Source organism: Microplitis mediator, chromosome 1 (assembly GCF_029852145.1).
Source record: "Microplitis mediator isolate UGA2020A chromosome 1, iyMicMedi2.1, whole genome shotgun sequence".
In the NCBI taxonomy this organism is placed as follows: Eukaryota; Metazoa; Arthropoda; class Insecta; order Hymenoptera; family Braconidae; genus Microplitis; species Microplitis mediator.
Genome location: NC_079969.1, coordinates 8,826,687 through 9,115,044, shown reverse-complemented (window position 1 = coordinate 9,115,044; position 288,358 = coordinate 8,826,687). Strand labels below are relative to the sequence as shown.

Here is a 288,358-nt window from a genome sequence, read left to right as displayed (position 1 = left end):
TTTAACAAGATGAAAACAAACATTTTTTCGGAGCTTTGTCCACAATTTTATTGCAGACAGTGCTTAAATTTCCAAAAAAGAAAAAATTTTTTTTTTGAAACAAAATTTCTCCATTTCTCTCAAAGTTAGAGCCTGTTGAAAATCGCCTAAAAATTTAGAATTTTTTTTGGATCCTTTAATTTTTTCCATTAGTGTATTTCTGTGTATTGTAGAAGTGATTATCGCACTTCTTTAAATTAATTTTTTCATGATAATATAGGAACCATTCCCATAATATTATAGGAATGGTTCCTTTAATAGTATGGAAACTATTCCCATAATATTATGGGAAAGATTCCCATAATGGTATAGGAACCATTCCAATTGCATTATGGGAATCATTTCCATAATATTATGGGAATAGTTCCCATACTATTATAGGAACCATTCCCATAATATTATGGGAATGGTTCCTAAAATTTATGGGAATGGTTCCTATAATTTATAGGAATAGTTCCTATATATTATTGGAATGATTCCCATAATATTATAGAAAGTATTCCTATAAATTATAGGAATGTTTCCCATAATTAGAGGAACCATTCCTATAACGTTATGGGTATCATTCCCAAAATTATAGGAACTATTCCTATAATTATGGGAAACATTCCTATAATTATAGGAACCGCTCCCATAATTTATGGTCGTAATTCCTATTATGGTATAGGAAAAAATTTCACAAAATTATGGGAACCGCTGCCATAATTTTCTTTCCGTGTACTACCATCGTTTGGATCATATACCTATAGCTCAAAATGTCGCTAAAGTGGTCATATTTAAACTATTTTCTTTTGGAAGGAGGCTCTTTTATCAACCTCAGCGTTGAATAAAAAAAAATTATTTCCAAATCTCTCGTCTTAGTAATCAACAGAAAATTACAGTGTAAAGTAATAAAATTACATTTAGGTTTAATAGGTAATAGTTACACTTTCATCTTCATAAATTTTTCTATATTCCAGTAAACGTTCATCTTTGATAGCACTCTTATAAGAATTATGCAAATTGTTATAAAAATCATAATACTCAAAATTATCTCTCAATTCCTGATTATCATCCAAATTTTTATACTGTTTTGCAATCAACACGAAAATCCGATCTTTGACTTCCTCCTTCAGTTTATTCTCATCGTACATAAAATTACTATAGACACGTGGCAATGTTAGACTGATAATGGTATCAGAACTTTTGTAAGACCAAGGCAGACATGGATTCAATGGCGGAATAATTTTGTTAATCAAATGATGACAAATGTCACGTTTCACTTTCTCGTTATCTTCGTAGTTAGATAGCGATATATAAATTGCTAATAAACGCGTTATACTTTTGGACACTTCGGTCCAATGAAATCGTTCAGGTTGATTGTTCACGTCAAAAGAAGTTGTTAATTTTTCGTTTAATTTTTTAATTAAAGAAGTAACGTAATTACTTGCATCGTCATTTTTATGCCGCGTGCAGTATTGAAGAATTTTAACTGCATCGTCACACATTATATTAATTTCATTACTGTCAACGTCACTCCAATTGTCGATTTTATTTTCAAATTCTGGATTTTTGATCTCGTTTTCAATTGACGGTGGCAATGGATCAACGGATCCTTGAACCGCGATCTCAATCTTACGAATTATTATATTTTTTATTAATTTTTCGAATGATGAAGGCATATTATAACAATATTATTGTACTAATAAATCAATTTACTTTTGAGAAAAACTTTTATTTTCTGTATTCTTAACTAATATAAGTGTAATTTTATTGAAAATTTTTTTTTTTCAATCTCGTAATGTGGAATTGTGCTTATAGCTAATATAATTATTAAAATAAAAAAATTTTAAGATACCACGTTTTTAAAACGGGCTAAAAAGTATAAAATAAATTCTTTGTTTCATGAAGATTTAAAACTCACTAAAGATTCCGATCTTCTTACAGATAGTCTTGCAAATTTGTGATTGTGAAGTTTTAATAGCTATGAAAATTTGTAAGATTTGAAACGAAAAACGTGGGAGCATGAAACAGATAATTGATGCATTAATAGTTCAACTAACAATTTTATTACATGTAATAAATTATTATATGAAGAAGGGAAATAAACTTAATTGTATATAATTATTACTTTCTTCAAATTGTCAAAAAATATCTTAAGCACATCAGTTTCTATAAGTTGAAACAACAAAATTTTACTTGTGTTTGTGGGCTTCCAATGTATGTGAAAGAATTACCTAAAGTATTAAAAATGCAACTATACCTACATGGCAAGATGACGTATTTTAGCATTTCAAACAATAAAATTTGAGGGCCAAGAGTGACTATTTTTTTTTTTTCATATCAATATATTTTAGAGAATCACTCTTATACTTTTTCGCTTTCAATATTATATTATTTATGAATTACCTTCTTTGACGCGGGTTTATTGTTCAAACAATAAAAATGGTAACACGACCTTTGACCCGAAGACAAAATACCCGCGACAAAATAATCGTTTCAAAAAATATAGTAGTAACTTTGGTAATTGAAATAATCATGATGATAATAAATTAATAATCACCTGTTGGTACAATATTTTTGACGTTTAACTGAAAATTTTTTGTATTCTCTTATAATTTTTTGACTTAAAAGATTTTCTCAAATTATTAGTATAATTCATTATTAACAAATCAGCCATTTTTTTTGTAAACCAGAGATATTTTTGATATTGTTCAGTATAAATAATAATTATAATAATAATGATAATGATATGTAAGCATTAAGTTTTTTGGTTGCAGTGATTTTGTCGCGGGTATTTTGGTCCGAATAAAATCCGAACAAAATTTATTATTTTTTTTTTTTGCGTGTACCAAAAAAAGGTGACTTTGAAACAAAAAAAAATTTGTCTTATCCTTTCAAAAGACATCTTATAGTTGTCTGTGTCTTACTTGGGAGAATATAGCTCCAGAAGTTAGTGATAAATTTATGATAAAAATTTGAATCGAACAGCCAAACAAACAAATATGAACGCGAGTTATTGTTGCATTGTTCCGGGTCGAAATTTGAGTTGTACATGCACGCAATCTTCTTCTTCTTCTTTATGTTTATGTTTTATTTTGATTTATCGTTTGTTTTCCCTGGTGAAAATTTTTCGGACTTCTGTCTGAAAAACTCAGTTCTAGAGTTCTAAAGACTTTTTCAGAGGTCTAAAGACTTTTTCGGACAAAAGTCCAAAAATTTTCACCAGGGTTGCTCTTGTATTAGCAACACTCGCTTCGTTCGTGCCGCCCACACGAGTACATTAACGTTTTTACATGATGTATAAGATACTATTAAATGGAAATTTTGAAAATATATGAATTTTTTCTTTGCAATTTTGTCACTGAATCCACCAGCCATTTTTTGAGCTCAAAGAAATTATAAACCGCTACATTTAAATTTTCAAAAGATCACACTCTGCCATCTCCCGCCTTATTCTTAAAGTTTGCATAATATTCAGTTATCTTTAGCATCTGATAAAGGACATTAAATATCAACAAGATAGATACTTGCGTTATCAACTCAACCGATAAATTAATTACGTCAACAATAAATTTGACACTTAGTCCTAAAAAAAACTAAATACTCTAATAATCATGTAATACAGACACGTGGTATCGATCCGCGTTCCAAAACTAACAAATAAGTGTCACTGCTTAGACCAAATATTCAAACAAATATCAAAGATGTCAACTAAGTATTTACATAAATAGTACCTTTATATATATAGTTTATTATTATTATTTTTTTTAATACCAAGGTTAATTTTATTTAATTGATTTGTTCTAAAAATTTAAGTAATGAGTCAGTTTTAATAAGTGACGTCTTAAATCTAGAGTGTTACAAATTGTCCGATAGATAATAGAGTTTATGAAAGATAAGATTAAAATTAACTAGTATTCATCGAATCTATGCAGTTATTACTTATATTTGAAGTGATTGTTAAAATTTACGAAGTTTGTATTAGAAAAAATCGAAAAAAAAAATTTGAATTTTTTCGAACCGTTGCCGGATGCAGTTAATTTTTTTTAAGATTAAATTTTTAAATAAAAAATGGTTGTACGAATACTCAGACGTGTAATTTGTTCTAATTTTCCAAATTATGGGTCTAAATTAATTGGTGTGCTGGCACCATTGCTTGTGCCTCCATTGCATATTTTATTTCTTTATTATTTTTGGCGTGAATTTTCACGGGATGTTGATAGACAGTATTGTTCATGTAGCTGTTGGGATACTGTGTTCAAAGGTAATTTTTATCTTTTTTTTTTTAAGTATGTTTTGTATTCTTAGTATGGTATATATTGATAGTAACATTGGGTAAATTTAATTTTGTGGTCAAAAGATAAACCATTGAGCGCAAATAGACATTTTGGGAGGTCATTCGAAAGGAAATTTAATTTCTGACAATTTTGGTTTGATAAAAAATGTTTGTAGATCTGATACTTTAGTAGATAACGCTGATTAGAGTAAAAATTATCGGAAAAATAGGTAATTGTTGATATCAAAAATTTTGTAATTGTTTAAATGGTCATAACAATAGAACAATTGGTTTTAGAGTATTTTTTGTAAGAACTAAAGTTGTAAAACATTCAATTTTCTACAATTTTTGTCTGATTGAAAAATTCTCTAGATCTGATAGTTTTATAGATAGCTTCAATTAAAGTAAAAATTATCGGAAAAATAGTAAATTGTTGATATCGAAAATTTTGTAATTGTTTAAATGGTCATAACAATTGAACCACTGGTTTTAGGAAATTTTTTGTGAGGACTAAAGTTGTAGAACATTCAATTTTCTACAATTTTTGTCTGATTGAAAAATTTTCTAGATCTAATAGTTTAATAGATAACTCCAATTAAAATAACAATTATTGGAAAAATAGTAAATTGCTCATATAAAAATTTTTGTAATTGTTTGAATGGTCATAACAATTAAACAATTGGATTTAGGGTAATTTTTACAAGAACCAAAGTTGTAGAACATTCAATTTCCTACAATTTTTGTCTGATTGAAAAATTCTCTAGATCTAATAGTTTAATAGAGGGCTCCAATTAAAGTAACAATTATTTGAAAAATAGTTAATTGCTGATATAAAAATTTTTGTAATTGTTTAAATGGTCATAATAATGGAACCACTGGTTTTAGGATATTTTTTGTAAGGACCAAAATCGTAGAGCATTTAATTTCCTACAATTTTTGTCTGATCGAAAAATTCTCTAGATCTAATAGTTTAATAGATAGCTCCAATTAAAGTAACAATCATCGAAAAAATGGTCAACTATTGATACAAAAATTTCGTAATTGTTTAAATGGTCATAACAATTTAGCAATTGGTTGTAGGGTATCTTTTAGCAGAATCAAAGTTGTAGAGAATAGAATTTTCTTTCCAAAGATCATATATGATGTATAAATATATAGATTATTTTATAAGATGTAGTTAATTCAAAAATTTGTATGATTTTTTGATAATTGATGTAAATAATAATAAAAAAAAATTGTTTTTAGGTTCATATGAATCTGGAATAGCTTCTTACAAGCACATGTATTTCAATGCTACCTCAAATACAATTAAAATATGGGCAATTATTGTAATAGGCATTGTGGCATTTTACGAGACAACTAAATATTTGGCACGGTTGGCATTTAACTGTCGACTGAGATATGGAATGCTCATATTATTTATAACATCAACATTTTCTCACTATTATTCGTGGTGGGTTTACATAAACTATTTGAATGATGACTTTTACTCGCAATGGTACCATCAGATGTTTTTTACCATCACCGAGTTAATATCAACCATTTTTGTGATAATACTAGCTGATAATAAATACAAGGTGACACACAGAAAAGCGTTTGTTATTTCTGGTATCGCTCTGCTGCATATTTTTGCTGGCAGTTGGGATCAATTTGTTGCTAATGTTTTACGTGGTGAAGGATATGCTCATCAGGTAATTACTAGAAATTTAATTTCCCGTGGAATGAGTACCCACATCGTTATAATTTGAGTTCATAAATTTTTCAAAATTTAGAAAGCTAAATTTGGAAAAAAAAAAAAATTGAATAAGAAATCCAGTGATGTGGGTACTCATTTAACGCAGAAATTTATTAATTACACATAGCCATGATATTTATTTCATTAAATTTGAAAAAAAAAAGTTAAAATAAAAATTTTGAAAATTTTAAATAAAAATTTTTTAATTTTTGACTCTAGATTCTTGCATAAGAGTCAATTTCCGGTGGAATAAGTACCCACATTGCTATATTTTAAAAAAAAATAATTTTTTTCAAAATATCAATATGAGTTTTTGAAAAAAAAATTTCTTATTAAAATATAGTGATGTGGGTACTCATTCGACGCGGAATTTTATTAGGATGCATCACTTCGGAGCAACATTTTTTTTTTAGTGCATGGGGAAAAAAATCATAGTTCAACACAAAAAAAAAATTTTCGCCCTAGAAAAAAAATTTTATGTCGATTACAGACCTAGCTCAATGCAAAAATCGATTTCCCATTTAAATAACACGGGAAAATTTTTTTTTTAACTTTGAGTATTTTTAACTCGTTAACAAATCAATAGATCGAACAGACTAATATATATTTTTGTAGGAAATTAAACGCTGTACGAAAAAGGTCTCTTATCATTTTTTGATAAATCCATCTGTTGAAAAGTTATTGGAGCTCGAAGTCAAGTTATAGTAAATTTCGAGATCTTCTTACTTTTCCGGAAAAACTATCAGACTTGTCACAAAATGTTATAAAATCTTTTTTGTTGGCAATTTTATTCTCTACAAATTATTATGAGTAAAGTTTTTCCAAATTCCCCATAGTTTTCTAGTTATTTTCATTTCAATGTCGAGCTCTTTAAATCGATCAGAACACAACTTTTCTAAGAGCTTGAAATTAAAATGAAAATAACTAGAAAACAATGCGGAATTTGAAAAAACTTTACTGATAATAATTTGTAGAGAACAAAATTGCCAACAAAAAAGATCCCCTAATATTTTGTGATAAGTCTGATAGTTTTTCCGGAAAAGTAAAAAGATCTCGAAATTTACTATAACTTGACTTCGAGCTCCAATAACTTTTCAACAGATGAATTTATCAAAAAATGATAAGAGAATATGTATCAGTCTATTCGATCTATTGATGTGTTAACGAGTAGAAAATACTCAAAGCTTAAAAAAAATTTCCCGTGTTATTTAAATCGGAAATCGATTTTTTCATTGAGCTAGGTCTGTAATCGACATAGAATTTTTTTTCTAGCGCGAAATTTTTTTTTTGTGTTGTTTTTTTTCCCTATGCACTTGAAAAAAAAAGTGTTGCTCCGAAATGACGCACCCTAAATTTTATACACAAGAAGATGACAATATTTTAAAATATTTAAATTAATAAATTAATCTTTTTAGGTAATACGTGATTTAGGTTTTATGATACCAGACATTCTACACGTTATGATACCGCTTTGTCTAGTTAACTGGCGCGATCCAAATGTACTTCCAGACACAGATTCTAAAAGTTTTTTATCAAAAAAAAATAAGCCCTTATCATTAAATATCAAAAGAGACTTAACTTATATGCTAGGATTAGTTATTATCGGCCTGTGTATGTGTTCGATTTTATAGTTATTTATTTAATAAAATACCAAATAATTGTAAATTTATTTTTTAACGAAAAATTTAAAGTTTAAATACGATTTTTAAAATTTTAAATCAAATAATTATTGTAAATAATTTTTTAAAAAATTGTTTATTTATTAATGAGCCTAATATGCGACCCCATTAATTAAATATTAAATAATTTATAAATAAAGACTGGGAGTGATTAATTAATTATTAAAATTGTTGTGTATAGTATTTTGATATAAATATTGTATTTGTTTAATATATAAATCAAAATAAATTATTTATTATTAATTATTAATGAGCGCTTAGATTAATGTACTTCATATCAAAGGACATATTGAAGACTAGTATTTAAAAAAAAAATTTTAACATATCCCAAAGTAGTAAAATACCTCGTAGGACTTAATTAGAATTTTAAAATTATAAATAATTATCATTAATTGTAATTAATATTATTTATTTACATTAAAAAATTTATTTTTAGAAATTGATAATTTTTAGAAAAAATAAAAAAATTTTGACTCATTAAAATAAAGAAAAAAAGTTTATCACTAGAGTTAATTAAATTTTAGTACAATTATGACAATTAATATGTTTAAAAAATTATTCCATGTAATGAATATAAACTGATTTGATATTTCTTCCGTAATGGCCACTAAAGATTTTACAATTCATAAAAAAGTAAAAAAAAAAATACTCATATGTAAAAAATCTTGTACTTATGAATGCAATCAAAAAATAATTTTTACTATGTAACATATTTTTAGTGAACAAATTACTATGTAATTTAATTTGATAAAATTTATATTGTATGTTTAATGATAAATTAAATTTTTGTTAACTATTGTATCAATAAGATGATGGGTTTCAAATTTGAATAAATTGTTATATACATATCAAGTAATTTACTTTTTTAAATTATTATTTAAAGTAAGGGTTCACGCAAAAAAAAAATAATAAATTTTAGTTGGATTTTAATTCATTTTTACGGCTACGTAACATTTGATCCGAAGACAAAATACCCGCGACAAAATCACCGCAACCAAAAAAATTAATGCTTACATATCATTATCATTATTATTATTTATTTATTTATTTATTTATTCATTTACGCTTTCAGCAATTTACAAATTTTCATATTTCATTTGCATCATCCAGTGCGATAATCACAATAATTACTAGACTGATTCAAAAAAATCGACTAATTTTTTTTTTCTTCATTATATCGAAAATATTATTGGAAATGACGAAAAAAAAATACTGTGAAAGTTTAAGCTCTTAATATTAATATTAACAACTGCCGCATCCCAATTATCTATTTCCCGTTTAAATAACATGGGAAAATTTATTTTTTAAGCTTTGGAATTTTGTAGTAGCTCACGGTGGGACCAATACTTTTGAATGTTCAATACATATTCTTATGGGAAATTTGACGCTCTACAAAAAAGGTCTCTTATAATTTTTCGATATTTTTATTTCTTCAAAAGTAATTCGAAGTTAAAGCTATATTGACGATAAATTTTTACATTTTTTAAATTTTTTGACGCATCCATCAACTTTATCTGAAAATTTTAGAGGACATTTTTTGTAGAGCATTTTATTTCCTACAACTTATCTCAGCGAAAATTTTCGATATTTCACTTAAGTCGTATGTTATCTGCAATTAACTGAAAATTTTCTTAAATAATCTAAATTTTGTTGCTTAAAATTAATTATATTAAATTTTCAGCTTTCCCTCTGGTTTTTATTTCCACTTGGATTGACTTTTTGAATGAGTTAAGAGATCACCCAAAGAAATTTACATTTTTTGAGTACTCGTTGACTAGTCCAAATATTCCTATTTTCCCACAGATTCTTAGTCGGAATGTTGAATTTAATATCTGACAATATTTTTTTATCTACTATCTATCTATGTTATTAAGAAAATAAGGAAAATTTTGTTCCCGCCATATCTATATGATAGAATTAGTTAATGTTATTGAAATTGGTATCATTAGATAAGTCTTGACTTGAATTTGTGCCTTTTCATACTTTAAACTCTTTTTAATTGCCAAGTATCCAGATAAATAGATTTATCTATATCATTCGAATTACATTTAAATTACGCGGGAAAAAAGACGATCGTATTTATTTTCTTTAAATAAATTAATACTTTAATTATTCTGTCACTAAATATGACTGAATGTCACTGAATATATAGCTATATTATTTATATCGCGTTACTTATTCCAAAGTGACAGATTTTTATACTCCCTTTTGGTTTTAGGAAGCTTCTCAAAGCCAAAAAAGTGTGGATAGAAAAAAAAAGGATTCATTGACACAAAAAATCTTTACTCGCCTAAAGAAAATTTTTACTTAACCCAAGAAATTTTTTGCATTGTGAATTGAAAACAAAAATTTATTTAGAACTAGAAAAAATTACTTGGTGCAAGTAATTATTTTTTGACCAAAAAAATCTTTTCTCGCCCCAAGACAATTTTTGTATTTAATTGATAATGCATAAAATTTCTTGGTGCAAATTAAAATTTTTTGCGGCAAGAAATCCTTTTTTCTGCGTATTCTATAAATTTAGTAGTGATATTTGGTCATTTTCTACAGAATTTTCTGTAGAACAAAACCCTAGACTTTGTCTCTCCTTATCGGGTTTGAGTCTTGGTAATCCCGAGGAAAATCTCAGTGTCATAAAATCTATACAGAAAAAAAAACTTTTTGGCGCAAGAAAATTTTTTTTTTGTCATAGATAAATTTATTTTCAAATTTTAATACAAAATTTTTTTTGGAGCGGGTAAAAATTTACTGCGTCTAGACATTTTTTTTTTTTTTTTTGTGTAAAATTTAGCATTTTTTAGTTTTTTATTGACGATAATTGAGATCCAAAAAATTTACAAAATCAAAAAATTTAAATCTTTGTTTTGATTTTTATAAATACGAGATTTTTATGTTTTTCAATTTTTTGCTTAGAAAAATAAAAAAAATTCTAGCAATTGCGGCTTTTATTAAATCAAACGGACATTTTCCAAACGATTGAAAATATATACATATAAACTTAATATCCAACACGTGCCTCAATCGTCAATTACAAAAAACTCCGAGCCTGAAAAATTATTTCTGATATCAAAACCGTCAAAATTTTCTGATAATTAATCATTTTCTCCCAGACTTTGAGATCAGCGAAATTAAAAAAAAAGATAAAATCCCTAATTAATTGTAATTAAATTACAAAAAATCACTAACCAATAAAACAAAAATAAAAAAAAAATAATAGTTATTTTTCAATAAAATAATCAAGCACTAGAAGAATAAACAACGCATGCGTCAAATCGATCTTTCATCCCTTCAGTAATTCGTATTCGTATAAAAACCCCTACAACCCCTATATCCTTATATATATCTATATACATATATATATACAAACTTACACTAGAGTCTTTGTACCTAGTGTGTATAGTTGGATCCAAAAGAAAGAAAGAAAGAGTAAAAATAAGTACAAGTATTTCAACCCCTGGCCGAGACAAAGCATCCGACGACCTAACAACAATCTTTATCCATACTATTTATAATCTCAACAATAAATAATCATATAAATATCACTGTTAAGTTGAATAAAAACTAAATAATAACAACAGTTTAATTAAATAAACATTAAAATGGCATTAGATTTTGCAGCAACGTACAAAGTTTTAGTTCTTGGTGATTCTAATGTCGGAAAAACTTGTATTGTTCATCGTTATTGTGACGAACGTTATTATGATACATATATATCAACTATTGGTAAATTATATTCATTATTATTATCATTATTTATAAGTATATTAATTTTTTATTTATCAAATCAATAGAATGTTAATTAAATATTTATGATTTAATTATTTTACGATTGGATTTTAATAAAATTTATTTTTTTTTACGACAGTCGGAATTATATATAAATATGAAACATAAATTTAAAGTCAAATATTTTTTTTTAGTTAATTTTAGAATTTATAGTTTTTTTTAATTATTGATAATTTTGGGGATAATTATTTTTGATATTTTTTATAGGAATTGACTTTAAACAAAAAATAATAAATTTGGATGGTACTCCGATAAAATTGCAAATTTGGTAAGTGATTGTTGTTAATCTTTTTTTTTTTTGTTTTAATTATAATTTATTTTGTTGGATTTTAGGGATACAGCTGGACAGGAAAGATTTCGTACATTGACGACAGCTTATTATCGCGGTGCAATGGGAATATTGTTAATGTATGATGTCACTAGTCTTGATAGTTTTAATCATTTGTCATACTGGTTACGAAATATACAAGAGGTATTTTTTTTTATTGTATTATTTTTTTTTAATGAGGGAAAATTAATTAGAAATTATTGAGGCAAAGTACACTGTAAAAAATTTGCGGAGTGAACGCGGAGTGGATGATTTTTTATTTATTCAATTCCCTCAGAGTGAATTTCGCCCCGAAGAGAAGTTTCAGAAAATATTAATTATAAAAAAATTATTAATACACGGAAAGAAAATTATGGGAAGTTTTGCTATGCATTATGGGAATGGTTCCCATAATGGTATGGGAATAGTACCTATACTACTATAGGGATGGTTCCCATATATTATGGGAACCATTCCCATAATAGTATGAGAATAGTTCCCATACCATTATGGGAATGGTTCCCATATTGGTATAGGAACTATTCCTATAATATTATGGGAACTATTCCCATAACGTTATGGTAACCATCCCTATAATATTATAAAATTTTTTTTCTGCACAATAGTGTAGAAATTTCCCAAAATTTGAATTTTCTTGAATGTTTTGTGTTGACAAAAAATTCTTGTTAAAAATTTTAATGTTTTTTTGCCAAATACGATTTTTTTTTTCAATGTTTGAATTTTTGTTTTTATGTTTAATAATATTTCTGTGTATTGTAGAAGTGATTACCACACTTCTTTAAAATAATTTTTTCATGATAATATGGGAACCATTCCCATAATATTATAGGAATGGTTCCTATAATAGTATGGGAACTATTCCCATATTATTATGGGAATGATTCCCATAATGGTATACGAACCATTCCAATTGCATTATGGGAATCATTCCCATAATATTATGGGAATAGTTCCCATACTATTGTAGGAACCATTCCCATAAATTATAGGAATGATTCCCCTAATATTATAGAAAGTACTCCTATAAATTATAGGAACCATTCCTATAACTATAGGAATCATTCCTATAGTGTTATGGGTATCATTCCCATAATTATAGGAACTATTCCTATAATTATGGGAAACATTCCTATAATTATAGGAACTGCTCTCATAATTTATGGTCGTAATTCCTATGATGGTATAGGAAAAAATTTCATAAAACTATGGGAACCGCTGCCATAATTTTCTTTCCGTGTACATAGTGAGCTTCGGTCTTTGATATTCTGATATTTATATTGAGTACGGAAATAATTACGAGCTCACTTTTCATATATTCACGCGAAATGATTTTTAAAAACTATAAGCAGCTGAAAATAAAACTTGAACAAATATAATTCCACTGAAACACAAGCTGTCCCCCATGAAAAAAATTTATAAAAAAAATATATGTTAAAATATAAAAAAAAATATAATTTTCATATAAAAAAATTCATAAAAAATGTATAAATATACATAAAAATGTGGGTCATTCCATGTCAAATCGACCAATAGTTGGAATCGACCTCTTTCGATTTGGACGAATTTTGGTCAGAAGTTTTTTTTTACCATATAACGCAATTCTGCCATAGGAAAAATAGCGAAATTTTGTATTTTGCATAACTTTTGATGAAAATTTTTCAAATTTTTTTCCTTTGGCAGAATTGCGTTATATGGTAATAGAAAACTTCTGACCAAAATTCGTCCAAATCGAAAGAGGTCGATTCCAACTATTGGTCGATTTGACGTGGAATGACCTATGTATACACAGAAAAAAAGGATTTCTCGGCACAAGAATTTTTTACTCGCCCCAAGAAATTTTTTTCCCAGCCTAAGAAATTTTTTGCATTATGAATTGAAAACAGAAATTTTCTTACCCCGAGAATGAATTTTCTCAGAGCAAGAGAAAACTTTTTGAGTCAATAAATTTTTTCTCGTCCCAAGAAAATTTTTGTGTTCAATTTATAATACAAAAAAATTCTTGCGTCCAGAAATTATTTTTTTCTGTGTAAAAATATTAAATTTATATTAAATATAAATTTATTTAAGTATTAAAACTCCGAACCGGAGTAAATGCGGATTGAAATAAAATCCGCGTTACTCCAAAATCACTCCGCTCATAAAAAAATCCCTGTTCACACCGTATGTGGAGTGATTTTTTTTTTAAACCGTAACTCCTAGTGACGGAGTGAAAGATTAAAATAAAATCCGGATTCACTCCGATTTTTTACAACGTAAGACATTTAAAATTTGATAAATTAACAAAAAATACACGGGCTGTTGTTGTTTGTAAATATAGCAAAAATAATTTCAAGAATTTAAATTTGATCTTTGGTTCAAAAATTGGAAAAAAAAATTATTTGTGGCCAGTTAAGTAGAAAATTAAATGCCGTTTAAAATGAGTACCATCAAGCCAGACTTCTTATTTTTAATTTCAAAGATATACATATATTTTTATTTGTACTTATAAAAATATATGAAAGTCTCCAGAATTATTGAAAATAAATATAGATTGTTTGTACTCATTCTAAAGTGCATTAAATTCTCTACACATTTTAAAAATAAAAAAAATTTTGTTTCTCTACTTCATATTTTCAAAATTTTATACAAAAAAAAAAAAAAAAAAAAAAAAAAATTTTGTAGAAAAAATTGGTAGAGAATTAAATGCCCTTTCAAGCGAGTACCAACAGTCCATACTTATTTACATAAATCCCAAAGATATAGATATATATATAAATTCATAAAAGTAAAAAATTTATAATATTTATAAATATTAATATTAATAATTATTGTTTTTTATAGAATGCATCTCCGGATGTTGTTAAAGTATTAACAGCAAATAAATGTGACGCGACAAGTAATCGAGCTGTTGATGCTGAACGCGGTCAAAAAATAGCTGATAATTTTGACATGCCATTTTTTGAAGTTTCTTGTAAAGAAAACATAAATATTGAAGATGCTTTTCTTACATTAGCACGAAGAATACGCGAACAAAGAGGCCGAAGAGTAATTAAACATATATTTTACTTTTTATTACTTATATAATTAATTATCTAATCAAGTAAGTAATTAATTAATTACTTGCATAAATAATTTTTTTTATAGGCCAGTTTATTTGAAGCATCAGAACGTGAAGGTGCTGATAGTATTATAAAAGCACAGTCACCATCGCAACAAGGGGATGCTTGGAGATGTTCATGTTAGCCAATTTTATCATCACTCAAAATTTTATGTTAAAGTTAAGTTAACAAAAATTATTTCTTTAATTTCTTAGTCATGGAAATTGATAGAGAATTTGATGCCCTTTAAAACGAGTACCAACAAGACATATTTATTTTTATTTGTATTTACGATATGCATATATTTTTATTTAGGAGTATTGAAAATATATGAGTTATTGAAAATCGAATAAAAATAATTATGTCTTGTTGGTACTCATTTTAAAGGGCATTAAATTTTCTGTACAATGAAATAAAAAAAAAAAATTTTTTTATTTTGTGGTTTAATTTATGACTTTGATAAAAAATTAGTTCGATCAATTTTTGAAATACATAAATTGATAGAAAATTAAATGCCCTTCAAAATGAGTATCTCCAACACATACTTAATTTAAGTACATCAAAAGAAATACATATATTTAAATACTCGTAAATAAAAATATATGATTGTCTTAGAAAAAAAAAACAATAATTACGGGTTGTTGGTACTCATATTAAAGGGCATTTAATTTTCTATGAATTGAAATTATTTACATGTAAAAATTTTGAAAAAAATAATTTTTACAAGTTAAATTTTTTTGTTTTTTACAAAGGCCTAAATATTTTATTTCAAATAAATATTCAAGTATAGACAACAATTGTGGACCATAACATTTATTTATTTATGTTTAAATATATATTTTATTGATTTATAAATTCTTTTATTGAGTCATATATTTATGTGTATATAAATATAATCTGACTGATGTTAATTAAAAAAAAAAAAAAATGAAAGGCAATCGAATTAATTAATTAAAAAATTTTTTTTATGAATTCAAATAAATAATTAATAAAATATACGCGTAATTTATATATCGCACTGTGGTAATATGATAGTATTATTGAAAAAAAATATATTAATAATAATAATAATGGCGAAAAATTAGTTAAAATGTAGTGAAATTGTACCGGTAGAAAAATAATTTTTTTTTTAATTTTCTCACTTTTACAGCAAAGAAAAAAGTGTAATTTAAATGGTGATATTTAATGAAGCTTGTACACAATAAATATCGAAAATAATTCGCACAAAGTAATGGATAATATCAAGTAAAGTCAATAATAATTTTCTTATTTATTAATTTTGTGTTCTTTTTTATAAAAAGGAAAAAAAATTAGCGGAATTTTTAAATGTTAAATATAAAAAAAAATTTAATAATTGAATATTAATATTAATAATTAATAAGTAAATAAAAAGTACACGGGCTGTTGCTATTCGTAATTATTCGTTTATGCTGGCGAAAATAATCTATAGGATTTAAAATCGATTAAAAAATTTGATAAAAAATTAATAATGGATCAAGTTAAAAAAAAAATTAAATGTCCTTTAAAACGAGTATCAACACGACGTACTTACTTTTTTAAATTTCAAAGATACACATATTTTTATTTGGACTCATAAATATATATATGAAAATCTTATAATTATTTTAAAAAAATATGGAGTGTTTGTACTCATTTGAAAGGACATTAAGTTCTCTACAGATTTTAATGACAAAAAAACAATTTTGAAAATTTTGATTTCAAAAATTTTGAAAATAAAAAAACTTTTTTTCTAAATTGATGGGAAATTCGATGCCCTTTCGAACGAGTACCAACAATCCATACTTATTAAAATATGTCCCAAAGATATACATATATTTAAATAAATATATATGTACAACTATGAAACTTATGAAAATAAATCAGGCGTGTTGGTACTCATTTTAAAGGGCATTCAATTTCCTAAAAATTTCTGCAAGCAAAAAATTTTTTTTTCAATTTCCGTCATAAATTTCAAAGTCATTCCAATGACTGAATTGAAAAAAGTTCAATAATTTTTTTCCATACCAAATAAATTACTAAATTTGTTATAATTATATTTTTTTCACAAAAAACCCAAAAAATAAGTTTAAATTAATAATTTAATCCTACAGATTATTTATGAAAAAAAAAAAGCCTTTATTGTGCCTATAAACGTGTGTAAGTCAATTTAAATCCACTTTAAAATAAACAATTAAAATTTTATTTATTTGTTTATTTAAACTTTCGTTAAAAAAATAATAAATTATTATTTATAAGCTGGACTCTGTGATTAATATAATTAATTACATAAATTAATCATTAATTTTTAAAAAATTAGCGTTTAAAAATAGTTTTTATAATTTAAGTAAAATCAATTACGCACTTAGAGAAAATTTTTAGAATTTTATTTAAATACTTTACCACATTCTGGCCTTGGTCATGATTTTTTTTTTATACTGAATTTGATTAATTAAAAAAATTAATTCTATTAATTAATGCGTTATATTTAAGGAGACAAGTAAATTATAAATTTATTTAAATTGAAGATAAAGTGAATTTAATTATTGACAATCAAAGTTAAATTTCAAATTTATTTAATAATAATAATTATTTTAAATAAAAATAAAATGTCTCCTTGAATATTTAATACAATGTGATTTTAATTATTAGCTTTCATATGTCTATATATACATATATATAAGTTATTATAATTTAGTAGAAAAATAAATATTTAAATACTGAATGTAAAACTTGATGTTTAAAAATTATTAAATAAATAAATGAAAAAATGCACTTTCTACGATGAATAATTTGTATTTTAATTGATTTAAAAAAAAAAATCTGTCTATCGGTTGACCCTGCGGGCCAGCCCCTAAACTTTTTCGAGCTCGAAAGTACTTTTGTATGCCATTGTTTTCGAAAAAAAACCGTTTTTTAGCATTTTTCTCTCCTATGATATCTCACGAACGAATAAACTGAATTTGACTGGTGAGTTGGCAATCGACGCATTTTATTAAGTTCTAGAGTTGATTAGATTTTGAAGTCTATCCTTTGAGTCGATTCCGAGAAATCAATAAAAAACTAAGAAAAAAAAAATTTTTTTTTCGTAATTCGCCAATATTTTCAAGTCTAATTGATCTAATGATCTGAAATTTTTAGGGTAGTTGATGACCAACAAGCTCTTTTGATTGCCGCCTTAACCATCCAAATCGGTCCATTACTTTAAAAGTTACAATGAGTTTACATTCATACATACACACACACATACATATGTACACTCGGACATCATTCTGAAAATAGTTAGAATAGCTTCCTAAGACCTCAAAACGTCGACATCTGATGATGAAAACTCGATTTTCAAAAATCGGGGTGAAAACAATAACTTCCCAAATTTTTTGAAAATCATCGGCTTTCTTAGCGGGAAGTTAAAAAACTTCACTCTTTAAAATTAACATTATAAGGGATTTGGTCAAACTTTTAAAAAAATATTTTATGTAACTCATGCCTAAGAGTACGTCGTTGAATGGCTACAGTCAGCCTCATAAAATTTTATATTAAAATTTAATTCTTTCTGATTGTTCACAAAAGTGGTTCAATATATATTACAACACTCATTTTCTATATTAAACCACTGGATTTGAGTAAGATGGGCGGAGTACATCTCTACTTAATAATTCAAGCTAATAATCAATTTATCAACTTGCTCTCTTATGACGGCATTTCGAATTTAGCTACCTTATTAAACCCGTCGGCACTCACGTTATGAGCATTTTGCTCACGCTCGATTTAAAACAATAACTTTTTATTTTCAAATGGAAAGGGTAGATGAAACTTTTTCTACCTTCGAGTAATTTTATCTATTTTCAAATTATGAACTTTTGAAATGCCTTAATATTAAATATGAATTATAATAAAATATTTTTCTCATGTGCGTCGGAAATTGTGAGCATTCTTTTCATCACGGGATTATAGATGTAACAAAAAAAAATTTACTTTCGGTAACGTTAGGGCCAGTTCGTGTGCCTTCGTAAGTGAATAGCTGTTCGGCTGCACTCGGTATACTTCGTAACTTTTAAACTTATTCTCCGTTACAAGTGCGCCAAAGCGCGCGAGATGTTAGACGCATGCGCATAGAGCGTGAGCGAATCTCTCATCATGAGAGTAAAGATTACCGGAAAATTCACGTGAGTGCTGATGGGTCGAGACGAAAATCGCTAGACTGCACTCGCGCTCACTGGACTCACTTCGCTCGCGCCGCCAAACTCACACTCGAGTATAATGCCGATCCCACAAGATGTATAAGATACTATCATTTACAAAATTGATAAAATCCCTATACCACGGGAATGAAGAACTTAAGCTACTTAAGGGGATATGGTACCGGACCTCTTTCTCACACTCAGAAAAATAAACGGGACTGTCTTTGTTGCACTCGTAGAGTAAATGAGAATTTTAAAACAATTTTTCTCGAAGACGAATTAGAATTTTTGAAAATACGAAATTTCTAGCCCTCTGTTAAGGTTTTAAAAAACGCTAAAGACTCTCTATTTTAGGTTTCTAATGTTTGTCCGTAAATTAAATTGAATTGAAAATGGGTTACCGTTACCCCTTAAGGAAGAGGACCTTTTTTTGTAGAGAATCAAATTTCCTAAAAAAAACGATATCAGCATTTTTACTGTAAATTTCGTTATTTTGTGAATATCAACTGATAACCCAAATTATAATTTTACAAAACGATTTTCAGAACCAATACAGAAATAGTATATTGCATAGTTAGGACACTCAGATAGTCGAATCGAACCGAGATTGTACATGGTTTTAATTTCAATCAAGTTCGATTCTTCCAGCACAATTTTTGTCGGGATGATAATTTATTGAGAAGAGGGTAGTGTAACGAATGTGAAACTGATCTTTTAAAATAGGGGAGGGTGGGGCAGAGCGGCCCCCCTAAGCCAATTATTATTTTTTGTGGCTTTCAACCATAAGATCACTTTACTTTTGTCCTATTTCGAACAAATTTATGGACATTTTGCCAAAATTCTGAAAAAAAAATTTTTTTTTTGTGGGGCAGAGCGGCCCCCCTCCAAAAAGTGATAAAAAAAATTTTTTTTTTCGTTTTTTTTTTTTAAATTGTTTTCATCATTAAGAATGTATTTCTTTCTCTTGACAACTATTTTTGGTTTTATATTACTCGAAAAAAATTTTTTAAAGCGTAAAAAATCGTTCATTCTCGATTATCTTAATTACTAATTGTTATTTAATAAAAAAAAAAATCAGTTCTATAATTTTACTTTATTTCAAAAATTTATCAACTAAAAAAAAAAATTTAATTTTTATAAATTTTTAGTGACCAAATTTGCCTCTTACATAGAGAAACGGCCGAAAAAAATGAAAAAATAATTTTTTCGGAAGTTTCGGCTGATCCATTTTGCCCCAGGTGTTATGCGTAGGGCTAGAAATGTGGAATTATAATAATTTTTTTTTAATTTGACGATGAAAATATGAAAAAATCACTTTTTCAAAATTTTGGGCTTGTCCATTTGGCCCCAAATGTCATGCGTAGGGGTAAAAATGCGCAAACATATCGGATTTATAGTAATTAGGCGAAAAAAAAAAAATTTTTTTTTTTATCAAAATTTCAGGGGGGCCGCTCTGCCCCACCCTCCCCTATTCGAATAACTAGAAAACAAATGCCTTCTTCTCTTGTTTTATAGATGTGCAACTAAAGTCAGACAGTCATATATTTACAGCTTAACAGCAAAACAGCATACGTCTTGTATCAATAAACTGTATCTTTGATTGCTTTTCTTGTACTGCTGTTAATTGTGGTGTTATCATTTCTATTTAAAATGTGTTATTATTGTAGTGTATAAGTGATATAAAATATAAGTTACCAGTTATTACAATATATAGAAAAAAAAATATAATTTTATATTGATCACCGGCTTTTTTCATGTATAATTTAAAATTTTACTTTTTTAAGTAAAATTTATTGCCGAATTTAATATTTATTTGCAGTTATTTTATAATTCACTTATTGTTTATTTATACATTTAACTGCACAGCAGAGATAACATAAAATAACTATTAAATATTATAACGCTATAATATAATAACAATCAATAGTACAACTATACGTCGAAATGACAATAAAATAATTATTTATTTATTAATTTTAACATTTAAATTAATCATACTTTTTATATTTACATGTTCTTTGGTCCGTAGATCATTAAATAGATTTATTTTTATGCAATATTATATTTTTTATAAATTTAGCTTTTAGCCGATTTTTTAAAATATATGTTAGGATAGTCCTTGATATTCTAATTTATTTGAGTTTTCGAGGTTAATAATAAGAGTTAATTGTATTTTATTAGAAAGAAATGAATATCTCAGTGAGGCACGATATGATTAAAGTGTGTAAGTTTTGACCACTCTTCCAAGTAATTTATTTATTCAAGTAACCCGATGAAAAAAGATTTTATACAATTGTATAAAATTATATACAAAAAATGGCCCGATCCAATTGTATATATAACTGTATAGAAATTGTATACGATTCTACACAAATTGTATACAAGTCTATATAATTATATACAATTTTATACAAAGTATATACAATTCTATATAATTATATACATTTCTATATAATTGCAATATATAGAATTGTATAGAATTGTATATAATTATATAGAATTGTATACAATTTGTATAGAATTGTATACAATTTTCTATACAAATTGTATACAATTGGATCGGGCCATTTTTTCTATCCAATTACATATAGTCTATATATAATTATATATAGTCCATATATAATTGATATATAATTCTATACAATTGTATAAAATCTTTTTTCATCGGGAATGAATCTTAGTTTATAAGTTATGTCTAACGTTCAATGAGTACTTCAAATACATAACAATTTGTAATTGAAAAAAATTAAATTTCAAAATATTATGATTAATCAATAAAAATAAAAAATAGTCGGAAAAACATTTATAATGCTTTCTGAGTTTAAAAATACATTATTTGTTCCTGCATAAATCAATATAAATTACAGCAATTATTTAACACGAAGGCCAAAGTCAGAAGCAAGAAAAAGTGACAATGTGTTGATTTAAAGCATATACATAATAATACTACACCCGATCGTAACGTATTTTAATTTGAATTTACTTTCAAATTACTGTGTTTTATATCCTTGATAATAAAAAACTAATATGATATATATCGCTGGTATCCTACTCGCTTCGAACGATATTCAGTAAAAAAGACCCCAATCAGTGAATATTCACTACCCAAATAGTCTCAAGTATATCACTGATTAAACTAGTAATATTTTTATAAGATCGATTCGCAGTGAATATTCAGTGATTTGTAGGATTTTTCCCTGATTTATTATATGAAAGTACTAATCGATGCTGGATTTTTGAAGGAAATTAGATTTTTCGAATAAAGCTGTAATATTAGATATAGGGGAGGAGGGGGCAAAGTGGACCCCTCAAAATTTTCTATGCGTCAATAAATTAGGACGGATAATAAGCTTATCGAAGTTTCTTGTATAATGAGGGCTAAAATAGACCACCAAAACTGTTCAATACATGTAATTTATTAAGAAAGTTAAAGATAATAAAATCACGTTTCAAAGTTATATCGCAGCAGACTATTAAAATGACTTTCATATTAATATGATACAATTGTTTTATAGTTATTTGCAAATATCTCACGTGTAAAGAATAAAAAATATCAAATCCGAAATTTTTTGGAAGGCCCACTTTGCCCCTAATTGTCGATTTTTCAATTTTAATGAACGAAGCATAGGGAAGTGAAAATAAGTATCAAGAGTCTAAAAAGGAGTAAACGCGTAAAAAAAATGGATATTATAATTATTTTCCTTATGGGGACCCACTCTGCCTCCCTCTCCCCAACGGTTTGCATGGTAGTTGTTTTCATAAATCAATATCATTTCATGCAATTATGAAACTTGCAGTCTACAATTGTATTAAAGAAGAAATATCGATACCACAGAATAAAGCAAAAATGGTCAACAGAATTGATCGAACGAACTGCGCACGTTCTTCATATTTCACCACGTAATCGCTTAATAGCCAATAGTTTTTCTCTATAGTCCCTTCTACTCAAATAATATTTTCCAGAAGATGGGAAACTATGCAATGTTTTATTTGCGCAATTCACAATTTCGACCATATGCATATTCCTAACATTAAGAAACTATTCATCCGAAAAGATCGTCGAATAGTCTTCACTATTTAATAAAATAACTCTCTGTTAATTTTTCGATAAATGTGATCAGAAATCTTTTCTGTCTTTTAAATATCGGCAACTTTCTTCATTCAAATATTATCACTAAATTCAAATTATTTTATAATTTAAAAATAAATTTTATTGTTACAAAAGTTTTATAAATTTACTCACGATGATGATATCAATGAGGAATATTATTTTGAGTGTATGGTTCGCAAGTGTTTCTTGTTATGAATTCGAAAACTTAAATTTATCAGTAACAGATACTCCAATCACACACATAAATGTGGTAACTAAATTTTTATATTTTTGATAATTCCATCATCACCGTTATGAATTTTTTTTTTCCTACAGTTTTTTATGGGTAATAATAATGATGACAAAACTTTTATTTGTTTTCTAACAGGCTCAACTTTTTCAACTCTGTTATGCAAATACATCAAATCCAATAGCCATCACTGAAAACTTGGCAAAGACATTGCACAAAAATTTGGCCGATACAATAAAGGCACCTGTCATTATCATCAACGATAACTTCATTTCAAAAGACATTCAATTGTACTATCCAACCTATCCAATGTATATTTTATCAGTGACGAGTCAAATGGAACTGGATGCTCTTTTGAGCAAGCTGATCAGTTCACCCTTTTGGAGTATTCAATCAGCGTTCTTTGTGATCTTCGAAACTGTAAAATCATGTGAAGAGGATTCATTTCAAGTTTTGGGACTACTATGGAAGCTTGAACTATTATCATGTGTCGTGGTGTGCTCCACTACCGGTACTGGAACCAGTCTCTATACTTACAATCCTTACACGAAACGAGCTCCCTATCCTTGGATTGAAATTAAGATGAATTGGTTTGACCACCATCGTCGACCAGTGACCTTCTACAAACAATCTTTCACTAACGGTAAATTTCCTTTTTTATCATTATTATTATTATTGTTTGTTTCATAATTAATACAACATGGATTTTTTATCTAGATCATAACATATGTGCGAATCTCACTTTTGATAAAACTACACTTCTTGATGGTTATCCTGTTACAATGGCGGAGATGAGTTCCGAAAATGGATTAAGTTCTTACTTGATTCAAACAGCTACTTCTTTGAACATGACTCCGCAAATGACTGACTTCGGAGATGATCCTATTTTACTCGCTACATCAATAATAAATGGTAAACAAGATATTAGTACAGAATTGTATGCTGATTATGTAATTCAATTTGGAGACGTAGTGCCCGTGACTTTTGAAATATCTTATGTCATAGTAACACAAAAGCGAAGCTTCCAACCAGTATCTTATGAAATTGAAAGTGCGTTCGATATTAATGGGGCTATAGGGATAATAATTATTCTTCTTCTTATTACCGTCCTAATTATATTGCACAATGGGTATCAAGTGAGATTGGCTATTCTGGATGTCTTGAAGCTGATGATGAGTATGGGGATAGATACACCTCTTGATCGACTTGCCATGAAACTAACCTTCTTTACTGCTTTTTTGTTCGTTTTTATATTTGGTCCAGCGCTTGAGGGACAAATATTCGCCTCACTTGCTCGTCCGCCATCTCAGAACGTGGAGTCTCTTAAGGACTTGTATGATCAAAAGTACCATGTATATTATATTCAAGCGATCCATAATAGTGTATTAGGAGAGGAATTATGGAAAACTGAAGAGGAAATGAAATATCTACATCCCCGTCCAGCCCCTTTTCCCTTAAAAGGATGTTTGCAACTAATGATGCGGGATCCGGAAGTTGCGTGTATTGATGAAAATGAGTCCATCTTAACTTGGACTATGAAATTTCATTTTTACGTGTCCAAAAGATTTGTATTTAAAAAGGATTTTTTCCATCATCATCGCTTAAATTGGGCCCTGGGCAAACGATTTTATCAGAGATTATTAAAATTTCAAGAATTAGGTCTCACGAAACTTGACAAGTTCCTGTACGCACGGATGGCATCAAACAAAATGAAAATTACAAAAAGAATAGAAAAAATGTTAGATCATGACATAATTGACACTGAAGATTTGACAAATTTATATATATTTATGGCATTTTTTCAACTTTTGGCAGTCATCATATTTGGTGTTGAACATATTTTCGCATATTATCGCCGTCGAAGACGATAGAAATAAAAATTCGATAACATTGACCAAATTTGCCTATTAACAAAAACAGATGCGCTTGACTCAATGAATTTGATTGTGTAGATTTCTTCCATTCAACCAATTTTTATGTTTTTTTATTTAAATTAAGTTATTTATTAACAGTCGACTGTTATATTTTGTGAGTATTACAGCAAAATGTCCTATTAGATGTGATTTTTATAATAATAATTATGCAAGTGATTATAACATATAGAAAGAGAATTTCAAAATAATAAATATTATTCTATATATAACCACCATAGTTATAATTACATAATAATGTATATATATTTTTTTCAGTTTCCCTGACTAAAAACTTCGATTGAATCTCATTCTGTCGAAAAAGAATTGTGACTTTCCAAACGAGTCCGATTAAATCTAATTGAATAAATTACAATCGGATTCAATCGGAAAACAAAACAAGATTTTTTTCCGATTGAAATTCGATCAATTATTCGTTCCAAGAGCATCCCGATTGACTGATTTCATCCGACAGCGTTTCAATCAGATTCTATCTTTCAAATCACGTCTAAATGTGTTTTCAATTGGACTGAATTTTCGATTTTACTCGTCGAGCTCGAAAATACTTTTGTATGCCGTTGCTTTCGAAAAAAAAACGATTTTTACCATTTTTTCTCCAACGATATCTCTTAATCGAATTGATCGATTGAGACGGATGAGGTGACGATCGCCGCGTTTTGTTGAGTTCTAAAGCTAATTAGATTCTGGAATTGATTTATCTGGTCGTTTCTGAGATATTTCGAAAAAACGAAAAGAAAATTTTTTTTTTATTTCTTTCGACAACGGTTTCTTTTGAACGAATCAACCGATTTTGATGGTTGAGGTGGCATTCGACGCGGCTTATAAAGTTTTAGAGCCCAGTCGATTTTGGAATCAATCCATCGAGCACAATACTAGTTATCCAAAAAAAACATTTCTGAAAAAATTTTATTTTTGGAATATCTCCGAACGCATCCTACCGATCAAGGTAAAGTTTTCACATCTTTTAGATATTGACTAGCCGCGCCGAATGACACCTTGACGATCAAAATCGGTTCATCCGTTCAAAAGTTACAGATATTTTACGTACATACATACATACACTCAGACATCATCTGGAAATTAGTGAGAATAGCTTCCTAGAACCTCAAAACGTCAAGATCTCTTAGAAATTCGATTTTCAAAAATCGGACCGAAACCAATAACTTCCCGAATTTTTGAAAATTTCCAATATTCTTAGCGGGAAGTTAAAAAAACTTTTCAAGTTTGAAAAAAAAACTTCTCTGTTAAAAAAAAATTTTAACACAAAAAATTTTTTAAATTTACTCACCTTTCCCGCCATTTTCAATCTCTGCTATGAGTGCTCGTACATCGATACACAAATTAATAAATTAAACAAATAAACACTCATTAAAAAAATTAATTAATGCAATTAATTAATTACGACACTACAACAATCACTCGAGAATATTATTTCTAATAAAACTAACACATATAAATTTTTTTATTTTTATTTTAAAATTCCGACAATCAACATGGCGTCAAATTACATGAGAGCTACTCCGGCACTGAATTTTATTTATTTCACAAGTTACGTTCACTGTCACACACAATTTAATACCACAAAAGATTTCTTATTTAACAAATAATTATTTAAAAGTAACGAGACATTTAAAATCGAGCGACATAATAATTAAATTAATTATTTTACCGGATTAAAACGACAACGACAATGAGATCTTCGGGTAAGCGGGAGACTAATGCCATCGAGAAGCTTCCTGCGCATGCGCGGCAAAATTTTATCGCTACTACGCAGGTCGTTTCACCCGGCCCTACAACTGCGCAAGTGTTTCTGGCTCCAACTGGATGTTGTCGCCATCGCAATGTCTCAGACCTTGTCTAGCTCGTGATTAAATAAATAAATTAAGTGTTTTTTCGTGTAAATAAATAAAAACTTTTGTTTCTAAATATTCTCCATCACTAAACGGACATTTTGTGATAATAATTTAATCGGTACGTGAAATATAAAAAGTAAAAAAAAACCATTTAATTAATTCGTTGCATCGTTTCTATTGTCTGACTACCGGCGTTTGTTGACGTTCGTTTAAATAAATTAAAAACCGTGAAAATAACTTTTATTAATTATTATTTATTCATCAAAGTGTTTAAAAGTTATCAGTGATCTTTCGTGTATGATTGTCATTTTTTTCAGTCAAGTAATTAGTGAGAAAATAATTTTTTTTTTTTACAACATTTTATGCCGCCATTTTGAAAACATTTATTCGTGTATTTTTTTAGTGTTTCATTAGTGAGTGATATCTTATATTTAAAATCGGTGTTTAGTTTGCGTAAATAATTTAAATCAGTGTATTTTAGTGAGTAATTATTTAATTGCTTCAATTTCTTTCCGGGGTCAAGCTCCGATTAATTCAACGCGAAGTCGCCGAAAGTAAGTTTTTAATTTTTATTAAAAAAATTTTAAAATTAATAAGTGCATGTTTCGTAAATATTATTTTTTAAACTATTTACTCTATTTGTTAATAATTTTGAATTTATCTGACATCTGCTACATTCACACTCGTACTTTTTCTACGATGATTCTAAAATTGAAAGACAATCAACAATCTTTTTATTTTTTTATTCTTTTTAAACAAATCAATTACCACAAAAACTAAAAATATCCACATTTAGAAAAGTTAAAAAACTATCAGTGCAATTTTTTCAAATATTTTTTTTTTTATAATTAATCGTGTTACTTAATAATCCACAAATTAGACGTCGGCTAACTTCAGTGTCCTTTCTACGTCATAATTTAAAAAAAAATTTCCCGCCAAAAATAAATTGCTTTTGAATTATTCATACAATTTAAATTTAAAATTAAATATAATAGGGTTTGAGTGCAATTTATTTTTAAATATTTCCTAAGGGTGCCAAAATTCTCAACAATTCCTCAAAATTTGAATGATCCAGCCGTTAACAGACAATTGAAAATTTTCTGATTTTTTTTTCATCAAATGAATTACAAAAATAAAAAAATGCACATGTAGAAAATTTAAAAAACTATAGGTGCAATTTTTTTAAATATCTTTTTTTATGGTTTACTGTTTTAAAAAAAAAATTAAAAAATTATTAGACGTCGGCTAACTTCAGTATCATAAATTTAAGAGCCTGTTAAAAATAAATTACCAACTGTTGATACTTTTATCAGTACTTAAAATTAGTTATTACTATTCCCGCAATAATAACAATAATAATTGACAGACACAGAGTTGAAAAATATCTTGACAATTCTAGGTCATTGGACTAAAGTATCAAAATATTGAAAGTTGTCATTACGAAAGTTGACTCCGAAAATATAAAATAAGATTTATTATAAAAAATTTTTTTTACAGTTTTTTAAAACAATTGTCATTAATTTATAATGACACCTCCTAATTGTTTAGTGAATAATGAAAGTAATAGTTTAAATTTAGAAACCGCTAAAAAATTAGAGTATTATTATTTAAATAATTGTGTCGAGTGGATAAAAGCACGTGGATTAAAAACGGTATGTATTTTTAAATTTATGAGATTTATAATTTTTTTAAATTTTATTTTTAAAAAAATTGTGATTTTTCTATTCATTAAATTTAGTCGCTCAAACAGTATAAACTGTATATAAATACGTATAAAAATTTTATGACTTTTTCTTTTCAAATGTCAGAAAGGCGCCATTCACTTGATAGCGAAGTTCACGTACGCCACATAAGATTTTATTATGAATTGATAACAAACTTTTAATTATTTTTTTTATAACTTGTAGCATTGAAAATTAATTTAAAAAATTTCCGACCATTTTCTTGGTAGAAAAAAAAAAATTTATTTTCGAAAAAATTTTTTTTTTCGATTTTTTCAAAAATTACAATTTTTACGTGAGAGAGAAAGAGTGCGCGAGTAAAATAAGTACCCACATCGATATATTTGGAGAAATAATTTATTTGACAATTAAAGGGGGTGGTTAATTAACAATTGTAATTACCAATGATAACTTGATTGGAATATAGGGTTGTGGGTATTCATTTTACTGGAAATTTTATTATTTACACGACTGTCATGATGATTTTTTTTTCTAGGTCTGCTTGCAATTTCCTGATACACTTTTAAAGGACTCAGCGATCATAGCGCTGGAGCTAGAACAATTATTAGGTCACAAAGTATATATTCTAGGTGATACGACATGTGGAAGTTGTTGTGTGGACGAAGTAGCAGCAGATCACATCAAAGCTGATGGAATTATTCATTTCGGACATGCATGTCTCAATCCTACAATTAAGTTACCAATTTTTCATGTCCTGCCGAAGAGTAATATTGATATAGATGTTTTTATTCAATCATTCTGTGATTATTTTGATTGTGATAGAAATATTTTATTTTTTTATGACGTCTCTTACGCACATGCAATTGGTAATTACGTAAATCAATTATTATTATGGCTTACATATATAGTGAGATAGGAAATTTGATGCCCTTTCAAATGAATACCAACAAGCCATTTTTATTATTACTTTCAAATAAACATATATAAGATATATATATATATTGTTTGGAAATAAATATGGCATGTTGGTACTCATTCGAAAGGACTTTTAATTTTCTATTGACTCGCAGTTCTAAAATTTTTTTTTTTTTATTTAAAAAAAGAAAACTAATAAATTTTTTTACAGAATCAATTTGGAAAAAATTAAAAGAAAAAAATTATAATAAACTAAAATTAACTTTATTGAATTGTAAATCAAATATTGACTTTACTGATAAGAAAAGTGATGATAGTGATAAGAAAAAAGTAATAATTGGACGGGAATTATTATTAAACGACGAAAAATTTGAAGATTTTGTGGGATTTTATTTAGGAGATAACAATAAAACATTAGCATCATTTGCGCTTAGTATACCAGTACAAAATTGGTATTACTGTACAGGAAAAATTGAAGAGGAAAGTACTAAAATGGACATTAATGAATTTGAAGTAACGAAAAATCCCTGGTTGAGAAGACGTCGTTTTTTGGTGGAAAAATTAAAAGACGCAAAAGTTATTGGTATCGTAGTAGCAACACTAGGAATACAGAATTATTTAGATGTATTAGATATGATTAAGGGTATATTAAAACGTAAAAATATTAAATCATATATATTTAGTGTTGGGAAACCAAATCCTGCGAAATTGGCAAATTTTGCGGAGGTAAGAATTTAAAAAAAGAATTAAACCCATATTTTAATAGCTGATGAAATTCTGAGTTTAATGAGTACCCACAAGAATATATTTTGAGCAGTCAATTATTTGATTAATTTATTAATTAATGTTAATTATTTTGACTACTTATTCATTTTTAATTCAAATATATCGATGTAGGTACTCAAACTTTATAAAATTCTATTACAAATTCCCGGGTCAATAAGTAAAAATTTTTTTTTTCTTACAAAAAATCAAAATTTTAATTTTGAAAACAGTTTTTTTGAGCGAAATTTTTTTTCTTGTCTAGCGACGAATAGTAGACAGAATTTCGCGTAAAATGAGTACCCACATCAATATTTTTAGTTTTAAAATTTTTTAATTAATTTATCTGATAATTAATATACAAGTATTTCTAATATCAATAAAAGATATCGATGTGGGTACTCAAACTTCATGAAATTTTTTCGTGAATTCAATAGTACCATTAATTTTTTTTTCTTACAAACCCCGAAGTCAGAACCACATGAAGTAATAAAAATAAAAATTAATAAAAACAATATTTATTGACAGGTTGATGCATTTGTCGTAATAGCATGCCCAGAAAATGAAATATTTGACTCAAAGGACTATTATAAGCCACTGTGTACTCCATTTGAAGTTGAACTAGCTTTCAATGATTCAAGAGAATTTTCTACAAATTACTGTCTTGATTTCCGGCAATTATTACCCGGTGGAATTAATTACGTCGAATTTAAGCCAACAGATGAATCAGACATATCATTAATTACCGGACAATTGCGTAATTATTCATCGGAAAGTGGGGAGCAGACTGATACAGAGAAAATGAAGACTCTGGCGTGTAAAAATGATGGTACGGTCGCAATCGGTAAAGCTGGCGCCGATTTTCTACTAAATCGTTCTTGGCAAGGACTAGAACAAAAACTAGGAGAAACTGAAATAAAAACAGCGGAACAAGGTCGTCGTGGATTGCCTATTAATTATGATACCGAGCCGTTAATTAATAAGACATCATTAATTTTATAATTTATAAATTATGTAATTAATAAAAATTTTTTATTTATAAAATTATTTACATTAATTCAGAACCTTTTGGGTCACGTGGTAAAATTCCTTTTATTCTTAATTCAGCCTGCGCTTGTGCGATTTGCTGTAATTATTCAAATAATTAAGTAATTAATGTTAATTCTTTTTTAATTAAAACAGACTGCGTTCGTCGATAGAAAATTCAATGCTCTTTAAAATGAGTACCAACAAGCCATACTTATTCAGGGTGGCCACGAACCGGGAAAACTGGGAATTATCAGGGAATTTAATGCAACCGGGAAATATCATGGAAGTGTCAGGGAATTTCGAAAAGTATCCGGGAATTAAATTTTAACAGTTCAAAATTAAAAAATTTTTAATTATACACTTGTTATAAAAATTAAGGGGTATTAAAAAAATTTCAAATTTTAAAGTGATTTTCAACAGGTTGTAACTCGAAGGAAAATGGCCATACGACAAAAACAAAAAAGGAAAATTGTAGCTTCAAGTGTCTAGTTTTCTGATCTGCTCTTAAATTTTTTTATTATGTGCGGTTCCGGAGTAATCATAAGAAAACTATCGAAAAATAAATTTACCAAATTTTAGCTCGTCTGAAAAACGGTCTTCGAGCTTCAATAAATTTTTTTCGATAATTATAATTGATTTTTGATTGCTCCGGAACCGTGCATAATAAAAAAATTTAAAGACCCAGATCAGAAAACTAGACACTTGAAGCTACAATTTGACTTTGTTTTTAATGTACGACCATTTTCTTTCGAGTTACAACCTGTTGAAAATTGATAAAAAATTTGAAATTTTTTTAATATCCCTCAATTTTTGTAACCAGTGTATTTTAAATTTATTTAAATCATAAAATTTCTTATTAAATATTTCAACTTATACATTTTTAACATCAAATAATCAAAAGTGGGCAATATTAATTTATTTTATTGCCATTTTTTTTGGTTTCTCGCATGATTTAATTATCAAATTTAATTATTAAAAATGAAAATATAATAAAAACTTTGAATATCTAAATGATACGAATAAAATTTCTAAATCAGGGAAAAATGTGAAAAACTTTACTGGAATACCGGTAAATATCAGGGAATTTTGAAATCATTTCTTTGTGGCCACCCTGTTATTTTTAATTTTACTAACGTCATATTTATAAATTTCAACTCTTGCCAAGTTAAATGTATGTAAATCTTTGATTCATTTTAAAATAAATATGTCTTGTTGGTACTCATTTTACAGGGCATTCGTTTTTCTATCGATCTCTGAGCAAAAATTATTTTTTTTATTAAATTGGATGTCAATAATTTTAAAAAAAATTTTTTTCTTACATGCTGAAGTTGTTTAGCGGCTTCCTCGCAATTGTTAAAAGTAAATGTACGGTATAGTACCACAGTAAGAGCATATATTCCGAAAATAATAACTAAAATAATTGGTAATATTAATAATAATTGCCGGTATTCATTAACCCATGGTGATTTTATTGTGCCGGTTATTGCAGCTGTCCATGGACCCAGAAATAGTCCCAGACAAAATACCCATTCCATTAATTTGGTCATCTAAATAAATAAATTAGTAATAGTTAATTAAAAAAAAATTATTTTTTTATTATTTATGATAAGATAAAAAGTCTTACTATATAAATATATATTTTTTATCAATAATATATTTTTCTCCTTATTATTCAATATATGTTTTGACAACACATTAACCTATAACTTACTTGTCATGTATAAAATATACATTTTTTCAATATTTTACCGGTAGATTGCGCAGATTGTAATTTCTCGCATTTACGAAATTAGTTTCAAACTTTTGGCTTGCAGGCACACCGTCAAAAGTAAAAATTTCAGAAGTATACCAACTTCAGAAACTCACAGCTAGGAATGTAAACAATAAAGATGGTTCATAATTCAGAATGACAAATTATCACCTTGTCAAAAACATCGAATCTCTAATCTTTATATCAACACATACTCAGAATTTACAATATTCATTCTTTCGTAATAAAGAATTAACAATATTTAGAATGACAATATTTCAGAAATCCAATACTTCCGAAATTTCAAACTACGAACGCCAATTCTTCAGAATTACATTTTATACGAATGACCATTTTAGTAAAATTTTCTAAGCTTTGCTGACATTCGGTATTACAGACTTTCCCTATGAATTTACCATTATCATGTGAGTGCTTTGGCGGATTGATTGGGTTTAAAAAATTTGTATGACTCGTTATGTAATAATTATATATGAATTTTACGAGTTTAATTTGTATGAAACGATTATATTGAATGTACTGAATTAAGATAGAAGTGCTATTTATGGCCAGTGTTTTATTTTTAGACCTTTAATATTTCATTTTAATTAATGGAGAAGTATAAAAAAAAAAAAAATTCATTCTAATACAGTAAAAAAAATCGGTCTGTCAGTTGACCCTGCGGGCCAGCCCCAAAACTTCCCGCTGTTTTCGTGCTCGTTGAGCTCGAAAACATTATTGTGAATACATTTTCGAGCTCTTCGAGCTCGCAAATACTTTTGTATGCCGTTGTTTTGTAAAAAACCATTTTTTAGCATTTCCTTCTCCCACGATATCTCGCGAACGAATTAACCGATTTTGATGGTTGAGGTGGCAATCGACGCGTTTTATCAAGTTCTGAAGCTGATCAAATTTTGAAATTGATTTATTTAGCCGTTTTTGAGAAATTTCAAAAAAACCAAGGAAAAAATTTTTTTTGAATTCTTTCGTCAACGGTTTCTCTTGAACGAATGAACCGATTTTGATGGTTGAGGTGGCATTCGACGCGGCTTATAGAGTTTTAGAGCTGATTAGATTTTGGAATCAATCCATCGAGCAAATTAAAAGTTATCCAAATAAAACATTTTCGAAAAAATTTTATTTTTGAAATATCTCTGAACGCACCCTACCGATTAAGTTCAAATTTTTACGGCTTCAAGACATTAACAAGCCGCGTCGAATGACACCTCAACGATCAAAATCGGTTCATCCGTTCAAGAGTTATGAATATTTACATACATACATACGTACGTACGTACGTACGTACGTACGTACGTACGTACGTACACACATACATACACTCGGACATCATCGTGAAATTAGTCAGGATAGCTTCCTAGGACCTCGAAACGTCGACATCTGATGGAAATTCGATTTTCGTAAATCGGACCGAAACCAATAACTTCCCGAATTTTTGAAAATTTACAATTTTCTTAGCGGGAAGTTAAAAATCGGTCTGTCAGTTGACCCTGCGGGCCAGCCCCCAAACTTCCCGCTGTTTTCGAGCTCGTTGAGCCAATTTTGTATACAATTACTATCACAATAATTATTAGTATAAATTTTATATATAATTTGTATACATTTACTATCACAATAATTATTAGTATAAATTTTATATATAATTTGTATACAATTACTATCACAATAATTATTAGTATAAATTTCATATATAATTTGTATACAATTACTATCACAATAATTATTTGTATTAATTTTATATATAATTTGTATACAATTACTATCACAATTATTATTAGTATTAATTTTATATATAATTTGAATACAATTACTATCACAATAATTACTGTCATAGAAAATCGATAGAAAATTGACAGAAAACATAAACTTGTTGCTGTCAGAGAAAATCGATAGAAAATCCATAGGAAATTGACAGAAAACAAAAACTTGTTGCTGTCATAGAAAATCGATAGAAAATCCATAGAAAATTGACAGAAAACAAAAACTTGTTGCTGTCATAGAAAATCGATAGAAAATCAATAGAAAATCAGTCTGTCAGTTGACCCTGCGGGCCAGCCCCAAAACTTTCCGCTGTTTTCGAGCTCGCTGAGCTCGAAAACATTATTGTGATTACATTTTCGAGCTCTTCGAGCTCGCAAATACTATGGCATAAATTTTGTATGCCATTGTTTTGTAAAAAACCATTTTTTAACATTTCCTTCTCCCACGATATCTCGCGAACGAATTAACCGATTTTGATGGTTGAGGTGGCAATCGACGCGTTTTATCAAGTTCTGAAGCTGATCAAATTTTGAAATTGATTTATTCAGCCGTTTTTGAGAAATTTCAAAAAAACCAAGGAAAAAATGTTTTTTGAATTCTTTCGTTAACGGTTTCTCTTGAACGAATGAACCGATTTTGATGGTTGAGGTGGCATTCGACGCGGCTTATAGAGTTTCAGAGCTGATTAAATTTTGGAATCAATCCATCGATCAAATTAAAAGTTATCCAAATAAAACATTTTCGAAAAAATTTTATTTTTGAAATATCTCTGAACGCACCCTACCGATTAAGTTCAAATTTTCACGGCTTCAAGACATTAACAAGCCGCGTCGAATGACACCTCAACGATCAAAATCGGTTCATCCGTTCAAGAGTTACGAATATTTACATACATACATACGTACGTACGTACGTACGTACACACATACATACACTCGGACATCATCGTGAAATTAGTCAGAATAGCTTCTTAGGACCTCGAAACGTCGACATCTGATGGAAATTCAATTTTCGTAAATCGGACCGAAACCAATAACTTCCCGAATTTTTGAAAATTTACAATTTTCTTAGCGGGAAGTTAAAAATTCCCTTTAAATGAATTAAAAAAAATTCATCATATCATTACGTACTTTGCGTATTATTTTATTAAAATTTTTGAAGTAACCATAACTGGTACTAAAGTGGCCAAAAATGGTACTTCTATCCTATATGAATTATAAAATAAAATTCAAATAAGATATTGAAAATAATACACGGATCAATGTCCAATAGAATGAATCAATTATTCTTGAATTATAATTATTATTTAAAATATTGGACCTAATAAAACATAAACATATATGTTAATTATAAATTTATAAATAAAAAATGCATCTGGATTTAATTTTGGCTGTATTTTTATTCATCACACAAGCATTAATAATAATTAAGTTACAATAATAATAATCCGAAAATTCCCATAGAATCCAATCACATGCGACAAAAACGGCATTGAAACCAATACAGTCTATAGGATTCTATGCGGTTTTTGTCGCAGTTACGTGGATTCTACAAGAATTTTTGGACAGGGTATATACTGATATACATCAAGATTAGTTTCGATTAAAATTTAGTTTAGTTAAATTGATAATATTTAAAATCTATAAACTATTTTTAAACAGATGAGATTATATTGTTTATTAGTATGTGTTAAAAAAATTATGTCACTAATTTTACGATTTTATGTTGAAGCTTAAATAATTATAACTCAACTATTCTGTCTAAACGTGAATAAGTCAATATTCACTAATTCTGAGTGCCAACCGAACCACTTTTTGAAATTAGTGGTTCGGTTTGCACTTGGCATTAGTAAATCTTCACTTATTTTCACTTATTCATGTTTAGAGAGTTATTAGAACTTAATTATTACTGGCCACAAATAGCACTTCTATCTTAATTCAGTACATTCAATATAATCGTTTCATACAAATTAAACTCGTAAAATTCATATATAATTATTACATAACGAGTCATACAAATTTTTTAAACCCAATCAATCCGCCAAAGCACTCACATGATAATGGTAAATTCATAGGGAAAGTCTGTAATACCGAATGTCAGCAAAGCTTAGAAAATTTTACTAAAATGGTCATTCGTATAAAATGTAATTCTGAAGAATTGGCGTTCGTAGTTTGAAATTTCGGAAGTATTGGATTTCTGAAATATTGTCATTCTAAATATTGTTAATTCTTTATTACGAAAGAATGAATATTGTAAATTCTGAGTATGTGTTGATATAAAGATTAGAGATTCGATGTTTTTGACAAGGTGATAATTTGTCATTCTGAATTATGAACCATCTTTATTGTTTACATTCCTAGCTGTGAGTTTCTGAAGTTGGTATACTTCTGAAATTTTTACTTTTGACGGTGTGCCTGCAAGCCAAACTTTTTATATATAATTGTTATTATTATTTTTAAATAGAATTCGTTTTAATTCCCGCGATGATTTAGTTAAATTAATAAATCAATCATTAATATTGTCAGTTAATAAATAATTCGCTATTATTTAATTTTACTAACAAGTAATCCCAGATTTTTTTAATAATACTAAAGTTGACAAGATACTGAAATTAGCCGACGTCTGAGAATTTTTTGTATTTTTTAAATGATAAATTTGGAAAAAAAAATATTTTGAAAAATTGCACCTGTAGTTTTTTTAAATTTTTACATGTGCATATTTTTAGTTTTGTTTTTTTCTAATTGATGTGTTAAAAAAAAAAAAAATCGAAAATTTTTAATTGTCTGCTGACTTCAGGATCATAAGTTGGCGAGGTCTTATAATTTTTAGAATTGAATCAAAACGAGCAACCGTTAATCACTACGTGACTGTCTAAATTTCACTATTAAATTTATAAAATACGCAGAAAAAAAGGATTTCTTGCCGCAACAAAATTTTAATTTGCACCAAGAAATTTTATGCATTATGAAGGAAATACAAAAATTGTCTTGGGGCGAGAAAAGATTTTTTTGGTCAAGAAATAATTCCTTGCACCGAGTAATTTTTTCTAGTTCTAAATAAATTTTTGTTTTTAATTCACAATGCAAAAAATTTATTGGATTAAGTAAAAATTTTCTTCAGGCGAGTAAAGATTTTTTGTGTCAATAAATCCTTTTTTTTTCTATCCACACTTTTTTGGCTTTGAGAAGCTTCCTAAAACCAAAAGGGAGTAGAAAAATCTGTCACTTTGGAATAAGTAACGCGATATAAATAATATAGTTATATATTCAGTGACATTCACTCATATTTAATGACAGAATAATTAAAGTATTAATTTATTTAAAGAAAATAAATACCATCGTCTTTTTCTCGCGTAATTTAAATGTAATTCGAATGATATAGATAAATCTATATATTTCAATACTTGGCAATTAAAAAGTTTAAACTACGAAATGGCACAAATTCAAGTTAAGACCTATCTAATGATACCGATTTCATTAACGTTAACTAATTCTATCATATAGCTATGGTGGGATCAAAATTTTCCTAATTCTCTTAATAACATAGAAGATAATGCCATTTTTTATTTACTATTTACTGTAAACAAAATACTAACGTTTGTTTTTTTTCACCATTTGAATATGGCGCCATCTTTAGTTTCAATTTTGTTTCAATTTAGCGCGCGTGTGCCAATGCGCAGTTTTGCGGCGTCGATATCAGTTGCGAGTTTCGAGTAACGAGAATTATTGCTAGTAGGAATAAAATTTGAATTTTTCTTGGTTTATTAATAATAATTAATGTTTTATTGTTTTTAACTGTGATAATTTAAGTGAAGTGTGTCAATTACTATAAGTTTTTGTTATTTAAAGTGATTGTTTATAAGTGAAGTGTTTCAAAGTGTAAGTGATGAGCGACAAGTGACGGGGATGTGATGACAATTGAACTGATTTTTTCCAGAACGACCAAAATATTTTTTATATATATATTAGAAATATATATTTATGTTAAATAAATGGATTTTATGAAGAAAAGTTAGTGGTTTAATGAACGAAAATGGCGGAATTTGAATCAACTCGGTGAGTAATTTATCAATTTTTTTAACTTCCCGCTAAGAAAATTGCAAATTTTCAAAAAAGGGAAGTTATTGGTTTCGGTCCGATTTTCGAAAATCGAGTTTTCATCAGATGTCGACGTTTTGAGGTCCTAGGAAACTATTCTGACTATTCCCGGATGGACGTCCGTGTGTGTGTGTGTGTGTGTGTGTGTGTGTGTGTGTGTGAACTTTTTTTTGTCCGACGATATCTTTGGAACGGATGAACCGATTTGAACGTACTTGGTGGCGATCGAAAGAGCTCACCAAAACTTAGTCTTGATTAGATTTTGGGGTAAATCGATCATGTAGTTTACAAGTTATACAAAGAATAAGAATTAAAAAAATTTTTTTTTTTTTGGTTTTTTATTGATTTCTCAGAAACGACTTATACGATCAACTCCAAAATCTAATCAGCTCTAGAACTTGATAAAACGCGTCGATTGCCGCCTTAGCCATCTCAATCGGATAATTCGTTCGAGAGTTATCGCGGGCAAAAGAAATGGTAAAAAACGGTTTTTTGCGAATATCTTCGAAACAACTGAACCGAACAATTTCAAAATTTTCTCAGCTCTAGAACTCAATAAAATACGCCGATTGCCACCTCAACCATCAAAATCGGTCAATTCGTTCGTGAGATATCGTGGGAGAAAGAAATGCTAACATCGGTTTTTTTCAAAAACAATGGCACACAAAAGTATTTTCGAGCTCGAAGAGCTCGAAAATGCATCCACAACAATGTTTTCGAGCTCAAGGAGCTCGAAAACAGCGGGAAGTTTTGGGGCTGGCCCGCAGGGTCAACCGATAGACAGATTTTTTTTATTCTAAATAATTTAAAAATTCAAAAAAGTAGAAACAGATGACGGTAACAATTAACTTAGTCCATAATTTTACAACAATGGACTTTCAGATTTTTCGTGCCAAAAAAAAAAAAAATTTTTTCTACTAAATATTAATGAGTAAATGTAGCAGACATAAGACAATCTATGAATTTTAGTAAATGAATCGAAATACTGAAATTTAAAAAAATGCGCTTACTGATTTTTCATTGATCTGAATACGCATTTTTTAATTTTTATTTTACTTACACTTTATTTATTTATTTATTTCAAAATTTTTAAAATTGACTTGTCAGATGCATTTACACTTAAAATTATTTAAAATTAAAAAATTTAGACAATAAATTAAGAACGATCCTGAAGTTAGCAGACCATTAAAAATTTTCGGATTTTTTTTCAACAAATAAATTACGAAAAAATTAAAAACTAAAAAAATGCACATGTAGAAAATTTAAAAAACTATAGGTGCAATTTTTTTGAATATTTTTTTTTTATAATTTACCGTCTAAAAGTAAATCCAAAAATTATTAGTCGTCAGCTAACTTCAGTATCATAATTAAGATCACTTATGAATTGTTTTATTTTTAAGTTCTTAAGGATAAATAAAGGCAGGAAATTTTCTTAGGAATTTAATAAACTTAAAGGTACAATTTATTGTCTGAGTTACAAAAAATTTTATTGTCTAAAAGTCATTACGTTTATGCCTAATAATGAACAAAATTTTAAATTTCCGAGTATAGAAGATTAGGAATTTATTTTTTAAATTATTAACATGCGAAATCATTACGTGGATCCTTGATTCTACAGATTTTCACACCATTTATTACTTGTTCTTATCGACAAACGTCGAACTTCGGGATCCATTTCATGTCTTTGAATCCCAAAATATTCTTGAACATTGACTGCAGTCCTGAGCTCTTTTATTTTTGTAGCTAAATAGCGGCATGTTGCGCGAAATAAATCCGGTATTTGTAGATAATTTGCGGCTTTGACTAGTTCAAAAATCCATATTTTACCCTTTCCCTCCACTGCCTTCAAAATATCACAAAAAAAAGAAAAAAAGCGATCCATTAAAATATATAATGATTTTGAAGTTAGCAAACAATTAAAAATTTTCCGAATTTTTTTTAAACAATTTAATGTAAAAAAAAAGACAACTAAAAAAATGCACATGTAAAAAATTTTAAAAACTATGGGTGCAATTTTTAAAAAATATTTTTTTTTCATAATTTATCGTTTAAAAAAAAATCCAAATTATTAGACGTCAGCTAACTTCAGTCTCATGAATAAATATCATTCTTTTTTACTAAAAATCACAATAACTCCTAAATTAATGATTTTATCACAAAAATCAATCATATATTTTTTGTAGAAAATTTAATTCTCTACAACTTTGTTTCCATACATTTTTATCGTATCTTCAATAATTAAGTCACAATTTAAATATCGAACTTCAAAAATTTCTCAACTCTTTTTTAATTTTACATACCGAGTTTTTAAAATTTAAATACAGTCTTAATTTACAAAAATACGAAAAAAATATATCGGTATAAATTTGTAGACAATTAAATTTCCTAAAAAAAAGTGCCCTTGGTTTTTTTACGTGGTATCATTAATTTTAAAAATAACTTACCTGAAAGAATTCAATTTGAGTTTGGGTAAGATCAAAATACTCAAATCCATTATTTTCTCGAATTGGTAATTCTTCTCCTAAATTTCTGTGCTTCTCATCCCACACGAGTATTAAATCAAGCATTTGTGATGCAATGCCTGGTAAATAAACAGGAGTCTCTGGATCACTATCTATTCCTACTTCAAACATTTCTTTTATTGTAACCCATCTGTCTAGGGTCGATTTTTTAGCGTTGCGTGTTTCACCATCCGATGCTTGGACCACGTAAATAGTATCTCCACTTTGACTTCCAGAAAACATTACTATTAATTTATTTTTTTATATAAACACATTAATTTTTTAATTTCGTACTTTGAAATTATTTAAATAATTTATTTTTACACTTTTAATACTCATTAATACGTGACTTATCATATTACGTGATGTAACAATACATGACAATATTTTTTTTTATCAGTAGACAATTTTTTTTTTGTTTCAAAAATTTATAATTTTTTTTATTAAATTATTAATTAATTCAATAAATAAATAATTAATTATTTAACTTTTTTTTTTCTTTTTTTTTTTTTTTTTGTGTAGGGCATCCTCAGACAATGCCCCCCACTTTTTGAAAACCTTCAATGATCTTGAACTGTCATAACAGTATTAAAATTATGAGTGTGAATGTAGCAGACACTTATACTTTATAAGTTATTCGCAAAAAACCAAAAACAACAAAAATTTTTAATTTTTACACACACACATACACACACACGTCCATCCGGGAATAGTCAGAATAGCTTCCTAGGACCTCAAAACGTCGACATCTGATGGAAATTAGATTTTCGAAAATCGGACCGAAACCAATAACTTCCCTTTTTTTAAAAATTTGCAATTTTCTTCGCGGGAAGTTATGTACCGGAAGATCGGAACGTTTTCCGCGGAACGAAAATAGAAAAAAAATTGATGTAATTCGACTGCTTAAGGCGTAATTCCGTTTGAAGATGGCCGAAGGTTTTCGGCTGACATATCGGCATCTATATGCGAAATATTTTGGAAATGTAGTCATCCAGTAGATTTATTACTGTGCATTTTTTCTTTTTTTCGTTGCGCAAAAAAACGTTCCAAACTTCAGGTACATGGGAAGTTAAAAATCGGTCTATCAGTTGACCCTGCGGGCCAGCCCTAAAACTTCCCGCTATATTCGGGCGCCTTGAGCTCGAAAATATTGTTGTAAATACGTTTTCGAGCTCTTCCAGCTCGAAAATACTTTTGTATGCCATTGTGTTCAAAAAAACCATTTTTTAGCATTTCTTTCTCCCACAATATCTCGTAAACGAATTGACCGATTAAGACGGTTGAGGTAGCAATCGACGTGTTTTATCAAGTTCTAAAGCTGATTAAATTTTGAAATTGATTTATCCAATTGTTTTTGAGAAATTTCAAAAAAACCAAAAAAAAATTTTTTTTTGAATTCTTTCGTCAACGGTTTTTCTTGAACGAATGAACCGATTTTGATGGTTGAGGTGGCATTCGACGCGGCTTATAGAGTTTTAGAGCTGATTAGATTTTGGAATCAATCCATCGAGAAAATTAAAAGTTATCCAAACAAAACATTTTTGAAACAATTTTATTTTCGAAATATCTCCGAACGCACCTTACCGATTAAGCTTAAATTTTTACAGCTTCAAGATATTAACACGCCGCGTCGAATGACACCTCAAAGATCAAAATCGGTTCATTCGTTCAAAAGTTACAGATATTTACACACTTACATACATATACTCAGACATCATCTGGAAATTAGAATAGCTTCTTAGAATCTCAAAACGTCAAGATCTCTTAGAAATTCGATTTTCGAAAATCGGACCGAAACCAATAACTTGTCGAATTTTTGAAAATTTTCAATTTTCTTAGCGGGAAGTTAAAAGAAAATGCACGAGTAGAAAATTAAAAAAAACTATAGGTGCAATTTTTAAAATATTTTTTTTTTTTATAATTTATCGTTCTGAAAAAAATTAAAAAATTATTAGACGTCAGCTAACTTCAGAATCATTCATATTTTAAAAATTAAAAAAATAATTTTTTTTTTTTTTGTCAAAATCTAATGACATGGGTACTCAAAAAAACGTAAATTCAACTTCTTTTGTTACCGTCACTAAATAAATTTCGAAATCATACTTTTATTATTAAAAAAAAAATTAACGAATTAAAAACAATTGTTTACTACCATCGGAACTAAAACTGCCCATAATTTCAAAAATAGTAAATTTATCGAAATTTTGTATCAGACCTTTTTTGTAGCTCGTTAAATTTTCTGCAGGAAAGTTTCTTATCATCAAAGCGGTAATTGGAAAATTTAAAAAGTTATTGTCATATGAAAGGAAAATAAAAAAAATTCAATTTTTATTCAGAATTAAAATATTAGTTATTTGTAATAATTTTATCGTAAGTACAATTAATTATTTTTCATCGTACTATTTTTTTAAACGATTAATGATTCATCAAAATATTGTAAGTCGTCGGTTAATATTTCTTTTAAATTTGTGCCTATATCATCTTCGACATGAAATAATTTACGAATATTTTGAATATTTTCTTGATTTAAATATTCAGCGACTGTAGTTGTGGTTGCGCTCAATAATTCTGGAATATCTAGATAATTTGCTGCATTGACTAGTTCGAATAATAAATTTATCTCTACGTTCTGTAAAAAATTTCACTAATAAATTTTTCGTTGTAACGGATTTTTTAATAAAAAAAAAAACATATTTACTTTAAAAAAAAAAATTTCCCACTCGGATGATTCGTTGGTTGATTTTCTAGTATAGCTAGAGTTTTCGTGCTTCAATTCCGCCCATTCAACAAGTAGACGTAGTACTTGTGAATGAACTTTTGAAACAGGTACTAAATTATCTGTAGCATCGCCCATCATTTCGACAACTTCTTTCAAAACATTTGATAGTGCAATAACGTACTTGTGAACTTTAAAGGCTATTTTATCTGATGATTCTAGGTAATAAATATCTCCTGACTGTAATAAATAATTTAGACGGTCATCAGTTACTATTTTCAATTTTTGAATAAAAAAAAAATGGAAAAGTGTTTGATTGTTATAATTTGATATGATGCGACTAGGGGTTAAAAAATTTTTTAAAATTTTGTATGGTCATGTGGGTACTCAAACTAGAGCATTTGAGTTCGTTAACTTGGCAATGGTGATAATTTTGAGAAAAAAAAAAAATTTTGGAAAAATGATGTTTGTAGTATTTGAAAAAAAATTTTTTTTTTCAAGTTTTTTAAGTCATGTAGGTATTCAAATAATAGCTCTTGAGTCAATTTCAATGGATATGTAAAAAATTTGGTAAAAAAAAAGTTGTTGATTTTCGTAAACTTGATATTTATAATTGTTGGTAATGAAATATTGTAGATAAATAAAAAGAATACCTGTGATAAAGACTCATCAGAATTGACAGATTCAGTTAATTGATATACAGTGTTTGCAGGTTCTAAATATTTAGCTTGAAGTTTAACGAAATTGATGCATTTATCTACTAGAGAGGACTCCTTGTAAGGTAAACTTATTACCTCGCCTTCTCTATACTCATCGATGTTGACGTCTTTTAATAAATTTTTAAGAGTTGCTGAGTATCTTATAAGATCTGAATTTAATTTATGAATTTTTCCGTCGTTGGTACGTAAAGTTAATATCGTCATCTACAATCAGAGTTTACAAATCAAAATAAAAGGGACCGAAATTCCTGACGCTGTATTTTTAATCAGAATAATCGTATCGAGTTCAAAATAATATCATTTCAAATTTTGAATCTCTACTTTAATCTTCTGGATAATTTAATCCCAAATGATATCTTGCCAAGATACAGACAAAAAAAGAAAATTTTATAAAAATCATTTAATTTTAACTTTTAATTTTAAGCTGTAGCATAAAAAAATGGGGAATTAAAATTAATTAGACTCATCGGTAAGCCCGTAGTTTGAGTTTTATAACGAACAGCTCACCGGCTTCGTACGATTATTTATTATCGTCACGATAATTTTTAGGGAAATTCGTGCTTTTAGATTCGCCGTAAAATAAAACCCCAATTAATAATTCTAGGTAAATAAAAAAAGACATTAAGTAAACCTCTAAAAACAAGCTTCCGGTATATTTTATCTTTATGCAGCTAAAAAATTTAATTTCAAATAATTTTCGACTTCCAAGAAATGTCAATATTTAACAGCGATTTCGCGAGTTTGTTTCGTAAAAATGAATTTTAATGAACTTTTTTAGTTTTTTGTTGTGGTAACCCACTGAGAAAGTGAACATCTAAAGCTTTTATTCTGTAATTTTTTAAAATTATTCTACGAGAATATTTCACTGAAATACCAAAGGCTCAATTATAAAAATTAAAGCCCGAAAATATAAATCAACTCAACTTTTTAATTTTTATCAACTATTTTATTTATTGTAATTAACAAACGACACTTATAACTTTTCAAAACGTTATCCACTTTCTATCAATACTCGATACATTCAAATTAAATTAAATAATTCATTTAAATAGTAATTATATTCAATATTAATCACGACAAGCTAACTATAAAATTGTCTCTAAGTCATTATTAGAACAATGTCATTGATAACAAAAAAATTGTTTTATCTCATATCAATTTATTAAAGTGACTAAAATATACTCATACAACACGAAAAAAAATTTACCGTTGCTGCAACAGGAAAAAATCCTGTTGAAGCAACAGGATTTATACTGTTGTTGCGACTTAATAGTAAAATGTAGTTACACAGTACAAAATTTTGTGGAATTGCGTCAAAAAACTTAGTGTTACAAATTTTTGTGTTAAATATTTAACACTTTTATGTATACATTTAAGATTTATTCTGTTAAATCAACCCACAAAAATGGTAAATATTTAACACAAAAATTTGTAACACTCAGTTTTTTGACGCACACAGAAAAAAAGAATTTCTTGGCGCAAGAAATATTTTGTATTATGAATTGGAGACAAAAATTTTTCTTGGCTCAAGAATTTTTTTTTCGCCTAAAAAATTTTTTTCTTGTTCCGAGAAAATTTTATCTTACCCCAAGAAAAAATTGGTTTTCACGTTATAATACAAAAAATTTCTTGGGTCAAGTAAAAATTTTCTTAGAGCAAGAAAAAATTTTTTGCGCCAAGAAATCCTTTTTTTCTGTGCAATGACACAACATTTTTTACCGTGGAACTATATTTCACTATTAAGTCGCAACTACAGTATTAATCCTGTTGCTGCAACATGAATGCCTCCTGTTGCAGCGACAGTAAATTTTTTTCCGTGCATAATAAAAATAAAATGAAATATTAGCTTACATGCAAGGACATAAATTTACTGCCGTAGTCAGAAAAGTATCTACTTACCCAAGTTTAAAATTAAAAAAAAAAAACAAAAAAAAATTATTTTTGCAGATGAAAGCGATTTATTTATTTCTTATATTTATCTACAAAATGTACAAATAATGATGTGACAATGACCAAGTTAATTTATTATAATTATAATTATTATATTTTATTTTACTTTTTTTTGTTATTTTTTATTTTTCTCACTTATATAATTAATTGATTTAAATTATCAATCCTTTTATTTGTTTTCATTTTAATAACTAATTATTATTTACTCATCAATAATATAATTATAATAATTACTTATTTTTTTCTTTGTTTTTGGATCATGCGTACAATTAATAAACATCTGATTTTTTTTTTTTTTTTTTTTTCGAAAAAAGTTTATAAGTTAATCAAATCAATTTTTTTTTTTGTATATACTTTTATTTTTGTTTTACAAAAAGTGATTTATTCTTTTAAATGTTTTGTTTATTTTTTTTAATTGCAAAGCGATTGTTAGCAAGCTAAACATTGAAGGTATATATGTATATTAGGGTAGTAGTTAAAAATTAAATTTTCTGACGCCCCATAAAAAACTTCATTTTAGTGAAAAAATACGTGGGGAATTTGGTTTTTTCTTTTTACGTAAAAAAAACACGTGCCGCGGAACGATCAAAGTTCATTTGTCGATACAGTCGCGGTTTTTTTTAAATATCTTATGAAATATGCAAATTAAAGGAAAAAATCATATAAACAATTTTGTAGGAAATTAAATTCTTGACAAAAAAAGTCATGTTCATTTTTATTATAAAACGTGTATTTATGAAGATATTTTAAAAAAACTTTTTTAGATCTTATCAATTGAGCGTTTGAAGCATTACGAATTTTAAAAATAACGTTTTTTCTTAAGGGGATACGCTATTGGACCTCTTTCTCATACTCAGAAAAATAAACGGGACTATCTTTGTTGCACTCGTAGAGTAAATGAGAATTTTAAAACAATTTTTCTTGGAGACAAATTAGAATTTTTGAAAATACGAAATTTCTAGCCTTCTATTTAAGTTTCTAAAAACGCTAAAGACTACTATTCTATTTTAGGTTTCCGGTGTTTGTTCATGAATTAAATTTGATTGAAAATCGGTTATCGTTACCCCTTAAATGTAGACAACTTCGTAACTCGTAACATATCAATCATTAATGCTCGTGATATAGCTTCTATATACTTCCCGTATAAAAAAAATTGTGGAAAAAAAGTTTAAAAAGTGTTGACTATTCTAAACATCAAAACGTGGCACAACGACGAACTTTTTTTGAACGTTTTTTAAACTTCTGAAAATACACAAAAAAAAAAAAAAAACAATTGACTTAATACCTCAAATTAACATTTTTCAGTGCAATATATGTTCAGAAAAAAACTAATTTTGAAGTATTTATAAACGTTTTTCGTATTAGCATATCTTAATAATACAAGGATACTAATTGATTTTTCTCTTAAATTTTCAAAAGTTTAAAAAACGTTCAAAAAAAAATTGTCGTTGTGTCGTTTTGATGTTTTGAAGTTTAGAATAGTAAATACTTTTTTAACCTTCTTTTAACAATTTTTTTTTTTTTACACGGGTTAGAAACATGTTATTTTCAAAATTTGTAATTCTAAAAACGCTCTATTCATAAGATCTAAAAAAAAGTTTTTTTAAAATATCTTCATAAATACAAATTTTATTAAAAAAATGAACATGACCTTTTTTGCCAAGAATTTAATTTCCTACAAAATTGTTCCTATGATTTTTTCCTTTACTCTGCATACTTCATGAGATATTAAAAAAAAACCGCGATTGTATCGAAAAATGAACTTTGATCGTCCTGAGGTACGTGTTCTTTTTACTGAAAAAGAAATAACAAAATTCCCGATGTATTTTTTCACTAAAAAAGAAGCTTTTTATGGTACGCCCGAAAAAATTTAATTTTTAACGACCACCCTAATATATGTATATATATATATATTTATACAGAGAAAAAAGAGCTCTGATATTATTCTTTTATATTTTTTTAATTCATATTGAATTACTTAACTATTATATATTTTTAATTTAAATTCATAATTTATTAATTAATTCATTTATTTTTGAACAAACAGGGTTATTTAAAGTTTATGTATATATTATATTTATTTTTTTTATAATATATATTAATTATATTCATCCCAACAAGAGTAAGTATTTGTTATTAAATTCAATTATTTATTATATTTTTTTTTATTTATTCAGTGTTCGATATATATTTTTTTTTCCTGTTGAATTTTAAAAATTCTTTGGTTTTGTTTATTTATATATCATTAATTATATTCATTTATTTATTTATTATATATTTCGCTATTTTTTTTCAACTATGATAATTTTAATTTATTTAAACTTTATATTGAATCAAAAACGGAAAAAGTTTTTTTTATTGCCTCATACTTTCTTTTATTGATAAACCATAAAATAATTAATAATTATAATTATTAATTATATTTAAAATTTCCAGTGGAATATTATTTGGGATTCTAAATTATATATATTTTTAGAGCGATTTAATTTGGGTGAAATAATCGTTAATAATTAATTAATATTGAAATATATATATATAAGATAAATAATTATTAATTATTAAACTAATGGTAATGAAGTTTATATTGAGTGATGATTGATTATGGCTGACAAAAGTAAATTTATTGTACTTAATTATTAATCATATGACAATAAATTAATTAGCGTTAATTGATTGATTAATTATTAATTGACATTTATTTTCAATATGTGGATATGAGGGTATACAGAGAAAGATATTTTTATTTTACACTTAAATTTATTATTTGTAAATTTAAAAAAAAATTCAGTTTTTGAAAAAAAAAAAAAATTTTTTAATTTTTTAGTTATTGGAGTCTGGCATGTCGATACTCAAAGTTGAGAAAATTTCGTTAACTATTTAAATCTCTTGGAAAATAAAAAAAAATAATTTTTCAAATTTCCAGAAAAATTTCCAATCTTTTTTTATCAAATAACATCTGGGTGTTCAAATTGCCCAAATTTTAATATCATATTCAAAACTACAGTTTACAAAATGAAAAATAATTTTAATTCATTTTTCAAAAAATCATAAATTTTCAAAATATTATTTTTACTCAAACTACCATCATGTGGGTACTCAAACAAACGGAAATTTTATTTTCTATTCCAATTTACTATTCTCAAATCTCAAAGTCAAAATTGTTTTTTCCAAAATTCCCTACTTTTAACGCAAAATACAAAAAAGACAAAAAAAAAAATTACCGTAGCAGCTTTTTTAATTTTTAATTAATAATTAATCTCTCAACATCACGAAAATCCAAAAAAAAAATCAAATTAATTTTTCAAAAATTATTATTTTTATTTAAATTTATTTTCTTCAATTTTTTTATTATATTTTTCCACTACCATGGCAGTTTACAAATATTGATATACCCTTACACTTTTACATCATCAAATACTTGTTCATATGCCAATAAATCAATAATTAATAATCATTAATCAATAATTAATCATTAATTATTTTTATCTGTTTTAAAATTGTTTACTTTTACATAACTATTTATTTAATTATAAATAAATTTCATCTTAAATAATTAATTCACTTATATATTAATAATTATGACACACTTTTATTTCATTAATCAATTAACCATTAATTATTTATTAATTAATAACGTATTTATTAATATCCTACGAGTATTTTTACTCAAATTAATTAAAAAAAAAAAGAAATTCTATCCACGCATTACTTAATTATAAATTATTTGGTATAATTATTTTAATTCTAATTAATTAAATTTGAAAAATTAATTAATCATACAAATTTTTTCTTTAATTATTTATAAATAAATAATTATAGGCTATATCAATTATTTACAGCCTTTATATTACTATTTAATTAGTAATAAATATTAAACATTAATTATTAATTATTAATAATTAATTATCAAAAAAATGTAATTTTTAATTATGATTTTTTTTTTTGTTTTAAATGTTTTAATATTTAATTTTTTTTTAAGGTCAGTAGACCATAAGAAATTTTTTTCATTAATTAATTAATTCATTAATTGATTGATTAATTAATTGGTGAGTGTTAGTTTTTTTTCTGTTAATTCATTGAAAAATGAATTTATAAAAACCATTTGGCAATAATTATTGTTAAAATATGAGGAGTGATTGTTAATAGAGAGGCGCCGCTTACGGTGACATCTTCGGGCATTAATAGAACGTCATCGATAACGTGAATTATTCCATTAGTGCAAGCGACATCTGGACGGAATACTCGTATCCATTTGCCCATCCATTCTATTTGATAGCCTATAAAAATTATTAATCATTAATCATTCAGATATTTTATTTATTAACATGATTAATAATAAATGCACACCGGAAGTGGGGGTGCGTAATATCACAAAAATTTATGGGGTCTTTAAATTATACTTTGAGTTGAATTTAAACAAATTTTCATAGACTGGGAACTGGTTAATGGCAATAATGCTCTCGTATAAAATATTCAAAATGGCGGGAGTTAATAGTAAAGTCGTGTGCACTTGGCAAAAAAATTTTTACTCTTTGTAGAATTGTAGAGAATTAAAAGCCCTTTCAAACGAGTACCAACAAGGCATACTTATTTTTATTAATGTTAATGATGAATATATATTTTGTATGCAGAAATTGAAGTATATGTATATCTTTGTAATTTATGAAAATAAGTATGGCTTGTTGGTACTCGTTTGAAAGGGCATTTAATTCTCTATTCAAAACAGGGTATTAATTTTAATTAACTCGTTTGCAGCTCGAAATCCTTATTGGATGATTTAAATAATTGGTGAATAAATTTTTTTATTACAGTAGATTATTTAAATTGTTATTTTATCTGTAATGTAAAGAGTTTGAGGTGTGCATTTATTATTTTTTATTATTTATTTTCAAGCGGTCAAATCAAGCTTGCATAAATAAAATTTAAAGTGAAAGTCATAAATTAAATAATTTAAATTTTTAAGAAATCATAAACAATAAAATGATTATTGTTTTCACACTTTGGAAGCATTTTACTTAAATAGGGCATTACATTTCCGCTTCGCGTTTGAGGTGTGCAAAATTACAAAACTTACAATTTTGAAAAAAAAAAGTTATTTTCTATTTTTAATAACCTGGTGGATCTGAATTACGGTATTTGGAAAAATTACGGTAAAATACCGTATTTCTCGGCGAGTTACGGTAAAGTTGTGGTAAATTCATCGTAAATTTGCGGCAATCTTACGGGATTGTACGGTAAAATTGCGGTATCTTAGCGCAAATTCGCGGTAACATTGCGGCATTTCACCGTAAAATACCATATTCTGTCATAATTCTTTTGAATACCGTAAATTACGGTAAGAAGGCCGCGAATGATGGCAATTTACTGCTGTAGCATGCCGTAAATTACAGTATCTTACAGAAAATTACCATAATTTGTCGCAAATTACCGTAATTCGGATCCGCTGGGGCATGATTTGATAATTTTAACGACCATGATTATAATATATGAGAAAAAAATTATTTTTTTAATGCCAAGTTGGTCAGAAGCAATACGTATTAAATACAACAATATGAATAGAATAACATGCATGTATTTTATCGATAATCTTTCTCTTCGAAAATAGTATACATGTCCTATTCTTATTGAATGAATTGCTGAATGTGTTAGTGACTGTTCAAGTATTTCATTTTGACTAAAGCAATTTCGTCTTAGTGTACATATCAGACTCATCAGTATAACTCAATGTATACTTGCTATAGACTGCTTATTACTAGTACGAGATATCACTTAACAGTATCTAGTTATTCAACGTACAACAGTTTATTAGATTATAAAGGGACGGAAGATTCTTGATAAAATACATATATGTTATTCTATTCATATTGTTGAATTTAATACAAGTTGCTTTCGACCAACTTGTCATTAAAAAAATTATTTTTCGTGTACTTAAAATTTATCTAGTAAATACAGTGTAAAAAATTTGAGGAGTGAACGCGCATTAAATCTGGAGTGAATGCGGATTAAAATAAAATCCGTATTCATTCCGAATTTACTCCCGATTTTTTACAGTGTAAACTATTAAACTTACGTTAAAATAGCTCAGGACCTTTTTTGTCGAAAATTAAATTCTCAAAAAATCTTACTCTGATAATTTTTACTGTATCGCTAATAGTTTTGCCAGAATTCAAATTTACAATTCACAAGACACGAGTTCAGATTTTTTATAATAAATTCAGAATTATTCAAAAATTTCTAGCACCTAAACCATTAGACTTACAGTAAAATTTATCAGAAACTTTTTTATAGAGAATAAAATTTCCTATATATTTGATAATGACCATTTTTACTGAATTATCAATAGTTTCTTCAGGAATTCGAATTTAAAGATTAGAAGACTAAACCAGAGATTTTGAATTTTGATTCAAATATTTGACGTTAGTAAAATGCTTTCATAAGAAGAAAATTTTTTTTTTCAAGAAGCATCAAAGCTCATGTTCGCAATAAATGATGAAAAAATAAATTTACAATCCAATAAAAATTTTTTTTTGATAAAAAAAAATAATCGTTATGAAATAATCCTCCGGTCTATTCGATGTCATCTTATTTAGAATTTATTACTTTGATACATAAAAAAAAAATATATATATATGAAGAAAAGTTTACGCAAGTAGTATAAAAGTAGTTTTGAGTATTATAAAAAAAAAAAAAAAACTTTTGAATTCCCAGGAGTTGACAAAGAGAGTAAAGAAAATAAAAAATAAAACCCACCGACGACTGAGAAAAAGTTTAAATTAATGCAGACGTATAGAGGTCGCTATTTTATTACTTTTTCAATAAATCGGTCGTTACATATCCAATAACTATATAAGCAAACTACGCGGGATAAAATTACCGGATAAAATAATTTATTTTTTTAAATTCAAATATTTTTTACTGCTCGTAAGTTTGGTAAAAATAATCGTACAGCTTTTGAAAAATTTTGATTCATATCCTAAGATTTTTTTTTAATGACTTTTCGTGACCGGAAATGGAAGAAAAAATTTTTGTACTGAAAATTTTTAACGGAAAATGTAAAATTTTTGAAATTTTTTTTTGAATTTAATTTAAAAAAATCTTGAGTTACAAAATTTGAAATTTAATTTTTGAAACTCGCGCCTCAAAATTTACGCGCGTAAGATAAAAATTGATTTTTATTTTTTCTTTAGCAATCAAAAATATAAAGTAATGAATCGAATTGTTTTTAATACTCAGATTAATATATATATTTAAGTATTATTAATATTATTGCGCAATATAAATGCCGATATGTTATAAATTTATTATATGAGTAAAGATATAAATTTATGAGACGATAAATACCCATTTTATGGCTCATGTCCTTTTAGGATAACGATCGAATGTGTTAAAAGCACGTCATATATATATATTTATATGAGTTTTTTATTATTATATTTACTGCCCTATAAATTACAAGGAATTAAAATTTATACATTTAATTAAAATAAATTAATTGATAAATTAAATAAAATTTGATTTAATATTTTGTGCATTTTTATATAATCAAAATATATGATGATTCTATCTACTTAATTTATTAAGGTATTATGGTAGCAAGAGAATATATACATATGTATATTTTGTTTTATTTTAAGCCGTTAAAAAAATTGTGTCGGCCATTTTGATTATCCACTTGGCTATTTTGATACCATATTTTAATTAGAATTATATGATTTTTAAATAACATTAATTTGATTTCTTATAAATAAATAGTGAATTTAAATGACTCCGGTAATTGAATTTATTTATAACTTTTAAATGATTAAAAATTTTTATTTATTTTTCTGAGCTGGTAAAAAAGTTTTGTCGGCCATTTTGGATGTTTACTTGGGTACTTTAATATTGTGCTTTAATAATAAAAATGTAGTTTTTAAATGAAATTTTATTTTTCCGTTAATAAAAAGTAAATTTAAATTAGCAATCAATGATTGAATTTATTTATTTTTAAATCATTTAATTATTTTTTTATGACCCCGGGAAAAAATTATCAGGCCTGATCAGACATGAAAAATGACCGAGCTTGATCACGCATGAACAGACATAATCGTATCTGACATCAGACGTGATCATACATGAACAGGCATGATTATATCTAATTTCATGCCTGATCATACATGAACAGGCATGATCGTATCCGACATCAGGCATGATTATATTTGACATCGGGCATGATCAGACATGATCGTATCTGACATCAGACGTGATCATACATGAACAGGCATGATTATGTCTAATTTCATGTCTGATCATACATGAACAGGCATGATCGTATCCGACATCAGGCATGATTATATTTGACATCGGGCATGATCAGACATGATCGTATCTGATATGAGGGATGATCATACATGAACAGGCATGATTATGTCTAATTTCATGTCTGATCATACATGAACAGGCATGATCGTATCTGACATCAGGCATGATCATATTTGACATCAGGCATGATCATATTTGACATCAGGCATGATCATATTTGATATCAGGCATGATCATATTTGACATCAGGCATGATCAGACATGGAAAATGATCGGACTTGGTCACGCATGAACAGGCATGATCATATTTGACATCAGGCATAATCATACATGAACAGGCATAATTATGTCTAATTTCATGCCTGATCGTACATGAACAGGTATGATCGTACCTGACATCAGGCATGATCAGACATGATCGTATCTGACATCAGGGATGATCATACATGAACAGGCATGATCGTATCTGACATCAGGGATGATCAAACATGAACAGGTATGGTCATGTCTGAACATTTTTTTCCGGGACACTAAAAGAATTTCGTCGGCCATTTTGATTGTCCACTTGGTTATTTTAATAACGAGTTTGAATAATAAATACTCGATTTTGAAATAATATAAATTTTTTTACTTATAAATAGATAGTGAATTTAAATGATTATTCATTAATTAAAATTATTTATTTTTTTCAAACAATTAAAAAATTTAATATATTTTTTTAAGTCACTAAAAAAATATTGTCAGCCATTTTGAATGTTCATTTAAATTTCAATGACTACACAAATTCAAATTTCGCTACCATACGACCTTAGAATAAAAAAGCATGACGCAATTTGAATGCATTTAAGCAAAAATTTAACCAAAAAAATAAAAATAATTTAAATAATTTATAAAAGTGAAAATCTTTTATCCCCTGGTAAATAACACTCACCATAGTTATTATTACTAGGCAGATGAATTGCATTTTCGTCATACTTCTGATCGTCTATATTTTAATTTAATAGTAATTATAATTTTAAATATTATTATAAATAAATTGAACGCGGTTGAAAAATTAAAACATAAAAATTTTTCTATTTTTTTTTTTTTTTTTTCTAATACGAAACTCAAACTTTAGAATATATATATAATAGTCGTTGGTTTTTATGATAGAAAAGTAAGAAAAATCTCAAGCTGATAGTACTTGAGTGTAAAAAAAAAAGTCTAAATGTTATAGATAAAAGTAAAGTGTCTAAAAAAAAAATTCAAGAATGAAGATAAAAATAATAGTGACAGGAAAAATATCAAATGACATAAATGTTAAGGATAGAGAAATAAAAAAAAACTACTCACTTCCATCGTATTCCCTGACACGTAATTTCAATTGATCTCTAATTGGTGACAACATTACCGATTCATTGCCTGTTAACTTTTTCAAATCAGCCATAGTGTATGCTTGGCTCGCTTCAACTAAATGCCGCTCTAATATTTGTTTTGTCTGTTGAATAAATAAATTTTTTTATTTAAAATTTTTTACGATATGAAAAGTGATGATTGTTTGAGAAAATTTAAAGGAAAATGTATGAGTACTTACGTGATAATTGAATTCCTTCATGAATATTTTTTTGTAAGCTGATGGGTAGATGTTTTTGGCCTTCTCCCATGCTGAATCACGAGGTACGAAGTAGGTGTAACGTTTCCTTGGCTCACTAAGACGGTCGTTGAAGCCACGTTGTTGACCCAGCATGTATGTGGAACTGGAAAAATTTTTTTTAATAATGGATGTGATGATTATTAGATTTTATTACATGGAGTCTGATATTAGGGCGGAATTAGTAGAGCAGTTGTATTTGTGACACTATTTCCTGTAGTTTGAGTACCCACTTGGCTATGTTTGGATTTACAAAAAAATTCAAAAATTTTTTTGTAAATTTTTTTTTTTTTTTTTTTTTTTTTTTTTTTTTAAATATTTTTCAACGTAGAATACTTTTGCGAGTAACATGAGTACCCACATCGATATATTTTAATCAAGTGAACATAAAATGAAAAGTAATTAATTAATAAAATAAATAAATTATATTGCAATGACTTTATTTCATTTTACGCGGAATTTTGTGATTGTATAAGTATCGTAAATTTTTGTTTAAAATAAAATTTTCGACTGAAAAAAAAAATCAAAATTCTACTTTAGTTAACTATTTTTTTTTGTGATAAAAAGTTTAATTGAACGTTTAATGGTAAAAATAAAATTCAAACATGATTCGATTGAAAGAGACGTTAAAAAAAAAATTTTGAAAAAAAAGTATAAGCTCAAGGGTACGGACTATTAAGCCGTTGGTAATTGCACGTACTCTTATTACTCTGACTGGGCAAATAAAAAAAAAAGACAGGAAACCTACTGGTTTTAAACTTGCCCGTTTAAAAAGACGAGGGAATGTGAGAAGTCTCTACAAAAGTGTATGGAAGTAGACGACGTGCTAGAGAAAATAGCCAATTTGCATTCAAGCTTTATTCTCGACTCAAACCAATTTGCTTCTATACAATACATTATTTTTATTTATTTTTAAAAAGATTTTCTTGCCTCATTTAATATTTTTATTTTCTATAAAAAAAGTAACAATTGGCTTCATAGTTTGCTCGTTTCAATTTTTATATAAATAATTATTGATACATTTTTCCTGATACAATTCTGCGTTAAATGAGTACCCACATCGATATAATTACCCACTTTTTTCCACGACCCATTTTACCCAGTAATGAATTCAGTTATCAGACCATAGGCATGTGGGTACTCAAACAAACGGAAATCAGATAATTTAAAAGATGGCGACATTGAAAATCACCGGTCATCAAATGTATCAGTTATATAAGAAATATTTATCAGAATTAATATTAATATTATGAAAGATAAATTTTATTTAAAAAGAAAGGAAATTATATTTTATTACATAAATTTTTCATTATTTCTTGTATAGAAAATAGCTGGAAGGCATTTTTTGAATTGAATAGAAAGACAATATTAAATACCTTTCACCCTCTTTTAACACTTCCATTCGTTCACTGCCTTATCTTTTTTATTTTTTCCCATCTTCTTCTTTTATAACTTGTTATTTTTTTTATTATTTTATCTTTTACTATCTACCATCATCATCGCTCAACATTCTATCCTTTGAGTGTCTATGTACTTAAACAGTCAAAGTGAACAATTTCCCGTTGATTCGTCGACTTTAATAGAAAATAAAAATTTGAAATATTTTTTTCATTTTTACTTTAATTATTATTATTATTTTTTTTTTTTTTTGCACAACTCAATTGCGAAGCAATGAGATGTGTTCTGCTAACGCTTTTACTCGGTCTCAGCTGATTAATTCACGTGAAAGTTATATTTACACTTATTAAAATATGATCAAATAGAAAAAAATTCGTACCATTTGAAAGATTTATTAATGAATAATACAAACTCACTTTTAAAACTTTTTTTAAAAATAATAATTGAAAAAAAAAAAAATTAAAAATATAAATATGCAGATGTAGAAAATTTTAAAAACTACAGGTGCAATTTTTTCAAATATTTTTTTTTTTATAATTTATTGTTTAAAAAAAAATCCAAAAATTATTAAACGTTGGCTAGTTTCAGTATCATTTTATTTTTTATTACACTTGAATTCTTAAAAAGAAGAACCCTTTTGAAAATTACTATCCAAATCCTTTTGGTTTAATTATAATTTATAATTAACAAAAACTTAAAACTGGCAATGCTTGAAAAAATTTTGCTGCCATTTTTTTATCATTATTATTATTTTTATATATAAATATTATTAGATCTCGGGTAATCCCATGTCCGGCCAACTTAATCAAATTCAAATTCAAATTCAAATTAAAATTCACATTCAATTTTTAAACCTAATTAAATTCGCTTTAAATCATATCAAATTCAAAAGTCGGCGACAGGATAAATCTCAAGTCCGAAAGACATCACACTTTGTGTTAAAAAAATTTTTTTTTTTTTACAAGGTGTATATATATTATTAGGCCTCAGGTAATCCCACATCCGGTCGCTTTGTCAAATTCAATTTTCAAATCAATTCAAATTCATTTTTAAACTAGTAAAATTCCAAAGTCAGCGACGGGATAAACCCCAGGGCCGAAAGACCTCACACGTTTTATGTGAAAAATTCTTTCGGCAATCGCTGGGATTCGAACCCACGCCTGCCCAGTGATCAAGTTCGAGAGCCCTAAAGTCTTACGCCTTTTTTTTTTTATTACTTTTTTGCGGTGTGCCGTCAACTGATCCCAACAATTTTATACCATGATAAGTGATCCCTACAAATTGATCCCACCGGCATTTGATTCCATCAACAATTGATCGTCAATTGATTTTTATCAACAACTAATTTACATAATTTAACTTTTTATATTTACAACAGTGAATTTTAATTACTCATGTCATAGTAATTAATTATAAATTAATTATTTTATAAATTTGTCAGTGGGATCAGTTATCTGTGGGATCAATTATCGTGTGATTACTTGTCGGGGATCAGTTGTCATGGAACCCTTTTTTGCATATAAGAGCGTCATCTATTGATCACTTTTTGAGTGAGCAAAAGAGTTTTACATCTTTGGATTTTCCAATTTTGTTTTTTTTTTTTGAAAATAAAAATTTTTTAATTTTGATAATTGCATTTTGCACATCAATAAAACCTCGAAAAAAATGAATTATGGTTCATAAAAATCGGATCACTAGTTTTCGAGTTATCACTAAAATTATTAAAATTTATTAAACTAAAGTCGTCGGTTCGATTCCATACGGAGCATTTTTTTTTTTTAAATAAAAATTATTTTTCATTTTACCCAAGGTTGTCATATATTCGAATAAAAAAGAGTTCTTATAGTAAAGAAGATTAAAGAATTATAAATAAAAACTGAATCGGATTATTTATTATTATAAAATCCAATTATTGAATCCGGGTAAACTTAAGAGTCTTCTTGGTACTTACGATGTACTCAGTACTCAACAGATATTGATTCATTATTTATTTATTTTTTTTTTCTTTTAATTCAAATTTAATTGAATAAGTGGTTGAATAAGTTTGTGAGAACTTACTTGAGCATTGGATCGGTGCGTAATTTATCTAGTACAGTTGTATAAGGAATCCCAAGTACGCGATCGATAATATGGATAATTCCATTGGTGGCTGCAATGTTTGCTGTAATTACTGTTGCGTTAACACCCCCGCCTTCGACTGTAACCATTTGGCTGCCATTTGAACCTTCGGCTACATTAAAGTACAAACTTTTCCATGATGCTGCTGTTGGTACCTTTAATTTAATTACAATTCATTTATTTTATTTATTAAATACTAGTCATACTTATTTATTTTATTTACATGCAGTATTTGATAAATAAATCATGCGTTCAATTTAATGGAATAAAAATTAGAAATTCATTTTTCGGGCTGTAGTCACATTTTTTTAATACTATTATACTAGGGTCTGATTGCTAATGTGATTCCACGTAGAACGAGTACCCGCAATGATGGTTTTGGGGGTAAAATTTTTTTTTTGAAAATTAAATTCATTTTTTGAAAACTTTGTATGAGCATGTGGGTACTCATACTAACGGAAATCAGTTAGTTTGAAAGGAAAACGTATTGAAAATTCAATTTTTTTCATTTACAAAATTTGATACTTGGAATTTAATGAAAAAAAGTTGAAATTGAATTTTTTTTTAGCAAATGGTTGAAAAAAAAAATATATCGAAGGACATTTCTGATATAATTTCAAGTTAAATGAGTACCCACATCAATACAATTTCGAAAGTTTTAATTTTCCAAATTTTTTTTCAAAATTTTTAATTTATTTGAAATATAGTGATGTGGGTACTCATTTAACGCAGAATGAGATCAGGGAGTCAAAGTTTTCATTAAAAATTTGAAAAAAAATTCTAAGAAATCTTTAACGAAAGATGAATTATTTGTTTTTATTTATTTAATTTAAAAAATAAATAAAAATTAAGCGTAGTTTTTCATGGCGAGATAAATAAATATATATATATATATATATATATATATATATATATATATATATAAAATGTGAAGATATATATTTATATTTCAAAGATTTTTCTGGTTATAAAGTCGAGAATGATGCGCGACAGTCTCGGTACGACTACGAGTAGAAATGTAACGATAAAATGTCGAGATAAATAAATGTATCTGAAAATTTTTATGTGAATTGACACTAGAGAATACCTTTAACGCAAAAAAAAAGTTAACGAAATTACAAAAGCTATAACTTGAGTCTGAATAATCTATCGAGTTTTTTAAAAATTTTATTTCAAATCTTATTTATGCATATAAATATAAATAAATGTTTATATATATTGTGGGCGAATAATTCGAATTTCCGAATTATTCGTATCGAATCCAAAATTAATACCCGATTTAAAATTCAAATTTTTGAATTAATAAAAATCTTAATAATTTGAAATTTACTGGAAATATTAAAAGAAAAATTTTTTACAAATAAAATAAAAATTTGAACTGAATTTTCGTTTCGAATCGTATACACGTATATATACTGTATTTATCAGAGCAACATTTTTTCTACACAAAAGAAAAATTTTCGTTTAAGAAAAAAAAATTTTATCACGATTACGATCTAGAAAAATTCGATTTCTATTTAAATAACACAGGAAAATTTCTCTTTCAAGCTTTGAGTTTTTTTAACTCGTTAACAGATCAATAGATCGAATAGACCAACACATGATTTTATAGAAAATCGAACGCTCTACAAAAAAGGTCTCTTATCATTTTTCGATAAATTTACTCGTTCATAAGTTTTTTCAAGTTAAAGTTTACAGTACAATAAATTTCAATATTATTTGACTTTTTTGGCGAAACTATTAGACTTATAACAAAATGTCATGAGATCTTTTTTGTAGACAATTTCATTTCCTACAAATTATCTCTGAAACATTTTTCGAAATTCCGATACGCTCTTTAGTTATTTGCATTTAAAAATCAATTTCTTTCAAAAAATCGTGTCCTGATTTTGATTGATTGTAAAAAAAAAAAATTGTAGAATTTTTTACTCGAAGTTTTTTCACAATAATTATCAAATCATTGAAAAAACTCGTACTTATTTAAGAGACAATCACAGATTGATATTACGCCCCCTTTCTGGGCAAACCTCGTAACTACTTTTTTTTTCTTAATTTAAATTATGAGTGAAAAACATTCTTTAGTACTGCTACTGCGTAAAGAAAGCTTCAAATTTTAATAATTACAACAGAATGTTCGAGAGACTTTTGAATGTTAATATTTCCATTAACACACGTATAACAGAATATATGTTTTGACCGATTTTTGAAAAATTTATCATTTTGCAGTTACGAGATTTACCCAGAAAGAGGACGATTATTTACTTTCGCTTAGAAATATTTTACTGAAATTCGTAGAAAATGTTCCCGTTTTTAAAAAAATATTTTTCAGGCTGAAAAAATCGGGAATTAAAATTGATATAAATTCAAAGGTTTCATCTTTTAGTGGCAAGCAAATAATATAAATTGATAAATGTACTTGTCGATAATGTATAAAAGCTAAAATAGACATTGGCATAACCGATTAGATTTTCAGTAAATTAATGGGCTAATTATAAGCTCGTTAGTCCGGTAGTCTACTGAATATACTAAACAAACAAAACTACTACCCATTAATTTATTATGTTTATTATTATCATCATTGCTATTATTGCCATAATCAATATTATTAATTATTGATAATGATAACATATTAATCGATGGCATAATAATATTAACTGTTGAATTAATAAGGAATTGCCTGTACAGTGTATCGTCGGTATCGGTGGAGTGTAACTATAGATTATTGTTATTATTTAATCGATAACGATGTAGTTAAATTACTGCATATGGGGACGTGAAAATATTTATTTATTTCAATAATCGATAGGTCTAAACGTTGTATTAATATTAAATTTAATATGGACAGTGCGTACTGAGTTATTAATTATTATTATTATTCTATTCATTTATTCACCACTGGTACTTTATGGAAAGTATTACAAGCATCGTTTGTTGATGACGATAAATGAAATAGTTGATAAAAAATATAAAGTTGAGTTGATTTATATTTTTGGGCTTCAATCTATATTATTAAGAGAATAAGGAAAATGTTGTTCCCGCCATATCTATATGATAGAATTAGTTAATGTTATTGAAATTGGTATCATTAGATAGGTCTTGACTTGAATTTGTGCCTTTTCATACTTTGAACTCTTTTTAATTGCCAAATATTGAGATAAATAGATTTATCTATATCATTCGAATTACGTTTAAATTACGCGGGAAAAAAGACGATCGTATTTATTTTCTTTAAATAAATTAATACTTTAATTATTCTGTCACTAAATATGACTGAATGTCACTGAATATATAGCTATATTATTTATATCGCGTTACTTATTCCAAAATGACTGATTTTTATACTCCCTTTAGGTTTTAGGAAGCTTCTCAAAGCTAAAAAAGTGCATAGAAAAAAAAAGGATTCATTGACACAAAAAATCTTTACTCACCTAAAGAAAATTTTTACTTAATCCAAGAAATTTTTTGCATTGTGAATTGAAAACAAAAATTTATTTAGAACTAGAAAAAATTACTCGGTGCAAGGAATGATTTCTTGACCAAAAAAATATTTTCTCGCCCCAAGACAATTTTTGTATTTAATTGATAATGCATAAAATTTCTTAGTGCAAATTAAAATTTTTGCGGCAAGATATCCTCTTTTCTGCGTATTTTATAAATTTAATAGTGATATTTAGGCAGTCACGTAGTGACTAAAGGTTGCTCGTTTTTATAATTGAGCTTTTGGTATTTCAGTCTAATATTCTCGTAGAATAATTTTAAAAAATTACAGAATAAGAGCTTTAGGTATTCACTTCCTCAGTGGGTTACCACAACAAAAAACTAAAAAAGTTCATTAAAATTTATTTTTACGAAACAAACTCGCGGAATCGCTAAATTAAATATTGACATTTCTTGGAAGTCGAAAATTATTTGAAATTAAATTTTTTAGCTGCATAAAGATAAAATATACCGGAAGCTTGTTTTTTGAGATTTACTTAATGTCTTTTTTTATTTACATAGAATTATTAATTGGGGTTTTATTTTACGGCGAATCTGAAAGCACGAATTTCCCTAAAAATTATCGTGACGATAATAAATAATCGTACGAAGCCGGTGAGCTGTTCGTTATAAAACTCAAACTACGGGCTTACCGATGAGTCTAATTAATTTTAATTCCCCATTTTTTTATGCTACAGCTTAAAATTAAAAGTTAAAATTAAATGATTTTTACAAAATTTTTTTTTTTGTCTGTATCTTGGCAAGATATCATATGGGATTAAATTATCCAGAAGATTAAAGTAGAGATTCAAAATTTGAAATGATATTATTTTGAACTCGATACGATTATTCTGATTAAAAGTACAGCGTCAGGAATTTCGGTCCCTTTTATTTGATTTGTAAACTCTGATTATAGATGCCGATATTAACTTTACGTACCAACGACTCAAAAATTCATAAATTAAATTCAGATCTTATAAGATATTCAGCAACACTTAAAAATTTATTACAAGACGTCAACATCAATGAGTATAGAGAAGGCGAGGTAATAAGTTTACCTTACAAGGAGGCCTCTCTAATAGATAAATGCATCAAATTCAAGCTAAATATTTTAGAGCCCGTCACTAATACTATTCAACCGAATCTGATAATAAACCATCACATTTTTTTTTGTGGTTTTACAAATTTTTTACATCAAACAAATTTCCTCCTCAGTCCACATAAATAATTTTTTTTTATACATATGACATTTATTTATTTCATCAAAAAGTTTGAGAGTAAACGAGTGTAAAAAAATAATTCTATTTTTTTAAACCTCGAAAATTTGAAAAAATAAAAAATACTTCATATATTCGGATAATTTAAATATTTACATATATAATAATATATATACGTATATTTAATAAATTTGATAATCTTTTCACCGAAAAAATTTAATTTATTAATGAAATAATAATATAAAAAAATTATAAAATATATGAGAGTAGTAATAGATAGATAATAAAATGTAAAACGAACCGATTGAATGATGATAAAAATTTCGATTGAATGTCAAAGATTATTCATCTGAATGATTTCTTATATATTTATATATAAGTGTAACTCTAATAGAGATTCTCAAAGCATTTCAAACTCGGTTGGCACTTCCTCGCCTTTTAATTCACTACATCGCACACCAGATAAATTTCAAGTTAAATCGCTCTGAAGCGTCTTTAGATTCTTATTTTTTTTATTCTGTCATTCCATTACGCCTTTTCTACTATACCCTTATTTTAACATTATTACTACATATTTTTTTATTAATCTGAATAATAGCGATTTTTATATAAATGTCAATGTATGTGTCCATGCAGAAATAATTTAAACTTGTGTATGAACTGAAAAATATTTTGTCCGTTGAAATGGAAAATTTAACGCCCTTTTGAATGAGTACCCACACACTTTATTTATTTTTTGTAGTGTCGAAGATATATATATGTATATTTTTATGTTTATATAAATATGTGTGTATAATTGTGGAAATGCTTATGGGTTGTTGGTACTTATTTTAAAGGACATCCGATTTCTGATCAATTGGTATGAAAAAAAAAATTTTTGAAACCACTGATTAATTTAAAAATATTGAGATTTTTTTAAAGTCAATAAAAAATTTTTTTCTTGAATGGTAGATATAAAAAATTAAAAGTTCTTTGAAATGAGTACCAAGACGCTATACTTATTTTCATCATATATATGTCTTATGTAATATGAAACATAAATATGGATTGTTGGTACGCATTTTAGATAATATTAAATTTTTTATAAATTTTTATTTTTAAAAATTCAAAAACCAAAAATTTTTTTTTGAAAATTAAAAGAAAATTTTTTTAACTCTTGATTTCTAATTTTATTCTATTCTATTGCTATTAATAAATTTACATTAAAAACATGCATAAAAAAATTATTTTGAATTTAAAGGTTCTAAAAAAAAAATACATAACTAAATTTTTTGTTTTTTTTTTAAATTAAATATTTTACCCCATAAAATCCCTTTCCATCGAGTGGCATCTTAAGACAAAATAAAAAAAGAAAATTTGTGTTTTACATTTCATAAAATTAATTTTTTTTTTTTCAATAAAAAAATTTAAATAAAAAAAAAAAAAAATAGAATAAAATAGAAAGATTTTGTATACAGTGTGTGTTAATCTTAACAATTAATTAAAGAGTAGAAAATTTATTTACCTGATTCAAGCTCTTCTGTTTAATTTTATCGAGCGGAAGTTTCTCACGTACGTAATGCAAATTAAGTATATCTTTGAATCTTTTTTTGTCTTGAAGAATATGTTTCACACCTTCTTCATCCCACGCAGCATTACTTGGTGCAAATAGGGTAATATCTTGTAAACGTGTTATTATATCCATGAAATCATCACCGTAATCACGGATCGCTTGGTAGAATTTGTATACTGGACCATCTTCTTTGTCCTATTTTTTATAAATAACAATAATTAATAACCTTACCGTCACATCGTTATTATTTCATGCTAGACCTATAGGAAATTGAATGCCCTTTCAAACGAGTACCAACATGACATTCTTATTTTTATTTTTTTACAAGACATACATATGTGATAATTAATATACATAAATATGTAGTATATATCTTGGAAATTAATATAAATAAATATAGCTTGTCAGTATTCATTTGAAAGGGCATTTAATTATCTATGCTTCTAAAAAAAAAAAAATTTTTTTTGAAATTTTGGAAAAAAAATTTTCAAAATAATTTTTAAAAAAAAATTTTTTTTTGTCTAAATCAATAGAGAATTCGATGCCCTTTACATTGAGTACCAACAAGACATACTTATTTTTATATATGTTAAAAATATACATATATTATATATATGCATAAAATAACATATGTATTTTTAAAAAATAAATATGGCTTGTTGGTACTCATTTTAAAGGGCATTAGATTTCCTATCAAACTACATATTAAATAATATAAATTTATAATAATAAACGAAAACTAGAACCAGTAGAGAAAAAAAAATTAAAATTAATTATAAAAGAGAATTAGAATTTGTTTAAACCCGTCAATAATTTTATTTTTACTACCAGTATTACAACAGTAATTAACAGAACATTAATCGAGTATTCGCGGGTGGGTCGTCCTGAATATCTTCTTAATGTAAAATAATAATTAAAAACTTTTAATTAATAAAAATGATTTTAGTATACGTATAATTTTTTACTACGGAATTATTTAAAATAAAATAGAGAGCAAATGTTTCAATAAAAAGTTAATTTTATATTTTTTTTTGTAAACTTCCTCGAGGGTTTTTTTTTGTAATTAAAGTACTTACGATGCCCTATACGACATGCAGTAGTCCAATAGAGACATGCAAAGCCCACAAAAAAAAATTGAACAAATAAATTTATTAATTAGTTAATAAAATTAATTTTTTAAAATTATAAATTTACAATACATACAATATATATTATATATATAAACACAGGTTAACTATTATAATTAAATAGAAAAAAGTCATATTTTTTTTTAACAATTACGGGAACATCATACCTCAATATTAAATGAGTAAATATACTGTCAAATTTTTTAAGTCAATTAAAAATAGTATTTGTTATTATCATGATCTTTATTTTTATTATTTGATATGAATGTAATTATTGTCGATGAACATATGGACTGTTAATATAAAAAGTTGATTCAGTATTTTATTTAAATGGGTACTTAATTAATATATGTTTTTACTGATAAATGATTAATGACAATTAAATGATATTTGTGAATTTATTATTAAAATTTTAATAAAATTAGTTGATGTTGATTGTATGTTATATGGTTACTAGGTGCAATTCATGCAACATTCAAACATGCATTGGCATTCATATTTTTAAATTTGCTAGTCTTTCAGGAGGGAAACGGGTCTGAAATACAATAAAAAGAGCATCATTTTATTTACCTGAAGTTTGGAACGTTTTTTGGGCAAAAAAAAAAAAACATGCACAGTAATAAATCTACTGGATGACTACATTTCCAAAATATTTCGCATATAGTTGCTGATATGTCAGCCGAAAACCTTAGGCCACCTTCAAACGGAATTGCGCCTTCAAGTCGAATTACATCAATTTTTTTTCCATTTTCGTTACACGGAAAACGTTCCGATCTTCCATATATATTTTTGTAATTTTTTTTTTCAGAGTACCTTCTTTATTAAAATTCATAAAATTTGTGACATTATTAAGCATCAATCCAAGAATATTCTGCTAAATTTTCATAAAAAAATATTGAAAATTGTGCCAGTGGTAGTGGGGAGAGACGAGTCACTTAAAAAAAAGTCTCCATGCCGTAGGCAGGATAACTCATGACTGCCTCATCTGAAATAAAATAACCAAAAAGATTTCTTTAGTACATAAGTTTATCTTAGATTTGAACGAAGGATTTTTTTTTTCAATAACTACTTATTTTTTAATTAAACAAAAAGAGCAATTTTTGGCAAAAATCAGAGTTTTTTTATTGCACCTTTACCAAAAATTCATATTTTGTTTATTCCTTCGTTCAAATCCAAGATAAACTTATGTACTAAAGAAATCTTTTCGGTTTTTTGGTTTCAGATGAGGCAGTCATGAGTTTTCCTGCCAACGGCATGGAGACTTTTTTTTTAAGTGACTCGTCTCTCCCCACTGCCACTGGCACATTCTTTAATATTTTTTTATAAAAATTTGGCAAAATATTCTTTGAATGTTGCTTAATAATGTCTCAAATTTTAAGAATGTTAATAAAAAACGTACTCTGAAAAAAAAAAATTACGAAATCATGTTCTTTTTTTTTGTATCTCAGACCCTTTCCCTCCTTAACGTAAAATTTTTTTTTAGAAATATGTATATATAAATCGAGTATCTCACGATAAAATATCACATATATATGACTGAGATGTCGATATATAAATACATATATTAATTGTGTGCAAAAGGTATTTAAAATTTAAGCCAAACAATTCTAGTTTACTATTTTTTTTTTAATTATTCAATTTTTATTTTGAATATTAAATTAAATTTGATAAGTTGAAAAAAATTTTCACAATTAATTAGAATTTTTGAAAAACTTAAAATTTTTACCTTAATATATATGCACAAATATATATTTATTTTAAAAGAGACACAAACCGTAATAAAAAAAGTTTATAAATAAAGTGTCAAGTAAACAAAAAAAATAAAAAAAAATGTAACCAATAGGAAATAAAATAAAAAGCTGTTAAAATTGTGTAAGCGAGTGTCAATTGCACACTAAATTGAGCACAAATAAAATATATATATGTATATACAGCAGATTAAACCGCTGTATAAAATATCACTAAATAAATAAAAACATCTGTTCGTTTTTTTTATAATTTAATAATAAAAGTAGGGATGTGCAAATTGAGTTCGAATCGAATCAACTCGAATATATCTATTCGATTTAAATTTCGTATCGAATAATTCGAATTTTCGAATTATTAGAAAATTTTCTAATTATTCGTAAGTTCTCAAGTTATTCGTAAATTTTATAATTATTCAAAAGTTTTTGAATTATTTGTAACTTTTCAAATTACACGATTCGAATCGATAAAATTTTCGTCAGCTTTCAAATATTTAAATTTTTATTCAATGAAGAGCTGCTTTTTTAAAGTAACCAAAAATAAATTTTTCATAGAATCGTGTCTAAGTTTTATTTACCTTTGACAAAAATTTAAATTATTCGAAAAACTAGTACAATTTTAAGTCGTTCCGACCCAAATAACACACAGAAAACTTTAAGATGTCTTTCAAAAGGATAAGGCAAATTTTTTTTCTTGTCTCAGTCATCTTTTTTGGTATGAATAAGACATGGAAATGTTGGTTCCGGAGATATAGAATATTTGTGTTATTTTTCCTGTCTTATGTCAATTAAAAAGTCATTCAAATGACTTATTTTACCACTATTTGTAATTTACTTTTTGTCATCACTTGTGTCAAGTGTTTTGAGTAGATATTTTTTCGCTTACATAAATTTATGATCGTTTTGTCAACATGTTGTTGCCTTATCGATATGTCAAAAACCAGCATAAAAACTAATATTTAGGACCAGGATTTTCGCTTTTATTTAAAAATAACAATTAATAATTAATGGTGTCAAATTTTGGAATTACATTGGAAATATTGGTCGTATAAAAAAATTTTTCAAATAAAAGTTGTTGGAAATTTTATTTTCTAGAGAAAATGTCTCTTATGATTTTTTTATGCGACCAATATTTTCACCGTAATTTTAAAATTAAGATTTTCATAATTAAGAAAAATTTGAATAATTCATTATGAATCTCAATTTTAGAATTACGGTGAAAATATTGGCCGTATAAAAAAACCATAAGGGACATTTTTTTTATAAAAATAAATTTCCTACAACTTTTGTTTGAAAAGTTTTTTTATAAGACCAATATTTTCACCGTAATTTCAAAATTAAGATTTTCATAATTAAGAAAAATTTGAATAATTCATTATGAATCTCAATTTTAGAATTACGGTGAAAATATTGGCCGTATAAAAAAGCCATAAGAGACATTTTCTCTGGAAAAATAAATTTCCTACAACTTTTGTTTGAAAAGTTTTTTTATAAGACCAATATTTTCACCGTAATTTCAAAATTAAGATTTTCATAATTAACAAAAATTTGAATAATTCATTACAAATCTCAATTTTAGAATTACGGTGAAAATATTGGTCGTATAAAAAAATCATAAGAGACATTTTCTCTAGAAAATAAAATTTCCTACAACTTTTGTTTGAAAAGTTTTTTTATAAGTCCAATATTTTTGCTGTAATCTTAAACATTTGAACCATTCATTCCGAAGTTAAGGCAAAAATTTAGTCACTACTAATTTCTTATAGATCACACAAAGCCAAGTGAGTTTCTTGGGTACATTCATGTCTGTGTTCTATTTACCTCTGGTAAAAATTTTAATCATTCGAAAAAAGATTTTGGAATCATGCGTAAATTTTTGAATAATTCAAAAAATTCGACATGAATAATCCGTAAGTTCAAACTATTCACACACCCCTAAATAATAATAATAATATAAAATGTATATAATAGTGTATTGTGTATGTATTGAGGTAATATGCACATGAATAAAATTGAATAGAAAGCATGCGTACAATTACATTAAAAGCAATACACAAAGCCAAGTAGATTAATATATAAATATAGATATAAATACATCAGTATAAAATTTATCATAAAAAAAAAAAGAAAAAAAATTAGTATCAGTAAACAGTACTCAGAGAATTAAAAAAGTAACAACAAGCAGAATAAGTTAATAAAATAATATATTTATTGCAGTTCTAATGATTATCGCGTTTTTCGATGATTCGGGTTCTACTTTCTATTTGGGGATGAGATGAATTTAAAATATCGGAAACGATAAACCAGGTATAAAAAATAATAGGTTTTGAAGATGTAAATAATATGATCGATTGATTGATTTAAATAAATGAATAATTAAAAATAAAGCAATATAAATGAAAATTTATATGATTAAAGTGTGTCCGTGGCTCGAGATCATTATTTTTTTCACGAGCAAAATAAATTGTTGAAGTGATAATTTTATTCGAAATTTAACGAACCTTAATTTTAAATCGATAATTTAATTTTTTTTATAATTTTTTTATCAGCAAAAATTAATTTAAAATAAATGAAAACTCAAAATTTGGAAAAAAAAGTTATCGTTGTTTAAAAATTTTTTTTTAGAAATTGGTACACAGAATTTATTTAAAATTACATGTACCTAATAATCGGAACGTTTTTCACGCGACGAAAATTAAAATAATTTATGTAATTTGACTAAAGGTGACTTAAGGGGTAGTTCGGGGTGCCCTGCAATTTTCGGCTGACGTGCGAAATATTTCAAAAATCTAGATCCAGTAGATTTTTTACTTCTCATTTCTTTTTTTTAATTTTATTTTCGTTCCGTGCGAAACGTTCCGATATTCCGGGACATAAAATTACTATGTAGAGAATAATCCAAAACTACTAATCGGGTCTGATAATTTTTACTTTTGGCATTAGTAAAAACGAGCAACCTGCAGTTACTACGTGACTGCCCAAATATCACTACTAAATTTATAGAATACGCAGAAAAAGAAGGATTTCTTGCCGTAACAAAATTTTAATTTGCACCAAAAAATTTTATGCATCATCAATTAAATACAAAAATTGTCTTGGGGCGAGAAAAGATTTTTTTGGTCAAGAAATAATTCCTTGCACCAACTAATTTTTTCTAGTTCTTAATAAATTTTTGTTTTCAATTCACAATGCAAAAAATTTCTTGGGTTAAGTAAAAATTTTCTTTAGGCGAGTAAAGATTTTTTGTGTCAATGAATCTTTTTTTTTTCTATGCAGACTTTTTTGGCTTTGAGAAGCTTCCTAAAACCAAAAGGGAGTAGAAAAATCTGTCATTTTGAAATAAGTAACGCGATAAAAATAATATAGTTATATATTCAGTGACATTCAGTCATATTTAGTGACAGAATAATTAAAGTATAAATTTATTTAAAGAAAATAAATACGATCGTCTTTTTCCCGCGTAATTTAAATGTAATTTGAATGATATAGATAAATCTATTTATTTCAATACTCGGTAATTAAGAGAGTTTAAACTATGAAAAGGCACAAATTCAAGTCGACCTATCTAACGATACCAATTTCATCAACATTAACTAATTCTATCATATAGATATGGCGGGAACAAAATTTTCCTTATTCTCTTAATAATATAGATTACTATTCCATAAGTAAAAGTACAAACGCTTAGTAATTTTTAATTTATGATAGCAAATGTTACTTGTAGAATAGTAATTTTTTTACTTTTGTCAAAAGTTAAAGTTATCAGATCCGATTAGTGGTTTCGGATTCTCCATAGTAATTTTTGCTTAAATTTTTTTTCGTGATATGAAGTAAAAAAATTTTTAATACAATAATTTTACTTAAAATTTCATAAATTTGAATTTACAACCAATGACTTTTATCAAAATTTATTAATTCCCTAAAATAATGATCCCGAGTCTAATTACGGACGCACAAATTTTGTTTTCTAAATGATAAAAAAAAAAGAATTTCATATTAATAATTAATTAAGATTAAATAAAATGATTAAAAAAATGATGAATGTGATGAAAAAAAATTACCTTGAAGGACTGCGCTCAGAGAAACCAGAGAAACCAGAATGAGGGTTCGAGGTTCGATCCGTAACATACAAGAAGCGAACAGAAAACAGAAAAAAAAAAAACAAATTGTGACGTTGAATTTTTTCCTTTTTTTTTCAGTATCCTATTTCCTTCTTTTCTTTTATTTTTATTATTATGGTATCCGTAAAAAAAATATAAATAAAGTTGTCAACCGGACACACACTTATTTATTCATTGTTACGATTACGTTGGAACGGAAGGCTTATTATCTCATGTTTACTTTTTTTTCAATTTTTTTCTTTGTTCTTTTAGTGAATAATATGTGACTATATGTACATCAAAATGTACTGAGACTATTACTATATATATATAAGTACATTTTAGTTTGTGACGCATGGCGCTAATATAAATTCATGAAACCCGCCCTACAGCGATTTTACTTTTATATATATTTATATATATATATATATGTTGTAGTGTATAGAGTTGTGTAATTTTTTTGTAAATTTTTTTTTCACTCCGTAACTTTTTTTTTAAAAAACGCGAATTTGCATATGAATATTTTTTTAAAGTTAAGAGAAACTCTAGTCTAGAATTTATTTGATAATTTTTATCAAAATATTCAAAGTATGAAGTTAATTAAATTTTTTATCGCTAATCATTTTTATTATAAATAATAAAAATATATTTTTAAATTCGAAAATTGATAATCAGCGATTATATCAAATTTTACAATGAATTAAAATTTCCAGCGCCTAAATTATGGGATTTAGGATAAAATTAGTAGATACCATTTTTGTAGAGAATTAAATTTACTACAAAGTTGATCTGATGTGATTTTTTTGTAGCTGTAAAAGTTTAGCGGTAATTTTAATTTTAAATTTTGAAACTGATTGTGTGATAGTGGATCGGAAGTCACATATTTTGTTTAAAAATTTATAACATTTAAAGTATTGGATTTAGGATAAAATTTGCAGAGACCATTTTTGTAGGAAATTTAATTATTTACATAAATGTACATGACCACTTTTGTCGTATCTGTGATAGTTTGACCATAATTTTGATTTATCGGGTATAAAGTTTTATTATTAATAAAATAAATATTGAAAATTATTTTTTTTTTCTAGACTAGACTTTCCTCTAATTTATTTTTTGAAATTTAATCCCTGATATTGATGAAATGATAAGATGAATATGTATTCATACCTTTATTAAGAAAAATCACAAATATTTTATTTATTTTATCAAAAAAAAAATCTGGATCCGAATTTGAACTCCATAAATCATTGAATTCATCAGACTCGTATTTCAAAACCTCATATATTAACCCAGAATTGAATGCCCTTTCAAACGAGTACCAACAAGCCATACTTATTTTCACATTGCAAAAATATATATGCCAGAAATATATATATACAACTTTTGACAAAATTAAAATAACTACCCCTTGTTGGTACTCATTTTAAAGGGCATTAAATTTCCTACCAACTTAAACATAAAAAGAAATTTAATCACCACAACCCCATGAAATAAAACGACAAACATCCTCATCTATACCCAACTTATATTTTTATAATAAAAAAAAATTTCTTCATTCTTCTTTAAAGCTTCCAACCTCATTTTAAAAAGATTTTTATTTTTACTATTAATTTCTAAAAGATCATAAAACTAACTCGCTCACAACTCCCCGATGTATTTATAAACTGAAAAAAGTCCACTAAAAAGCGGACAGTTTGCTCCAGGGGTTTTACTAGTGTACCGTCGTCTCGCGTGGGAACCGTTAAAGACATTTAAAGTTACCTTGTTGAGTAAAGAAGAGTGACTTTTAGAAAATGACTAATGCCTCCGGGAGTTTTCTTTATACAAACACTAATATATATATATATATAAATATATATACTTAATTATATACTAAAATTCTCCCAGGTATTTTTTATTCTGCATACGATATATTTTTAATGCAATTAAAAATTTGAAAAAAAATTATTCGTGATTTTTCTTTTAATATTTTTTTTTTTTTTTCTATTATAATTACAAATTTATCTAAATAACTTTTTTTTTAAGCAACTAGCTCATTAATTAATTAATTGGTCAATTAATTAAATTTACTCTAGCTTATTTTTTTTTTTTTAATCGACTTTTTTTTTAATTTAAATAATCAGTGACGTGAAGAAAAGAAAGTAGATAGTATACATTTTACTAGCGAAAGATGCAGACATTTATTTATATTTTGCTGCAGATAATTACAATTATATATATATAAATATATATAAGTGTAATAAAGTACAGAGGCGGTGCAGTAATGCAGCGAATGTTGCATTTTGTTGAGTATTTAAAGTTATTGTTGTTTATTTGGTACAAAATAAAAAAAAAGGGTCGACTGTACATGTGAGTTGATTTAAAATTGATAGTACTGATGTATAATTGAGGGTCGATTGATCGATTAATTAGTTGGCTGGTTAGTTAATGAATAAATTATTTGATGTAATGAGTAGATGATAATTGAAAGTACTAACCGCGAGAAACTGTTGAACCGTCGTATCGACGACCATCAGCGGCCGCTGGATCAAATGGACAACTCCATTTTTAACGGGAATGTTGGCTTTTACTATTTCAGCGAGGACCACTCCCGTTGGATGAGTCGCGTCGCCGACGAGAGTGTTTGATTTAACGTATACTGAAAAAAAATTTGTTTAATTTTGAGAAAAAAAAAAAATTTTGAATCGAGATATCGAATTTGGTAATCGATATATCGATTCATTAAAATTTTTTAATTGAAATCTAGAAATTTAAAATCGAGATATAGAATTTAATAAATCGATTAATCGATTAATATCTCAAATTTAAAAATTAGTGTATTAATTTTTAAATCGATGTAGTTGAATTTATTAATTTATTTAATAAAATCAATTTATTACTATCACAATTTTTCAATCGATGTATCGAATTTTAAATCGATTTATGAAAATCAGTCAATTAATATCTTGAATTGTATTACTATTAATCGATTTAGTGAAATCGATTAATAGACTTATGTAAATTTATCAATTGATATGCAGAAATTTAAAATCGAGGTATGGAATTTAATAAATCGATTAATCGATTGATATCTCGAATTTAAAATTGATATATTGATTTTTAAATCGATGTAGTTGAATTTATTAATTTATTTAATAAAATCGATTCATTAATATCACAATTTTTCAATCGATGTATCGAATTTTAAATCGATTTATGAAAATCAGTCGATTAATATCTTGAATTATATTACTATTAATCGATTTAGTGAAATCGATTAATAGACTTATGTAAATTTATCAATTGATATCTAGAAATTTAAAATCGAGGTATGGAATTTAATAAATCGATAAATCGATTAATATCTCGAATTTAAAAATTAGTGTATTGATTTTTAAAACTAATGTAATTAAATTTATTAATCTATTTAATAAACATCGACTTATTAATGTCGAGACTTTTAAATCGATATATCGAAGTTTGAATCGATTCATTAAAATTTCTCAATTAATTTCTTGAATTTTATTAAATCGAGATAGCAAATATAAAAATCTTTACACCGATTCATTGAAATTAAATCGATTTATTGAAATTTATCGATTGATATTTTGAAAATTTAAATCGAAATACGGAATTTAAAAAATCGATTAATATCTCGAATTTAAAAATTGATTTCTTAATCGATGTAGTTAAATTTATTGATTTAGTTAATAAAATCGATTTATTAATATCACGATTTTTGAATCGTGATATCGAATTATAAATCGATTTATTAAAATTGCTCAATAATGTCTGGAGTTTCATTAAATCGAGATATCAAATATAAAAATCGTTACATCGATTTATTGAAATCGATTGATCAATAATTATAACTTTAAATCGATATATTAAAATCAAAATCGAGATATCGATTATAAAAATCTATGTATGCACTTTTCGATTAATTTATTAAAATCCATTCATTTATTAAATTCGATCAATTAGTATCTTGATTTAAAAATCGATCTATAAAAACAAATCAATACCTCGATTTTAGTAATCGATTTTTCGAAATAATTAAAATAAATCGATCTAATAAAATAAAATAATCAATAAAAATCATCGAATAATTATTCGAATTTTTTAATCGATGAATCGATATCTCGATTATAGATCGATTAGTATTTTTTTTTCTATATCAAATAATTTTTTTTTTTAATAAAAAAAAAATTGTTACTGTTAATGAATAAAAACTCACTTTTTTTTGAATTATCTGGATCACGTATAAAACTAATGGTTACTTTGAAATTATCAGTATTAGCCAGGGTATTGTAAGGTCTATCATTAGGCGTTGGTGCAGTAAATAATACATGATTTGGTATGACATGGCCATCAATTACCTGATGATCTATTTTAGTTGGTCTAACTGATGGCTAAAAAAAAATTTAATTAATTATGACACATTAATTAATTACTGTTATTTATAAAAGGTATAAGTAAAAATAAAGAACAAGAGAAAGCTCAACGCGTATATGGTTTATTCTTTAATGAGCTTTTTCATCCGAGCCTTATGTTGTCGACATCCGTTACCTACACTCTACTCTACTCAACTCTACTCTGTCTCTTTAACTTACACTGTCTGCTTTTATATAAACTTGTACTACTAAACCACACACTTTTTGTAGAGTCAGTACAGTGGCTTACTCCCACTACTCGCCTTTTCTGACTCACATTTTATATAAGGTATTACACTAACTCGTAAAAGACCAAATATTTAATTAACCTACACGGATTAATTATACATAACATTTAAAACTCGTTTATTTTTACATCTATCCAGTCTTTACTTTATTTTTTTTTAAATTAAAACAATCTAATTATTAAACCTTTGCTGTCACTTCATATAAAAAAATTCAAAATAATTAATTTCATTTGCGGGTCCAAATTGCCCCTGGTTTCCCTAATTGATAAAAAAAAATTTGACGCTCATATATTTACAGAAAATTAAATACCCTTTCAAATGAATACCAACAAGACATACTTATTTTTCATGGCCCATAATATATACATTATACATTTTTATAAAATTAACAATAAGTATGGCTTGTTGGTACTCATATGAAAGGGCGTTCAATTTCCTATGCGGCTAAATAATTGAAAAAAATTTTTTCAAATTTTGAAATTATTCAAAATGGAATTTTCTTATTAATTTTGAAAATTTTTTTTACAGTCTTAATTACATAGTTATTCAATGCCTTTTTAAACGAATACCTACAAGCCATACTTTAATTACTTTAAGTATATTTATATTACATATATAAATATATATAATTCAGAGTATTAAAATAAGTAGGTCACGTTGGTACTCATTTGAAAACGCATGTAATTTTCTATTCACCTCCATAATTAAAAATTAATTATTTAAATTACAGCTCGCGAATCGCGAAACATTACTCGAATGTACGGTGTAATTATAAAAAAAAAATTTTTTAAATTATATTAAAATAATGACGTTGTATATATATATATACATATATATATATATACATATATATATATATACATACATATATATATATATATATATATATATATATATATATATATATATATATATATATCTAAAAAAGTGACTTTGATGTCTATCATTTGATTTCATGTCACGTTTTTTTTATTTTATCAAATTTACTTAAATTTTTCTATACGAGTTTACAAGTTACCGAGTTGCGTTCTGCACGTTCTACATAACGAGACTTAGAAATAAAATTTTCTGTCATGTATGTTATATTTTATATATATATAAATATAAGGTTAAAGAAAAAAAAATATATTTTCAAACTACAGAGTAAAATTTAAACTTTCAAACTTTAAATTATTATTATTATTATTATTATTATTATTATTATTATTATTATTTGTTTTCAATTACCTTAAAACCTTCTTCATCGGGTATGAAAAATGTATACCCACCATCAGCTTTAAATATATCTTCTTTATTATTTAATAATACTCTTTGACGAAATGTTCTGGAAGTAAAATTTATTTCATTAAACTATATATTTTCAATATTACACGGAAAGAACAATATACTAGTGGCTACTCTCTGGAATAATACTAAGTACTTTCTGTAAAAAAAAATTTCAGACAGTACTGTATGCTTTCTAGACTGTATCCAATACTATCTAGACTATATCCACTACTGTCCGGGATAGTACTCAGTACTGTCTGAAATTTTTTTTACAGAAAGTACTCAGTACTATCCTAGAGAAATGCCACTACTGCATTGTTTTTTCCGTGTAATTTTAATAAAAATCTATCAAGATTTAAAGAATTATATATTATATACTATATACCTTATTCTAAATTGACCAAGATTAATACTGTCACTTTGATTCAAAAATTGAAATGCATTTGGATTAGATATCAATGAGTCTGGTGAGTTTGATAATACTGGTTCGAGTACTTCTGATATTTTATGAAGAACCTAAAATTAAATCAATTGAAATATACAATTATTGTTATAATTAATCATTTTTTTTTATTCTAATAATACCAAAATTAGAGAGAAATAAACAAAAACAAAAAAAAATTTTCGTTTGACATTTTTCATTAAGAAATATTTGAATTTTTAATATTGTAGTACATAAAATGCTTTTGCTGTAATTCATAACAATGTAATTATCTCCGTCATTTGCACTCGTGCTATGTCTTTTAAATTTATATATATATATATATATTTCATGAAATGCTTGTTGAAGAGACGAAGTTAAAATCTTAAATCTTGACTTTCGTACTGTGTAAAATGATAAAATGTAGATATATATATGTATATGTATATGTATATATAAAACATAAAGACATTTTGTATGAATTGTTTGCGAAGCTTTTGAATTCTTGAGTTGAAATGAAAGTTCTCAGATTCTGAAGCTCTTGAATTTCAAATTGTTTTTTTTTAAATTCTGTTAAAGTAATTGTATTCAATTGTATTTAATATTACGTTGAAGGTTTTCATTAGTCGAACATAAAAGAAATAATATATATATGTATGTATACAAATAAATAATAGTTTCAACCATGAAGACAATAATGCCATACATATAGATTATTGTTATACGTGGAAAATATTTAACAGCAAAATTTATCACGTAGACTAATTAATAAAGAGGATTGCTTATTTTTATTTGAAACAAAGACAGTTTGATGTAATTTTACTTTTCGATTATTTCGCTCGAGAGTTATCGGATATAATTTTAAATAAGAAAAGAAATAAATGAAATGCCCGGCTGTTAAACTTTAGCAATAGCCCATTGACAAATTATTGTCAAGCATCAGCACATTTTTAAATTTTCCTTCGAGAAAAAACTCTGTAGTTTTGCACGATTTACTCCTCATTATTTATTTTATTTAAACTCGCCGTCATTTAACGCTGCCAGCCGTCATTGTGTCCAATTACACAATTAAATAAATCATAGAATTGGTTAATAATTATCAAATTAAAATGACATTTAGTTTTTTTTAAACTCTCCAAGGATTTCCCATTTCATCTGTTCCACCGATTCATTTATTTTAAGAATATATAGATAATTATTATTATACTGGATCGGTCGACGACATTATAAATGATAGTTATATATTTTACTCGAGCCAATATATGTCAAAACTACTATCCCAATAATTGAACCGAGTATCCAATTGATATTTAAATATCTTTCATCTCAGTAATTATTCTCTTGATTTAAATATTTAATACAGATCTATTTATATCACATATATTTTATTCAAATCCAGTAAATCGCGCTGACAAATTTCATTCTCGATCTCGCATTTCAACTCAAGTCAAAAATTATCTTAATCAAAAATTAACAGGTCCAATATTTAAAAGTTTATTTTATTCGTTCCTCATCTGTCATTTTTATTATTCATTAACCATTTAGTTATTCATTTAAAAAACTCGACGATGTATTTTTTTATTTTCTTTAATGAAAGTTCATTTAAATAAATAAATCAACATATATATATATATATATATATACGGATATATGTATATATTACGCAACTAGTAAAGAAACTAAAACATTAAAACCCGTGGAAGTTGTCACATTCGCCGATGGTGACATTTATATTAATAATCTATATTATTAAGAGAATAAGGAAAATTTTGTTCCCGCTATATCTATATGATAGAATTAGTTAATGTTATTGAAATTGGTATCGTAAGAAAGGTCTTGACTGAATGTCACTGAATATATAGCTATATTATTTATATCGCGTTACTTATTCCAAAATGACAGATTTTTATACTCCTTTTTGGTTTTAAGAAGCTTCTCAAAGCTAAAAAAGTGTGCGTAGGAAAAAAAGGATTCATTGACACAAAAAATTTTTACTCTCCTAAAGAAAATTTTTACTTACCCCAATAAATTTTTTACATTGTGAATTGAAAACAAAAATTTATTTAAAACTAGAAAAAATTAGTTGGTGCAAGGAATTATTTCTTGACCAAAAAAATATTTTCTCGCCCCAAAACAATTTTTGTATTTAATTGATAATGCATAAAATTTCTTGGTGCAAATTGAAATTTTTTGTGGCAAGAAATCCTTTTTTTTTGCGTATTTTATAAATTTATTTAATAATTAATTTAATATATATGAGTATATGTAATAAGTGATACTAACTAACGTTTTGAATTATCTTGGAATGGCAAGAAACAAAGTTTTATAACAATGTATTAAAGTACAAAAGTATATAATAACGACGTTAATTTCTGTCTCAAGTATCATATATATATATATATATAGAAGATGAGTAAAGTTATCTTCTTACTAAGCTTGTTAATTAAATTATTTTACTAAATTCTCCCTTTATATATTTATTATAAATTAGAAAATTTTAAGTACCGTAGATTATATCTTTGATAATTAATTCTAATTAGTGACTTAGTTTCTAATTTGTTTTTAAGTGAAATGCGCTTATTGGTAATTAATTGATAAATAAAATTTTGTGTCATAAATTAATTAATTGATAAAATGCAATTAAGAAAAGCGCAGTTAATTTTGTTACATAAATGTCATTTTATTATCTAAGTCATATACAATTTTTGTGTTCAGTATAACGAGACTTTTTGTTTGAATACCCACATGACCACGAAAAAAAAATTCAACAAAAAAAAAAACATTGAAAATAATGATAATTAAAATTACTCGTGTAATAATATCGTGATAATAACCCTCATTACTTCGGTGAAAGTAATCAAATAAATAAAAAAAAGTAATAATAATAATAATGGTAATCTGAACGTCGATTGTCTCCAAAATCTCTATTTACATTTTTCATAAAAAAGCGAGGCTTCTATAAGTAAACACACAAATGACTAGAGCACAAAAGACACAAAGGGTACGTCGCGACAGCCCGGCGTCGCGACGTCGTATCCCAGCCGCTTACTCACCCTAAGAATATTTTTATTTGCGGATATACTTTGCTAAGAAATAAACCACTTCCTCTAATTGATTGTGCAAATTTAATTGCTCTAATAATCTTTTATTTTATTTTTTTTTCTTGAAAACAGCATAAAGGAGTTTCAATCTCACTGATTATAATCATCATTAGTATCGTTATTTTGAAAAAAATCCGTCATTAAAACTTAAGAAAAATTTTTTTTACATCAACTAAATACTTTCCTTTAAAGTTCATCAAATTTTACGCAAAATTTCCACCTTAAATATGTATTTTAGCCCATAAAATTATCCATAAAAAAATTCTAAACAAAGTCATCAAAAATTCCCTTTTTTTAATTTGATAATTTTCACTCTTTAAAATAAATTTTCATAATAATAATTATTTTTCATTAAAATTAATTACCGTCACTTGAAGATCATAGAATTCCGTGTGAAATGTCCACCTTAAATATTTATTTTGGCCCATAAAATTATTCATAAAAAAATCCCAAACAAAATCATCAAAAGTTGCTTTTTTTTAATTTTATAATTTTCACTCTTTAAAATAAATTTTCATAATAATAATTATTTTTCATTAAAATTAATTACCGTCACTTGAAGATCATAGAATTCCGTGTGAAATGTCCACCTTAAATATTTATTTTGGCCCATAAAATTATTCATAAAAAAATCCCAAACAAAATCATCAAAAGTTGCTTTTTTTTAATTTTATAATTTTCACTTTTTAAAATAAATTTTCATAATAAAAATTTTTTCGTATTCAAATTAATTACCGCCACTTAAAGGCCATTAAATTCCGTGTAAAATGTCTACCGTATATATTTATTTTGTCCCATAAAAAAATCAAAAAAAAAAATCATCAAAAATTTCCTTTTTTAAAATTGTATAATTTTCACTTTTTAAAATTATTTTTCAGAACAAAAAATTATTTTCCATTAATATTAATTACCGTTACTTAAATATTATTAAATTCCACGCAAAATGACCACCTCAGATATTTATTTTTACCCATAAATTTTCTATAAAAAATTCATAAACAAAAATTTTAATGAAAACTTTTAGATGAATGTCGAAAAAAAAATACATATATATTTATAGATATATATATAAGATTGTTATACAGTAACTTAAATATTAATAACAATTATTACTTAATGGCTTCTTCTTAATCTTCTTCTTCTTCTTCAATTAATTACTTGGAAAAAAAAATTTAATAAAAATTCAGATATGAAATTTAAAATTTAAAATTTAATAAAACATAATAAATGAAAGCATTTGAGATTAATCAGTGAAACTCTCATTATAAGCACCAGTACACAGTTAAGAACAAAGTATATTGCAGTTTGCAGTGTATAGTCTCGGTACACACTTGGTTAGTTGGTTTCATGACCCGCAAGGATTTTATCGCCGAGTTAATTTAAAAGATAAAGCTGATACGCAATATCGTGTTCTCTATTCTTTTAATCTTTTATTTTATTTTCTTTCTCTAATTAATTTGAAATTTTTTTTTTTTTTCTTAGTTTCTCTTTCATTCCTTCTTTAAATTTAAGTTGTTACAATAATTGTCCTCGAGATAGTTATTACACCCTCAAGCTTTACTAATTAAATTATTAAAAAATTTTAAATTTCCCGCTTTGAAAATTAAAAATTAAATGTTTCAAAAATCGAGTTTTTATCAGGCGCCGACGTTTTGAGATCCTAGGAAACTATTCTGACTACTCTCAGAATGATCTCCGAGGGTGTGTGTGTGTGTGTCAAATTGGACAAGTGGTATATGAATTATACAAAAAAAAATCGGTCTGTCAGATGACCCTGCGGGCCAGCCCCAAAACTTCCCGCTGTTTTCGAGCTCAAAAACCTCGGAAACATTATTGTGAATACATTTTCGAGCTCTTCGAGCTCAAAAAAAACCTTTGTATGCTGTTGTTTTCGAAAAAAAACGTTTTTCACCATTTTTTCTCCAACGATATCTCTCAAACGAATAAACTGATTGAGACGGTTGAGGTGGCAATCGACGCGTTTTATCAAGTTCTAAAGCTGATCAAATTTTGAATTCGATTTATCGAGTCGTTTTTGAGATATTTCAGAAAAAATAAAAAATTTTTTTTTTTTTAATTCTTTCGACAACGGTTTCTCTTGAACGAATGAACCGATTTTGATGTTTGAGGTGGCATTCGACGCGGATTATAAAGCTCTAGAGCCCAGTCCATTTTGAAATCAATCCATTGAGCACATTGAAAGTTATCAAAAAAAAACATTTTTGAAAAAATTTTATTTTTGGAATATCTCTGAACGAGCCCTACCGATCAAGCTCAATTTTCTTACAGCTTCAAGATATTGACAAGCAGCGTCGAATGACACCTTAAAGTTTAAAATCGGTTCATCCGTTCAAAAGATACAGATATTTACATACATACATACACTCGGACATCATCGTGAAATTAGTCAGAATAGCTTCCTAGGACCTCAAAACGTCGACATCTGATGGAAATACGATTTTCGAAAATCGGACCGAAACCAATAACTTCCCGAATTTTTGAAAATTTACAATTTTCTTAGCGGAAAGTTAAATACAAATTTTTGTAACTTTTATTTTTCGTATAACTCTAAACTACGTAACTGATTGACTTTAAAATCTATTCAGTTCTAAATCTTGGTGATCCCTTTCGATTCCCGCCAGAAGGTTCAAATCAGATGATTAGTTCGAAAGATATCATCGGTCAAGAATGATTTTTTTCCAGTAAAATGTATGTTTTTCATGTTTCTGACGATCAGAACGTTTTTCGCGCAATGAATAGAAAATTTTGACAGTAAAACTCTGCTGGATGATGAGATTTTTAAATGTTTCGCGTGTAAATGCTGGTATGTCAGCCGAAAATCTAAGGCCACCCCTAACCTCCAGAACTACCTCTTAAGCAAATGAATTACATAAATTTTTTCTTTTTTGTTTCGCGAAAAACGTTCCGATCTTCAGATTCACTGTTTTTCCGGTCCAACTGTTCTTTGAGCTCGAAGATCTCAAAAATTTCCGAGTAATAATGTTTTCAAGCTCTCTGAGCTTGCCTATTAAATAATTTATAAATTTTTCAAAAAATTTAAACACAAATTATTTTTCAAAATTTCTTTTTTAACAAAACTGTTATCATTTTATTGTAAACTACCTCGAAATCTAAAGTTTAAGTACCCACATGCAAAAATTTAAAAAATTTGACACTTTTCAAAAACATTTAATTTTTAATTTTTGTAAAATAATTATAAACTATTTTTAAATTTCGTGTTCAATTAAACTGTTGGAATTTAAATTAAAAATATTTTCATGTTTTCCAGTATTTTGCTTTCACATTCCACTGAAAAAAAAATAAAATAAAATGAAATAAAATTATGACAACAGTAGTTTTGGGAATTGTAATGGTATCGAGTACAATTCGCGGTCGGGTTCCCATTGGAAGTGGTAAATTTTGTGGTTTAAATAGAAGAGAACAATGGATTATTTCTCATACATATTTCACAGTCGACTTTTTGCCCTCGTTCTAATTTTCCACACTCTCACCATCTCTTCTCTTTTAACCCTCTATTATTTCCTATCATTTTATATTGTGGTCTTACTCATATTCATTACGTCATTACACATCTACGCTACTGATTATTCATACAAAACTACTTCACATATATCATTATTATTATTATTATAATTATAATAATAATAAATAAATTAATTATTGAAATAGTGGAGATATCAAATTACAGGATAATTTAATAATATAACGTAGTATCGTTTAATTTAATATGTACTACTTTGAACTGATTTGGCATTTGAAATATTTATTATATATAAATTGATGCATTAATTTATACAAATATATCGAGTTAATTTAAAAAGGATTTAAATTTTCATTCGCCCTTTCGACTTTACGGAATTTCCTGGAGCCAAAATGGCCTATAATTTTTGTTTATTCCAAATCGTATTGGAGACTTATTTAAAAGTTCAAAATTAAAAAATAATTGGACAGCCAAAAAGGCATTCAAAAAAATTTTTTTTTAAATTTATAGCTTTGATATAAGCCGACCAAATGATTGGCAAAGAAAAAAAAATAAATCGACGAGTTTTGATTATCAATAACGAGCAACCCACAGTCACTAGGTGACTGCCCGAGTATCACGACAAAATTTACTTTCAAATCTTTTCGTTTATTCGCAAACCAATCGATATCAAAAATTGTGTTAATTATAGGATTTGAAAAAAATTCTACACGATTTAAATTTTTTTGTAAGTCGTCGATACATTTTTTTTCCTAAAATATATCAACTACGGTGAAAAATACAAAAAAATGATTAAATTTCGTGGGTTTACCACAAGGCTGTTGCCTTTTATTGATACGAAAAAAAACCAGTATCTAATCTTAGAGTTTTTAAAAATTTTTATACCCGTAATTTTATAAAATCATTAATTATTATCATAGAGATATGGCATAGACTAAATTTTTATTATTCTCTCTTAATAATATAGATATTCAATGTATATTCAGTGATATTTAGCTATATTCAGTGATAGAATAATTAAAGTATTAATTTTCTTTATTTAGAGAAGATAAATACGATCGTCTTTTTTTCGCGCCTAATTTAAATGTATTGCGAATGATATAAATAACTTTGTTTCACTCACTACACGGAAAGAACAAGATAGTTCTGGCAAACATGCCAGATTATTCTCAGATACATCTGAGTGAAAAAAAAATTTCAGATGCTTGTGAGGTCTATCCAGATAGAACTGAGATGAATGTAGATTATATTGAAATCTATCTCAGATTTACCTCAGATGCATCTTGGATTATTTATTGTTAGATACTTCTGGCGACTATCCGAAATAGTTCCCAGAAACATCTGCATTGGTTCAGTATCTATCCGAGATTATTCTCAAGTAAATCTCCGATACTTTTTGGCTAGCGCATGCGCGTTGAACGTAGTCATTTATTTTTTTTTTTTGTATTTTATTTATTCTTCATTATATTTGTTTATTTATAATATATATCCAATATTATATTTTAAATAAATATTATGTATAATAAATATATATTATATTTATTATAATTAAACCAATAAAACGTCTATTGAAAGAGACAAAGCTTTGAAAATAAAATTTTTAACTGCGAGTAATTGTTAAAATTGCAAATTATTTATTTATTTATCTAATTATAAGTAATTACATAAGTTTTATATCGTTAATATATATATAATATATTATAAAATAAATAAATAATTTGCAATTTTAACAATTACTCGAAGTTAAAAATTTTATTTTCAAAGCTTTGTCTCTTTCAATAGACGTTTTATTGGTTTAATTATAATAAATATAATATATATTTATTATACATAATATTTATTTAAAATATAATATTGGATATATATTATAAATAAACAAATATAATGAAGAATAAATAAAATACAAAAAAAAAAAATAAATGACTACGTTCAACGCGCATGCGCTAGCCAAAAAGTATCGGAGATTTACTTGAGAATAATCTCGGATAGATACTGAACCAATGCAGATGTTTCTGGGAACTATTTCGGATAGTCGCCAGAAGTATCTAACAATAAATAATCCAAGATGCATCTGAGGTAAATCTGAGATAGATTTCAATATAATCTACATTCATCTCAGTTCTATCTGGATAGACCTCACAAGCATCTGAAATTTTTTTTTCACTCAGATGTATCTGAGAATAATCTGGCATGTTTGCCAGAACTATCTTGTTCTTTCCGTGTACTTGGCAATGAAAAAGAGTTTAAAGTATAAAAAGGCACAAATTCAAGTCAAGACCTATCTAATGATACCAATTTCAATAACATTAACTAATTCTATCATAAAGATATGGCGGGAACAAAATTTTCCTTATTCTCTTAATAATATAGATTATTATTATAAATGTCACCATCGGCGAATGTGACAAATTCCACGGGTTTTAATGTTTTAGTTTCTTTACTAGTTGCGTATATATATATATATATATATTGATTTATTTATTTGAATGAACTTTCATTAAAGAAAATAAAAAAATACATCGTCGAGTTTTTAAATGAATAACTAAATGGTTAATGAATAATAAAAATGACAGATGAGGAACGAATAAAATAAACTTTTAAATATTGGACCTGTTAATTTTTAATTAAAATAATTTTTGACTTGAGTTGAAATGCGAGATCGAGAATGAAATTTGTCAGCGCGATTTACTGGATTTGAATAAAATATATGTGATATAAATAGATCTGTATTAAATATTTAAATCAAGAGAATAATTACTGAGATGAAAGATATTTAAATATCAATTGGATACTCGGTTCAATTATTGGGATAGTAGTTTTGACATATATTGGCTCGAGTAAAATATATAACTATCATTTATAATGTCGTCGACCGATCCAGTATAATAATAATTATCTATATATTCTTAAAATAAATGAATCGGTGGAACAGATGAAATGGGAAATCCTTGGAGAGTTTAAAAAAAACTAAATGTCATTTTAATTTGATAATTATTAACCAATTCTATGATTTATTTAATTGTGTAATTGGACACAATGACGGCTGGCAGCGTTAAATGACGGCGAGTTTAAATAAAATAAATAATGAGGAGTAAATCGTGCAAAACTACAGAGTTTTTTCTCGAAGAAAAATTTAAAAATGTGCTGATGCTTGACAATAATTTGTCAATGGGCTATTGCTAAAGTTTAACAGCTGGGCATTTCATTTATTTCTTTTCTTATTTAAAATTATATCCGATAACTCTCGAGCGAAATAATCAAAAAGTAAAATTACATCAAACTGTCTTTGTTTCAAATAAAAATAAGCAATCCTCTTTGTTAATTAATCTACGTGATAAATTATTAACACTCAAAAAATGTTATTTATTAAATACTTATTTAGTTTACTAAAATAAGCTTAAATATTTAATTTACAAGGCGGGAAGTATTAAAAACAGTAAATTGAGTTGGTTAAAATTCATCAAAATTAATTACTAACGAGCGCCAAAAAGACCTAAAGGCTTGAGTAAAGCTTATTAAAAGCTCGTTACAATGACGACGCGTTTCCTAATATTACAGTCCATGGCGTATTAGCACTCTATATATTTCCATTAGATTTTACTGAAGAACGAAACTGAGAGAATTTACCCTGCGATCTCTCGTTCGATGGAAACTTTATATCATATGAGTTTAAAACTTTATAATGTATACTGTGTTAATTTTATAACCAGTGCATACGGCTAATGAGAAATTAGTTCAATTAGTTATTATTACTACTAATACACTTTAAAAAATTCACGGAAATTCACTCCGCAGGGGAGTTTTCGCGGAGTAGATAATTTTTTATTAATTTAATCCCTCCGGTGTGAAATTCACTCCGGAGCGGAGTTTTGTAAATATTATTAATAAAAAATAACTCCACTCAACAAAATAGAAGTAAAAACTCGCGTATTACATAATTGATCAGCTGATACGCACACATATACGCACACACATATTTAGACACACACGCGCACTCGCACACACACGCACGCACAAATTTGCACACACACACATTTGCACACATGCATACATGCACACACACACACATTTGCACACATGCATACATGCACACATTTGTACACACGCACACATTTGTACACACACACATTTGCACACATGCACACATTTGCATACACGCGGACACACACGCAGATATTTGCACACATCCGATCACACACAAGCACACATTCACACATACGCACACAAACACCTGCACACACCCAAACACACACATGCACGCAAACACACACTCGCACACACACACACACACTTTGTTTAGCAGTTTAATATAAATTTATTTAAGTATTAAAACTCCGGACCGGAGTGAATTGGGAGTGAAATAAAATCCGCGTCACTCCGCAATCACTCCGCTAAAAATACTCCCTATTTACTCCGCATGCGGAGTGATTTTTTTTAAAACTCCGGAACTCCGAGTGGCGGAGTGAATTCGGATTTAATTTAACTCCGAATTCACTCCGGATTTTTTACAGTGTATTTAATTAATGCCCGAGGTTTCGTAAAAGTTTTTTTTTTTTTTTTTTGCAAAATGGAGTTTTCCTTACAGAAATAATTAAGACGCTTCGTTTGAATACCCACATGGCCACAGAAAAAAATTTTGTTTTTTCTAAAAAATTAAAAAATTAGTTTTTTGAAAAAAATTTTTTTTTTACAATTTTTATGTATTTTCAAGTCAACGAACTTGAAAGCTCTAGTTTGAGTACCCGGAAGCCCATAAAATATTCCACTTTATTTTAGAAAAAAAAAAAAATTATTTTTTTTAAATTACCTGAGTTTTTTCTCCAATAGGCGTATTAATTTTCGATCTAAAATTACTTCCTTCCAGTATCTTAGCATTGTTAATATAAATTTCATCTTGCGGATGCCCGCGTTTTCTTGTGACCCAAAGTGGAGGATTTCCCTCAAGTTCTGACGAAATCGTGTCACCAAGTTCGTCAGTAGTCTTTGGTAAATTTGCTGTAACAAAAATAAAAAAATGATTTTTATTACAAAAAAAAAAAATTAATGACACTTCAGTTGAGTGCAGAAATTTTTATACACGATAGCTATATATGTATATGTGTAAGAACAAATGTCGAGGACAGTAAGAGGAGAATGAGGAGATTGCAGCCGTAGTCATTGTCGTTGCCGCTGATTGCACTATCACATATGTGTGATAGCATTACAATGTGATGTGATGCGACATACGGGCTAGAGCTTTTGGTTGATAGTACGTGAGACAGAAGCCTGGAACAATTGTTAGACAAGTGTAGAAACTAGGAAATGAACTTTAAAGCTAAAGCTCGTATGATCATGACCTCACCATTTGTAGTCTTATATATAGACACGTACTTTTGTGCAATTTCATCCTAAACATACTATCAACTAGAAAACCGATTTTCCTTGTGTTTTAGTATCCTTTTATCCTTGATTTTGCAGGTTATTTACCTTATTACAGGTAATATTTCGTTGGATTTAAAAATTAATACAAATTTGGCGCGGAAAAAAATGAACTGATATATAAATTGAGAAATGAAAAGTAATATAATGATAAAGTGATCAGTAAATACTGTCATTTTAAATAGTCGTTCTCCCATTTATAATTGAGAGTGAATATTAAACAGTAAAAATTTATGACTCGTAATATGAAATTTATTAGTTGTAATGTTAGGAGGGGAAAGGGGTCTGAGATACAAAAAAAAGAACATGATTTCATGATTTTTTTTTTCAGAGTACGCTTTTAATTAACATTCTTAAAATTTGAGACATTATTAAGCAATATTCCAAGAACATTTTGCTAAATTTTCATACAAAAATATTGAAAAATGTGCCAGTGGTAGAGAGGAGAGACGAGTCACTTAAAAAAAAAGTCTCCATGCCGTAGGCAGGATAACTCGTGACTGCCTCATCTGAAATAAAATAACCAAAAAGATTTCTTTAGTACATAAGTTTATCTTGGATTTGAACGAAGGACTAAACAAAATATTCATTTTTGAATTTTTGGTAAAGGTGCAATAAAAAAACTCGGATTTTTGCCAAAAATTGCTCTTTTTGTTTAATTAAAAAATAAGCAGTTATTGAAAAAAAAAATTCTTCGTTCAAATCTAAGATAAACTTATTTACTAAAGAAATCTTTTTGGTTTTTTTATTTCAGATGAGGCAGTCATGAGTTATCCTGCCTACGGTATGGAGACTTTTTTTGAGGTGACTCGTCTCTCCCCACTACCACTGGCTTGTTTTTCAATATTTTTTAATGAAAATTTAGCAGAATATTCTTAGATTGATGCTCAATAATGTCACAAATTTCAAGAATTTTAATAAAGAAGGAACTCTGAAAAAAAAATCACGAAAATATGCTCTTTTTTTTGTATCGCAGACCTGAATCGTTTATTTGAGAAACCCCATAAGTCAAGAAAACAAAATTTTTCAGGAAACACAAAAAACATTTCTTTAGAAAAACTTGACATTAAAATAATAAATAAATAATTGAATACAATAATGCTAGCGTTTCTGGAAAAGATTCCAACAAGGAAAATTCAATTTTTTAATTGAAACTACTTAAAAAAATTATTTAAAGTTGATTGACTTATGGGGTTTCTCAACCAAACGGAAAAAAAAGTTATAAAATGATTGTTTTTTTAAATGTTTCCACTCTAATCATTTATTACACGGATAAAATGAAGTATTAAATATGTATTTAAACTTTGAAACCCAGAAATTACAAAAAATTATAATTAATTTAAACATTTTAATTAGTCATATAACAGTCAACAATAAAACACCATTTGAAATTAATTTCCCAAAAAAGCGCGAATTTTAAATAAAAAAAAAAAAAATTATTTCTGTGAAACTAAAACTACATATGTTTATTTGAGTCATTGACTTATGAGGTTTCTCAATTAAATGAAATTGCTGTCACCCCGTTAATTTTTTTTTAAACGCTGATTTGATGCATATTTTGATTGATTTCTCTGGAGGGACATCCAAAGAACCCAAAAATGCGAAAAACCCAATTTCATAAAAAACATGACTTCTGGGGTTTCTCAAATAAACGATTCACCTCTTTCCTCCCTTAAAATTCCCTATATTGACACCCAGGTTCCGGTTTATAATTTCAAACACTAGTTTTTAAAGTTTATTTTTTTCCGTGCGGTTTTAATTCATTGAGTGAATTAAATTTTTTTGATTTTTTAAAATTGATTTGAGAGTTTTTAATGTTCAGTAACTCGAAAGACGAAAGCTTTAATTTAAATGCGTATACATGACTACAAATTTATGAAAAATTTTGAAAACTTAAAAATACGAATTTCGAAAAAAAAAATTTTCTCAAAATACGTATAATTTTCATATTAATTGACACAAAATTATCTTGAATACTAATGAATACCCACATGACTAATAAAATAAAAAAAATTTCAAAACCTAAAAAATCCAAATTTTGAGAAAAAAAAATTTTTTTTTTTTCAAATCGACATCATATTCATGTAAACAAACTTAGTAACGTTACTTTGAGTATCCACATGACTATAAAAATCTAAAATATATTTTGACTCAATTTCAAAACTTTATTTTTAAATTCAATTTTTATGGTTCTGCATTCAAACGTTTACTTTTTACTTTTTTGTCCATTTTTACAGAGTGTTCAAGAACTTTTGTTTTTACGTCCTTTAAATCCTTTTGATTAATTAGATTTCCTTTCTTTATAAAAGATTTAACAATTTTCTTATTAATCGGATGTGCATTATTCTTATCTAAATCTATTTCAATATAATATTTAAGTAAGTAATTAAGTGCATCAATAACAGTAAATCTTCCTCGTCTCATAATGTCTTCAATATTAAAATAATTAATGATCGGCGGGCCGTGTGATTTGTACTCATTAAGTACAGTGCTGTAATCAATTGGATAACAAATAGGATTTAAAAACGTTTCGTTGACTGTTATCGCGTCAATAATAAGTGTCGGTGTCATTTTGTGCGGGCAATCAAATGCTCTCAATGCATTTAAAACGTAACAATAACCATTTATCGCCCAAAAACTCCAATCGAATGGATGAACGACAATCAATCGATCGCATTTTGATTTTATTGATTGGTCATATATTTCTAAATATGTTGGTCGGAAATTAAATGACGATGATATTTGATCAAATACTTGCTCCGGTGATGCGTAAGATTTTTTTAATAAAATTACTTTCATACATAAACTCAGAATAATTATCAGGTAAAATGATATCATTAATTCTGCAGCCATTATTTTTAATTTTATTTTTTTATCTAATAATAAGTAAAAATAAAAAAAAAAAAATTAATAAGGAATGATAAATGTGGTGGGTATTAAAGCGTGAGTCAGTTAAATTAAGGAAGTGGGTGGGGGCGATAGTGTGATTAATTAGGAGACATTTATAAATTTGTTGTAGAAAATGTTTCATTAAAGTAATGGACGGGAGTTTAATTAGTTTTTTTTTTTTTTTTTTTTTTTTTTTGTAATAGGTAAGGTAATATTTTGTTTATAATATTTTTGAATTTTTGGCGGGAATCTAAATTATTCGAGATTTTATTTTTAAATGTTTTGTTTTGAGGTTTTCATATTTGAAAATTAATTTTGAATATGGCGGGGAATTTTAAGTGACGAAATTTTAAATTTTACTTTCTTTATTTTTAAATATTTATTTAAAGTATTTGATATTAAGATGGGACAGTTTAAAAAATTTTATGCGAATTTTTGAGTTTCAGAATTAAAAATTTTGATATTTTGATGTTTAAAATTGAATTTAAATTGGTATGGGAATTTTTTAAATTCTAAGATTTTGATATTTGACGATGAATTTTGATTAATATGAGAATTTTCAATGCTATGGGAATATTAATTGTTATGGGAACTTTCAAGTGTCGAAAATTTTAATTTTGATATTTCGATGTTTGACTATTAATTTTAATTGTAACGGGAATTTTCGAGTGTTGAAATTGAAAATTTTAAGATTTTCTTATTTGTAAATTAATTTGAATTGTTATGGGAATTTTTAAGGGTCAAAATTTTAAATTTCAATAATTTGATGTTTGACAATTAATTTTGATTGTTATAGGAATTTTCGAGTGTCAGAATTTAAAAATTTAAGATTTTGATATTTGAGAATTACTTATAATTGTTATATGGGAATTTATAAGTGTCGAAATTTTTAATTTTAATATTTTGATGCTTGATAATTAATTTTGAGAGTCAAGCAAAATTTGAAGAGCTGAAATTTCAAATTTTAATATTTATATAAAACATTTGGTATTAATATATAACAGCTCGAAAAATTTTCCTTTCTAAAATAATTCCAATTTTTTCGGCGGGAAGTTAAAAAATTTTGAAAAAAAAAGTTTAAACCATTTTCAGCGCGAAAAATTTTAAATTTTAAAATGATTTATTTTTAAAAAAATGGATGAAATTAATATTAATGTTTAAATATGAAGTATATTCATTTTGAAATGGTATTAAATCGATGTATCGATATTTTAAATCTTAACTCAGGCTCAGACAATTTGCTGTCATTGGCAGACCTCGAATAACTTAATATATATACACATATAATAAATACATATATCAATTCGAACACACAACAGAGTTCTCACTGCGGTGGCAGCAGCTGCCAGCCACCAGCCAGCTGTCTTAACATTTTATCCCCTCCCCGCGTTCTCTTCAAACACAAACCAACAACCAACCAAATTACTTAACTCTTGAACACTAAACAGAAACACATTCGTTACAAGTTAACTCTCGCGTCATAGAATATTCAAGTGCTAAAACATTTTTAAATTAATTATTATCTGTGTAGTAATTAAATTTTAAATTCAAATATTTATAACTCATAAATTAAATTAACATCAAATTGATTTATGAATTAGCAGATGACAAGTCAATTTAAATCTTGTGTTTTCAGAAATTTATTGAATATTTAAAATAATTAATTAATAATTAATTGGGTAATTAAGACAATGGATGATGTATCAGTATCAAAGGTAATTATTTAATTGTTAAAAAGTAATTATTATATATTACTGCAATAACCTGTTGCATACCGGCGAGATAACCTTCAATTTAAATGGCGGGGAATTTGAATTTAAATTTTAATAATAATGAAATTTAGACTCATTGAGTTTTATATATATTTATATACATTTGATATATATATTTGGAGTGATTTTTTTTCATATTATATATATATTTTGATATATTATTAGTTATTAAAAATAGCGGGAAATAAGAAATTTGAATTAAAATTTTTATTAAAATAAAAATTTATTTATTTAGTTATATATTTTTGTATAAATTTAAAATATGTCAGATATTTATTCATAAATTTTTAAGTAACAAGAGCGGGAAACTTTAAATTTGAATTGAAAAATATTTCCCACACTAAAAAAAACAAAAAAAAATTATGAGTGTGAATGTAGCAGACATACGACAAATTTCCAATTACAAATAAACAATTAAATAATTAAAAATATAAAAATAAAAAAAAATGCTCGTACACATTTTCAAATTCTATAAATGCGCATTTTTTAAATTTTATTCGATTTTTATTTAATTCACTTATTTCAAAATTTTTTAAATTTTAAATTGTCATCTACATTCACACTCACAGAAAATTTATAATTACCGTCAGTTTAAAAATTCTTTCATGATTTTAAAAATTTTTTAATATAAAATTTTACTAATTTTTTATTTTTCCGAAATATTTTCGGAAGTTTAAAAATTTCACATTTTTTTTTTTAAATTCATTATTTTCTTTAACTCAACATCAAATTTAATTAATTAAAATTTTAATTAATAATTAACGAGCAACCTGTAGTCACTACGCGACTGCCCAAATATCACTACTAAATTTATAAAATACGCAGAAAAAAAAGGATTTCTTCCCGCAAAAAATTTTAATTTGCACCAAGAAATTTTATGCATTATCAATTAAATACAAAAATTGTCTTGGGGCCAGAAAAGATTTTTTTGGTCAGAAATAATTCCTTGCATCAAGTAATTTTTTCTAGTTCTAAATGAATTTTTGTTTTCAATTCACAATGCAAAAAATTTATTGGGGTAAGTCAAAATTTTCTTTAGGTGAGTAAAGATTTTTTGTGTCAATGAATCCTTTTTTTTTCTATGCAGACTTTTTTGGCTTTGAGAAGCTTCTTAAAACCAAAAGGGAGCATAAAAATCTGTCATTTTGGAATAAGTAACACGATATAAATAATATAGCTACATATTCAATGACATTCAGTCATATTTAGTGACAGAATAATTGAAGTATTAATTTATTTAAAGAAAATAAATACGATCGTCTTTTTTCCCGCGTAATTTAAATGTAATTCGAGTGATATAGATAAATCTATTTATCTCGATACTTGGCAATTAAAAAAAGTTTAAAGTATGAAAAGATACAAATTCAAGTCAAGACCTATCTAATGATACCAATTTCATTAACAGTAACTAATTCTATCATATAGATATGGCGGGAACAAAATTTTCTTTATTCTCTTAATAATATAGATTACATAAAAATTGATATAAAAATAATAAATAGTATTTTTTAAGGGAGTATTTGCTCACAAAGGAAATTACAAAATAGGAAGCGCGCGAAAAAAATCACAAGCAAATTTAAATATTTATGACAATGAGCTCTGGTATGATGCTTACAAACATGTTTGGTCGACAATTAAAACCTGTGCAGAGGTAATTTATTACTAATAATTAATTATCAAAATTTACAATTAATAAATAATGATATTATTAATTTTTTTAATAGGAAATAAATAACAGTATGTTCAAACAAATATTGATTGATATTAAGAAATATATAAAAGACATAAAAGATGATGATAATAATAATTTTTTAAACGAAATATCAACAGCTATTTTATTAACCGGTAATTTATAAGGTTCTTAGTAATTGAAAAATTGATTAATGGCTGAATAAATTTAATTAAAATTTTAGGTGTAAATCTTCCGGATCATGATGAATTATTTCGTAAATTGTCACTGCAAATATCGAGTATCACTAAATATATTGCTGTTATACAATCGAGGGACTCGGGTAGCATGAAATCATTGATAGAAGAAATGATTTTTCAGTTGATAAATGGATCTGAGGTAGAAAATTATATTTATTTATTTATTTTTAATATGATTATTATTATTTTTAATTTAACTTTAAAGGAGGAAGTGCTGGTGAAAAAAAATCAGTGTACGTTGAGAGTGTTAGAGACTTGGTACAAAGATAAATCTATGGAAATTCCGCTTGTTATTGTTATCCCGGATTTTGAAACTTTTAATCCGATTATACTTCGTGACTTTATATTGGTCTTAAGGTAAATATATGAGTGATAAATTTTATATTTTTGGCTTGTGGGTATCGAGAGCTTTTGTTTGAGTACCCACATGACAGGAAAAAATATGAAAAATTTATGTTTAAAAAAAAATTTTTTTTTTGGAAATCATTGATGTTTTTATGTTAACTAACTCGAGAGCTTTTGTTTGAGTACCCACATGACAGGAAAAAAAATATGAAAAATTTATATTTTCAAAAAAATTTTTTTTTGAAAATTATTGATATTTTTATGTTAACTAACTCGAGAGCTTTTGTTTGAGTACCCACATGACCATAATAAAATATGATGTTTTTTTAGTAAACATTTTTTTTTTAGCTCGTACAGAAAAACCATAAAATTTGTATTAATTTTTGGAGTCGCGACAACTCTTCATGCGGTTCACAGGTCATTACCATACGACGCGACGTCGAAACTCCGAGTTCAGGTAAACAATAAAACGAAATAAACGTAATAAAATTTTCATATGCAAATATTTTGTGTGTAACTAAAAACTTTTAGATAAGTATAACACACAAAGCATTAAATTTACAGTTTGTTTTAAATTCCAATGAGAAACAAAAATAACAGCAACAGAAACTAAATACTAAATAAACTTTTCCCTTCACTAGTTTATTTTTCTTTACCTATTTCTGTATTTATTTTCTCTACTTTTACTGAGTCCACATTTTTATACTATTCTACATTTTTAAAAACTTGTAAAAATATGAATTGCTAATTTGTTTCATTTACTTTGTTTTTCTTTTCCAGGTTTTTTATACACAAAGGCAGGACAAAAGTTTGTCAGATATTTTAGAGGGAACAGTTTTTTCAGGAAAAACATCATTCATGTTAACAGGACGCGCATTTCAATTATTAACCGATATTTTTTTATTCTATGATTTTTCTGTTGATTCTTTTCTACAAGGCTACAAGGTAATTTTATATATTTCCTATTATGTATGAAGTAAAAAAAAAGTGAATAGTACATTTGAATTTGTGACTAAATTACTTTTAATTTGAGTACCCACATCGATATATTTTGATAACAAAAATTTAAACGTCAATCAATTATTATAATTATCTTATTAATTACTCAAAAATTAATTAATACAAATATATCGTTGTTGGTACTCATTTTACTCGGAATTCCACTATTAATAAGGATATCAGATTCATTTTGTTAAATGAAAAAATTAATTCAAGTTTTAGATTAAAAAAAATTTTTTTTTTCAAATAATTAGTACAGGCTAATTTGTGATGAAATTTCCTGTAGTTTGAGTACCCACATCAATATGTTTTAAGAAAGTCCTGATAAAATGCAATCCGCGATTTAATTAATAATTAAATTATTAAATAAATCACATAGTAATGACTTAATTGGAACATATTGTTGTGGGTACTCATTTTGCTGGAAATTTTACGAACTACTTAGAAATTCTATCAAAATGTGTAAAAACAAAAAAAAACAATTTGAATTTTTTTTAGCTGTGTATGTTTCAACATTTTTATGGCAACAGAATATCATATTTATGCTGCGACCGTGAAAATATTGAAAAAGCTGTTGACAAATTATCGGGCGATGATCTAGATGAAGTTAGAAATTTACCTTCGATTGTGAAGTATATAGATAATTGGAAAATAGCGAGTAAAGAAAATATAACAGACAGTGCATTTAAATGGCTGCTTGTTAAATTACTGAAAGAATTCCACGATTTTAAAAGTGGGTTTTTTATTATCCTAAAGTGTTTGCATTATTTGGTTTCTTCGCTACCCGGCGCACCCTTGGGTAAACAGGTAATTTTTTTTTTGACTGTTCATTTATTTATCTAATGAATTTTTCAGCTCAGTACTCGTTCAAACATACAATACTACTTATAAATTAAATGCTCAACATTTCTTGTATAATTTTAATAAATTTTACCTATAGATATACTGATATATATATTTTTTAAGTCAGTGCATCAGGGGCTCTTGTTTGAGCACCCACATGACGGGAAAATTTTTCAAAACATTTTTGAAAAAAAAAAAAATTTTGAAAATTTTTTTTTTTTCTAATTTTTATTATTTTTATGTAAACTAACTCGAGAGCTCTTGTTTGAGTACCCACATGCCCCATAAAAAAATGGCTTGAATTTTTCAAAAAATAAAATTTTTGATAAAATTATTCACAGCTTCGTGAAGTTTACGCCACAGCAGTAACGTGTGATCTAACAGAAACTAACGAGTACAAAGAATGTCTTAAACTTTTGAATTTTCTTTCAAAATCCGAGTTGATAACGAAATTAGAAAATTTTATTAAAATAATAAAAGATAATTCTGGGGATAAAAATGATTTTAATCACATACTAATTAATCTTGAAGATCGTTTGAATAAAATCAGAGAAGCAAGTTTAGAAATTACAACAGAAGAAGTACAAACTTTAACTCCAACTTCAAAATTAAGTCGAACTTCATTTAGAGAAGTAATTGATTCATTTTTTTTTTTTATTAATAATAATAATAATCGATAATCAATAAATATAATGAATGTTATTTCGTAGAAACTATTAAATAAAGCACAGGAACATTCAAAGTCACCATTCAAACACGCACAAGCCGAATTAATGAATTATTTAAATAATTTGATGATGATTCATTTGAAAAATCCAAATCGCCTACCAGCAAGCGAAATATTTTGTTTCAGTGATGCTAATGCTGGCAAACATCATTTACGTGGTTCATTACGTGCTGCTATACATATGGGATTAAATGATCCATCGATTTATTTAAATGTGAGTAGACAAAATATTAATGACATGAATTTTGATGACAACAATTTTATGATAGTCATTATCATTATAGTCTTTGTTTTTTTAAGTATAACTACCGAATTATTGATTTTATCATAAAAATTATTCAGTACTTTTTTGTAGTAAATTTAATTTTCTACAAAAAAGGTTTTTAGCAATTTTACTCTAGGTCTATCCCTTTACCTGTAAATGAAATTCTAAAGAAAAAAGTGAAAAAACTAAATTTTTAGTTTTGAAATAATTTATTTATTGATCTATTTTATACTGTAACTTTTAAATTATTGGTTTTATGATCAAAACCAATCAATACTTTTTTTTTAGTAAATTTAATTCTCTACAAAAGAAGTCCTTATAAATTTTAGTGTATCTCGTATACTACGGGAGTAAAAATAATATTTATTGTTATGGTATTATCAACAATTATTGAAATGTTTATAAAAATGTTAGTGTGATCGTGAGATGGTTGGTTTTTATATAATATATATAGCAAGTAGTTATTTAGTCCGAGATAATGATAATTATTTTTGGTCGATTGCAGAGTTACCCCCGCCCTTGACCCTCTTCTGCCTAAAATATTATTACTGTTAAAGGGCACTTGTTGTTAGTATCCTTTAAAACAATGAGTAAATATAATAGTAAAGGTTTAAATAAACGTGGAAAAATATTTATTTCCGGTTGTATCCCCATCCGCTCTCTCATCGCTTTCCAACACTTTTATTTCCTACACCGACCCACCGATTATTTATCATACTCATAATTATTATTTTATTCATTAAACCGACACTATTTAATAACAATAATAATAATTCTAGTAAATAAATCTAAATGCATGTTAATAAAAATAACTAGATTTGTTGTAGTAGAGCTTAAAACCGATTTTCAAATCCCAGACTCATTCGCTTCAAAATGGCCGTCCTCATCTCATGCAAATGGCCGACTGTTTTATTTTTAAATCATCAATTGTAATAATAATCTTTAAGATTAATAAAATAAACCACCAGCAGACATTTTTTCAAATAATTAATTAGCAACCAAAGATACTTTGCGTAAAAATAATCCGCGATATTTAGAACCCGAGACTCTAACCTCAAAATATAAACCATCATCTCGACCATTGTTATTATCATCAACTCTCAATCAATTGAATCCTTCAGTTTAATTACTCCATTAATCATTAACTAGAAATAATTTAAACTACAATAAAATTTTTAATTAAAAACATTAAACAACTAAATGAATTTGAAATTTCAAGTTTGAATTTCAAATTTTCTCCTGCATTCATCATATATATGCATAAAAATATATATATATATATGATTAAAATATGAAGAGGATGTATGAAATTTAGTATGTCGGAATAATCCAACTGCAGCATTCACCCGTTTACTATCCAATGAATTGCAAATGTCCTAAAATGTTCCTATTCCTCTAGTTGTATCTCTATCGCTATCTCTATCTCTATTTCTATCTCTATCTCTATCTCATTCACCCTCCCAGCTCAGCCCATTCCACCCGGTTTGTCTCGTGTGTAGCATTGCTCTTTATTATACACACTAAACTGGTTGTTCCTGGCGGTTTAAAATGTATATTGTATTGGCATTGCCACTGGTCTATTCTATTCATTTTCTAACCAACAGTGCGACTGCTGTAAATTGGAGACCGACCAAACGATCCAACCGACGTTACCTGACCTCAGCATTATTTACAAACTACATTTGGAGTCACGGAAACTGATCAATATGTATGATTGGCTGCAAGTAAGTTAACACTCACAATCTTCACCATCACTTGTTTTATTTCCCGTCAACGTTAACATGAAGAACTGACTATTTTTCAAATTCCTCACTGAATATCCGGTAGTTTGAGTACCGACATCGCTATATTTGTACAACAAAAAATACGCCCCAAAATTTTATTTTTTGTCTACAGTTTTATTCTCCATGAAATTTCCTCTCATTTGAATACCCACACCCCTTCATTAGCAAGCATGTGAAAAATAAAAAATATACATGTAAAAAAAGGTGTGGTTGAATTTACCACAATCGGGGATATATATACTACACTAACTAATAATATATAGGATTACTACACATTTAGTAATGACTACTAGCCTGTTGTGGTACACAAACTGCAGTAACATCTACTGCTGTCGTTGATTAAAACAACTCCTTGGTAAATGACAGCTGTGTTTCTTACTACTCCACATCATAGTTTCTAATTTTTTATCCAAATTTATTTTTTAAATATATATTAATTGATATTTATTATTTTTCATGGTATTTAAACAGTTTTAAAAATTTTTAAATTTATGTCATATTGTTCGCACAAAGAGTTTTTAAATATATTTAAATGGATTTGTAAATAATTAATTCGAAATGTCACACGCACTATATTTTTAAAGTAGATTTTTTTTTCTATACGTCATGATATTTATTTTTCATTTTGAATTATCTTTATGACAAATTAATTCTTGTATTACTAACATACTTTCATTGAATATTTAATTTTTGTTGATATAAAATACAAGCCCCTAATTTTAAAGATTATAATTCACACATTTAAAGATGAAGTAATTATTACTACAATTGTGGAGCTAGTACAGCCACACAGTGGGGTAAAAAAGTTAAAGGTGGTGCTGTCGTTTTCGTTTGTCAGTCATTTTACTCCACATTGGAGTAGATTGTACAAATTATGTGATATTGTGTACTCCAAAAATAGTAATACCAACAAATTCTTATAAAATTGTGTGGTTAAAGAAACAACAGGGTGAGTTTTCCATACTACATTGAGCAGTTACTGAGCCTACAAATTTTGACCCCAGTCGAATAGTAAATAGAACTACTGCAGTAGAGATTAATCTTATACAGTTTCATTTATGCTACTCCATTTGTCGATACGATGACTACAAAATGTAGTTCAATTATTACTAGTTTTGTGTGGTAAATTTAACTCCAGCGTTGTTTTACGTGTATAATTAATAAAAATATATATATAACATATTCATGACCTCATCACAATATATCGTTGTTGGTACTCATTTTACGGGGAATTTCATCAGCTCATCAACTGTCACATTCATTTTATCCTAAAAACTTTTAAAAATAATCCGCGACTGTTCAATCCAATTAATTACCACTTAATTATAAATTTCTCGGAATGTATCGATGTGGGTACTCATTTTACGCGAAACTGCGCCAGGATTTTATAATTAATATTGATTTAGCTAAAAAAAAAACGATAATTAAATGATCAATGAATTACTATTTTAATGGAGAGTAAAATTTATTTAAAATTTAACAAGTGACTCATAGAATATGTATATCGATTATATAGATTTAGATGTAGATGTCGATAGAAATGGAAATAGAGACAAAACAACGTGATTTTAATCGACGGTACATAATTCATAATTCATGCGCAGCCACGGCTTCACTCATTAGATATACACGATGAGACTACCCTCTATACACGAGCTTTCCATAACTACTTTATACTTGTATATATATATATAGACAATACATATACATATATTTTCAGTACACTCGTATATTTTACATTCAGTCACTCAAACTCTTTAGCTGAGTGATCTTAAAATAGCTCGGAAAAATTATCTCGATCGTTTAAATAAAAGCTAGTACTAGAATATAGTGCTCGTTAAAAAATCCAATGAATATGCACTCGTTAAATTTTTATTTTTATTTTTTACGCTAAATATCTAGATCAACATTCAAGTTTTTAAAAATGTTTTACTCTCTACATTAATACTGTCTGACGATCCTCTACAGTAAAATAATTATACCTACTTTAGTCACTAATTACAGTTAATTATCTAATTAGAAACTGTAATTTAAATTTCAACTTCATTTTTACTTAATTCATATTCTTAAATAATTTTATCTTTCAACTCAAATATCGGTTGAAATATTAAAAATATGATAAAAATGTATGAGTACATTTTTATAGGGAATTTAATTCTCTATAAAAAAGGTCCTTATAAGTTTATTCATAAACTCAATCCTTCAGCCATTTTTATACGATCTAATAAAAAAATTTACTCAAATTTATTGATACTCATAATTATTATTATAATTATAATTATTATTTTTATTTTGAAAGGCATTTTTGATGATTGTCAATCCTAATGATGAGTCAGAGCAAACAGAAGTCGATCCAGAAATACAGTATCCTTTTTTTTTTCTAAATTACTTACAATTAATCAGTCAATTTTTGAAAAAAATTGATTTTTTCTTAACAAAGTTTTATTAGAGCGCGTTTTACTCGAGCCGTTGCAGAACTACAGTTTTTAGGTTTTATTAAAACGTCAAGAAGAAAAACTGATCATGTTAAACGACTTACGTGAGTTTTGAAATTATCTTTTTTGTATTTTTGTAATTTTTTAAATAAAAAATAAAAAAATAATGATAATTTATTTTTATTAAACTTTACTCAATCACACACTTATATTAGGATGGTCGTCAAAAATTAAATTTTTTCAGACGCCCTTCAAAAGCTTCTTTTTAGTGAAAAAATTTAAGTAAAAAGAACACGTGCCTCAGGACGATCAAAGTTCATTTTTCGATACAATCGCGGTTTTTTTTAAATATCTTATGAAATATGCAGATTTAAGGAAAAAATCATAGGAACAATTTTGTAGGAAATTGAATTCTTGACAAAAAAGGTCTCGTTCATTTTTTTTATAAAATGTGAATTTATGAAGATATTTTAAAAAAACTTTTCTTTGATCTTATGAATTGAGCGTTTTAAGAATTATAGATGTTGAAAATAATATTTTCATGATACCAGCATCGAAACTTGAAGTTTCAGTGTCTCTACAGTCCATCGAAAAAAGCTAATTTTAAGCCGATGCTGCAAACAACTGCTAGCGAATTCGTAATTCAAAAATACTTTCATACAGCGGGTATGAAAGTATTCCCAAGGGAAAAAACACAATTGTTTCTGCCCGGTGTTGGTTATATTTAATGTTCATTTGCAGCCTTATTACTCTCATTTGTTTACTCATTTCATTTTTTAGCTCACAGTTTTAATTAACCAAATAAAATTACTAAATAAAAAATGAGTGAAAATGATATTTTTGTCTTATTGACTGTTTAATAAGTGACTGTAAATCACAGATTTCTCATTCTCTAAAAGTTCTCCTTATCATCGGCTTGAAATTAACTTGTTTCTTACTGGCTGCTGACACTGAATTTTAAAGTTCCGATGCAGGTAATCATGAAAAATATAGTGTGTGACTCAGGATAAAACACGATTTCAGACTGCTGGTGTCAGCCTTCGCCTGCGGCTTGGGCAGCCAACCTCACCCTAGTCGGAAATCGTCTTGTTTCATCCCTTGTCACACAATACACTATTTTCTAAATGTATAGAAACTATAACAAGCATTAATAATTGATATGTTACGAGTTACGAAGTTGTCTATATTTAAGAAAAAACGTTATCTTTAATATTCGTTAGACTTAAAATTCTCAGTTGATAAGATCTAAAATAGTTTACCACAAAAGAAAAATTTTCGCAGAAGAAAAAAAATTCTATCTCGATCATAGATCTAGAAACATTCGATTTCTCATTTAAATAACACAGAAAATTTTTCTCTCAAGCTTTGAGTTTTTTTAACTCGTTAACAAATCAATAGACCGAATAGACTAACACACATTTTTATAGAAAATTGAACCCTCTACAAAAAAGGTCTCTTATCATTTTTTGATAAATCTACCCTTTCATAAGTTTTTTCAAGTTAAAGTTTACAGTACAATAAATTTCGATATTATTTGACTTTTTTGGCGAAACTATTAGACTTATAACAAAATGTCATAAGACCTTTTTTGTAGACAATTTCATTTCCTACAAATTATCTCTGAAACATTTTTCGAAATTCCGATACGTTCTTTAGTTATTTGCATTTAAAAATCAATTTAAAAAAAAAAATTGTGTTTGTTAAGTGACTAATTCAAATTTAGCACTTTGGCACCATCTATATTATTTTGTTGTTATTAATCATTTATTATTTATGTTGTCATGGCGTTTAATTTATTTATTGTTTATTAATCGTCATAGAGACGAAATTAATTAATTCAGTTTTTATTTAAAAGAAGAAGACGACATATTTTTTTTGTAATTCTTACTCTTAAAAATAAATTATTTCAAATCAAACGAAAGTGTAACATTTATCAGGTTATAGGCCCAGACCGCTGTAAATAAGAGTAAAAAGTTTAAAAAAAAAAAAAATATGTCTTTGTCGTCAAGTACAATCAAGCCTCTTACAAAGGGAAATTATGATACGTGGGCTATGCAAATTGAAGCTGTAATGGTAAAAAATAGTACATGGGTGTATGTAAATGGTAAAAAACCAAAACCCGAATTGGTTGAAGGAGATAATGCGTCAGCTCAAAGTATTGAAAAGTGGGAAGAAGAAGATGCTAAAGCAAAGTCAGATTTAATAATTGCTATTGATCCAAGTTTATTACGAATGGTAAAAGGTTTAAATACTTCAAAACAAATTTGGGACAAGTTAAAGTCAGAATATGCGTCTACGGGACCGGTAAAACGAGCAAGTTTACTCAAACGTGTGACATCTTACAAGATATCAGAAAACGGTGATTTTCATACTCAACTGATGGAATTTTTTGACATAATATCAAAGTTGTCAGCTATGGGAGTCGAAATGCATGATGATTTACAGTCAACATTACTTCTCAATGCATTACCCTCAAGTTTTGAAATGTTCAGATGTGCTATGGAGTCTCAAAATGAATTGCCCAAACCAGACATACTTAGAGAAAAGGTTATTGAAAAGTATGATGCTCAAAATCAACGTGACATGGATAATTCAGAAGTTATGTTGGTCAAGCAAAATTTTAAAAATTTTAAACTGTTTCAAAGTAATGGGCCTCAAGGTAGTAAAAACCAAGGCAATGGATATCAGAGAGGTGGATATCAAAGAGGTGGATATCAAGGAGGACAACGCAGAAACGATGGTAATTTAAACAAGCCATTTAAGTATAATTGTTTCATCTGCAATAAAATTGGGCACAAAGCAGCTGATTGTCCAGACAGAGTAAGTGATGATAAGCAAGAATATTCATCAAAAGTTGAAGCTCAAGTCGAAGATGTGTTTCAAGTAACGGAAGAGGCTCTTCATACGAAGCAGGTATCAAGTGATAATCGATGGTGTTTAGATAGTGGCTGCACATCTCATATGTGTAATAATGAAGCAGCATTCATCAATATGACGTCAACCAATGGAAATGTTTTGTTAGCTAGCGATGCACAAACTGAAATTGTAGCGAAAGGAACTGCTCGTGTTTTTACTACAGATGGAAAATCAAACAGGTCGGTAAAACTTGATGATACATTGTTGGTAAAAGAATTAAGAACTAATTTCCTATCTGTTGCGAGAATTACGGATCACGGAAATACTGTCAGTTTTTCTAAAACTAGCGCAACTATTTTTGGAAAAGATGGTGAAATAAAACTGTTAGCACAAAGAGTTGGAAATTTATATTATGTTTGTGGCAGTGAAGAGCAAGCGAATGCGGCAATAAATAATAATTCAGCAAGTTTGAAGTTATGGCATCATCGTCTAGGACATTTAAATAAAGAAGATCTGTTAGAAATTTCAAGAAAAGGATTAGCTAGTGGTATGAAGATAAATGAAGAAAAGAAATTGGAAGCGTGTGACATATGTTTAAAAGGAAAAATGACTGTATTACCATTTCCTAAGAAGTCTGAACGATGTACAACGAAATTAGAACTAATACATACTGATGTTTGGGGACCGTCAAGAGTAGAATCATTAGGACACGCTCGATATTTCGTTACATTTATCGATGATAGTACACGATGGTGTGATGTTAGATTTTTACGTAATAAAAGTGATGTTCTTCAAACCTTTAAGGAATATAAAGCACGTGTTGAAACTCAGACTAATTGTAAAATTAAATATTTGATGTCCGATAATGGAACAGAATATTGTAATAAAGAGTTTGATGAATTCCTGAAGAAAAATGGTATTTCCAGACGTCTAACTGTTCCCTATACACCACAGCAAAATGGAGTAGCAGAGCGGAAAAACAGGACATTAATTGAAATGGCGCGATGTCTTTTAATTCAATCTGGATTAAGTCATGGATTTTGGGCTGAGGCAGTAGCGACTTCTAATTATTTGAGAAACAGATGTCCAACATCTAGTTTGGATAATCATTCTCCATTTGAAGTTTGGAACAAAGTAATACCTGATTTAAGTAATTTAAAGGTTTTTGGTGCAAAATCATTTGTTTTGGAAAAACAACTAGGAAAATCAAAGTTTGATCCACGTTCGAGAGAAGGTGTCTTAGTCGGTTATTCAGAAGAATCAAAAGGTTATAGAGTATGGATTACAGTTGAAAAAAAGGTTGTAGTTGCTAGAGATGTACAAATTCTTGAAAATCAATTTTTAAATGAAATAGAAGGAGATAAAATTTTGAATGAAAATGAAGAAAATATTGAATGTGTTCATATTCCAATTAAAAATGAAAATAAAAATGAAGAAATAGAAAATGATCAAATTAATGAAGAAATTTGTACACCAAATCGTATTTTACGTCGGAAACCAGGAAGACCACGAATAGAGAGAACAGGTAAAAAAGGAAGACCAAGAAAAATTTACAACACTGGACAAGCAGCAAATATAAACGAAGACCAAGAGGAATATGATGATGATGATGATAAAAAAATTGAAATGCAAGAAGAACCAAGTGATGATGAAATATTTGTTGATGCAGCAGGAAATGAAGAAGAAATAATTGAAGAAGCGAATCTAGTAAATATAACCTTGAAAGAAGCGATGACTGGAGATGAAGCAATTTGGTGGATGGAAGCAATTACTGAAGAAATTCGTGGCTTAATTAAAAATCATACGTGGGAAATAGTTGATCGTCCAAAAGATAGAGCTGTTGTTACTTGTAAAATTGTGCTTAGAAACAAATTTAAGCCAAATGGAACACTTGAAAGAAGAAAAGCTCGAGTTGTTGCTCGAGGGTTTACACAACGACAAGGAATAGATTTTACTGATACTTTTGCACCCGTAGCTAGGTTGGATTCTGTCAGGCTTTTGATAGCATTAGCTGTACGTGAAGGTTTACCAGTTTATCAAATAGATGTTGTATCAGCTTATTTAAATGGACTTTTGGAAGAAGAAATATTTATGGAACTACCAGAGTATATTAAAGAAGCATTAAGAGAAATTATTAAAAAGGATGGTAAAAACAGTAATATAGGAAAAATTGCTTACGAGATGCTCCAAAAATTATCACAAAGTAACAAAGTTTGTAAATTGAAAAAGGCGTTATATGGTTTACGGCAAGCTGGTCGTCAATGGAATAAAATATTGAATGAAGAATTGGAAAGTCTTGGATTAACTTCAGCAGCTAGTGATACATGTTTTTACTATAACATGAGTGAGAATCAATACACAATTTTGGTTGTATACGTTGATGATATTTTATATATATCAAGGAATAAGAAAGAAATTGAAAGAATTAAAGCTGGACTTGCAAAAAGATTTGAAATAAAAGATCTTGGTTTGGCACGACATTGCTTGGGAATTGAAATCAATCAAATTGATGGAAATATTGAATTAAGTCAACAAAAATATGTAAAAGATCTTTTAAAAAGGTTTTATATGGAAGAATGTAATCCAGTAAAAACTCCAAGTGATTCGCAAGCTAAATTACCAGAGGGAAATCAATATCGAAGAAAAGATGAAGAAAAACCATTTCGACAATTAATTGGATCACTGATGTACTTAGCAATTGCCACTCGTCCAGATATTACATTTACCGTTAACAGACTGTCACAATTTAATGAAAAATACCAAGAAGTTCATTGGTCAGCAGCAAAGCGTGTGCTACGCTATCTACAAGGTACACAAAATTATGGACTAGTATATAAAAAGAATCAGTTGGGAATCCAAGGATTTTCTGATGCTGATCATGCAAATGATGAAAATGATAGAATTTCATATACAGGATATGTGTTTATACTGAGTGGAGCTGCAATATCATGGCGTTCAAAGAAACAACAGTCGGTGGCAATATCATCAACAGAATCAGAGTACGTGGCTTTATCAGAAACATCTCGTGAAGCACTATATCTACGAAATTTGATGTTAGAATTGAAATTAAATGACTTGTCGATGATGAATCTTGGCACTGACAACCGTGGAGCAAAGTACATTGCTGAAAATGCTACTTGTCACTCACGTACTAAACATATTGCTACAAGATATCATTTTGTTCGTCAATTGGTGAAAAATAATGAAATAAAATTGAGACATGTTCCATCTAAAATAATGCCTGCTGACATTCTTACGAAACCACTTCCAGGACCTTCACATTATCGTCTTGTTGATGCAATGGGACTAAAAATTTGTCTAAGTGCAAAATTTGAGAAGGGTGTGTTAAGTGACTAATTCAAATTTAGCACTTTGGCACCATCTATATTATTTTGTTGTTATTAATCATTTATTATTTATGTTGTCATGGCGTTTAATTTATTTATTGTTTATTAATCGTCATAGAGACGAAATTAATTAATTCAGTTTTTATTTAAAAGAAGAAGACGACATATTTTTTTTTGTAATTCTTACTCTTAAAAATAAATTATTTCAAATCAAACGAAAGTGTAACATTTATCAGTGTTTTGATTTTGATTAATTGTAAAAATAAAAATCATAGATTTTGTCACTTAAAACTGGGGAAATAGAATTTTTCAATTAGAGAAATCAGAATTTTTTTCTTGCGCGAAAATTTTTCTTTTGTAGTGAACTATGAATTTTTTTACAAGCACTTGAAAAAAAACGTTGCTCTGAAATGACGCACCCTAATATATATATACACGTATGTACATATATGAATATACATGTATATACGTAAATGTAAATGAAGACAAGTCTCAAAGGTTTAGCCTGAAGATATTTAATTAATTCATGAGCATCTTAGACACGAGAGTCAAATATTCTCTTACTTACTTCATATTATTATTATTATTATTATTATTATTATTATTATTATTATTATTAATAACATATAGTAAGTAAGTGAGTAAGTAACTAACTACGAAGTTATAAAAGTAATAACAGTCTAATGAGTTATGAAATATCTAAGTACTGATGTAACTTGAGTACTAATATTACTTATTTGAGTACAATTTTTTTATTTTTTTAACGGTTTTTAAACTAGACTGGGCTTTAAAATTAATTTTTTTGTACCCCCGCTCCAGGATAAACTTTGACGGAGATAAGCAAAGTGACAACTACTATAGATATAATTTTTAAAAAATTAGATTTAAAGATTCTAAAATATTTTTAATAAAATTTCGTTCGAAATTATCCGAGTACAAATTACTGCTTCAGTCAACTACCCGACATAAACCTGCCCCTAATAAGCCTCTTCCCCTCAATTAGTAATTACTGAGTCCAAACTTCCCCCACTTAACAACTTTTTTGTCATCTATACCAGGCAACCCTTTATATAAGCATCTGTTAAAATCATCAAAATTATAAACAAAGATAAGAAAAAAAAAAAAAAATTAATGAGAAAATTTATGATCCTGAAGTTGGCAGACAATTGAAAATTTGTACTTTTTTTTTTAACAATTAAATTTGAAGAAAAAAAAAATTAAAAATATGCACATGTAGAAAATTTCAAAGACTACTAGTGCAATTTTTTTAAATATTTTTTTTTTTTATAATTTACCGTCTAAAAAAAAGTCCAAAAATTAGTAGACGTCGGCTGACTTCAGTATCGTGGAAATTTACTCTCTATATTTCGCGGAGATTTTAGCCCCATAAGTACTGAAAAAATTAAGAAAATTGCATGTGACAAAACGTAAATATGACTTTCAGAATTATGTAAAATAAAACAGGCTTATAACGGGTAGTCGAAGACAAAACTAAACGTACGGCAGTAGAAAGATTGGAATCCCAAACAAAATTTCCCCTACGTCCCCTAGATCAGGCTTATGACGGGTAGTTGATTTTATTGCTTTTACTAATCATGTTCAACAGAAAAAAATATTAGTTTGAGGACCTAAAATAATCAAATCCATAAAAAATCAACTAAAATTTTGTATCACGAAATATAAAATAGCGAATATAATTATCAAAAAAGTTTCATAAGACTTGACTCGGTTTTGCAAAATTACTAATCGTACTTGTCTATTAAATCCAATTAATCTCAAGTAACTTGACACTGTACTGGTAAAATAATTACAGCAGAAATATTGTAACGTAAAAAGTTAATTACAAAAAAATTAAAAACTAGTAATAAGAAAAGTTTATTTAATATTTGTTGCAATAACGTACGCTGTTAAAAAAATTGTTTGAATTTTCAAATCATTGTATATAACTTAATAAACACATACATTTGTGCTTGAAATTTCATTACTAATTTTATATAGAATTTAAAATACATCTTTGAATTTTCAAATTAACACTTTGGATTTTCAAAAACTTCTTTTTGAATTTTCAAATACTCTTTTTTTAATTTTCAAATACTTTCTTTTTAATTTTTAAATAAATGTATTTGAAAATCTGAAGCGTCTATTTGAAAATTCAGAAGCGTGTATTTCAAATTCTATACGATCGTTATAATGAAATTTCAAACACAATTGTATGTGTTTATTGCGTTGTATACAATGTTTTGAAAATTCAAACAATTATTTTAACAGTATATCACATTTAATACTGTATCATTTTATCATTTATCACACCGTCAATGATGTTCAGTTCAGTCACAAGTTTTATTTACTTTATATTATTGAGGAAATAAAAACTTAACAATAATAAAGTCTGATGTACATCGCTCACATTACTCACATAGATAATTATATATTTCACCATACAATCCTTGATTACTGAACGCGCAGCACGTCACGCGCAGAAATTTCATATACAAGCATTTGAATTTTCAAACAAATATTATGAAATTTCAAATGGAATATTTAAAATTCAATATGTCTTATAATTTTCAATACTTGGTTTGAAAATTTAAAAAACAAGTATAAATTTTAAATACGTTTATTAAAATTCATATTTTTTATCTTAATTTTAAATACCAGCTTGATTATAAAATTACGTATATTAAATTTGAAGCTTTTTTTATTGAAAATACAATTCAAATATCTAGTTATGAAAATTCAATTCCTTTTGTATTGTATTTTTTAAATTATTTTTAACAGTGATAGCAAATTAATTGAATTTTAATTCTAGTTAATAACAGGTTCTCTGCAATCTAGTATTTAAACTCTCGTTACTTAGCTTGATTTTACAAAAATTTTTATCACAGATGATTTATTTGTGTCAATAATTTTTTTTTATTTTATGATTTACAAAATTTTTTTTTTAACGCCAGATTACTCAAAACAATTTTTTGAATTACTTACTGCCACCAGTTATTGATGAATCTTTACGTAATGGATGTCTTTGACGTCTTCCTTTATATTTATTTAACATTTTATATACGATAAATATATTTATAATAATTATATCAATTAATTAATTATTAATAATAAATATAAAATTATTTTTTTTATTTATTTTTATAGTTTGGAGACTGATTTTTTTAGCGAAATTTTAAATTTGAATTTAAAAAAGTTTATTTTTTATTTGTTGCAACAACGTAGCAAATTAATTGAATTTAAATTCTAGTTGACTGGTTCTCTGCAATCTAGTATTTACACTCAAGTTACTTAACTTGATTTAACAAAAATTTTTACCCCAGATAATTTATTTCTATCAACAATTTTTTTAAGTTTTTGAATAAAAAAAAAAATTACAGTTACTAAGGAATGATTTGGTACAAAAATATAAGAACTCAATTTTTGTAAGTTGACACGTTACAGCTTATCTACGTCCATCAAAAAATAAAATAATTCACTCATTTTTTTTTTTTTATCAAAAAAAAAAAACTATTTAAAAATCAGAACAAGTGACGGCTTTTAGTAGCGGGTGGAATCTATTATCAGTGATAACAGAGATGGAGAGAAGAAATCTCTGAATTGAATGGGATTTAATATATATATATATATAGATGTATATATGCATATAGATCTACAGAGAATGTAGGAGAATATTCAACATTCAGAATATCTTTGAGCGCAAATTCTCCATATGATTTCCGCGTATCTAGAATTCGAGTGAAAGCTTCTGATGCTGATTCACTCCCTCATTCTCTTCATCTTTACCCTCATTCTCTTAAATTTTTTTTTTATTCGCGTCTTCTATCAATTCACTATTACATTCACGATTCATCGTTTTTTAAACACTCAAATTTTTTACAACTTTAACATCAATAAAAATTTTATTCAATTCATAAAAAAAGAAAAAAACGTCTAGATCAAATCTTTATAACTTCGAATAATTATTATAAGAAAAGTATTGAATTTACGGAAAAATTGATAGAGACCTTTTTTGTAGAGAATTAAATTTCCTAAAAAAATGTACTGAGGCATTTTGGTCATAAATTTGATTTTTAGGCGGCAAATTTAAATTAAAGACGAAAAAATATTTTTGTTTGAGTATCTAATTAATTAGGAGCTTGATTATAATTAAAATTACGGGTTAATTATTGGAGATATGATACGAAGGTATAGAATCAAATTTGTAGAGACTAAAATTTCCTTCAAAATTTTTCATATACGTTTTTATGATAGGGTGGATAGTTTCGGCAGAATTTAAATTTAAAGTTCGTGCTATGGAATAAATGAATTTTTGTAATCGATTATTGATAGTAAAAATTCTAACGGATACAATGAAAATATATAAAAATTTATATTCTTTGAAGACAATTGACAAAAAAAAAATATTTTTAAAAAATAGTCACGCATACTAAACGAATAATTTAAAACAGCTCGCATTGAATATTGATGATTGGAATTAATATTTTTAAAATATCATAATTTCCATAGTGAATATATGTGTAGACAAATAAATTCACCACGGAATACTAATTTGAGCTTATCCGGTACTTTTTTTTTTTTTGACAAAAAAAAATTCCAAGTCTTTTGAATTAAAATTATCGTATGGAATTAAAAAAAAAAATTCAATGCTTAAAATCTATAATTTTTAACGAATTTTACTTAGTTTGTATTCAAAATTTATTTAACCAGAAATAAAATATCCATTTTTTTTTCTTTCATGAGCTCTCATTATTCAAACTTCGTCATGCGAAATGACCGTTATTTTTATGTTGGGTCAGATCACGATAAATCGACCGACAATTGACGTCAAAAATAATCCAATCAATTTCCCGCTCAATTTTTTATAAAATCATTTTCTGAACAATTCAAGTTAACGCGTGAACTGGCATTAAATTAAAGAAATTAATGTTGGTTAATGTGTGGCTGGTCAATTGAGGTTAATTATCTGACATTTTTTTTGCCTTTCATTACTATTCAAACTTCTATCAATTGAAAGAAAATCCTGAAAATAATTTAAAAACCGCCTGAGCCAGCCCTAAAACTTCCCGCTATTTTCGAACTCAACTCTCTTAAAATGAATCAGTAAAAAGTTTTGCAAATCAGTCCCAAGTATGTCACTGATTGAATTAGTGATATACTTGGGACTATTCGTGCAGTGAATATTCACTGATTGGACGACTTTTCACTGATTCATTTTAAGAAAGAAGAGCTTGAAAATACATTCTTAATACATTTTTGAGCTCTTTAAGCTCCGTCCATTGCGAAAATTCAAGTAACAAAAAAAATAACGAAGTAAATCGTTGCTTTTTTTTATTTTATATCAGCAATATCTTTGGAAGTAATGAACCGATTTTGACATTCAAGGTGAGATTCGACGCAGTTTTTTCACTACTAACGTTAAAAAAAAAATCTGTCTATCGGTTTACCCTGCGGGCCAGCCCTAAAACTTCTCGCTCGTCGAGCTCGAAAATATTTTTGAATGCCATTGTTTTCGAAAAAAAACCGTTTTTTAGCATTTATTTGTCTTACGATATCTCGCGAAAGAATTAATCGATTTTGATGGTTGAGGTCGCATTCGACGCAGCTTGTAAAGTTTTAGAGCTGATTAGATTTTGGAATTGTTTAGTTCAGTTGTTTCAAAGATATTCGCAAGCAACTGTTTTTTAACATTTCTTTTTCCCGCGATAACTCTCGAACGAATTATCCGATTGAGATGGCTAAAGCGGCAATCGACGCGTTTTATTGAATTCTAGAGCTGATTAGATTTCGAAATCGAATGATTCAATTTTTTTCTAGATATTCGAAAAAAAACGTTTTTCACTATTTCTTTCATCAACGATATCTCTCAAACGAATTGACAGATGAAGACTGTTGAGGTGGCAATCGACGCGTTTTATCAAGTTCTAAAGCTGATCAAATTTTGAAATTGATTTATCCAGTCGTTTTTGAGAAATTTCAAAAAATCAAAAAAAAAAAACATTTTTTTTTAATTCTTTCGTCAACGGTTTCTCTTGAACGAATGAACTGATTTTGATGGTTGAGGTGGCATTCGATGCGGCTTATAAAGTTTTAGAGCTGATTAGATTTTGGAATCAATCCATCGAGCAAATTAAAAGTTAATCAAATAAAACATTTTTGAAAAAATTTTTGGAGTATCCCTTAACATACTGTACCGACTATGCTCAATTTCTCACCAATTTTTGGAATGAGTGTGTCGCTTCAAACTCCACCTCAAAAAACCAAATCAGTTCATTCCTTCAAAAAGTTACAGAATATTTACATACATACGTACGTACTTACACACATACATACACTCGGACATCATCTAGAAAATAGTCAGAATAGCTTCCTAGGACCTTACAACGTCATCTGTTGAAAACTCGATTTTTGAAAGTCGGATCGAAACCTATAACTTCCCATTTTTTTTTAAATTTTAAATTTTCTCAGCAGAAAGTTAAAAAAATAATAAATCTTCAATTACATTAAAAATCTTTACAAATAATCCAACTCTTCCTCAGTAAATATATAAGGTTCAATATTTTCCAAATCAAAACCCAAGTCGTCAACATCAATATCCATCCCAATATCCGGAGGATTAATCATCTGAAGCTCACTTCTAACCTCACTTCTAAACAATCCTCTACCCAGAACCCAATCCGCCATATCCTCAATATTCTCATCAACACAGAAATTATTGTTTTCCTCTTCATGGGTATGATATCCACACAAACAAGCCCTTTCTCTCTCTTGTTCTCTATACCCATAATCATCTAAACACATAACCTCGAAAATTTCGCCCACAATTTCGATAAATTTATTCTTAACTTCCCGATTTCTCACCCAAACAAACCCGACCCCACTCCATAATATTTTTTTCAACTCAACCTCAATCCCTCCCTCATGAAATCCATCCCCCCATTTGATTCCGTATCTCTCATAAAAATTATTATAATTATTTCTGATTCCCTCTGGTACTTCATCGAACTCATCCGACTCTTTTTTCACCAAAAATTCTTGGTAAATTATTCTTCCGTCCCCATTAACGCAAACCAGACTCATTTCTTTTATAATAAATTCATTATTTTCATTATTATAGTAACCGCTGAAGTCAATTATCATGTGATTTTTATTATCGACTATCATTTTATTGTCTTTATTAATAAATCTGTACAGCCAATCGCCCATTACTAATGCGTTTGTGCGCGCGCAGTAATTATTTTGTAGGTTATCATGAAACCGGCAGGTGGTCTCCATTTTTTTTGGGCCTTCAAAACCCAAGTCGCTTAGACACTTAACGGTAAATCGTTTTTTCATAAATTTCAACAATAATTTACGTTTTTTTTCATTACGCACATAAATAATAGCTTTCTTATTTCTTTTGAAAGTTTCAATTATTCTCGCGCGTAAATGCCCGATCCGCGTCGTTCCGCTACTCCATTTTATCCCAGTTTTCGCGTAACATTTTTTGTATTTGTTTATTAATCGCCTGAATCTCAATTTTGAACGAATCAGGGGCTTTGTTACTACTGGGGGATGTACGTCGACAAACTTTTTATGAATATACGATTTACAGTATTCTTTTATTGTGTAATTATCGTTGATAATGTAACCACTAAAGTCGATAACAATTTTCATGGTTTTGTAATTTTACGCTTTTTCGTCTAATAAAAGGTTAATTTTTTTTTTTTTTTTTTTTGGAAATTAAATAGCTCTAGTAGGTATAGAAATTTGTTATGAATGAGAATAATTATGAGGTAATTTAATTAGTAATTAAGTGAGTCATCAAATCTAGACTTTTTTTTTCTCAAAATTTAACTGACGGTAATAATAAAAAAAGTTGAATAGAAAATTTCTTAGTTAATTTTGAGAAGTTATATTGTGGAAAATTCTTAGATAATCTATTACTTTTTTGAAAATTAATCTAGTTACAGAAGCCCATAATTTAGCAATTTATTTTGAACGAAAAATATATAAATTTGTTTAAATTATTTCTGACAGTGACGTCGGTACTAATAAATGAATAATTGAAGTGTTAATTGTACTTTATAGTATACATGGAAACTTAAGAGGAATTTAAACTATAAAGTTTCTCAACTATTTAAACTCATCCGAAGAACGAGCAGCTTAATAGAGAATTCAATAATGAATAATAAATTAAATATATCGCAAATCAAGTGGAACGAATTACTCATTTATTTTTACTCATTACTCAACATCCATAAAAATTTAATTAATTATTTCAGATATTTATAAGGATTTTAAAAAAACTTTATAGAATCAGGGAATTTTTTTTTTTATCACCGGAAATAATAATTCATTGGAGAAAATTCCTGATTCAAGAAATTTTTCTATGAAAAAAAATTTTGGATTAATTATTTTTTCCTTTCCGTTAAAAAATAAATTCTTGAATCAATAATTTCCCACGGATAAAAAGAGTTTCGTCCTCATAACAAAATAAAATTCCATCTGGCAGCCAGAATGGAAGGTAGATTTTTCGAAAATTTTCAGCACTTCCCTGGCTTTTCGCCAGCTCGCGCTTAGTTTAAAACGAAGGCGGCTCTTTTTCATTTTTACTACGTTTGAAGATCAGTTTTTCAATCCGCGATTCAAATATTGTTAATATACTTATATATTTATATATAAATGTACGAGCAATACTAAGTTAATCATGTATTACTTGATGAAATCGTGATGTAATCATGATGACAGAATTGGCTATATTACATATGTATATATACATACATACATAAATAAATTTTTTAACGAATGGTATTTTTGAACCCTAATCAACCAATTATGATATTAGGTTATGCCAAAATTCCTTGAAAAATCGGACATGAGGACAAATACAATAGTTAGATTTTTTAAAAAATCTACCTAAAAAGGGATAACGAACAATTTCTTTATTATGACAAACATGATAAGCTTACGGTAACAAATGGAATTTTGTTATAATTAAAAATAAAATTGTGTCGTATTTGGTTACCCAAACACATGATATTTATTATAACAATATCATCTTACTTCAAAGTAGGCAACTAATTCCGGCTATTCAGTCGTGAGAAAAAAATATTGAAAATGGAATTACAGGGCAACAACTGCTCGGGTGCGTTAAATACGATCCTCTGCACTAGAAAAATTATATTAGCAAGTAAGAGAAGTCGTGGAGTCTTAGCAGGAGAGCAATTGGCCTCGAAAATGGGCAAGAATGCCGATTCCGGCCACATAATTGTAAAAAAAAATATCAAAAAATGAAGTTATAGGGCGACAACTGCTCAGGTGCGTTAAGGAAGATCCTCTGCACTAGAAAAATTATAAGAGCAAGTAAGAGAAGCCATGGAGTCTAATCAGGAGAGCTGTAACCCTCGAAATAGGAAAAAATGCTGATTCTATCAATAATTTTGCTTTATATTCAAAAATAAATTCTTGAGTCAAGAATCCTCTTCATGCAAAAGTAAACACTTTTTAAAACAATTTTTTCCCGATTCAAAATCAGATACTTATCAAATATTTTAATTTTTCTGGATTCAAGATTTTTTTTTCTATCCAATAGAAAACATTCATTAAAAAAAGAATTTTTACTTGAATCGATTATTTTTTTCTATAAAACAAAATATTTATTTGTCCATAGCCAAGTATCCAATTACTTGGCTCAATGAAATGTTGTTTTTCTTCATCAGTGGATTTTTCTTAGTTCAATAAAATGAATTCAAAAAAATTAAATGCCTGATTTTTGAATGATTCAAATTATGCGTGAAATCTAAAATTGAATAAAATTAAAATAGTTGATTGGAAAAAAGCGGAGTGAGATAAAGTATTCAATAAAGTAGTATATTAAATGTCTAGCTGAGATATTCCAAGACATTATTACTAATACAAGTCACTTGAGGATGCAAAGATAAAAAATAAAAAAATAAAAGACAAAGGCAGGATTTAGATTGAAGGAATTTCCCTCCGATTCGAGCGACTGTCCAGCTCGATCAAGAAACTGTAAAAGACGAGACGTTTCGTACATTTCCCAGGGGTTAGGGATTTCAATCTTCATCTCGTTTTACTCTTTATTTTTATATTTTTTTAGTTTTTTATCTGATGTCTTTTAAGCCGAGTGTCCTTTTGCGATGACATCACATACAAGACGTGAAAATCAATCTCGTACACTTGGCTCGTCTATTTCAACGTCGTCACCTGAAACCCTTGAATTAAAAAAAAAAAAAGTAAATTCTTACAAGCTTTCATTTTTAGGATATATGAAAAATGTATGTGGACATAGTGGAAAAAAAAGAAAAAAGTAAAATTCAATTTTTTAAATTCAATATAGAGGTCACTGAATCTCTATATTTTTATATTACCACTGAATTTTTATATAAATGTACAAGATGGCAGGACACTTTTTTTTTATATTAATGGAATATAAAAATACATGTTTTACAAATCAAAGTGCACATGAAAGCTCCAGTCATAAAAATATTTTATTCCATCAGTCGGGTAAAAGACTAAAATTATAATAACTTTTAGAGTATTGAAAATGGACGAAAATTTATGGGAACCTTTTTTGTAGAGAATTTAATTTCCTGTAAAAAAGTACTCCATGATTTTTATCTAAAAATCAATAGGTTTGGAGTTATAGTCAAAAATAGATAAACAGATTTTTTTGAAATCAAAAATTTAAGCTCTAAATGTTTATTAATTTTTGAAATTAATTTATGAGGAAAATATACGAAATAGAAAGAAAGTTGTAATGACCTTTTTTCTAGAGAATTTAATTTCCTGTGAAAAAGTATTTCATGGTTTTTATCGAAAAATCAATAGGTTAGAAGTTATGGTCAAAAATAGATAAACAGATTTTTTTGAAATGAGAAATTTAAGCTCTGGATGTTTATTAATTTTTGAAATTAATTTATAGGGAAAATATACGAGATAGAAAGAAAGTTGTAATGACCTTTTTTCTAGAGAATTTAATTTCCTATAAAAAAGTATTGAGTGATTTTTCTCGAAAAGTTAACGGTTAAAGAAATCTATGAAGGAAAAGGAATAAGCGCATAATGTAGAAGGAAAGATGATTTTTAAAATTAATTTTAATAATAAAAAGTATCGGATAACTAATTTAACAATCCTAACGAAAGATATTTGAATGATAAATAGTAAGCGGCGGGCAGCAAGGTGGTACCGATGCTCATCCTACAGCAGTTGCCTCCCGCCCGCAAAACAACGGTGCTTAAGCCACAAAATTATTAAAGTTTCCAGACTAATTGTCAAAGTTTTCTCAGCGATATACAAAATTGCTTCAGAACCACCGGACTTCTGAGTGTTTCACCACAACGACATTAACTTTCTGTTCTTTTTACTCATCATAATTATTATCCCTTTTTTTATTAACTGATATACATATTTTTATAAATTTTTGAATTTCCCGCCGTCAAAAATTTATTTTACCCTCCAAATATTTCGAGACATTTAAATATTTTTAGTGTCGAAACCTTTGAGGAAATCACTATCCAAATCTTTTTGGTTTAATTATAATTAATAAAAACTTAAAACTGGCAATTGATGAAAAAATTTATCTGCCATTTTCTTTTATTATTATTATTATTTTTTTAAATACTTTCTCGTATAAAGAAGCGCCGTCTATTAATCACTTTTTGAATGAGCAAGTGCGTTGTGCACATTTGGATTTTCCAATTTTGATACAAGGGTTCAATCAGAAGTCGTTTGCTGTCACCTTTTTTTAAAGTCGTTATAAATTAGATGATTTATTGAAGAATGAATAAATAGATAAGCTAACAATAGTTGGAGTTCGGTAGCAAAAAAATAAGCGTAGCGGCTTAAATCGACGTACAATCACTTGAAAGACGCTTACGGCATCGTCTGATCAAGTTTGAGAGCCAAGTCGAGAGTTAATCTCAGTGTCTGTATAGTATAGTTTAGTCTACTGGGTGTATAATACCCCGAGGGTCCTTTGACCCGGTCCGATATCTTCTCTTTACCCCCCTGTCCCACCTGTCCCTCTTAAGATCTCGCTTGACACTACAATATTACAGAAACTCAAACGTTAGATCAACAAGACAATATCTGATCTTGTGTTAATTTTAAGTACATTGTATTTGTGATCCTTAAGCTAAGGAGACCAATAAATCTACAAGCACAATTAATTGCATATATATATTAGGCTAGTCGTTTAAAATTAAACTTTTCCCGCGGCTTTTGACTTTCATTTCTGGGAAAAATATTCAAATTAAATACAAAATTTCTAGTTTATATTTTTCCGCAAGATTTCAAAAACAAGTAATTAAAAATATACATATTAGGGTGACAAAAAAACTGACTATTTTTTTTTTCGAGTCTCGTATGAAAATTTATTGGTTTAAGATGTTTTGAGAAGCTTCTCTAAAAATTAGCTCGATACAAAATTTTCAAGAGGTCGATTACGAATTTTGAAAATATCAAAAATGATCGAAGTTCGGATTTTTTGTTTCTAAATTTTTTCTTTTTCGTGGCAGCAATAGTTTGTAAAATCATGACTATGCTTGAAATTTCAGCCCAAAATTTAAATATTTAAACGGAGCTCAAGAAGTTTGAATACCCGAGTCGAAATTAGAATCGTCAGTCAGACGTAATGAACGTTGGAATCGTCATCTAGATATTCAATGTTGAAAAAGATAGACAAAATCAATTTCTTTCGGCTTTCCCGTGGGGGGTATTAGTGGGTTGAACAATAAATATACTCCCGATTTTGCAGTATCCGGTTTACAGACTTGAGCTTTGGCACAAATATTCCCAACAATCTTACAAACCCCCACCATCGGTATTTTTTTCGAAAACTAACTCCGAGGGGGGTTCCAGTGGAGTCAACGATTAAAATACTCTCGTTTTTTAATTATTTGGCTTACAGACTTAAACTTTGGCATGAATATTCCCAACAATCTTACAAATCCCCCTCCATCGGTATTTTTTTCGAAAACTAACTCCGAGAGGAGTTTCAGTGAGGTCGAGATCTAAATACTCTCGTTTTTCCATTATTTGGCTCACAGACTTGAAATTTGGCATAAATATTCCCAACAATCTTACGAATTTCTGACCATCGGTAACTTTTTCAAAAACTGATTCAAATTTCGATCATTTTTTAAATTTTCAAAATTCGTGAGCGATATATATATATATATATATATATATATATATATATATATATATATATATATATATATATATATATATATATATATATTGTAATCCTTTAGACTTACAGATATATCATCAAAAAGATAAAACGCACATGAGTTAATTCCTCTGATGTAGATATCACATGTGTAATGATAGAACATAAAAGTATGAATATGAATATATGTATGATAAATATACTGAAGCTGATGTACAAGACTATCAGATTATTGATGCATTGATAGATTATGATAACCAACGTGTATACAATTCTGTGGACATCATTGAGCATCAGTATGTTTTAGCATTAACACGACTGGAAGCTCAATGCGTATCATTTGATCCGTTTGCTACATATATTTTATGCATAGGTTTATATCCGTATGTATATATATGCATATATGCTCTATTTGATGTCGTGTATAGTCATTTTCAAATACCAGTGGTTAAATATTTATAATTAATATAAATAATATCTGGGTAATTAAAGTAAATAATTAGTGCGTATTTGCGTTTAGTTAACTAACGATGTCGCTTATCAATATTTAATGGCATTAATTATTTTTTATTCACTAATAGAAGAATTTAATAGTTAATATCAATTAATAAATAGATTTATTTGGAACCGATTTCTCAATTCATTAAATTAAATAAAATATTTATTTGAATGAATCCAAAAAAAATCATACGACTTTTGGCTTGAGGAAGTTCCTTGAAGCGAAACGGGCGAATAAAAATTTAAGTCCTTTTGGAATTAGTAAAATGATATTTTTGCATTCATCGTTAAAGTAAAATGGAGATTTTTGAAGAATCAAGCTTAATTATATATATTAATGCTGTATTAATAATTATGAACGCTAATGCGAAGTTTAAATATATATTCAAGTGGTGTATTTTAATTGCACGCCTCGAACGCGAAGTGAAGAGGTTGTACATTATAAGCGACTTGTCAATTCTGTTATTTATTTTAAGTATGAGATTATAAGAAGTTAAGCTTCCAAGTAGAATTACGGTATTAATTTTTTTACTTTCTATAGAGATATAAATAAATATTTATTAACAGTTAATAAATCTCACTCAATAAATGATTTATTACCTTTTAATAAATCTTATTAAATAATAACACATTCTTCTATCAGTGATTAGAGTAAGTAAGGGTAAAGTTTTTGAGTAAAATTTTAAAAGGCTGCAAGTTATTTTAAGTTATGTTAGTGTACGTGAAATTTCCTGTAAAATGAGTACCCACATCGATATATTTTAGTAAAATCATAATATGTGCTATAAGTAGTAAAATATAAAAATATATGAAAAGAAAATTTTTTGATGGATTAAATGTATCGTTGTGGGTACTCATTTTAGAGGGAATTTCCAAATCTACAAAGTCAGGGTGTTAGTTGATAAAAAAAAATTAATTTTGATTTTTAAAAAAATTTGAATATTGTAAAATTTTATAATTTAATTTTTATTAAATAATCAATAAGTTTTTGTTGTAGTACTCAAAATTTCCTATAAAATGAGTACCTAAATCTGTGTATTTGAATAAAGTCATATAATATGTGCTATATGTAGTAAAATATAAAAATATGTTGGGAATTTAGGTATGGTAATCGTGAATGAAACAAATCAATTTATTAATTAAATGAATATTGTATCTTTTATTAAATTACGCGCTCTAGGGTATGTCTTCACTCGTAAGAGATTTAGCTTAGACTAACTTATTCTTTTAATATTATTTAACACTGAGGTCCACCAACCTCTCCTCTTTTTGTATAACAAAGATCTCTAAGTTCAAAATATATATATATGAGTGCAAATGAAGAAAAACATATTGCCTTGCATTTACTTGGAATCTCTCGTCGACCCATGTACCTAAGGTCATAAAATTTGATCCATGCTAGCTTTCTTTTTCTTTAAGTAAACATATACATATTTTGAACTCAACTTAAATATATATACTACAACTTAAATGCAACACTGTTCGAAATATTATTTCGAACAGAATATTTAGTAAAAAGAAATAATTAAATAAAGTATATATAAGAATAAAGATTGATTTTTGTACAGAGAATCCAACAAAATATATAAAAAGAGGATTTTAAATATGTTGTTGTGGGTACTCATTTGAGAGGGAATTTCAAAATCTACACAGTCGGATTGTTGGTTTAAAAAAAAAAATAATTTTGATTTTTAACAAAATTTGACGTTTTAAAATTTTACAATTTAATTTTTATTAAAAAATCAATAAATTATTGTTGCAGTACTCAAGATTTCCTCTAAAATGAGTACCTACATCTATACATTTGAATAAAGTAATAATATGTTCTATATGTTGTAAAATATAAAAATATATGAAAAGAGTATTTTTTAATATTTTAAAAATATTGTTGTCGGTACTCATTTGAGAAGGAATTTCAAAAACAACAAAATTATCGTATCGTTTTATTGAAAAAAAAAAAAAAAAAAGTACTTACACATATGATAAAGAACTAATGCGTCTTTATTTTGAGGTACATATTCTTGGAATGCACGATTTGTCGGTGCAAATACTGTAACATGTCGATACATTAATGTATTATTTGCCACTTGATTATCTTCTAGCAGATGATAGAACTGCAACAAAAATAAAATAAAAAGTTTAACAATTTATTAAAAAGTTAAGTAATTTGTATAATGGACAAAAGTGTTTTTGATTAAAAATAAAGAGCAAGTTTAAATTATAAAATAATAAATGAGAGAATAAAAAATAAAAAAGTTCGAAGGGTTAATGGATCGGGATAAAATAAAAATGAAAATTGCGTTGAATTACACGAGATGAAATGAAAACAGTGGAAAGAGAGTGAGAAAATTAAGAGAAATGAAGGATTAATTTTTTTTTTACAATTTTTTTTATATTTATTTATTCATGTTTTATTTCCCGAGTATTTTTAGTTGAGGAATGAGCGCAAGTTGTAACAATGAGTTGAGGTGAGGTGAGCTGAGGAATGAATGGAAATACAGTAATTTGTAAAACGTAACAACAATGACAGCCACAGGGTTCACCTAGATGAATACAGAATATTAATTGTTTACATTTCTTCTTTTATTATATACGAGAAATATTTAAAATTTTAATTTTCCATTTTTTTATATAAATTTTTGGGTTCGCAGTTTAAATAATTAAATAAATTTCAGTCGATTAATTTAATCATATCTATTAATTTAATAATCCACAACAAAATGAATTCAATTACTGTTTCAATATATATATATAATGTCAAATATTGATTATCGAGGAACCAATTATTGATAATAATAATTAATGAGCTTGCTATTGTATTGATACAAGAGATATTGAAGAACTGGGCGAAAAGGGGGCGGGATAATAATCGTGGGAGGAGTAAAGGGAGACAAGTATCTGCTAATTGACCACAGAATATGTCAATTAATTATCAAAACTAATAAGCTACTCATATTAATATATATACATATATATATATTAGTGTGCTTTTATTTTTGCGACTATTTTTTTTTTTTCGCTCCCATCCCGAAATTTTGTTGGAAATACCCCCAAAAAAATTCCCTGAGAGTTTGGACCCTTAATATTAATATTCAGTACTCGACCACAGCGTGTGAAGATTTCCCATTTAAAATACACGTAAACTTGGGTTTTTATTTTTAAAACTTCTATAACTCCGCGGCATTTTATGATATCATCTCGCCCAAAGTCGTGATTTTCTCAGAATTAAATGCTCTACAAGAGTGCCCAAGGTCGCGAAGTCATAACTCATACAGGTGGGGTAGTACGGACCACTAAACTGAATTTTTTCATAGGATTCTTGTTTTTTCTCTCAACTACAAGACCTACCGAAAAAATGTGAATGATAATTTTATAGGAAATTCAATTTTCTACAAAAAAGGTCTCTAGCACCAAATCACTCAGATTGATATTTTCTGAGATATTAGTCAAATAAAAAATCAATATTTTCTAAGATTTGATTCGACATTTTATGGGAATTCAATGCTACGTAAACTTCAATAATTAATATCTCAAAAAATATCAATCTAAGTGATTCGGTGCTAAGGACCTTTTTTGTAGGAAATTGAATTTCCTATAAAGTTTTCACTTGCATTTTTTCTATAGGTCTTGTTGTTGAAAGAAAAAAAAAGAATCCTATGAAAAAATTCAGTTTAGTGGTCCGTACTACCCCACCTGTATGAGTTATGACTTCGCGACCTCGGGCACTTTTGTAGAGCATTTAATTCTGAGAAAATCGCGACTTTGGGCGAGATGATATCATAAAATGCCGCGGAGTTATAGAAGTTTAAAAAATAAAAACCCAAGTTTACGTGTATTTTAAATGGGAAATCTTCACATGCTGTGGTCGAGTACTTAATATTAATTTTAAGGGCTCAAACTCTCAGGGAATTTTTTGGGGGGTATTTCCAACAAAATTTCGGGATGGGAGCGAAAAAAAAAAAATCGTCGCAAAAATAAAAGCACCCTAATATATATATAATGTTAAAACTTTTCGAAATGAACGTGAATTACATCTGGAGTAAATTCGGATTCAAATAAAAACCGTATATTAACTACCGAATTTTTTACAGTATATATATATATATATATATATATATATATATATATATGTGTGTTTATTTATTTATTTGATATAATTTTCCAGTCATGAAGTCGAAGTTCAGTAAGGGCCGTAATTTTCTACAAATTAATTTATGAAAAGATACTAGAGTAATTTTTGCATACAGGGGATACTGGGGTACAACGGATTCCTTGAAAAATTTGCCAAAAAACAAAATCACTTTGTAATTGATATTGCGGCATCTTGACCTATGCCTCGAAAATGCCGCAGTTTCGATTTTGTCCGATTTCTAAAACATATCTCCCCGATGGCTGTTCAAAACACATTTAATTATCATACACGCAAAAAAAAATGAATTATAAAAATTAGTAATTGATAACTAAAAATTTAGAATGTGTTCACAATTTAATATCATTTCCAACAGTAATTTCGCGGTATTATAGAATAAATTATAATAATCTTAATTTCAATATTGAAATTTGAAAATTATATGTAAATAAATCATGTTACAAGTAATAGAAATTTCTGTTTGTTAGATAACAAAATGAAATTATGATAATTTAACGTTTCTGCTTCAATATTCGATGTTTAGAACATTAAAGTTTATAGTAAAAAAGTAAAAAAACATTCAGTATGATAAATAAAATTTTTAATGTCGAGCAATTGATTTTATATACAACGTTAGATAATTATTACTTTCTTCAAATTTTCAAAAAGTATATCTTAAGCACATCAGTTTCTATAGTTTAAAACAACAAAATTTTACTTGTGTTTGTGGGCTTCCAATGTATGTGAAAGAATTAACCTAAAGTATTATTGATGCGACTATACCTAACATGGCAAGATGACGTTTTTTTATCATTTCAAACAATAAAATTTGAGGACCAAGAGTGACTGTTTTTTTTTTTCATATCAATATATTTTAAAGAATCACTCTTATACTTTTTCGCTTTCAATATTATATTATTTATGAATTACCTTCTTTGATTCGGGTTTATGGTTCAAACAATAAAAATCAATTGAAAATCCGAATCATATATATCATTTATTTCTTTGCGTGTAGAAAATAATTAAATAATTTATTTGTGCAGCCCGTGTAAAAAAAATTCGTTCCAAAAAGATTCCAAAAAAGTTCCGCATGTGGAACTTCTAAACATGAGACAGATTAGAACTTCGAATGGAACTTTTTTGGGACGTTAGTAATTTTGATGGTAAAAAAAAAGTTTTTATGAGCAAATTTAGAGTCAAAAAAGGATATTCTTAGAACTTTTTTGGAATTTTTTATGGACGTTTTTTTTTTGTTCTATTAAAAATTCATAAGTAGTGATTTTTGAACTATTTTGGCATGTTTCTAGAACGTCTTTATTCGACAAAAGATGCAAAAGTAGTGATTTTGGAATGTTTTGGAATGCCTTTTTTAGTCCATAAAAAAATCAAAAGTGGTGATTCTGGAACTTTTTTAGAATGTCTATATAAAATTCCAAAAACGTCCTTTTTTGACTCTAAATTTGCTCATAAAAACTTTTTTTTTACCATCAAAATTACTAACGTTCCAAAAAAGTTCCATTCGAAGTTCTAATCTGTCTCATGTTTTAGAAGTTCCACATGCAGAACTTTTTTGGATTCTTTTTGGAACGAATTTTTTTTACACGGGAGCACACGCAGAGAATTTTACGGTAAATTTTGCATAATAAATTTATATAAAAATTACTATAGTCATAGTAACATGAGAACAGTACACGGAAAAAAAAAAACTTTAAAAATTACTATTTGAAATTATAACCCGGGGCCCGGTTGTCAATATGGGGAATTTTAACATTCAAATAGTAAATTTTATAATACGTGTCGTCTATTTTCTAAGTATCAGTTACGATTTTTAAAGTTGAAATAGTAATTTTTCTTACATAGACAATGAATTTTCATACTTATCCTGTAATTATTCACGTTTTAATCATAAATGAAAAAATTACTATTTAGAATGATGGTATTTACTGATCACTTTATCATTATATTACTTGTCATTCTCAATTTATATAGTTCATTTTTTTCCGTGTATAGAATTATTGTACAAATTACCGATAACGTAAAAATTTTAAAATACATCGAACAGAATTTACAAGGTGCATTGTAATTTTGACGAAGCCACAGATTAAATTTATACACGGAGAGAAAAAAATAGTAATGATTACTATGTTACATAGTAACCAGACTCATTTTTTGTAAAATGGTAAATAATGCTATGTAGAATAAGACTCATTACCATTTTTCTGGTAATGATTACTATGTCACATTGAAACAACTAAAATGGTAAAAATCGCTATCTAGCATGGGAATCAGGGCTATGTAGAATGGTACTCAGTCCCATGCTGGAATAGCTGTCGTTACAGTTTAATAAGTGAGACAAGAAAGTAAACATGCGCGGACGTTTGCGCAGTAACCTATGTGTATGTGTTACATGTATATGTGCGAAGTATATTATTAAATATTTTAATTTATTTAATTATTATTTATCTGTTATCAAAAAATGATATTTCATTTTGAGCAATATCTTAATTATTTCAATAGATTAATTCAATTTCTACATATATCTATTTGTAGTAACCTGAGTTATTTGTTTTGTCATAACCTTATTTACTAAAAATGAAATAAATAAAACATCGTAAACGTTACTAGGTAACATTGTAGCCATATCCATTTACATAGTTCTCTCGTCAATGTAGAATAGTAATCACTTCTATGCTAGCATAGCCACCGTTACTATGTAGAATGGGGGGGATTACTCTGCCCGGTGACTCTCGACGTTAAAAAATCCTCGTTTCTATATAACATAGTAATGGTTACCATTCTACATAGGAATTATAACTATTTTTTTCTCTCCGTGTACCAACTGCGTACTAAATATTCTGATTTAACCTAATAAATTTTACGATGCAGTTGGTATAAATTTAATCTGTTGCTTTGTCAAAATTACAATGCACCTTGTAAATTCTGTTCGATGTATTTTTTAAATTTTTACGTTATCGGTAATTTGTACAATAATTCTATACTGTTCTCATGTTACTATGACTATAGTCATTTTTATATAAATTTTTGATGCAAAAAATACCGGAAAATTCTCTGCGTGTATCAAGTACATGCTCGCGGGTAGACCGCATAATTAACTGGATCCAGCCGCATTCTCTGGGTTTCTTTAATTAGTTATTAGATAAAATCCTCTGGTGTTCTTGAAAAATATTATAATTCAAGAAATTAAAATTTTAGGGTAAAAAAATTTTTTCTGCTGAATTTCGACAAAAAAATGATGACTTTGTTTGAGATAAATCAAAACAACTTGTACCCGATGCTCAAAAATCACAATAAAGAATTAACTACTTAATAGGGTAGTCGTGTCCCGTCTTCCCTATATATCGCGTGGAAAAAAATAAGTTCCGGAAAAATTCCGAAAGAGTTCGATTTGTAAATTTGAAACAGATTAGAACTTATTTAATTTTTTTAGAATTTTTGGGATTTTCATTTTAAAAAATATAATTGATTCAAAATATTATGTAGGCTGATTTTGAGATAAATAAGAACGTTTTTCCACAATAACTTTGAAAACATGTTTACTATATATTTTTTTTCCAATATAAGAATTTCATATGCATTTAAAATTTTTCTAAATGAGGGAAAAATGTAATAAAAATGTTTTTTGTACTATGATTTGAAAACATTTTTATCTGCTTGGAAATTCGTCAATATGAAGTTCTAAATCAATTATATTCTTTGCAATCAATATATTAAAAGTTTACTTTCAAATTCTAATCTGCCTCAGATTTAGAAATTCTACAGGTTTACTTTTTGAAATCTTCTTGAAACTAATTTTTTTTTTACGAGATTTAGACTAATAAATTTTATTTCGTATAAATTTTTCTGTATTTATTGAGTTATAGAGATACTAAAATATATTGCAAGATATATATATAAAATAAAGGAAAGATAAAAATGTTGTAATAAAAGAGCTCAAAAATCGCGTACAGTAAATATTTGTTTTCAAGAATTTTATTTGTATGTATATATATTTATTTATACGAAGATATATAAAGGTATTGAAATAAAAATAGGGTTGAAAGCAATAGTAAACTATACTAAAAGTCGCTTTTATTGAATACGTGACTTGCATTTAGATGGAGAAAAAAAAATTTTGAGTTTAATGAGATTTTTTTTAAGCAAAAATAAATATAATTCTAAATTTGAAATTAGCTATTTGTTAATGGGGACATTCTTCTTCAGGTGTGAAAAAAACTTGAGACTTAATGGTATTGGTAATATATTCAGCTGTAACTCATAACCGAAGATTAGCAAATTTTTGAATTTACTTATTGGAAATTAAATGGCTAAATATTGAGTTTACTAAAAAAATTATAAACATCTTTTTTGTAGAGAATTAAATTTTCTGCAGAAAAGTGTTCGAACTTTTTTTTGTAAATTGATAACTTTGGAAGCTGTTAGTTATTTTAAATTAAATATTCAAACATTGATCAACGGAAGTAAATAATGAATTTGCTTTTCAATTTAATTATCAGACAAAAAATAATTTCTTTTTGGCTAATGCTGCAGCACTCAAAATATCCGACGTTGGCGTTTTTAAAACCGTATTTGTTTTTCTTCCACGATAATTAGTTATTTACTCATGAGTAATTAACTCCACGTACGATTTGTTTATTTTCAAATTCAATTTTGTAAAATAAATGAGAAATTTTTTTTTTTGCTTAAAAAATTTTAATAATTTTCATCACGGATTTTTTTTGAAGTAAATCTCAGTCAAGGATCAATCGATCAATTTTTTTCACGGCTCGAAAACTAGACTTTGGGCTTTAAAATAAATTTTTTTTTCCACTTCTGCCCCGCGATATTTTTCGACGGTTCCAAATTTTAAAAAAATAATTCGCTAATTTTTTTTTTTTTAATTTTTGTTTGGTATCAAAATAGTCTATTGATTTTTCGTGTCGCCTAGTCTCGTGACAATTCTTTATATTCTTGCATTAAGTTGAACTGAAACCGACATTGTCGTTACAAAAGACGTGGGACAGGAACCCCGCGATAAAGAACGAAGGGAATAAAATGGGAACTTCTGTACCAGCAGCTTCGAGTCTATTCGAGCGAATAGAACACACAGATGAGAGAATAAGTAAAGACTAAAAGACGCAAAAGAGTTTTTATCCGCTATATAGATTTTGCAAGAGCGATCTCGAGTGTGAGACACAAGAGAATTCAAAAGATTTTTTTTTTTTTATAACATTTTCAACAGTGATACTACTTTAATTCACTAAACGATTTACTTTTCTTTATAAACAACGTACAAAAAAATCTTATTATTTTTATCAAATGCCGCCAAAAAAACAAAATTAAGTTCAGTGACAAAATTTCGATAAGAAAATTACATTTTTATTCTTTTAATTTTATTTTGAGCGAATCTATGGGAGATAGAGAAAAATTTGTGAGGACCTTTTTTGTAGAGCTTTTAATTTCCTACAATTTAGTATTGATTGATTTTTTTGTAAAAATCGATAGTTTGGAAGTTATAATAAAAATAAATAAACATTTTGTATAAAAACTCAAATTTTGTTCTTTATATTTTTATTTTGATATTTATTTAGACAAAAAATTGGAGATAGAGAAAAATCATCAAGACAATTTTTGTAGAGAATTAAATTTTCTAAAAAAAAGAATTGATTGACTTTTTTGGAAAAATCGATAGTTTACAAGTCAGTAAAATTATCATGCCGACCGTGGGTTTATCTAAACCAGAAGATTCACCAAATAAATTAAGCTATCATTTGTCTTCTCTACTCGATTACCATAACAATCCGAAACAGGAAATGATTATCAGAACCCTTGAATAAAATGTCGACGTGTAACGTAGATCGATGGTCTCTTCCTCCAAACCCCAGCCCGTGACAAGAAATAAATAAACGAGGTCACTATTTTTATTTTTTTCCTACGAAAATCTCCATAACCGGACATATATTTTTTTTTATATTTTTAATCCTCCCACGCAAAAAAAAAATTGCATTAATTTATTTTATAAATATTTAAGAGTTTATTTGTAATTCCACTTTTTTTTCGTTTTCTAAATTCAGGGGTAGAAAAAAATATTTGTCTGTCAAGTGAATGTCAAAAAAATATATATATACATATACATTTATACATATTCAGAAAAAATGAATTTCTGGACGCAAGAACTTTTTTCTTACCCCAAGAAAATTTTTGTTTCCCCCCAAAAATACAATAAATTCTTTGAACCGAAAAAATTTTGGCGCCAAAAAATTTTTTCTAGTCTTAAGAAAATTTTTGTTTTCAAATCATAATGCAAAGAATTTCTAGCATCAATAAATCCTATTTTTCTGTATATTTATTTATTTAACGTCACGAGGGTAAACTATAAGGGAGTGGAAAATCAAACATCGTATTGGGATTGATTGAATGGATGTACAATATATTTATGTGTATTGTAGCATCCACATGTATAGTAGTAGTGTGACTCTTGAGGATTTGAAATCTAATAGACTCAGAACTTTTGTAATTCTATTATTATTATTATTATCATTATTGTCTAGGGATTCACGTTTAAATAATAAAAGTTGTCATAAATAAATTATTTATACTAATCATACTTCAGTAATAATTGAAGATAAATGGACATCATTGGTAGTCATTGGAAAGGTCATTAAATTATCTATTTATTTTGTAGGTGCATAAAATACTGAAAAATTGATCGTTATTAAGATACATGCGGTTTAGTGTCAAGGTGTTTGAATTTTTTTAGACAGAAAGTTAAGAGGTCGGTAATAGTTTTATAATTAATTACAATAACTTGTTAACTATTAAGTTTAGAGAGAAATTGAATCAGGAACTTTTGATAGGAAATTTTTTTGTCTAAAAATTTTGTGGTATACATTTTTATTGTATCTTTGATAGTTTAGCTGGAATTGTGATCTAAAGTATTCCATTTGTGTAAAATTGACAAAAAATTTAGAAAACAGATCTTTGAATTTGAATTACCAGTAAACTATTGTAGATACAGTGAAAATGTATGCCAGGAAAATTGTAGGCAAGAAAATCGTGTATGAAAAAGTTGCGAAACCGGATTTGTTTAAATCCAATAGTTTACTAACAGTAAAATAAAAAAAAACGTAGAAAAAAAATTTTGTATAAATTTTGAAATAAATGCCATTTGAAATTTTAATATCCATATATTTTATTATTCGGAAATAGTTAGAATTAAACTTCCGTTTAATTCATTGATGGTATTCCTATCGCCTCGGGTTGAAATATAAATTAATGCTCAAGGGGTAGAGCAAATAATAATAATAATAGCAACCACGCATAAACAAATATTAAATAAACCGTCAACACTTTTATGGTTTTGACGTTTAATTAATTTTATTATTCGCAATCTGTATTATTATTTTTAATTTTTCTAACAATAATAATAATAATGATAATAATGATGGTAAAAAAAGGTGACGTAATTGCATGAGATGTAAAGAGATTTTAAACGTCGTATCGAATTATCAAGACCCTCTTGTCGTGGGAGATATAGATAGAGCAAGAAACTACGACATCTTATAGAATTTATAATGAGGATATTTTGAATTTTCAACACGAATAAAATAAGAACTTGAATATTGAGTACACAGAGACAATTCTTATTCAATAGTACTCAAAACTTTTTATTATTATTATTTATTATTATTATTATTATTTTTATTTCTTGACTTTTTATTGAGTTTTTAATTATAAAAGAAAAATATCATAATTTAGATTTTTTGGTTTATTAATAAGTATAAAAAAAAACAGTACTTATAATTTTTTTTATTCGCAGAAAGAACTTTGATATAAAGTCGCTCAATAAATTAAAAGAAACTTTTAATTACTAAAAATAAAATGGGTCAAAAATAACATTTCAAATAAAAATGTTGATACAGGAATAAAATAATAATTACCTTAATGAAAAAATTCATTAAAATTGACAAAAACCTTTTTTGTAAAAAATCTAATTTCCTACAGAAAAGTAATTATTGATGTTTATAAAATAATAAATAGTTTACAAAAGTTATGATGAAAAAAAAAAATGGAAAATAATTTCTATCAAATTTCAAAATTTGGCTTCGAAATATTTATACTGGAAATCAAATTTGGAGACCAAATATTGGTGATAAAGAAAAAGTTATAAGGACCTTTTTTATAGAAAATTTAATTTTCTACACAAACGTATTGATTGATTTTCATTAAAAAATTGATAGTTTACAAGTTATGCTTAAAAAATGAATAAAAAATAATTTGTATCAAATTTCAAAATTTGGCTTCGAAATATTTATACTGGAAATCAAATTTGGAGACCAAATATTGGTGATAAAGAAAAAGTTATGAGGACCTTTTTTATAGAAAATTTAATTTTCTACAAAAAAGTATTGATTGATTTTCATTAAAAAATTGATAGTTTACAAGTTATGCTTAAAAAATGAATAAAAAATAATTTGTATCAAATTTCAAAATTTGGCTTCGAAATATTTATACTGGAAATCAAATTTGGAGGCCGAATATTGGTGATAACGAAAAACTTACAAGAACCATTTTTATAGAAAATTTAATTTCCTACAAAAAAGTATCGATCGATTTTTATCGAAAAGTTGATAGTTTACAAGTGATGATAAAAAATAAATTTTTGTTGAATTTTGAAATTCGGCTTTGAAATATTTATACTTTAAATCAAATTTGGAGACCAAGATCTGGATATAACGAAAAATTGACGAGGACATTTTTTATAGAGAATTTAATTTCCTACAGAAAAGTATTGATTGGTTTCTATCGACAAATTGATATTTAAAAAGTTATATTGAAAAACATAGAACTTAAAAATATATATATTTATTATTTTTACCCTCAAGTTAATTAATATAAAAATAAAAGATAAATTTATTTATAAAATATAAAGTTTACAATTTGTATTTATATTTAACCCAAGTTTGTGTTAAATAAATAAAATGATAGAGGGTATGAAAGCAAGGGAGTAATGTTTAAAAAAATTTTTCTAGAGACATCAGACATCTTTATCGTTTGTGCTTTGCTACTTTCTTATTTCCACCCTCGCTACGAGACCGAGACCAAGACCGAGACAGAGTGAAACTCGATAACTTTTCTACCCCGTAATTTTTTTTATTTTTACTCCCTCTGTCTATCTCTCTCTCGGAAGATTTTTCTTTCTTTCTCCCCGATGCAATATTACTGAGGAGTAAGAGTATAAAAAGTGGGTACTACCTCTATGGAGGATGAGGAGAAAAATATCGAGGGTAAAAAGTCAGATGCTAAATTTTTTTTTGTAAACTTTTTATTTTTAAAGATAAAAATTTAATGGTTGAATCAAAAAGATAATACACACATCTGCTCAACTTTTTTTTATTCTTTCCATACGATATTTTTTTTTTTTTTTTTTTTTTTTTAGTGTTTGATTAATGAAATTTTTTTAACCCGGTAAAAAATTCCTGGAGATGAAAAGATTTTATCAAATTTTTTTTTTTTGGAAAATGGATACGTCTATTTTCAGGTTCATTTAATTTGAGAAAAATCTGCTTACAAAAAATAGATTTTACTTCATAGAAACAAAAAAATCATTGATCGAAATCATAGAAAATTTTCCAGTTCAAATTTTTAAATTTTTTATTTGTGAAAACTAATTTTCATGACTAAATAAAATTTTTTTGACAAATTCATTAATCATATTTGGAATTTCATAAAATTCTGCGTTCAAATAAATCCTGAAAAATTAATTTTACTCCATAAAAGCTGAGAAAAAAAAAATTACGAGTCATTAAAATTTTCGAACCGAAATTTTTTGAATTTTTTTATCATTAAGAATTAATTTTTATTGATAATAAATTTTTTCAAATAAAATTATCGTTTATATCTCAAATTTTATATAATTGACCCATAAAAATTTAATTTTGCTTTACAAAAAAAATTATTAATCGAAATCATAAAAAATGTCTCAGTTCGAATTTGAAAAATTTTCGATTTCTAGAAATAAATTTTCTTTAATCAAAATCATTAATCGCACCTTCAAGTCATCAAATTCTGAACAAAATTTCCCCATGAAAAATTATTTTCACTCAAAAATTTTCAAACAAATTTCCATGTCCAAAATTTTTTCAATTCCCCCAAAAATTTTTCATAAAATCGTTCATTACTTCCAGTAACTTCATCCCTTGAGTTAATGGTGTCAAAAAAAAAAATTTAGAAATTTTCCATTTTCTCAGCGTAAATTTCTACTAAAAAAGAAGAAAAAATATCGGAACTTAAAAGCTTGAGCGTTGAGTTATAAAAATGTTTACACCCAAAAAATAATATATCCCTAAAAGTATCTGGGCGTAAAAAAGTAAAGGGTGAAGTGACCTTTAAACGTCCATTTCTCTCTTGGTTCTTACCGCGGAGTCTTTTGTGTGCTGGCCGGTACTAGGAGCAGCACACACTAGCTCGTACCCGCTCGACAGGGAAAATATTCAGAGTGGTGAAAAGCTACCGTAAATCATCGTAAAAACCACCCACCCTTATTTAACCAACCAGCCAGCCAACTTTTACCTTTTTACAACCATTTAGCCCCAGCTCGATCCCCAACCCCCGACCCCCGCACTCACACTTGCGTCCATGCTCGCGTTTATTTTATTTAATCCTTAATATTTTTCTTTGTCTATTAAATCCTACAAGCTACAATGTCGTCATATATATATATATATATATATATATATATATATATATATATATATATATATATATATATATATATATATATATATATATATATATATATATATATATATTTATATTCTTAATTTTATTTGAGAAAATTAAATAAAAAAATAAATTTGTATTCATGAAAAATAAAATGAAATTTGCATATATATATATATATAAATATATATGTTTTAAATAATAATATTGTTTGAGGTATTTGTTAAAGTTTTTAAAAAACCAGTGGGTCGAAATAATTTCAAAAGACAGCCTTGGGGTCTTTAAATGTTTTTAAAATGTAATATAAGGGATGATAATTTACAGAGGGTGTGCATTTATTTTTATGCCGGGCTGTTGTATAGTAAGCCAGCGACACCAGCGGCAGCTAAATCGAGTGTAAATTAAATGGTAAAACATGACACGTGTCTTCTGTTTATGAATCACGGGGATTTTTTGTTTTTTGCTTTGTTTTGTTGTTTTAGTGCTGAGTAGTTAATCTACTGGAAGTTATTTACTTTAAGACAATTGAGAATTTTAAACGGCGACTTCAATTGCCCACCTCACAATATAAATACAGTGTTTTAAATAGAAATATTTAGTTTTTAACAATATTCATTTTTTTTCTTATAAATAAATAATGAACTTAAATGATTGTTCGGTAATTAAATTTATTTATTATTTTTAAATTATTAAAGAATCTAATTTATTTTTTTGAGCTGGTAAAATAATTTTGTCGGCCATTTTTATTGCCCACTTGGCTGTTTTAATACCGTGTTTTAATTATAAATATGTAGTTTTTAAATGATATTAATTTTTTTAAATATAAATAAATAGTGAATTTAAATGATTATCGATAAATTTACAAAATTTATTGAGTTGTTGTTTTTAAAAATGAATAAATTATTTTAATTATTTTTTGAGGTTACAATTATTTAAGTCTTTGATAATTTAAATTCTTGGGTTTTAAATATTAATGAGGTGTAAATAGTTCAAATTATTTAAACGTTTAAAAAAAACTTTATAGGTAATTATTATATATTAAATAAATGGTCATTATTTAGTGAGAGTAAGTGGTGGGGATTTGGGCCCTATGAAGGCTCAGGTTGCTCGGGTGAGTTTAAACATCAAACTAAAAGCGTCTGAAGTCTAAAAGAGGGTTTAAACTCACCCATATTATTCTCAATTTCATTTTATTTAAATATTTATATAAATTACTACCGTTTGTTTTATATTTTTCTCCGTTAGTTCCTCGATATTACAATGAAAGATTTAGAAAAATTTAATAGTTAACTTTTCGAGGTTAAATCTTGCGAAACTCTTTAACAATCTTTAGCTTTCTTCGGGGTTAAAGAAATCCACTATCTGTGCGTTATTTTCTCAGACCAATTCATAACTAATTTTTTTAAAAATCCATCAAAAGTTATATGAGTCCATAATCTACCTTTTATCCATTTAAAAATAAAAAAAATCACTAAAATCCTCTAGCAGCTCACACTTCAAAAAATAATAATAATAATAAGTAATACTAATACCTAACGACAAACAGACTTTATAGAAATAAGTAAAGCTAAAAATCTCAGATTTTTCACTCAACCCCGACTATAAAATCCAGCTCAGTAATAGTTGACGCTGCTAAAGTAACTCCAGAGGACTCTACTAAACTTTACGTCCCTTCGAGCCTTTAAATTCTCGTACTCAGTTCGACATAAACTTCGATTCAACACTTGCACTCCAATAAAAATAAAATTTTCCGCCCTTTAAAAAAAAAAATTTAACAAAATCAACGAGCGTCGATAAATTTTTTACGAAAAATCATAAATAATATCAGCTTTAAATTACTTCAGAGTAATTTCATATCAATATTACACTGATTTGATAGAAATTTAATCGTAAGCCCAATCCGCTTATAAAAGAATTAAAAGTATTATCTCAATAAATTTTTATTAATTATTAATTGTTCACTTTATCCAATCATTTATTAATAATTAAATATAAAAAATTTATTTACCATAAAAAAAAAAAAATGTCTGACCAGTAAAAACTGTAATAAATTCTAGTTACGTCTGACTAAATCAAGTCTGATCTACTGAAAATTTTTTACCGAAATTCGTTCCAGCTTCTATATATTATTTTAAATTATCGATATTTATTTTTTATTATTTATTAGTGACATGGTTGATATTATTTAAGATTTTTTTTATATGAGAAAATTGTTTTTTTAATTTTTATTATTATCAGTCGTGAATTATTGATTATTAATTAACACAATTGTAACGTGAAAAGTAAATAAGTTTGAAAATTTGTTAACTCTAATAGATTTAATGGTTTTCACCACGCAAACTTCTACGTATATATATGTATATGTAGATAGATATATAGATGTCGCATGACAGCAAAATAATTGTGATATTTGACTTACTGTCCTTACATATGTGACAATTATTTAATAAAATTTAATAACAAATTATTTATCTCTATGTAATTTAAAATAATTATATGAACATTGAAATTAAATTTTTTTGATAGTTTTCGGAATTAAGGACAAAAAAACTTTTTATTCAAAAAAATAAAAATACAAAAAAAACCTCGTAGGGAAGGAGAAAATTGAGACACAATTTTGGAATGACATTGAAGTTAGCCGACGTCTGATAATTTTTAGATATTTTAAAATTGACAAATCATAAAAAAAAATATTTTAAATAATTGCATTAGTTTTTCAAATTTTCTACTTGTGCATATTTTTTTTTTGTTTTTGTCATTGACTTGTTGAAAATAAAAATAAAAAAATTGCTGATTGTTAACTTCAGGATCGTATTTTAGAGAACATTTTTTTCATACTCTAGGAATTGATGGGGCAAGTTGGTTACTCTGGACAAAGCGACCAAATTTTTATTTTTAAATTTGTAACAAAGCTAAACCAGGGTAATATGAACTATTATTCTTTTTTTTTAAGCCCCCTTTCACCCTGGGTTTTTTTGACTTGATTAAAAAAAACAGGGGTAAAATGAGCTACTACACAGAAAAAACAGATATTTTGAGTCAAGAAAATGTTTTTGAAGACAAACGTTTTCGGGAACCAAGTCAAGATTTTCTTGAGCCAAGAGAATTCGTCTTGGTTGGAGAAGATTTCTACTTTATCTGAGAAAATTTAGGTCTCCAAAAAAATTTTCTTGAATCAAGAATATTTACCTTCAGTCGAGAATTTTTTTTTTGTGTGTACAAAAATATTTATTTTTAGTCGAAATTTTGAAATTTTAATTGCAAAGTGAACCGACTGTGCAAATAGGACCGACTTTTTCTCTTTAAAATTTTATTTCCCGCCACTAATCTTCTTCAAAACCTTCATTTCTATTCAAACTTATATTCTTATATAGTAATTTTTTGTTTTTTTTATAAAAAGTATTATCATCTTTTTGCTTTATTAAATCCTTTATTTTGTATCAACTTATTTTCTCCCTGTCACGGTCTTATATTTCAAACCTATTAAAACTTTACCATCTTACAACTATTTTTCCACTTACTTATTATCTCTCTTATTTATTTTTATTTCTTTACTAAACTCTCAAACTCATATATATATATGTATAAATATATTTTAACCGAATAAAAATATGTTATATCAGCATTTTATATTAAACTTTCTCTCTCAAATTCACATGATAGTTTTTTCCCTCGTTAAATTCTCATAGATTGTGTTAAAAAAAAAAAATATATATATATATATATATATATATATACATATATATTATGGAGTAAATCGTCAATATCTCAAGTGTCATTTCAAACAAAACGTTTTGTCATACCGTAAATTATTTTACAACTATATATATTATACATATATCTATATATATATATATATTTTTTATCCCGATGCGTTGAGTTGTCATCGACCTATTGATTTATACGAATCGAAAAATCCACCCTTCAAATCTATATATTATCTTTTCATTTTATGCCACCCGCTGGTTTACCAACATCGACCCTCACAAATATTCGTTACTTTTTTTATAACAATAATAACAATAATGAGTATGAAATATGTTATCGTGACAAATGTATATTTATAATGATAAATATTTATCAGAATTTCTATACATATATAGTTTATTTCTTATTTTAATCGGCATTAAATGCGAAATGAAAATGTTATGATAAATTATTAATATATAATATTTTTGATGTTTTCATTTAAAATACATTTCAAATTTATGGTGATTCAATATTTCTCTTAGTTCAAAATTTTTTAAAATTTTATATATATATATATTTTAGGGGTGTGTGAATAGTTTGAACTTGCGAATTATTGGTATCGAATTGAATCGGATTGAACAATTCGAAAACGTTCGACTAATGCGTCAATTTTTCAATTAGTCTGAAAATTGACAAATAGTTTAAATTTTTTTAATCGAATAGTAATTATCGATTCGAACATTATTCGTTCACCATTAATGTATAAGGAATGGGCAGATAAATCAGAATCGCTAAGAAAATAATGAATTTTTGTGCATTTGAATACTGTAAATCTTATTTTTTATTTCCCCGGGCGGGCAAAACTGACCACTTCCAAAAAAGAAATAAAATTTTTTTTTTCTGTACCCAGGTAAAAATTTTTGGCCGAAATAAGGCCAGAACAGCTTAATTTGGCCGAAATTGAATAATTTTATTGAAAGAGGCCGAAATTTGGCCGGAAACCCGCCGAAAAATTTTTATTTTTTTTAAAGAGGCCAAAAATCGGCCGATATTTGGCCGACAAATGAATTGGCCTTTTTTCGGTCAGAATATATATTTTTTAAATAAAATTATCGCATGTAAAAATCTTTTCGAAAATAGACCGAAAAATCTTGATTTGGCTGAAAACAGGCCGAAAAATTTTTATTCTTTTTTATAAAAAATGACCATGATAAAATTGAATATGTCTAATACATTTAGTAAGTGAAGATGTCAAGAAAAAACAATTATTGAAAATTAATAATTTATAGAAAATTCAAATATAGCGAAAAAAAACCGCATGTATTTTTTGTGGCCAACAATACATTGAGTGCGCGGAATAATTCCTAAAAAATTTTTCTTATGAAAAAACTTTAAAAGAAAATTTTGGAACTCTTCAATTAAATTTAAATTGTACAAAAATAATGACGAGTCGTAAATGACAATTACAAAAAATCATGGAAAAAATTTTTTTTTTATCAATTTTTTGGGGTGGTCGTTTTGTCCGTCCTTTCCTTATATATATATGCATAGATATATAGAGATAATGCAATAATGTAAGTAGAAAAAGCAATGATTTAAGTTTGAACACGAGAAGTGAGTCACGTTAGGGTGGTTCGTATAAATAAATTACACAAAGTCGAGAAGTGAGATAATGTTATTTGATTTTTGTACATCCAACTCATACTCTGTAGATTTATATATTCTCTATACTCCATGCTATATTTATAGAGGGTAAAGATGAGAGATAAATTACCGTAGGGGTATATTGCGTGTCATTACGTCAGCCCGATGCACTTAAGGAGAATGGAAAATTTTTTTTCCTAATTTACTCGATTGCTCGTAAATTATTTTTCAAGGCAAAGATAAATTCATAATTTTTCAATTCATAATTGATGTTTACTTTAATAATAAATATAATAAATCTTTTTTACAAAAAAAATTTATCTTTTAGCTTTAGAGTTTCAGACAAACTTACTTTTTATTTGAGGTCCAGACTTTACTTTGTACTTTTCATCTCTAGGGAGTATCAACATTTTAAATCTTTCAAAGGATTTTTTGACATATTTACGGATTATATATATATACAACATGTGATAGATTTTTTTTTATTCATTTTTTTTTTGAACTTATCCTTGAGACAATTTTTTAATATTTCTCTCTAAGTATCAGAATTAGGTCAAAGTTGAAAAGGACCTTCTTTATAAAGAATTTATTTTCCTTTGAAATCGTATTGATTCATTTTTTCCATATGTTCAATATTTTTTCCGAAATATTTAATTTAAAACAAAAAAAAAATTAACAATCATTCATACAAAAACTGGATACTTCATGCAACAAAATGCTGGAGTTAAATTTACCACACTGAATTAGTAATAATTAAACTACACTTTGTGGTCATCATGATGAGTGCCCACACCGATACATTTCGAGAAATTTTTAATTATTTGGTAATTAATTTGATTAAAAGGCCGCGGATTATTTTAAAAAGTTTTTAGGATAAAATGAATGTGACAGTTGACGAGCTGATGAAATTCCGCGTAAAATGAGTACCGACAACGATATATTGTGATGAAGTCATGATTATGATATATATATATATTTTTATTAATTATACACGTAAAACAACGCGGGAGTTAAATTTACCACACTACAGTAGTAATAATTGAACTACATTTTGTGGTCATCGTATCGACAAATGGAGTAGCATAAATGACACTGTATAAGATTAATCTCTACTGCAGTAGTTCTATTTACTATTCGACTGGGGTCAAAATTTGTAGGCTCAGTAACTACTCAATGTAGTATGGAAAACTCACCCTGTGGTTTCTTTAACCACACAATTTTATAAGAATTTGTTGGTATTACTATTTTTGGAGTACACAATATCACATAATTTGTACAATCTACTCCAATGTGGAGTAAAATGACTGACGAACGAAAACGACAGCGCCATCTTTAACTTTTTTACCCCACTGTGTGGTTGTACTAGCTCCACAATTGTAGTAATAATTACTACATCTTTAAATGTGTGAATTATAATCTTTAAAATTAGGGGCTTGTATTTTATATCAACAAAAATTAAATATTCAATGAAAGTATGTTAGTAATACAAGAATTAATTTGTCATAAAAATAATTCAAAATGAAAAATAAATATCATGACGTATAGAAAAAAAAATCTACTTTAAAAATTTAGTGCGTGTGACACTTCGAATTAATTATTTACAAATCCATTTAAATATATTTAAAAACTCTTTGTGCGAACAATATGACATAAATTTAAAAATTTTTTAAACTCTTTAAATACCATGAAAAACAATAAATATCAATTAATATATATTTAAAAAATAAATTAAGGATAAAAAATTAGAAACTATGATGTGGAGTAGTAAGAAACGCAGCTGTCATTTACCAAGGAGTTGTTTTAATCAACGACAGTAGTAGATGTTACTGCAGTTTGTGTACCACAATAGGTTAGTAGTCATTACTAAATGCGTAATGATCTTATATATTACTAGTCAGAGTAGTATATGTATCCGCAATCGTAGTAAATTCAACTACACCTTTTTTTGCGTCTTGTAAAAATGTATAGTTATAAAAATATTTTTTATAAATAATTTAATTTCCTACATAATTGAATTGATTAATTTTTTCATACTTTTAATAGTTTAGACAATATATTAATTCAAAAGAAAAAAAAATGTTTTTCAGTCAAAAAAAGTTGTTTTAACTTTTTTGTTAAAATAAAAAAGTCATATTTTCTTTTTTATTAAATGTTAAGTTAATGGAATAAATGTAAAAAAGCATCTAATTTCGTTGGAAATTTTTTTTCCCAAATATATATATAATATATAAGTTCTTGGTAAGTTTTTAGTCTGAATCTGTAGTCGGGACACTTTTTCCTACACTTGACCGCATTTGTATCCGTCGAAGCATTAAGAAAGCCGCGTAAAGCCAAGCTTTCCGCATGACGGTTTTAAGAAAAAAAATTCAAGAAAATTCACAGTGAGTACTCGTAAAATTTACTCTTACATGTTCATACTCTTATACTTCTTATATAAAAGATAAATCAATATAAATTATAATTTTAAGAGCTACTTAATAATTAAAAAAATAATTTTTCAAAAATTCATTACAAGGTAATTTTAATTTAAAAATATAAATAGACGGCGGTAATCAAGAGTGAGTGAGTGATTTAATTGAATAATCTAAAGAAGGTCGACGGAAATCGGATTATACTTGATAGGTTTCCGTCTACTGTACATATTATATTATTATTAATATATGTATATATTTATATATGTATGTATGTAGGTTTATAATATATAAAGAGAAGTAAAACAGTAGTGAGCTTTTACCGCAGTGCCGAATATACTGGCCCGCAAACTGGGACAACCGGGTTACCGCATACTCCACTGACGTCACAATTACGTTAACCTAGTTCACGTAACATCAGCAAGGATGTGTCTGGTGAGTCGAGGGAGTAGTCTCTGTACGAGAGTACAAGAGTACGAGAGTACTATTACTATAACTAGTAGATTGAGAGATTTTATGGAGCTTAAATGGATGTTACATTTTAAGACTCGTGTTTTGGTAGTTTTTTTATAAGATACAAATAACACATTTTTGAGTAAGAAGTTTTTTTTTAAATCCCGCATGAAAATGTTGTACAGTTCTAAAGTATACGACAAAGTATATCTATGTGTATACTTTCTATAAATGCGACAAAATATCTCATAAATGAGTTATAACATATGCAATACTTAGTTATTATAAATTTAAGATGTACACGGAAAAAAGAGCAGTTGAAAAATTACAGTTTTTACAGTAAAAATAGGCTTTCGAGGCAAAAATCTTAAACATTAAAACTTAAACTGTAATTTTAAAAATTTGTTATAGTAATAAAATTAATACAATTTGAAGCAGTAAATTTTACAGTTTAAAATTAAAAGTCATTGAACTACACGGAGAAAAAAGTATAGTAAAAATTACAATACTATAGTAAAATTTACTAGTTATTAATAATTACATAAGAAGATATTAAAAACTACTATGCGTAATGTATTTTTTGCTAACACAATTATATTTTTTACTATCTGTATAGTAAATTTTACTATAAGTATTATTAATAAATACAAATTTAAGAAAGTAAATTTTCTAATACAATATAGGATTTGTTACTATACCAAACATTAAAAATTACTATACGCAATGTATTTTTTGCTAACACGATTATATTTTTTTACTATCTGTATAGTAAATTCTACTATGTATAGATAAAATTAAAAGTGTGTGGGGATAGCATATACAAAGATGTATTACAAGTTCTGAAACTTTTGTTCAAAAGAGACATCAGGTCGTCAGTCATAAGAAAGGACTCGCACGCGGGAGATCAGGGTTCGAATCTCGGTTGAAACAAGTGATTTTTTAAAAAATAAAAATCGGCACCTACACCAATACAGATGACATAAATAACAATAATAATCAAAATGATAGCAATAATAATAAAAAGTTAAAAGCTAATAGATATTAAATTGTATTTTTTTCTATTCTAATATAGTAAAATTTACTAAACGGGATAGTAAAATTTACTAAATATAACTAAAAATTAATATGCAATATAGGAGATTTTCTATAACTAGTATATGAGAAATTACTAAACGACTTGTAAAATGTGCTTATCTGTTTATGAATTTTTCATATAAATCATAAGCGTTTCAAGATTACTATCCAAATTTAGTAATTATTCTGATATTTTTTAGTAAAATTTACTATATTTTTTTCTCCGTGTATGTTTTTCATAGTTCAGAAAACCAGTTTTTTCTCTCAGTGTACTGAGAAATCTTTTTAAATGCTAAGAAATCCTTCTATCAGTGTGAAATTCGGATATAGTTTAGCTTATCCAAATTTATATAACTCAAGATATTAAATTGCAAATCTTACTTATACTGATAAAGTATACTCAAGTATATGAAAACGGCAAAAAATAGTTGCATGAAAATATATTGAGAATTATATATTGAAGTATAATTTCATACAATACAATTATAATTTGAAATATACTTTTCACCTATACACTTTTTTCGCGGAATTTTTAATATTTTTTTATGCATTGACTTTTTGCGAAGTATCGACTCATAAATTTTAATTATGTAATCTTATATAATGAGAACTGGTCGTAATATCGAGACATCGATTTAAAAATTTCGATACATTGATTTTCAATAAATCGATGAGGAATTCCAAGTATCGATTTTCGATTTATTGATTCGAAAAATTAAAGCCTTCATTATAAAATTAAATTTTTTATGTTTTCTATCACTATCGATATATCGATTTACAATAAATCGATTAGAATTTCAAGTATTGATTTTCGATTCATCGGTTTAAAATTTTAGATAACAATCATAGAATTAATTTTTGTTTTTTACATCAGCATAAATTTATCGATTTATAACAAATCGATTTCAATTTTCGGATATCGCTTGCAAAAATTTAAAAATCTCTCCCAATTTTTGTTTCTATTTAAAATAGATCGATTCAAAATTTTCAAATTTCAAATAAAAAAAATAATTATTAAAAAATTAAATGAAGTAGTTATAAAATTTCAACGATCGAAAATGGGGTAGGAAATTCCTGACGTTCAATGCTCGTGTTTGTGTGCATGCTTGGTCTTAAAGTCTTGGTCTTGGTCTTGTTCTTGTTCTTGGTCTTAACTTAGCAATATATAGAACAATGGCATGGCATCATGGCATGGCATTTGGCACCTAGCCATGAGTAGCAGAGTTGAAGGTTTCTATACACACGTACCTCCCTCACAAGCTTTAAGTTTCCATTCCTCTTTGTCTCTTCTCTGACTTTCACTCTATTCCTCGCTCTCCGACTTCTCAATGTTTATATGTATATTGAAATATATATAGACAGTTGGGGTGGATGCAGATAAATAGACATATATAGTTAAATAAGACATACAATAGATATACATGTAGATGTAGATGTAAGCATTGGTGGGTGTACAAGTGGAAGCTTGTAGTTTGAGAACAAGGAGTAGAGGTAAGAGCAGAGCAAGACCAAGAGTTACTTCTTATACGACCTCGACGACTCAAACACCCACTTAACTGGTGCGTTAATGCACTATGGAAATTCATATGCCTCTAGCAATGACCTTTACACTTTACAGTTCTTAGACACGGACATTCATGAGATAAAAGGATTCGAAAATTATACAAATGGGAGTAATTTTGCTTATTAAAACTTACTTTTTTTGTTTAAACTTTTATAGTTTTTGTAAAATTTGACTTGTTAATTTTTTATTTTTTTTTCACATCTCAAACGCGAACGTGCAGTGTGTGCCTGACAATCGAAACTATTTTTTCGATTGATTCACCCACGTTAAATCATCTCTGTACTCTTGTACTAAAATAGATTAAATTGTACACCAGTACAAGGACAATTTGTTAAGGAACAATTTCGACCCGGTATTAGATCGTTTAATTATTCTATTCATTTAAATCCAAGAAACGAGTGCTGTCAATTATCTTGTACGAATTTTCGGAAGCACGATAACTCTCGAAAAATATAATAATTTGGCTTAATTTTTTTTTTATTAGCTTTTTATTTTTTATCGCAAGAACCCTTTTGAAAATCATGATCCAAATCCTTTTTGTTTAATTGTACACGAAAAAAAAGGAACTGTTGCTGCAACAGGAATAGGTCCTATAGCATGAGTTTGCCGCTACAACAGGAAAGTTCTGTAGCAACTACAGAACCCGTCTAGTTACAGCTTCACGATTAGTCCTGTTGCAGCGGCAGAAATAGACCTGTGCCTGCAGCAGGACTGATCTTGTAAGTACTACGTGGCTTTCCCGTTGCAGCTACAGGGCGTCCTGTAGTTACAACAGAACTCAGTCATAATATAATGTGATATTTTGACTGTGAAATCCCGGGAAAAAATGATCAGACCTGACCATGCCTGTTCATGTATGATCAGGCCTGAATTTAGACATGATCAGGCCTGATCATACCTGGCCATGCCTGTTCGTTTCTGAAGCGTTAAATACTTTCAGGCCTGATTATGCATGACCATGCCTGATCATGTCTGATCCAGCCTGATATATGGGATTAAATTTAAAATCTTAGTTATATATATATATATATATCTAACGTAATTATATATGATTTCATATAACTATAAATCAATAATCAATAAATTAGATATAAAATTTTGTTGACCAGAATCTATCATGTATATAAGATTTTTATTACTTGAAGTTCATATGAAACTTACTTTTCAAGTCAGTCTCTTAGGTCAACTGGTTGCGGGTTAAACTTTCGAGCGCGAGGTCCACGATTCAAATTCTACACACGCCCGAATTTTTCTATTTTTATAGAAATCATTATATATAATTGCATATAGTGATACATAATTATATAGGGCCATTTTTTATCTATAATTTGTTTACCCGGCTGGGCATGAACAGACATGAACATACCTGATCAGACCTGAACATGCATGGTCATTTTTCATGTCTGATCATGCCTGAAGACTCATGCCTGTTCATGTCTAATCATGTCTGATCATTTTTTCCCGGGATTTTGTCGTCTGATATTACAAATGTGATATTTAGTCATGTAACCATTAAGATGTGCACCTTTCGATTTTCCAAAATTGTTTATGATTTAAATATACTTTAAATATGACGACAATTAAAATATAATAAAACTAATAATTCGCTCGTTCATTCACAAGCAACTTACTTGTACATGGAGTTTTGTAAAATTATTATTTAAGTAATTAATAAATATTAATACCAACTTAATAACACTCAGTACCTAAAATATATATTCATGCATCAGAAACAAGTAAAACTAATATACCATATGCATATATGCATATATATATATAGATACATGTTTGATGTACTTCCTGCATATAGTATCCAGTAAAATCTCGCGACGAAAACTAAACTAATTCCCGAGTAAATTTTCAGACCGGCAAACGACACGAACGATAAATCACATAGAGCATATACCAACAAAACTAACGACATATTCCTTCTACCCTCTTTTATTCAAACCCTCTTTAGTCCCACCTTGTATTTTAATTTCAATTAAACCTCTTTACTCGCATTATTTAAATATAATCAAATTTTATACTTCAATTTTAATAATGACAACTTTAACTATCAATTTACCCTTAAAATATAGAGAATACTTTTCCATATGAAATTTAATCATCTATGAATTTGTCTCTATACATTTTGATTGTATCTTTGATAGACTGAAAAAAATATTTATTTGAGCTGCCTAAGATTCATCTGAGCCAAAGATATCGTATATTTGGATGTGGCCAAATAAATATTTAATTGTGAGAAAGATATAGTATATTTGAGCAATGTAATTGCGTGAAATAAGTGATTTATTTGGGGTAAAGAAATGATCTAATTGCTGCAAATAAATGTTAGTCGGGCCATGTGCTTCAAATATATCTTAGGTATCACTAAATTTTCCGTTATTCGTCACAAATTTAATATCTTTACCACAAATATATCATTTACTTACCACAAATAGATGATATCGCGTCACTAATTCCAAAAGGACATATATTTTTATACGCCCTTTTGCTCTCTAAAAACGAATTATAGGCCAGTATAAATAGACGTTTTTTTTTGGTCAACTTCGCACTAAATTTTCAATCCAATTCTTTTTTTTTATATAAGGTTCAGGATCACTTACTGAGTATAAAATCACAAATTGCTGACATATTCCGGTGGAGCTTCAGGCGCCATTTTGAAAAAACGATTTTGGCCGATATCTCTGAAACTAGGCAGTTTACAGCAAAAGTCATAGGATCCATTATTGTAGAGAATAGAATTTAGTAAAAAATTAGTAAAAATCACGTGACAATCACTATTTGGCAGTGAATAGTCACTTATTGCCAGTGAAAAGTATACTACCCTTCATAACACAAACACATAGGGGAGACCGGGGCAAGACGGCCCACCTAAGCCGGTTATTATTATTTGTGGCTTTTAACCATCAAGTCGATTTACTCTTGTCCAACTTGAACTCAATTCACCAAAATTTTGGTGAAGCTCCTGAAAAAAATTTTTTTTTTTGGGGCAAGACGGCCCCCTCCGAAAAAAAATGAAAAAAACAATTTTTTTTTTTAAATGTAAAAAAATTTCCCGCGTAACAAATGTTTATATTTTTTTCTTTAACAACTGTATTTACTTTAATATTACTCGAAATAACCTTTTTTGATATAATACGAGTCATTTTTTCACTTCTGTAGAAAATTGATTATTGGTTTTTTTAACTTTTTCAAATGCTCTATTTTAATCCAAATCCATATAATTAACCAAAAAATGATATTTCTATTAAATTAATTATGACTAGGTTATAATACTATGAAATACATTTTCTTTTAGAATTTTTGAGTGGTTCATTTTGCCCCAAGTTTCACGTATCGGGCTAAAAATGAGTAAATAATCTAAATTTGTGATAATCAAAAGAAAACAAGAAAAAAAACTTTTTGGTTAATTTTTGAGGTGGGCCTTCTTGCCCCAGGTGGGCCGTCTTGCCCCGGTCTCCCCTACACTCGGACCTCTTGATCTCGAATTTAAAATTATTACCGTATGTAAAAATCTTATTAGGATTACCAGTTCTACGAAATGGTAATGAAATTTATAGTTGACGTCAAGTTTTCTGTTAGCGATTGTAAAATTATCATATCTTTAGACTGATTTAGGATTCACTGCAAGATGGATATGAGACAGAAGATCCAAATAATATAACATGCACTCAATTAGTTTCGATCAAAGAGGTAAGAATAGCATTAAATAGTTGTAGAAGGAGGCAAAAAAAAATTTTCGATCGTAAAGCACTCTTATGAGTCGTGCAATACGTTACGTAATTTTATAGAACAAACAAGTAACTCGGAAGAAAAAAAATTTTTTGCTCTTTGTATTTTAGACAATGCTATAGATAAAGAACAGCCTCATTTAAAGCAAAAAAAAAGTTACTGATTTTTTCCAATAAGTTTTTTGAATAAATATGTTGATTATCTATGTAACTTGAATTTGTATGTGTATGTATTGAACTTTTTCCTTTCTGTTTGCCGCCTCCCTAATTCGAAACCAGTTACTGCTTAACTCGAAAACTATAACTCGAATTTTTTTGCCTCTCCCTTGGAGTTCGAAATATAGAGGCTCTACTGTATTTGAATTAGTGACATACTTTTCACTAGTAAACAGTGAATAGCCACTATTTTCAATTTAAGAGAGTGGCATTAGGAAATTCTTTAAAACTAAAAGAACGTATAGTTATTTTTAATTGCTAATCATATTGTAGACTTATTCTAAAGCTGAAAATTGGTAAAAAATTTTAAATTTTAATCAGTGAAATTCACTTCGAATTAGCGAATATTCGCTGGGAACCATTCATAAGTATACCCTTGGTTGAATTAGTAGTATAGCTGTAGAAATAGTTACTGTCCACTGATTCGCAGTGAATTTCACTAATTCATTTTTAGAGGGTAAGCTATATGCTCTTTTGGCTGTCAAAAAGGGTTTTTTTTTTTTTCAATTTTTAGTTATAAAAGAAATTAACAAAATGGTTGGCAATAAAAAAAAAATTATACGCCTTTTTGGCTTTAGAGAGTTTCCTAAAGCCAAAAGAGCTTATAAAATTATCTCTTTTTGGAACTAGTAACCCGTGTAAAAAAAAATTGTTGAAAAAAGGTCAAAAAAGTGTTGACTATTCTAAACTTCAAAACTTGACACAATGACGAACTTATTTTAGACAATTTTCAAACTCCTGAAAATACACAGAAAAAAACATTTGACATGATACTACAAATTAACATTTTTCAGTGCAAAATACGTTCAGAAAAAACTAATTTTGAGCTATTTCTGAACGTTTTTCGTTTCAGCATATCTTAATAATGTGAGGATATTTATTGATATTTCTCTTGAATTTTTAAAAGTTTAAAAAGAGTTCAAAAAAAGTTCGTAGTTGTGTCACGTTTTGAAGTTTAGAATAGTCAACACTTTTTTGACCTTTTCTTAACAATTTTTTTTACACGGGAACGCTATAGATTTCAGTCAAATTATAAAATTATTTGAATTAACTATCATATTTGTATCGAATATATTTATTTGTCATGAAGAAATATTCTTAAAAATTTCATAAATTATTTGGGACAAATATTTCTTTTTTTTCAGTGTAGTTTAACTTAAATTGCACACTTCAAACGCGAAAGCGCTAAAAGTGCTTTATTGACGGTCAAAAATTTTCTAATACTTGGCTGACGTTCAATAATTTCTACACTTTTTATAGTTCACTGAGATAAATTTATACTTATATCATCGTAAAAGTAATATTTTAAGGAACAATTCTGATATAATATTACGTTGATTCCTTAATGTGATAATTTTTTAAAAATTTCTTTTGCTAAAAGCACCTTGTTTGTAACCACGATAACTCTGGAAAAAATGAGCTTATAGATCTAATTATTTTTTTATTACCAATAATTTCTTGATCACAATAACTTGATCGAAGATCACTATCCAAATTCATTTCGTTTAATTGTAATTAATAAAAAACATAAAAAATTTTTTCTACCAACTACTGGCAGCAGCACTAGTGTGACTGTAGGATTAAAAAAAAAAAGCGACGTCTAAGAAAAAAGGCGGGAGATTTAAGAATAAATTTTGAATAAAAAAAACTGAAAGACTGAAAAAATGGAAATAATTAAACTAAAAATTACAAATAAGTAAATTTAATTAATAATTTAAAAGTTTCATTAAAGTAATGATTAATAAATGACATAATAATAATAATGAGTGATTAAGGTGCATACTTTTGGATTATCCATCATTTTTTTCAATTCAAATATTCATTATAGAAATTTAAAAATTATTTCCTACTATTCACTTGAAATATATGTATCTATATATCCATATATATTGGTCATTGTATATCAAAGTCTTTATGTAGAGAATAGGTTTCCAATTCAATGGTTTCTATATAAATAGATAGAGAGTGATCAACGAGAAGGGGGGGGGGGGTTGGAAAATGTGTTATATTGAATGATGAGGTAGGGAAAGAGGAGTAAAATTACTGTTTGAGTATTTTGATCATTCGATAGTCATGCGTATATATCATATATATATTATGTATTTAAATGCTGGAATAATCGGGATGTAGAATTAATTTTATTGAAACACGACCTGTAGAACCTGACACGTGTATTCGTTTGTTATTTTACAGATATTGTCAGGTATTAATTAATTTTGATGTCGAAATTATTTTATTTAATTACTGAATTCATCATTTCGTATTTATAAAATTGTTTTTTTAATTTTTTTATAAAAGATAGTTACTGTTCATTATATTCTGCGCACAGTAATAATAGTTTTGCAAACAAAAATTTTATGAAAAAATAGTTTTTTATATAAAAATATAATTATTATCATTGTTATTGTTATAAATAATAATAAAATAGTAATTAAAAATACGACATGGCGAGCTTATTTAAAGTTTAACAGTTTGAATAACAGTAATGATAAAAATAAGAATGATAATAATAACAATAATAATAACAACAAAGGCCGTTGAACGCGTTGAGGAAGAAAATTGCAAACAGAATGAAATTGCAAACGAAATTGAGACTCTAGTTCTCTAGACTCAACACTAGTGACTTGACAGTCCCAACTCCGGCTATCAGAGTGTTCTCGACATAAACCAGCCAAACTATTTTTCCGACAAATTTTAAACTTTAATAAAAGACATTGCATTTAAAGTTACTTTATTTTCCGTTTATATATTTTGCGAATCTTACATTTTAAACTTTTGCAATTAAAACGATCATTGTTTCTATTTTTATTGTCGCATTACTGCGTTCTAAATTATTGCACGACTCGTTCGTGCTTTACGATCGAAAAATTTTTTTTCGCCTCACTTCGGTAACTAATCAATTATTATACCCTTGTTAGTTTACGGAATTAAGATGGTTTGCATACTATTTTGAAGAAAATTTAATGGAGATTAATTCCATACTTTTCAAAAATTTATTTAGTTGAATAAAAACGGAAAAAACATCAAAAATAGTTTTAAAAAATTTCCTGTCCGTTAAGTATGAAACCCGTATACACGATAACTTGCGAAAAAATGCAGTAATCGAATCAAATTTTTTTTAAAAAAATTCTTTGAAATAATTGTAGGTCTCCTATTGCAAATGGCTAGGTAACTCAGTGTCGTTTAATTACAATTAATAAAAGAATAAAAAAGGCTGTATAACTATATATCTATATATCTATGTAAAACTAACATGGATGGTGATATATCTATACATTATACGGACATTTATTCCGCTAGGGGCGCTTGTGCATTACCGTCCTATAACAGCTGTTTTTTTTGCTAATTGGTAGGCCTGAATTTTTTTTCAATTCAATTTTTTTTTATTTTTGTTTTTATTTACGTTTATTTTTTTTTTGTTATTAATCGAGATATTTTGAATAAGTTCTTTTATAATTATAAAAAAATAATAACATAATAAAAAACATGTACATGAAGATCGGAACGTTTTTCACGCAACGAAAATTAAAATAATTCATGCAATTTGTGTCTAAAGGCGAATTTAGGGGTAGTAGGGGTGACCTGCCATTTTCGGGTGACGTGCGAAACATTTCCGAAATCTAGATCCATTAGATTTTTTACTTTTCATTTCTTTTTTTTTATTTTCGTTCCGCGAAAAACGTTCCGATCTTCAGGTACATTAAAAAACAAGACAAGTTTTAATGAAAGAGAATTGTATATATTTTTAATTTATTCGCACTTCCCGCCATTTTTTTTATTGTTATTTATTATTTCATAATATATGAGCATTACGAGTCGTGCACTTTTGGATTTTCCAAATTTTTTAAATTTCCCGCGAAATTACTAAAGCCTTATTTTATATTTAATTACCTAACGGTATGAGATAGAGGTAAATTGATAAGAACCTTTTTTATAGAAAATTTAATTTCCTACAAAAAAGTATTGATTGATTTTTGTCAAAATGTCGATAGTTTACAAGTTATGATAAAAAAACGTAATAAAGCTCTTCTTATAAAAATTTCAAATTTTGATTTTTATATATAATTACTTTAAACTTAATTTGTGGCTCAATCATTAGAGACGGAAGAAAATCAGCGAAGAACATTTTTATAGAGAATTCAATTTCCTACAAAAAAGTATTGATATTTTTTTATCAAAAAATTGATAATTTCCAAGTTATGATAAAAAATAACTTTGATATTTAAAAATTTAATGACCACGTAAAAAAATGACCCGAGTTTCTGAGCCATGTTAAAAAATAAAATAGCCGAGAAATACACGTGCATTGTGAATATTAAATACAAACGAGAATTAATAGAGACAAGTATATCTATAATCAAGGCTCGTCGGTCTGTACCTTGTATTCGCATCATCATCGGATATACAAACGCAGAGGTCCATTATTCGGTGTAATACACTTGGTAACGCAACTCTAATGTCGGGTATATCCTTTGAAATAGTACATGACGTAGGCATTACTGGTTGCTATTACTCGGTAGCATACTTGCTTATGTTCCTACTGCGGATGTTACTGGCGTATTAACCTCAACGGATTATTAATACGCTTACGATCCATAATACCCTCCGACGAATCATTACGTTGATGCTAATCAAACTTCAACATTAACACACTTCGACTCTATTCGTAATCTTTAATCAACTATTCCATTCACAATCAGCCATTAAATGATTCCTAACCTTCAATTGACGGTTAAAGTCAGCCATTTTGTCCGGACCGCCATTAGAATTTTTATTCCAATTGATTACAATTTTCCCTACCTCACCCATTTATTGTAAAATGCGAGGAAAACTGAAAACTCTAGTCTTCAAAACAAACCAATGGGATGTTTTAATATTTCTGATGTATAAAAATAAAAAATAAAAAAATAATTCAGGGGTTCCAAAGTGGAAATACCTCGAGTTGGATGACGGTATGAAGTATAGAGATGGGAGATAAATAACAGGAAAGTTGGAGAGCTGGTGGCTGGTACAAAAGTAAAAGAGAGCTGGCAATTGTACATATAGAGAGTACCGGTGGCCTAAGGGGTACACGCGAGGTGGATTAAAAAGACAGGATACAAATGAGAAGAGCCCGAGGCTGTGGACAATGAAACTCATCTGATGGCTACTTGTCCCATTCCCCTGTCCCCTCCTTTTTTTTCTATTATTATTTACTTTTTTTTACCCGCCTTGTGCTTTTTTTACCCTCACTTCCAACGACGTTTGGTTATTTTTGTATTCATTTCAGTACAAAGAATTTTTTCGCCCAATTAAATTTGTTATTTTTTTTCTTTTAATTGATAGTGAATGAGTTTTTAATAGAATATATAGTGCTGAGAGGTCTTGGAGTCATATAAGTAAGCTGATTGTCTCATCCTGTTTTAATACAGAATTTAAAATGACTCATTCTGTGACGTTATATATAAATATACAAATATCGCCCACTTTGGGCGCCATAATTCATTTCTTTGAAAGTGTAAGTAGAAAAATTAAAATTCTGGCTAAACTATTACATATATGATAAATATGTATATAAACAATTTTTTAGGTAATTAAATTATCTACAAAAAAGGTCTCATTGAGTTTTTACGTACATTTAATTATTCCATCGTAATTTCAAAGATAAGATTAAATAGATTTTTTTTATGTTAATTGATTGATAGAATGAATTTATTCAGGCTGTTATTTATAATCCCTAGATTATGTTCATCTTGTAATAGAAAATTTGACTACTTGTTATTCGGAGGAAGTATTAAATTTGAATTAATTAGCTTAATAAATTAAAATTATAAAATCTCTTTTAAATAAATCGGCGCGATAATTCGCAACAATGCAGAGCTATAAAAAAGATAGAAATCAGCGATGTTTTGGGTAATAAAAAATGTTGATAACGATCGGGAATAAATAAATGCCACCGAATAAGTATAATTTTTTCTTTATTTAATGATATAAATTTTTGCCATTTATTAGTGGATCGATTTTTGGGTCTGTACCAGAACTCAGAGTCCAAGGTTCATTTTCAGCCATAATTCACACAAGTATATATACATATACATTAGGGTGGCGCAAAAAAACCGACTATTTTTTTTTTTTCCATCTCGCATGAAAATTTGTTGGTTTACGATGTTTTAAGAAGCCTCTCAACAAATCAGCTCGATAAAAAATTTTTAAGAGGTCACTCACGAATTTTAAAAATATCAAAAATGATCGAAATTCGGATTTTTATTTAAAAAATTTTTTTTTTCTCGTGGCAGCAATAGTTTATATTTGTAAAATCATGACTATGCTGAAAATTTCAGCCCAAAATATAAATATTTAAACGGCGCTCAAGAATTTCGAATATTAACTGATAATATGTAACTAATAGTTTGAATTAGTTTTTATAACTCAATTATTGTCATTTCACTTAAATATAAATTTTGCATAACCAAAAATATACAGAACAGTCTTAAACAATGAAATTCGGTCAGTTTTGAATAAGCGAAAAAACCTACCAATTGGATTAGAAAATAAAAAAGTATGTAAATAACTTATTATTTCTATTTCTCGAGTTATATTTTCATTCATTGTCATGCAAATTGATAGTGAAAAAATCGAGAAGCTTTATTATTAATATTTAGGGGTCGCTCAAAAACGTCCAAGAGACTGCGCTCGGAAACATTCAAAATTCTTGAGCGCCGTTTAAATATTTAAATTTTGGGCTGAAATTTTCAGCATAGTCATGATTTTACAAATATAAACTATTGCTGCCACGAGAAAAAAAAAATTTTTTAAATAAAAATTCGAATTTCGATCATTTTTGATATTTTCAAAATTCGTGAGCGACCTCTTAAAAATTTTTTATCGAGCTGATTTGTTGAGAGGCTTCTTAAAACATCGTAAACCAACAAATTTTCATGCGAGATGGAAAAAAAAAAAATAGTCGGTTTTTTTGCGCCACCCTAATATACATATATATACTCGTGTAAAAACAAAAAAAAAAGTAGAAAAAAGCTCGGTCAGTTAAATTTCGAAATTAGAGACGAATTCGAATTTTTTTCGAAACTCGTGCTGATTAAAAAGCTGAAAAAATTTGTAAAAAATTGAAAATTTCGACTATCTCTGCTACTTAAACATAAGGGTGTGCAAATAGTTCGAACTTACGAATAATTCGTATTGAATCGAATTGAACTATTCGATTTGAACTTCGAATCGACTAATTCGTAAGTTTTCGAATTATTCGAAAATTTACGAACTCCAAAATTTTCTTTGAACCGTTTTTGGAATAATTCAAATTCTTGTCAGAGGTAAATAGAGCTTGGACACGAATCTATACGAAAAAATTAGTTTTGGTTACTTTAAAACCAAAGCTCTCCATTAAAGTAGTTTACTTGCAAACCGACTTTTCATAAGAATTTCTTGTAATTAAAATATGACATCAAGGTATATGTCCTGCATGTATTTTTGAAAAGTCAGAATTTTTGATCGTTTGTGAGATGAGATATTGATAATCAAAGTGCACACAGTTAACCTGTAGTAGCCTAAACTAACCTAAAAAAAGTCATATTTCACGTATATTTCAAATTATTTTGTTTAAGAATCTTTCCAAAAACTAACAGATAGTAGAAAAAAAAGTTTCGAATTTTAAAAATTTTTAAAATAATCATACAACCGATTAGTGAAAAAGTTGTAAATATTCAAAGAAATCTGTCTCACAATTTTAAATGAGAAAAAGCGAGTAAACGATATCATGTAAAAGAGGAAGCTATAGCGAGTGAAAGAGTAAGCAATAGCACACACAATAGGTTGCGAGTGAACTACCTTAAATAAAAATTTAATATCTGAAAGCTGACCAAAATTCTCTCGATTTGAATCGAGCAATTTGAAAAGTTACAAATAATTCAAAAACTTTTGGATAATTCTAAAAATGACGACTAATTTGAAAAGTTACGAATAATTCGAAATCCGAATCGAATAGATATGTTCGATTTGAACCCGATTCGCACACCCCTACTTGAATGATTTCTTATCTATTCAAGAAAAGTTATAGGTATTCATAAATTTATAACTTTTATATCGATTGGTTTGAAATAAATGCATTATCTAGAAATGTCATTTTAAAATTTTTAGTTTCGTCGTCTAAATTCTATCCCAAAATTTCTATAGTTTTTGTGTTGTTTTAAGTATTGAAGTCTTACAAAGGTTCGAGTTTGTCTCTAATTTCGAATTTCGACTGGTCGAACTATATATATAAGCATAGATCTATAATAGAGAACCTAAACTCCAGAGATCCGTGATGACACTAGCTTTTAGTTGAATGAGATTTAGGGGAGATGAAGGTTTCTAAATGGCTTGACGCTCTATTAATCAATTACGCATTGACGTTATTTCAATTATATCATTACGTATAATGCCAATGATAGCTGTTGCGTTTAATTAACGCTGATGATCAGCTGTCTCAGAGCTGGGACATTGAGATTAGATGTTATGATATTTAATTATTGACAAGTGGGTTTAATCGTTAATATACTCGGTGCAATGATCAATATAGTCGTTGACATTGACAATAAGAATTACTCTGATAATTTAATACTGAGTTAAAAATAGAAAATTTTTCGCGTTTGTAAGGACTAGAGATGACTTATTCGTAACAATATTTTCAATAATTTAAATTTAAAATTCATATTTTTCACTCTATGGTTAATTTTAAAAAAATTATTTTATTTTTCATTTTTTTTAATTAACTATCAATTTTTCGATAAAAATAAATGAATACTTTTTTTTAGCAAATTAAATTATCTACAAAAAAGTCTTAACAAATTTTCTTCTATCTCGAAACCCAAGTTCTTAATTTACTTAAAACTAAAAGAAAATTAAATTCTGTCATTGAAAGTCAAAAGGTTGTAAAAAAAATCATGAATTCATAACTAAAAGCCGTTTTTCCCAGCAATGAACACACAGAAAATGAATATCAGCATCAACTTTTTCAATTTCCCGTCTATTAAAAAGTTCACAGTTACCACTACACCAAAAACAAACTTTTTATGACAATGAATTGCCCCAGTTGCGTTGGTTGTTTTCGCTTTTGTCTTTATCATGACCATTATGGCACAGCATAAGCAACTAAACATAAAAGTCTGTTATATTTTTTCTACAACTCTATTATCCAATCTACAACCTTGTCATATCGGTTCTATATATTCTCTTTCCCTTCACTTAAAAATTTTCCATCTCTTGCTCGGCCATTCATTTTTATACCTATTGCTTCTCTCGTTCTGGTTCCGCGACTATAGTTTTATATAAAACGAACAATGGATAAAAAGTTTTTAGATTCCGGCGTGCGGAACCACCGGATCCGGGCGACGCGCTTGCATCTCGCGGAAATCATTGGTACATCCGGTTAAAGAAAATCTGAGGATAATAAAAGAGAAAAAGACGGTAATAGGGACAGAGACAGGGAAGAGGGATAGGGATTACAGAAAATAAAGTTATATATATGTATATATACAGATAAATATATAAAAAGAATATAAAAAATGGCAAAATAAAATAAAGGAACCAAGTGACAAAGAGTTTTGTTAGTAGATATGACGTAGATATTTTCCTTGAGTAAAATAAGAAGAAGAAGAAGAAGAAGAAAAAGAAGAAGAAGAATTTGTTGGGAAACCAATAGATTGAGGGTTACGTTTTTCAGTGTGTGCTTCTGGTGATGACACAACGAGGACGAAGCAGTTGAGCCAATGAAGATCGAGCATAATACGAGATGGTCTTTGGGAGTTGAAGAGGAAAATAAAAGATCACCGGATGTACCAAGAAGGATTCTAGTCTATTGAAAATGTCATCGGGACTCATTTTACGGTTGGAAAACTTTTCATCCGGCTAGTACTTGTGCCAGTTATTCAATGACACTAAGATTTATTCTGTCAATTTTTCGTAGTTGGAAACTTTATTTATTTATATGGGATTAGGAAAATTTTTTAATTAATTAATGGATTTGATTTCCGGTATGATTGTGCTGATAATTTGGTGGTATCTATTGTCGTTAATTGGCCACGTTGCAAAAATATAAAAAATTAGGTTTTATTTTACAACTTACTTTTTTTAATATTCTTGTCCTAATCAAGGGACTACATTTAGTAGGAAACTATGAAAGGTTCCAAGGGAATCCTTTAAAGAATCCCCTTTTCAAAAATATAAATTTTAGGCCACTGCAAATATATCGGAAATTTGTCTTTATTTCGTGGATTTATTTGAGTTGCTAATGTCTCTTTCTTATCCTAATTAGAAAGCTTAAATGCAGTAGCAAACTATTCGAAATTCCTATAAAATCCTACAAAAAAACCCTTATTCAAAAATCTAAGTTTTAGGCCACTTTGTGAATATATCAGAAATTTGTCTTTATTTCGCGGTTTTATTTGAGTTGCTAATTTTTCTTTCTTACCCTAATTAGAAAGCTTCAATTCAGTAGCAAACTATTCGAAGTTCCTATAAAATCCTTCAAAAAAACCCTTATTCAAAAATCAAAATTTTAGGCCACTTTGCAAATATATCAGAAATTAGTCTTTATTTCGCCGATTTATTTGAGTTGCTAATGTCTCTTTCTTACCCTAATTAGAAATCTCAAATTCAGTAACAAACTATTCAGTAATCCTTCAGGGGAACCCTTCTTCAAAAATCAAAATATTAGGCCATTTTGCAATAATATTCTAAAATCAGTTTTATCTCACAAAAATCATAGAAATTTGTAATTTTTTTATACTATCCTGAACAAGGAACCTGGATTCAGTAGTAAACCATCTAAAAGTCTTCCAATTAGACCCTAATCCAAAATTCATAGCTTTAGACCCTTTTACAAAAATATGAAACATTCAATTTCATTTCACAAAAACTTGGTCATTGATCCAAATCTCCTAACACTTTTTCACCGAGTCCACCACCAAAACAATCCACCCCAACCTCAAACAATGCCAACCAACTATAAATAGCGCAGGCCGAAATCATTAAACCCAAATCTATAATTTAAAACCACCCTTTCACTCATACCCATACTCAGTCGGGTTTCAAATCTAGCGTGAAAAATCCCAAACAAACTTCTTACCCCTTCAATGTATAAACACAAAAACATTCTTATCCTTTGACAAAAACATCCGACGAGCGTGAAAGCTACCCCTGGAAAGAAACTGGATACAAACGTTTAGCACAACTTAATGTGTGGTTCACCGCATTCTGCTTGAAAAGAGCTCTCTCTTTCATACAGGCATACAAATTCTCTACACATATACATATACATATATGTTATATATATACACTGATTTGCATGACACAGAAGTAAACAGGGGTAAGGACATAACAAGATTTCAAGGGTGAAATACATTCACTTGGTTTTGATGCTGTTGAGAAAATATATAACGTGTGGTTTAGATTTTAGGGTCTTCCCTAAATATATACTAGACAACTAGACTACTATTCATTCCCTTGAACATTATAATCTTACTTTTACCCACATATACTTACAATAAGACTCAGTTTCAGTCTCAGTCTTAGTCACGGTCTCTACTCAGTTTTAGTTTTAGTCGCGGCCCAGTTCAAAAATTAGCAAATTGATCGAATACGTCAGGGTGTAAATTAAAGCATTGAATGATAAATAAAAAATACATGCATATGTATATATATGGAGAGTTGGTTAAGAGATTTAAATGTTGAGGATTATAAATCTGATTGTTATTTGCTGGTCTATTGTTGACAGGATTTACTTTAGCTCTTGTGGATGATGTTTGTCTACAACTGCTACCTATTCTGGCTCCTAGTCTTTGATGTATGGGTAAGTGTAAGTGTGTGTTTGTGTGTGGGGAGGTATAATGAAGAATCTAAATATCACCACATGTGGTATTTTACACAAACCCTATGGAATAATCCGAGGCATTCAACCCTTGCGACATGATCTCAAATTTAGTCATGGAGATTATGCATTCTATTAAAATGGTAACGTCGAATCTTGTTTTTTTTGGGGTATTTTAACGAGGAATTTATTAAATGATAAATATTTATTGCATTCAAACAACGTGACTGGAATTTTTGAGTAAATTTTGGACGTTGTTGCTATTAATTTGAAATTTAGATTTTCCTTATTTATTTTGAATTTTTTTTATGTTAACTCGTAAAACTATGAATTTTATAATGAAAATCAATTTTTGCTTTTTTGTAACTCTTTAAATTCTCTACAAAAAAGGTGCCGGTCAATTTTAGTCTATTTCCGATACTTTTCCAAATAAAATAAAAATTAAACTAGAATGTTTTCGTGATGATGAACAAAAAAAAAATTATATTGATCCAAGAATTTTTTTGAATCGAGGAATTATTTCTTTAGTTAAAAAAGATTTTCGGGGATCAATAATTATTTTTAGAGAATTTCAAATTTTTTATTTAATTAGGAGTTTTTTAGATCAATGTGTTACTAAACTGAGATAAGAATAATAAAAACTTTAATCAAGATCATGGTTTTCTTGAGACAACTATTTTCGTATGGTTCAAAAATTTCTTGATTCCAGAAATTTATTCAACTAAGAGAATTATTTTTTTACTTCAATAAAATCTTTTTCGGGATCAATAATTTTTTTTAAAAGAACTTTATATTTTTTATTCAAGTAGTAATTTCTTGGATCAAACAGCATCACTAACTTGAGTCAAGAATAATGAAAACTTTAATCAAGATCATGATTTTCTTCGAATAAATATTTTTACTTCATTTAAGAATATCTCCCTTTCCCTGCGGACAAAAGTCCGAAAAATTTTCACCAGGGCTTGCTTCAAAAAAATTCATCACTTGATTCAAGAATAAATAATTTACTACTAAAATCCTCGATCCAAGAATTTTTTAATGCTGATTAACCCTTCACGGAAAAAAATTTTTTGTGACCACAAGATAAGATAACTTACGGTATCAAAATTCTGCCTTGATATACGGATAACGAAGCATTCGTTGGGATTACAATGTGTTTGTAATGCTAGCAAATTTTTCGTTGGGCCAAGCAATGGTTTGTAATTGTAGCAAAACTGTCGTGTTCCAAGAAAAAAACTGATTTGTTAAAGTAACAGAATGAATTTGTAGCATTAACAAAAATTTTCGTAATCATAAGCTAAGATTACTTACGGTAGCAAATACTGGCTTTATAATACGACGATATTATTATAATAAACATCATGTGTTCTCATAACAAATCGACTTCTTAATTACGACACAAAATCATTTGTTACTGTAACAAACTGGTTTGTTACCGTAAGCTAATCATGTTTGTCATTATAACAAAATCTTTCGTTATCCCGTCTTTTGTTATCAGAACGAAATTCGTTTTTTCCGTGATAGCGGCCACACGGAGTAACTAGTTACCCCAGGCTCAGAAAAAGTTAAATCAAAGGTCTAAAACCTTCAAAATTGATATAAATAACGACATTTGCCGATAGTAGACAAGTGTGAGATGTGACTCCATTACATAGGAAGCCGAAAAACTGGTCACATATATGACCAATTTTTAGAACGTCATCTATAAATTGACGATAAAAATCATTAAAAATGTTGAAGAACTTTTCAACAAACATGAAACAATCGGTTAGAAGTCTTAAAACACCCATATGAATCCTTTATTTGAGAAACCCCATAAGTCAAGATAACAAAATTTTTCAGGAAACACAAAAAACATTTTTTTGGAAAAACTTGACATTAAAATAATAAATAAATAATTGAATACAATAATGTTAGCGTCTCTGAAAAAAATTCCAACAAGAAAAATTTAATTTTTTTTAACTGAAACTACTTAAAAAAATTATTTAAAATTGATTGACTTATGAGGTTTCTCAACCAAACGGAAAAAAAAGTTATAAAATCATTGTTTTTTTAAATACTTCCACTCAAATCATTTATTACACTGACAAAATGAAGTATTAAATATGTATTTGAACTCTGAAACTCAGAAATTACAAAAAATTATAATTAATTTAAACATTTTAATTAGTCATATAACAGTCAACAATAAAACAACATTTTAAATTAATTTCCCAAAAAAGCGCGAATTTGAAATAAAAAAAAAAAAAATGATTTCTGTAAAACTAAAACTGCATATGTTTATTTGAGTCATTGACTTATGGGGTTTTTCAATTAAATGAAATTGCTGTCACCCCGTTAATTTTTTTTTAAACGCTGATTTGATGCATATTTTGATTGATTTCTCTAGAGGGACATCCAAAGAACCCAAAAATGCAAAAAACCCAATTTCGTAAAAAACATGACTTATGGGGTTTCTCAAATAAACGATTCATAGATCGTGTACAACTATGTGGCCTAGCTGAGGTATGGCCGCTAAAAGTTAATTGATCAAAGAATAAATTATTGAATTAAGAAATCAATTATTTGAACCAAGAATCATTTTAAAAAATTTTTTGATCGAAGAAATTTTTTTTTTACGTTAATTCAGAAAAATTTCGATAAAATATTTATCGTGATTATAAATTTCGTTCCTTGCTGGCTTTAATTATTTCAGTGCAAACATTTTCATTTTTTACTAAAAAATTAAAAATCGCCGGAGATTATGATTTATGATGTAGTCGATGTTTGAAGTTTATTTAAATAATAATAATAATAAAAATAACTTGAAATGGTAGTTTGGATGAATTATTATTATATTAATATTACAAATAACACGACAGCTGTTGGTTTAACTAGAGTTTCAGATGGTAGTATTTGTAAAGCTGCAAATACAAGTGGATTTACGTGTTTGCATTCTGAATTAAAACCTTTAAAATTTAAACGTTTATTTAATTATTCATTAATAAATTTTAGTTCATTTTTAATTGTTAACAATTAACAATTAATATGTATATTAATTAAAGGTTATGGTAAAAATAATAATAGTAACAAATGTTAAATAATATAATGAAACATAATGAGATGAAAAAAGAAAAAATAAACGATATCGTCATTTCATCCAATTTAGGTGATTACATCTTGTTAGTGAGACACTTGAGGTTTCTTTTGATACTCGAGACGTCTCGAGGGAGCTTATGTGTATGAGAAAAAATTATATAATGTATAATATATTAATAATAATATTTATATTTATTATATTAATTAAAATAACTAATTATTTATTTATTGAGTTTTCGTGAGTTTCGAAAATTTTAAATGATTGTTACATTTTTGGGGTCGGAGTTGGTTTTAAGGTTATGGTCATAAGGAACTTTTTTGTGGGGAATTCAATTTACTACAAAAAAGGTCCAGAGGTTGTATGAGCTAGGGCTGATAGTTTAGCTGTAATAATTATTTTAAGTTTCGAAGTTCAAAGATTAAGTTTAAAAAAAAAAGAATTTGGGTTATGGTCAAAATGAATGATACTTTTTTGGGGTTAGGGTGAAATTTAGAATTGTGGTCACTCAGACTTTTTTGTAGGAAATTTAATTTTCTATAAAAAGGTCCTGAGGTTATTTTAGCTAGGGCTGATAGTTTAGCTGTAATAATTATTTTAAGGTTCGAAGGTCTAAGGTCAAGTTTTTAAAAAATGAATTTGAGTTATGGTCAAAATGAATGATACTTTTTGGGGTTAGGGATAAATTTAGGATTGTGGTCACCCAGACCTTTTTTGTAGGAAATTTAATTTGCTACAAAAAAGGTCAGAAGGCTATTTGAGCTAGGGCTGATAATTTGGCTGTAATAAATATTTCAAGATTCAAAAGTCAAAGATTAATGAGAAAGAAAGTTAATTTGAGTTGTAATTAAAATGAATGTAAAATTTTTGGGTTGAGATTGTAAGGGCCTTTTGCGTAGAGTTAAATTATGTGTGAAAAAGGTCACAAGGTCACTGGAGGTTGAATTAATATTTCTAATGGAAGAGTTATTTTCAGTAAAATTTCTTTTTATTCCGACTTTCGAGTCGACCTTTGGTGGCATTGATATAAATATAGCTCGAGTAAAAAAGGAACAAAGAAAAGTCATAATAAAAGTAAAAATAGATAAAGTAAATTGTATATTGAGAATTTAAACGATGGGTCAACAGCCATTTTACTTTTTTTGTTAAATGAAAACGTCTTTTTTACCCTCAAATAAATTAATACAAATTTTTTGTTGCACTTATACCATAATTAATAATGAAACTACACACAAAAAAGGTCCTTATTAATTTTACTCGATACTCAATACTTTTAAATACAAAGTAAACGTGTAATCGAAACAGGCTCGAAGTTTATAATTGATATTCCCCTTTATTAGTTTTTTTGCGATTTATTCACGTTTTTTTTTCACACATGAAACTTTTCGTCACATTTTGCACACGACCAATCCCAGTTTTTTTTCTCTATATTTTATCTCTACTCTAAAGGGAGCGAAAACTAATACTCAACTCTCTTTAAATTTTTTTTATATTTTTATTTCAATTTAACTTCAAATAAATTTTCATATCTAAAAAAAAGAAAGTTTTTGAAAAAAACATCTGTAAGAAATAACAGAATCCTTTAGGATCATATTTACATGTCATATTTGAAATGTATATTGTATATATTTATATTTTCTTTGTGGTTTTACAGCTTCTATTTGAGTTGTTTCCGACCACCGTGAGTTACTAAATTTAAATACAAAGCCATGGGTTGAAATAAAAATAAAAATAAAAATACCATTGACAGTGGTTAGGGTATTTGTGAATTTTGAATCCTCAAGTTCACCTCCGCCCACTACTCAATGCTCTTTGTGTAAACTATACACGTATCATTTTACCAAATAAAAACTTCAATAGTAACAGGAATTTATTTTTTTATCCTCGGAAATATAACTCGATACGAATTGAAATTACATCAAAATTGGTGAGGACCTTTTTTATAGATAATTTGATTCTCTATAAATTTGTATTCATATATTTTTATCAAAAATTCAATAATTTGCCTGGAATTTTTAATTTAAAGCCAATTCATTAAAAAAAAATTTTTTTAAAAATACATTCTTATCTTTAAATAAAAATATCGAGTTAAATATATGAAATATGACAAAAATGCACAGACACGTTTTTGCAGGAAATTCAATTTACTACAATATAGGTCCTGAAGTCATTTGCGCTAGGGCTGATAGTTTTGCAGTAATAATTGTTCTGAGGTTAAAGGTCAGCGGTCAAGAATTTGAAAAATGGATTTGGGTTATGGTCAAAATGAATGATACTTTTTTGGGGTTAGTGTTAAGTTTAGGGTTGAGTTCATCTAGACCTTTTTTCTAGGAAATTTAATTTGCTACAAAAAAGGTCCAGAGGTTGTATGAGCTAGGGCTGATAGTTTAGCTGTAATAATAATTTTAAGGTTCAAAGGTTCAAGGTCAAGTTTTTAAAAAATGAATTTGGGTTGTGGTCAAAAAGAATGATACTTTTTTGGGGTTAGTGTTAAGTTTAGGGTTGAGTTCATGTAGACCTTTTCTCTAGGAAATTTAATTTGCTACAAAAAAGGTCCAGAGGTTGTATGAGCTAGGGCTAATAGTTTAGCTGTAATAATTATTCTAAGGTTCAAAGGTCCAAGGTCAAGTTTTTAAAAAATGAATTTGGGTTATGGTCAAAAAGAATGATACTTTTTTGGGGTTAGTGTTAAGTTTAGGGTTGAGTTCATCTAGACCGTTTCTCTAGGAAATTTAATTTGCTACAAAAAAGGTCCAGAGGTTGTATGAGCTAGGGCTGATAGTTTAGTTGTGATATTATTTTAAGGTAAGAATGTCAAAGGTCAAGTTTTTAAAAAATGAATTTGGGTTATGGTCAAAATAAATGATACTTTTTTGGGGTTAGGGTTGAATTTAGGATTGTGGTCATCCAGACCTTTATTGTAAGAAATTTAAGTTGCGACAGTAAAGGTCCTAAAATCATTCGCGCTAGAGCTGATAGTTTTGCTGCAATTAAATGCATTTAAATTTTCTGACGTTTGGGTTCACAAAGGGCCTTTCTGTAGAGAATTTAAATATGTGTAAAAAACGGTCACGAGGTCACCAGAGGTGGAAAAAAAAATTTTTCATCTTTAAATTAGAATTTCAACTTAAATATATAAGATACGTCAAAAAAGTACTCATACATTTTTGTAAGAAATTAAATTTCCTACAAAAAAGGTCTCTGTGAATTAATAGTAAAATCTAATACTTGAAATTATTTTTAAACAAAATCTTTGAGGCCTATAAAAAATCTCGTTTTTTTAATAATAATTATTAATATAATTATTATTATTATTATATGAGTAATTTATATAAAACCACAAACCACTAAAAGTCAACCCTTACATATATTTCCCTTATATTTTTATTTTTAACCGGCGCCGCATGATAAAAATCCAGACGATCGCGTGTCATCCTAATGATTCATGTCGTCCGTCAGGTACTTTGTGCTATACAAGCCAATTGTTTCTGATATTGTACACCGGGTGTAGACTATAGCTCTACTCTGGCAACAACATAATACTAAAATACAATCCACAACTACAATTTACAATCATGTTTGATATTTCCACTATTCAAGATAAATTCATAGAACACGTGTGTGCTTATCGATCACGGATTTCCTTAAATTTTTTATATCTGATATTATATATGTGGATATTTCTCTTTAAACATATGTTTAAATCAACCATCACACGTACAATATTGTTATTTTGACCCATGTCCAATACCCATTTTTATTCCTCATATTTATTCATATTATACTTTGTCAATGTGACATATTTTGTCATAAATTTTTTAACAAATCGTTGTTTATCGTTTTTTTACTTTTACTACTAAACTATTCGTCCTATCATAAAAGTCATCGACAACTTTTTTCTATCAAATTTTATTCTCTACAAAAATGGTCCTTTCTAGTTTTTCTCTATCTCTAATAATTACGCCACAAATAAAATTTAGAGTAATTAAATCAAAAATCACAATATCAACTTTTTTCAAAAAGTGTTGCATTGATTTTTTGATCGTAACGTGTAAACTATCAATTTTTTGACAAAAATTACTCAGTACTTTTTTGTAGGAAATTAAATTTTAGCGGGAATAAGTCCCGAGATATTTTTTTTTTCAGAAGCTCTAGCCCCCGAATTTAAAAATGAAGAAAATGAAAAAAAAAGTAAAAACTCTTAATTTAACGTATCAAGTAAAGGAATTGTATCCGACAGTAAATTATGATATAGGAAATGAAATTGGGTTTCTGTATAAAAAGGGACAGGATCGCGTGTTGTAAACCTAGCTGACTATTAATGAAATGGGCGAAACGGCCCGGCCCGTACGGATTATCCAGTTGATTTTTTATTTAACATGAAATATTCAGTGAGTCTACACTAGTAATTAACTTAAGGGTTACCCAGCTATTAAATAACATTTCAGAGCCAATAAATATACATATATATATATATATATATATATATATATATATTTTACAAATTAAACAAAATTTTATTCGAAATCCGATTCTTGTTTCAAATTAATTATATTTTATTAATAATTTATTCTTGAATCAAATTAAAATATTTTTAAAACTTTTGGATAAAGAATGAAAAATACTTGAATTAAGTCATAAAATTTTTATTTTTTAATCAAATATTTTTATTAATTTGAATCAAGTACAGAATTAATTTAACGCAAAGTATTATTCTTAAATCAAATAAAAATGTTTTCATCAAGAAAATCATGTCCTTGAATTGAATTTTTAATTTAAAATTTTCTAAGAAAGAATTTTTGAATTAAGAAAAAAATTTTCTTGAAAATCTAATTCTGAATTCAATAAATTTTCATTTCCGTAATAAATTTAAACTCAAAGATAAAATACAGAATTCTTGATTCAAGAAAAGATATTTTTATAAAGAAAATCACATGCGTTAATTCACTTTTATATATTTTTGGGTCAAGTTAATAACTAATTGATCTAAGAACCTGAATAAAAAAGTTTGAAATCATCGAAAAAAATTTTTAAATCGACTATTGATCCCTAGAGAAATTTTCTGTAACTAAGAAATTTCTTTTTTTAATAATAATAATTATCGTGTATCAAGTTCATTTTTTTTAATACTGTGATATATTTTGAATGAAAATCTGTATTAATTAAGTAAATCATATATTTTAATATTTCACATTACCAACTCGTAAAATCTTCTAATTATATATTCAACTTGCATAATATTCTACTTCTCACAATTTCATCACTAATTCTATCATCTCATATATATGTATACATATATATTGAGGATGGCTACTTCCCTTGACACCCTTTGGATATCTAGTTATCTCCCATGGCATCCATTGGCTCTTGAATCGTATCCTTGGTCTCTACTATTATATATATACATACATATATATACATATATATATGTATAGAAGGTGAAGAGTAACGTTAGGTATAACCACAGGTTTCTCTAGTGCACTAATTACCATGGGAAATTTGCATTTGTACCTCGAGCCATCTCAGGCGACAAATTGTCCTCCATTTTCTCTTCTACGCATTCTATTCATCTCTATCGTCAAGCATTTACTTCAAAACCACATTCTTTATATATTTTATTCTCCATTATTTTTATCCAAAATCCAATTGCTTAAATTAGAAATTTTGAATTCTTTTGCGACTTTATACAATTAACTTTTAAATTACTTACTATTGGTCAGTATCTTTCAAGTCTACGTGAAAATCGATAAGGACCTTTTTTGTAGGAAATTAAATTTCGAACCAAATTGTCCTCCTATATTTTTTTCATATTTTCAATAGTTAACTCACTATTGTAATTTAAAGTTTCGAATAAAAAAATTAAGTCAAATTTTCTTGAAAATTTTTATTTGAATAATTTAATTAATTAGAAGTATTTGAAATACTTCGAAATGTATAAGGACCTTTTTTATAGAAAATGAAATTCTCGAGCTTAACATTTTTTTTTTTTTATATAAAACCGTCTCTGTTTATTTACAAACTTTTATTTACCAATAATTTAAATAATTCTGTAATTCCCGAATTAATTAATATTTTTTAATTAAAAAAATGAGAAAAGCATAAGAGAAAAAAAATAAATTTTTATTTGCATTATAATTCAACGGACATTATTCCGTGACGGAATAGTAGTAACGACTTTTTCGATTCCGTTTTATACACTTTTACAACTCACTTTTAACGAATGTCAATAGCCTTTCGATTGGACTTCTATGATTGGAAACGTAAAGATATAAAAAAAAAGACGGGTTAAAAAAAAAGTATCAAAGAATAAAAATAAAAATAAAAATAAATTTCGTTCGTTGTTAAATGAGATTCGTGACAATTGGTGTTACTCAATGAATAAAGATTTGATTTATTCCGGATTTACTGTCAGAAGAATATAAAAAGAAAAAAAAATAAATAACATTTTTAACTATACATACTTTTAATTATATTTATCAATGAAGTATTCCAGTTAACGTCAAAGTGATTAAAATGTTTTTTATAAAAAATTCGATTTTCTACAAAAAAGCATTTATACATTTTCGTCAAGAAATCAATATTTTGGAAATTATGAATAAAAAAATCGATGAAAACACTTTCTATTGACATCAGAATGTATTCTTCATTTATATTTACGAGAAATTCAATTTATGACTAAAATATCAGATATAGAAGGAAATTAATAGAGACATTTTTTTTAGGAAATTTGATTTCCTATAAAAAAGTATTGGTTGATTTTTGTCAAAAAATGGATATTTTGAAAGTTATGATAAAAAAATCGATAAAAAAAACTTTTTGTTGACGTTTGAATAGATTCTACATATATATTTACGAGAAATTCAATTTATGACTAAAATATCAGATATAGAAGGAAATTAATGGAGACCTTTTTTTTAGAAAATTTAATTTCCTATAAAAAAGTATTGATTGATTTTTGTCAAAAAATCGATATTTTGAAAGTTATGATCAAAAAATCGATAAAAAAAAACTTTTTGTTGACGTTTGAATAGATTCTACATTTATATTTACGAGAAATTCAATTTATGACTAAAATATCAGATATAGAAGGAAATTAATAGAGACATTTTTTTTAGAAAATTCAATTTCCTATAAAAAAATATTGATTGACTTTTGTCAAAAAATCGATATTTTAAAAGTTATGATCAAAAAATCAATAAAAAAACTTTTTGTTGATGTTTGAATGTATTCTTCATTTATATTTACGAGAAATTCAATTGATGACTAAAATATCAGAGATAAAGTGAAATTGATAAGAAGCTTTTTTATAGAGAATTCGATTTCCTACAAAAAAAAAGTATTAAGATGTTTAAAAAAAAAAAAAAACAATATTTTCAAAGTTATGATTAAAATATTTGAAAACCACATTTACAAGTTTCTTTTTTTTTTTAAATGATTGTTATATCTGAAGTTTGGATGAATAGAAATATCTATATGTGTAAAATAAAGTTTGTAAGTTTGCGATTTGTGGAGTTTGAAACAGTATTGAAAATCGACAGGAGGTTTAGTTATAAAGGGACCAGATGTCACCATTAACTTTTTAAGAAAAGACTTTGGACATATTCTATCATTGTATAAATGTCAAAGTACAGAGTCATTGTCGACATATTACATCTGCTCATAAATATAAATGTATTTATTATACCACATTGACTGAAAAATTAATTTATATAAATTAAATAGAAATCAAATTTTCAAATCATATCTCGGTAAAAAATAATTTAAATTTAGTAAGATTTTATCAAATTTTTATGTAAATTGATCTGCTATAATTTATGTGAATCTAAAATGATCTATAAAATTTTTCAAATTATTTTTTTCATAACGCCCCAAAATTTTTGGGAAAAAAAAAGTCTAGATCTGAGGAAATCTTACGAAATCTTATGATTTCAAATGTTCATTTCTAATAAAAATTTTTAATAAAAAAAGGAAACATTTGGGTCTAAAAAAAAATTTTTTAATTTTAGATTTCGAGATTTATATAAATCTGAATAAATCTTGATATCAAAATAAATTTAAAATTAAAAAAAAATTGTAGTTTATTGGAACTTAATTTTTTTTCTTGGGGGTTATAAATATTGAAATTAATTTAAAAATGTTATTTTTTTTTGATAACGAAAAAATGTATAATAAAAAGGTTGTAAAAATGCGGTGAGTATTTTTCAATCGACAAATTTACGATAATGATATAATTCATGGTAATAAATTTAAACCCTCATATTCAGGCAAAATGGTCTAGTCGACTAGGCGCGCGTGCCTTTAAATGTCTTTTATGTTAACCCACGTATATTATCACTCTAATTCAAACTTATATATCATGCATCTTTTGATCTCAAGCGTCATTACTATTCTTTTTACTCCCATTAAATTTTCATAATCATAATAATAATAATAATAACAATTAGTAAAATGAAATTGAAAAATTTCTCAATATTTTTATTGAGTTTATTTAATTTCTATTCTACCGCCCAAACTATTGGTCTTATGATAAAAATTAATCAGAGCTTTTTTATAGAAAATTAAATTTTCTACCAAAAAGTATTGAATTATTTTTATCAAAAAGCCGATGATTTACAAGTTATCATAAAAAAAGTAATAAAACTTTTTTTGTCAAAATTTGAAATTTTGATTATTAATATAATTACTTAAAATTTAATTATCGGGTTCATTATTAGAGATGGCGGTAAATTGATAAGGAGCTTTTTTATCGAGAATTAAATTTGCTACAAAAAAGTGTTTGTTTATTTTTATCAAAAAGTCGATAGTTTACAAGTTATCATAAAAAAAAGTAATAAAACTCTTTTTGTCAAAATTTGAAATTTTGATTATTAATATAATTACTTAAAATTTAATTATCGGGTTCATTATTACAGATGGCGGTAAATTGATAAGGAGCTTTTTTATCGAGAATTAAATTTGCTACAAAAAAGTGTTTGTTTATTTTTATCAAAAAGTCGATAGTTTACAAGTTATCATAAAAAAAAGTAATAAAACTCTTTTTGTCAAAATTTGAAATTTTGATTATTAATATAATTACTTAAAATTTAATTATCGGGTTCATTATTACAGATGGCGGTAAATTGATAAGGAGCTTTTTTATCGAGAATTAAATTTGCTACAAAAAAGTGTTTGTTTATTTTTATCAAAAAGTCGATAGTTTACAAGTTATCATAAAAAAAAGTAATAAAACTCTTTTTGTCAAAATTTGAAATTTTGATTATTAATATAATTACTTAAAATTTAATTATCGGGTTCATTATTACAGATGGCGGTAAATTGATAAGGAGCTTTTTTATCGAGAATTAAATTTGCTACAAAAAAGTGTTTGTTTATTTTTATCAAAAAGTCGATAGTTTACAAGTTATCATAAAAAAAAGTAATAAAACTCTTTTTGTCAAAATTTGAAATTTTGATTATTAATATAATTACTTAAAATTTAATTATCTGGTTCATTATTACAGATGGCGGTAAATTGATAAGGAGCTTTTATATCTAGAATTGAATTTGCTACAAAAAAGTATCGATTTATTTTTATCAAAAAGACGATAGTTTATAAGTTATCATAAAAAAATTAATAAAACTCTTTATGTCAAAATTTGAATTTTTGATTTTTATATATAATTACTTTTACTTAATTTGTGGTTTAATTATTAGAGATACAATGAGATCAGCAATGAGCTTCTTTTATAGAAAATTAAATTGTCTGAAGTATTGTAAGAGTACTTTTTTATCGTATCTGATATATTATCAGTACTTTTGATTAAAAGTAAAGAGGAATAAATAACTTAAATTTTGAGCGTTGGCAAGACTTTGTTTTCAAAGTCTTTTGAAACAGATAAGAAATATTGTGGTGATGGTTGCAAAGTGAGAAATTGAGGAAAATAAATATAGTAAATGTATATGTTTATATATGTGTTTATAAATGAACAAGTTTAGGAAGAGCTATTCAGTAAATTTATGAGGGTACTTTTGTTACGACCACCATCGCCACTAGCTCTATACAATTGTTGGCGCTATAAGGCGTAAGAATCCATCAGGATACTCCTGATGTTGACGTTTTCCTTTTGAATTTAAATAAATATATGTACACATACATGTATATATATATATATATATATAAGATAGGATAGTATAGTATAGTATTATTATTTGCATTACACTATTATATTGTTATAGCATTCAAAATCCACGTGAGTAACTAAGGACTAAAGACTGTGCCTGGCATAGAAACTAGAGCTTCTATTCACTCTATAATATATCATCATAACTTACTCGTACGTGCTTTAAATATGTATACCTAAATATATACAAGATTATTATTTTTAGAATTTTTTTAAAATTATTCTTATTAACAATTTTTTTTTTCTTGTAATTGAATTTGAGAATTACATATAAAAGCGTATGATAAACTTTTAAAATAAAGTAAATTAATATTCTAATAATTATTATTAGAATAATATTGCGTCTCTAATGCCAAAAAGGCATATGCTGTATATAGATCTACCATAAAGCTAAAAAGGCATGTAAATTTTTTTTTTTGCTCAATCGCTTAGAAATGATTTGAAATGAATATTTTGATAACAAAAAAAATTAAAACCAAAAAGGCCTATAAATATACATAAGCCTTTTTGCTTTTAGGCACAATGATCATTAATGCCAAAAAGGCATATAAAAAAAAGTATATTACCATGAAGTTAAGCCCGTGAATTCAAATTTAAATATACTAAGGGAAAAAATTAAAGTCAAAAAAAATTTCGAAATTCTTCAGTGAGTTTTGAGTAGCTGTATTTATGTGAATAATGGTCGTCTCGTGAATTTAAAAAAAAAAAAAAAACATTTTGAAGCTCGACGATTCTAATTTTCAGATTTTTCGGTAAAAACTTTTTAGGAGCCACTTATCGCTTTAGAATCACGAAATTGATCAAAAAACAAAATTTTAAATATTAATGCCAAAATGGCCTATATTAGTAAGCATGTGCCTTTTTGGCATTAATTTTATTTTTCATTTTTTAGTTAATGCTAAAAAAGTGCATAAATAAAAAATCATTAAAATATTAAATTCATTCATTTTTTGTTAATAAATATTTAATTGAACCAATTCGTTGATTTTGTTGATTTTTTATTTATACGCCTTTTTGGCATTAGCTAAAAAATTAAAAATAAAATTAATGCCAAAAAGGCATATGCTTGCTGTTATAGGCCATTTTGGCATTAATATTTAAAATTTTGTTTTTTGATCAATTTCGTCACTCTGAAGCGATAGGCGAATTAAAAAAAAATTATATGTCTTTTTGGCATTAGGGATGCGATATATAGGATAAATTTATAAAATTTTATAAAGTAAGATCTGGGTGAGGAAATTAAATGTAATTTTATAAAATTTTATAGAATTTTATAAAACAATAAAATTTTACCAGGCTATTTTCAATATAAAATTTTATAAAAATATTTTTTCCCGGGAATTTTAAATAAAAAGTATATAATTTTGCAAAAAGAAAAAAAATTTTATGCCCTTATAATTCTTGGGCGCCATAAGGGCGTAAACTTGGCACCTGCAATGCGATATAAATTATTTTTTCTAACAAATATTTAATCACTACAACTATTCTTATTATTAATAATTGTTTTTTTTCTAAAATAAAAATAAAAAATCATATATTATATTTTCGTGACTAAAACATACGATAGTAACAAGAAAATTAAGCTTATCACATTGAACGATTAAACGTGAGCCAATTAAACAGACCGCACACTAAACCCACGGCCTATACTCCTCATCGTCCAGTTGTATATATATATATATATATATATATATATATATATATATATATATATATATATATATATATTTATATGTTGTGCATGTGAGCTAACAGCCTACAAGTTTACCATACCAACCAAACACCACACATTCATATATATATGTGTGTTGTATAGTAATAGAGGGTGAGTTTTGTACTGATAAGCTCACGAGTAACGTCATGCATCCCTTCATTACTCATGTCGATTAATGTTTACCAACCTCTATCGACGCTTCTCATATATTTTTTGTTATTTGTATTTAACATTTATACACACGTCATATATGCCGCAATCATATTTATTTATAATGAGAAAACAATAAATAAATAAAATATATGAATTTAATAAATAATGAATATAAAAAATATTTAATTTTATATTTGTGTATCTATTTTGGAATTTAAATTCCGATATAGATATAAATAAATTTAACATATCTATACGTATATTAAATATACATCTATTAGACATTCAAAACAATCGATTAAATTTTTTCTCGAAACCCCCTATTAAATATCTTGACATTAAAATGAAAATAACTAAAAAACAATGGCGAATTTGAAAAAATTTTATTGGAAATAATTTGTAGGGAATAAAATTGTCTACAAAAAAGATTCTATGACATTTTGTGATAACTCTGATAGTTTCGCCAGAAAAGTAAAAAGATCTTGAAATTTACTATAAATTTGAATTCAAGCTCCAATAACTTTTGAACAGATGGATTTATCAAAAAATGATAAGAGACTTTTTTTGTAGAGCGTTCAATTTCCTACAAAATTATACCCTAAGCTTATCTCCACAATAAGCTATTGCCGAGGTATGAAATTCCAAACTTAAAATTTTTTTTTCATGTTATTTAAATTGAAAACAGACAATTGCGATGAGCGACTAATATTAAGAGTTCATCTTTTAACAGGCATATTATTTTACCTGCAACTATTTAATAGGGGGCTTCGAGAAGAAGAAAATAGTCGATATTTTTGAATCATTCTAATGTCTATATAAAGTCTGATCGAAGTATTTTCGATTATAATTTTGAATCGAATTATTGATGAACTAAAAACTTTTTATTGTATAAATAATTTTGTTAGTCCGCAAATGAATATAAATAAAAAATAATAAAATCTCAAAGACATGAAAAGTTAGTGGGTGATAAAAATGAACAAGCTTATGAGTTATGAGGATAGTTACTTAAATATTAACACTTGACAAATAGTTACGGACACTAAGCCGCGTTATAATACGGCACATAAGCCTCATTCAATTTTCTTTGTTGTAAACTAAGTTATTACTCACATCGGGGGCATTATACTCCTCAGCATATTAATGCCGAGATCACACACTACTACTGCAATAACAACGACAACAACAACAACAACAACACAACAACAACTGCTCATAGTATGCTAACCACGTAGTGGTTGTCATATAACACCACCCACTGGCTAAATAGTTTTGAGAAACTCGTTCAGTTGCCTAGCTTCCATAAACCTTTATACATTATTATCATATTTATGCTCAACATCAACACTAATTATTTATTTACTTCATTATTAATTTCCCTTTAATTAATACCGCAACTACCACCGCTATTTTAACTACCACTGCTACTATTAATTAATTATTTAATAAATACACAGAGAAAAAAAAATATAAACTTCTACGATGTTGGTATAGGAAATGTTACTGTGATAACATTGGAATCATTCATATGATACATAGAAAAAATCTCTTTGTTTACATACACAGGAAATAGTTATTTTCGATACGTATGCGGAACGGTAGGGATTCTGACGTCACTTCAAGTCTGTCAGGGTTCCTACGTTTGAGCATCAAGTATCGAACAAAATTTTTTGTCATATCAACGGCGGAAGTTGAATTTGAGAGAGAAACAGCCAAAAACGTTTCAAGTCGTGTAGGAATTTAGAAACAGATAGAGAGAGAGAAGTTACTTTTCGATACAAGTTCGAGAAAAGTTAACTAAACTATAGATTGCCAGAAATCGTAGTTTGCGCCCTCTGCATGTTGCTTGAAAATCCAACTTTCGCGGTTGATATGACAAAAAAAAGATTCCTTGGCGCATGTTTTTGGTCTCGATATGCCACGTCTGTAGAAAAACTAGAAATCTTTAAATTTAGGGCAAAATGGGCTCCCCAAGAAAAAGTTAATATTTGATTTTTTTTACCCCTTTTGTTTTTTCTGGTCTTCTGCCATGTATTCGTAATCAATATGCTCCAAAAATAAAAAATTTAAATTTAGGGCAAAATGGGCACTTTAAGAAATCTACCAAAATTCGAATATTATTTTATTTCATCTCAATAGTATATTACACATCAAGGGAGGAAAGTAGGACCTTCTAAACCGAGTGCAAGAGGGATTCCCTACTTTCCTCCGTGGTCTATATACGATTTTTCGCCAGATCTGCACCCAAGTTTAAATTTTTGCCTCTGTTTTGTGGGAATAATGGCGCATTTGTCTTCTAATAAAAGAAAAGAACGACTTTCTTTCCTTTAAACAGGGCAGGAATTTAAACTTTCGGTGCAGAGATGGTAAAAAAGCTAATTAATAAATTTTTCAGAGTATCGATTTTTCGCGCTTAATTATTTTAATGCTTTGTAAACTGATACATTGAACGGACTGTGGCATAAGCTCGGATAGCTCAACTGAAAAAGCACTCGACGCGGAACCGACATGGTCTCGGTTAAACTTCCAGATTATCTTGAAGCTTTGAAAAAAAAAAAAAACACTAATTTCAAATATAAGTTCAGAAAATTTTGTACTTAGACGAGTTAAAAGTAAACCACAATCTCAAACACTGCAAGGGTTCCTTGTCTTTAATCTTTTAAATTGAACAAAAATTTTGGGGGGCCAATTTTCCCTCTTCTTCCCTATAAGGAAAATAGCCATTTCATAAAAATAGATGTACAGTGTCAGACACCTCTATCCCCCTCATGCCTCTAGTCGAAAAAAAACTTTCCTTGGGACATTTTTAGGTTTTTTTTATTATATTGCATAATTATTGAGAAGGTTTGCATGTTTAGGTTTCATTATATTTAAAAATTGGTGTATTACCGTACGATGGACGGTGTGGCTCGATAAGTTATAGATCAAATTGAATGGAATATAGTATAGTGCCGGATAGGTCAACTGGTAGAGCACTCGGCGCGATACCGACATGGTCTGGGTTCGATTCCCAGTTCGGGCTATCTATATTTTTCTCAATTTATCTATAAATTGTCTTATTGAAAAGGTTTGCATGTTTAGGTTCCACTATATTTAAAAATTGGTCACTTTTCACAAAAATACATAGACAGTGTCATCCTCCCTGATCCTCTCTCCTCTGACGCGGGGTTATAATTCAGAAAAAAAAACATTTTTGGTCTGTTTCTACTAGAAAACTCCATGATACATAAAACTGTTCATATTGTCTGGAGTTATTTCGAACAGAAAAAAAATTACAGACCAATTTTCACAAAAATAGATAGACAGTGTCATCTTCCCTGATTCGTTATCCTCTGACGTGTGGTCGTACGTAAAAAAAAAAAAATTCTATGGACTTTCTAGAGCTTTTTTCTTCTAGAAGGAAAAAAAATTGCAGAGAGAAAAGAAGAAAAAAAAGGGATCCAAGATTAAAACCGATCACAAACGAGCACTTTCTTTAAACTATTACCTTTCTCTATACTACTGTGTATTACTTAACTTAACTGTACAACACAGTAATACAATGTTTCATATTTTTTTATTTTAAGACCGTCTAAGCCGGAGTATGACGTAAACGAGAATCGAGTAAATGGACCATTAATTTATTTTTTATTCCCTTTTTCTTATTATAATTTTTTTTTTTTTTACTATCCGTTTTATCAAAACTCAGCTTCAATTAAAAACTCTTTTATGGCCAGTAAGTGTTTTAATTATGATAATTAGTTTTGAAATTAATAATTACTTTAATTGACTTTTAATAAATAAATTAAATTTTAAACAAATAACTCACAATTCTGCATTACGAGGTTTGATTGAAAGGATAAAATGAACACTCACCTGTAAAATATAAAAAATATTAAAATTAGTGAATTATGATTATTAATTGTATGGATATAATTACGTGTACTGTTTTTTAATTAATAAAGAGTTTGAGCATGACGATGATGAATTTTTTGTTGTTTTTATGGAGCGCAGCAGAAAACAAGTAGTTTTAATTAAATTACTAATTACGGCGCTTGTTTTAGTTGACAAAACAAACTGGAATAGTGATTAAAATTTAAATACTAAAATATATATTTAAAATTTAATTTATCAGGCCAAAAAAGTTTAATAAATAAATTTTAAATTTGTGATAAATTAAATTTACAAACTAAAACCATAAATATCTTGTAAGGTATCACACTTACGATAAATTTTACTAAATACTTTTTTATAGAGAATTTAATTCCCTACAAAAATGTATTTATACATTTTTACCGTATCTCGAATATTTTAGTCGAAATTTTGATTTAAAAATGTACGAGAAAAATTTTAATGGACTTATTTTTTTATAATTGATGTACCGAGGATTTAAAACCGCAATAACTTTGAAACTGTTGAATTTACACAAAAATTAAAAAATATCTTTTCTTAAGAAGGTTAAATTTTCTATAAAAATGTACTGATTACTTTTTATCCTACCACTCATACTTTAGCTGTTATTTTAATTTAAAGAAAATAAATGAGATGATCGATTTTTTTTTTTAATTATTGAACTAGTATTTTAAATTAAAATTTGATATAAATAATAATTATAATAATTGGTCTTTACATAGTATTAAATTTTTAAATGAATTAACAATAGTTACTATTTTTATTTTAATTTAAAAAAGCAATTCCATCTCAATTAAATCATAATTAAAAAAATGTCACCAACACTACTATCTCCCAGTTTATTAATTTCTCTTCCTATATATATGTATATATATTAAAAGTTTAGCATGTAAAATTTATGAGACAATTTAAAAGCTACAAAGTTATTTTTTTATATATATATACCTATGGTGAATCATTTTTATTTCTATTTGATGTAATTAAAACCAAATTTCTAGAAGTCGTAGAAAAAAATTTATTTTCCCGTAAGGGCAAAACGGACCACCCCCATAAAAAGTAGAAGATTTTTATTTTTCTGTTATCAAAAAAAGAAATTACTATAGCAAAATTGTTTATATCCGCACGAAAAAATATATAACCGAAAATAGTATAGGGTAAGGGGGGTGGGGGGGACGGGTCCCCTGAAATTTTGGATGCCTCAAAATATTAGGGGGCAAAATAGGCCCCCCCAAAGTTTTTAACATAAAAAGTGTTGAGGGGAGGGGGTAAAATGGGCTGTCCAGACTTTGAAAACCTACGAATATTTTTTAGCCAAACGGGTTCCTAAAATTTTTTTAACAGATATGATTAAAGAATTATGATAAGAGGCAAACTAGGTCACGAGTTCAACAGCATTACTAACTATAATTTTTTTCAAAAACGATTTATTCTATATAAACGAAAATAATTAAAATAGAAGCAATCAAGTAACGAAATTAAGCTATTTTAAGGTCCAAATTTTCACTATCAACTCTTTTTTATACTAAGCAAACAGCATAAAGTTTCAAAACACAAAACAAGCGAAAAACATACATTGAGTTTTGTTGGGGGCCCGTTTGATCCAATTTTTCAAGATTTTTTAATTTTCATAGACGCAGCAAATTAACACCAAAAACTCAGCAGAAGGAAAAAAAGTGAAACAAGCTGAAAAATCGCATTATAAAAATTTTTTAAGGGGGGCCCATTTTGCCCCACATTTTAAAATTTTTTATTTTTAATGGACAGAACAAATTAAGGTCAAGCACTTGGCAAGGGAGTAAAGGAAAGTAAAACAAGTTAAAAAAACTGAGGATTTGAAAATTTTTTTCTTAAAGAGCCCATTTTACCCCCGCCCTTCCCCTATATACAGCGTATACCATTAGTATTGTCTTATGCATGCTATTTTGCCGACATACATTACCGGATATCTTTTTCACCTAAATTAGATATATCTAATGTAGGTGAAAAAAAAAAATTTGCAATAGTTAGTAAACATCCCTAGTAGAAACGTTATCAAGTATCTGGCCAGTAACTGGCTAGTTTAACTAGACTTAAGCTAGGAACTGGCTAGTATAATATCCAGTAACTGTCTAGTAACTGGCCAGTTTTACTAGATAGCAAATAAAACATGGCGACTCTTGTTGATCTTGAGGTTATTGAGTTTAAATATTGATTTTATTACAATTAAAAATTATAATAATAACAACAACAACAACAACAATAATAATAATAATAATAATAATAATAATAATAATAATAATAATACACGGAAAAGTTATAAAATTTATTTATTAATTTATTATATTATATTTTTAAATATAAAACGAGAAACATTCATAACATAAAACAATAAAAATGATATTTATTTTTTTCAAATGATACACTGCATTTATTTAGAAATGTTTTTGCACACATTGGCAAATCTGGGATAACTCCTCGTAAAATTTTTAATAATTCGTCCAGATGACAATCTGGAGTATTTGTTTTGATTGCCCACAACCGTAATTCGTTTATTGTGTCGATTTTTTTAACTTCATCCATTTTTTAAAATATATTACCGATTATTTTTATTTTGAAAGACACAATTTTTATTTTTTGTTAATTATTTGTATTGTTTCTTGATGTTTACTAAATATTATTCAACTTACAGGTTAAAGTGAAAAAATAAACATACACATACACTAGTATAAGTAGAACATCAGTGTGACCAATGTTTACGATTCAGTTATAGGTGGCGCAACTTCCAGTTTTTAACTAGTTTCACTAGCCAGTTACTGGATAAGATTGCTGGCCAGTTACTAGATATGAACGCTAGCCAGATACTAGACTTAATCGAGTAAAAAATTGAACATTTCTACTAGGGATAGATACCGAAAAAACAAAATTATTGAAGATAAAAATTTATATAAAATATGAATATAATGAAGAAAACATCTATGTACTTATTGTAGCCAACCTGCCATGAAAAAAAATTATAAAAAAATATATGTTAAAATATAAACAAAATACATAAATATACATAAAATATGTAGAAAAAATATATTTTTATTTTAACCAACAACCTAGAAAAAAAGTATATAAAAAATATATTTTGTTTATATGAAAAATAAATTTTTTTTATATTTTAACATATTTTTAATTATAAATTTTTTTCATGGGGGAAAATACATTGAATTCACTGAAAAATTCTAAAAAAAAAAAAAATCTTTAAAAATTGTTTTTCTAAGTATTTTGAAATATAATTTTGAGACACTCAGATTTGTGCAAATGGTGATTAAAAAAAGTTTTTATCACTTAATTTTTGGGGTGCCCACGCGGTCCCGTTTACTCTCGCTATCCCTATACATTTTTTTAACTTTTTACTAAAAAAATTGAAAATCAAGATAAAAGGACATAAGAAAAGTCAAAATTTCTAACCAAAAAATCAATTTAACAGAATTACGATTTAAAAAGAAAAAAAAATCTTCAGAAGAAATTGAGTTAAAAGATTATTTTTCTTTGAAAAGTGCCCAAGCAGAGAACTTTAGCTAATCCAATTTTTCTCTTGCAAATTTCACAAGACGTGCGCGTTCCGCATTTTAAAGCCTCTTACTCTTTACCAGATTCCCGTTCTTTTAGTCTTAAATTTTATTTTTCTCGACCTCGCTATTACGACTATTTTTTACCAGTCCAAGAATCCTGGGGTCCAGGACCAAGTCCGTACTCCTGAGCTTTTCTATTTAACTCAAGTATTTTTATTTTTTTTATGTATTTATTTAATAACTTTTTAGTTTTTTTGATTTTGCCTTTATTTCAGCTACGACCCAGTTTCTATATCGTAGATGAAAAAAATAAAATAAAATAAAAAAAAAATAATCTTGTAAATATCCGTTCTTTAAAGCTGAACCTTCGCCTCTATCTCGGCGGCGGATACAATCGTGATTGCATCGTAAACTTTTTTTTCACACTTATACCCGTGACACTCACACTTGGTATTAGGTTTTTGAGATCCAGGATCCAAGATGCCTCGTAAAAACAATGGAGATTATTTTTTTTTCTTCAGCATTAAAGTTTCAAACAAAACCTATCATTGATTTTTTTTTTTTTATGTTTCATTATTTTTCTAATCACATTTTTTTTTTTACATTAAAATTATTACAATTCTGAGAAAAAAAATTTTGAATTTGACGGAGTCTGATTTAGATGAACGTAAATCTTATTTTTTCAAATTCTATATCTACATTGATTTTGATAAATCCAATTAGATCTCAGAATTATGCAGATTTTATTTGCGAGAAAAAATTCCATCTGTCAAGACATAGCCAAATCTGGGCAGATCAAATGATATTTAGTCAAATATTCAATTTGGATTTGATCAGCGCTCGTCAGATTTGATCATATGTGAAATTTTTTTGACTATTAATAGACCAGATTTCTAAATATATTCAGATCTGGCTAGGTTTTATCATATATATTATTATCTAGAAGGATTTGAATATATAAAAAGATTTGAATAATGATCAGGAAAAAAATTTCAGATACAATTAAATCTAATAAGATTTGATCATAACTCGTGAGATTTAAGTATATCTGAAAATTTTGTATCTTAATCATTGTTCAGATTAGTTCATATATGTTCAAAACTCGCCAAATCTTGGCAGGTGTGGTAATGTCTAATCAAATCTGAACATATATGAAGGGATCTGTATTATGAAAAAAAAAAAATTCAGATATAATTGAATCTGATGAGATATGATCAAATTTTGTCAGATTTAGTAATATCTGAAATTTTATTTTGATCCGTTTTGAAATTTTTTTATGTACAAAAATATGGTAAGATTTTGTCAGATATAGTCACATGTATGTCTAGATTTGAATATACATGAAAAGATTTGAAAATTACAAAGAAACAAATTTTCACATGTAATTAAATCTAATAAGATTTGATCATATCTCGTCAGATTTAAGTACATCTGAGTATTTTTTTCTTTACAATTATTCAGATCTTTTTGTATATGTGACTATATCAGAAAATCTTGGCAGATTTTAATATATAAAAAGATTTTCAAATGGTTCAAGATAAAATTTCAAATTACTAAATCTGACAAGATCTGACATATCTCGTCAGACTTATTGGTATCCAAATATTTTCTTTCTTTCTTTATAATAATTCAGATCTCTTCACATATGCTCAGATTTGGATATACAGTATCACATCTGACAAGATCTGGCCGGTTTTCAATATACATGAAAAAATCTGAGCAATGACTAAGATACAAAATTTTCAGATGTTCTTAAATCTGACGCGATATGATCATATCTCGTTAGATTTTATTTTATTTGAATTTTTCTTTCTTCATAATTACTCAGATCTTGGAAAAAAAAAATTTTAGTTACAAAGAAATAAAAATGAATACAGAACTTTTGTAATTATTTTATAACTTCATTTCGTCTTTCAATTAAAATGAAAACTTGAACTCAAGACAACAGACTAAAGCACGAAAAATAATAGACAGCCAGATATTGAAAGAAGGTAAAAAAAAAAAAATTAAATTTAGTGAGACTGAAAATTAACGAGTAGGCAGTTGGCTGGCTAGTTAGCTTGTACCGATTGCTAGAGGCTAATTTCGGCAATCAACGCTATTGTGTCGCTGTCTGATCCGAACCCCTGGTAATGTCCTGGGTGAGGATGTCATCGAGTGCCCTCAGGCCACAAGAGCTGCTTCCTATACATTCATCCAACGAAACCAAATTGTCGCCCGCCCGCCTACCGCGTCCTTTAAAGAATTACAAACCCCTTTTTATCATCGGATCGCCTAAGGTTAGTATTAGTATTATTTTTCACCTTTTTATTTCTGCCCTCCCACGAATATGATCTCAAAAAAAAATAAAAAAAATTACCACCCCCACAATTGATTTTTTTGTAGCTTTTTATAAAAATATTCTATTCCCATTTATTTTTAAATTGATTAATTACTCACAGCGTCTAAACTATTGGGTCTATGGGAAAATTTATAAGGACCATTTTTAAAGGAAATTAAATTCTCTACAAAAATGTTTTCATACATTTTTGTCGTATCTCATATACTTTGGCTAGAATTTTAATATAAGTGACAAAAAATGATATAGAAAATTTAATTAATTTCTGATACTGACTTTTATAAATTTATTTAATTAAATTGTTGATAAAAAAAAATCTTTCCAGAACATTAAAGAAAATTAGAGTTGGTGATGTATTTAATTACAGTAAGATAAAAAAAAAGAACTAAGTACTTAAAGTTGGGCAGTGTAATTTAACGAATAAAATTGAAGGATAGAGAGAATACAAAAGATAAAATCAAAAGAGTAAGAACTTGGATTAGTGAACTTGGAATTAATTGACTTTACTTAATTTAACTTAAACTTTTACAACGTCATACAATAATATATATGTATATATATATATATATATATATATATATATATATATATATATATATATATATATATATATATATATATATATATAGATCTTTATACTTGAATTCACTTATCTACACTTTATAAAACTCATCGAAATAAAAGTAAAACAATCAACACTAATAAAATTTTAACTTATAATTAAAATAACTTATTAACTATTGAATTTTCATAAAGCGTCTCAAAGACTTTTTTGTAGACAATTTTATTCTCTACAAAATTGTTCTTATGCATTTTTATCGTATCTGCAATACTTTGTTCGCTATTTCAATTTTAAGTACAAAAATAGAATTATTGAATTAAGAAAATTATTTAGACAAAAGAAAATGGATTTGAGTCAAGAAATTTTTTTTCTGGTTACTTAATTCAATAAATTATTACTATAATCAAGACTATTGACCTTTAGGTAAATTTTCTTTAGCTGAAAAGTTATTTTCCATACGATAATTTTCTTAGTTCAATTATTCTTGGATCAATCGTACGTTTTTTGTCTGTAGCAACTAAAGTATCAAATTTACATGAAAATTTATAAGGACTTTTTTTGTAGGAAATTAAATTCTCTGCAAAGTTGGTTTCTTATATATTTTTCATATCTATGATAGTTTGTCCAAAATTTAAATATAGAAAAAAATTTTTGAATACAGTAAATCATTCAAGCAAAAAAAATAACTTGAATCAAGAAATTTTTTTTCTGATCACTTAATTCAATAAATTATTACTGATCAAGACTATTGACCTTTAGGTAAATTTTCTTTAGCTGAAAAGTTATTTTCCATACGATAATTTTCTTGGTTCAATTATTCTTGGATCAATCATGAGTTTTTTGTCTGTAGCAACTAAAGTATCAAATTTACATGAAAATTCATGAGAACTTTTTTTGTAGGAAATTAAATTCTCTTTAAAATTGGTCTCTTATATATTTTTCATATCTCTGATACTTAGCCCATAATTTAAATATAAAGATAAAAAACTCACAACTTTTTTAAAGTAAAAAATTTAACGATATCAGGCATTAAAAATTAATTACTTGACCAAGTAAATTAAATAAGTGACTCAGAATTCATATGACATAAAACATACATTAACACATATGTATACTTATATATGTATATACAATAATATAAGTAGTAAATTCTGGTATAAAAGTTAAAAAAAGTGGAAAGGGATTGCGTTTATATCCGTATAAAATGGATACCTACAGCTAAAAGAGTAACGTGAGGCTACGAGGGTGGATAGGAGGTAAATTTAGAGGTGAAGGTGGTGAGTAAGAGTATAAATGAAAGAATAAAGAATAAAGAGAATGAGAAAGAGAAAAGGGTGGTTGAGGTGGTGATATGCTGATGGCGGTAGATATAAGGGGGTGGCTTTTGCGATAACGTTTCTCGTTGACGTGCTTGGGTCTCTGTTATTCTCAGCATGCAAACTAACGCACGCGCGAGCTATTGCACTGACATGTTCATTCCTAGCCGTCTAGTAGTTGTCTAGTTTTTGTTTTTCTTTTTTTTTAATTTTAATTTTTTATATTCTATCCCGTACTTGACTTTCTGTCGTTTTCATTCAACCTGTCAAACTTTTTCTGCTCTACTTTCATGTTTTTTGGATTTTATACTCGTGCTTTAGGTGTTAGGTGGAAGTGGGAGTGCAATCACACATGCAAAATTTTTTTTTTAAATTAGAAAAAAAATGTTGGATATATTTTTAATATATATTCCAATCGATACTTAATACTTTGCTAGTAATTGAAGTTTGAAGTATTGTTAAGATGTTGACACTTTTTTTTTTATAACGAAAAAATTTTTTTTCTTTACGTTCTAAAGAAACGACACTTTAACTTTCATACATATGAAAAAGTTTATAACGATATTCTCCAAATGTTATTTTTTTCAATCAATTTTTTTTTAATGGAAATTTAAACTCAGAAATTTTTCAATTAAAAGTTTTTCATAGATAAGAAACTAATTATTTTGTTTTTAAGAAACCTCGTTATTAGTAAGTCCGTAATAGAACACTTGTTCCATAGTCGATCGAAAAAAATTAAGAGTTTATTTTTCAATTTCTCAAATCTTTTACCTCCAGACTGCAAATTAATTTTTTTTGTTTTAATTTTTCAATTAGCGAAAACAGAAAGGAAATTTTAAACTGTCACCTATTCTCATAAAATAAAAAAAAAAGCAATAAAATTTTTACGCACTTTAACCGTCACTCCTTTCTCGTCACTTTTAATCCCAAGTATTTTAGTCAACATTTTAAAGCTCCTTTTTTTTTCCTCCCATATCCCATACATTTATTTCTGCCCTTCATTTAGTATAAAAAAAAAAAACAATTTTTTTTTGTCATATTTGAAGCAATAAAAATTAAATAAAAAGGTAACACCTGAAAGTAACTTTTATTTTTATTTTTTATTTATTCATTTTACGAATTACCATTTTACACTCACGATATATTAAAAGTCACGGATGGTGTGAAGAGAATGTGATGCGCTGAATATCAATACAGTCTAGGGAATTTGTAACATATTGTTTGTTTTTTTTTTTTATTGTAAATGCAAGTTTTTATTTTTTTTTGTTTTTTTCAATTATTAATATTGAGATAATAAATAATTTTTAAGGAGGGTTGATTTTGCGTGTAAGTACACGGTTAATACATGACATATTTTGTCGTGCGTATATCTCATGTGTCAACTTGTTCTCATATATATATGCTAATATTTAGACCTCAATCACGAAAGAAATATCAAATTTCAATCTTCATACTTTTGTATTAATTTTTTTTTAGGGATTTTGTGGTTTTTTGATATCAATATTATCCAATTTTTTTTTGCAAAATAAAATTATCAGCAGATGATTTTACTATAGTAAAACAACGCTGGAGTTAAATTTACTACACTAAACTAGTAGTAATTGAACTACATTTTGTGGTTATCGTATCGACAAATGGAGTAGCATAAATGACACTGTATAAGATTAATCTCTACTGCAGTAGTTCTATTTACTATTCGACTGGGGTCAAAATTTGTAGGCTCAGTAACTACTCAATGTAGTATGGAAAACTCATCCTGTGGTTTCTTTAACCACACAATTTTATAAGAATTTGTTGGTATTACTATTTTTGGAGTACACAATATCACATAATTTGTACAATCTACTCCAATGTGGAGTAAAATGACTGACAAATGAAAACGACAGCGCCATCTTTAACTTTTTTACCCCACTGTGTGGTTGTACTAGCTCCACAATTGTAGTAATAATTACTACATCTTTAAATGTGTGAATTATAATCTTTAAAATTAGGGGCTAGTATTTTATATCAACAAAAATTAAATATTCAATGAAAGTATGTTAGTAATACAAGAATTAATTTGTCATAAAGATAATTCAAAATGAAAAGTAAATATCATGACGTATAGAAAAAAAAATCTACTTTAAAAATTTAGTGCGTGTGACATTTCGAATTAATTATTTACAAATCCATTTAAATATATTTAAAAACTCTTTGTGCGAACAATATGACAAAAATTAAAAAATTTTTAAAACTCTTTAAATACCATGAAAAATAATAAATATCAATTAATATATATTTAATAAATAAATTAAGGATAAAAATTAGAAACTATGATGTGGAGTAGTAAGAAACACAGCTGTCATTTACCAAGGAGTTATTTTAGCCAACGACAGCAGTAAATATTACTACACTTTGTGTAACGCAATAGGCTAGTAGTTATTACTAAATGTATAGTAATCCTATATATTACTAGTCAGTGTAGTATATGTATCTCCGATTGTGGTAAATTCAACTACACCTTTTTTCACGTATAAAAATTAAAAAAAAAAAAAAGGTACAATTCATTATTTAAAAAAAAAATTGATTATAAAAAAAAATTTGTGGTTTCGAATTAGGGATCTTTAAAAAAAAAAAAAAATTCTTGACGTAGCAATTAATTATTGTTGAGAAATAAAAATCAAAGTAAGCATAAGGATTTTATTTGAGATGAATAAAAATGTCATTAATCACAAGGTGACAGTGAAATCATTGAAATGTCGTAGATTTATATTCAAGAAAGACACTGTCATGTTTAAAACTCTTTATGTATATTTAATGGGTTTCTGGTGAATTTATCAAGCAGCTTTTAGAAGCACAGCAACAAACGATTGCTGGGGATCTATGTCATGGAATCCTAGCGATCTGAAGGAGCAAGAGTACGACAGTAGATTTATAAAAAGAATAAAAAGAGAACGTGCACGTAGACGCGAACCTGAACGCGAGTAAGAGTAAGAGGAAGAGGAAGTGAGAGTGAGTAGAGGGTGATTTTAGTGCCATTTGTCTCATTCACGGGGCGCCAAAGCGACGAGGGTAATAAATATCCTACTCGTTCATCTCTTGGTCCCACCAAATGTCGATACGAGCCAGCCTACGGTTCTACTTCAATGACGATTAATCCTTGTTAGACATACGCCCATAAATCCGCGGTTCTAATCCGTCTATACTTTTTAACTTAAATAATTATATTTATTTATTTATTAAAGTTAATGGTTCAAGAGCTGGCAGATAAGTTTTTATTATATTTAGCGCCGGAAATAACTTGCACCGGAAATTATATTATATTGAGATTAATTAATTATAAGCGAAATTTAATTCCGATTTTTAATTATGACTAAAATAATTCATTTTTTCATAAAAAATTAATCAGTACTGTTTTTTAGGGAATTTAATTTACTACAAAAAAAAGTCCTTGGTTATTTTACTCTAGACCTAACCCTCTTTCTGTAAATGAAATTCCAGGGAAAGAAGTGATAAAACTAAATTTTCGTTTCAATAGAAACTTTTTAAAAATTTATGGTTGTAAATTTTAAATAACTGATTTAAAGATAAAAATTGAACATCACTTTTTTTAATAATTTTAGTTCTCTATAAAAAAGGTCCTTAGTTATTTTAATGTATCTCGAATACTACGAGAGTAGAAATAATATTTATTGTGAAAATAATTTTTTTAATTACTGCTTATTATTTAATAGAGTAATTAAAATAATATTTATTGTTATGGTATTATCAACAATTATTAAAATGTTCATAAAAATTTTAGTGCGATCGTGAGATGGTTGGTTTTTATATAATATATATAGCAAGTAGTTATTTAGTCCGAGATAATGATAATTATTTTTGGTCGATTGCAGAGTTACCCCCGCCCTTGACCCTTTTCTGCCTAAAATATTACTACTGTTAAAGGGCACTTGTTGTTAGTATCCTTTAAAACAAAGAGTAAATATAATAGTAAAGGTTTAAATAAACGTGGAAAAATATTTATTTCCGGTTGTATCCCCATCCGCTCTCTCATCGCTTTCCAACACTTTTATTTCCTACACCGACCCACCGATTATTTATCATACTCATAATTATCATTTTATTCATTAAACCGACACTATTTAATAACAATAATAATAATTCTAGTAAATAAATCTAAATGCATGTTAATAAAAATAACTAGATTTGTTGTAGTAGAGCTTAAAACTGATTTTCAATTCCCAGACTCATTTGCTTCAAAATGGCCGTCCTCATCTCATGCAAATGGCCGACTGTTTTATTTTTAAATCATCAATTGTCATAATAATCTTTAAGATTAATAAAATAAACCACCAGCAGACATTTCTTCAAATAATTAATTAGTAACTAAAGATACTTTGCGTGAAAATAATCCGCAGTATTTAGAACCCGAGACTCTAACCTCAAAATATAAACCATCATCTCGACCATTGTTATTATCACCAACTCTCAATCAATTGAATCCTTCAGTTCAATGACTCCATTAATCATTAACTAAAAACAATTCCAAAAGATTCAAATAACTTTCAATAAAATAATAAATTAATAGTTACAAAAGCTTTTGAATCCAGCATAAAAATAACTTTATTTTATAAATTCACAATAAAGTGAATTTAAAATCCAGGTTAACAAAAGGCCATACAATTTCATCCGACACACCAAAGCAAAGCGAAAAAAAGCCTTCCTACAATTTAAATGGCTTCCACAGATTATATTCCATTCCAATCGATTTCCATCTGCTCGAGGCAACAAACACTGACAAACAGCACTAGCGCACTAGCCTCATAATATAAATGTTTGTCGTCAAATGCACACCCCTGCACCTAGACTAGACCAGACCCTGAACCCCCAAACCCCCTCCCCCAATTTCCAACCCACGACCTACGACCCACGTAACAGCTTCTATACACTAGTCCTAGACTGAGATTGTTCAGCATTGTCAGCACACTCACGTGTTTTATTTAGTTTACTACATCGTCACGTTTGCTCAGCTATACCCTCAACTCTATAACCTCTACCAGATGACCTAGGTTCCTTCCTCATAGTCCCCGTCATAGGTATAGTGTGATAGGTTCAACGTATTCCTTAAATTTGCTACCACACATATTTTATCCAATCGTGAACAGCTTCCATACTAATACCAATACCAATACCGATACCGATATCGATACCAATACCTACTATCTAGACTCAATACCTAGACCATTACTCTACAGTAGATATTCAGTCTATAGAATGCTTTCAACGATGGCCATTTTACTCCACATAGAGTTGTTAACTTTCTCTGTATATAAACTCTGCAATCTAGTAAATACTGTTATGTACTTACTCCATATCCACACGGATGACGGTTACAGTGTTGGACTCTATTAAATATTTACCTCATACTCTGCCAAACTTCGACAAGCTCGCGGATTTTAATTCTATTGGAAGGTGATGCTTTGACACATTTTTTTTTTATAAATAAATATTTAACTTTCAAACTAATTCTATGGTGATTTTTGAACTGTGAAAGTTTACTTGGAAAACTACTGATTGGTATTTTTGGGCGATGGATGCTTTACATATTTTAGTGAATTTAATTGGCTTATTAATATAGTGGTTGGTAGAAAAAATCTTGGTAACTTATTTCGGGAGTTAGTAATGTATGCAGGATTGATGTACATTGGATTACTCTAGTTAATTGTTAACAATATAAATACAAATGAAGAAATAATTGATGGTTCTAATTGAGTATTTACGTAATGAAATGACAATCACAGAGATATTCAAATTTGACTGTCACTTTGCGGTTGTAAACGGCTTTAGATTGAGGTTAATAAAAGGTCATTTCAGAAAGTGATTGAATTCAATGATTAGTTAATTTAATAAAAAAGAGTCAAATGTTTAAAAATTCAATCGTAGGGCATATTTTCTGATACAATAGATGACCTATACTGAGTTTTATTCCAATCTTATGAATAGATTCTAATTCCGAACGAATTTTAGCCTAATTTAGTAAAGAACACTTCTTCTGAAAAAATGAATAAATTCAATATTTGTTAGAGGATGGGTTAAATATTGCTAAATAGAACTGTGGGCCATAATATTTCTCATACGAGAGATGATATATAATGAGCTTTATTCCAATTCGACAAATAGTTTCTAATTCCGAATGCATTTTAGTCAAATTTGGGGTAGAAGGCTTCTTTTGAAAAGGATCTAATATTCAATTCATGAATTTTGTGGAGAAAGGGTTTGACAGGGTTCAAACGAATCGTGGGCCATTATACTTTCGTACTAGAGATGATATATATTGAGTTTGATTTCAATCTGACCGATAGTTTTCAATCCTAAACGCATTTCAGCCAAATTCAATAAAGAAAGCTTCTTTTAAAAAGGGACTAAATTCGGTATTTAATAATTTATTAGAGGAAGGGTTTAAATATTGCGAAATAAAATAGAGGGCCATAATATTTCTCGCACTACAGTTACCATATATTGAGTTTTATTCCAATCCAAGAATAGTTTCGAATTCCGAATGCACTTTAGTCGAATCTGATGTAGAAGGCTACTTTTGAAAAAGTTGCAGAAATTTGGTATTTAATAAATTTATTAGAGAAGGGGTTAAATATTGCAAAATAAAACTATGGACCATAATATTTCTCGCACCAAAGATGCTATTTTTCGAATTTAATTCCAAAGTAATGCATAGTTTTCAATTTTTATCGTCTTTTAATAAAATTCAATAAAGCAAATTTGTTTCGGAATTTAGTTTAGTTCATGATAGCTAGTATTGAAGAGCATGCTTTGAAGTGGTTATAACATATATTAAAAGTTAGTTTATGAGAAGTTCACCAGATTGGTCATCGAAGTTAAACACGTGATTTTGAGTTTAATATCAAACTTGTAAAAAGATTCTTTATAAAAGTAAAATTCTTAAGAGCATTCTCAAACTGACAACAAAACTTCAATTAAACAAATTAAATTAACACTTGCCAGTAATGAATAAAGACAATGCTCTGTGTTTATCCTCTGTTAGAAACTCTTTCCGCCAAATAATTCCGAGTGCGGTTGCGGTTTTACTGCTGCGGTTACAATGTCGATCTCCTACATGACCACACCGGCATCCTCGAACCAAAATCCGCGTTTTTAAATTTATCTCCCCTTCATCTATTCCCGCAAGTTGACCAAAATTTAATTTTACATAAAATCATCGACAGATCCGACTAATTTTGTTATTTTTTTTCAACGCAGTATCAATTGAACAAAATAATATAAAAGATCTTGAAAAAGGAAAATAAATCGGTCAGTGGGGATCCTAGTGAGATAAATAGACTTTGATTGCTGGGTTTGATACAGATAGTCGTGCATTGTGTTGGTGAATGCTGTAGTGAAAAAGCTACCCGGAAGGTATGGAATATAAAGGTGGACGTGTCATCAATCAGAGACAACTCGAGGGATAAATTCTATTCACCCGGGACAAGATACTACGGTTAGAAAACCGGCTTAAAGATATCTAAATTTAGCTTATTTTTACCTCTGCTATTTCAATCAAATATAAATGTGTCATTAATATCCTGTCTTAAAGTTTGTTTTTTTTTTATGAAAATTTTTACTACCGTTTAGAAGTTTAAATCTGTTTTGACGTCGATAGAATTATACGATAATATATTTCTCGTACTTAAAATGATGTATATTGAGTAATATTCCAATCTGACGTTTAGTTTTCAATTTCGAACGGTGTTCAATCAAATTTGATGAAGCAGGCATGTTTCAGAATCTGATCGAATTGTACAATCAATGAGTTTATTGCAAAAAATGGTTCAATATTTTGAGACTAAATTGTAGGCATGTATATTTATTGTTTTAGAGATGATATATGTTGAGTTTTATTTAAATTTATACGTTAGTTTTTAATATTGAATGGATTTTTGTAAAATTTGGCAAAGAAGGCTTCTTTTGAAAAAGTGATTGAATTCGATATTTGATGAATTTATTAAAAGAAGGATTAAATGTTGCTCATTGAAATTGTGAACTGTGATATTTCTCGTCCTGGAGATGATATATACTGAGTTTTATTCCAATATGACGAATAGATTCTAATTCCGAATGCGTTTCAGTCAAATTTGTAAAGAAGGCTTTTTTTGAAAGAGTGATCGAATGTTAAATAATGAATTTTACGAAAGACGGGTTTAACATTATTCACAGAAACTGTGGGCCGCTATATTTCTTGTACTGGAGATAATATATACCGATTTTTATTCCAATTTGAAGAATAGTTTCTTATTCCGAGTGCATTTCAGTCAAATTTTGTAAAGAAGGCTTCTTTTGAAAAAGTGACTAAATCCGATATTTGACGAATTTATTAGAGGAAGGGTTAAATGTTACTCATTGAAATTGTGAACTGTGATATATCTTGTCCTGGAGATGATATATACCGAGTTTTGTTCCAATTTGACGAATAGGTTCTAATTCCGAATGCATTTCAGTCAAATTCGGTAAACAATGCCCCTTTGAAAAAGTGATTGAAATGTAAAATTCATAAATTTATGGTTCCATAAAGGGCTTAAACTGCTGTAGACATCTCTGTAATGATTTTTTTACACCCTCATTAACGATTCGTGAGGAATAATACTCAAAATTACGATTCCTAACCCAAATGATTAGAAAAATAATTTGACTGTTTGAATATGCCGGCTTTCGTAAATTCGTCCATTTTCGGGTACTAGCAATTAATCATAAAAATTAAATTATCTATAAATTTATAAGCTTCAAAAACAATTCAAAGCGACCCTACATTAATAATAACTCAAACAATCAAACTTCTAAAAAAAAATGATAATTTATTTTTGAATCCTCCCTTATTTACAACCTTTCAGCACACATGATATATTTATGCTCATATATATATAGTATATGATGTATCTACTATCTGGCCTACCTCTTCCTGTTTCCTGCACGTCTCTCATCGTTTGAAATACTCTGTATCAAGATACAAAGTGCAATACCGCGTTAGCTTGTTCATGTTTATGAAACCGAAAAAAATGCACACCCCGACCGTTGGTATTTTCTGTACCGTAATGTAAGCATATCTAATATAAATTTCACCTAACGGTCTTATATATCATGTTCATATAAATAATATACGCTAAAGAATAAATGAAAAACGGAAACAACAAATCGATCGACATTTAATCTGAACGGAGGAAAGGTAAAAGCTGATTTAATACCCGATTATTTTAGATCTTTTGGTTTAATGGCGACCACGTGAGAGGATAAACCTTCAGATTTTCTTCTCGTTTTTCGTTAATCTCCCGATTTCCTTGTTAATTTATTATTATATTTTTAAACTCGCGGAAGGATAATTTTTATATTAAAAAAATTCTACTAAACAGTTTATTTATATTTTTATTATCCGAGAGTGAGGATTTTGCGGTGTCGGTTCAGGTTCATGAAATGAATTATCGAACAAAATGTAAGTCCGTGGATAAAATAATAAAATTGAGAGGAGTGGGGAATATGGAATGTGGGATGGCGATAGAGGTAGAGGTAAAGGTAGAGGTAGAGGGAAATAAAAGATATAAAAAATTTGCGGTTGACGAAGCGGGTAAAGGGCAAGAGGGCAAGAGGGCGAGGGGTTGAGGGAATATGAGAGAGCGGAAGCTCTTGCACGTTTTCCGCAAGATCTGAAAGACTGTCGAGTGTAGAAGAGATAAAGAACAGCGGTGAGATAGTGAGATGGTGAGAAGGTGAGATGGTGTGCTGGGGCTTTAAGGTTCACTTGGGACTCAGAGGATTGGTTGAGGCTTAAAGGTAACCTAGAGACAACCTCGTTCCTCTTAAGTAGGCGTGAGTGCACTCTCAGTACGACGATGTCATTACCACTAATACTTGACGTCGTATAATTATGTTTATTATTATTATATTTATTTTTATGATTTTTTTTTTGTGGCTGTTATTATTGTCGTCGTTGCTTCTATTAATAGTTTTTGTTGTTGATAACGATATTGTTGTTGTTTTTATTGTTATTGCACTGTAAAAAGAGCAGGGCTAAAATGAAATAACATCGGTGTAGGCGGTGTTAAATCGGTGTAAAAAAAAAATTTCAAGTACAAAAATTAGAAAAAAAAATGTATTACATACACGAAATGAAATAGGACTGGTTACTGTTCTGCGCAGTAATCGACGAAAAGTATAGAGAAAAATACATATTAATATGACTGATTCATATATTAAAACAGGAGTAAGTCATTGCTTAATACGTACTATTACTTTTTAAACAGTAACCAATACTTTGCTACACAGTACATGAAACATATGACTAGTTACTGTTAAAATAGTCGTCGTTCATAGTTCAAGGGTAAAAACCTCTCAGCACAGCTCTTGTTGCGTACACTGTAAAAAATTTTTGGACACGGTGTAGTGTAAATGTTTCGGTGTAAAAATTATGGTGTGAAAATTACACCAAATTCAGTGTTAAATTTAGGTGGTGTGAGTTTGAAAATTGTTGAGATCAGACAACACATTAAACTTTAGTTAAATTTACACTTGATGGTGTTAAATAATTTAAACAAAATATTTAACCATTGAATTTTTATACAAGAACAAAAAATTTTAAACTGTGTATCTAAATAAAATTAATTAAATACATAGTTAAAAACATTTAATGATCGTTTGTTGCTTGTTAATTAAAATTACGAGTAACACGGAATGGTGTAAAAAAAAGTTGATAAAACCGTAAAAAAATTACACGGATAGAAAATTTACATCGAGAAAATTTCACACTACACGGCCGTGTAAAGTTCTCTGGGTCCATTTTTACACCGAAATTTTTTACAGTGTATATAATGTAAGCCTACAACACTCTAGAAACAAGTGTGTTACAGGTGTATTATTTTAACACATATTAAATGTGTTCCATGTTTGCCATAAGCAGAACTATAGTTTTTTTGTAGTCACTTAAAACACGTTTCACGGTGTGGTAAAAATCTATAGATTGCTTATGGCTTTTTAATGCTATTCGGTAAGTGTGTTAATTTCGACTACACACTTGATTTTAGAGTGTATTTAGTGACAGGAATGGTTACTTATATTTCGTAAATCTCATTAACATCCAAAACAGTACTTACTACTATTCTCATATGAATCAGTCATATTAAAGTGTATTTTTCCCTATAATTTAATTAATTAATTGAATTAATTAATTAAGTGACACCACAGTAATCAGTGTGGTGCCGCACCACAATCGAGCATTTTTTTTCAGCACCGTACTGAGTGGATTGCAGAACAGTAACCAGTCGGGTTCCAATCTTTCCGTGTAACACCGAAAAATATTTTAACACCGGGAAATTTTTTTAATACCGGTAAAGAATACCAACACCGGCGGTGTTATTTTAAGACCGTTTTCGGTGTTAAAATTTAACACCGAAAATTTTAAAACCTACACCGCTCGGACTTACCCCGTTTTTTTTTACAGTGTGTTGTTACTAGTAATAATTTTAAAATTAAAATAAAATATTTTGACTTATTAATTTTCATAAAAAAAATTAATCACAAATTATAATAATCTATAAATAATTACATCAAAAATAATAAATTTGTTAGTTTATGTATCTAATGAGTACTAAAAAAACATAAATAAAAAAATTTATGTTGTTACAAATAGCAGAAGTTTTTAAGACATTGACTAATGATAACAAATAATTTATCAGAAAATACAGTTATATATATATATATTTATATGTGGGTGTATGTGTGTAGTCGAGTGTCGAGAAAAAAGAGGGTTTCTGAGGCACAACTAAACTAAGTAAAGTTATTTTGGCATGGGACAATGTTTGTTTTCGGTAGCAAGCTTACGAGACTTTAATGGTTGTTTCGTTGGGAAACACGTCGTCTGTGTTTGTTATGACAATCTAACATACTTTTCCTGTATATAGTATGTATACATTAAACCAACTGTTATTATATATTTTTTTTTCCATAAAACTAATCATTAACTAAATCATGATATATTTCATTATTGTCAACAACTTCGCATTCAAATTTTTAAGGAATAAACAAATATTATTTTTTTTCTTGATACGATTGTTTAGAGAGCGTCTGTAAAAAGTCATGTGCAGTTGATAAAAAATGTTTTTAACTTATGTAGACTTATAGGAAATCAAATGCCCTTTCAAATGAGTACCAACAAGACATACTTATTTTCATTTTAAAAAATATATATAAATTGAAATATATATACAGCTTTTGATGAAATAAAAATAAGTACGTCTTGTTGGTGCTCATTTTAAACGTAATTTAATTCTCTATACATATCCACACACTTAAAATGTTGAATACTATTTTTTTACACTAGAATTAATACTTTGAACAATTCAAAGTGCATTATTTATAAAACTGTTATAAAAATAAAAGCATTGTTCGTTATAAATTGAAAGTTGATAAATTTTGTTTGATTTACTTGACATATAACTTTTCAATCCAACCCTCCACATAAATCCAAGGACCCTCGAAACCTTTTTTTAGCCCCCAATGGAGTTTTATTCAACACTACACAATCTGCATGAATCCCCATAGGCTCACACCAAACACCACAGTAAGTACGAAGCTTACAGGTGGTCTTACTGAAAAAAATTTTGCCGAATGGTATTGGGTACAAATCCATATACATTTCTTTTATTATTTTTACCGCCTCTACTCTATATGGTCTCTAGTCTCCAGCCTCCCGTCTCAACTCTCTACATATATATATATATATAATACAAAATCTACTATGGCCACCATTGCGACCACTCGTGTAATTATATTTATAGCTCTTACCCCTGGGATACCATATAATCTACTAGGATTTATAACATCAAATGATTTGTCACCATATTAAATATATATATAACTATTTCGAGAAAAAGGGGCAAAATAAGACACCACTTTTTAATAAAAAAAATTACTTTTTTTTGTAAATGGTTATGGACAATCCAGCAAAAAATATAGACTGAGTTGGTCAGCCAAAATAGTTCGAAAATTTCAAAACTTTGACAAAACAAAATTTTTTTCGCATTATTTTATTAAATATCGGCAAAAATACTGAGTTTAGATTTAGATTTAGATAATTTATTTTATGCCAAAGTCTAATGGCCAGATAGCAAAATACAATTACATAACATGATTATAAAATACATAGTGTACAATACAAATTTCTCACAATCTTTATAATCTTTATAATAGGTAACTTGAAAAAATTTAAACAATTTAAAAACTAACAATATAAAATATTAATTTTGATATATGAAATCATTAATAATTTTAATGATAAGATTTTAATATTTAGATTTTAGTATTTAGATTTAGATTTTTCTGATAAGTTCATATAATATATACATTACATTGAGAGTATTCGAAGTATATGATCAGTTTTATTTTAAGCATCTAAGCTTAATAAATGATCAAAAATTTTATTGTTAAATACTTCAAGACTAGATGAATTGACAATGTCAGACGGTAGTTCATGCCATAAGCGCATGGCAGTTACAACAAAAGAATACTCATAATTTGTAGTCGTGAAAGCTGGTATTTTAAAGTTTATATGATTCTTTTTAGCAGCTAATCGGTCTGAACGTCTCACATCATCATCATCAACGAATAACTCACGAATTGAGGGTAAAATAAAATTTTAAAAAAAGTTTTTTTTTGTCAAAATTCTAAAATGGTCCCGCTACTCAGGGTGACCAATTTACCCCTATGCTACTTCTAGACTATATAAAAATATCAAAAAAAAAAATTGTTGTTGAAAATGGTGTCTAGCCCCCCCCCCCCCTAATTTTCAGATAAAAACATAAAATTTTTATTAATTATTATTATTCGTTGTTGTGTAATAATTAAATTATAAAATCTTTAAATTAAATGTGGGGACTACGCTCTTTTATAAAAAAGGATTTTAATTATTTAACTAGTAATTGTTGTTTTTTTTTTTTGTTTTTTGATTGAACCCTTTGGGTTTGTTGTGAAAGGAATAAAAAAGAGAGAATGTAAAAAGAAATTCAATTAAATAAACGCAGTGTATAATAAATATAGCGAATGTTATTGTACGTAGAATTCATTCCACGTGGAAAATTTACAATTAATTCAACATGCTATGGTGTAGGGTGTTAACTATTTTTCATTCAACTCTATACCGAAGTAATTCCAATTAAATATCATGATTTTTTCATATTTTTTTTATTTTTAATCTTTTTTCACATGCAAAAATAAAATGCATATCTTGTTTCGGTAATAAATAGCACCGAAGGTTATAAATTTAAAAAATTGTGATTTTTTTTTTTAATGAAAAAATTATTTTGTTTCAAATATAGGCATGCGGGTACTCAAACTGAAACATTTGATCCCCTGAACGTGAAATTGAGAAAAAAATTTTATTGAATACTAGTCTCACATTTCGTGAAAATATGAAAAACATAATGGAAAAATATTTTCATTTAAATAGGGGCGCGTGAGTACTCTAACTGCAGCAAAATGTTTACTGAGCACGATAGGAATTTTATAGGTTTTTTGTGACGCAACAGAATTTAAAAAACAAAAAGAAAAAATTCGTTACCAACAATTTCAACGATTTAATAAAATTTTTAATACAAAGTCAATAGGTCAGTTATTTTTTATCCAAGAATCTCTTTATTGATAAATAATAACCTTGGAATTTGTCAATGTTGAAAAAAAAATTTTAAATAATTTAATTATACAGAAAAAAAAAATCTCTGCATATTTCAGCGTTCTGAAGTCTTTGAATTCCATGAGATCTTAAATATTTGAAGGTATTAAAAAAAATTCCTTTCATTCCCAAACTCTTGGTCGAAAAAAATTAAACTGATTACGTTTTACCAAAAAAATAATGGAAATTCCAAACCCCGCTTCCGTTAAAATTTTCATGTCGCGATAAAAATAAATTTATTTAAAAGATCAAAGTCTGTACTTTCCAGATCTCACTATTTTTCAGTCTAAAATTAATTGTACGAACTTCAAATACGCTTTCAAAAAAAGCGTCTCATCTTCTATGATTATTTCAATTCACAACAAAATGGCCGCTACTCCACGCAATGGCGTCCGTTCACCGAAAAAAAATTTTAAAAAATTGAAATGAAAATCTAAGAACCGGCTGTCATTCTCCTCCATAAAAATTCACTAAAAAAAATATTTTTCTTCTGAAAACTAAATTTTAAGTCAAAATAAAAAAATTTCCACAACAGCAGTCATTAAAAATTTTTTGGCTTGAATGCATTGAAAGGCAGACATACAAAGCTAGGAAAACAATTTTTTTTTTAGACTTACGACAATTTCTCACTGACATATCAACGATTGAGTAATTGAGTATTTAATTTAATTTTTTTTCTTCTACGCCATCTTTAAAAATTTTCTATGCAACCCAACCCTTCCCCCACTAAAATTTTGTTAGTGAGTTTTGCTGTCAAATGTGTGTTCCGGTTTAATGGTTTATATAAACCCATCCCCTAGTTTATGAATCACTCCCCAGTATCCTCATTCCCTTCGACTGTATTTCTGAAGAGTCGAGCAGAGCAGAGTTGACAAGAGGGGATGGTGTGGTATGGGATGGTATGGGGTAGATTCAAGGGGGTTCAATATATATTTCATCCCTTTCAACTGTTACCACTACTGGTACAGTTAACTCATGAGTTTCGTATTCGTATGTAACACAAGGTCTTGTTACCTCTCTATACACGTGAGTAATAGTTACCACCCAGTACCCATACCCATACCCATACCCAGTATACGTCGGAATTCTCTTTCAACATGTACAAATCCATGTTTTTTTTCTTTACCATTTGTTCTTCTGCTACCCAATACTTTTATACAAAACATGGACCGCAGACTACAAAGTACACTAAACTAGAGTACAGACACTAAAATACATAAAAGGGTTCAGTTCGATCCAAAGTTTTTTCGCGCACGATATCGTGTTCAAATAGATTTTTTTATTTTTTTTTAACACAAGTTAACTATAAATTTATGTTTTATTTTTATACTTCGAGAAAATGTATGAGCTTTAACGGATTCAATGCTCGACACTTTAAAAAAAAATTAATTAACTACATCGTAATTTTTTTACTTTAATTTTTAATTTGATTAAAAAATAAAAAAATAATTAGTGAGGTTTTATTACTAGATTGTTTTGTAAATATAATATAAAGAAGGATAGGAAAATTAAAATGCCATATAAAGGTGATTTCAAAAGGAAAAATTTGATGTCAAACCGCCAGCATTGTAATAAAAATAAAAAATCTGAAAAATGGTTGACCCTGTGGGATGATCCTGAAGTTAGCAGACAATCAACGCTTTCCGAATTTTTTTTTCAATAATTTAATTAAAAAAAAGAAACTAAAAATATGCACACGTAGAAAATTAAAAAAGCTACAGGTGCAATTTTTGTAATATTTTTTTTAATTTTTATAATTTATCGTTTTTAAAAAATTCAAAAATTATTAGCCGTCGGCGAACTTCAATATCATCCCTGTGGGACAACCTCAAAACTTCCGAAGATGAGACACCAGAGAAGGCGAGACGCGGAGAAAAATGTTGGCGCGAAACCTATCAGTTTTTACAATGCTGTCAACCAAACTTGAAACAGGAAGTGAAGCATCCAAAAAATTATTGTGCTCTTATAAAAAATTATTATGCAGCACAATAATTTTCTATAAGAGTATAGCAATTGTTTGGATGCCTTACTTTCTGTTTCAAGTTTGGTCGACAGCATAATAAAAATTGGTAGGTTTCGAGCCAATATTTTTCTCCGTGGCACAAGAATTTTGATGTTTTCTAATGCCAAAATATTCTCGATTTTATCCAGTAAATAAGAAAAATTTTTTGACATTTTAAGAGTTGTTTTATCACTTTTATCCAATGCTATAAATATTCGGTCAAGACAACTAAAAATTAAGCTGTCAAACTTTCATTAACTGCCGACATTTTTAAACAAAAGATACTAAATAAATAGTAAACAAAACATAATCAATTCTGTAATTTAATATTTTTTTTATAAATAATGCCCATAAATAAAAATTTTATAAGTCCATAATTTAATCTAGTTTAGTCCTTGCAAATTTTCAGAACTAAAATTTTTTAAAGCTCAAGAATTAATCTAGTTATGTCTACCCGTAACGCAATTGTTTTTTAAAACAACAGGTCGAAAACAGCTTTAAATTTTTGTAAAAGATCAAAATCAGATCAAATTTTTCGGTCCGGGTAGATCAAAAACAGATTAAAATTTTTATAGAAATTCAACAACAGACCAAGTAGTCCAAATACAGTCCAGTTAGACTAAAACCAGATCAAATTTTTCGACCCGGGTTTTTTTATGAATTTCAAGACCATCAAATTATACAAAGAAATAGTCAAAATGGCAAGTTGAGTAACAAAAATGGAGCTAATTAGATGTGCTTTAATAACTATGTATGATATCGCATTACAAATGCTATAAGGGCGTACCAAAAAATTTTTTTTCGGGAATCGACGTAGTTATGCCTAAAACGGGCAAAAATGCAAAAAAAATTTTGTACGCCCTTATGGCCCCCAGTGAGTACTCCGGGTACCATAAAGGCGTACCAAAAAATTTCAAATTTAAAAAAAATTTTTTTTCGTCATTTCTACGCGTCCCAAGTAAAAATACGTTGTTTCCCGAAAAAAAAAATTTTTCGGTACGCCCTTATGGCTCTCGGTAGGTACTCTGGGTGCCATAAGGGCGTACCAAATTTTTTTTTGCATTTCTGCCTGTGTCAGGCATAACTACGTCGATTCCCGGAAAAATTTTTTTATACGCCCTTATGCCTTTTCAAGGGTATTTTTTTCGGGATACGCCCTTATGGCATCAGTAACGCGATATAAGTCGGATGAGTAACAGATTATGGCATGGGTCGGTTCCAGAATGAGCGACAGGTAGCGTTGTGTCACAAGAGAACGGGCGAGGATCTTAGCGCCCGAGCAAACCGAGTGAAATTTACCAGTGGACGTACAAGCGAGATGCTCTGGGACTGTCCTGCGAAGGATTTAACACCAAAAGAAAATTTTTCCCCAGTATTTTATCATATTTGACACTATTAAGACCCAAAAATAAATTTCAAAAATAGACGATCAATCATTTTTACCCCACGTTAACTTACAAATTAACGACTTATGGAATTTCAATGGGCAAAACACTACAGATGATTCATTATCGATAATTTTTCGATTTAATGGTGAAATAAAAACATTTTTGGGGTCAACGATGTATCTAATAAATATTTTAATGAATAATCATTAATTATAGATTAATAATTAATTTGAGTAATGATTAATGAGTAATATAATTTTTCAGTGTAAAAAACTCCTTGTCTGGAATCTCAATATCAGTAAGCTACAACATGACAAATGACAAATATAAAGTATTGTATATTTATACTCCCGAGAGCTGTGATAAGCAGTCAGAGTGAGTTCTAGAGGGATGAGGATTTATGTTTATCTATAGATCGAATGAATCAATCGATTAGACGAATTTAAATCTATCTATGGCAGTGATTTAATTTTTTGAAGCCTCTTTCCACTGGGCATCGTACTCAGTTTGCCGATGTCGTCTATGTTTCGGACGATATTCAAGACACTTGTGTGTGTTAAAGGCTTTTCTCCAGCTGTTTCCACGATACCAAACAATCCCGAGATTATGCATGCAGATTTACACTCGGTTCAGTTGTCTTGACTCTCTCGAGCCGGATTATCGAACGGCATTGCAATATCTAGCTCTCGGTATACTCACTATCCAGTATTTTGGTTCTCTGAATCTCTGGTTCTATGCTCTATATACTCTACTATGGCTGGCTCAAATACTATACTCTTATATGTACATTTAGATCAGGATGTAGACCCATTGTTCAAAGGACTCTCGTTATTATGGATTTTGTTAGTGGTTACTGCTGAAGACTATCAATGTTATATTGACATTAGAATTCGGATTAAAATGGATTATAAAATACAGATGAAATGGTTTGTTAAGAATTTTTTTTTAAAAGGGTAAAATGGTCCCTTAAATTCGTATTGGTAATCAAGGGCTAAAATGACCATTCTAATTTTTTTTTAAATACAGTGTAAAAAATTGGGAGTAAATTCAGAGTAATTACGGATTTTATTTAAATCCGAATTCACTCGAAGTTCCGTAGTTTTTTAAAAAAAATTCACTTCGCATACGGAGTGAATTCGGAGTTCGTTTTCCAGTGGAGTGATCTGGATTTTTTCACCACCGAGGGGATTAAATAAATTAACTGTCATCTACTTCACATTTATACGGAGAGAAATGTCAAGTAATAATTACATTACTCTATATTTTGTATAAGCAGTCACATGAGAGCGGCGTGACACAAACTATCCACGGAAAGAAAATTATGGAAACGGTTCCCATAATTCTATAAAATTTTTTCCTATACCAACATAGGAATTATCACCATAATTATACGAACAGTTCCTATAATTATGGGAATGATACCAATAACATTAAAGGAATGGTTCCTACACTGATAGAAAAACTATCTTGATTCAAGAAAAATTTTTTCTTCAAAATGTGGTTCTTGTTTCAAAATTTTTAATTGTTTTAATTCAAGAAATAAGTCTTTGAACCAAAAAATTGAAATTCTCGGATAGAGAAAAAAAATTCTTTGTTTGAGAATTTGATTTTTCGGTGAAGCCTTTTTTGTTTTGAAACAAAATTCTGACATATTTCGTTCAAGAATTTCTTGCTCTTGGATTAAGATACGCAAAATCTAGGTTTAAGACATTACCGACTCGTTTCGAGAATGGCGCGGTTTTTAAATCAAGATATCAATTTACTCAGCTTGAAAAAAAACTTTTTTTTTTATTTTGAAAATAAAAAGTTTTAAAGTGATTTTTTAGGACTACATTCATTTACTTCAAATATGTTAAAGTAGAAATTTATTTTAAAAAAAATTTTTTTTTTCATTACTTTAAAAACATCTTCTATCAAGGAATTATTACTTGAACCAAAAATTTAAAGTTCTTAAAATAATAATACGACATTTTTAGTTGAAGACAAGTGGTCTTGCTTGAAGAATTCGATAGTATCGATTGAAGATAATATAGTTTCGGATCAAGACACGAGAGTTATCCATCGAAGATACAAAATCTAAAGAGCCAAGAAAATCTAAATCAAGACAAGAATTTCTTGAAGCAAGACAATTGGTTTTCTTCAGAAATAAATTCTTGGCTCAAGAAAATATTTCTTGAGTCAATATAAATTTTCTATCAGTGTATAATTATGGGAATGGTTCCTGCACGGAAAAAAATTTGTTGTCGCTGCAACAGGAGGCATTCATGATGCAGCAACAGGAAAAAATACTGTTGCAGCAATAGGATTAATACTGTTGTTGCGACTTAGTAGTAAAATATAGTTACACAGTAAAAAAATTTTGTGTCATTACGTCAAAAAACTTTAAAATTTTGTGTTAAAAATTTTTGTGTTAAATATTTAACCGTAAATTTTTTTCCGTGTATAATTTATAGGAATTGTTCCAATAATATTATGGGAATGATTTCTACACTATCATGAAAAAATTAATTTAAAGAAAAGTGTAGTAATCATTTCTACAATACACAGAAATATTATCAAACATGAAAACAAAAATTCAAACATTGAAAAAAAATTCGTAATTAGCAAAACATTAAAATTTTTAACAAAAATTGTTTTTTCTTTTAACCAATTTAGCGGCGAAGAAGTTTCATTTGAATTTCTCCATATCAGGAGGAAAATTTTTACACTATTTTGCAAAAAAAAATTTTTTTGAGATAGGAATAGTTCCCATAATGTTCTAGGAATAGTTTCCAAAATAGCATGAGAACGATTCTGATACTATTATGGGAATGGTTACCATAATGGTATGGGAACTATTCCCATACTATTGTGGGAACTGTTCCCATATATTATAGGAACCATTCCTATAATAATAGTATGGGTACAATTCCTATACCATTATGGGACCTATTCCCATAATTCATAGCAAAAGTTCCCATAATTTTCTTTCCATGTAGAGTAATGTAATTATTGCTATGCTGCATAGGCATATTTACTTGAAATTTCTCACCAAGTACTTCGATTTCACTCCAGATTTAATCCACGTTTACTCCACAAATTTTTTACAGTGCAGAAGACTGACTACTTAATATAGATTTTTTTTAAGTAGGGTAACATGGTAAATTTTTTAATTTATTTATCTATTGGAATAAAGTGACTCCCGGAATTGTATTTTAAATTAAGGGCTAAAATGGCCAGTATACATTTTTTTTAAGTGAATAGATGAGTCAAAATGGCGATTAAAATTTTTTTTGTTAATAATGGTGTAAAATGGTCACGTTAAAAATTTATTCATGATTAGAGTAAAATGGTCCCTCGAAATATTTTTTTTAATAATGGGGTAATATGGTAACTAAAAAAAATTTATAAATCATTGAGCCTTCAAAGTTTTATTTTACTAGTGAGCCAAAAAGGTATTTCTAGAAATTTTTAATTATATAATGGTCTAAAGTAACTATTTTCAAAATTTGCTGCCCAAATCCGTCAAAATTGAGACTTTGAAATTTTTATGACAATAAAAGAAAAATTGGTCCTTAAAAAAATTTACTGACTTTCCAAAAATCGAAAAGTATAAATAAGTTATTTTAATTATAACTTTGCATGACTTTGACCGCAGTCATAATAAATTATACCAACATTTTAGTTTTGGTGAAACCAAAAATTTAGGGATAGAGTTCTCTACTGACTAGCAATACCCAGACTACAACAACAACTGTCTCGGTCGTGGATGAATTTCTCTTTCCGGTAAACTCGTGTGTGTCTCATGGGGCTGCGGCGCCATGTGTTATAGGCCGGGATGATATACGACACATAAGACGTGGCGTGAAATATCCGGCAACTGGTATAGTTGTATCGGATAGAGAAGGATGAGCTCTTGTGAAGAGTAAGAACCACCAAAAGCAAGAGCAAGAGCAAGAGCAGAAGGTGAAGATTAAAGAGAAATACATACATCGAGAATCCACGACAGGAGGCACTGGAGCTTATAACCAGACTGACGCACAGCGCTCTACATTGCTCTACATTCTACATTATAAGCTTTACAATCCTGCCAACAAACAACGTTCCTGCCTTGATATTCTCTCGTTGATGCTGATGTTGATGCTGATGCGGATGCTGATGCCCCTACTGGTATTTTGTCAGACATAACAAGACGCGGCTCCTGAAAGCTCGAGCTTTATCCTCTAGGTAATTGCCAGGATAAAAGGATTTCTTCAAACTGAATTTTTCATCTATTATTAATTTTTCATTCAATAATATTTAAAATAATTGTTTCAAATTTTTTAATTTGAAAGGAAAAATTTTTTTGATGGGCAAATTTGCTCTGAAAATGTCCGTTTTTTTTTACTTATCTCAAGTGTCAATGTAAAATCATATTTTTCTAGCATTTAAATCAATGATTTGCAAAAAACTAATTTTCCATATTTTTAATTTTGGATAAAAAAAAATTACCGAATAGAATAATTCGTGCGCTATATAATTTGAAATGAGCTATTGATTGTAAAAAAAAATCATTTTAATCGGATGAGTCGGTCGCAAAATATCGGAAATTCGTACATTCGTACGTACGAAAGTAATTTTTTAAAGTGGCTTCAGCATCTTTCAAAATTATTTCTAAGACTAGAAATTTTACAGACAGTACTTACCAACTGGTAATCATTTTTCAATAAATAAATGAATTAGTTTAATTTATTACTCACCTGAAACAAAAAAAAATTTTTTTCATTAGTTATCAATTGAGATATCGGTCATTAATTTTTAAAAATTGGTTAAATGTGCACGGAAAAAAAATTATAGGTAGCAGCTACCGATTAACGATTGGTAGCTGCAACCAATTATTTTCCGGTAGCTGTTACCAAAATTAAGCGGTAGCAACTACTGACTTTTTCGGTAGCCAATACTGAAATAATCGGTAGCGGCTCCCAAAGAATAGTTGGTAGCTGCTACCAATTGTTTCGGTAGCGGCTACCAAAAAATAGTTGGTAGCTGCTACCGATTGTTTCGGTAGCCAATACTAAATTGATCGATAGCGGCTACCAAAAATAGTCAGTAGCTGCTACCGATTATTTTTTTCGGTGTGAAATATTCATTTGAAGAAGTTAGAAATATCCATCATATATATTTGATGAAAAATTTAAGGTATCCGTTATTTGTTATGAGAAAACGCAAGTCTGATAATGCTAACGCGTTAATTACCACTAAATCATCTGGCTCGACGGACCTTTGGCGTGCGCAGTATTTACGAAATTATTTTATTACAAAACTTTTTAGCAAATTAAAATCCTGTAGAGCCAATTAATATCTTTCTAACTTGTCTAGTATAATATAAGTCAATTGTATAATCTCTTTGTCGTTTAACTATTCAGTAGTTAGTCATACTAAACATTTACTTAAACTTATGACTAATTACTGAATAATTAAACAGAAACAAAATTTATAAAACGAAATTATGTTATATTAGACAAGTAAAAATGAAAATAATCGACTTTACAGGATTTTATATTGGTGAAATTTTCATAATAAGAGAATTTTGTAAATGCCGCGTACGCCAAAGGTCCGTCGAGGCAGACAATCCAGTGGTAATTAACGTCTCATCATTAACAGACTCTCGTTCTCTCATCACAAATAATAGTTACCGCAAATTTTACACTGAATGTGGTATCAAGTTCGATAGAGGGGACTCTAGTGAGTATGAGCTGATTGTAAAATTAAAAAGAATTTTTCACCATAAAGGTGACGTATATGTACGAGATAAAAAACATGCCGATATATTGCACCAGATTCTTGGTAAAAAATATGCAAACTTGAAATTACTAAGCGACTTCGGTATTTATGATGAAAAAGTAATGATTACTGAATGCAAGTATCACGACAATAAGTTAAATAATTATTGTGCTAAAGACAATGTTAGAAATATGGGTCGGTGGTTGTTGAGGGAAAAACTTCGAAAAATTGAACCATCGAATGATAAATACGCGGTCTTAGATTTTACTGGCTATTACAACGATATTAATGAATTCATAATTAAAGAATTAAATGTTTATTGTTTAGACAAAAGAAAAATAATAAAAAATGAATTAATTATATTGTCTTCAGTTTACAGTTGGAATTATTTATCAAATTTAGTTAAAAATAATTATAATAATTTTTATAACACGTATGGAATTAAATGGAACCATGGAAATTTTAATGCAGTAAATGTCAATGCAAAATTGATTCAAATTTTACTAGATAATGGGGTTGGACTGGTATATGTCACAAAAAATGATCAGAAAAATATCTTACAAAAAATAATTGGAAGCTCTTTTAAAATTATTTGTTTAGAAGACTTCGAGTACGTGGCGACTAATCGAATGGGAGTTAAAAATAATTGTGGATATCATACGCACGAGGAGGAAAGTAAAAACAATTGTGTTAGAGACAGTGTTATGTGGATGGTCAACTGGGTTTTGAAGAAAGAATTGTTTAAAAGCGAGATTAGAGACAGGTTTGGTCCTTCGAGCCAGTTAAAAAATCAAGAATACGATGGTTCTGTTGAAGATTTTGGGCTGGATGTTGATGTAGACTTATCAGGGTTCGATTTAAAGAGTATTGCACCTATAACTTTTGATATTGAGGAGTTGGAACTGTTGTTAAGTGATGATAAGGATAAACAAGATATTAAAGCCGCGCCTGGGGTATCACAGTTGAATGTGGGAAGGATTTTAAATACGAGTGATACTTTGGAAGATGATAATTCTTTTCCGGTTGAGGACGATGATTCAATGAAATTTGAATTAGAACATATTGAACCTTATATATTTAGTGATGAAGAGTTAGAAATCCTATTGAAAGATATTTGACGATATTAGCAATTAAAAATTAATATTAATTTTTTTACTGTCTGCATTTTGTGTAATTGAAATAAAATATAATATAAATTATTGACGGAAATGAATTTATATAAAAAATAAATTGATTTAAAACCCGAAATTTGAAATCGATGAAAAAAATATATTAATGATAGTGAGCACGAGTAACATAGGTATAAAAGGGTGTCTAGGGTTTGAGTGTTGGGTTCGGTTATGACCAGCTGCTGGACGTTTTTCGTCCGAGGTTATTTCCAGCTAATTAATCGGACGTGCCAGCTGCACACACTGCTACCCTGCCGCTCGAGCAATTGCACCGATGACCAGGCTATTCGTTTGGAATTATTTCATTACGCGGTCGCATCCATGGAAAATTATTTTCCGAACTAACAAATCAAAATAAAATTAAAGCAAATGCGGCTATTTATCATAAAAAAAAATTAAATCTCTGTCATTTTGATTATTAATTTCTATATTTTAAATGTCATGTTACTATCCCCATTTTTTCACTAAATTATTCATTTTATAAATGTGTTATAACTCTTAAACAGTTATAATTATGTGAAAAACCGATCAGTGACATTTGTAGCCCTTTATATTTTGAACAAAGAAGGTATCAACAATTTTTTTAAATATTAATCATTCGATAATAGCTCATAACTTGAAAGAAAAATTTGAAAAGTATAATGTACAAAATTACATATTTCAAAATTCAAATAACTATCAAACTATAAGACTTACGTAAACAATCAATCAATACATATTTGTAACCCTTTAAATTTTCAACAAAAATGTATCAATGCTTTTTTCTCATAAAATCGATAATTTTAGAAGTAAATCCCATTACTAAAAATTTCCAAAAAATTCGAAAAGTATAATGATCAAAAATTGCCGATCTTAAAACTGAAATAAGTCTCAAACTATCAAAGTTACGTAAAAAATCAATCAGTACATTTTTGTAGCCCTTTAAATTCTCTATAAAAATTGTTCGAACGACAATAATTTTACAATTAACTTATACAGTTATAAGCTACTAAAGCTTCTCTCTAAAAATCATTCTGTACAATTTGATAGCTATTTTCATAATTAAATCATCAAATATTAATAAGACAAACTTAATTAACTTCATACACATACGAATGTATACATATATTTTATATAACTTTGAAAGAACTTATGGTACACCATAACATTACACAAGTTCTGTTTCCAGAAACATAAGCAGAGAGTACTTGGTTTAAACTTTTGAAAATGTTAAGTCTTTTGTAACTACATTCTACCATATACATTAGTATCACATATATACATATATATATATATATATATATATATATATATATATATATATATATATATATATATATATATATATATATATATATATATATATATATATATATATATATATATATATACCCTTATCGAATTCGCTCTTGTGGATAATAGCTTGAGTGTAACAACAACAGCAATGAGGTTACCGCAATGTTATTACTTGGTTTAACATCACTTAAATATATATATATGTAACATACGTATAACTTTTGTTATTAAACGATTTAATGTTTTATAAATTATTTATAATCTATTTAATTACTCTATTAATATATAAATTATTAATTTGTATAAAAAACGTATATTATTATTTGTAAGACCAAAGCTGACTAATGGAAATGAATAAATAAAAATAAAAAAAAATTGCAAATTTATCAGCGATTTGAAAGCTTCCTTTATGAATATATAAACGGTTTAGTACGACCAATTAATCCCCTTTAAATAAGCTTACCTATAATGTCAATAAACCAGATGCATCAAAAGTAACGACCTCTTTTTATTTTTAATCCGGGGAATATGAAATTATTATTTAATATTCTGCTGAATGGAAAAGATTTTTATTTTTAACTTTACTGTTCGACTTTTTATGGTGTGAATTTAAATTAGAGATTAACTAGTGGATATTGAGGAAAATTTGTAAGAAACTTTTTTGTGGAGAATTTAATTTGCAGTAAATTTGGGTCAATTTTGTTTTGCAATATTTTCTATAGTATGGTAGTAATTTTTATGTTTACAGAAAAAAATTTTTGACCCTTTGAAATTTTTTCAATTTTTTGCCTTTTTGTAGAGAATGAATTAACTATGAAAAAGTATTTCGTAATTTTTTTCATAAATTTGAATGCTGATGAGTTATCGGTAGTTGGAGGTTAAACAAAATATTCAAATATTTGTTTTTTGGGAAATTGTGGGGAGGATAACTTTGTAAATTTTTTTTTTTATGAAAAGAAGGAATTAACTTTAACAGACTTACACTTATAAAAAGGTACAGAGTACGTCATACGTGTAAATTTGTCATTTTCACAGTTGGGCGAATATAAAAATGTCAAAGAAATGTATAAGACGTTGAAGTGAATTGTGGCTTTACGTTTTTTACTTTATATTTCATATGTATAAAATTGAAGCCATTGAATACACACGATTGAGATCGAAAAATATGTGTAAAGTGAACAAAAAATATAAAATAGTTGTAGGAAATGTTATAGGAAATGAAAGAGGTATGTTGAGTATGTGAATGATGAAAGTGAACGTACGCGTTTGAATGGATTTTTTTTTTACTAAAAATGTTTTTTTTTCTTCGACATTCACAGAAGCCTATTGGAATTTTTATCACAATGAAATACTGAGTCAAATAGATAATAAATATTTTTTTTGATTTTTTAATTTTGATCATTACTTTTAGCAATGATTTATAAATATTTAATTTTTAGAAATTACTTTTTATGGCTTTTAGAGAATTTAGAAGGCTACGAAAAGGCATTGATTGATTTTTTACGTAACTCTGATCATTTGACAGTTATTTATATTTTAAGATACCTAATTTTTGATCATTATATTTTTTTAATGATTTTGGTTAGTAAGCGTTAATTTTTAAATTACGGATTTTATGAAAAAAATCATTAATGCCTTTTTTGTAGAGAATTTAAAGAGCTACAAAAATGAACTGATTGATTTTTTACGTAACTTTGATAGTTTGAGACTTATTTCAGTTTTAAGATCGGCAATTTTTGATCATTATACTTTTCGAATTTTTCGGAAATTTTTAGGAATGGGATTTACTTCTAAAATTATCGATTTTATGAGAAAAAAGCATTGATACCTTTTTTGTAAAGAATTTAAAGAGCAACGAAAAAGTTCTAATTTTTTTATAACTAACCGTATCATAATAATAGTAATTCATAAAATAAGAGATAAGTAAGTTTTGATCCCCAATTTTTTTAAGTTTCCCATTTTATTTTTATATTTATTAAATGCGATGTAATTTTGTTGACAAATATAAATGGAGTAGGTGAAACTGGGCCAAGTTTCGTGAGATAAGTGGTATGAGAAAAAAAAAATAGTCAGCAAGTAAAGAGGCAGGAAAAGAATAAAAAGGAAATAAGAAAAGTTTGTATAAAAGTTGTAGTCGTTGCGCGAAAACCCGTCGTGGAGAGTTTACTCAGAGGACCCACGTCAGGACACGATGTTTACTCTAACCAACGATAAAATGGACCGACAGTTGATAGAAATACTTTTTAAGTGTGTGTACATGTTATGTATTTAATAGTTGAATAAACAAAGTCACGTTGAAAAATATTTAACTCCTTCACTTTTTTTGATGTAACGAATTTTGCTCATTTCAAGTTTGATTAATTTTTACAATTTTAACTTGTTCACTAAATTAATGTTGCAATAATAACGACTATTATCTCATACATCTTCAGATGCGGTTTGTGTCATTTCAATTGTCTATTTAACAGTTTATTTATTTTTTAAATTTTTTATTACGCATTTTTATAATTAAAAATAACTCTTTTATTAATTCCGGACAATTTTTGTCAATTAATCTCTGTACATCATTACTGGATATAATAATGAATTATATAGAGGGCAAGTATTCAATAAAAATTTTTTTTTTACGACAGGAATTTAATATCTATTTTAATTAATATCGTTGGCTGGACGACCTTATGAACTCCAGTAATTAATCAATATATATATAGATATTTAGTAAGATTATTTTTGTCCTTGGAGTTAAAAAAAAAAATTGGTAAAATTTTTAGATAAATTTATAGAGAAATTATTGTTGAGATAAATAGAGAATTGAATGCCCTTTAAAATGAGTACAAACAAGACATATTTATTTTCATTATTTCCAGAGATATACATATGTGTGAATTAATATATGTAAATATGAGTATGTGGATTTAGATCTATAAGTGTGGGTTGTTGGTACTCATTTTAAAAGATTTTTAATTTTGAATCGAACTAAAGGTATATGAAATTAATTTTACTGATTTTTGGAAATTTTAAATAAAATATAAATTAAATTTTTTGATATATTTTACAATATAAAAAATAAGTATGGCTTGTTGGTACTCGTTTTAAAGTGCATTTAATTTCCTGTTGATCTACAAAATTAAAAATTTTTTTTATTGATCATTGGTGGCTTTTTCTCAATGCCCTCGAAAACACTTTATTTGAATAAAATGAATTTTGATCAATAATATCTCCGACATAACTGACAGACCCTCGATTTACAATAAATAATAAATACGTAGGTACATATATAAAATTTTTTATGGCAAATAAGATAAAAAACGGTTGTAATCGAGATTCGTTGACAGTAGGATATCAGGATGATATTCATTGTCCAAAAAAATATGAATAGATAAATAAATAAATAAAAATAGTAGTATAATAAAATCCGATAAAAAAAATAAAATCTGGTCTCTTTTTACTTCTTTACTCTATTAAATTATAATTTTTTTTTCTCTCTCTATTAAAAATGAATATAAATCGGGTATAGATCACAAACCAGGCGACAGATATCAGAAATTACTGCTGATTCATCTGTACGTAAATGTTAGAGATAAATAAAAAAGTTATAAATCATAATAATAATAATAATCAATACAACAGATTAAAAAAAAATGTGACGAAAAATAAATTGTTCGAACTTTAGTATAAAATTTTTTTTTCTTTTTTTTTACTATTCTATCATTCAAGGGGATTGGAAATTCATATGAGAGTAGATTAAACGATTGCATGGGATATATATAGTTATATACATCATCTACATTGACTGTGGAAAACTTGACAAATTTTTTTTTATTTTTATTTTTATGTTCTGAAAGCTTACGGATATTGACAGGTTCATTTTCCTGGGGATTGTTTATCTATAACAAGGTATCATTGTGATGAGATTTATATATATATATATTTTTATAGGAGAAGAGCGAATAAAACGAGATCGTGTGGATGAAACTCACCACCCTAAAATTTTGATAAAAATAATTTTTTTTAATCATCATTTACTATTCATATCGTCATTGTTCCACAATTTTCAATACTCAAAAAGTTTTTTTTTTGTTTTTAATTTTTTTTCGGGAATTTTTCAGTGTATTGTTCGCTACATAAAAAAATAGGATGTCTTCTTCGCTGTACTTAAATTTTATACAAGTTATTTATCTTCAATAATTTTCTTTTTTTTGGGTATCTTTATGTGCTAACAGTAGGGGTGTGCGAATAATTCAAACTTACGAATTATTCGTATCGAATCGAATTGAACTCAATAATTTAATTTTCACTATAGTGGAAAAAATGTTTTTATAAAATTTTTTGTGACAGACACTTGAAATCTACGACATTTAGCGCCTATAGCCAGCAGCTAAAAATATTAGATAAGATACAGCTGGTAAAAAAGATACCTAATCGTTCTAATAGTGACGTCATCAACGGATCAAAAAATATTTTTTGGTTACATGTGCGATAGCAAAGGACCAAAAAATATCGAAGTAACTCAACGAGCCATCTTGTGACAAAATTTATCATCATTTTAATTCGTACACTTACCGACTTCTCTCTAATTTTCAACAAATACTCAAAACAATCTTACCAAATAAATAAACGCGGATTTATAACCTGCCATTTATAGGCACTAAATGTAGTAATATTCAAATATCTGTCACAAAAACTAATGTATTTATCTAGTACAATCGAGTATAAGACGCTCGTGTGTTGGTACCCTCGCCTTCGGCTCGGGCACCAATCTTCACACTCGCGTCTTAAACACGATCGCACTCGATAAATAAACTACTATTAAAACTTTACAGTAAGTTTTTATACAATTTCATATAATTTTATAAAATTTTACCAGGCCATTTTCAGTATGAAATTTTATAAAATTTCATAAAAACATTTTTTCCCGGGTATGTATTATATATATGAAATTATAATTTAGTGAGTTACTAAAACATTTTATGACTTGAAAACGCGGATTAAAATAAAATCCGTATTCCCTTCTGATTTTCTACAGTATAATTGTTATTTTTATTTAAATATATTGGAAATTCATAATCAATAATAATAATAATATATAACAAGACGTTGTTTAATACAAAGTCTTGTCTGAGATACGAACAAGAACACTCAGACACGTAAGACAAGGTTTGCGACAAGCTAATTAGACAGTCACCTCTTTGTCTAACCAACACCTTTAATATATATACATCTATACATGTATATAAGTAAAACCAGAGTAAAGGTATCTTGAGAAATAACATGAGCAAACGTGCTTGTGGATCTTGTGTGAGTCTTGAGGTCTTTCCTTCATTCCTCCGGGAGACCAAAACGTGCCGAGGATTTCTCTCGGTCTTTAACACTTTACACATTTACGAATTGTTCTCACTCATACTTTTGGCAAACCTATTTTACTCTTTACTCTCTGCTATCAAACTACTAAATCATAAACTCACTCTGTCTTTATTATTATAATAATAATAACAAACTTTGTTTGTTAACTCGTTTAATTATTAAACTTATCATTTTTCACCCCATTTATCAATTCATTTTATCTCGTTAATTGATTACTTATGAGGGTTTTACTTTATTATTATAACTTTAGTAATTGAGATAAAAATGTTTACGTGGAAAATTAATTATTACCAAGATATGGAAGGGGTGACTCTTAATATTTCTTGGGGTCAATTAATTTGGGAAAAAAAAAAATTATTCGGACGTGCAAAAAATAATTATGTACGTTTATATGATCATATAAAAAAAAGCTGGGACATATGGCCGACCTTCAAATTATTTTATTTTTTCCTAAAAAAAATTTCATAGACGAAATTGTAAAAATTTCAAAATTTTAAATTAAATAAAAATTTTTTTCAACAAATTTATCAATTGTATTTAAAAATTGATGTTTTTTTATAAAATCGCCCCAATAAATTCATTTTTCGCAAAAAAAAAAAAAAATCCCGGGAAAATTTTAAAAATTCAAACCAAAAATTAAATTTTGTAACCGTTTTTTTTTTTTTGGTCACGATTACTCGTCAGATTAAAAAATTTGATAAAATTTCAAATAAAAATATCCCTCAGAAATTAACTTTTTGTCGGCTAAAACTTTAAAATATTTAAATTCTGCCGCCACTTGGAAAAAAAAAGTCAAAGAAAGAATAGGCAATATAAATTATTACTATTTAATTTGCCCGTTACTCGATTTTGCAATAAAATATTCAGTAAGTAACCAAGTCTTGTCTTACGTGAACCCTGAAATAATAATGAGAGAAAAATTTCAATCAACTAAAGCTTAAACTTTTTCTCTCTGGCGACGTAATAATTGACGAACGAATCCGCCAATCCGAGAATTTCTCTTTGAAATAAATAAAGAAAAAAAAAAAAATAAAAAATATGAAGAAAAGTCTGCACGTACTTCTCAACTTAGACCTCAATATTTTTCTCTATTATACTTATTTTTATACAGCTCAACAATTCTTTTTAAAATGAACAAACATTTCATCTTTTAAAACTTTTTATTTTTATCTATAATTTTCTCAACACGTTTCCATTATTCAAATATTTATATATTAAATTACGTGGCTAACATTTTATATCATTAATCAGTTAATACTCTGAGAGTTCGATACTTTAACAAGCAATGCAGCCGCCGCGGTTCGAATCCCGCTCACGGTTAAATTTTTGGTAAAAAGAAAAATCTAAAAATTTATCTTTTAATTTATGATTATGGCTAAACTATCACAGATACAACAAAAACTAAGGAATAAAATTTTTTAGAAAATTTTGTTCTCTACAAAAAAGGTCTGAGTAACTTTTTACGAAAATTCAATATTTTAGTCGTTAGAATTTTTTTAAAAGAATTATTTTTTTAGTCAGAAATTTTAAAAATTTTTTTACAGACCTTAGAATTTAAATTGCGGACATACTACTGAAGATATGAAAAAAGGTATGGGAGCAATTTTATAGGAAATTTAATTTTCTACAAAAAAGGTATCCATAAATTTTCAAGCGTAGTCGATAGTTTGGACACAATTTTAATAAAATGTGAGCAATTTAAAATCAAAGTTTTTTTACTGAATCCATTAAACTAAAAATGAGAAAAAGGAATTGATTTAGAGTTTAAATTAAAAAATAATAAACCCGCGAGTTTGAAATAAAAAAATTAAGTGAAGCATCAGAGCAACGTAAATTTAAAAATCCCGCAGACGTCACAGAATACCCGTAGCTGTATGAACATGTATATAATGGAAGGTTTAGACACTTGGGGGTTATATCAACCGTTGAATATTGCGGATAGGAGAAGAGAATGTGTCTCAGTGAAGCTCTGAGGTCGGACGGAAGTCTATGATTCATCGTGGTCCAGCCGGTCCATTGGTTATCCCATGACACAGCCTGAGGGTTTGCTGGTACTCTTCCTGTCCTATCTTACCACCCAGTATATGATCTCAACTTCCTCTCACCTCTATGTTCACTCTCTAGAGCAACCAATCCCCTAACTTAAATCTAGATGATCCTTCTGCTCTCTACTACCCTATAAACTATATCTTGTTCAACACAACCGACTAAATTACGACAGATTGCTTGGCTTCTGTACTTTATTTAATTTTACTTTGCACTTTATTAATTAGTGAACATTGATTATTTTCGGATTCCTTATGGATGCAAGGTAGATTATGGGCTTATATAACTTTTGATAGATTTTTAAAAAAATTAGTGATGAATTGGCCTGAGAAAATAACGCACAGATAGTGGATTTCTTTGACCCCGGGGGAAGCTAAAGATTATTAAAGAGTTTCGCAAGATTTAACCTCGAAAAGTAAACTATTAAATTTTTCTAAATCTTTTATTGTAATATCGAGGAACTAACGGAGAAAAATATAAAACAAACGGTAGTAATTTATATAAATATTTAAATAAAATGAAATTGAGAATAATATGGGTGAGTTTAAACCCTCTTTTAGACTTCAGACGCTTTTAGTTTGATGTTTAAACTCACCCGAGCAACCTGAGCCTTCCTAGGGCCCAAATCCCCACCACTAACTCTCACTAAATCATGACCATTTATTTAATATATAATAATTACCTATAAAGTTTTTTTTTAAACGTTTAAATAATTTGAATTATTTATATCTCATTAATATTTAAAACCCAAGAATTTAAATTATCAAAGACTTAAATTATTGTAACCTCAAAAAATAATGAAAATAATTTATTCATTTTTAAAAACAACAACTCAATAAATTTTATAAATTTATCGATAATCATTTAAATTCACTATTTATTTATATTTAAAAAAATTAATATCATTTAAAAACTACATATTTATAATTAAAACGCGGTATTAAAATAGCCAAGTGGGCAACAAATATGGCCGACAAAATTCTTTTACAAGCTCAAAAAAATAAATTAGATTCTTTAATAATTAAAAAATAATAAATAAATTTAATTACCGAACAATTATTTAAATTCATTATTTATTTATAAGAAAAAAAATGAATATTGTTAAAAACTATATATTTCTAATTGAAGCAACGCATTAAAGTATCGAGGTGATGAAGATTCAATATGGTCGATCAATAAAAACTGAGATAGAAATCACTTGCTAAGCCAGTAACATATATACATTAATGTCGTGAATAAATATAGTTTCAAAGATAAATGATTTTAAACGTTTTTTTAATAAAGTAAATAAAGAATCTATAGATATGGCCAGTATAAAACCATGTATTGCGTATTTAACTTTGAGTGTTATTCGATTTTTCGATTAAAGATTTTGCGATCCCAGAATATAATACTGGTGTTAGTTCTGGTGTCGGTGTTTATACAACAGCAACAACATATTCTACTTTATCGCCTCTATCGAATCGTAAAAAAGGGTCGTTTCGTAAAATTAATATGACGTTACGATGGCTAAGTAATCTAAAAATCCAATACAGTTAAAATGAATACAGTGTACTTGGAAAAATGAATAATAATAAACTTTACATTTTTTTTTATTACATAAATTACAAATTTATTTGAATTTTTTAAGGCGCATACATTTATGACCCATAAACTAATTAAGAGGATTCCAGATAATTTTAATGGAAAGAACAGACTCTGGATCTAGTTCTGTAAAATTTCACCCTTATCATAAAGCACGATTACATATGTAAATATATGTATATATTTTTTCACCATCTAGCGTAATTTAGATTTTAATTCCGTTAGTTTAAACGCGCCGTCATTTAATATTACTTATTTTATTATAAAATAATAAACCGGAAGATGGCTGCAACACATTAGCCGTTAACCACATCCCCTTTAACTTTATACATACATATATATGTATGTACAGTAAACTGTAACGTAATATCCCTGGGTCTGTTATATGACATCGGAGCTTAAAAAAAAAAGTTCACCAAATACAACAGCATTAGCACTTACGATCATATTTCCATCTATACATATTGCGACATACTATTCTTATTATATATTAGGGTGGTGCAAAAAATCGAAGTATTATTTTTTTTATTTTATATGAAAATTTTTCAATTTTCCGCACGATAAGATCACTCCAAAAAAAGCAGAGTTGAATTTAATTTAATGTTATAGTTTTTGAAGTTTGCTACTTTCTAAAAGTGAACTAGCAACCCTTGTAGGAAAAAAAATATTGACAACGGGGCCAGTCTTGGCACAATACTGGCCTACCGAGGCTCGGCCTCCCAAGATTGGTCCGAGATCCGACCAACGTTCAAGTGACGAGTCTTGGTTTGCCAGTCTTGGGCCAAGATTCAGCCAATGCTCAAGTAACAAGCCTTGGTTTGCCAGTCTTGGGACAAGGTTCAGCCAATGCTCAAGTGACAAGCCTTGGTTTGCCAGTCTAAATAACAAATGGTACCTAAAAACCCCTGGCTTCTGTGAATAGCGTAACAGCCTAGTGGATAAGACGCTTGCCTAGCAGCCATGAAGGACCAGGTTCGAGACCCAGCAAATGCAAAAAAAAATTAGTTTCATCGATCCACCTGATTTCTCTGTGTACAAATTTATTTCCATATGTTACCATCACGCACATGTCTACTAATATTTTTTTTTTTTTATTTTATTTTTAATAAGCATAGGTGCTTATTTAGCAACAGTCTTGGCACAATAGTGGCTCTCGATATTGGGCCAATACTTAGATGCAATCTTGGCACAACACTGTCACTCAAGCTTGGCTGGGTGTTATCATTTCGATGCTTAGACAGACTCGGGCCAAGCTTGGATTTCAAGCTTTCCCCAGAGTTAATAAGTCTTGCGCCAAGCCTCGGCCAAGCTTGGGCCTATTGTTTCTTTCTATAAGGGAAACAGTGAATTTTCATACTAATTTAGAATTATAGTCGTACTACTTTTTGGAGTAAGTGCGACTATCACTCTGCATTAGTAAATGTTAACTAATTTTCATTAATTTGGTTTTAGAGAGAAAGGAATTTTTGAAATATCAAAAAATGAATACTTTCGTTTTTCAAGCTACGAAAAATTTCATAAAATATAAAATAAATACTCTATAAACATGAATAAGTGAAATAAGTGAATATTCACTAATTTTGAGTGCCAATGGAACCACTTTTTGAAATTAGTGGTTCGATTTGCACTCGGAATTAGTGAATATTCACTTATTTTCACTAATTCATGTTTAGAGAGTAGTATTTTGAAAATTTTTATCTGAAAATATAAATTTTTACAGGTCGTTCGAGTAACGAATTTTGAAAATTTCTGATTATAAAACTTTGAATGATTCCGAGCGAATTTCCCATAATAAAAATCGAAGCTCATTAAAATAAAACTTTTTAAGTGAAGTTGAAAAATTTCACCGCTTGGAAAATTTCATAATTTTAGTTTTGACTGACCTTCAAAAATTCATATTTTGTATTATTCATATTTTTTAGAGAAAGGGAAATATCGATTTTTAAATTATTTCAAAATTTTTATGCGGCCCCAAAAATTAGTCAAATGCTGATAATTTGAAAATTGAAAATAGAAAATTTTTTTTACTTGAAAAAAAAAAACAGTATTTACGCGCGAGTAAATTGTCAAATGTTCGTAACTTTTCGAATTTTTCGTCAGTTTTCAAACTATACGAAAATTTCCTAATTATTTGTAACATTCATAACTTCCCTAATTATTCGATGCGAATCAAGAAAATTCTGATCAACTTTCGAGTATTCAATTTTTATTTAATGGTAAGCTCACATGAAGAAATTATTCTTGTTTGAAATGTTATGGTGTCATAGTAAAGCGGGACCATGTTAGCCACCTGGCGGAAATTATAAAATACACACGAAAAAAGTACTATGACCACAGTAAAATTTACAATGACTAAGCACTGAGAGAACAATTTATTTGAGCCCAATAAATAGATTTATTTAACTGATCAAAATCATTTATTTCATTCAAATATATATTTGTTTATAGTTAACAAAGCTTGGTTGAAAAAAATTACACTACGGCTGGTGGCGCTAGTGTTACCATCCAAATACAGATTTGTTACCCAGGTAGGAATCGCCAAGGCTGACCATAGGCCGAGCCTTGGCCCTGTTGTCACTTGCCAAGCTTCGGCAGCTGACCATTGGCCCAAGCCTCGGCCAGGGCTTGGCCCAATGGTTTGATTACGTTAAGCCAAGTCTTGGCAGCTAACCATTGGCCCAAGTCTAGGCCGAGGCTTGGTCCAATGGTTTCGTTTAATTAAGCCGAGCCTTGGGTGGTGACCATTGGCCCGAGCCTCGGCCAGGGCCAGGCCCTATGTTTTGATTTTTGTTAAATCGAGTCTTGGGTAGTGACCATTGGCCCGAGCCTCGGCCAGGGCCAGGCCTGATAGTTTAATTTTGGTTAAATCGAGCCTTGGCCGCTGACCATTGGCCCAAGGATCGGTCGAGGCTGGGTCCGATAGTTTAATTTTTGTCAAGCCGAGCCTTGGCAGCTGACCATTGGCCAATGCCTCAGCATGGGTTAAATTTTTATTTAATATTAAAATTATCAACTTTAAATGTATCTGTATATATGTATATAGAAAAGACCAGGGCATAACGGTCTACCGAGTATACGATTAATATCAAGAGTTGAAATTTTCAAAAAAGTAAAATTGTTTGATATACAATAATTTTCATTTAATTAGTTATTGCTATGTACAAAACTTTAGTTAACATGAAATTTTTATTTTCGGCGGGCGAAATGGGGTATCCTTTAAAAAAGTTGAAAAAAAAAATTTCTGAAAGTTAATCAAATTTCATTAAATTCAAATTTTTTATATGTAATATACATAAAGAAAAATTACATTTCACATCATTGGTGGATACAAAGGCAAAAAAAAAATTTTTTTGTGGGGCAGAGAGGCCCCCCTCCAATAAATGATAATTTTTTTTTTTATTAAATCGTTTTCATCATTATGAATGTATTTCTTTCTCTTGACAATTATTTTTGGTTTTACAATACTCTAAAAAAATTTTTTTAGGTGTAATAAATCGTTTCCCTTCGATTAGCTTAATTACTAATTGTTATGTAATAAAAAAAAACAATTCTATATTTTTTATTTGTCATTATTGTGAACCCAAAAAACGTGTTTTTTGATTTTTTAGACTACAGATTATTTTGCATTATTTCAAAAATTTTATCAATCAAAAAATAAAATATTATTTTCGAATATTTTTAGTGGCCGAATTTGCCACAGCTATAGAGAATCAGCCGAAAAATGAATTAATATATTAAATTTTTTTTAATTTGACGATAAAAATATGAAAGAATCATTTATTCAGAATTTTTGGATGGTCCATTTTGCCCCAGGTGTCATGCGTAGTGCTAAAAATGCGCAAATATATCGGATTTATAGCAATTAGACGAAAAAAAACATTTTTTTTTTTTTAATATTTTGGGGGTACTCCGTTTTGCCTACCCTACCCCTTTTGCCCCCCCCCCCCCCCTTCCCTAGTAGTGCTAATAAAAATATGTCATTACTCATCAGACAATTTTGTTCATTAAATAAAACTACAGTTCACCTCATCTTTACGATTTAATATTTTTGAATTAAATTGTATTTAAATAATTAACAAGCAAAAAAATCATGATTATTTGGACATCAGATTTAGCACAGTGGATAGCGTCCCGGCCTAGTAATCAGAAGGATCTCAGTTCGAACCCCGGTAGCCCCCAAATAATTTTATTCGTTATTTCCCATTAATTCAGTAATTAGTTAATTACACTCCAATGTGATGTCGATAAAAGTGTGATCAAACGTTTTTTTAATTATATTTATTAATTTAAATAATAATATTTTAGATCGAGCATTGGGTGAGCCTTAGATTTTTTGCTACCCGAGGTTTGGCCGAGGCTTGATTTTTTGTTTCCCAAGCCTTGGCCAAGACTCAATTTTTTGTTTCCCAAGACTCGGCCGAGGCTTGATATTTCGTTCCCCAAGGCTGGGGACATTGTTATCATCCAAGGCTTGGACCAATCCTTGGCCCAATGCTCAGCCAAGGCACGTGCCAAGCCTTGCATAATCCTAGTGACGCTTGGCCAAGGCTTGGTCCAAACCTTGCCCAGTTGTTCTTTCCTACCTGGGTAACTATAAACAAATCATTACTTCATTCAAACGAACCATATCTTTGTCTCAAATAAATACTGATTGCGTTCATTCAAATATGGGATTTATTTGCCTGAAATAAATTTTATTTGGCTCAAATAAATTGTTCTCTCAGCAGTAATTTGTGATACAACCGTTTTCAATTTTACTATGGCCACAATAACTTTTGTCATGTTTATTTCTATTTCCGGAGGTGGCTAACATGAGCCGGCTTCATTATCACACCGTAGCATTTCAAACCAGAATAATTTTTATGCCGTTTTTTAAAGTAACCAAAAGTAATTATCTATCAGATTCGTATCTGAGCTCAATTCCGACTAAAATTTGAAGTATTGGAAAAAATATCACAATTTTATGTCATACATAAGTAAATTTTTAAATTAATCGAAGTTTCGAATTATTCGATTCGATACAAATAACTCGTAACTTTGAACTTTTCGCACACCCCTAATATATGTAAACATATATATTGAAATCCAATATGGAAACTGGGTGGCCTAAAAAACTTCAAGTGCTTCTATTTAAATATTATTATTATTCGATTGTTAATAAAAATAAAAATAATGAATAATATTTTGCAGTCATATTAAAAAACATTTTTTTTTTTTTAAATGTAAATTTATCTAGGCGAAAATAAATCAAATGAATCATTTATTATATTAGCAAACTTCGGAGTTTAAATTCTGAACGTTTAAATCTAAAAGTTTTTAGTTTTAGTTTTAACTGTGAGTTTATTAGTGTTAGTTGTTAGTACTTGTGATGGATGCAGTAGTATAGTAAGTAAGTAAACTGGCAACTACTAAGTATTCTCTGATAAAGTAATCAAAGTCAACAGTTATAGCGCATACAGAATCTAGAGTATGGAGTTTAAACAATTAGTTTTAACTAAACTGTTGACCTAAAGTTTATATGATTGCCCTTTTTAAATTTTTTATCTGCCCCGAGATATTTTTTTTATTTACTTGTATTTATTTATTTTTTTTTTCGACAGCTTTTATTATTCAAGTTGGCGAATAATAAAACAATTATGCTAAGGGCTGGATAGAGTTCAAGGTTAGTTTATATTGATTTTATCCTGACTTTGGTGCAGTCTGACATTGCGTCATTGTTGACCTCTTTAAGTATTGGATTTTCCGAGACCGTCTGCAGATTTTTTATTTACTGAAAATTATATTCATCTCTCAATCCTATATTTGTTTCCCACTCAATTATTCATTTTTTTATTAAATTTTGAAAAATTTTTTTTTTTCAAAGAAATTAAATTTTATTAATTTTCGAAAATTTTTCGCCCAATTTACTCGCAGTCATTTTACGCCGCAAATTAAAGAAAAAATTTCAAGGTGTCTATTTTGCCCACAGCTCTAAAAAAAAATCCTAAATATTGAAATTGAAAAAACTATTTTCCATAAAATCAAAAATAACTGAAAGTTATAAAATTCTGTCCATTTTATCTCCAGTTTTATAAAACCTTACAATCCCTTAATTTAAATTCATCTCATGTAACCGATCGTCACACATCACCCGATTCTGGGAATATGTATACAATATATAAATTTGAATCTTTTAAAGGAACGAAAATTTCAACAACTCGCCTTTAATTTTGGTCTCAAATGCCGGCATTTTGTCACGGTTACCGTAATTTTGTTCACTCGCAGCCTCCGAGGGTCGGCCGATCCTCAAAGCAACCGTAAAACCCAAATCTATATCCTTAACCCTCAACCCTCAACCCTCAATTCTCTCACTAGTCACTAGCATACACTAAAATACTATACATATATATATAGAGAGAGAGACTAGTGAGTATAGTGAATAGGGTGCCGCCCTCACCGCAACTCTGGTTTATGTTAGACTCGATCGTTTAGGGATTATTGAAACGACGGTTTATTGAGTATTCTCGTTAGCATTCGAGTTTATTACCTATTGAGACTGATGAGTTGGGATACACTTGGGCCTTTATTACTTTTCTTTATTTTTTTATCCCACGTCAATGACTTTAGTTTTTTTTTTTTTATTTTTTCAAACGGATATTCTGTACGGAGGATAAAAAATGCCGAGAATTTTTAATTATATTTCGCAGTATGTCGGATTATTTAAATGAGTTTTACCAAATCGAGAAATTCCAATTTATGAGAAAATAAAATTTATACCTTTTTTTACGGGACTAAATACGTCTTTTGTTTACAGCATTGTTATAACTGATTTGATAGTATTTTTGATTGACAATTTAATTATTCGCGTAAATAAAAAATTGTTATAGATAAGTATTCAAAAACTCACCGAGCTGATTGTTAAAATGAAATTTTAAGTTAAAATAGACTACTTTTGAAACTCACCTGGAACAGAAAAAAAAAATTTATTTGTTAATTAAAATTTTATTAATTTTTTAGATAACTGCACGGAAAAAAATTAATCGTGAATGCAACATGATGCAGTCTTGATAAATAAACATGATGAAATCATGTTGCATTCACATGATTTGTCATGTTTCGGTTACATGATAGTCATGTTGCGGTAACATGAGAAAATCATGTGGCATTCACATGAGAAAATCATGTGGCATTCACATGATTTGTCATGTTGCATTCACATGATAATCATGTTGCGGTAACATGAGAAAAATCATGTTGCATTCACATGATTTGTCATGTTGCATTCACATGATAATCATGTTGCGGTAACATGAGAAGATAATGTTGCATTCACATGATTTGTCATGTTTCGGCTACATGAGAATCATGTTGCTGCCACATATTGTCATGTAGCCGAAACATGACAAATCATGTTGCTGCCACATGATTATCTCATGTTACCGCAACATGATTATCATGTGAATGCAACATGACAAATCATGTGAATGCAACATGATTTTTCTCATGTTACCGCAACATGATTATCATGTGAATGCAACATGACAAATCATGTGAATGCCACATGATTTTCTCATGTTACCGCAACATGATTATCATGTGAATGCAACATGATTTTCTCATGTTACCGCAACATGACTATCATGTAGCCGAAACATGACAAATCATGTGAATGCAACATGATTTCATCATGTTTATTTACCAAGACTGCATCATGTTGCATTCACGATTAATTTTTTTCCGTGTGGCATTATTTGAATTGATTATCGGTTTTGAATATTTGGTTCAAATTTCGAAAATCAAATTTTATTTTTATTGAATAATTAGAAAACCTACAGAGTGGCTGAGGCAGCCGTTCGGCACGCGCGTGGCTCGGGCGATCACCGAAGTTAAGTAGCATTGAGCATGGCCACTACTTGGCTGGGTGACCGTTTAGCCACGCGTTGGGTTTGAACGAAGGTCTCTGACCGTTAGGCGCGGGATAAAGATCCAGTGATCGGTAAAATGGGAATTTTATCGATCACTGGAGCTTCATCCAAACCGAAACTGTACTGGCTAGGTTTTCTCTGTGGTTTCCCTACGCCACTACACCTCCATTGCACAAGGGAGGTTGTTAAGGCATCACCGTAATGATGCAGTACAGTATAAGCACAAGTCGGGCCACAGCCGCACAATGAAGGCAGAAAGAGAAGTAAAGTAGTTGCGATATAAAGGCAAAAAGTGTAAAAGGCCGTTACTACGGCTATATACTAGAAAAACAATTAAAATAAAAAAAAAAAATAGAAAACCTACAGACTAATGAATAATTTGGAAATTTACCAATACCTCAAATTTTTCGAATGATTTAAAAATTTACAAATAATTTCAGTATTTTGAATTTATCGAAAATTTTAACTATTCGGTTGCCCAATTTCGAAACATAGTAAGGAACAAGTTTTTAAAAATCAATTTTTTAGTATTTTTAGTTCCAGTGGAGTCTGGTGGGCATGCGACAGTTCAAAAGAAAATATTGATATCGTTCCAAGCTCTTGGTTGTCATATATGGCAAAGTAACAGAGAGTATTACGAGAAGCTCGTGATTGGGATAGCCATGGTCTTCTTCGATAATTGAAAAAACAAAAAAAAAAATTGTACTGGAACAAGAGGATTTAAACAAAAAATTTATTTAAGCAAATTTTTTGTATCTTGGGATTTTAGTGGGATTTTAGTGGGTTGGTCTTAAGTTTCTGAAGTTTTTATTATAAAGCAAAAGTCATTAACATTTTTCGAGTGACACTCAATTTTTGGAAAAGTTTAACAAAAAAAATCTAAAATAATGCTCAATTATATTTACAAAAATGATTTTGGAATTTTTAAAAAACATTTAGAAAAAAAAAAATTTTGTTTATAAAATTTTGGAGGTACCATGTTTTGCCCCCCCCCCCCCCATATATATATAATATTTCCGATCTGTGATACAAGAATCTGTTTTTCAGCAAATAATTGCAATAAGAGCGGAAACACTAATGACATACATTTTTAATATACATGCGACGTTAAAAAAATATTTACTTAAAAGGAAAAGCGATAAAGAATATTTGATGCTGTCTGTATAGTATTCAGTGTGTTATATTTATGTATAAGGGTTGTAAGTAAGAGATAGTATAAAAGCAAGGGTGAAATATCAGAGGGATGCTTTGACGCATTAACGTCGAAACGATACCGGAAGTGACGAGGAAGGATAGCACGAGATAGTAAACAGAGTAGACCGTCGGCTGTCGAATAGAAGAATAAAAGCTCCAAGTGAGTGAGTGAGTGAGTGTGTCGGTAAAAACAGCAATTCTCCCAGAAGGGGTTGGAAAATTTCAAGAAAATATATAAGAGACCGTTCGCTGGCTGAATAAGACAACTTTTCTTATATATACATATATATGCTGTTATATAATACTTGTATTATAGTATAGGAAAGTATAGTGTTTGTGTCTGTGTAGATATAGATGGATATAAAGAGGGAAAAAGGTCTCGTGGGAGGGAGGATAATCCTTGCTCGAGGCGTCGTTGCGGAAATCTAGCCCAACGGTTTCTCAATGCTTTTCTTTAGTTTTTTTATTTTTTTTTTTTTATATATATATTTCTTTTCTGTTTTTTTACTTTTTATTTCAACTTCCGTAGATACCACCGTAAATTACTCTGTATTATTCCACTTGAACCGGCACAAAACGAACTTGGAAACTTTTTTTTTCTTTTTTTTAATATAAGCTATAAGATAACTTGGTTATTAGTCATTAATAAAGTCAATTGATCGATTTGTTTTTTTTATATACCTGTATATATATCGAAATTTAATGTCGATCTATAGAAACTTGAAGCCAATTATTGAAACTTGATATTGATAAAAATAAATTTAATATCAATATTTAGTATCGAAGTTTAATATCGATTTATCAAAGATTAATACCGGTATTTAGAATCGATGTATCGAAGATTAATATCGATAGTAGTATCGATGTATCGAAGATTTATATCGATATTTAGTATCGATGTTTGATATCGATGTATCGAATATTAATATCGATATTTAGTATCGATGTGTCAAAGATTTATATCGATGTTTAATATCAATGTATCAAAAATTAATATCGATATTAGTATCGATGTATCGAACATTAATATCGATATTCAGTATCGATGTATCGAACATTAATATCGATATTAGTATCGATGTTTGATATCAATGTATCGAACATTAATATCGATATTAGTATTGATGTTTGATATCGATGTATCGAACATTAATATCGATATTTAGTATCGATGGATCGAAGATTAATATCGATTTTAGTATCAATGTATCAAAGATTTATATCGATATTTAGTATCGAAATTTGATATCGATGTATCAAAAATTATGGAAATTATAATTGATTGAATTTCGAATCGATAAAAAAAATGATCATAACCAAAAATAGATACTATGAATTTTTGAATGAAATTTAAAAATAAAAAAATCAATGTATGTAATAAAATGATGAGGAGGAATAATAAATAGAAACTCTGTTGTTTCCAAGTTAAATATAAGCTTTGTGATTATATTTAATTGGGTGTATTTCCACGGGATAGTGAATACGGGAATCTGATTGACGATGAGCATTCAATGGTCAGATGGACAGTTGCGTCGGTCATAGGTCAGACAGTCAGACAGTTAGTGTCGGTACAATACAAACTATACGATATTACTATGAGAGAGTATTGAGATAGATAGAGATGGAAGCAGACATGGAGATGGAGGTAGAGACACTGAGTAATAATAATTCATCAATCACTGGCAATAGCCATACCAATAGCCAGCCAAACCAGTACCTCAAGATTCACTGATCCGATTGCTAATCGATTAGTACAACCGAGTAAACGGTGTTCGCCTGGATGCAATCTAAATCCAACCTAAATCTAACACTGTGTGTAACGTTAGTGACGTTATACTATATATATAAATATATATAGCAGGCAATAGTATCAGCATCAGCACTAGCACCAGCACAAGCAGGAACAGGAGCAAAGGTATGAGCAAGTATGAAAGCTGGCTCCACTTGCTCATGATGGGATTCGATGCTGTTTGTACGATGCCGGTAGAGGACTATGTATACTAAATCCTAGATCAACTACTGAAGAAGGGATTTCATGTGGGTAAATTTAATCAGCCGACTAAATGTTGTCTCATATTAAATTTGGTTGACATTAATTTTAATTAAAATTTTTTAAAATATATGTGATTTTTTTAAATTCAATCTTTATGGTTTGTAGAAAAATCGATATCTCAAAGTGTCAGTAATCGATATATCGAGACATTGATAATTGAAGTATCGAATAAAAAAATTTACTAATATTTTTAAAAGCTGTATGAAAAAAAATTTCGATATCTCGAAACATGGGTAATCGATGTATCGAAGTATTCATAATCGATGTATGGAATAAAAACTTTTTTTTATTATGTAAGAGAAATTTTACAAAAAATCGCTGTATCGAAATTTCGGAGATCGATAACTCGAAATATGGGTAATCAATATATCGAAGTATTGATAATCGATGTATGGAATAAAATTTTTTTTTTATTATGAAAGAGAAATTTTACAAAAAAATCGATATATCGAAATATCGAGTATTGATAATTTGAAATATGGGTAATCGATGTATCGAAAAGGGTTTGAAGTAAAATAATTTTTTAGTTTTAACCAATAGTTTGGAATGGGGAAATACTCGAGCAGTTGAAAAATTTATGAACGATAGTCAAATCGCCAATAATCAATACATCATAAATTTTTTATAAAATTAAAAATAAAATACTTCCTGAAGCTTAAGAAAATCGATTTATCGAATCATTATAATTTGATACCTCGAATCGAAATTTTAAAAAATCGATTTTCAATAAAGAAAATTTAAATTATTCCTGAAATAATAAAAACTTTTTTTTTATCAAATGAAATAATAAATTATCGACTATCGAATATGGAAAATTTCAAGACATTTTCATTCCCATCCAAGTGTAAACTTTGACATAGCTGGAGTTTAAATTAAATGCAAACAATCAAGACAGATAAATTTTCAGATAATGATAAAGATAACCAAGGATAGAGAAGCAAAAGGGCTGACAAAAAAATTACAACTTTTTTTTTTCGATCAAAAGCGACCAACGGAGAAGATAATAAAGGTATAGATGTATATATAATTTATGTATGTAAAGACGCGTAATACAGTAGGGTAAGTAAAAAAGAGTAAATAAAAAAAAAAAATTAGAATTTTTGTGGGTACAAATGATCGATCGACATTGTAAAATCAATGTTATGGTAATATTTTTTATACTACAGGAAGGAAGTGTTTCCATTACCATATAAATCGCGAGTTTATTTTTTTTCAGTCATTTTTTTTTTTTACCTGATCGAAGACTCTGAAGCAGAGAATATGTCACAACGTATCTTGACATCCTACTCGAATATATCATTGTAAATTATTATATATTTTATACACAAAAAATTTATGTGCATTGCAAAATAATATTATTGCTAGAATTTGTTTTTTATTCGTTTTATTTCACCTGACTTCCGAATGTATTTTCAACACAAATCATCAGCGATTAATCTGACGTAAAATTTTATGAGAACCTTTTTTGTAGAGAATTTGATTCTCTACAAATATGTACTCATACATTTTTCTCGTATCTCTGATAGTTTGACCGTAATATCAATCCAAAGTACTAGTCCAAAAAAATATTTACAGATCCGACTCCATTAAATTTTTAAATCTTCAAATTCAAATTACAGCTAAACTATCAACGATACGGTAAAAGTACATCAATAAAATTTTCTAGGAAATTAAATTTTCTACAAAAAAGGTCTTCGTGTCTTTTTACATAAACTCATTAATTCAACTGCTAATTAGATATTTCTAAGGTGCAAAAAAATTAGTATTCAAATCTGTTATCAAATGCAATTTTTTTTTTTTTTTTCAATCGACTACTGATAACAGTTAGTTGATAAAACGACAATCAGTACAGGTAATTAACTCTGTTTATCAGGTTTTCTCTAGTACCACCGGCGTCGAGACTCGAGATGATTTTACCATTGACTCACTACCGGAAATCGATACTCTCTTGTCGTTTCTCTCTATTTACTTTTAGATTGCTATTTGCTACTACACATATATATATTACATATATACCATAGTAGTAAATGGAGTTACTAGAGTTACAACAATATATATATTTATATACATTATCATTAATTTTTTTCTTATAACAAATAAATAAATTAATTAATTAATGTAAATTAATCACCTGTGAATATATTTTTAATCGAGAATGAAGCAGTAAAAAAAAAAAGTACGTAACACGTTAATACGACAAGCATTAAATGATAAAATATTAAATGTTGTCAAAGTGTGATGGGAGAGCCGTGGGTGAGGATGAGTTGGTAATGATACCGTGATTGCCACTTGAATTGTAGCTCAATGACATCCTCTCTGCTAAAGTACTATACATATATATAAATGTATATATAACGATAATATCAAACATTAATTTGATGCATGTTTTACGATTGTTACATGATAAATTTACGTGTTATTCAAATTATATATCTTTTATTATTGTTGTTATATATATAAATATTCATATATATATATTATTAATAAATGATAATTTAATCACGTCCATAAAATTGCGATTAGTAAATTGACTTTTTTACCGTTAATTACAACGAGCAACCTGCAGTCACTAGGTGACTGTCAAAATATCACTATTAAATTTATAAAATACGCAGAAAAAAAGGATTTTTTGCCGCAACAAAATTTTAATTTGCACCAAGAAATTTTATGCATTATGAACTAAATACAAAAATTGTCTTGGGGCGAGAAAAGATTTTTTTGGTCAAGAAATAATTCCTTGCACCAAGTAATTTTTTCTAGTTCTAAATAAATTTTTTTTTTTCAATTCACAATGCAAAAAATTTCTTGGGGTAAGTCAAAATTTTCTTTAGGCGAGTAAAAATTTTTTGAGTCAATGAATCCTTTTTTTTTCTCTGCACACTTTTTTGGTTTTGAGAAGCTTCCTAAAGCCAAAAGGGAGCATAAAAATCTGTCATTTTGGAATAAGTAACGCGATATAAATAATATAGTTATATATTCAGTGACATTCAGTCATATTTAGTGACAGAATAATTAAAGTATTAATTTATTTAAAGAAAATAAATACGATCGTCTTTTTCCCGCGTAATTTAAATGTATTTCGAATGATACAGATAAATCTATTTATCTGAATACTTGGCAATTAAAAAGAGTTTAAAGTATGAAAAGGCACAAATTCAAGTCAAGACCTATCTAATGATACCAATTTCAATAACATTAACTAATTCTGTTATACAGATATGGCGGGAACAAAATTTTCCTTATTCTCTGAATAATATAGATTATAATCTTAACTATGAATTTTAAGTGAAAAATGAAAGAGACCTTGTTTGCAGATAACAAAATTTTCTACAAAATTGTTTCCATACATTTTTATCGTATCTTTGATAGTTGAGTCAAAATTTTAATTTAAAAAAAAAAATTATTTTTCTGAGTTAGAAATTTTTAAAAAATTAAAGTTGTATTTAAACGATTGAATTTACGTAAAAATTAATAAAGTCATTTATTGTGCAGAAGCAAATTTTCTATAAATTTGATTTTATATATTTTTTTGATATATCGTAAACTTTGGGCAGAATTTTCATTTGAAGAAGAAAAAATGATTTTTTTTAACTGAAAATGTCAAATAATTTTTTTCGTAAGATAAAATAAAAAAAATTTTATAAAAATAGACACGTGAATAAAATGAATTTGACACAGTCAATCTACATCTATTTTAGTATTTTTTTTTTTTTATTCCCCAATTCACTCTATTGTAATTCATATATATTTTTCACATGTGATTTTTCTCGATTTTATTAGAATTGAAAGCAAAGCGGGCGTGTGCATGTGATGTACATCGGGATCATATCAAAAGTCACAGTTGAAAATCTACTCTTTTATATATATATATATATATATATTGTATGAGAGAAATGAGAATTGAAGTTGTTACAATTGTTGCAATCGATTTAGCTAGCTATTTTATATTTATATATATACATCATTGTCAGTGTATCGGTTATGCTAGAGCGCTTATAAAGAAATATATAAAGAAATTGAGTAGATATAAATATATATATACATACATATAATACAACACGATATCAAGTATTTGTGAACTGACAGATGCCATTTCTCAGATAATGTACAATAGAAAACCTCAAACTTTTTTTTCTTTTATTTTCGAACAAAGTATCATTATAGTTGTTTTCATTATTGATATTATTATTATTATTATTATCATTATTACTATTATTATTACTATTATTGTTGTTATTATTATCATTTCGCGCATTTATTTTTATAACTTTGACCTGATAATCTTATAGTTCATTGAATTTCCTCTGAAATGAGTACCCACATCACTACATTTTGATTAAAAGAAATATTTCAAAAATTTATATACCTTATTTTTGAAAAAAATTTCTATCAGAATCTATTGATGTCGGTACTCATTGACTGCAGAATTTCAGGCTGTACAAAACTACGATCATGATTTTTTTCGAAAGATAAAAAAATGAAAAATCCAAATTAGAAAATTTCAAATTTTGAACTTAGTTATGTTGTAATTCGTTGAATTTCCTCTGGAATGAGTACCCACATCACTATATTTTGATTTAAAAAATTATTTCAAAAATTTGTGTGCTTTATTTTTGAAAAAAAATTTCTATCAGAACTTATTGATGTTGGTACTCATTTACTGCAAAATTTTAGGTTCTATAAAACTACAATCATGATTTTTTATTTTAATAAAAGATGAAAACTCCAAATTTAGAAATCTTAAAAATTTAAAATTTTGAACTGAGTTAGTTTGTAATTCGTTGAATTTCCTCTGGATTGAGTACCCACATCACTACATTTTGATTAAAAGAAATATTTCAAAAATTTATATACCTTATTTTTGAAAAAAATTTCTATCAGAATCTATTGATGTCGGTACTCATTGACTACAGAATTTCAAGCTCTATAAAACTACGATCGTGAGTGCCCTTGAAAAATAAAAATATGAAAAATCCAAATTAGAAAATTTCAAATTTTGAACTCAGTTATTTTGTAATTTTTTAAATTCCCTCTGGAATGAGTACCCACATCACTATATTTAAAAAAAAAATTTGACAACATTCAATAAAAAATATAAATCTCAATACTAATTAACCACAAAAGTTCAACGATAACTAAATTTAGGAAATAAAATATTTAAAAATAATTTTTGATTTTTCGCGCATTTCGAACTTTACAAATAATATAAAATATGTATACATAAATAAAAAAATATTAAATATATACATATAAACTGAGACACGGTTTAATTAACCAATTAGTATCGTTAAAACTACGTCACGATTAAAGTCAGAGTCAATTGTCCCGAACTCACTGATTGACCTGAATTATATTTTAAATTTTATCTTCATTTTTGTCTCCCATTTCAAATCATCATATTCTTTACATTACTCATTACACCAATTATTATTATCATTATTATTAATAATTTCTCTCATTCTTTCCTACTTCATGTCACTACACTCTTAATTATTTTATTCTTAAAAAGATTACATCACCCAACCTATTTTTTTTATTCCACTAAAGCCTATAAATACTTCAAGTTTTCTCAATTAATGGAATTGTTTTTTTTTTTTTTTTTTAATAAAAAAAATATAACGAAGTTTTAAAAATGAAAATGGAAAATTTATGGATTTTTAATGGGAAAAAAGTTATTTTTCATAATGATTTTTAAAAAAAAAAAATACTAAAAATTTATTCATGGTATATTTTATATGCTTTTGTATCGCTAAACCCGTATGGAATTTTATATATATAGATGTGGGTGCATTGAATGTGTAACATATGAGAGACAGAAACAAGCAAAAGGAGGAAGCGAGGACAATGGAACGTGTGTGGTATTAAAGTTATATGTTGTATCGGCTTTACTAAATCTGGGAGAAATAATTTTCTAAAGTAAATATTTATATACATTTTCAAATTTACTCGAATTTTATATTTTATTAAATTTTCTATAAAAAAAATTTCAAATGTGTACTGTATATACGAGTTTTTTGATTGAAAAAATATGATGTGGAATTTTGGAAAATAAAATATAATCCTGAAGTTGACAGAATTAGCAAATTTCGACTTATTTTTTCAACAACAATTTAAAAAAATAAAAATATGCATATGTAGAAAATAAAAAAATCTGTAAGTGCAATTTTCTGAAATATTTTTTTTTTATCATTCATTGGTTTTAAAAAAATCCAAAAATTATTAGACATCGGTTAACTTCAGTATCATAATTAAATTTAGAAATCTGTTGAATTTGTGAAGCAGAATAAAAATTTTACCCTGTTTCTGAGTTAGGAAAGCTTGAGGATATTGATAAATAAGATTAAGGTTGATTGATGTTTGAACATTGTAAAATCATTTGTCGAAAAGAAAATTTTTTTGAATTCTTGACAGAAGGAAAGGTCTGATTTTTCGGTGGATTTTTTTGGGAAATGGATTTTTTCAAAAGTGAAAGCTGGGATGACTTTTTTTAAAATTCAAAATTGGTAATAGTGATGATGTGAGAAATAACTTTTTACTGAGCGTAGGCAGCGAGTCCCGATTTTCTGTAGAATATCATAGAAAACGGAATTTTACGATTGAAGGCTGGTGATGATATTGCAATTTGGAAAAGAAGGGAACAATAATAGAGAAGGAAATAAAACTTTTTTTTCGATGTTAAGCAGTGAGTCTAGATTTTCTATGGAAAGTCTATAGAATTTCTTAGAGGACGGATTTTCCGAAAAGTGAAGGCTGAGATGCCTATTTTTGGCATTAGAAAATGATCATATTGTGGTTTGGGAGGGAGTTGAACAATAATAGTGATAAACTGTCTCAGTTGCGATTGCGATTCATCGATTTCGTTCAAAATGAATTTTTTTTTTAGTATTTGGTCAAAACAACTATGATTTGGCCTCGAATCTTGGCCTTATGACTTAAAAATCGATTTTATATCGACATTGATAATAGGGATTCGCACTTTTCTCTCTATTACACTCAAGTCCACGAACGGTACTATTTTTGTTGCACTTGTGCAGTGAATGGAAACTTTGGCTGAGTTTTTCTTTTAAACAAACGAATATTATCAAACAATTCAAATGCACTTCGCTAGATTAGACAGTAGTGCGGTCTGTATTTTGTACTTGAAAATTTTGTTTCCGAAAAAAACTCAGCCGAAAATATCTGATAACTCCCGTTAAAATTATACGATGTCGTAACAAAAAAAACTATTTTTATAGAAATTTTTGAAAAAAAAAACTTGAGCTGGATTCGAACCCGCGACCGCAGAAAAATTAAACCTTTCAAAAATTAAGATTCTAAAACTTTTAGCAGCCATAACCCCGGAACTAATGACGGTCTTTTTTTTCAAAAATTGTATCATCACGATTCGGAATCTGAAGAGAGGTAAAATGGGCCTCCAAATTACAACAGATAAAATTATAAAATTCATATATTAATTTAAAAAAATAAATAACCTCGTACTTGATGTTACAAATAAAAAAAATTATCAATGAAATTAAAAATAATAAATTTTAATCGTGATTTATTACGACTCGTTATATTAATTAAGTAGATTTTATAAATAATAAGTCACACGGTCAATATCCGGGTATATATATTTATCTGGGGGTGAGAGATTAAAAAATAAAAAAGAGCATAATAAAATATATAAGCGATAAAAAATGAAAAATGATGTGACTGGGTGTGGTATTTCGTCCTTAGAGTGTACACTTGACTGCATCGTAGTTAAAACTACAACACCGGAAGTGATGGCGGGGATACTGAATTTTTTGCTCGTGACATACTGAGTCGCCGAGTCATGCGAAAGAATCAACTACACACTCATTATATATATATAATTTTTTCTATGTAATAAATAGTGTGTGGAGATTAATGAATCAACGTGTGCGCACAACTCACGTGTTTATAATTTTTTTTATCACTGTTATATATGTAGAAAAAAATATAAAATAAACATCTGGTGCATTAGATAATTATAATTATAATTATTATCATAATTAAATATATTATATTATGATTTTATTTTTACTTAATTTGTTTTTACTGCAATATTTTTTTCAAATTATTAACTTTTAAAATTTCTATCGTCTAAAATATTGAGTTTAGATCAAAATTGATAAGGACCTTTTTTATAGAAAATTAAATTTCCTAAAAAATTATCTCAGTACTCTTTTTTCATATTCTTGATAATTAACCCAGAAATTGTAATTTTTTATCGAAATAAAAATAAAAATTTTGAATATTCATTCACTAGTCTGCATTAAAAATATTCTAGTGTCTTATCTATTGGACTTACATAGAAAATGATAAAGACCTTTTTTGTAGAGGATTAAATTTCCTACAAAATTGTCCCTAAGAATTTTTTTTATTTTTTTGATATTTTAGCAGTAATCTAAATTTTAAGTTAAAAATGTATAATGTGAAATAAATTAAGGTAATAATTTTTATTACAAGTAAAAAACTTGAGAGTAAATCATTAAAAAATAATGATGGAATAAAATCTATAGTGGTTTAAAAGTATCATCTGTCAAAGTACACCTAGCACACCTGCGTACTTTAGAAAACACAGATGGTGTTGATAAAATGTTGAAAGTATAGTAAGAAAATTTTGTAATTCATTATTTAAATATTTCTTGGCTGTATTACTTATTGTATGTACTACAATGTCTAGTATCAAGTCATTTTATCATTATTATTAATATGATTCACTTTTCGTCACTTCAATGCTACTCCAATGGATTTTTTAATTATAATAATAATTATGGATAATTGTTTTTTAATTACTTGAACCTTTTCTTACTTATTTGAATAGAAAAAATTTATATATATATATATATATATATATATATATATATATATATATATATATATATATATATATATATATATACATATATATATATTAGGATGTGTAAAATAAATGAAACTATTGTTTTTTTTAGGTTTATCGAAATTATAATTGGAAATGTCAAAAAATAACTCAAAACATTTCAGGAATTTCGAAAAATTTAAAAGAGATAAGTTTAGAAAAATAAAATAACCTACAAAAAAAGTCTTAGGGTATTTAGGGATAAAACTGATAGTTTCTTCGGGAAAGTCAAATAATGTTGAAATTTACAATTAATTCATCTTTGACTAAATAAATTTTTAAGAAAGTGATATTTCGAAACATGACAAGAAAACTTTTTCGTTGAGCGTTCGATTTTTAGCTTAAATATATATCGATCTTTTCAGTAAATTAATCCATAGATGACTTATGAAATTCCAGAGGTGAAAAGGAAAATCCTTAAAAACAGGTCAGTTTTCGGGGCTCGATATCATGGAGACCAATCGACTTACGAAAACTCTGAATGAGATTTTGTAGGGTACAAAATTTCCTTTAAGAAAATTTTAGTCTTAAATTCATAACTTATACTAATTAAAAGTTGTGATGGAGTCAAAATTAACAAAAAATCGAACGTTGCGATGACGCACCTGCGGATTTTGATCTCAATGATCCTGAAGTTGGCAGACAATTAACAATTCTCGGATTTTTTTTTAACAGATCAATTACAAAAAAAGAAAAAAACTAAAAATATGCGCATGTAGAAAATTAAAAAAGCTATAGGTGCAATTTTCTGAAATATTTTTTTTTTTTTTTATTTATCGTTTCTAAAAAAACTCAAAAATTATTTGACGTCGGTTTCAGTATCATTGATATTCAGAGAATTATTTTTTTGAAATTTCCAAAAGTAATTTCGGTAAAACTTAAGAAAAAAAAATAGTCAATTTTTTTAGCAGTCCAATAAAATGACACGTAATTATGGATAATCAATTAATGTAAATAATTTTCTTTATCTGATTAAAAAAAAATTAAACAAATTTGTGATAAAAATTATTCCGTAATTTTTAAGTTTAAATTCAAATCGATAACTCAACTATTGGAGTTAACAAAAAAAGTATAGAGAACAAATTTGTATAAAATTAAATTACTGATAAAAAAGGTCCTAAGAAATTTTTATGTAAACTTGATAGTTAATGAGTAATTAATGTTTGAAGTAAAAAAAATAAAAAATTTTTGAGAGAAATTAAAATTTTATATGAACCGGAAGATCGGAACGTTTTCCGTGGAACGAAAATGGAAAAAAATTGATATCATTCGACTGCTTAAGGCGTAATTCCGTTTGAAGGTGGCCTAAGGTTTTCGGCTGACATATCGGCATCTATATGCAAAATATTTTGGAAATGTAGTCATCCAGTAGATTTATTACTGTGCATTTTTTCTTTTTTTCGCTGCGCAAAAAACGTTCCAAACTTCAGGTACATAATTTTATCGGAGACTGAAAATATGAGGAAAACTTTTTTCTTTCAAATTAAATTGTCTACGGAAAAGTATTAATGTAAATAATTAAAAAAAATTATAATTATAACTTTAGTCTAGTTTCTTGTTATTAGAACTAATTAGTTTATAAATTAATTTCCGTCAAAGCTATTGAGTTTATACGAAAATCGATGATGATCTTCTTCATAGAAAATTTAATTCCCTACAAAATTGAACTGAGCCATTTTTATCGTATCTTTACTAATTAAGCCACAATTTTAATTTCAAGTTCGATAAATAATAAATTTAAAAAAAAAATCTTTAAATTCGAAAATTGGTACTCATTAAATTAATACTTTTTTTCGAATTTATTTTAGTGAAAATAATAATGACACTGAAGTTAGCAGACGTCTAATAATTTTTGGATTTTTTTATTAGACGATAAAACATAAAAAAAAAATTTTTGAAAAAATTGCACTTGTAGTTTTTTAAATTTTCTACATGTGTATATTTATATTTTATTTTTTTGCAATTGATTTGTTGAAATACGAAACTTCAAAAATTTTTAAATGTCTGCTAACTTCAGGATCATAAATAATAATCAATTTTTAATGGCAAATAAATACTGATACTAAAGATAGCAAATAAATTTTTATAATTAAAAAAAAAATTGTTTTTTAATTGAAGACAATAGTCAGCGGGCATCTGACGATTTCTAAAACTTTGAAATAATAAATTAAAATGTTTATAAAATCAAAACAAAAAAATGCACGTCTAAACACTTCAAAAATAAGTACATGCATTTTTTTTAATTTTATTATTTTAATTATTTAATATCTTATATGTAATTGAAAAATTATCTGATGTCTGCTACATTTACATGAGTGTGAATGTAGCAGACAGACAAATTTAAAATTATGAATAAATAGAGTAATAATTAAAAAAATAAAATTTTGAAAAAATGCACTTGCTAATTTGAAAATTTTTTCAATGCGCATTTTTTAAAAATTTTATTTCATTCATCATTTACTCTAATAATTTTAAATTTGTCTGATGTCTGCTACATTCACACTCGTCACCTTTACACTCATTTTTAAATTTCGTTCTCGAAAAGAAAAATTTTCTCCATTAAAAAAAATTTTTTCTAATCAAAAATATCTTACATACAAAGAAATCAAAATTTTCATATATCTGCAACTTTATCATAAAAAATATGATACTGAAGTTAGCAGACGTCTAATAAATTTTGATTTTTTTTTTAGACGACAAACTGTAAAAAAAAAAAATACTTCAAAAAATTGCACCAGTAGTTTTTCAAATTTTCTATATGTGGATATTTTTATTTTTTGTTTTTTTTTTTGTAATTAAATTGTTGAAAAAAAAATCCGAAAATTACTAATTCCCTGCTAACTTCAGGATCATTAAAAAATCGTGATTCTGAAGTTAGCCACCATCAAATACTTTTTGGATTTTTTTTTAAAGCAATAAATTATAAAAAAAAACTATTTTAAAAAATTGCACTTATCGATTTTTTAATTTTCTACATGTGCATATTTTTAGTTTTTTTTTCGCAATCGATTTGCTGAAGAATAAAATTCAAAAATTTTAAATTGCCTGTTAATTTAAGGATCATAAAAAATCACGTCCTTGAAAAAAAAAAAAAAAAGTATAAGGACTCGATAATATTGAGAAAGTCTTCGATTATCGTAAAAAAAACCACGAGTATTTAATACCTGTCGTTTTACCCTGACCTCGAAACAACTCGAGACATTCCAACAATAGAAAAATAAGTAAAAACAAAAATAACTTCCCAACTAGTCACGAATCCTCAAAGTAAAAGAAAAAAAAATAAACTTTAGCTCCTATTTTTTATTCACTTGTCACCAACTCCAACTTTTAAAATCACTCACTAACGTGCGTGATAAATAAAAAATTACCAACGACAACAACAACAAAAATTTAAATAAAATTCTCACCTCAGATAAATCAGCATCCTCACGCATTTTGGTATCAACAGAAACACAATCGGCATTTAAAATAAATGAACAAATAATTAATAATAAATTAATCATTTTAACCAGCCTACACTTCATTATTATTTAATTAATTAATTTTAATTAAATGGAAATAAAAATATAAAATATTCACTCACAACAAACTTTTTTTTTAAACAAAAAAATTCAAACTGAAAAAAGTTTTTTTTTCACACACTGACACAACACTCGTTTTATTTATTATTATTATTGATTATTATTTATTATTTATTACTATTTATTATTAATTATTAATTATAAAATAATATGGACGCGTGTTTATTTCAATAAAATAACGGAGAAAGTGAGAGACGATCCGTTCGGTTCGACGTCGGACAAGCGACTGCGCTCCCTGGTGTCACTTTTAATATTTCTACGCACTAGTAATACTTAAAATATATGTAAATAATATGTATTTTAATTATAAATAATTCATATACTTGTAACAATAATTAAAAAATATATAATTATTATTTAAAAATTAATTAATTAAATTTATTTTGAGTAAAATAAATAAAAGAGACGTTTTAATTTGAATATCAGCAAGTGCGCATGCGCGGAAAAGCGCAAGCGTAGAAAATTTGAATTTAAAATAATAATAACTTTTTTTTTTTATTGATATTTTTTTAAATGATAGGGATACTTTTTTTTTTGTTTTCATTTTGAGTTGAGGAATTTTTTAGGATGAGATTGATTTTAAAAGAAATTAAATAGATGGTAATTTGAAATATTTGATTGAAATGAGTGGAGTTGTGTGAGAGTTATGAGTAATGAGAATTGACAAAGTGAGTACTCGATCGTGTCAATGGCCAGTGGATTGCGAGAAACTTATCCGGTTTTATGACAATGCTATTTAGTTTAACTCCCACCTAGTCTTTTATGGCTGAGTAATTTGCAGACGTATGTAAATGTTATACATTGTCCTTATAAAAATCAATATAAAATTAACCCTTCAAAAGTTACAGATATTTAAATAAACGACTGTCTGTCTCATAAATTTTTTTTAATAATCTTCTTAAAAATATAATTGCTTATAACTTTTGAAAAAATAATCCTACGATAATTTTATCTCAGACCATTTTTATAGGGAATTTAATTTCCTACAAAAAAGGTCCTTATAAAAATCACCATATAATTAATCCTTCAAAAGTTACAGATATTTAAATAAACGACTGTCTGTCTCATAAATTTTTTTGATAATTTTTTAAAAAATATAATTGCTTATAACTTTAAAAAAAAAAAACCTACGAAAATTTTATCTCAGACCATTTTTATAGGGAATTTAATTTCCTACAAAAAAAGTCCTTATAAAAATCACCATAGAATTAATCCTTCAAAAGTTACAGATATTTAAATAAACCACTGTCTGTCTCATAAATTTTTTTAATAATCTTCTTAAAAATATAATTGCTTATAACTTTTAAAAAAATAATCCTACGATGATTTTATCTCAGATCATTTTTATAGAGAATTTAATTTCCTACAAAAAAAGGTCCTTATAAAAATCACCATATAATAAACCCTTCAAAAGTTACAGATATTTAAAAGAACGACCGCCGTCTAATTAATTTTTTTGAAAAATTAATTAAAAATATAATTGCTTATAATTTAAAAAAAAAATATCCTACGATAATTTTATATATGTAGATATGATCGGAATTAAATTAGTGGTAATTTTAGAAATTATTTTTATAATTTTTTAATTACTAAATATTAAATTAAAAGAAATTTTTGTTCTTTTTATAAAGATTCAAAATGATGACAAAGTAAAAAAAATTTTGTAAAATTTGACACAAAACTGTGTGTTAGAACAAAATTTTACACAAATTTTTATGTTGTTTTAACACACTATTCATTTGTGTAAAAAAAATTAACACAAAAAAATGTTAAAATTCTTTGTTACCGGTTCGAAAACTTTTACACATTTAAATGTTATCTGCAACACACGTAAAGTGTTAATTTAACATTTTTATTTGTATTGTTTTAATAATTTAACACACGTTATATATTAAAATAACATTTTAAAAGTGTTAACACTTGGGTAATGACACTGAATAAATGTTATTTTTGTTTAAATTTAAAGTTTTCATGTGTTAAGAATCAACTGATCAAATAACACGAGAGAAGTACGTTAAATTAACACACTAAAATGTTAAGTATTTAACATCAAATTTTTAACACCGACTTTTTCCTTTACACAAATACAAATAAATTTTTACTGTGTAGCTTCGAACATTTAAATTTAAAATAAATTCTCAAATTTTCGATCCCAAATATGGAAATTAAAAATTTACGTTTTAAATTTTGAAATCATGCCTTAAAAAATTGTTTAAATTAGAAGTTTAATGAGTTTTTACCTCTAATCGTTAAAATCTACTGAGAACTAAATTTTTAAAAAATCAAATTTAATTCAATGGCTTGTACTTTTTTAAAATTTTCAATTTCATCATCAGAAAATAAAAAAAAAATGTAAAATTTTAACAAATTAATATACAAGTGAACTTAAAACAAAAAAATAACTCCAAGAACACGTCAAATACATTAATATTAATGGATAGGGATTTACAAACGACGTTACTCTAGTAGGGTATTACTTGTAAGTAGAGTACCCAGTACAGAGTACATACTATGTATACATTTTCTCTGATATAGTCTATATATATGTCAAATATATGTTTATATGATATGTTATAGCAGAGTAGTGTTGTCTTTAGACTCAAAGTCTACTATACTAGTCTGTTTCTCTTCCTATGTATATATATATATATATATATATATATATATATATATATATATATACTCAGATATGTATATATGTAGTTTGTTACTATAACCACCCACGCTTTTCACAGCCCCTGGAATACGAATTCTATTCGAATGGTATAGTCGAGAATCGACTAGTATGATGTGTACTTTGATTATGTGGGTATAGTGTGTGATGTTGAATCGTGTTAATCTATATATATAGAGAGAGAGAGCCAGAAAATCGGTAGTTGTTTGTGTTGAGTTGTTAAGACTTGATCTTATCTATAACTACTGTATATAGTAATCTTACTGGTGTTGAGATTATCAAACTTTACTCCAGATGGTTTACTCTCAACTATAACTATCAGTGTGTAGTTTGTATTTTTTTTTTTTTTTATATAAATAATGAGTCGGTTAAATAAAATTATTGTTTTGAGTTTTTGAGTTTAATAAATTATTTTTTTATATTTACAGCAAAACTATGGGAGATGGAGTAAAAATGATGAAAATCACTTTTTTACTCTCTTAAGATGAATCAGGAAATTTCATTGGTCCAATCTGTGAATTTTTAGTCACTAGTTGAACCAGTGATCGCTCGGTTTACTGGTGAATCAGTGAAATTTTACTGATTCATTTTTAGAGAGTAGGAAATCAACTCTATAAAAAAGGACCTTAACACTTGGAATTTAAATTATGCGCAAACTATAGAAGATACGGTAAAAGTGAATACACGGAAAGAAAATTATGGCAGCGGTTCCCATAATTTTGTGAAATTTTTTCCTATACCATCATAGGAATTACGACCATAAATTATGGGAGCGGTTCCTATAATTATAGGAATGTTTCCCATAATTATAGGAATAGTTCCTATAATTATGGGAATGATACCCATAACACTATAGGAATGATTCCTATAATTATAGGAATGGTTCCTATAATTTATAGAAATACTTTCTATAATATTATGGGAATCATTCCTATAATGTATGGGAATGGTTCCTATAATTTATAGGAACCATTCTTATAAATTATAGGAACCATTCCCATAATATTATGGGAATGGTTCCCATATTATCATGAAAAAATTATTTTAAAGAAGTGTGGTAATCACTTCTACAATACACAGAAATATTATTAAACATAAAAACAAAAATTCAAACATTGAAAAAAACAATCGTATTTGGCAAAAAAACATTAAAATTTTTAACAAGAATTTTTTGTCAGCACAAAACATTCAAGAAAATTCAAATTTTGGGAAATTTCTACACTATTGTGCAAAAAAAAAATTTTATGATATTATAAGAATGATTCCCATACCATTATGGGAACTATTCTCATACTATTATGGGAATGGTTCCCATAATATATGGGAACCATCCCTATAGTAGTATAGGTACTATTCCCATACCATTATGGAAACCATTTCCATAATGCATAGCAAAACTTCCCATAATTTTCTTTCCGTGTAGAAACAAACTTATAGAAAATTAAATTTTCTATAAAAAAGGTCTTTGGTATTTATTTCGTAAGTTCAATATTTTAGACACCAGAAACGTTAAACATGAATCAGAGTTTTTGCCCAAAATATTATTTTTTTTTATCCAACTTGGAATTTAAATTCTGGTCAACCTATGGGAGATATGGTAAAAATGAATAGAAATAAATTTGTAGGAAATTAAATTTTCTATAAAAAAGTCTTAATCAATTTTTTCATAAATTGAATAATTTAGCTAGAAATTAAAAAAATAATATTAATCCCACACACGAGCTCATTATTATTATTTATCCTCAAAATAATTTTATAAAGTAAACAAATTTAAATAATCAACCGGCAAGTTGTAAACACATAAGACAGTAGTGTAAACTAAATGTTTCCTTTAGTGTTTGATCTAGCGACCAAACAAATCCAAAGCTTCTATTCCTTGTTATCAAACCCATACCAGAGTAAGAGGATCTTGAGAAACGTGTAAGCTTGTTACGTTTACCTTTACTGTACTACTGTGTATAGTAGTATTGCAATGTGTAATTAAGGGCTGATATGTGATTGTGATTGTGATAACATCTATTGGCTTTAGATAACGATGCTATTGGCACAAACGCTAAGACATTCGCGGAATTTAATATTTTTTTATTTTATTTAAAAAATTTATCAACTCCTATTTATACTACTGTATAAATCTGTAGATTCTGTCTGTACATGTGATTGATTTGTTAAATTTTGTGTTAAATGTTCATTTTGTACCCACTGATTCCAATTCTACCATTTTCAAAATTTTTGTCTCTGATTTTCATTGTATTTGACCGCCATATTTAATGAGCGTTTGATTGTCATTAGTTTCGGTATTAACAGACTACAAACCTCAATTTGTGGACAAATGTTCCGTACATTTATGAGGATTTGTCATTATTAATATTTTGATCGAAATCCAACTCCGAGGGGGTCGCAATAGAGTCGAAGATAAAAATACTCTAATTTTTTAGCTAAGAGACCTATTTTTTTCAAAGATAAAACTACTTCCATTTTTGAAATATGAAAGACTTAAACTAGGAATCAAATTTTCCTTATTCTTACAAGTATGCCATTTACTACTATTTTTTCGAAAACACCGAGGAAGGTCACGAGCAGAAATGGAAATAATACTCCTGTTTTTTAGTAGATTTCATAGAAATCTATCTCTTGCATTTGTCCTTATGGTGGAATTTTCAAAGAATTTTGCCATAATCTATCATAAACCAAAAATACTATTGGTTCAAAAGTTTATATATACATATATATATATATATATATATATATATATATATATATATATATATATATATATATATATATAATATAACGCGCCATGTTGCGACGATAGCAACTACAATTTTTAACGGATCTTAATAAAACTTGGCACACTTATTCTATGAACGATTATCACGATTAAGTTCGAAGATGAGCAAAATCAGTCAATCTCATACAAAGTTTGGAAATTGGCCCTAGATTGGGCCATTACTAGACCAAGAATGTCGATTAATGACTCAGCAATGGAAATTTTCATTGGCCGATAAACGGCTTATAGTCGGGATGGTAACCTCGGCCCATTAATGGCGCTCGACTATCGGCCGATTAAATGACGTGAAAAAAACTTGGTGAAAATTCTGCTGGGCTCTGGGCGCGAACTGCCGTCCTTCTGATTGCTGGGTCTGAACATTGGCTACTGGACTAACCTACTAATGTTGAGCTGATACTTTAATATGATCTACTTATTCAGTCTACTTCAACAACAATCAATCATGGAACTCTGATTCACCCACAGTAGCCCAACGTTGCGAACTGATAATCGGCCAGTCGTAAGCAGCCATTCATTGGCCAGCCATCAGCAGCGTCGTTTAATAAATGAAACGGCTGCTCGTAATTAATCAGGTTTGGACCTTTCCAATTGCCAATGCTTGGCCGAGTGACGGCAGTCAGACATCGGCCAATCTACGGCATTTTTTCCATTAACGGCGACTTTGTATGGGAATTAGTTTAGAAATGGTGGACATTTGAAATTCAAAAAATAACGAAAAATCCTACTTTTTCGGCTTTTTTCGTAAATAATTTTTTAACGGGTATATATCTATGCTTATTATGTAAAAAGAACTTGATAGCCGATAGAAAAAGCTATGTTTCCATTTTTTTATTTTTTGTTTTACGATAATTGTTCCACTTTTAATAAGGGTTCAAAGTCACATAATTGACTCATGTGTTATGGTGATAATGCCATTGTTTATATCTTTAAAAATTTTTGATGGGTGATTATTAAATTATATACACGGAAAGAAAATTATAGCAGCGGTTCCCATAATTTTGTGAAATTTTTTCCTATACCATCATAGGAATTACGACCATTAATTATGGGAGCGGTTCCTATAATTATAGGAATGGTTCCTATAATTTATAGGAATACTTTCTATAATATTATGGGAATCATTCCTATAATTTATGGCAATGGTTCCTATAATTTATAGGAACTATTCCCATAAATTATAGGAACCATTCCCATAATATTATGGGAATGGTTCCTATAATAGTATGGGAACTATTCCCATAATATTATGGGAATGATTCCCATAATGCAATTGGAATGGTTCCCATACCATTATGGGAACGGTTCCCATATTATCATGAAAAAATTAATTTAAAGAAAAGTGTGGTAATCACTTCTACAATACACAGAAATATTATTAGACATAAAAACAAAAATTCAAACATTGAAAAAAAAATCGTATTTGGCAAAAAACATTAAAATTTTTAACAAGAATTTTTTGTCAGCACAAAACATTCAAGAAAATTCAAATTTTGGGAAATTTCTACACTATTGTGCAAAAAAAAATTTAATGATATTATAGGGATGGTTCCCATAACATTATGGGAATAGTTCCCATAATATTATAGGAATAGTTCCTATACCAATATGGGAATGATTCCCATACCATTATGGGAATGGTTCCCATAATGATATGGGAATGGTCCCCATAATATTATGGGAATGGTTCCCATAATGGTATGGGAACCATTCCCATATCATTATGGGAACCATCCCTATAGTAGTATAGGTACTGTTCCCATACCATTATGGGAACCATTCCCATACTGCATAGGAAAACTTCCCATAATTTTCTTTCCGTGTACACTTATTGAAAGTGGAACAACAATCGTAAGAAATCTACTTCCATTTCGGGTGCCAAATGGCCTTTTTTTTAACTATAAGACCGACGACTTGAATTTTGGTAAAAATGTTCCTTACACTTACGAGAACCCATCATTACTGAAGTTGCGGGTGATGACTAATATTTAATATGACTATTGATTGTGATTATGCGTATAATTTGTAATACAAGGTGTAACTTGAAATAGATATTTCACGGAGCTATAAATTACAGAGTAATAGAGTAGTAGAGCGCCAGCAGAAGACCATTCAAATTGATCTCTGTTAATTAATACAGACTTTATAATACAGACAATATCTATGTACATTACTCATATCAATTACTAGGGACACTGATCCATTACATTTGAGTTACGTTATTGGTGTACTAAAGCTAAATTAATTAATTTTAATTTCTATGCTACTGTTGTATCGTTGATTAGTTTTGAAATTCAAGTTCCGTGGTATTTAGCGGCTTCATTTTTGGATTTAGGCAAAAATTCATAAGGACTTTTTTGTAGGAAATTTTAGTTTCTTTAAAATTGTATATGTGTATTTTTTTCGTATCTTTGATAGTTTAGCCACAATTTCGAATTAAAGATTATTTTATTTCATCACTTGCTGGCTTGTTTACGAAAATTATTAATAAAAAAAAAAATATATATATATATATGTATGAATGTATATATGCATTAGATGAACCTATTTAATTAAAAAAAAAAAATAATAATAATAATAATAGCCGAGTGATTTGATAATCCGCGAAAATTACACAAGCCGCGAGTGAACTATATATACATATATATGTATGTAAAACAATAAACAATTAATATATAGTTAGTGGGTACTTGTTTCAAAGAGCATTTGATAACCGACTATTTTATAAAGTTAAAAATTTTTTTTATAAATCATTTTACAAATAAATTTCCGAAAATTCCTTTAATAATTAAAAAATTTAATAATTGTAATATTGCTTACTTCAAAAAAATAACATAATTTAATTACATTAAATTTATACCTGATTTTAACTTTCGTTGAATAAATATTTACAGAGGTTTAATATACCAACATACTAAAGCATTGTTACTAATTTCAATAGAATTTAGTTTCTAGTTTCCTGTCAACATTTCAACTATAACATACATTCTATTTCATGACATTTACTCAATTGTAATTGCATCTACATTTCGCAGATATATATGTATATATAAATGCTTCATTTCCGGAAGGCTAAATCTCTTGATTTTATTTAATAATTTAATTTATCAATTTAAATTTAAATAAAAAACATTTAATTTGTCAAGATAGAAATTGAATTAACAGTATTTCCAAAAATTATTTTTATAGTTTGTAATCACTAAATATCAAATTTAAAAAAATTTTTTGAGTTTTCATTTTCTCTTTGTAATCAATAATTATTAATTTCAAATATTAAAATTAAAAATAAATTTTTAAATTTTTTATCCCTAAGATTTTGATTTATAATAAAAATTTGAATCTAAGTATGGAAAATTAAAAAGAAATATTTAATTAATTATATTAATATGGTGGAGAATCGGACACGACCCCCTCCCCCTAATTATGAAATACAACTTTTAATTCTTCAGATTTTTTAAGTGTTCCATTTTACCCCAAATAGTTTGATGAAATTCTAAATGACAAACTTTTACCAAATAACATTTTTTTTTTTGAAACATTTGTAGGCCACTTTCCCGGTCTTCCCTGTATTTAAAAATTCCGACAAAAAAAGAAAAATATATCAATTAATATAATAGAAAGCTGAGTAGTTTTATTAATACTTTGAATTTATTATGATATATTTAATGGATTTTTTAATAAAAAATAGTTGAGTTGTGATGAATATATAAGACATTATATATATATTATTATAGGGGACAAAATAAAACTGAGACTGAGTCATATGATTTAGAATGGTAAGTGAATTTTTTTTATTAGATGGGGATTCCTTGTATTGCTATGAATATACATGTGTATATATATATATATATATATATATATATATATATATATATTGGTAGTATATAGGATGTATGTGAATGGATAGTAAATTATGAGTTTCCTCAATCTATAAGGGTGTCGTGAGATTTTATGAGAGACAGTAATGTCGGATCTAAGGCTCAGTTATTTTCATTTCGATATCTTGTAAGATAATGGCTTCAATTCGTTTCGACACTCAGATACTACTTTTTTTACTACACCGGAAATGGATAAATTATACACTATATATTTATTATTACAGTATATATGCATTTTTTTTTCATAAATTCAAAAATTATTAATTCCCGGGCTAATTTCATTTTGTTAACATTCAAATTTCTGCTAAACTATTAAAGATATTACAAAAATATGTGAGAACAATTTAATAGAAAATTTAATTCTCTACAAAAAAGATTGTTTCAAATTTTCACATAAATACAATATATAAGAGACTATAAATTTTTGAAGTTACAATTTTTAAAACGACAATAAAATTTCTAAAGTATACTTTTTTTCTTGATTGATAAAAAAAATTAAAACAATATATTATATGAAAATATATATAAAAATTTCTTTTATTACTCTATTACTTGGTTATTTTGTTTCGCCCTCATCTTCCGTAATTGATAAAAATAAAATTATTTAAGATTTTAAAACTGGAAAAATAATAGAACCGTCACAATTTCAAACAATTTCAAGGGTTACTTTTATATATATATATATATATATATATATATATATATATATATATATATATATATAATACCGCACGAGTTGATGCTGATCGTTGCGGTTGGCATTGACATTCAATTTGCTTTACTAGGGTTCAATCTCAATCCTAAATATATATATATATTTATATACAAATATATACAGCCCCAAGCAATGTAATTTATTTTTTCCAATTGTTTCGAATATTTAAAATAAAATTTATTTAATTATTTTTTATATGAAAGTAATTTCCAAATTTTTTTTTCCAATCATTTAATAAAATATATGAAAAAAATTTTTGAATTCTTACTAAATCGTCAGTTACTTTCTCACTGACTCGGCGTAAAATTCATCACTAAAACAAATTTTGTTTTTTATTTCATAACTTTTATGGCAGCCCACTTTGCCCCTGATATTATTTTGCAATTTAAATAAAAAGAAAACTTAAGGTAAAATGAACTGTGAAAAAAGATTTTTAAGTCACGTTGGGTGGTCAACTTGCCCCAGTTTCCTCGTAACCCGAAATAAAAATTTTATAACGAAAAATAACTCAATTATATTTTTACATTAGAACTTTATATTTACAATTAAAAAACACACTTGTTAATAGCACGTTATATATATTTATGATTTATGTGCAATAACGGGTGGAATAAATTAATAATGTCTCCATATAAATTCTTATTGTAATTTTCATTCTTTTTTTTTTTTTTTTTTTACTTTAATACACAAGACTCTTAGCAGTTTGCTTACTCACGCTTTATAATTTTATTTTCGCTTTTTATTTCAGCCCCTATAATTCATCTACCGCCACTGGTTATATATATATTACCAGTATCTATACTAGTACAATTACAAATACTAGTACTAGTACGAATACTAACTTTTCTTTTTTTGCAATTTATCCAACAGCGATACCAACTTTATTATATTTTCATACTATTTTTCTTACTTTACTCAACACATACATATATGTATATATTTTCAACAATTTGTTAAATTATCGACATTTTTCAATCGATGTGTCTATTTATTTAATTTATTTCATATTATAAAAAGTACTCTATATATTTACTTACACAGTTACATTTTTTTAATTTAAAAAATTGAAAAATATTTTTCAGTGATTTTTTTTCGGCAACTCAAGTTATAGTTGTTCGATAAATTAATATATTTTTCTTAATTGATTTGCGATCAATTAAAAAACACTAGTGATGTTAAAAAAAATTTTAATTGTGTGAGTAAAAAAAAGGTTGGGGTAAAATGAATGAATTTTGTTGAAAATTAAAATTTCTATGAATAGGTCTAAAGCCTCTCTTTTACTTTGAATCAGTGGAATTCCACTGGTTCGCCTGTGAAACCTCATTGGTTTACTAGTAAAACTCACTGATTCGACCAGTGGTCTTGGCGGCCATTTAATCCCACTGGTTACTCAGTGAACTTCACTGGTAAACTCAGTGAATTTTAATGGCGGACGTACATGTAAATGTAGTCACTGATTTATCAATGAGAATTCCCCCTGATTCACCAGTGAGTTTCACTGATTCAACAGTGAGCTGATATAACTTTCGTCATAACCCGACTTATACATATAGGGCATGATTACTTACGTAAAATAAATGAATTAAAAACATATTTACGAAAATTTACTATATCCAACTTTCATTACATTAACTGTATTAAAATTATTCAAAGCAATGTGGAAGAAAGATGTATCTTCCAAACAACAAGGACTGGGACCTCGTGTTTATTTGAAGGTTATTGCTGAGAATTTGTTACTTGTCAATATTAACCAGATAATAATAGACGAATTTTTTAAACATATTGTTGACGAGGTTTTTAAATATATTTAATTGGATTTGGTTCATTGTATTTATTACGGACTCTAGATATAAAAATGAAAAGTTTTTTTGTATATTAAAAAATGTCATGCGCAGTAATTTTTGTAAATTAAGGACTATGTGTTTTTGTATTGTAAAAATTTTAAGGTGCCTGGTGATGTCAGAATAATACTGACGAAACGTCGCATGTTAAAATAAATTAAATAAAAAACATAACATCATTTAGTCTACAACATCCTGATTTTTAATTAATTATAGAAGAATTTAGACCTGATTAGAGCAATAATATAGTTAAGGAAATATTTATTTGATCCCGTGAAAAATGAATCATACATGGCCATATATGACCATACATGACCATGCATGGCTGTACATAGCTTGATACGGCCATATATGACTTGATATGACTATTTATAGAAATTTTAACTAAATTAAAAAAAAATTTTTTAATTTAGTTAAAATTGGAAATTTCGATTGGAATTGGAAATTTTTAATTCAGAGAAAAAACGCTAGACTTATTGATGACCGCACCCGCTTTAGTAGGATTCGAACCCGGGACCTTCCTTACGTATACGAGAGGCCGACGCTTTGACGACTAGGCTATGCGACCGACAGGTACAACCAACTTAAGTTGTACTACGTAAGGTTCAAAGAATATAATCACTTTCGAAAAAGCAAAATATAATCATCGATATGCTGTTAGTGATATCAAAAAAATTTCCTATTTTTTTTACACTACAACATCCTGTTTATAAGTAATTGTAATAGTCAGCTCAAATTTTTTATATATATACCCGTGAAAAATGAATCATACATGGCCATGCATGGCCGTATATGCTCCATGTATGGCCATATATCCTTCATACATGAGCCATACACGGCCATGCATGGCCATATATGGTTCATTTTTCACGGGATAGACAACTAAATTATTTAATAGTGCCAACAAACCCAAATATTAAAGCAAAGTTTCATTATATTAACTCTAGTAAATATTACTTAGACACAAAAAAATATATTCATGTAGAATAAATATATATTTTTGTTCGAAGTTAATAAATATACATTTGAACCTAATAAATATTTACCATCAGAAAAGGCAATTGTCACTATGCTAGCCAACAGCAACGGGTGTAGTTCGGTGCTCGCCACTAGATCGCGCCCACCACTTGTAGTGTCCCTAGGAAGAAACTTATTTCAGAAGTTTTATATTCCGAACTTGAAGCATTTATGGACAAGTTTGCCGCTGTTAATTCACAAAGAGATAATACATTATCACATTAATGTTTAAGATTAATGTTTCCCTGAACAATTTTTGTCATAGTACAAAAAAAAAATACTTGTCAAGAAAATAAATTATTTTTCTAAATATGCATTTATTTAATTGTTAAATAAATATTCTGTCATTTTAAAATAATATTTAATTATTATTAATAACTCATTCCCTAAGGCTCACTAATATATTTCATAATGACTACTTTATAAGCTCTACAGGTAATCAATTTGATTTTATGCTTGCTACTTAACGCGTAATTATCTTTACTAAATATTTTATAGTTTTTAATAATTTGTTTTGTTGGTGGATTATAAAATATTTAGTTAAAACAACCAAATATATGATTGGCAATGGGCAATCAAATCATTTTGTTGTCATAATTAAAATTTAGTTATCAGAAAAAAATTTTTTTCTCAGTGTACTTGTTTTTCATCAATTTTTTTTTTACCGGGCATACATATAACAGAGTTTCGTTATGATGAATAATATAAAAGTTATCTGAGGTTTCAGTCGCAAAATTTTTTTTTTTTGTATGTTTTCAAAGTTTTTATGGCCACCGAATTACAATGAAAAATAGTTAAAATGATAAAATAAATAACAATATGGGGCTTTCTAAACGTTTGCAAAAGTGTTTAGAAAGTGACCACAATGTATTTAAATGGCAATTTAAATTAAAACACTTCGATTTAGTGTTTACACTACACCGAGTCGAAAAAATTTTTAGTGTTGATGTATAAATTTTCGAACCAATGACATTTTTGGAACCAACTTGACTAATAATGGCATTGTGATGAAATTCTTTGAAAAACTCGCCATGGGGACGAATGTAATGGATAGATTTCAATGAAATCTACCTAAAAAATGAACAATAAATAGATATAAAAGTAAATATTATAACTGAACCTCTTGACAAGTAAATCAATGGTAGTTCATGAATAATAAACAACAGACTAGACTTGATATCACCCCGTTAGGTCAACTTTACCCAGCTAATATTGATATTAGCGCACACCCTTGTTACCACACGTTAAACATATACACTAACCAGTGAATAAAAGACTACTGATATTGAATTTTCTTCCACATCTCTGTTTATTAAAAATATGAAGCCATAAATAAGTTTTAAAATAATGCACACCCTATATGCCCATATTATTTTACTATTAAATGAAAATATTCAGTTCGATAATAGACCATAACAGGAAAAATTCAGCAATTAGTAAAGATAACAAAATTACAAAAAAAGGTTTTTCGTAATAAAAAATGCTTTTGGTTAAAGAACAAAAAAATGCACATCAGAGGTGATCATTAGTTTGGGGTGTGCAAATATTTTTTTGAATCAAAATTAAACTTCAAACTTAACTATCAATTTTACGGCAAATAGTAATTAATACTTTCTACAGCAAATTAAATTTTTTATAAAAAAAGTATCGATCAATTTTTCTCGATTTGTCATATTTTCTGCTCAACAGAAAAATATTTATGAGAGATCGTTGGGGGCAAGATTTGATGATACTTTAACTAAATTTTAATAGTACTCGACTTCAGATAATTTTTAGATGCATCTGTATCATTTTAGTATCTGATCAGATACAGTGATCATCGCAAATCGTCTTTTTTCAAAAAATTTCAGGGAATGTTCTTGAAATGGCACTTAAGGGGCACACCTAGTGTGACGGCCTGAAAAAAAAAGGTGATTTTTGGGAATTTTTATTTAAAAAACTACTTTATTAATTGTTTCAAAATTTTAAGAGTATATTTATACATGTTTTAAGAATACAGCGAAATTAAAAGCGGCTGAGGCAGCCGTTCGGCACGCGCGTGGCTCGGGCGATCACCGAAGTTAAGTAGCATTGAGCATGGCCACTACTTGGCTGGGTGACCGTTTAGCCACGCGTCGAGTTCGAACGAAGGTCTCTGACCGTTCGGCGCGGGATGAAGATCCAGTGATCGGTAAAATGGGAATTTTATCGATCACTGGAGCTTCACCCAAACCGAAACTGTACTGGCTAGGTTTTCTCTGTGGTTTCCCTACGCCACTACACCTCCATTGCACGAGGGAGGTTGTAGGGCATCACCGTAATGATGCAGTACAGTATAAGCACAAGTCGGCCCACAGCCGCACAATGAAGGCAGAAAGAGAAGTAAAGCAGTTGCGATATAAAGGCAAAAAGTGTAAAAGGCCGTTACTACGGCTATATACTAGAAAAACAATTAAAAAAAAAAAAGAATACAGCGAAATTTTTGAAAAAAAAAATTAAATATTTTTTAAGTTATACACGATCTCCGACGGCGCGAAAAAAGGTCCTTCACTGCTGCAGTAATTCCGGCCCTCTCCGTGGATGAAATCTAAAAAAAAAAATTTCTCGTTAAACTAGAAGATATTGTCCGTAAAATGACCTACGATACAAAAAAAAAATCAAAAATTCACAAAATGGCGGCGTTTAAAAAAAAAGTCGAATTTCACCCCAAATTTTGGTCGTTTTTGGCCTGCCAAAATTCGATTTTTGATGAAAAAAATTCGGTAGTGATCGGATCATTTGTCTTTGAGTAATCACTGCAGCAAATTCGGAAAATACTGTTTCGAGAAAAACGCGCTAAAGATAAAAGGATCATTTTCATTGTTATAAATGGTTTAAAATCATACTTACAGCTAATCTGCTATTCCAGGTTTTACACACCACTAAATTACTAATTGCACTGAAAACTGATATAAATTGTAAAATACAATATTTATGAGATGGGTCAATCACAACATTATTGCCATTATTACGTAATTGTCTCAATATCTCTATCTGCCGAGCGGCTGCACTTTCAATGGCTATAACTCAAAAACTATTTGAGATATCGATTTGAAATTTTAATATGTTATTTTTAAAGGTTTAATCTATCGAAATATGAAAAAAAAATAAATCGATTTTTTTGAAATTTCACACTAGGTGTACCCCTTAACAATGTACAAAAGGTTTAAATTAATTTACTCTATCCATATAGCCGAAAAAAATTCGCAAAAAGTGTTTTTTTTACGCTTGAAACCCTACAACCCCCTTCACGGTAAGAAATATTTTGCGTATATCACTATGCCAGTATGGGCGTGAACGCCATACTGTATGTTATCGAAGATTTTTATAGGTTATAAAATTGTATGCATAGATGATTCAACCATTGCGGCAATAGTCACATTGGCAATAGTTGGCGCAGACACCGCAATGTCAGTATGGCCGTCAGGCCCATACTGCATTGCCGTATCCACATTGCTTCTGGCCGATAAACCTAGTCTCACGACATCTATATAGTTTTGGTGGTAATACGATAGTATACATTGATTGATACGCCAGAAATTATGGCAGGAAAAACTACACGGAGAAAATTTAATGCTACTATTTACAATACAAAATTTGTAATTTTAACCATCTAAAATGGTAATAGCATTTTATCACCGGTAAAATGATTAGTTTTGCTATTTAAAATGATAAAAGTTACAATTGATGATGGTAACGGTTACTACTGAAAATGCTAATTATAACTATTAAAGATTGTAATGGTTACAATTGATGATGGTAACGGTTACTATCGAAAATGCTAATTTTAATTATTGAAAATTATAATTTTTACAATAGAAGATGGTAAAACTTACCATTCAAAGTTGTAAAAATTCTTAACTAAGAATGTGTTTGTGCTCGCGTGAGTGTGTGCGTGTGTACGTGTGGGGTATATGTGTGCACGTGTGTGTACATGTGGTCGTGCGGGTGTGTGCGCAACCGTGTGCATGTGTGTGCGGGTAAGTGTGCGCATGGATGCGCATGTGTGAGGTAAATGTGCGCATGTGTGGGGTAAGTGTGCGCATGTGTGGGGGTAAGTGTACGCAACCGTGTGCATGTGTGCGGGTAAGTGTGCGACCCCGTATTTATGTACATGTGTGCGTGCATGTGCACATGCGTAGATATATGTATGCATGTGCGTGCGTGCGTGTGCGCGCGCGTGTGTGTGTGTGTGTGAAATTAATTACTTCCCCAGTTAATCAAATTACACATAGACAAGCGTCTGACTATAACGTTTATATTTTAATTTTTTATTAGCTTAGATGGTCATCATTATTTTGGCTGATAGTAACCATTACCATCAGGTTATTAAGAATTACGATTTTTTATAATAGTAGTAATTATTTTAGATAATAACAGTTATAAATTCTGATTATCATATATAATTGTAAAGTTTACCATACAGATGGTAGACACTACCATTCAGATTGTTTATTTAATAATTTAAATGATATTATCAATCATATAATTCCGTTTAAAAATTGTACTATAACTTGATGGTAACTTTTACCATAAAATTTTTTCCGTGTAGTTGCATTGTGCCCTCGGCATTGTAGTATGGGTCTCAGGGCCATGCTGTTTCGCCGTGCCTGCTATGCATACGTGTGAGCAACACAATAGCTCCAGTACTATACAGTATAGTAAATAACGCCATACTTCTGGGACTCGTTACAATACTGTCTTGGAATATTTCACATACTATTTTAGTATCTGTCTTGAGACCATACACGGAGAAAAAAATTAAGTAATTTTTACCAAATTTGAAAAAAAAATTACAATCCGAGAAGTAATCTTGAAACGTTAAAAACGAAATCAAAACTTTTACAAAACTCAAAGTAAAAATTACAACATATTATTTAGAATAATAATTTCTATTAATTATAAAAATTACTAAATTCAAAATAAAATTTACTAGCGACAAATAAAAATTATAATGTACCAATAATTTGTACTATCGTACTTAGTAAATATTAGTCAACGCGCTTTGTGAAAGATGTATTCCAGATAGTAATTTTTACAATCTCAAATAGTAATTTTATCTTCCGGAGTAGCACTTTGTCTTACCGACACTTTAAAATGTGCAGTAACCTACGTAGAATTACATTAGAGATATGATATTCATCAACTACGAAACAAAAATTGCGACTAATGTACTAACTTTTAATAATTCTGAAAACAATTTCTACTTTTTGTAACATTGAACTATTTTCATATGAATAAGTAAATATTGATTTTTTCCAAGCGAAAACTTAACGAAGCTGTATTAATTGTAATTAATATTATAAGTGAAAATTACAATCTAGATAGTAATAATTGAAATAAAAAACTAATTTTCTACAAATCATCGTAATTTTTTTTATGGATTTTCATTTATTTTTGAAATCATAACTCTTCAACAATGGATTTTTTGATAAAAACTATTTGATACTTATTTGTAGGAAAATAAATTATTTAAAAAAAAGATTCATATTAATGATATGTCTATCTCTAATATTTTCTTCCCAAATAAAATCAATTAAAAAAAAATTTGCATTTCTGTTGGAAAGAAAAATATTCTCATATCCTCATATTTGTAATATATATAACATTCATAATTTCAATATTTATTTAAGTTACTTTTATTTTTCGTTGCTGTAATGAAAGATCAGAGAAAAAATTTCATAAATTTTTTGCTTCCCAGAAAACAAATTTTTTTTGAAAAAAAAAAAAATATTTAATGAAAATCAATCAGTCTCTTTGAACTTTAAAAAAGATTTAAAATCCAGATAATTTTTTTTTTTTTATTTACATGTTATATTTTTTTTTTCAGATGTCTTTTGAACTAAACTCAGTTTTAAAATCACCCGAGAGGGATAAAATTGGGTGTTGTAATAGAAATGAGAGAAACGTTGGAGATGTGCTGCTGGTACTTTACTACCTAGTGGATGTTGAGAGTGAAGTAGACTAGAGTAGAGAAGAGATGAGTATAGTAGAGTTGAGTTTGTGCAAATTATTCCGTCATGTCGTCGGTTTTCTCGCGCTCGGGCTTAACCCAGCCAGGATCCGCTGACAAACGGATACCAAAAGGAAAAGAGAGTGAAAAATAGTGTGGGGGTAGTGAGGATTTAGGATCGAGGGTTGAGGGTTGAGGGTGAAAGTGAATAGAAATGAGGATGAGGATAAAGGTGAGGATCATGATAAAAAAAGGGTGTAAAAAAATTTGACAAAGGAAAATAAGGGATTGAAAAAGAGACAAGTTGTCGGTTTGCAAGCAATTACCTTAAGCCACTTACTAATTTTTTTTAAATATTATCCTTATATATGCAGATACTTTCGCGTGATATATATGGAGATGAGATGAAAGATGGGGAACGGTTTGATAAGAGCGGCCTCCAACGTCAGCGTCGGTGAATTAAAAATTATTAATTTTTTTTTTTATATTCTAGATGTCATTTTAAATAAAAATTATGGGTCAGCTATCAAAATTACGAAAAAAGTGTATTGAAAAATTTTTGTTGGAACCCGGGTCGAAAAATTAGATCTGTTTTAAAATAAATGATAAATTCAAATATTTTTTCTTTATTTCAAGTTTATAAATCGTATTTATTTTATATAGGAATTTCATATGTTTTTGTCTGTACTAGTCATTATCCAGGCCAATATTAGGCTTATTTTCGTATGATATTTAGTCTGTTTTAAATCGGGTGTAGACTAAACACAGACTTTTTTATTATAATTATTGGTCTGTGTTCAATTGTTTATCCCTAAAAAAAAAGCTCTCATTAATTTAAATGTATATCCAATAGTTAAGACGCTAGAATAAATTAAAATTAATTAAGACAGAAAGCAGAACAATCGAAAAAATTATTTTGATTCCGATAAAAATTAATGTGGCCCGTTTTACCTCATTTTCATATTTAGAGTGTACAGAATTAGATGCTAAATAAAATGATATCTCGGTCATGTAAATCGGTTAATAAATTTCCGAGATATCGTCTTTTCAAATAACAATATTGGACCCAAGGTCCAGAGTTCGAGTCTCCGTCACGGATTTTTTTAATATTGTTTTTTTTTTTCACTCGAAATTATCTTTTACTCGTAAAATAATTGCATTCAAAAACAACCATATTGTATAATAAACAAAACAAAGAAAATTTCATTGCATTCATACCATAGACAAAGAATTCCAGCAAATTTGATTTCCCAAGGTAATATCTGTGATTACAACAAACACAGACCTGAGTGCAACGCAACTCCTTAGACATCTCCGGGTTCATTTTATATTTTCTTCTCACTTTCTTCTTCTTAAATTTTTCTCTTTCTTTCTTTCCTTCTTTTTGTAAGCAATTTCACATTGTAATAAAAAAAATCTTGTTACCTTTATGTTTACAAGCTATTATTATACTCTGTTTATAATAATATTATTAAAACTTCTTTAGCTTCTCTTTCTTTTTCTCCCAAGTTGTTTTACTTTTTTTTTTTTTAATCATTTTGAATTTTATAATTATAGTAAAAAAAAAAGAAGTAATAATAATAAATAAATACGACAGTGAAGAATAAAAAGTAAAGTGTTGCAATAGAAGAGGATATAAGAAAGAATGAGTTAAGGTTGGCAATTTGAATTTAAAAGGAATGCCAGTTTCAATGATATGAGAGTAGTTCTTCTTCTACTTCTTCCATTTCTTCTTCTTTATACTTTTTTTTTCAGTAGTCTTCTTCTTATAGGTATCATTCTTATTCTTAAAGAGCCAGAGACGACATCACAAGAGTAAAGAGTGAATATATACATATATATGTAAAGAGTACGTTTATAGCTGACAGTACAACTTACGTCTTTAGATATTGGATTTTATAGAAGTTATTTTTCAATACTTGCACTAGTGTATAAAATATTTACTTTTATTTTTTTATATTTATTATTTCAAAGAATAAAACAAAAATTGGGAAATTCCAAAACGCACACTGGAAAAAATCTATGAAAAAATTTGAAAAACGAAAAAATATTTGAATTTGCCGCGCTTTTTTTTTTCATAGAAATAGCATCTCGGTGGTGCTGCTCGGTGGTAAACAGCAATAAGAGTCAATGAAAAATGGCTGCATAAAGTGTTCGTTTACATGTAAAACTGCCGGTTTTTCAGTAATAATTTATTATAAAAAAAACGAAAAGGTCTACAGAAGTGATTTTTAAAAGGAACCATCTTTACATGATTCTGAAGACAGTGAAAAAAAAAAAAAAATTAGGTTATTTCGTCAAGTAGTTCTGGAGATTTCTGAGCCACACACATTTACAAACTACAGACTAACGGACGGCGACAAAATTTTTTTTGTAGGAATTTTTTTTATGATAATACGTGTAGTTCAATTTAAAAAAAGGCAACCGACTTATTAAGAAAGAAGTGTTTCCTCTTAATATTAATGTTCCTTTTTATAAGGTGTTAATGCGATATTCAATATAATAAACACGATTCAATGTGAGAAAATGAGGTGACTTTGACGGTTCGACAGTAAATTCTTATCCCTCCGAAATGCGAGCAAGGCGTGAAAAAATTTCAGAATATTAATTATAAAAATTAACCAACGATTGACTTTACAACAATGGCATTTCAACTAGAATAACTCCTTCGAGCTCAAAAAATGATTAGACCGATAAAACATACATTTCACTGAAAAAAAATAATTTTTATTGGACAATCTTCGGAACGAATCAACCGATTCGATTGTTCTTGGTGGCAATCGAAACAGCTCACCAATACTTAGAACTACACAGAAAATAAAGTTGTCTTGAGTCAAGAAAATATTTTGGAAAACGAACGTTTTCGGGAACTAAGTCAAGATTTTCTTGAGCCAAGAGAATTTGTCTTGGTCGGAGAAGATTTATACTTTATCTGAGAAAATTTAAGTTGCCAAAAAAATTTTCTTGAATCAAGAATATTTACCTTCAGTCGAGAATTTTTATTTTCTGTGTAATTATATTTTAAGGCGAATCGGGCAAGTGGCTGAAGAGTTATACGCAAAAAACCTAAAATAAAAATTTCGTCAAATCCACACACACACACACACACACACGCACACGGACGTCCATGCGAAAATAGAATAGTTTCCTAGGATCTCAAAACGTCGACATCTGATGACAACTCGATTTTCAAAAATCAAACCGAAACCAATAACTTCCCTTTTTTCAAAATTTTCAATTTTTATAGCGGGAAGTTAAAAAAGTTTGAACCATGTAGATTAATATAAAATTGAATGCCTTTTAAAACAAGTATCCCTATCCAAAAGTTCCCATTTGAGTGGATTCTATGGAAACTTTTGAATTGGGATCAACAAGAATTTATTTATTAATTTACCTAAAAGCTATAAATTTATTTGTATAGATTTAAATATATAATATATGACTTTTGATGTATTTAAAATGAATGCAGGTTGTTGGTACTCGTTTCAAAGAGCTTATAATTCTCTATACAATTACATAAAAAGTTTTAATTTATTTGTTCGCTGGTATATTTATTATTTAATAAAAAAATAAAATTTAAATAAACAAATTCTCAGGCAGCTTTAAAACAAATTATCGATTGCCGCTGAATATATTAAATTTATTTATATTAAAGGCAACGATAGATCATCAATAACACATATATATGTATATATATAAAGATTCAGTTATCTCATACCTTCAGCGACACGCTATATAGTTTAACAAATTCTTAAATTCCAATCACGTTTTGAGTATCGTTAACGCTTGCAGATCCTTACTCACATTCATTCCTAATTCTCTATCTTCTACTTCTTCCTGTACCTTAACTCTATATATTATATTATCTCTATTCCATTTCTATCCATACCTTTTTTTTTTATTAATTTTTATTCCACGTCTATATTTTTTTGATATACGATACCGCGTTTTTTTTCTGCGCTCGCTCGTCGGTTGATTTATTTACAATATCATATATAATAAAATTAAAAAACTCATATATATATTTGTGGTTGTAAAATAAAGTTGTAATGTTTTCTCTTTAGCACCCAGTTTTAGCAAAGTTGAGTTGAGGGTTTCTGCAGAAGCAGTGTGACAAATGACAACTCGGAAGGATAAAAAGACGGCATTACTCACTTTCGCGACTGGTGCATCACCCCCAGGAGAGTTGGATACGAAACCAGAGTTGAGAATTCTCTGGTATGGACTAGAACTAGGACTGGGATGAGTTGGAGTTGGACTTTGAGGATTCAACAAAACTTAAAACTCTCATCTGGTACTTCCATTCACTATTTGCGATCCTCAACAATCGTATTTTTCTGATGATAAAAACAGTTGAGATTTTTTTATAGATTTTTCTTGCTCGATTATATATTATAGCGGTGGTCTTTTTATAAAGCTGGAGATAAAACAGCTGATGTCAGACGACTAAGAATAATTTTTATTGCTATAAATTTTTTACGGTCATATTTGCAAGATAACTGAATTTAATATTTGTAAAAATTGAAATTTTTGTTTTTGCTTCTAAAATATGAAAATGATATTTTTTTTGTTGGTATAACTAAAAAGTTGAAAAAAATTCCGCTTGAATGAATACCAACATCGATATGTTTGGAAAAAAAAATTTTTCAAAATTTTTGGTTCAAATAATTTATTGAAAATTTTTTTAATTTAAATATATCGATGTGGGTACTCATTTGACGTGAAATTTTGTGTACTTGAAGGATCTGATATTTGTTTTCATCAAAGATTACCTGACGAGTAAAAATATTTCAAAATAATATGAAGCGAATATTTAAAATTATTTGAATTGCGGGAACATTTTCCCGTGGGAAACAAAAAAGTGAAAACCAGGGTGAGGAAACAGGAATAGTGTCGGGTCTGTCGAACGATTCTCGCGGATCCGGGTGGTCTTGTTCTGGGTTAAAATGATCGACCGCAGAGAGTTCCGGTTTGTAAAGTGTTGGAATTGATTCAATTTCGATTTAGGTTTCGGTTTCAACGCCCAGCACTACACAACTCATTCACTATGGCTTTCATCCTGAATTTACGCGATAATCCCTTCACAGTTCCTCTCTATGTAAAAGTATACTACACCTTTTTTTTTTATCAATATATAAAAGAGACTAATCCATTTTCAATTACTGTAAAATTTTTTTTCCATATCAATTAAATCAATTTCCAGTTCACTTTTATAAAAAATAATATCACTGCAATAATTCATATTTTAAAATTTTAAAAATAATAGTAAATGAACAAATGTTCACTGAAAAGAATAATCGCTAGCTGTTAACGATTATTTTCTTTAGCAGCTAGCGATTAAAAATCGTTAGCTGCAAGCGATTATTTCGCTAGCAGCCAGCGATTTAAAATCGTTCGCTGAAAGCGATTATTTCACTAACCGCTAGCGTTTTTTTCGTTAGCAGGCAGCGATTAAAAATCGCTAGCCGGAAGCGATTTATTCGCTAGAAGCTAACGATTTTTTCACTAGTGGCTAGCACGGTGTACTTTTAAGTCGGTGTGGGTGTTATCTTCCACACTGTTCGGTGTTATTAGCTCAAAACTCATACATCGTCCGATCATAAGATCTGTATGTTAGTTGAAAAATTACTCCATTACTGTTTTGATTATTAAAATGAATATATGTGTATATTATTGGAATTGTATATCTAACGAAAAAAACGCTAGCAGCTAGCGATTATTTTTTTCAGTGTTAGAAACACGCCTACGGTTCAGGCAGTCAACTTCACCCTAGTCTGAAATCGTCTTGTTTCATCCCTTGTCACACAATATACTAGTATATATTTTTACGTTACATTAATAGTTTAAGAGTTATCGTTATCAATATTAGAAACTAGAAAATTTTTAACCGTCAATAGAGCACACTCTGCGCTTAACTCGCTCGAGGTGTGTAGAATAAATCTTCCAATTAAAATCATGGGCGTTTTAATCTCTAAAATAAAATAATACTGCAAGAAAAGCAGATTTAAGTAATCTATTAAACTTGTAGCCAAAATATACGATGAATATTTTAATATTATTCATGCCTACATGTAGATGTATGTATATATATAATAGATTTACACGCTTATAAAGTCTTTACCAACATTTCACAAATGCTGAATGGGTAAAAGTTAAGTTTAACAAGTTTACTAGTAAGTTTAGCTACGAGTTTGCAGTTAACTTATGTTCTTTCCACTCATTTACTATATACTGTACACAACCTGAGACTTGAAAGTCTTTTGACACTTAACTTTATTATTTTATTATAATATATTTTCTTGAAAATTATAAATTATACTGCCAACATTTTAACGAGCTCGATATAAATATTATATATATATATACTACAGAGATAATTAATTTTGCAATTTGTTAAAAAAATTAGCCCCATGCGGAAGTATTTTGATTGCTATTTAAATACGGACGTTTAATGAGAGTTTTTTAAATTTTGTTGACGATTTACTAAACGATGAGTTTTTTTTAGAGGAAAATCATAGAAGTAATTTATGTAAAAAATTTCACGAGTTACATTTTTTTAAAAATATATCTTCATAAACGTTATCATGAGTTTCTACTTGCGTGAGGAAATAGGTCTATTAGCCACCTGGCGGATACAGTTGAAAATTAATATCAAGCGGCTAAAAAAAAAATGGGGCAATAAAAAAAGTGAAATAAGTGATTTTCAAATGAACCGTTTTCATAGATAAAGACCTAAATCATTAAATAATAGTACATTGCATAGCGAGTGAGTTAGGTGAGTCTTTATCCGGGAAACCCAATGTTTTTAACACCAGTCGTAGGTGCACACGCACGAGCGACAACGAGTGCTTAGTGTGCATCGGAGACGAGTGCTAAGAACATTGTGTTTGACGGATAAAGACTTAACCCACGTGCTATGCGCTATACTTTATTCAACAATTGTCTGATTTTTGCAAATTATTATATCAGCAAAGTAAACCCTAAATCAGTTGGGGTTCTATATCGCGTGCCAAATGCCAAAAGGGCGTATTACAGCAGTTAGATAGGGTTCCATGCCAAAAGGGCGTATAAAAAATTTTTTTTTTGCCATTCTTTTTAGAATCGCTCGAAACGTAAAGATCTGCAGAAAAAAAATTTTTGACGTACTAACGCCAAAAGGGCGTATCTGAAGATATACGCCCTTTTGGCTTTGGAAATTTTTTTTTTATTTTGAGGCTTAGAACATGTTTACAAAACGATTGGTACCAAAAAAAAAAATTATACGCCCTTTTGGTTCTTCAAAGCCAAAAGGGCGTATAACTTTTATACGCCCTTTTGGCATTTGGCACGCGATATGATACTAGTTCTTGACTTCTCTCACTACTCATTTCTCATTTACTTTAATTAATAAAAAATAACCTACGTATTTGTACGTAGACACTGACATCAAAGTTGTTAGACTGATTGTACTACTCATTCTGAATATATTTAGTGTCGAGATTATTTGCTTTAGTGATAATAGTAGAGCTTGTTTTTGAGAACGGTCGATAATGACTTTTGAGAAATGTGTTTATGGAATCGAATGCGGTTGTTTATGACCCCATAAACACACACTGTTGAGAAACATGAGACGCCATTTGCTTTTTGAGGAATTATTAACCACCGATCGGTAAACGGTCAGATATGATAAGTCGCGATAATTAGGCATGCGTTGAATAAAGTATTTCATTCGATGCGTAAAGTTATTATTCATCGAATAAAACACTTCTCATTCGGAAATATCAGTTTATATCTGACAACAGCTCATTCGAATGTTCCATTTGCTAATTTAAGTGCAACAAGGACCGTTCCGTTTGTTCGCATGTGTGTAAAAAAGAGAATAGATGGCATGTCCTCTTAAGTTACATTGGAATAAACCCTGATTGGGCCAAAAACAAAATAAATACGGAAAAAATGAATACTGATGCCCATTGTTTTATTTTTTACTCTTTTTTATTCAAAACTTACTCTAAATTATGTTTTTTTACCCCAGAATTAAACACTATCTTGAAACAGAAGAGTAGTTATTCATCCAGGCCCAGTTTTACTCACAATTAACGAGCAAAAATTATTAGATAATTCTCCCCGTGTAAGCTAGCATAGCCAACGTTACCATGTAGAATGGGTGGGGTTACTCTGTTATATATAACATAGTAATGGTTACCATTCTACATAGGAATTACAACTATTCTTTTCTCACCATGCAGTATTTTCTAGTGTAAAATATGTTTTCCGCGTTTTCTTTTAAAATTTAAGTCGAATAAGTTTAAACCAACTCAATTTCGATTTGATTCAGACTTTTTCGTCTTAAATCGTATCTAAGTAAGCCAGTTAAGTCTAAACCAAGACGAAAACTCAATGAATTTCATACCCCCGTAAAAAAAGTCGAATGTGTCTCTCAAACACTGGCTCTAACCCAGAGAGGAAAGTACCACGGGCCCAGGCTTGGCCCAGACTTGGCCCAACTTTGTAGAACCTTGGGCCAGGCTTGTAAACCAGTCTTGGCCCAGCCTTGGTAGAAGCCTGGAATGATAATCTCGGGCCAAGCCTGGTTGCCAGACCTGGCCCAGGCTTCCAGGAAACGAATAAATTTAATTAAAAAAAATTTATTATTATTAACCTCGTAGAATTCATGATCATTAACGTTTAAACTATGTAAGTGAGGTAAATGATGTGAAAAAAACTCGGTGGAAATTCTGCTGGACTCTGGGCGCGAACTGCCGTCCTTCTGATTACTGGGTCCGAACGGTAGCTACTGGACGAACCCACTAACGTTGAGCTGGTACATTTATATGATCTACTTATATAAACCATAGGTATATCCAAACTTGGGTAATCCTACCTTGGCCCAAGCCTGGCTTGCCATTGGATGGCCAAGGCTAGGTTACCCAGTCGTGGCCCAAGTCTGGGTTGCCATTGGACGGCCAAGGCTAGGTTACCCAGTCCTGGCCCAAGCCTGAGCCAATATAGGTGTGCCAAAGCTAGACTCTCCAGTGCTGGGCCAAGTAGGGGCCCGTTGTTCAACTCTGGCAGCTCCTGTATGAGAAATTTCGACTTGGTAAATCAAGTTTTATTTTTAACCCGGGAAATGCAACTGTTTTTTGAATTTTTCAAATTTTAAAACTTTATGGTTCTCGAAATGTTTTACATATTTCTGGGTCTGACTAATAAATTCTTAAAATCAAGTGAATTAATATATAAATATAAGGGAAAGTGGGGCAATATGAGACACCGCATTATTAATGTATATCCATTAAAAAAAGTTTAAGGTAAATTAGTTATCCCGAACGTTGCGATCATTTTAGATTTTTTTTAGTCACGTAATTTAATTAAAAAATAAATTAAATGCTAAATAAAATTTATGTAAATAAAAATGATTATTTTCTTAGATATTATTTTTATCTGTTGTTGCTAGTCTAATTATACTTTAGTTTAATTATTATTTCCATGGTGCTTGTAATTAGAATCTAGCCTAGGTCGTCTTCAATAAATAGATATATAAATGTATAAATGTATATAGGTATATGGATATGTATGTATGTATGTGAATAAAATAAAATGAATATCATGAATATCGTTAGAGAAAATTGAGACAAAAGGTATCCTTTAAATTGGCTTTTAGTAAAACGAAATTAAATTCCTGATAAAGTGAGTATATGCATATGTATTTTGCCGTATATATAAAAGACTCCGATGTTCACACATGCATTAAACATTTATTTACCTACAGGTATATATATCTATATGTATTTTTTTTATTTCTACTAATAATCAATATCTCGAATTTTTAGTGAGTTGAAAATTTTTTCTCATTAAAAAAATTTACGCAAACAAATTTTTTATATTTATTCAATAATTAACTTTTAATTTATTCGGGTGAAATAGAGTGGATTTATTTAAGCGACAAAATTAACTTAAGATAATTAAATTTATTTTTGAATAAATTATTCAATTTTAAATAATTTAGTTTAGATATTTTTTCACATTTTTATGGGGCGAAATTCAATTTATCGGATGAATCTCATTCAAAATTTAATCAAATCTAAGCTGCAGTTATTTATTTTTCGATAAAAAAATTTTTTTATAAGCGAAAAATTGATTACACCGGCACACAAAAAAAAAATAAGTTCTCTGTACTTTTGACGGGACCGATTTATTCCCATGTATTTTGACCCGCTGAATCCGAATCCGAGGTCCGTTTAACCCGTACACCCTCAGATTTTTAGAAAACTTTAAAAAACCTCAAAAATACACAAAAATCGACTGTTTTTCAAATTTATAAATTTTTTTAACCCTAACTAAGCATGATTTTTATGTACTTCGGTCCTCCACATACTAACCTGAAGTTTATTTAAAACATTAGCCATTTAAAGTCTGAGTAAATTCCAAAAAAACCCAAAAAATTGCAAAAAAGCAAAAAAATTCTTAGTATTGTGATGAAAAAATTTTATAGGGCTAAATAAATAATTATTTTCATGTATGTTTATCTGTCACATATAATTCTCGAACATCCATGGCTCAGACATATCTAAAATTTTAAATAAATGGCAAAAATTCCCAAAAAATCGAAAAAAATAAAATTTGGTATAACAAAAATCATTTTTTAAATCGACATAAATAAAAGAAATCATATTGTTCGATCTGTGATATATATATAAAAAATATTTTGGCCTAAAACATAAAAAAATTTTAATATGCTTCAAAAAATTTTTTTCATCACAATACTAAGAATCTTTTTGCTTTTTTGCAATTTTTTGGGGTTTTTTGGAATTTACTCAGACTTTAAATGGCTAATGTTTTAAATAAACTTCAGGTTAGTATGTGGAGGACCGAAGTACATAAAAATCATGTTTAGTGAGGGTTAAAAAAATTTATAAATTTAAAAAACGGTCGATTTTTGTGTATTTTTGAGGTTTTTTAAAGTTTTCTAAAAATCTGAGGGTGTACGGGTTAAACGGACCTCGGATTCGGATTCAGCGGGTCAAAATACATGGGAATAAATCGGTCCCGTCAAAAGTACAGAGAACTTATTTTTTTTTGTGTGCCGGTGTTATTAAGTCACTTCATAAGTCAAAAATTCAAATACTTAAATTTTTTTATTATGAATATAGTATGCTTAGGCACGTCATAAATCTACGGATACAATTTTGGAAATTTTAATATTTTTTCAAGTAAAGAATACTATAGAGTTCAAAAAAAAATTTTTAATGTACTCGGAAAGAAAATTATGGAAACGGTTCCCTTAATTTTATAAAATTTTTTCCTATACCAACATAGGAATTATCACCATAAATTATGGGAACAGTTCCTATAATTATAGGGATGTTTCCCATAATTATACGAACAATTCCTATAATTATGGGAATGATACTCATAACATTATAGAAATGATACCCATAACTCTATAGGAATGGTTCTTATAATTATGGGAATGGTTCCTATAATTTATAGAAACTGTTCCCATAATATTATGGGAATCATTCCCGTAATATATAAGAATGAACCCTATCTTTTATAGGAATCATTCCCATAAATTATAGGAACCATTCCCATAATATTATAGGAATAGTTCCCATACCATTATCGGAATGGTTCCCATAATGGTATGGGAATTATTCCCATATATTATGGGGACCATCAGAACCATCCCTATAATAGTATGAGTACAATTCCTATACCATTATTATGGGAACTATTCCCATAATGCATAGCAAAAGTTCCCATAATTTTCTTTCCGTGCATTGGGTTATCTCTAATAAGAGCGAATTTCTGAGCGCTTGAACGTTAACAGATCAAATTTCTGTAGATTTCCAATTTCGGTGGAATTTTTAAATTTTTCTAGTACTCTTAAAATGAGCCAGTGAAATTCCACTGGTTTAACCAGTGACTAAAAGTTCACTGGTTGAATCAGTGAACGTCGCGCTCACTGGTTTCAACCAGTGAACTAAAAATATGTAAGCGCGCGGGTACAGCAGCATTCTGTACATGAGTATATTTAAGTGTTTTATTATGTCAATAAATAAGTAATATTTATTGATTATCTTCATGTAATATTTTAACTAACTTTTATATAACAATAATAATTATATGCCACAATTTTTGCAGAATTTAAAAATAAATTACTTTGGAGTAATTTCAATAGCTTGGAGCTAACCTCAAAAATGAATGACATAATTTTTAAATTAAACAATATAAAAAGCCCATTGAAAGTGGAAACAAATTAAATTTTTATAAATCCTAATAAATATTATTTATTTTATTACAAAATAATTTTTAATTAAATATAATTGTTATTAAGACTCTTTTAGTTCACTTTGTTTTTAAATAAACGTTTATAATAAAATAAAATTAATCTAACCTATTGTGTTTATATTTATGTAGTACACCGGCGTATCACTGGTTTAACCAGTGAATTTCACTGGTTCAACCAGTGAGCCACGCGATCATCTTAGTCCACTGGTTGAATCAGTGAATTTCACTGGTTGAACCAGTGATCGCTCGATTCACTGGTTGAACCAGTGGATTTCACTGGAAAATCAGTGAAATTTCACTGGTTCATTTTAAGAGAGTACAAGCAAATTTCTGAGTACTTAAAAGACTACGGGACTATTTTCTAAAGATTTCCAATTCCGATGACATTTCGAAAATTTTTTTAAGAATAAAATTATTTCTCGTGAATTAAAAAATTTATTCCGTGTAAGGGACACTATGGAGGAAAAAAAACGCTTGTATTGTATGGGATATTTCTAATAGAAGCAAATATCTGAACATGTTGAGATCAAATTTCGAAAATTTTTTCTATTGCAAAGATATTTTTTTAAATTTTGTAAGAGGTCCAACAATTTATTACAATATATATAAACGACATACTAACTTGCGCATGAATACCATCAAAATTTAAAGTAAATAAATGTCAAAATGTCTTAGTGATAAGAAAAAGTAAATTTCGAATCCGTCAGAAGATGGAAATCTAAATTTATTATTAAATTTATCAATAGGAATAACCAAAGCCATGGAAATTTTAAATATTTAAATAATAAGTAATATTTAATGGCAGTGCTATTTTGTGTAACAATGAATCATTGAAAGAATTAAAGTAAATATATATGAATTTGTCCTGATATCGCGAATAACTAAAAAGCTTTTAAGTAAAATCGATTTTATCCTCAATCTCAAACTCTCGACGGCTAATAATCTTGTATTCAACCTGCTCCAGAGCTTAACGCTTGTTCAGTCCAATTAGTTAAACTTATAATTATCAGAACTTCAACACTGGCAATCCCATGGAGATCAGATTACTCTACGTGAGAGTTTGATAATGACAGACCGTGTCAAAGATTTACATTTTAATCTTATAACTTTTTTTTTAAATTATTTTTTTTTATCACGTTCTTCAAATCAAAATTACTACTTAATTTCACCATTACGTAAAAAGTCAAAGAGAACTTTTTTTCACAGAATTTAATTTTCTACAAAATTGTCTCACATCATTTTTATCATATTTGTCATATTTTAGCTAGAATATTAATTCAAAGATAATCAAATTTTATTAACCCAATTCATAGTAATTTTTATAACTTGAAATCTTTGAATTCAAATTCTAGATAAAATATTGAAGATACGTAAAAAATCGTAGATACCTTTTTTATAGAGAATTGAATTTCCAATAAAATTTGTTTTATGCATTTTTTTAATATTCCTAATACTTTAGCCACAATTTAAATAAGAAAAATTTTAATCAATTAAATTTATGTAAATTTAAAAATCAAGTACTTTAAATTATAATTACAGTTAAATAATTAAAGTTACGTGAAAAGTCACAATGAACTTTTTTATAGAGTATCAAATTTCCTACAAAAAAGTTCACCACACACATTTTCATAAACCCCATAGTTTACGAGTTATGGTTAAAAAATTAAACCTCCTAAAGACAATTATGACACCCGACTAGAATTTTTCATAAGGACCTTACGAGGTCCTTATCAGGTTAACTTTATTTCAAATAAGGTCCAGATCAGAGTATCCTGACGAGGATCCTATGGATGTAACGCTTAAGACCCATGAGGTCCTTATCAGGATTGCCTTATCGTCCTTACCAGGATATCCTCATCAAATCCTTATCAGGGTTGCCTTATTAGTAATTATTTAAAAAAAAATATTAAATTGCAAAAAAAAGATAAGAGAATTTTAGTTCGATCGAGAATGTCATCTATTGTATTAAGAGCATTAATTAGAGGAAGTAAACATATTTTTTATTGATGAAAAATCCCGATGACTGCTGGGCTCGAACCTGCGTCCTTCCGATTCAAAGTCATTGATGCTATCCATTGCGCTGACATACATATGTTATATTGTAAGTGCAAATATTGTATTCATTATGATGGCAAAGAATAACTGATGAAGAAGTAAAAAATCCGTGCTGCAATGATTGACGTGATTTTTAGATAATATTCTTTTGTACTTTGTTTAATTTTTAGCCTGTAAATAAAATCTGTAAAAGGATTGGATAACTTTTTTTTGAATTAGGATATCCTGATGAGGTCCTGATAAGGAACTCGTCAGGCTTGCCCTAATAAGGCAAACCTTTTATTAACCTGACAAGGTCCTTATGGTACTTCAGGCAAATCAGGAATAAATTCTAGTCGGGCAGTTTTCCTTAAAAAAAAAAATAATAAATCTCTCATTAATTTGAACTGACTCCATAATAGTTGGCTATAGTTCAGTCAATTAATAATTTAAATGAATAGAAGCCATCCCAATTGGATATAACCACAGGAACGTTGATCAATTAGTATCGCTAGATAGTGCAAGTTTCTCAGTCTCAGTATGGTCTATTATAGTACACAATAATAGTGGGAAGCTCTGTATACTAGATCTCCCTTTCCAGCTATCAGAACAACTACCAACTCCTCTCGAGCCCCTTCTGATCCCTAACCCCAAACTCCCGTCTCCCAACTGACCCCCACGTTACGTAGAAATTCTAAATTTGTTGATTCTAGGCCAAACTATGTGCAGTACAGGTGAATTGGACGGTTCGTTCAACCATTCGACCATCCAAACTCAAATTGCACATCTATACTGTGCTATCATATATATATATATATATATATATATATATATACATGATAGTACTAGTATTCCTACCGAGAACCATTGGGGTCTCATCAACTCTCTATAGTTTCTAGTCTCTTTCTCTCTCGCTTGTTAAATTTATCAAGAGAAGTAGTCAAAACTACAAATTTACCGTGATTTCTATTTATATATATATATATATATATATATATATATATATATATATATATATATATATATATATATATATATATATATATATATATATATATATATATATATATGTTCTGATGAACATACATTTACATATGAGTATGATATGTTACGCATCATATATATATTATATTAACTTTTAAACTGCACGTGACGTTGATATGAAATTAGTTATAAACTTTCTCAACGTCTTTATAATTTATTAAATTAAATAATTGATGGAGATAAAAATTCAAAAATAAAAAAAAAATTGAAAAAAATTAACGCGATTTACAGCAGGATTAATAGGAAATTGAATGCCCTTTCAAATGAGTACCAACAAGGCATACTTATTTTTAGTCACAAATATACATATATTTAAATATATATGAAGAGCTTTTGATCTAATAAAAATAAATAGGGCTTGTTGGTACTCATTTGAAAGAGCATTAAAATTCCTACAAATCCTCACTGTAATTTTTGACTAATGTCTATCCTACCCCTGTTGTTATACAGAAATTCGAAAAAAATGATGAAAGTTTTAGTACATGAAAAAATAATTGTCTATTAAAAAAAGTATATAATAAAAATGAAACTTCTTGACAAGCAGATGGACTCTATATTTAGTGAGGATTACTCTCCTTTGTCTAAAAAGGCAGAAAGACTACAAACAACAACCCATACTATTATTCCCACAAGAATTTCTCTGGTACAATTTATGGGTCGCTTCCTCAGAGCAACGAGTTTGGGAGCTTTGTCCGCGCAAATCCGTCGTAAAAGTACCAAAGCACCAGCATTTAATACGCCACCCTGCACATCTACAAACTCCTATCTTTCTTCTCTTCTTTTCTCTTCTCTTTACACATTTTTTTATTTCTCTTTGTCTTTTTCACTTTTCTAGACCTCATTCATATCTATACATTTTTCCTAACCTCCAAAAAATTCTTCCGAGCATATGCTATGAAATTTTCAAACTTCACGAGCTTTGCGCTCTTTTCAACAAAAATTTAATTTTATTTAAATTATTTCTTTTTCAACTGTTGAAACAATTCTCGCATACTAACATATTTCCTCTACAATATTTAAATTTAT

The 288,358-nt window shown here is 27.8% G+C and overlaps 10 protein-coding genes across 14 annotated transcripts; 5 read left to right on the top strand and 5 right to left on the bottom strand.

The window, feature by feature from the left end:
• Positions 1-874: 874 nt before the first annotated feature.
• Positions 875-1,826, bottom strand: LOC130677079 (uncharacterized). The gene has a single exon (XM_057483671.1). It carries the CDS (start codon positions 1,698-1,700, stop codon positions 948-950), a length of 753 nt encoding a protein of 250 aa, XP_057339654.1. The 5' UTR covers positions 1,701-1,826; the 3' UTR covers positions 875-947.
• Positions 1,827-3,588: 1,762 nt separating this feature from the next.
• LOC130677072 (uncharacterized) lies at positions 3,589-8,325 on the top strand. Its single transcript, XM_057483659.1, has 3 exons — positions 3,589-4,285; positions 5,543-5,988; positions 7,448-8,325. Exons 1-3 carry the CDS (start codon positions 4,093-4,095, stop codon positions 7,661-7,663), a joined length of 855 nt encoding a protein of 284 aa, XP_057339642.1. The 5' UTR covers positions 3,589-4,092; the 3' UTR covers positions 7,664-8,325.
• A 2,751-nt stretch (positions 8,326-11,076) lies between these two features.
• On the top strand, positions 11,077-17,321 carry LOC130677098 (ras-related protein Rab-8A). The gene is made up of 5 exons (XM_057483692.1): positions 11,077-11,434; positions 11,705-11,765; positions 11,831-11,969; positions 14,646-14,849; positions 14,949-17,321. The coding sequence occupies exons 1-5, from the start codon at positions 11,311-11,313 to the stop codon at positions 15,045-15,047; spliced, it is 627 nt and encodes a 208-aa protein (XP_057339675.1). The 5' UTR covers positions 11,077-11,310; the 3' UTR covers positions 15,048-17,321.
• Positions 17,322-23,085: 5,764 nt separating this feature from the next.
• Positions 23,086-25,501, top strand: LOC130677017 (uncharacterized). Its single transcript, XM_057483537.1, has 3 exons — positions 23,086-23,441; positions 23,559-24,063; positions 24,138-25,501. The coding sequence occupies exons 1-3, from the start codon at positions 23,325-23,327 to the stop codon at positions 25,289-25,291; spliced, it is 1,776 nt and encodes a 591-aa protein (XP_057339520.1). The 5' UTR covers positions 23,086-23,324; the 3' UTR covers positions 25,292-25,501.
• Positions 25,502-28,614: 3,113 nt separating this feature from the next.
• LOC130677027 (2-(3-amino-3-carboxypropyl)histidine synthase subunit 2) lies at positions 28,615-31,607 on the top strand. Its single transcript, XM_057483548.1, has 4 exons — positions 28,615-28,856; positions 29,422-29,752; positions 30,013-30,527; positions 31,092-31,607. The coding sequence occupies exons 1-4, from the start codon at positions 28,731-28,733 to the stop codon at positions 31,563-31,565; spliced, it is 1,446 nt and encodes a 481-aa protein (XP_057339531.1). The 5' UTR covers positions 28,615-28,730; the 3' UTR covers positions 31,566-31,607.
• On the bottom strand, positions 31,574-33,375 carry LOC130677113 (dolichol-phosphate mannosyltransferase subunit 3). The gene is made up of 3 exons (XM_057483717.1): positions 33,217-33,375; positions 32,912-33,139; positions 31,574-31,689 (listed from the first exon to the last, which is right to left on the bottom strand). Exons 2-3 carry the CDS (start codon positions 33,137-33,139, stop codon positions 31,612-31,614), a joined length of 306 nt encoding a protein of 101 aa, XP_057339700.1. The 5' UTR covers positions 33,217-33,375; the 3' UTR covers positions 31,574-31,611.
• Positions 33,376-40,676: 7,301 nt separating this feature from the next.
• On the bottom strand, positions 40,677-46,232 carry LOC130663251 (uncharacterized). Its single transcript, XM_057462374.1, has 6 exons — positions 46,076-46,232; positions 45,086-45,355; positions 44,415-44,672; positions 44,127-44,345; positions 41,660-41,965; positions 40,677-41,058 (listed from the first exon to the last, which is right to left on the bottom strand). The coding sequence occupies exons 2-6, from the start codon at positions 45,353-45,355 to the stop codon at positions 40,828-40,830; spliced, it is 1,284 nt and encodes a 427-aa protein (XP_057318357.1). The 5' UTR covers positions 46,076-46,232; the 3' UTR covers positions 40,677-40,827.
• Positions 46,233-51,083: 4,851 nt separating this feature from the next.
• On the bottom strand, positions 51,084-253,336 carry LOC130676968 (fasciclin-1). 5 transcript variants are annotated; one of them, XM_057483482.1, is made up of 14 exons: positions 252,930-253,336; positions 127,967-128,105; positions 91,521-91,708; positions 80,075-80,205; positions 79,651-79,747; positions 77,980-78,154; positions 76,241-76,401; positions 66,744-66,986; positions 66,540-66,569; positions 60,486-60,700; positions 56,973-57,135; positions 56,732-56,876; positions 56,331-56,384; positions 51,084-51,378 (listed from the first exon to the last, which is right to left on the bottom strand). In XM_057483482.1, exons 1-14 carry the CDS (start codon positions 253,044-253,046, stop codon positions 51,191-51,193), a joined length of 2,046 nt encoding a protein of 681 aa, XP_057339465.1. In that variant the 5' UTR covers positions 253,047-253,336; the 3' UTR covers positions 51,084-51,190. The 5 variants fall into 5 exon arrangements, with proteins under 5 accessions (XP_057339465.1, XP_057339490.1, XP_057339472.1 ...); XM_057483507.1 differs by lacking the exon at positions 252,930-253,336 and adding an exon at positions 145,304-145,309 and having other exon boundaries at positions 127,967-128,107; XM_057483489.1 differs by lacking the exon at positions 66,540-66,569 and having other exon boundaries at positions 51,090-51,378.
• LOC130677088 (uncharacterized) lies at positions 94,185-95,016 on the bottom strand. Its single transcript, XM_057483680.1, has one exon. It carries the CDS (start codon positions 94,982-94,984, stop codon positions 94,316-94,318), a length of 669 nt encoding a protein of 222 aa, XP_057339663.1. The 5' UTR covers positions 94,985-95,016; the 3' UTR covers positions 94,185-94,315.
• On the top strand, positions 96,400-106,268 carry LOC130676996 (origin recognition complex subunit 3). The gene is made up of 13 exons (XM_057483515.1): positions 96,400-96,735; positions 98,306-98,443; positions 98,517-98,637; positions 98,706-98,860; positions 98,927-99,078; positions 99,415-99,523; positions 99,847-100,011; positions 100,564-100,872; positions 101,250-101,540; positions 101,619-101,849; positions 103,505-103,624; positions 105,984-106,048; positions 106,134-106,268. The coding sequence occupies exons 1-13, from the start codon at positions 96,712-96,714 to the stop codon at positions 106,225-106,227; spliced, it is 1,974 nt and encodes a 657-aa protein (XP_057339498.1). The 5' UTR covers positions 96,400-96,711; the 3' UTR covers positions 106,228-106,268.
• Positions 253,337-288,358: the final 35,022 nt, after the last annotated feature.

Coding starts and splice junctions, on each gene's coding strand:
- LOC130677079 (XM_057483671.1), bottom strand. CDS start 1,700: ATGCCTTCATCATTCGAAAAATTAATAAAAAATATAATAATTCGTAAG.
- LOC130677072 (XM_057483659.1), top strand. CDS start 4,093: ATGGTTGTACGAATACTCAGACGTGTAATTTGTTCTAATTTTCCAAAT. Junction 4,286..5,542: donor TTGGGATACTGTGTTCAAAG/GTAATTTTTATC, acceptor AATTGTTTTTAG/GTTCATATGAATCTGGAATA. Junction 5,989..7,447: donor GTGAAGGATATGCTCATCAG/GTAATTACTAGA, acceptor TAATCTTTTTAG/GTAATACGTGATTTAGGTTT.
- LOC130677098 (XM_057483692.1), top strand. CDS start 11,311: ATGGCATTAGATTTTGCAGCAACGTACAAAGTTTTAGTTCTTGGTGAT. Junction 11,435..11,704: donor TACATATATATCAACTATTG/GTAAATTATATT, acceptor TATTTTTTATAG/GAATTGACTTTAAACAAAAA. Junction 14,850..14,948: donor GCGAACAAAGAGGCCGAAGA/GTAATTAAACAT, acceptor TTTTTTTTATAG/GCCAGTTTATTTGAAGCATC.
- LOC130677017 (XM_057483537.1), top strand. CDS start 23,325: ATGATGATATCAATGAGGAATATTATTTTGAGTGTATGGTTCGCAAGT. Junction 23,442..23,558: donor CAATCACACACATAAATGTG/GTAACTAAATTT, acceptor GTTTTCTAACAG/GCTCAACTTTTTCAACTCTG. Junction 24,064..24,137: donor CAAACAATCTTTCACTAACG/GTAAATTTCCTT, acceptor TTTTTTATCTAG/ATCATAACATATGTGCGAAT.
- LOC130677027 (XM_057483548.1), top strand. CDS start 28,731: ATGACACCTCCTAATTGTTTAGTGAATAATGAAAGTAATAGTTTAAAT. Junction 29,753..30,012: donor CTCTTACGCACATGCAATTG/GTAATTACGTAA, acceptor ATTTTTTTACAG/AATCAATTTGGAAAAAATTA. Junction 30,528..31,091: donor AATTGGCAAATTTTGCGGAG/GTAAGAATTTAA, acceptor ATTTATTGACAG/GTTGATGCATTTGTCGTAAT.
- LOC130677113 (XM_057483717.1), bottom strand. CDS start 33,139: ATGACCAAATTAATGGAATGGGTATTTTGTCTGGGACTATTTCTGGGT. Junction 31,690..32,911: donor CCGCTAAACAACTTCAGCAT/GTAAGAAAAAAA, acceptor GAATAATTACAG/CAAATCGCACAAGCGCAGGC.
- LOC130663251 (XM_057462374.1), bottom strand. CDS start 45,355: ATGACGATATTAACTTTACGTACCAACGACGGAAAAATTCATAAATTA. Junction 44,673..45,085: donor CTGATGAGTCTTTATCACAG/GTATTCTTTTTA, acceptor TATTTATTACAG/TCAGGAGATATTTATTACCT. Junction 44,346..44,414: donor GGGAAATTTTTTTTTTTAAA/GTAAATATGTTT, acceptor AATTTTTTACAG/AACGTAGAGATAAATTTATT.
- LOC130677088 (XM_057483680.1), bottom strand. CDS start 94,984: ATGGCTGCAGAATTAATGATATCATTTTACCTGATAATTATTCTGAGT.
- LOC130676996 (XM_057483515.1), top strand. CDS start 96,712: ATGGATGATGTATCAGTATCAAAG. Junction 100,873..101,249: donor GCGCACCCTTGGGTAAACAG/GTAATTTTTTTT, acceptor AATTATTCACAG/CTTCGTGAAGTTTACGCCAC. Junction 106,049..106,133: donor GAAGTCGATCCAGAAATACA/GTATCCTTTTTT, acceptor AAGTTTTATTAG/AGCGCGTTTTACTCGAGCCG.
- LOC130676968 (XM_057483482.1), bottom strand. CDS start 253,046: ATGAAGTGTAGGCTGGTTAAAATGATTAATTTATTATTAATTATTTGT. Junction 60,701..66,539: donor ATGGAAAGGGATTTTATGGG/GTAAAATATTTA, acceptor ATTAAATTAAAG/GTACCAACAGCAGCATCATG. Junction 57,136..60,485: donor CGCACCGATCCAATGCTCAA/GTAAGTTCTCAC, acceptor AAATTTTTCCAG/TTCCACATACATGCTGGGTC.